General features: G+C 47.3%; 4 protein-coding genes and 3 long non-coding RNA genes across 17 annotated transcripts; 2 read left to right on the top strand and 5 right to left on the bottom strand.

Annotated features, from left to right (window-relative positions):
* Positions 1-7927: 7927 nt before the first annotated feature.
* NDUFB2 (NADH:ubiquinone oxidoreductase subunit B2) lies at positions 7928-16117 on the bottom strand. The gene is made up of 4 exons (XM_007082617.3): positions 15968-16117; positions 10785-10929; positions 9532-9630; positions 7928-8009 (listed from the first exon to the last, which is right to left on the bottom strand). The coding sequence occupies exons 1-3, from the start codon at positions 16063-16065 to the stop codon at positions 9556-9558; spliced, it is 318 nt and encodes a 105-aa protein (XP_007082679.1). The 5' UTR covers positions 16066-16117; the 3' UTR covers positions 7928-8009; positions 9532-9555.
* Positions 16118-20569: 4452 nt separating this feature from the next.
* ADCK2 (aarF domain containing kinase 2) lies at positions 20570-39304 on the bottom strand. 3 transcript variants are annotated; one of them, XM_007082619.2, is made up of 8 exons: positions 37425-39303; positions 35375-35521; positions 32804-32932; positions 30681-30776; positions 28151-28402; positions 26662-26790; positions 25066-25119; positions 20570-21002 (listed from the first exon to the last, which is right to left on the bottom strand). In XM_007082619.2, the coding sequence occupies exons 1-8, from the start codon at positions 38355-38357 to the stop codon at positions 20859-20861; spliced, it is 1884 nt and encodes a 627-aa protein (XP_007082681.2). In that variant the 5' UTR covers positions 38358-39303; the 3' UTR covers positions 20570-20858. The 3 variants fall into 3 exon arrangements, with proteins under 3 accessions (XP_007082681.2, XP_042829629.1, XP_042829628.1); XM_042973695.1 differs by having other exon boundaries at positions 20916-21002; positions 25066-25141; XM_042973694.1 differs by lacking the exons at positions 20570-21002; positions 25066-25119 and adding an exon at positions 25908-26380 and having other exon boundaries at positions 37425-39304.
* Positions 39305-50233: 10929 nt separating this feature from the next.
* Positions 50234-152573, top strand: DENND2A (DENN domain containing 2A). 5 transcript variants are annotated; one of them, XM_042973692.1, is made up of 20 exons: positions 50234-50273; positions 77251-77352; positions 79906-81060; positions 94403-94530; positions 96715-96836; positions 105323-105523; positions 110105-110198; positions 110736-110786; positions 111897-112084; positions 116571-116680; positions 117638-117707; positions 119028-119105; positions 125253-125393; positions 127086-127234; positions 140142-140319; positions 141956-141997; positions 146442-146559; positions 146874-147119; positions 148722-148808; positions 149921-152573. In XM_042973692.1, exons 2-20 carry the CDS (start codon positions 77279-77281, stop codon positions 149950-149952), a joined length of 3264 nt encoding a protein of 1087 aa, XP_042829626.1. In that variant the 5' UTR covers positions 50234-50273; positions 77251-77278; the 3' UTR covers positions 149953-152573. The 5 variants fall into 5 exon arrangements, with proteins under 5 accessions (XP_042829626.1, XP_042829617.1, XP_042829614.1 ...); XM_042973683.1 differs by lacking the exon at positions 50234-50273 and adding an exon at positions 51932-52089; XM_042973680.1 differs by lacking the exon at positions 50234-50273 and adding an exon at positions 64586-64701 and having other exon boundaries at positions 105326-105523.
* On the bottom strand, positions 54263-77312 carry LOC122235208. Of its 4 annotated transcripts, XR_006213340.1 has the most exons (6): positions 77226-77312; positions 74357-74432; positions 63019-63138; positions 57453-58167; positions 55978-56169; positions 54303-55608 (listed from the first exon to the last, which is right to left on the bottom strand). It is a non-coding gene; the product is annotated as an uncharacterized LOC122235208 (long non-coding RNA). The 4 variants fall into 4 exon arrangements; XR_006213343.1 differs by lacking the exons at positions 74357-74432; positions 77226-77312 and adding an exon at positions 64261-64522 and having other exon boundaries at positions 54263-55620; XR_006213334.1 differs by lacking the exons at positions 74357-74432; positions 77226-77312 and adding an exon at positions 64261-64522 and having other exon boundaries at positions 54263-55608.
* On the bottom strand, positions 127195-132434 carry LOC122235234. Its single transcript, XR_006213345.1, has 3 exons — positions 132364-132434; positions 129863-129904; positions 127195-128193 (listed from the first exon to the last, which is right to left on the bottom strand). It is a non-coding gene; the product is annotated as an uncharacterized LOC122235234 (long non-coding RNA).
* Positions 152574-180414: 27841 nt separating the features above from the next.
* Positions 180415-199611, top strand: MKRN1 (makorin ring finger protein 1). Its single transcript, XM_042973659.1, is given in 9 exon segments — positions 180415-180708; positions 180711-180780; positions 188249-188377; positions 193839-194068; positions 194761-194987; positions 196994-197208; positions 198005-198115; positions 198675-198813; positions 199180-199611. Coding segments are annotated over 9 exon segments (1446 nt in total). The 5' UTR covers positions 180415-180596; the 3' UTR covers positions 199393-199611.
* On the bottom strand, positions 189343-194806 carry LOC122235151. Of its 2 annotated transcripts, none has more exons than XR_006213281.1 (3): positions 194723-194806; positions 193784-194172; positions 189343-189600 (listed from the first exon to the last, which is right to left on the bottom strand). It is a non-coding gene; the product is annotated as an uncharacterized LOC122235151 (long non-coding RNA). The 2 variants fall into 2 exon arrangements; XR_006213276.1 differs by having other exon boundaries at positions 189343-189539.
* Positions 199612-212675: the final 13064 nt, after the last annotated feature.

Raw genomic sequence — 212675 nt, 5'->3', positions numbered from 1 at the left:
TAGTTCAGTGACATTTCTAGAGAAACTTTTTCTACTCCAATAGGTTCTTCAAAGCATGGAACTTTTATATAACAGAAACGTTTGACAGACATTTTAAGGAGTTGCTGTCGTTTGGGGTTGGAAATAATATATGCTGGGCAGCAGTCCCTTCTCAAGAGTGAGAAGGAGGATGCTAGTAACATAGAGGACAGAATTTGATTTTATCACTTTCCAGAGTACTGCCAACCTGAACAGGGATTTTTCAGAGTTTAAAATGTAAACTGGCCTCCCAGGACTTGTTTGCAAATTAAGTGGGGCTGTCCTGGTCATGCTGTTCGGGGTGCCACGGGGGGCCCCTTTAGGAGGGGGCATTGGACCAGTTGGGGACGTGGCCGGTGGCTGTGAACTGGACACACTCCATGGTGTGCATTTTGTGTCTTGTTTTCATTTCTTGCCACCCCCAGGAAAGGCACTGTACTGTCTCCAGCAGGTTCTCTAGATGTTTTACTAGGTTGTAAATGCCCATAGGCTGTTGTACTCTGGTACGTATGTACTATGATGCCCATGGGCTGTTGAGCCCCAAGGAGTGCAGTAGGATCTCTGCCTGATGTGTACATTGACCAGAGGAGAGGGAGGTAGCCAGTGTATTGCTAGCTCTGATAAAATTGAAAATACTGGGAAGATTTTGTTTAATCAGCACACTAGAGAGTAAGCTTTGTTTTGTTGTTTTCAGATAACTTATTTTCACTTCTGTTTGGGTAAAGATATTGAAATTGAAATTGACTCCTAAATTTTGCCAGTGGCGGAAAGGCTAATTGATGGTTTCTATCAGGATTTTTAAGGTAGAGGATGACAGAAACGTTAAGTCCCACAATCTTAAAGTAAGGCAGCAGTGCTTTATTTTAACACGCATCAGATTGTTCGTCCTCACCTCAAAAAAGTGATTAGGTAGATCTTTAATTTCAACATCCACAACTTCAGCTGTTAATTTTTTAATCCTTTTTTATTTAATTTTTTTATCCTTTGACCCCTTCTACCCAACTGTTCGTTTAGTTTTATTAATTACTAAATTAGTTTTATTAAAATGTTTAGTTTTATTAAAATGTATAATTTTATTTAACAGAATTCTGTTCTAATTGTAGTGCATGGGGACACAGCCAGTGTATCCGTGTGTGTGTGTGTGTGTGTGTGTGTGTGTGTGTGTGTGTGTGATGGGTTTGTGTTTTAAGGATTCTATAGATCAAAGTACTCTTGGAAAGCAGCCGAAATGTTTGTTCGTGTTAGTCCCGAACACAGGACTTGGGCAAGCATCTGCCGCTCTGGCAGGCTGGGCGCATGGTCCGCCACGAGCAGCCGGCTGTCATCAGTCTGGGGAGGTGGGCGGGAAATTCGCCGAAGAGACGCGGCAGAGGGCTTCTGCTTACGGGGGCCGAGATGGGGTTAAAAGTTGCTTCAGTACCAGTTTTGTGTTGAAAATGATTCTGTGTTGCATTTGTGTGTTAAGCCTTTTTTAACCCACTTGGAGTTTGGTGGAAGAAACTTGAGACTGGCATAAGCAGCAAAGCTCATGGAGTAGGCACAGATGTAGAGAACATGGACCAAAATGGGAGGTGGGAGGGTGTGGGAGTACGTCGGGGGCTAGGGAAAAATTGATGTGATGGTGGGAAATAAACTATAATTACCTGAAATAAAACGTAAGAGTGCAATAAGTGTGCTTTTTATTCTAAGCTGTGAACAGTTTTTTAAAAGAAATTATTCCTTCCTGCTAACATTTGTGTATGTTCCATAGCTGATTAAAACCGGCTATGTAAACATATAATGCCTTTTTATTCATGTTAATTACCAACATAAGTGGCTAACCTTTATGTCTTATTTATCTTCATGTTCTAATAGTTTACATACAGGAGTGCGTGCGTGTGCGTGTGTGTATGTGTGTATGTGCTGTATTTCCCTCCATTTGGAAATGCATTCATTGGGTCCTCTGTTCTTCCTGTGGCCATGCCACAGGTTATGTTCTTGATTTGGCCTTCGTGATATTGCCTGATTTGAAGGACTCTATCACAGTGCTGTATTTTTGTGGTGTTCTCATTTGTTAGTTGTACACGCTGACCCTTTCCTCACTCAGCAGTAGCTTTCTTAGGAGCGTACAGCTGATGAGGGGACTGAATTTGACCATTCCTCGACATACGTCCCTTTGAATTCTAGTTCAGTACTTAGGATTGCTCTTTGGTTTAAACCAGGAAAAAGGAAATCACCCCGTTGTCATTCACTTCTTGGTTTGAGGACAATTCTTCTAGAAAGGAGAGGAAAGGGAAATCCTTCGTGTTTTAACTGCAGTGAATTAATGGCTCCTGGTTTACCACTCCAGACCTTACGGCGATTCACACACACATTCCTCTCTCTCTTGCTGCCAAAGGTTTGTTTGGCTTTAGTTCACTTCAGTTCCACTCAAGCATTGAAAAGGTTCTCATGGAGTCTGGGGTGTGCCCAGTGAAAAAAAATGGGGACTTTTAAATTGTCCACAGACCTCTTTATACCTGCTTTGCAAAAATTACAATGGAGTAACTATTTTTAAAGCTTATTTTTCAATTCATAAAAAAGACATTTATTTTCAGTCAAATGGATAATGTCTCCCTCTTGTCCCTCAATCCTCAGTGTTTGCTTGAAATTTTTTTTTTTTTTTTTTTTTTTTTTTTTTTTAATCTTCCCCATACCCACTCCTTGATACTTTGGTTCTTTCCTGCTCAGGTCCCTTCATTTGTACTTTGGAGTTTTTCTCATGTAAATTTGTACAATGGAAAATATTGTTCAGTTTGGATAGAAAGCATGGAGAATTAAAAAAAAAATAGCTGAAATTCAGATTGAAGAGATTTATTTCTGTGTAAAGTTATTTAAAAACTCTGTATTATATAAAAGGCAAAAAGTTCTATGTACTTGATGTGAATATGCGAATACTGCTATAATAAAGATTGACTGCATGGAGAAGTCTTTATCAAGACTCTTTTTCTAGCACTATCCCATCCAGTAACGTAAGTAGTTGGGGTTTTGACAGTACTTCCAGGCGATGCGGAGACCCGGAGATGTGCGTTTTGTTTCATACATGTCAATCCCTGCTTGGTGAGTAGAAGTTACTTGTATGAAAAATATTTTTAAAGTAAGTAGTCGCGATGAATGCCTGGTACATTGTACCGACTGCACTAGGGTGGCGGGGACAGCCTTTTGTCCAGTGTTGGTGTTGGTGGTGACCCTCAAGTATGTTACGGTGCTGTGAGCTGACTGCTGCCCTCCAGTGGCTCAGCTGAAGTGTGTGCAGTAACTGAGTCATTTGAAGGAATCAGTCTGGAGAGGTTCCCCTTGAATTGTATAGGTTTCCAATTTTTCTGACACAACTTCCAAAACATTTTGCGTAGGAACACAGAATGTGCTCATAGACATGTATTTGAAACTACGCACTTGTGTTTTTTAAAAATGCTAGTTACCCCCAAACAGTTCATTTTGTGCATGATTTCACGACCTGAAGTCTGAATGACTCCTAGAATAACGTCAGGTGATGTCAGATAACTGGGCAGTTTCCAGAAGAGAAGTCAACCATTTTAAAACTTCACCTGGAAACCCTATGTCTGAGAATAATGTGAAGAAACAGAAATATCTTCAGGTTGGTACCTTATTTGAGGAATCTGGTTTGTTTTTCATGCCCCTCCAGCTAATCATAAAATTCTGTGGAGACCACTATTTTCTCTGAACTATAGCTTTCTCATCTTAAAAAAAGAAAGTAGTTCTGTAATACAGATACTATAGAAACTTTTTTTTTTGAATTGCTTTTTTTAATGTTTATTTATTTTTGAGAGAGACAGAGACAGAATGCGAGTGGGTTTAGGGGCAGAGAGAGAGAGACACACAGAATCCGAAGCAGGCTCCAGGCTCTGAGCTGTCAGCACAGAGCCCGACGCGGGGCTTGAACTCACGAACTGTGAGATCATGGCCTGAGCCGAAGTCGGACACTCAACCGACTGAGCCACCCAGGTGCCCCAAAACTTTTTTTTAGAAACTCATTTTAAAGTAAACTTCATAGAGGATTACAACAAAGTGATTGGGGCCTTATGTTTTAAGAACGTATTACTCTACTAGAAATTTTCCTTAAAACTTGGTCTAGAACGTGAACGCTTTCATTATTGTGATAAAATTCTATCACAAAGCACTCTACCACACCAGTTTTGAGACTTTATCAGGGGCTGTGATAATTGGACCTGCTGTCTGGATTATGTAGTACTCCTAGGCTGATAAATGCCAGTGCAGAAGGAGCTCCTAAAGATAATTCTGGTCCAGGGGCCCCTGGGTGGATCAGTCGCTTGAGCATCCAATTCTTGCTTTTGGCTCGGGTCATGATCTCAGTTCATGAGTTCAAGCCCAGCATCAGGCTCTGTGCTGACAGTGCAGAGCCTGCTTGAGATTCTTTCCTTCTCTCTGCCCCTCCCCCACTCCTTCTCTCAAAATAAAAAAAAAAGATATTCTGGTCCAGGTCCCCTCATTGTCAGATACTCAATAGGAATCCCCAAGGATGACACAGCCAAGACTCCGGACTTTTGTTTCCAACATCAGCAGCATGCGCCATTTTCTACACGTATGTGTGTGTGTACGATTTTGTTATGGCTTAATAGCTGTAACAAAATTTGGACAGAAATGGGTGTTCACTCCGTGACAGTGAGTTTGTAGCAAGAAGTGGATGTTGTGCCAAGCATACTGCACTTGCCCCTGCTGTCTTTGCCAGTCGGTCAAGCCCCTGCTCAGGTACGTGACAAGAGGCGGAGGCCTGGCTGCTGGGATGGGCAGTTCCTGTTTCCCCGCACCATACGCTGTGGCCCCAGTGGTGCTTTCTAGGAGGTGGCAGCGACGGAAAGCCAGGCCGACCTCCCACAGAACAGTTTTGGGGGCACACAGGACCCAGAGGACTTCCGTACCTTCCCGTAACATGCGTACAACCAGGGGTCCTTACACAGTACCTTCCTTGTGGTGTTTGTACTCAGGGTTCCATGGGAAACGTTATAAATTTGTGTTAAAATCTGACGCTCTCTGTTGCCATCAGTCATTTCTTCACCACCTGCCTTTCCTTTTTGTGAAGGTCCATCTTTTCCCTCCATCTAGCAGGCCATACCCTAACACTCGGAGTATGCATATACGGGAATGTTTGACGCGTTACAGGAAAGTTTGAGGCTTTCCTATAAAATTGGACTGGGACTCAAGCGTCACCATAAACTTGGCTTGGACCCAGTGGTCTAGAAATAACAGTTGCTTACATTTAGAGATCATTTCCTTCACAGCAGATGTGGTTCTAGAGGCTTCATGTGCTAACACATTTAATCTAATCCCTTTTACAAATGTGGAAGTTGAAGAAGAGATCAAATAAGGAATGCACCCAAAGTCACATCAAGTAAATGGTAAAGCAGTGAGTCAGATCCAGCAAGTTTGACCCCAGACTGAATTCATGAAGCACTGTGCCAGTTTTTCAAACGGAGTCCCTTAGTGGGTGGTAGAACCTGGCTCAGTTAACCATTTTGGAATAAGAGAAAGTAGTGTGTATCACAGGTAAGTACTGTGTCATAAAACTTTTGGATTATACACACAAGCATATATTCTAGGCCACCGTGTAAAATTAGCGAGTAGGTCATGATCAAAAAGGCTCACACAATGCTGTACTGACTCTCACAAGCTGACTCGGCCTAGAGCCAGGCTGGCGAGCCAGGATCTGAACCTCAGCTCTCAATTGTGTGAGCTTGGGCAAGTTACCAATCTATAGTTCAATGTCCTCGTCTATAAAATGTGGACTTAACATGTGCAAAGTGTTTGCCATGGTGCCTGGCCCATAGTTAAGCCATAAGCTTTCTCTAACTACATAGCCATCGCTCACATGTACGTCACGCTTTGGTACCTTCTCCTACTTTATTTTCCCATAAGCTGTACAGCTGCCCCCTGAACATGGGTTTGAACTATAATGGTTCACTTATACATTATTCTTTTTGATAAAGACAGTACAGTACTATAAATGTATTTTGTTTTTTTCTCTAGCTTTACTGTAATACAGTATATAACACACATAATGTGCCAAACGTTAACTGCCTGTTACCAGTAAGGCTTCTAGTCAGCAGTAGGCCATTAAGTTCTGGGGGAGCCAAAAGTTATACCCGGACTTTCGACTCCACAGGGGTGGCACCCCAACCCCTGGGTGGTTCGAGTCAAATGTGATAGGGTGGAGGCTTTTTAAAGTTACCTTTCATTCAAATCAGGCAACTCTGATTTCTAAGGCAAAGAGGTTAATGGGACTATCTTACTTGAGTTTGGGGTTACAGATGAGTACGGATCAATAAAACACTTTGTGAGGGGGGGGGGCGCAGAGAGAATAAAAATTAGACCTAAAAAGTACAGAGAGGAGACGGCTTTTTAAAGATCTTACAGACTTAACAGCTGAGACCATGCCCTCTTCTCCAGGTAAGTGAACACAAAACAAAAAGAAGTGTCTGGCAACAGGCTCTTGACTACTGGAGCTGGAGGGGGGAGGGGGAAACTGTTCCCCTTGCTTCAGCTTTGCTGCCTTTGTGCCTACTCCTGACACCTGAGGACCAAGGATCACTTCTGTTTAGAGCCTGCCAGAGGCTTCTCACTGCATCGAACATAAAATCCAAACCTGCAACCATGACCTGTTAACCTCATCTAGTCCCCTGGGCTCCTCACCTACTGGAGCCCCACCGGACTTTGTGCTCCTGAAACATAGTGACCTTGGTCCCACCCTAGACCTTGCTTCTTGCGACTGCTTGTCCCTGGAGCACTCTCCCCTTGAGACTCTCACACAGATGGTTTCTCCTACCTGTTCAGGTGCCTCCCACCCAAAAGATCAGTACCCACCTATCTGTAGCACATCACCCAACATCATTTCCTTCGGGGCACTTAGTAAATCTCACGTAATCAATTTGTGTCTGTCTTCCCTTCCTAAAGTCTTTTAAGTTCCTTAAGAACCGGGTCATCTTGGGATGCCTAGATGGCTCAGTCGGTTAAGCATCTGGCTCTTGGTTTCGGTTCAGGTCATGATCTCATGGTTTTGTGAGTTCAAGCCCCACATCAGGTTCTGTGCTGGCAGCGCAGACTGTGCTTGGGATTCTGTCTCCCTCTCTCTCTCTGCCCCTCCCCCACTCCTGCTCTCTCTCTAAATCAAAAACCTTAAACATGAAAAAAAAAAATCATCTTATGGGTCTTGTTCAGCAATGTATTGCCTACACTCCAGTGGTTAAAAACCTAAATTAAAAATATGAACAGTTATGTTTCTGGGCAAATCATGAAGCCATTCTATACTGCAGATTTTTATCTGTGGACAGAAGAAAATTCTGTCCTATCAGAACTGTGATGCTACAGAAAGTTGGAAGGTATTTCGAAACACATTTTAGAACAAGTGGAATATCCTATTTCACCAGTATCTCCCATTCCTCCAGTCGTAAGAATTCCTAGTTAGACATGTATCTCAGGTCCACAAACGGCCACTTAACACCGCCCAGCCCACAAGCGATAATATAAACACAAGAAATGGACCACACAAACCTCTCACCTCTGTATGTCAGGCAAGAAAACACCAGCAGTAGAGAAGTGGCAAGAGTTTTCACGTTAACTGTCAACATACATAGGACTACAACATTCACTAGGAGGGCGGTATCGCTCTGCAGTTAAGTGCAGGGCCAGGCCTAATGTCACTACTCATCAACATGTGACCCTAAGGCAAAGTTACTTCATCTCCTTGAGCCTGAATTTCCTCACTGAGAAGTGGAGCTAATGTCTGTCTACACCATGGGGTACCCCAGAGGATCCAGTGACGGGGCCTGTAACCAGTTAGGACAGCAGTTGGGAGCATAGGAAATAATCCATAGAGGGTGGCTGTCGTTATCAGAAACATCCATAACTCAGTTCCTCACTGTTGACCAAAACACTTTAATGTACAACTTTCAGGTACGATATGAAGTCCTCAATCGCTTGAAACTTTCGCCTGACTCCTGCAGGGAAACAAAAGTAGAAAGCTTTAAGTACTTTTATTTTCAATAATTCAAATCCATAACTTTTATTCAATTATTCAAGCATTCACTGAGCACCAATCATGAGAGTAGTCTTATAGAGTACCTTCTCAAAGGGTTTACAGTCTCATCTTTAAAATAAAATGTTAATGACTATGTGAGAATACTGGGAAATCTGTAAGAAGAGGAGGTTTGTGCTGGCAGTCACGTTACCAAAGGGAAGGAGGGTCCTGCTAAAGGAGACCCCTGGTTTACCCACGGTAAATCCAGAGACACAAAACAAGCTGTGAGACAGTTTAACCACCTGCCCTTGGGGGACATTTTTTTCCTCTCCCTCTCCTCCCCACATACCCTAAAACTGCTGTAATTTTCATGTCAATAAGTTACTTTTTTTTCCTTAAAAAAATTATTTTTTAATGTTTATTTTTCAGAGCAAGACAGACAGGGTGCAAGCAGGGGAGGGGCAGAGAGAGGGAGACACAGAATCTGAAGAAGGTTGCAGGCTCTCAGCTGTTAGCACAGAGCCCGACGCAGGGCTCAAACTCACATGAGATCATGACCTGGGCCAAAGCCGGGCACTTAACCAACTGAGCCACCCAGGTGCCCCTCAATAAGCTACTTCTAATTAAAATTATAATAGCAATACTAATAGTATGATGGAATGGGAACATTTTTCATTTAATGCTTCCTAGCATTTAAAATGATTCCTGAAAATAAATAAAACAATTTCTAAGGCCTTCTGAGTGCTGGCAATTATTAATGCAATGATTGATTTAAAAAACATGTTACATGAGAACGTCTTAACCCCTGAAGGTTCTAGTAGAACCTTCCTTTCAAACTAAGAAAAACTCTGATTCCTAATTTGGAAAAATGAAAGGACCATAACCTTTTACTGTTTAGGGTTAATCTCCACACAATTCCATATCGTAACACTTTTCATAAGCTGGAACTTTCTGTACTTAAACACTCAGAGTAGAGCATGGTATTTCTGCAACTACAAACATAACTGCAAGCTCTGTATCTGCCTTATCCACCACTATAATCCCCCTGTGGAGTTGATACTTTAGAAAAGTCTTTGATCAATAAATAGATAGGGGCGCCTGGGTGACTCAGGCAGTTAAGCGTTCAACTCACGTTCGGCTCAGGTCGTGATCTCACATTCATGAGACGGAACCCCACAATGGGCTCCATGCTGTGGGCAGAGCCTGCTTGGGATTCTCTCTCCCGCTCTCTGCCTCTCCTGCACTCTCTCTCAAACACTAAAAAAAAAAAAAAAAGATGGCTAAATGGGACCCTAAATCATAACATGACTCAGGAAAAGAGAATTTTTTAAAACAAATATTGAAAAGGAAGAGGAGACAGCAAATATGAAAATACTAAAGGCAGAAGTCAGACACAATACAGTTAACTGTCCATCATGATTTTAGAAAGACCATCATAAAGTCAAAACATTTTTATCGACACAAGGCAAACAAGTTTCCAAAGGAATGTGGGGCATACCCACTTGTAAAGAGTTCAATCGACACTTTCAGTCTTCATCATCAGGGAGGATGCCTAGTTCTTCATCTGTCCACTGGGAAGGATCTGGATATGGAAAGTGACCCTGGGGACAACCGTTCAAAAAAAGGTAAAGAATCTACATATATTCCATATGGTGAATTAAATTCAAAAGAAAAAAAATTTAAGGCTGTCCTACACACAGACCCTGACATGCCACAGGAACAAATTCTACTACTTTACTATTTGCTCATCCGACTGTTCTTCAACCTGTTCAATATGAGCTGTGGCCTGAACTTCAAAGCCTACCCATTTTGGAGCCAGCAGCCCGAGCCAGTATTTCAGTATGCATCCATGATGGACGGTAGGGAGAAGGTACCCCACATCTCGACAATGCGTTAAAGCCCTGGTAAAATATAACGTCTCAAAGTGTCCTGTCAATCCTGACGGGAGATCGGGAAGCCTCAGGTGGGCTCATTCATCTTCAGTCCCGACTCAGGGCATTTCTGGTGGCATCATCGTCTCAGGCCAAGCAACCACATACAGGCCTGACAGCGGACCTACAGCGAGCTAGGGGTGTCCACGTGCTGCCAATTCAGACACCAAACAGCTCCCTACAGGGGGACAAGAGCACAGGGTTCTAAGGGAAATGGGACATGAATCAACCCGATGCATCAAAGATTTGCGTATGAAGATTTTTTTCCTATCTAGATCAACGAGCACAGATTTCAATGGCGGAAAGGTTTAATTTCCTGGAGAACAGAGTCCGTGCAAAGGTGATAAAAACTCAGTTGAGGCTAGTAACATGTTAGAAGGTTACCAGCAGCTAACTTCTCAAGACAAATTAGCCCACGTCTCTCCCACCCCGATCTGGCTGCCCTGGGCCCCTGCACAGACTAGATGACATTGAGCATTTAAAGCAACTGAAGTCTGAAACTTAACCCACCAAGGAACCCCTGGTTCAGAAGGTAAAAGAATTAGTTTCTGGTCTTCCTTCCGAATATGACAACCTAACAGAAACCGTAAGAGATGGATTACCAACCTGTACACCTGTGGGTAGAAAAGGTCAGAGATCATGTATTTCATTTGTTAATAGGATTCTGCATGTCCCCAAGGACAACATGGTAAAGGGATACATCCAGACAGCAAAACAGTCTACAGACAGGAAATGAAAAAGCTAAGCTATTGATATATTAGTAATAACAATCTAATTAATTATAATACTCTATTAATATATTAGAATTATTGTCCTGCACTTACCAGCACAGCATCCGAGTCATGCCAAAAACGCCAGAGAATCCAGAACCACATGGTCCCACTGAAGAACTCGGCCTGGACCACCTGGGACTTGGTCAGCTGGGGAAACTGCCTATACCGAGGCTCGACATGCCCCCCGCCACCGGCACTATGACGCAAAACAAAATGTTACACCGCTTGGTGCCTCTTCAAAGTATGAAATCATCCAAAATTTTAAAGTTAAATCTAGAAACTGAATCTAACATTTGTTTTTGTTTTTTTTTTTAAGTTTTATTTATTTATTTTGCAGAGAGAGAGAAAGCGCACAAGCAGGGACAGGCAGACAGACACAGAGAGACACAGAATCCGAAGCAGGCTCCAGGCTCCGAGCTGTCAGCACAGAGCCCGACGCGGAGCCTGACCCCACGAACCGTGAGATCATTACCTGAGCCGAAGCCAGACGCTTAACCGACTGAGCCACCCAGGTGCCCCTAAATCTAACATTTCTCATCTCCTCCATGAAATACAGGATGACAGACCTCCACAGTCCCTTGAAACTCATTTTTCATAAGCCTGCTTTTAAACTTGTTTGGCAGCAAAAAACTGGCCTGCACTGATGAGATTATTATTTCCCTTTAGTGAATATTCATGTATTTTACAGAAATGTGAACGTGTTGATAATGGGATACCAGCCTCAAGTTTTAGTCCAGGGAAGTGAACCTGCAGCAGTACGTCACTTAGCTGATCCGGAAAAACAAATGGGCAAATTAATTTTGTTCTGTTTAGCCATCTATTTCAAAGGCAAATTATGTCCTCTGCTCTATTACAGTCTTTATTAAAAGACCACTATATGGGAATGACGACTCAGCAAATCCTTTTTTTTTTTTTTCTCAGTTTATTTATTTTTTTTTAGTAATCTTGACACCCAATGTGAGGCCGGAACTCATGACCCTAAAAAAAAATTTTTTTAATACATAAAAGCAAATGTTTACTTTAAAAAAATAAATAATAAGCTAATACTTCTGAACAGAGCAAAGAGCCTCAAAACAGTAAGTCCAATCAACTTTTCCTGGTTTTTGTTTTCATTTCAATATTGATAAACTGGGGGACACAATCCCTAAGGGCTGCAGTCTTTTTATTCAGTTAGATTTTAATTATTATCGGTGGACTCTAACGTAATATAATTTGTACCGAATGGTGTTATTGTCAAGATCTATTTAGCAGCTATACATATTCTATGATACAGAAGTTTAAAGAGAATTTCTATATAAAATGTACAGTGTTCACAAATTTCATTTCAGGTAAGACCCAGCTTGTAAAACAATGTTCTCTTCTGTGCAGCATAGAAATGAATAACTGTGCCAAAACTGCACTAACATTTCTTCAAACTGTGCTGTAGATTTGAGAACATCACTAGATCTATGGTTCCTTATACATTCTTACCCACCACCCTTATTATCCTCTCCTACTCTTTTAACATTTTTTTAATGTTCATTTATGTTTTTGAAAGGGAGGGAAGGGGCAGAGAGAGTGAGTGAGACACAGAAGCTGAAGCAGGCTCCAGGCTGTCAGCAAAGAGCCCAACTGGGAGCTTCAAATTCACAAACCTTGAGATCATGACCTGAGCTGAAGTCGGACGCTTAACCGACTGAGCCACCGAGGCGCCCCTATCCTCTCCCTTTAATTGTTAAAGGTTATTAATAATCATCATTTATTGTTTACCATGTGCCAAACACTAAAGTAAGCATTTTATATGCATTATCATTTATTTTCATAACCCTATAGACAGAGCCTATGGTTACTAATATTCACAAATGAAAACACTGGGGGATTATTTGGTGGCAAAGCCCAAGCTCTTAAATACTGCCTACAAACAACATTAATAATTTTCTCATTTTATGAATCAAAGACACAGTTCTTAATTAGAATTCCCATCAGCATGATACCACACTGAAGAGATAAAGTTTCATTTTTATGTAAGTATTTACCCAGTATATTACACATCTATTTGGAAGGCTCTACATAAAATATTAATGGATGGTGTAAAAGGTGATTCCTATTTTTGCATATGTATTTAAATTTTTATTAACTTTTTTTTTTAAGTTTATTTTATTTATTTTGAGAGAAAGCGAGAGCATGAGCAGGGTAGGGGCAGAGGGAGAGAGAGAATCCCAAGCCGATAGCGTGGGGTTCTATCTCCCATAACGTGATCATGACCTGAACTGAAACCTAGGGTCTGATGCTTAACTGGCTGACCACTCAAGCACCCCTTAAGTTTTGGTTTAAATTCCAGTTAGTTAACATACAGAGTAATATTAGTTTCAGACGTATCATATAGAAATCCAAAACTTCCATGCAACACCCAGTGCTCATCACAAGTGCCCTCCTCAGTCCCCATCACCTAGGTCACCCATCCCCCCACCCACCTCCTGTCTGGTAACCATCAGCTTGTTCTCTAGGGTTAAGAGTCTGTTTCTTGGTTGCCTCTCTCTTTTTCCCTGCCTTCGCTCATTTGTTTTTCTTAAATTCCACATATGAATGAAATAATATGGTCTTTTTCTATGACTGAATTCACTTAGCAATACACTCTGGATCTACCCACGTTGTGGCAAATGGCAAGATTTCATTTTTTTATGGCTGAGTAATATGGATTTTTTGTTTGTTTATTTTTTTATTTTTTTTTAACGTTTTATTTTTATTTTTGAGACAGAGAGAGACAGAGCATGAACGGGGGAGGGGCAGAGAGAGAGGGAGACACAGAATCGGAAGCAGGCTCCAGGCTCTGAGCCATCAGCCCAGAGCCCGACACGGGGCTCGAACTCACGGACCACGAGATCGTGACCTGAGCTGAAGTCGGACGCTTAACCGACTGAGCCACCCAGGCGACCCTGTTTGTTTGTTTTTAAATAGTGACCACATATTACTTTTAAAAGGCACCTTCAAGGGGTGCCTGGGTGGCTCAGTCGGTTGGGTGGCTGACTTTGGCTCAGGTCATGATCTCACAGTTTGTGGGTTTGAGCCCCACGGCAGGCTCTGTGTTGACAGCTCGGAGCCTGGAGTCTGCCTCGGATTCTGTGTCTCCCCCATCTCTCTGTTCCTCCCCTGCTTGTTCTGTCTCCAAAAAATAAATAAACATTAAAAAAAAAATAAAAAATAAAAGGCTCCCTCAAGCATCATTGCTTTACGACCTGAAGAATATATCACACTGTTTCTGTAATGCCATCATGTGCCAATTTTATTTAACAGTATTTATTCAGGACCTATCTATGCATATAAATACTTCATTTTACAAACTATGGGGATGAGAATTCAATATATTGTAACAACAGGCTTCCTCTTTGATACGTTTTAGATACAAGGGCCCATCAGTTAAATTCATTAAAATAATATTTGAGAATTACAGTTCAAACTCACTACCAGGAACTCTCCACATTTCATTATTGCCACAGTGACCTGCTGTTTTAACTATGACTTGAAATAAGTGGGTCGTTGGGGCGCCTGGCTGGCTCAGTTGGTAGAGCACACAGCTCTGGATCTCAGGGTCATGAATTTGAGTCCCACACTGGGTGGAGAGAGCATTTAAAAAAAAAAAAAAAAAAAAGAGGGGCACATGGGTGGTTCAGGTCATGATCCCACGGTTCATGGATTTGAGCCCCATGTCCGGCTTTGTGCTGACAGCTTGCTCAGAGCCTGGCAGCTGCTTCGGATTCTGTCTCCCTCTCTCTCTGCCCTTCCCCTGCTCACGTTCTCTCTCTCCTTCAAAATAAACAAACAATTTTTTTTTTTTTTTTTTTTTTTTTTAAGACCGGCACCTATGTAGCTCAGTTGGTTAAGCATGCAACTCCTGACTTCAGCTCAGGTCACGAACCCGCGGTTAGTTGAGATCAAGCCCCTCATCGGGTTCTGCCCTGACAGTGCAGAGTCGGCCTGGGATTCTCTCTCCCTCTCTACCCCTCCCTTGCTCATGCTCTCTCTCTCAAAATAAGTAAATAAACAGTAAAAAGAAAAAAACAAACTTCCAAGGCCAAACAGCTAGACTGTGGCAGAGGTGACATTTGAATTGAGGCAGTTTGAGGCCACAATCCTGCTTTTAACCACTACCCTACCCTGCCTCTTGGAAAAACGTAGATGATGATCTAAGGGGCCTGGGACATCACCTGTAAAAATCGGGCGTTCTACTTTCTGTCCTGCTCGTACTGAATCTCTGCACTACCAATTCATTTTTGGCAGAAGTGCCCTCCCTTGGCATCCCAGCACTATGATCTCCAGTTGAATTTTTGGGCTGCCTCACGGGTGACTCCTCTATTGCTCATTCTCTTAATTCTGGCGTTGCGAGAGTGAACCCTAACACGAACTATGGGATTCGGAGATAATGTGTCAATCGATTCTGCCAAAGGGAACATTCTCATAGGGAATGTTGATAATGGAGGAGGCTATGCATGAGAACAGGGGCCTTATGGGAAGTCTCTGTACCTACCACTCAATTCTGCTGTGAACCCAAAACAGTTCTAAAAAATAAGATCTCTTTCTTTTTTTTTTTTTTTTTTTATTCCTATATTGTCCAAGCATCCACTTTTGGCTCTCTTCTCACCCTTCGGCACTCTCCCTGGGTGATCACCTCCACAACCTTAAGAGAATTCATCCTCCACCCTGAAGCCAGAGTAACTATTCAGAATGGAATTAAAATCTGGTTATGTGACATCTAATTAAAACCTCGCTGGGATCGCTATCGCCTCCGTTAGAAATCCTCCAGCCGGGCATGCGGACATTCCCTCCCTACGTCCCAAGGTCTCCCGAGGCACTTCGGACACTCCTTGCCTCGCACTTGACGCTTCAAAACACACCGTACAGGTTGTTTCCTCTGCCAGAAAGCCCTCGCCTCCCCAACTCCTGCTCTCGCTTCCAGATCAGCTCCAGCTTGCCTCCACGTTCAACTGAATTTCCCAAAGGCAGGCTCCCCTGGGGCAGGAGCGGCCCCCCGCACAGTGGAAAACCTGCCAAACAAACAGTGCCCCAGCGCCCACTGCCCCCCGGCTCTCCCTGGCCCCCACGTCACGGACCGGGACTCCAAGTCCCAGCATGCCTCGGGGCGGAGATCGCTGGAGAGACCCGGTCCGCCCAGGTGCCCGGCGTCAAGGTGAGGGCGTCCCGAAGACCGGCGCTTTCCGTTAGAAACAGGCGGGGCCCCTCTCCCAGCCAACACTCACTGACGGACTCCAGTGCCTCCAGCCGCCCCGGAGCCGCGGCCTCTGAACAAGTGGTTTCCAACCCGAAAGAAAGGCGCCAACCGCTTCAGAGCCGACATGCCAGCCCGCGTCCGGATCGCCGTTCCCAGGCCGCACCGCCTCTTACGTCACTTCCCCCGGCGCCCCGCCCCGTTACGTCATGACGTCGCCCCGCCCCTCTCCCAGAAGGTGGCGTTTGCCGGGGGAAAGGCTTTAGGAGTCTCCCGGCTTCAGGCTCAGCTTTAGGAGACCCTCTTGGCGCGCTTCTGCTGGGAAACCAACACTGAGTCTGCTCACTCGCTCCTCTCTGACTGCTCATCTACACGGTGTTTTCCCACCTCCATCCGCTCCTCTGCCTGTTCTTCCCTAGTTAACTGCCTTCTGGACCCCCCTTAAGGCTGCTAGACCCTTTCTGAAGCAGAGGACCTGCCCAAAGCGAGTCCTTTGTGCTCTCCTCTCCTGCAAGAGGCTCACAACAGTTTTCTTTAAAGTCTTCGTTTTTTTTATTGTTCTGCCACTTGATTACCAACCAGCAGCCAGTGGTGCGTAAATACCAGTACATGGACTGGTGGCATCAGAATCACCTAAGGAGCCCGATCCCAGATACTCTTCAGTCTGGAGCAAGGCCGAGGAATCTGCATGTTAGCGTGCCCTCCAGTTTATGCAGTGCTCTAATTCCCTGATCCTGAGCCAACCCCTAGATTCTTGACTTTTGTCTCCTAATATTGCCTTCTATTAAATCCTGGATGGACTCTAAGCTCCTCTAGACACCCACACCACCATCTCCCCCCAACCCTCCCAGAAATTCTTAGGGTCTTTACTTACCGGTTATGGTCTTCCTAAAAAGTTGCAAGTTTGATTAACTGATTTATTTTTTTAAGTTTGTTTATTTATTTGAGAGAGAGTGTGCTCACATGCGAGCGGGGGCGGGGAAGAGAGGGAGAGACAGAATCCCTAGCAAGCTCCATGCTGTCAGGGCAGGGCCCAGCTGGGGCTTGATCTCCCCAACCTGAGATCATGACCTGAGCCAAAGTGAAGAGTCGATTGCTTAACCGACTGAGCCACCCAGGCACCCCCCACAAGGTTAACTTATAAACTTAGCCTGCCAGCCTCACACCTTGGAGATTTGAAATGCATCGTTTGCTAAGCCCTGAAGACTTCACTCTCAGAGTCACAAGCATGAAGAAGAGGATACTTACGGAGAGAAATGCAGACCTAAATTTAGGGATTTCAGTGCACTGAATATAACTGACATCCTTCCTGTGCCAAGATCTGGGTCTCCATGTGCCCTGTAACAGGAAACCTGTCTCCCTGGAGTTACACTCACATAAAGCTTGGGATTACTGAGTTGCCTTGTGACCTTCTGAGCAGCCTATTAATTTAACCCCTGGCCCTGTAGAACTCTCTCCCCTGTTGTCCTGCCCTCCCAACTTGTAAGCTGGTGTATAGAGGAGAGAATCCACTATTTTCTGGATGAAAGTTGACTTTCCAATTGATACACAAGAGCATGGCTTCCTCTGAGCCACTTACCCTTTCTAGTGACATGTATGACCACTAAGATATCAAGTTCATGAACTGGGAAGACAGAGCTTTCCATTCTTCCTTGGGAGCTCACTGCCCAAGCTACACAACTTCCCCGATCCCAGCAAAGAATGAATTTGTGATTGCAAGGCCAAGGGGCGGGGCAGGGGGGGAGGTGGAGCACAGCTTAAACAAAAAAAAGCCAAAAGATCTGGAGTTCAAATAGAGTGAATAGAGTCAAATCGAGTTAATAGCTCTATTAGCTCTATTAAAGTCGAGTCACTTTACTTCTCTGAGTATCAGTGGCCCCATCTGAGTGCGAGTCTTCTAAGAGTACCTAGCCCACCACATGTACTCAGGAAATGTTTATTCTTTGTTATTCTTTCCTTTCCTCCTAGCAAAAGCTATTCAGGGGAATTAAAATTCATCCACTCTTCCCATCTTTTTGGCTGAATTACTAAACAAGAAGTTTTAACTTCAATGCTTGCTTGTAATATTAAATAATTATAATAATGCTTGTAAGAAAAATACTGTTTTATAGACCATTTGTAGGACCCTTAGCTTTAATGCCTTGCATTACAAATTCTGATTTTAGTATAAAGTTTATGGTCCCAATCAGTAAAATATTTTGACCAGGTAGCAGTGATGCCTATTTGTTTCCTAGACACGCTTTAAGAATTCCAAAGGGGCTGGGCGCCTGGGTGGCTCTGTCAGTTAGGGACAGACCCTAACTGACCTAACATACAGCATCTAACCCCAAATCAAGAACCTATTCCTTGGCTGGGAATAGAAAACAAAGCAAGGAAGCAAGGAGGGGAGAGAAAAAACAAAACAAACTTTTGTTCACACAACTTCATGTATCATTTCATTTCCTACGTTTAAAGGCTTGATCTCCCTTTCTCTAGAAGTCTTAGAAAGAAGAAAGGAACCCATCTGTCCAGCGGTTTTAGTAACACAGAAATGAACCTTATTCTTTCTACTTTAGAAGGGATTGAGTTGTGGTCGCTCTTCAGGGGACAGCTACCATGCTGCCCCTTTATCCACTTACACCCAAGGAAGTAGCCTTTTCTCGGTAAGAAGACGACTTTAGAAATCAGATGTAGCATTCTTTAAGATGCTGAATTTAAAAATCAGCCAATTACCTACATTAAAGCACATCTGTTGCCCATTTTTCTCCTCTTTGAGACAGCCTGTGTTCATTTTCGGCTGCTGCTATAATGGCTCCTGAGGAACTGAGGCCCTCAGTCCAACAGCCCACGAGGAACTGAAGTGTGCCAACAGCCACGTGAATGAGCCTGGCATCGCACCCACCCCTGTGGAGACTCAAGATGCCCTCAGCCTGGGCAAAACCCTGAGCAGGGGACCTGGCTAGACTGCACCCAGATTTCTGACCTGCAGACACTGTGAGGTACTAAGTTTTGTTGTTTTTCAGCCACTAAGTTTGGGGTAGTTTGTATGCGATGTTAGATAACTAACACATGCCACCAATAGTTTGATTAAATCCATCGGCTTTAAGGCAAAGCTCAGTACTGCTGAGACAGGCTCAGGGCGGCACCCACCCTGCACTTGGACCCTCTCTCACCTCACAGCGTAGGTGTATGTGCACTGGACACAGGGCTCTGTGTCTGGCTGGAGTGCCCATGAGGAAGCTGAACAGTGCCACTGCCCACCCCAGCTATCTGGAGCCACCCCAACCCCTCACTGCCTGACTAGAGTGCCCTCCCCTCAAGACTTGATAAGTAAAGGGGTGCCTGGACAGCTCAGTTGGTTAAGCGTCCAACTTTTTATTTGGGCTCAGGTCATGATCTCACAGTTTGTGGGTTCGAGCCCCGCGAGGGGCTCTGTGCTGACAGCATGGAGCCTGCTTGGGAATCTCAATCAATCTCTCTCTCTCTCTCTCTCTCTCTCTCTGCCCCTCCCCTGCTCACACACACTCTCTCTCAAAAATAAACATTAAAAAAAGACCTGATAAGTAAAATTGCTATCCATACCCCTCAAAAAAACTGCCCCAAATGATCCTATGTGCAACTAAACCTTCTTTGCTCCCTAAAAGACAAAGGGGAGGAACTTCATCCTTGAGAAGGAAAGAGTGGAAGAATCTAGTCCTGTGGTCAGACCAGAACTTCCAGAGAGCGGGAAGGCTTGACTTACTACTATCTAGAGCAGCGGTCTCCAAAACAAGCAAGAGAATCCACTGTGATGTGGGAGAAAATACTATTTTTTATCAAAAAGAAGAAGAAGAAGAAAGAGAGAGAAAGAAAAGAAAGAGAAAAAGAAAGAAAGAAAGAAAGAAAGAAAGAAAGAAAGAGAATGAAAGAAAAGGAAGAAAAAGAAAAGAAGAAAAAGAAAAGAAAGAAACTAAGTTTTACTGATATCGGCTCTACAAGCTGACCCTGGGACCCGCTTAGTCCATGGGGGCCCACCCGTTTTAGGGAACTGACCGTGAGTGGGCCCAGGGCAGAAAGGCAGGCAGTGGCCTCCTTAATTCATTGCTGGAGAGTGTCACCGTGTGCTACTGCAGATGTCAGGCCCTGGTTTACAGGAAGTTCTCATTATGTTAGCTCTGTGTTAATATCAGCCAAAATTAACCCTGGACGAATGGGAAAGGGCCTGAACACTGCTCAGAGACTGCAGTATGAATGCTGATATGTGAGCACCGGGGAACTTTAAGAAAATGGCAGAGATGATTCTGTGCCTGTCCCTACTGTGGCAGCCATATTAATCACTTTACCTGGTCATAAAATTTAGCAGGTCACCAAAAAATATGAAAGATTATCAAGAAGATACTTTGAAGTACAGCAAAATTTGCCCAGAGCATATACCGTGCCTTCAGAGATCTGCTGGTGGCGGTAGAACCTGTGTAAAACTTCTAAATACGTTATGTGCGTGCAGGTATGTATGTAAATAGATTCAACTTTTCACTAGGAGGGTACCTAATCAAAAACATTTGGAAGCCATGGGTCTACAGGATTCTGTGACATTTTCTAACCTAAATATCAGAGCACTTGCAGGGCCTCCCTGATTGGGAAATGTACAGGGTTAAGAAGAAAAGAGAGAAACGAGAAAACAAAATAACTAAGTTTATTTGTCCTCCTCCCCGGAACATTTTCCCTGAAAGTCTCCCTGACACCGGGCCCAGCTCCCACGCTGAACGGAGAGGAGTCTCCCCTCCCTTTCCTTCCCCAAATAACCCAAAGCTTTTCACACAGAAGCCTGAACCAGTTCAGAGTGCCAGACCTCGGCATGCCTTCCACGCGTACCAATTTGAAAATGTCCAAGCTGCCACAGGAGAGGCTGCCGGGGGTGGCCTTCAGTTCTGAGACGAAAGCCCGCTGCCTGCCGACGGCTGCGGTCAGCGGGAGGACGACGCTGGTCCTTTCAGAAGGAAGGGCTTCGCTGCCTCCAGGATGTCCAGTTTGGGGTCCAGGGAGCGGCCAAGCCCCTCCAACACCATGATGGCGAACACAATGGAGGCGAAGTTGCTCTCTAGCTTTACCTGAAACAGAAAAACTGGTTCTTGCCAAAGCCCACTGACAGAGAGAGAGGATCCCGGATAACCATGAGACCGTCCACTCCATGCCTGGGATTTCTACCACCTACCTACCACTCCTCTCCCGACCCCATCATCTTCCCCACCATCATCTACTCCCCCAACCTCCCCTCTACTAGAAATATTGACGGAAAATCTGGGGGATGAAGCACGTACTTCTCTAGGGGTGTGTGTGGATGAATGACTTAAAAATGATAAAATGACTATTTCACAGCTGCACGAGGGTCATCCCTCAAGAGCTGCAACGGCCTTTGTGAGACCGCGCAAGTGGCTTTGCTCAACCAGCATGGCTGCCTCCCCTTTGGAGCCAGGGGAATAGTAGCAGCGATTTAAGTAAATTACTCAACTAGTCCGCAAACGTACTGTTCTCCACATGCTAGAGAAAGGAAGCTCAGGTGCAGGGTGGTTAAGTGATTTACTCCAGGCCGCTGCGTGAGGGAGAGTAGAGCCAGAATTGAAACCTGGAAGAGCAAGAATCTGCTTTTCGAGAGCACAGAAGGTCAGAAAATGGAAGGCTGACTCAGGGGGAAATACTCTCTGTTAAAAGTGAAACGTTATTGGGGCGCCCGGGGGGCTCAGTGGGTTAATCGTCCGACTCTTGATTTCGTCTCAGGTCATGATCTCACGGTTCGGGAGTTCGAGCCTGTCGGGCTCTGCGCTGACAGTGTGGATTCTCTCCCTCACCCTCTGCCCCTCCCCCGCTGGCACACATGCTCTCTCTCTCTCTCTCTCTCTCTCTCTCAAAATAAATAAAACTTAAAAAAAAAAAGGTAAAGGGCATTTGTCTCCGTTAAGACCTGAGAAGTTGTCTGGGGGTCAGGTCGTGCTTCAGCACCACCAGAAATGTTTTCATTCTTAACTTAAGCTGAGGGGTGAGCTTGTGTTTGTTGTATTCTTTCTTCCACTGTTTCTGACAAATGTGTATGTTTTTTAACATTTATTTTTGAGAGAAAGAGAGAGAGAGAGAGACAGAGACAGAGCACAAGCAGGGGAAGGCCAGAGTGGGAAACCGAAACCGAAGGAGGCTCCAGGCTCTGAGCTGTCAGCAAAGAGCCCGACGCGGGGCTCGAACTCAGGAGCTGTGAGATCATGACCTGAGCCGAAGTCAGAGCTTACCCGACCGAGCCACCCAGGCTCCCCTCTGGCAAATATTTTATTAAAAAGTTAAGTGTCACTTGAATAGACATTTCTCCAAAGAAGATGTATAAATGGCCAACAAGCATATGAATAGATGCTGAACGTCACTAATCACTAGAGAAACGCAATCAGAACCACAAGGAGATACCACCTCACGCCCGGTAGGATGGGCACTAGCAAAGAGCCGGACTGGATCCTTTGTAGATTGGTGGCGGACAGGTAAAATCACGCATGGAAAAGCGGTACAGAGCTTCCTCAAAAACTAAAAAAAAATACCATATGATATAGCAGTCCCACTTCTGGGTAAATATACAAAGAACTCGAAGCAGGACCTCAAAGAAATATTTGCACATCCATGTTCACTACAGAATTATTCATAACAGCCAAGAGGGGGAAGTAGCCCCAATATCCGTGGCTGGGTGAACAAATAAAGAAAATACGGTGTAGACATACGGTGGAATATTATTCAGTCTTACAGAAGGAGGAAACCCTGTCACGTGCTACAATATGGAGGAAGCTCGAGGGCATGATGTGGAATGAAGCCAGTGACCAAAGGACAAATAGGGCGCGATTCCATTTATACGGGATATCTAGAGTCGTCAAAATCACAGAAACAGAAAGTAGGACGGTGGTTGCCAGGAGGGAGAAATTAACTGAGAGATGCCGATCAACGGATATAGCTTCCATTTCGCAAATTGAGAAAGTTCTAGAGATTTGTTATACAACAATGTGAATATGGTGGACACTACTGAACTATGCACTGAAAATGGTTAGGGTTAGGGTGCCTGGGTGACTCAGTCGGTTAAATGTCTGACTTCAGCTCAAGTCATGATCTCACGGTTCATGGGTTCGAGCCCCACATCGGGCTCTCTGCTCTCAGCACAGAGCCTGCTTCTCCCTCTCTCTCTCTGCCCCTCTCCCGCTCGAGCACACATGTGCGCTCTCTCTCTCTCTCAGAAGTAAATAAACATTAAAAAAAAAACTTTAAAAATGGTTAGGATAAATGTATACATATATTTTACCTATAAACGTTTTTGTTAAAAAATTAAATGCCTGGTGAAGTGTCCAGAATTCGGTACTTGTACTAGGTACCTGTCGGCTCTCCCATCCTGGGAACAGCAACGATAACAGCAAACACTTCAAGAGCTTTGAACCACTGTGTCCCACACTGTGTGTAAGGAAGGCTGTCTGCGGAGTTAGAGCACGGGGGACAGGAGGACAAAGCAGGAAGAGTCCGGGCTCTGTGGTCAGATGGCCGGCACCCGGGTCCTGGCATTACCACAGGCGCCGTGTGGCCGTGGGTTCGTGGCTGGGCCTCTGGGCACAGGTGCCTGCCTTGAGGATGTTGAGGGCTTTAAATGGGACAGTGACAACATGATATAGGGCGCACACAGGGAGCCCCTGCACACTACTGTGGTTACTCACGGCGGCCCTGGGGGCTGGGAGGCGCTCATTCAGGTCAGAGCTGGTGAGCCTGAGTCTTGGCCACCTGCTCTGCATCGTGTGCGACTGAACTCCCAGGAGCGGATGTTCAGTCCTGTTTCCCTCCAACCCAACTCCCTAGCGATGACTAAAGCTTTCCCCAACCCTGAGGCCGTATGGAAGCCTCCTGCAAAACAGAACGTGTCAGAAGTTTTGGAAAGCATAAAGTTTTTTACCAAAACCCCACCAACAAAGCCAACTCTAGAGTCAAGAGACAGTTGCAGGGGGGCAGGGGGGAGGCTGTGCCACGCACAGTTGGTGGGACGTGGGGAGTCACTTAGTCCTTCCGTGCCCCGTCTCTTCATTCAGATAACACGATAGAGATCAGACCTGCCTGCGGGCATCGTCCTGAGATTTAACGAGAAGCTGGATGCTCAACGGACCCAGGTGGTAGGCGTCCTACACGAGCCAGCGGCACCTGTTATCTCATGAATCCATAGGGTACTTGGAGACCCCTGGTCTGTGAGTCTCTTTTGTCCCAAGCATGCCGCTACTGCAGAGGAGTCATGGAGCAGCACAGAGAGCACAGGACTGAGAGACCTGGTTACGTGTCAAGTCCCGGCTCCACCACTGAGGCCCGAGAAAGAGAGCAGACCGGCCTCCCCCGCTGTGCCTTCTGTAGAGTGAAGGCGCCGGGCCAGACAACTTTAGGACTCTCAGCTCTGTGCTATGATCCCTGCCAAAGAGCTGCCTCCTCCACGTGGTGTTTTATTACCAGACTGCAGAGCCTCACGGGAAATGATGGGAAAGGCCATCTTCAGAGGAGAATCCTCCCTTCCCCACCCTCAACGCCTTGGCTGGCGGCTTCACTCTGAAGAGTGGCCCAAGACCACACTCCATCAGGAGCAGATAGAGCCGAGGCAAAGGCCAAGGTGAAGAACCATGAGGCCACTTCCCCCTAAGGGACTGGGGCAGGAGGCGAAGGCCAAGACAGCCCCACCGGGGCCTCTGAACCCACCAGGACAAGAGGCACCTCCTCTTGGGCCACCCTTGGCCCCGGGACTTTATGCCACACGGGAAAGAGGTAAGTATGACTTACGTTAATACTAAGCATCACTAATGAGAACTGAGGACGGAAAAGGCATGAAAAGCCCAAGTGAGGCAGTTCTGGCATTTGTGAAGACAGCTGGGTATTCGTCTCTCCAGCTGGGTATCGCGGGTACTTGGGCCGCTCGACCGAGTGGTACTCAGAGTCACCGTGAGAGGGAAACGGCCCGCCACGCCCGTGTCAGCGAACACGAACAGCACTCGCCACACGAATGTCCGCCAGGACGAGATCGCACGGAGGGGAAGTACCTCCCTCCACCCTGCGGCCGCCCTCCGGCTTCCCCAGACGCCTGCCCTCCAGCCTGAGCAGCGCGTGGAGGCTCAGCTGCGCCTCGGGCCTCACCTTGTGAGTCATCAGTAACTTAAAGACATTCGACAGAAGGCTGGAAACTTGAAGCTGGAAAACAGAATAAAACGGACTGCGGAGTCCCCACAACCACTTCTGTACCTTCCAGGTCCCTGTCCCACCCCGTCCTACCACCCACCCCCGCCCCTGCCCACAGCCACAGCCACAGCCACACACGTGCACCCACCCAAACACACACACACACACACACACACACACAGCCACACAACCACTAACATACAACCACATACACAACCAACCCCACACTACCCCCCCCACACAACCACATACACACAGCCACACACGCACACCCACCCAAACACACACACACACAGCCACACACACACACAGCCACACACGCACACAGCCACACACGCACACCCACCCAAACACACACACACACACACACACATACACACATAGCCACACAACCACTAACATACAACCACATACACAACCACCCCCACACTACCCCCCACACACAACCACATACACACAGCCACACACGCACACCCACCCAAACACACACACACACACACACAGCCACAACCACACAACCACCAACATACAACCACATACACATACACAACCACACACACACAACCACACACCCACACCCACACACATCCACAACCACACCCACACACAAACACACACACCCACACAGCCACACATGCACAGACACACCACACACAGCCACACACGCACAGACACACACACACACACAGCCACAACCACATACACACACACACAACTACACACCCACACCCACAAACACACACACACAACTATACACACACCATAACCACACACACAAACTACACACACACCCACAACCACACACACACACACCCCACCCCACCGACCCGCCCCCCTCAAACACACACACCAGACGTCGGGAAAGGGGCTCTCGGACAACTTCCAGAAAGGACCGCATACATACAAGCCCAGCTCCCATCGCACAACTGAGTTCCAAGCCCCCCGCCACGGTCCAGCCTGGGGGCCCGTGGACCCCATCCCTCTCGGTGCACAGAAATCTTAGGTGAATACACCACATGGCCAGTGCCAGTGTGCCAGCTCCTCGCTACAGGGGGCCACTCCTTGCTCTGACTTGCTCCTGCTAGTGTAGGCCATGAACTTGGCAAGAAAACGGGTTAGAACTGTGTATAAAACACCAAGTGGGCTTTGGTTCGGCTGTAAATAAAGGACACGAAGGTTAGGCATGTCCTCTGGCTGCTCCGGGGCCTTCGTCCTCCTTCCCTCCCCACTCAGCTGAGCTCCAGACACGGCGAAGCTGCAGAAGGGCCACAACCTGGATGGGGGATGGGTGGGAGAGTGGCACTGTAAATGTCCCTGCCCCAGCAGCCACCAGGAGAACCTGGTCGAGGAGTCACTCTTGAGAGCCGGGCCTCCAGTGGGTCGCCCTGCACCCGGAAGACGTGGGCAGAGGAAACGTGTGCTCTTTATCTGCCTTAACGCTCAACCCCACTCAAGACTTCTCCCTGCGAACAGGTCTCCCTTCAACCTCTGCTCCATCCAAGGGCAAGGGCAGTAAACACCCCAAGGCCTCTGCCCCTCAAGTGGCCTGCTCACTTTCTCCAGGGTGATGGTGTTCTTCCTGGCCTGAGTCACCAGGGCGGCCATCTCGGCCTTGAACCGCTCCACGTCCCTGCACTCACTGGCCCGGGCGTGATGCAGGATGAGCTCAGCCACTCTCTGGCCCTGCAAGACATGAAAGAAAGGAAACTCGGTAGAGTCAAGAGGCCATAAAACTGGACGCTCTGCCCAAACTGCTTTGTATTCTAGTTGCTTCCACCTCAGTTGTCTACCATCCTGAGCTTTTCTAATTATACCCACTCCAAAATACCTGGTGACCAAACAAAGACTTTCAAAGCCTCTGTCGGTCGCTGGGAGCCCACAGGCTCCAGTGCAGTCAGGGCAAGGGGCTGTGTTCGCCTCCTTCACCTTCAACAGCCACACAGGGGACGGGGCAAAACCAGTGCCCTGCTGCTCAGCCCATCCCCCAGAGTCACCAGGACCTGCTGCTGGACCGGACCAGCCACACTCTCCTCGTGGGCTCTCTCCCCGCCCAAGGAGAATTCCCTCCTCACAGCCGACCTGACCTCTGCGCTCCAGCCTTCCGCCTCCTCTGCCCAGGGCGCCCTCTGACCAGAGAGCCTCCCCTCCCGGTCTCCCCGAACACCCGAGCGGTCACTACAATGCCTTTCACCTCCCACAGAGCCACCCCAGGAGCCAAGCTCTGTCTCCCCCACCTGCGCAGGGGAACGTCCCCCCACCCTCCACCTGCCACTGCACCTCAGTGTTTAACCTTGGCCCAGGGGATGCTTTCATAAGGTCTCAGGCTCGAGCCTTTGGTTTGTCCCCTCAGAAGCCTCCTAAATAAGCAGAGCCTCCCCGGAATTTTGCCTTTTTGTTTTTTAAACCAGCTCTCTCTTTGGCAGGGTCTTTTTTGCTAGAAAATTCCACATCATTGGCCAGAGGGTTTCTTCACTGTCACTCTTGATGTAGTACCTGAAGTTGACTCTGTGGAGGTTTTGCTGAATCCCTTTCTGTAAATAATCACTCTCAGCAACTAGAGCCCCTCCGAGCCACAGGGTTGGGGGTTAAAGACCACTCCAGATTCCAAGGTATCTCCCCACACTTGGAGAGTAAGGTCTCTAAGCTGCTGCTTCTCACCAGCCTGCCGTCTTGCAGCAAATGGCACAGGCCAGGCCAGCCGTTATTCAGACGAGAAGCCGGCGTTCCCAGTGCCCACCCACATGCCTGCTGAGGAGGGAAGAGAAACTACCAGTACGAAACAGCATTCGGGATGCTGTCCCAAACTGTGAGCTGCTTAGAACGGGCGTCACGCGTGGGCATCGGCGCATTCTGACCAAAGACCCCTTGGATAGCTTCGTTTCCTCTCCTCTCCTTCCCTCTCCCCGCTCCACTCCACTCCACCTGCGTCCATCAAGAGCACCCCCGGCCAAGGCAGGCATTAACAAGATTGACAAGGGAAACCCCACGGTTTCCAAGAGCCTAAAAGATCATCTCCGATTCCTGCCGGCCCAGTGGGTCTCACCTGGCCCATCGCCACAGCCATGAAAACTGCCCGGAAGTTGCTCAGGTCGGCATCCTGCAGCTCGGCCACGATGCCGGCATCCAGCAGCACCAGGCGCAGCGGGCATGGGGCAGGTGTCATGGCCATCACTAGCGTATCGCAGACATCCACCTGCTGCAGCCGTGCCTCTTGACTCTTGGAAAGACCGTCGGCGCCCTGGACCAGGATGTTCCCAGGGTGGAGGTCTGCATGGACAAAGTTGTCCACAAATATCTGGAAGGAGATCAGTGCCATTCAAGGCTGAGTCACCACCCCATCACCACCAGACCACACGTGAAAAAGCTTCCGGGACGGGTGGGGGCTGCCTGGGTGGCTCAACCGGGTAAGTGTCCGACTCTGGGTTTCAGCTCAGGTCATGATCTCAGGGTTCACAGTTTGTAAGTTCGAGCCCCACGTCGATTGAGTACAATGGCAAAGAGGTGTACATTTTATAAAGCCTCGTGGCTTCTGTTCTCACTTCAGAATTTGTACTGCCGAAGGCCAGGTTGACATTTTTAAGAGAAAAGTTATTTTCAAAGTAAAGAACATTAAAAAAGATTAGAAGGGAACATGAAAAATCAAAGGCCAAACTGCATTTCAAAGGACTTATTTTTATACTGTAGTTTGAGCAATTGATATTCTAATTGCGAATTATCTACTCATTGTTTAAAGGTTCCCCCAAATTCTATGTTCTTAAAATTCGTGGAACCACCTTTTTAGAAAAACATTTCATTAATCAGACATCCCCTCCATTCCCTCCATCTGTCCACACGGTAGAGTCTAACCATGATACCAACAACCCACACTGGCACACAGCATCGGGTGGGTGGGGAGAAGTGGCTTCGAACCTACTAAGCAGGAAAGAAAGCCCCAGGATGATGCCGGACAGGAAGTCAGGTGTGACTTGGTGGGACAGGATCTGCCTCCTATGAAAGCTCATCTCTGTGGTCAGAAACCACCAGCAATCCTTCCAAAGGGGAAGAAGAGCCTCAGAGGCTCTCAGGGACACCCTCCTACTTCCTACTGGCTGCAGACCCAGGCCAGAGGCCCTCCTGGGCCAGGTTCTGGCTGTGAAGGAGGTAAGAGAGCCCGCTGCCCTGGTGAAAATCCTGGAACTAGAGAAGCCAGGGCTGGCACACCCGCAGGATGTGGTTTCCAGAGGCTGGCTGACCCCTGACCCCGGGCTGAACCTCCTGGCACCTTGCTGTCCCCTTGGCCCCCCAGCTTTCACCCCCATCCTTGATTCTGCAAGCTGGAACCCATCACGATCACCCCAATTCTGCGTGCTATTTCCTGCTGCCTTCCCCCCTGGCTGCCCCCACCGCACCCTCCCCTCTGGCCCAAGGTGCCCCTTGGAGCCCTGTTGCTGGGGACAAAGTCCTCTCCCCACTGAACTCCCACTGCACCGACTGAGAGAACACCCAGCTCTCCCCAGACAATCCGGCTTCTCTGGGAGTAGCTGGTGGTAGGGGGGTGGGGGGGGGGGGTGCTGCTGACTTTCCACCAGAGGCCAGAGGTGGAGTCGAGGCCTGCTCCGAGCTCCTCTTCTCACCCCTGCCCTGCTCTGGCCACTGGCCTCGGCCCCCACAGCTCCATGCCAGTCACGCAGTTTCTTTCTTCCCACTGTGCCGACACACCTGGTTCCTTCTTACCCGTATTCCACATGCTGCAGACCTGGGCTCATATCCTCTCTCTTGCCTACAACATGCCATCCATCCCTCAGCCACTCCCTTCTGTGCCAACTGCCAGGGAGAGTCCAGACCCTGGATAACCTCAGTGCCCACTTTCTTTACTCCTACACGTGAGCTGCTATCAATGCCAGTTGCTGCTGTTAGTACTAATGATGACACGGAAGCTAACACTGCTTAGGGCTCACTATGTCCTTTTACGGGCATCAGCTCATTTACATCATCAGGCTGAGCCCTCGTAGGTGACACCTAGACTTCCTCTACATCTCAGCTCAGATGGCGTCGCTTTCTGAATGAATCCTGAGGCTAGGAAGGGCCCCACCTAAATGACCCTCTTGTGCCTGTGTATCATTTACTCATTTGTGGCCTGTCTTCCCAATGAGTGACAGTCCCATGAACGTTGTGATCATATCGGTTTCGCTCACTACTGTAAAGTCAGCACTCAATTTAGTTTATTGAGCACAGAGAGGGTGCTCCATAAACACTGCTGAATGAATGAAGTACCATTTAACATACGGTATCTTCCGCTGTTTGCCTAAACTGTAGGCAACTTGGGCAGAGCCTGGGTCTTGCTCCCCACTCTTCCCACCGCACCCTGCATGGTGACCAAGCACATGCCACCAAGAAAGCGCTTAACAGAAAGATGTAGAATGAACGGTCGTGGTGGGTGGCTCAGCTCTTCCTAGAGCAGATTTTCAAGATGGCGGCTTGCTGCTTTCCTCATCTTCCCGCCCATGGGAGCCGACCAGTGTCTCCACCATCTTCCCACGTGAGATTTGACCACATGCTGGGCTGGGGCACCCTCTCCATGCCCATGAACTCACCATCTTCAGAAGCATGTTGATCCCCAGACGTGCAATCTTCTTCTTCAAGTCTACAGGAATCCCCGCCTGCTGGTAACTGGACACAGGCACACTTTCCTTGAAGAAAGGTCAAGGAAGAGACAGCTTTACCCTGAAAAGCCCGCCGAACACCCCACGTATTCCTCATCCCCACGTGACACATGGGCACTGCCTTCCCATCCCTACTCTTCTCAAGAGTTTTTCCTTCCTTAGAATCCCTATGAATCTGTCACCCACAAGTTAATTTTAATCTACTTACTTATCCCTTCTAGAACACTTCTCAAAGGAAAACAAGTCCCATTTTACAGAGGAAACCCACAACTCTGCCCCCCACAGGTAAGAGATGCTATAAGATGGTGGGAGAAGACAGGAACAGACCCCAGGAGAACTAGATTCTGATCAAGAGTCAGTCAACAGGGACGTGAATGAGCTCTATGGCCTTGGGCAGGGAAACGGAAAGGACGATGAGAGGGCAGAGACAAGAAAGAGCTAGTAAATAAACAGTTCACACAGGTTAGTTATTTAATTGTCAAAGCAGCCCGCTAAGACAGATCTTGTTATTCCTCAGGAGCAAATAAAAGAACTAAAGCCCAGAGAGTTTAAATAACTTACTCAAGATCACACAGCTAGTAACACCGGGTCATTCGTGTCACTTCCCCGGATCTCACCATTACTATCTTTACAAAGGAGGCTGAACCAGGCAACAGCTAAGGGCAATGATGTGACACAAACATTTGCTGAACACTTTCTCTGTGTAAACTCTGCTGAAGGCATCTTGTATTCAATGTGTCACTGTGTCCTGGAACAACCCTATGAGGCAGGGGCAGGTGCCTGCTGTTATACACCAAGAAACTGAAGTCACCAGCAAATAAAATGGAAAGCAGTTTTTCCGACAGAACGGAAGAAGGTATTTGCAAACGACATATCAGATAAAGGGTTAGTATCCAAAATCTATAAAAAAACAAATATTCCAGTAAAGAAATGGGCAAAAGACATGAATAGACACTTCTCCAAAGAAGACATCCAGATGGCCAACCGACACGTGAAAAAATGCTCAACATCACTCATTGTCAGGGAAAGACAAGTCAAAACCACAATGAGATACCACCTCACACCTGTCAGAATGGCCAACATTAACAACTCAGGCAATGACAGATGTTGGTGAGGATGCAGAGAGAGAGAGGATCTCTTTTGCACTGCTGGTGGGAATGCAAACTGGTGCAGCCCCTCTGGAAACAGCATGGAGGTTCCTCAAAAAATTAAAAATAGAACTACCCTATGACCCAGCAACTGCACTACTAGGTATTTATCCAAGGGATACAGGTATGCCGTTTCGAAGGGACACACGCACCCCAATGTTTATAGCAGCACTATCAACAATAGCAAAGTATGGAAAGAACCCAAATGCCCATCAATGGATGAATGGATAAAGAAGATGTGGTATATATACACGATGGAGTATTACTCAGCAATCAAAAAGAATGAAACCTTGCCATTTGCAACTACGTGGATGAAACTAGAGGGTATTATATACTAAGCAAAATTAGTCAGAGAAAGACAAAAATTATACGACTTCACTCATATGAGGACTTTAAGAGACAAAACAGATGAACATAAGGGAAGGGAACATAAGGGAAGGGAAGCAAAAATAGTATAAAAACAGGGAGGGGGACAAAACATGAGACTCTTAAATATGGAGAACAAACAGAGGGTTTACTAGAGAGGTCTGTAGGAGGGGGCAATGGGCTAAGTGGGTAAGGGGCGTTAAGGAATCTACTCCTGAAATCATTGTTGCACTATATGCTAATTTGGATGTAAATTTTAAAAATAAATTAAATTTAAAAAAATAAAATAAAATAATAAAGTAAAATAAAATCTCTGTCAATTTGACATATGAAGAAAAAAAAAAAAAAGAAAGCAGATTTTCAAGTCCAGAAAGTCTGAAGCCACGCCCAGGCTCCCAGCCACCCCGCTACACGACCTCCCTGCCTCATGCCATATCTGAGTTGCCCTCATTTTCTCTTGGCTTTTGCCTTTTCAGACTGAACAGCGGAGATGGCCCAGCTGTGAGTGGAAGGCACAGCCTGGGAAGCGCTCACTCTTACTTCATAAGTTTCCACCAAGACGTCCCTGGTGACAAAGGGACGCAGAGGGGTGGGGAATCTGACAGAATTCACATTCAGGAAGTTGCACTGGAAGTGTTCTAGGTTCCGAGCTTCGTAACGCAGGTCGATCTAGAGGGAAGTGGAGAGAAAAGATGAGGGGTAACCTGGGCCCAGGGAGAGCAGTATCTGGATGGCCAGCAAGCTAGTGAGTCACCACGTGCAGCGGCCTTCTGCACCTGCCTTCTTGCAGAACTCCTCAGGAGACAAGGGAGGGCGGTTTTGGCTGCGGGAACTCCTGGAAGCCACAGCTGCAGACCCCCTCGCCGCACTTGGACTCCACTGCCTCCCCGCTATTCCCTCTCTGCCCACCCCGCGTGGCTCCAGGCCACGGAGCCCTTGCCCACGTCCCAGGGCTTTCTCTCCCGTGCTCTCCGGTGGCCCTCTGGCCTCCACCAGCCCTAGACCTGTCCCCCTCTTGAGGTCCACCTCCATCAGGGGCCGGCGCTGCCCTCTGCCCACCGCGCTGACGCAGCTCCCTCCGCTCGGCAAGCCGTTCCCTTGCCACTCAAGGGACCGCTCCCATCTCTCCAGGCACCTGCTACCGGTGCCCTTGCTGACCCTGTTCCTCCTGAACAGTTCTCTTGGCACCCACCCTTCCCTCCCCCGGTCCTCCCCCTGCCTCCAACCGCTCCGTCTAGGTCTGGTCTCCTGGCCACTCCTCCCCTGTGTGCCCCCACGCGGTCTCAGCTGCTGACCTCCACCAGCCTCCACTCTCCCTCTCCATCCCCTCACGTCCTCAGCCAGCACCTCCTCACGACAGAACCGTGGTCTCCCGTCCAGACCCCGCTACCAACTCCACACTTCTTTTCCTAGAAGCCCACACTCCGTGTCTTGAATGGAGTCCACCCTTGAACTCCACGTCTCAACGGAATTTACTCCCCCCGCCCCCCATGCAGCCAGTCACCTGGGAGTCACTGCAGATTACCCCTCTCTTGTCCTCCACACTATTTGTGACTCCAGGCCACCAAGGCTGCAGCCACACCTCTCTCGGATCCACTCCCCCGTTTCCCCCTCACTACAGCTCCCAGGGTGACTCCCAGCCAAAAGAGGCACTGGGCTCCTTGACCCCCATCTTCCCTCTCTCTAATCCATCTGCTGGTGCCCCCTACCACCTGTAGGACGAAGCCTAAATTCTTTAGGATGACATCCAAGGTGGCTCACTGTCTGGCCCCCACTGCTCTCTTGAGCTCCATCTCTTTGTGCCTCCCGCTTCCTCCACCTCCCAGAACTCTAGCTTCAGCCAGTCTATTCGGTGCTGAACATCCTGGCCTGCCTCATGCTCCCCATCCCCTTCGCCTTCCTTAGTCCCTCTGATGGGAATGTTCTTCCCCCATTTGGTCCAACCGTAAACACCACTCACCTTTCAAGACTCAGCTGGAGTCTGGGGAGCCTGACCCTCAGGACAGAATGACCACTTCCCCTCTCGGGCCCCAGCTCTACCCACGTGAACCTGGAGAGACTCCTACTATAACCGGGATCGTGCTCTTTTTGCAGGTATTTATGGGCCAGTCCCCTTCTGCGTACTATATATTCCTTATGGACGAGAAAATCTCCCCCATCACCCCATGGTGTCTATCGGACTTGGAGGAGGGGTGGTAGGAATGACAGTGATGCAGAGCTGGTTGCTGGAATAGAAGCTATTTCCTCTATTTTAATTTTCTTTTATCATGGAAACTACCTTGCCCGCAGCATAAAGCAAAGCTTTCTAAACATTCAAATGCATCCCCGCCCGGGACTTAAAACCTTCCATCAGAGGACAGAAATGAAGACTGAGCACCTTGCTTTTGAAAGACGGCCAGTTTCTGCACTCTCCAACAGGGAGCCAGTGCACTTGCCTACTTGAAGCCCCGGCTGCCCCCAAAACATGTTCACCAAGTCCGGCTACTTAAACAAGTATCCCAAGGGTCCTGGACAGGGAGCAGGTCCTTGTCTACTCAAAAACCCTGGAAACGAAACAAAGCAAAGGCACAGTGTGTGACTTCACTAATTCTTCTCACCCTGGACATCAGCCATCGATTGTGGCACAGGTAACACAGATGACACAGGTAACACCAGGATCCTGGTACTTTCCTCCCAGGCGCTAAGGAACATGGTGTTTCCCAGGCACCCTTGCGGTGACATTGGGCCCGTGCGATTAAAGCTCTGACCTGTAGACTAAGAAGGCCACAGTGGCCTCTCTCTCCACTCCACACGGACCCTAGATGACCCAGGTTGAAGATGGCAGCACCAAACTTGGGAGGAAATTGGGTCCCTGGATAACCATGAAGTAGAGTCCCCTCTCCCTCCTTTGGCTCATCTGCATGGCACTTTGATACAAGAAATAACCTCGCTGCACTTGGCCTCTGAGATTGGGGTATTCTTGGTTATGTCAGTTAGCAGTACCTACCCCGACTACTACACCACACGAGCCACGACATTCTAGGAAATCACGCATTCGTTCAGCATTTACGAAACGGCCAACGGCAAGAACTATGTTAGATGCTATTTACAACCGAGGGAAGGAGGCTTCACCTGATGGACCATGAGCTTCTCAAATTCCTCCACAATCTCCGGCAAGCTCAGCCACTTGACTCCTGGCAAAAGCGCGAGGACTCGGCTGCCCGTCTTCATCAGCAGCAGGTCCATCTGTACCTGAGACAGCAAGCCAGGGTGCAACACCTGCCAGGAAGACAGACAGAAGAGGGATCAGGAGGGCACATTCACCCAGACAGGGCTGGGTCCCACCATCAAAGGAGAGCCAAGCCTGATGCTCATCAGAGCAAAACCGGATGGCGTCCCGACACCCGGGATGCTCCTGCCGCCCTCACTCCCATGTGCCTTCGATAAGGAGATGCTCAGGGCAACTCCTCTGTGCTGCACTTGGCTTTGCTGGGAAGAAGAGATGGGCTTTTCCTTCCAAATACATTAAGGTTAGGTCAGTGGCTCCCAAACATTAGCAGGCATAAAAGTCACCTTGGGGTGCCTCGTGACAACAAAGACTGCTGGGCCTCCTCCAAGACCTAGTGAATCACCTACCCTGGGGATGGGACCAGAAATCTGCATTTTACTGAGCCAGCGCACCAGGTAAATGAGTCAGGTAGTCCAAAGCCTGAGTCGGATAAGGATCTAGAGTCACAGAACTCCAGCAAGGATGCACCACGGTGGGACGGGAAGAGTCTGCTTTCAAATGCCTGTTTATTCTGCAACTCTTGCCCAGTCCAAAACTGGGCACATACTCAACCTCTCAGCCTCCTGTTCCGCTTTTTAAAGTTTTCTGGCTTTTCTTCCGTTTTCTTTTTAGAGAGAGAGAACACATCCAAGTTGGGGAGAGGGGCAGAGGGACAGAGAGAGAATCTCAAGCAGACTCCATGCTCAGCGTGGAGCTTGATGCAGGGCTCGATCCCACAACCCTGAGATCATGGCCTGAACCAAAATCAAGAGTCGGACACTCAACCTACTGAGCCACCCAGGCGCCCCTGTTCCACTTTTGAAAACATGAAGATAACAGTCCCTACCCCCACTTCAAGTCCTTTCCAGAATAAAATGGGAATATAAATAAATAGAAATTAAAGAAATGGCTACTTCAGAGGCACCAAGAACAGATTAAATCATGCATCTAACATGCAGAACATAACATCTGTTCTTTAAGAACAGATTAAATCATGCAGGCACCCACTCCTTGGCTTCCACAGAGCAGAGGATACTTTGGTCCAGTGTTCCCCAAACATGCCTACTCATTAGAATCACTTGCAGCCTTTATAAAAAGACAGGCCTCAGCTTCCTCTCTTGGAAAGTGTGATTCAGTAGGTATGAACTGAGGAACGCTTGGGAGGGTCTTTTCCAAGGAGGTGTAAGAGAGCATCAGGGGTACCTGCTACCTGGGTCGGCCAGACCCCCGGGGTCATGCTGAAAGGGAATGGAAAAGTGCGGAGACTAAAAATTGATGGAGCCCAGGCAGGGGTGACTAGAAACGAAGAGGGGCGCCTGGGTGGCTCAGTCGGTTGAGCATCTGACTTCGGCTCAGGTCATGATCCTGTGCTTCATGGGTTCGAGACCCGCGTCGGGCTCTGTGCTGATGGCTCAGAGCCTGGAGCCTGCTTCAGATTCCGTGTCTCCCACTCTCTCTGCCCCTCCCCCACTCTGTCTGTCTCCCAAAAGTAAATAAACATCTAAAAAAAAAATTTTTTTAATAAAAAAAAAGAAATGAAGAGACAAGGGAGCCACTTCTGTAAAAATGAAGACTGCCATCTTGGGCTCACCATATGGTATCTAACCTACACTGTCTGTGACTTACCCTGACCCCAGAGTAGTGGGTCCATTGGGTGGTTCCTCTAGCCACAGAGGCAGCGGACCCCAAACCCTCTTCGTTTGCCTTTACTAGACTAGTCACACAACCACTCCCTAGAACCAAGAAATAACAGCTTGCAAAGCATAGGCAGTCAGATAAAGGTCAAGCTAACAGAAATCAGTGGAAGGTAATGTGGGGTGATTTGCAAATGGGGGTTTCTGATCGGGGACAGCTCTGTGGGGTCGGTGAGATTTTAGAGACAGGAGGGACAGGTGACAACATCAGAGCACTTACTTTCACTGCCACAGGGATGAGGTGATCTGGCTCAGACTGGTGGGCAGGTGCTGAAGACTGAGACAGGACTGCATTTGATCCATCCGGGTCAGCTTTAGGGAGGAGCAGCCTTTCTAGAAATGACTGGTCGGCAAGACTTCCTTGAAACTTCCACCCCTTTCCCAGGGGTCCAAAGAGCTCTCCCAGCCTCCCGACTGCCCCAGCTTCTGAAGAAGGCTGCAGACTGGAGGCCTCGGCAAGTCTCTGGATGCTGACATTCTCCAGGAAGGCGGGATTTGCACGTGCTTTGTACACTTGGGCCACACAGCCTGAACCCACAGGTTCCTTCTTCTCAAAGCAGAGGACCCTTCCCCAGTCTTCCCCAAATGCCTGCCGCAGGAAGTGCTCAGTGTGAGTCCAAGGGTGGGGGGTCACCTGGACATGCAGCTTGGAGAACTGGGCACAGAAAGCCTCCGAGAAGAGATCCCGCCGGGTACTGGCCCACTGGCCCAGTTTGATGTATGTTGGGCCCGAGGTCTCCGTGGCTTTCAGAAGCAGATAGAGCCAGAGGCTGGAGATGCTGGGTGCCAGGTAGGTGAGGGGGTAGAAGAGAAGGAGGGGGAAGAATTTCATCAAGAGAGCCCCAGCCCGGAGCCAGATACGGAGGTGCAGAAGGAGGCATCCTAGCGGCCCCTCTTGGGAGACTCTCTGGGGTGGCCCATTTTCAGCTAGGTCACTCCAGCTGGCTCTTTGCTGGCACACGCTCTCAGGGCCCCCCTCACCAACGTCTCCATAGGCTGAGATAAGTTTGGGTAAAGTGCCAAGCAGAAGCCAACAGAGTCTGGCATTACGAGAGCACCCAGATGATCTTAGAAGGCCGAGTTCCTGTCTGAGCTCAAAACCTCTTAGGTACGACAAGCAGACCCTAACAGAAAAACGCCAGGGGGTCACCATCCTCTCCCAGAGGTCAGGTCCCCCGCCTAGGTTGCCCGCCCTCGACTTAAAGGGCACCCATCTATGTTCACGCTCTGGGCAAGGCTGACATGAGTCCAGGCCACAGCTGAGTATCCCACTTAAAAGTGGGCCAGCAGCGAGATGCGGCGACGCTCAGAGCCCGCGTGCAGGCTAACTATGCGAGTGCAAGCGGAGCTCAGTCTGGCTCCCGGTCCTGCCCTGCAGGGAGCGCCCCCTAGGCCTCGCAGCCCGGCCCCTCCGTCCCGGCTCCACCCCGAGCTCCCTCCCGGTACCTCGCCTAGACCTAAGGTCCGAGGCCGCCTGCGCCTTCGGGGGCTTTCAGAACTGCACCGACTGCGAGGGCCGGAGGGGCCGAGCCAGACGCCAGGCCAGGCCCAGAGCGGGGACGCGACCTGCGGCGAGGTGGCCGCGCAGGCGGTGCCACCCCACTCCAGGTCGCTGGCCGGGCACCCGCGGAGGGCCACAGCGAGGAGGGGCTGGGTGGAGGTGCGGGTGAGGGTCGTGGCGCAGAGCGCGGGTGCTGAGAGCCAGGAGGGAGGGGTGCGGGGGAGGCAGGAAGGTACACCCGGGTCAAGGGATTGAGAGCCGGGGCGGTGGGCAGTACGGACCGCCGAAGACCCAGACCCCGGGTACCAGGGTGGGAAGGAGCCTGGGGCCGGGAGGTGGCGGGTGGGGGCTGGGAGGGGCGGGTGCAGAGACCCAACGTTGAGGGCCTGAGGATCCGGACGCCGACAGCGGGAAGGGTGTGCGGAGGGCCGGCGATCGGGCTGGAGAAAAAGGGGGAGAGGGGCGAGGAGAGCGGGAGTCAGGCGGCCGGGGTCCGGGAGCCCAGAGCGGAAAGGGCGTGCGGGGGACAGGGGATCCCGGGGCCGAGGAACCCGCCGCCGAGAGCCCGGGACCGCGTGCGGAGGGCCGAGGATCCGGCGCAGAGGACGTGCCGCCCGCGTCTTCCGGGAGCGCCCGGCGCGCCCGCTCGGGCACCTCCCCTTAAAGCGGAAGCGGCGCGGACGCGGCGGAGGCTCGTCCCCGCCCTCCGCTCCAGGACTGCATAAATCGATTTCGCGCAAAACTCGAAGGGCCCTCCACGCCCTCCCCTTCTGCCCGTGCTCTGGGTCTCCATGGACATCTTTGCAGCCTTCCTTACAGAAATCGTGGAAACGCGCAGTGAACTGAAAGCCCGGTCTGCACACAGGTTGAGTGTTCAGCTAAGCAGAATGTGAGGAGGGTCGGGGAGGGAGGTGATCCTTGGACCAGGAGTACCAGGCTGCATTAATCTAGGGATGTGTTTGGACATTGGGGAGTGGCTAATGGCATATTCATTTAACTAATGCTTTTTGAGCCCAATACGTAACTCTTAAGCAGAATCTAGTAATATTATCGAGGCTCATAATATGTTCTGTTTTTAATTTTTTCAATGTATTATTATTTATTTTTGAGAGAGAGAGAGACAGTGAATGAGCAGGGGAGGGGCAGAGAGAACGGGAGACACAGAATCTGAAGCAGCTTCAGGCTCTGAGCTGTCAGCACAGAGCCCTTTGCCGGGCCGGAACTCATGAACTGCGAGCTCATGACCTGGGCCAAAGTCGGAACCTTAACCCCCTGAGCCACCCAGGTGCCTCGAGGCTCATAATATGTTCTGAACTAGGTATCACGCTAGGCCCCGGGGACGTGGAGACCCACATCCTGACTTTACAAGCTGATCACTTATGAGGGAGATCCCACAGGGGAACACATAATGTACAATTTCCAAGTGTGACACAGCATGAAAGAAAGGAAGAATCGGAAGAACCCAAAGCATGGCGACTACTTTGGACAGGAAGGGAGAGAGGCGTTAGGAGTGGGAGGGTGTTCAGATTCATAAAGAGTAAAGTCCTTGGGGCGCCTGGGTGGCTCAGTCGTTTGGGCATCCTGCTTCACACAGGTCATGATCTCATGGTTCTTGAGTTCAAGCCCGGTGTCAGGCTCTGTGCTGACAGCTGGGAGCCTGGAGCCTGCTTCTGAATCTGTGACTCCCTCTCTCTGCCTTTACCCCACCTCATGCTCTGTCTCTGTCTCTCAATAAATAAATAAATATTTAAAAAAATAATAATAAGGTCCTCAAGAGGAAGGAGTTGAGTGAGGAGTTGAGTGTGAGGATGGGGGGGGGGGGGTTGCTTTAACCTTGAAAAGCCAAAGGAAGGTCCCATGGTTCTAGACACCAAGGGGCAGAGAAACAGAGGTGATGGTAGGGGTCGTGGGACGCTAGTGGTGGTGGTGATGGTGGTGGTGAAGGTGCAACTTCTTAAGGAGCTACAGGCACCCAAGCAGGTGAAGTTGAGGGATTCCTGGGGCCCATGTGAATGTCAATGAGCAGAATGATGTTATCCATATTAAGGTACATGGACAGCAAAATCAGTTATATCAAATATGAACCCTAAGTCAGAACCTGTAAGGGGCAGCCTTTAAAAATCGCAGATGTTGCTGCAGTCAAGCTGCTTCTCACATGGGTCATTTTATGCAATCTGTTTCAGGATGTGTCGGGGCGCCTGGGTGGCTCAGTCGGTTAAGCATCCGACTTCGGCTCAGGTCATGATCTCGCAGTTCGTGGGTTCGAGCCCCGCATCGAGCTCTGTGCTGACGGCTCAGAGCCTGGAGCCTGTTTCATATTCTGTGTCTCCCTCTCTGTCTCTCTGACCCACCCCTGTTCATGCTCTGTCTCTCTCTGTCTCAAAAATCAATAAACATTAAAAAAAAAAAAAAAAAAAAAAAAGGATGTGTAACAGCAGGAGTGTATTTGGAATGATGAATGAATTAAGAGACTAAATTTACAAACAGGGGTGCCTGGGTGGCTCAGTCGGTTAAGCATCCAGCTCTTGATTTCAGCTCAGGTCATGACCTCATAGTTTGTGGGTCTGAGCCCCACATCGGGCTCTGTGCTGACAAAACCGACCCTGCTTAGGATTCTCTCTCTCTCAAAATAAACTTAAATAGAGAGAGAGACCAAATATACAAACAGACACTGGCCAGATATATGACGGTGGAACTCTGACCTGCAGCCTCTGCCTTAATAGGTCCTGGACAGTCAGGACTCGGTCAATGACTGCCAGCTTCTCTAATTTTCATCCCCAACTTCCATCTCAGGACCAACCACGGGAAGCCAGATGTCTACTCCAAACCGGTCACAGGAGATGCCCAGGCCCCCAGCGTCCCTGTGCCAACAACCTCCAATTAGGGCCCATTTGGTGCTTTTTTTTTTTCTGTATAACCTGTCCCCGCTAGCATTTGAGTCGCCACTTGTATTTGAGTCTCTGCCACATGCAAGTGATGATGGCTGACTTCCTTGCTATAGAAAGCTCTGGATACACGGCCTCCGTTTGTTCTCACTTGGGTGGTCTCCGTTTTTTTTCCATAGAAATTTTCGTGATACCTAAGCCCGCAAACTATTCATAGCTTCCAGTTCTTGGAGATTCTCCTGCGTATGCTGTTAACTCTGCCACCACTAGGTGGCACCATTCTCTCGTGACCTGCAACCTAGGCTTCCTCGGGGTTCCCAGACCTGACGGTGCGGGAAGAGAATTGCAAAGGCCCTCCTGGCTGTGCTTATCTTTTTACGTGATCCACATGACTGTGATTTTAGCATTTCCCATGGAACATTGTGACAGAGCAGATGTGATGCAGGGCCAGTGCTTGTTCAAAGCCCCAGGATAGGGGATAAAGATGCAGGATTGGCTAGCTTCAGAGTTCTCAGTCTCAGCACATTTGACATTCGGGGCAGGATAATTCTTTGTTGTGTGTGAGGAGGGGTGGGCAAGGGGGAGGGGAAACCGAACGGTGCCTTGTAGGATGCTGGAACCCACTTGATGCTGGAAACCCCCTTTCCCGATTATGACTTTAAAATATGTCTTCATGGGGCACCTGGGTGGTTCAGTCGGTTGAGCGTCCAACTTCGGCTCAGGTCGTGATCTCGCGGTTCGTGAGTTCGAACCCGGTGTCGGGCTCGGTGCCGACAGCTCAGAGCCCGGAGCCTGCTTCGGATTCGGTGTGTCCCTCTCTCTCTCTGCCCCTCCCCCATTCACACTCTGTCTCTCTCCTTCAAAAATAAATAAACGTTAAAAAAATTTTTTTAAATATGGCTTCAAACATTGCCAAATGTTTCCTGGGGAGCTAAGTTGCCCCCAGCTGAGAACCACTGGGCTTAGCTCCTTTGGAGGACAGTTCTCTGTTGAGACCCTTTCAGCCACTCCCCCCTCAACACACATACTCGTTTTCTTCAGAACAGGATATCAGCGAAGGGAAAGCCCGGAGCACGCCTGCTGCAGCACCCCCTTCTTCGTCCTGCCTCGAGCAGACCCTAGACCAGTGTGTCTCCGGCGGGGACTTGAGCCACCTCCACTGAAAACACCTGGGGAGCTTGTAACGCTGCAATCCCCGGGCCCCACCCAGCCCCCCTTCATTAGGACCCCTGCTTCCCCTCCCCTCCCAATACAAGGGCCCTATCAGGCAAACAAAAAGTTGGAGAAGGACTGACTCTATCCTGCCCCCAGGTCCCGCTTGGTACACCTGGCCTGCAGTTGGCGCCTAAGAGAGCTGGACCTTGGCATGAAAATGCTGGCCGTGGGCCACCCATGTACATCTACTCCTCAAGCCTGCAGAGTAGAAAATATCAGAAACAACACTGGAAAAGGACAGTCAGGGACGAGGCTGAAGCAGGCGGGCTCGCCCACCTCTTTCCCCACTTGCCACAAAGATTGTCCCAGACCTTCCTCACGCGGGCCCCCTGGCCGCCTTCCGCTTTCTCCTTTCTTTCTCCTTAGCGGGCTTGTCAGAGGAATTGCCCCTCCTCTGAGTCCTGCTTTCCGTCTTTCTGGGGTTGCTCCAGCACCACCCGGGGCAGGTGCCACTCTTGTGCCAACGCCAGGTGTCCTGGCAGGTCCCTCCCTCCTCGATGAGGGGCTTGGCCATGCCCACCTTTGAGGCCCCTTTCTGCTCTGCTCTGTGGGGCCCCACCCATGCGCAGCTCTGATGTTCCCGGGCCTTCCACGTCTCTGCTGTCAAACCGGGCCCATGACACCAGTAGCCCCGGCTAGTGGTCCTACTGGCAGAGCCACTCAGGTCGTCCTGGGTCAGACGGCTGGGTACTTCCGGGCTCTGGCACTCATTCGCAGTGGCCTTGAGCAAGGCACCTACCTCTTTTTGGCTGTGTCTGCATTGGTAAGAGGCTATTAGAACCTCCCTCCTAGCTGGTCTCTGCAGCACCTTAACATTACCTGGCAACACTCAGCCATACGGGGAAAAGCAGAAAGAATGAGAACCGGTAGCTGCTTTGTGCTTTTTCTGACTGTTTGAGAAGGCGGGAGCTGGGTAGGGCCCGAGGGCCAAGTGGCCTGATCTCCCCGGACACCTGAGACCCGCAAAAGGGAGGTGCCGTGCCCAAGGTCACACTGACATCTGAGGGTAGTCAGATGTCACCTGGCTTGCCTTTGGGCAATATTTTCTATTTTGCTCTAAGTTGATCTGAGAGATAGAGGAAGCAGATCAGATATTAGGGCCTCCCAGGGGCACCTGGGTGGCTCAGTCAATTGAGCGTCCGACTCTTGATTTTGGCTCAGGTCATGGTCTCACAGTTGTGACGTTAAGCCCCACATCCAGCTTGGCATGGAGCGTGGATCCTGCTTGGGATTCTCTCTCTCTCTCTCTCTCTCTCTCTCTCTCTCTCTGTGCCCCTCCCCCACTCATTCTTTCCCTCCCTCCCTCTCTCTCTCTAAATAAATAAACCTAAGGGGCACCTGGGTGGCTCAGTCAGCTGAGCATCCTACTTCAGCTCAGGTCATGATCTTACAGTTTGTGAGTTCAAGCCCCACATCGGGCTCACTGCTGTCAGTGTAGATCCCACTTCAAATCCTCTGTCCCTCTCTCTCTCTGCCTCTCCCCAGCTCACGCTCTCTCTCTCTCTCTCTCTCTCAAAAATAAATTTAAAAAGGGGCGCCTGGGTGGCTTGGTCGGTTGAGCGTCTGACTTCGGCTCAGGTCATGATCTCACGGTCCGTGAGTTCGAGCCCTGTGTCGAACTCTGAGCTGTCAGCACAGAGCCTGGACCCTGTTTCAGATTCTGTGTCTCCCTCTCTCTCTGCTCCTCCCCTGTTCATGCTCTGTCTCTCTCTGTCTCAAAAATAAATAAATGTTAAAAAAAAAAAAGTAAAAAAAAAAAAATTTAAAAAGTATTAAAAAAAAAAAGATATTAGGGCCTCCCAGAAACATGTTCCTTTAAGCGAGGTGTGGCCTCTGAGAGGCAGTGCAGGGCTTTGCAATTATTTGGAGGTCTAAAGGCTGAGATCAGGTCCTGGGTGAACGTTAGCCAGGGGGGTTGAGCTGGCAGGTTTTGAGGCTGTGAGTGCAGCACCCAACTCATAACGTTGTGTGATGGAAACGTTTGGAGAATTCTTGCCTCCCCATTCAGGTTTGAGGAGATCGTCTAGCTGGCCAGGAAGTAGGTCAAGGAAAACTCTGAGAAGCAAGACGGGAGTCTTGTGTCCTGAGCACAGTCCAGAGCTGGTCCGACTGACCTGGCATGTTCTGGAATCACAATGAACAGGAAGAGCTAGAACTGCTCCTACAAACAAATCTGTGACTTCAGAAAAGAGAATCTGAACCATCGCACTCTTGTGTCCCTTCCTCGATGTTCAACTGGGTCTCCCAACAGGAAGAGAATATATGAGTCGAGGGTATTTGGCTTTGCAGGGCTAACATCTGAAACTGCCTGGCGGTGAATGCTGCAGAATGTCCTTGACTTTGTTCTCGGCTTTCTGTCGTAAACACACTAGTTCTTGTAAAGTGATGAATGCCTTAATTCTTTGTGGGGGAAAAAAAATGACCCTCCAAAGCTAAGGGCATGGAAATGCAACAGATGGTTCTTAGGCAAAAATTATGTTATTGTGTTAGCTGCCAATTCAGTGATTCTTTGAGATTTCCAGGGTACCCTGAGAAATGTCAGTGGGTCTATGATGACGAACGTCAGTTACTCCACAGCACCCCCTCATGGGCCCCCACAACCGCCGGTCTTCCCATGCCAGTACCGAAGGCAGCAGGGCACCCGGAGAGAGGAAGAGAGGGGACAAAGCCATCTCCGCGGAAGACGGGCCCTTCACAGCCAGGAGAGGATAAAGGAACCTGAAGCCTTCAGTGTGGGCCCTGCTCACTGCTTCCCCTGGGTGGCTGCGCCTCTGACCCTCCTCCTGGATGACATTTGATTGGGACCAAGAACAAACCAAACCTGGATTTGAAGTTTGGGTGGGATGGTTGGCTTGGTTTTGTTTCCCCAGAGGGAGGCACATGAGGGTTGTGGCAGATAGGAAGGAACGTGCGTCCAGCTGTCTGTAGGCAGGGGAGCAGAATGGGCCAAGGGTGGGTTAGCAATGGAATGAGAAGGGAAGAAGGCAGCGGGCCTCCTATGGAGGAAAAGAGCAGGGGAGCGTTGCTGCTAGTGGGCTCCAGTCAGCCACTGGAGGGCTGTGGAGGAGCTTTGCCAAGGGCATATCAAGGTGAGGCTGTGGATTTTTTCCTGCCCCTAACATAAGTTCCTTCCTCGCTCTACCTCATTCAGATGTCATGCGCTTAAAAATGAGCGATTCCTCTCCCCACACCAGCTTTCTGGATAAAATAATAATAATAACAACACCCAGGGGCACCTGGGTGGCTCAGTCAGTTAAGCATCTGATTCTCAATTTCGGCTCAGGTCATGATCTCATGCTTGTAAGATCGAACCCCGAGTCAGGCTCCGTGCTGAGTGTGGAGCCTGCTTGGGATTCTCTCTCCACCACCGTTCCTCAAAATAAATAAATAACTAAATAAACATGTAATAGTAACAACCAAACCTCTCCTCTGTTGTCCGCTGTGTGTATACCTTTCAACTATGCCGCCTGCGTGCCAGTGAGACGAGAGGGCTCCTATCTCTCAAGGGCTGAGAAGGAATGGATCCCGGTGACCCAAGCAGGGGGTCTGCAGTCTCTAAGGAGGGGTGTCAGAGAGGCCTGGGGGAACTGCACTGCCTGAGCCTGGGGGAGCATAGCCAGGACGCGGATTGATCGCTGATCCAGAAATCCCAGTCCGGAGTGGCTGGCACTGGGCAGAACCACTGCTCTCAGACAAGCTGGCATAACAAAGAACCTGGCTTGAGCCAAAAAGGCCTTGGAACTCAGTTTTCCCGTCCATAAAATGTCAGGGATGATATCGGATTGCCCAGGGTGCAGGGAGGATTATGTGGCAAGACCATTCGTGAAGGTGCTCGGTAAATGTTTAGCGTCCGAACAGAATTTAAATTGGGACACCTGGGTGGCTCAGTTAGTTAAGCATCTGACTCCCGATTTGGGTTCAGGTCATGATCTCAGGGTTTGCGGGTTCAAGCCCCATGGGTTCTGCACTGACAGTGTGGGCCCTGCTCGGCATTCTCTCTCTCTCTCTCTCTCTCTCTCTCTCTCTGCCCCTCCCCTGCTTGCACATGCACTCTCTCTCAAATGAACTTTTTTAAAAAAGGAATTTAAGTGGAAATTAAACAATTTGGGGAAGAGGAGTTGTTCAAAGGCTCCTTTTCAGGCTCTCTCCCCGTCTTCATCAGGCTAGCCTTCTTCCAGCCCTGGGTACTCCTTCCCTTGGTTTATAGCTGAGATGAAGCAGGCTCAGTGCTGTGGTGCAGAAGGCCCTGGACCTAAAAGAGGTTGGGGGGAAGCTCCACTCGGATATGAGAGGACAAAATGGGCTGCTGTCCTAGGAAAATAGCAAACAGGAGGTGACCGAGAGTGCCCCCAACAGGCCAAACCCAGTACCACACCATTTACTTGCTGATCTGTTTTTAATCCCTCCCAACAGGATGAAGTGGGTTATAACCATTGCTACTTCCACCTTACAGATGAAGACACTGTTAGAGGCAAAGCAACCTGCTCCTGAGCCCGTGCTCCTCGACAGGATGCTGAAGGAAGAGAAGGGAGGGGTAAGAGAGGTTCTGCGGCGCTCCCTGGTTGTTCTAGGTGGAAAAAAACAGGATCCGAGATGAAGAAAAATCAACTCTGTCTCCCTCTTCCCATCCACACCTTTCCCGCCTTGAGGCCAGGCAGTATCTCCTACCCTAGACCTCATTTTCCAACATGGAGAGACGTCGAAGACAGACGGGGAGGGCCGGGGGCACTGTTGGAGCAGTCAAGTGTCAGGAACGGGGAGAAGAGGGACCACTGAGAGGGTCTTCCAGCCTCCTGTGCACAGCCCTCACCTTGGATGGCTACCCTGACCTCTGGAGCTGGAGACCAGGGCTTGGGATGGATCACACACCAGCTGGGAAAGCTCCAGAGAGCCAGGCGGGGCAGGGCCACCCAGGAGAGGCCGAGCACTGCCATGGCGACAGTGGCTGGTAGGCCCAGAGACAGGAGCAGCCGTGGGGTTGGGGGCTCCAACAGGCAGGCAGGGATGGAAAGTCGCAAAGCACAGGCTCCACTCAACAGAGTCCGCCCCAGGGAACTGAGGCAGGGTCCGGTTCTAAAACAAGCTAGTGTCTAGAGCTCAAAGATGAAGGAACAGAAGGAGTGCTGGCCACCACCAAGGAGTTGCCACTAAGGAGCTCCCCAGCCAGCCTCCTCTTGGTTTGTCCATCTGACGTGGGACTGGCAATTTGGAAGCCACGGAATCAAAGGTGACCAGCCTGCGCTGTGTGTAGGATTGGGGGAGGCAGCCAGCTGGGCTCTCAGCTCCATTTGCCATCTGCCCCACTTTGCCAGTTTGCCCATGATAACCCAGAGCCCCGGGAGTAATAAACGTTGAAGCCAAGTCCTAGAATTATTTTTTAGAAAGTGAAAAGGTATTGAGTCACCTGGGTGGCTCAATCAGTTGAGTGCCTGACTCTGGATTTTGGTTGAGGTCATGATCCCAGGGTCGTGGGATCCAGACTGGCTTCAAGCCCCGAATGGGGTTCTGAGCAGAGCATGGAACCTGATTAAGATTCTCTGTCTGTCTCTGTCTCTGTCTCTGTCTCTGTCTCTGTCTCTGTCTCTGTCTCTCACTCTCCCTCTCCCCCACTGCCCCTCTCCCCCATTCGTGTGCTTGCTCTCTCTCAAAATAAAGTGGAAACGTATTAAATGATGCTTCTGCAAACAAAACAGTAATTTAAATGCTTATACTTTTAAAAAAAGTAATTTGCTTGTACCTTGCAAATTTGTATTCTGGAAGTTTACTGTGCTTAGTTGAAGTGGGTATAGCATGATGGAGTTTAGGAAGCTTTAACAAGCTCTAGAAAAGCTTCAAAAATCTCACAGAATGAGCAAAACCCTGAGCTAAGGAGACACAGCTTTTTTTCTGTGACTTTTTTTTTTTTTTTTGAGAGTGAGAGAGTGGGGGAGGGGCAGAGGGAGAAAGAATGTTAAGCAGGCTCCCGGGTCAACAAGGATCCCCACATAGGGCTCCATCCCATGACCCAGACATCATGACCTGAGTGGAAATCAAGACTCCCATGCTCAATCCACTGAGCCATCCAGGCGACGTTCTGTTCTGTGACTTTGATATCTAAATTAGTCCCTCAAATCTTGGGCCCCAGTCTATAAGGACTGCCTAGACAGTATCTAATGTTCCCCATGTTCTGCAATAGTTTTTCTTTTCTCTCTCCTACACACCCCTTTTGTGGATTTATAGGCTAGGGCTCTATCTCCCCACACCCCCCCACACACCCCACACCCCCCACCCCCGTTGCCTAGGCTTTAGACCCTTCCTTCTAGGGGCCCCTGAGCTAAAGACATGAGTGACTTTTCTCTGGTATAGAGATTCGCCTGGAGTCTCCCCCCCCACCCCCTCCACACACACACCCATAAATCACCACTGTCAGTTCCATCTCCCTTTCATCAGGGAACTCCTCCGCTCAAAAACCTTCCGTGGCCCCCCATTGTCCTCAGCACGAGAAGCCCACAGCATTTTCGCGTGTACTCCTCCTCTGGCAGTCCCAACTCACGCGATCTGTGTTCCTTGATTGCCCTACGTAAGCGGGGGCAGTGGACACTATAAAGTCGTGTCCCCTCTGGGAAGCTTCTCCTGACTCCCCCCCCCCCCCCGCCCGGCTTGGGAACCCTTGTGCCCCGCGCTCGCCCCCTCTCCCCCGCCCCCGGGCTTTCGTTGCCTATGTTCTGGTTGTCGGTGCCCCAGCCAGACTGCAAGCTGCAAGGGGCAACAGAGGCGGCTGACTCGCTGCCCGGGACGTCCCAGACCCCAGCGCCGCGCCCGACCCGTAGTAGGTGCCCCACAAACGCGTTTGGCGACGGAGCGAAACGGGCAGGGGGGCAGGGAATGTCGCCGCCGCTTCCGTGCCTGTGTCTCAGGGTCTCGGCCGCCGCCGGGCGCCTCGCGCCAATGGACCCCGGGCCTGGCGGAGGCGGAGAACACCGCGCCGCCCGGTCTCCAGCGAAGAAAGGGTTAAGCCGCCGTCGCCCTACCCACCCCCCACCCCCCAAAAAAAGGCGAGGGGAAGAGTCCGGCAGAAGGTCCTGTTTACGGGAGCCGCTCGAGTCCGCGCGGCCCTGGGAGAGGCGTTGCCGTGGCAACGGGCCGGGCGCCCGCCAGCTGCGGATGAGCTCACTGGAGCGGCGGCGGCGGGCGGGGGTCGGCGGCGGCGGCGGCGGCGGCGGCGGCGGCGGCGGCGGGGCGCGCGGCCCGGCGGAGAGGACGCGGCAGCCGGCCGAGCCCGCCCTGCACTCGCCCACAGCGGCGGCCGGGCGGCGGGCACGCGAGCGGAGGGCGCGCGGCTCGCCGGGCGCCGGGAGAGGCCCGGCCGACACCAGGGCGGAGGGCTGCGGGGCCATGGCGCCCCGGGCCCCCGCCGCCCGCCGCCCCCGCCCGCCCGGGCGCCCCCGAGCTGCGCCCCGGAGCCCGCGGAGCCGCGGCCCGCCAGGAGGTAGGGCCGGGCCGGGGGACCGAGGAGGGGACGCGCGGGGCGGGGGGCGCCGCGGAGGGGACGCGCCGGCGGGGGGCGGGGGGGTGAGGGGGTCCTGGGGGGAAGGGAGGGGACGGCGGGAGCTGCCCCAGCCCGGGGCTCGGAAGCGGCTCTTTGCAGACTGAAAACCGGGTTTCCCGAGTGCGGACGTGGGGACTGAGGCTCTTCAGCCCGACCTGAGGGACTTGAGCAAAGTGCTGGCCGGACGGCCTTTGGGGGCTCGGCGTGACTTTCAGGGCCGAGTGGGGAAGCCGTCGTCCCGCGCGTCGGAAACCTGCAGAAACTGGGCAGAGCCTGGGTCCGCCGGGCTGTGTCCCAGGGGGCGTGAGTGAGAAAGAGAGAGAGAGTGTGTGTAGAGAAAGAATCCAGTGGGGCTGAGCAGCCAGAGACAACCCCCCCCCCCCAACTGGGTCAGAATTTGCAGTCTTGGGAAAGCAGGATGGTCAAGATGATTAAATGCTCTTATTTCTCCCACTTTTCCCCTAAGGAGGGATTTGGGAGCAGATGGAGCCCGGGGAGTTGGGTGTCTCTTAACAACACGGGGTACAGCGATATTTAGGAGAGTCCCAGAGAGCTGGATTCAAACCCTTGAGGACGGCCAGACCCCAGCGGCGGGGTCCTTTCCGGGGGACCCGGTGGGGAAGCTGGGCAGTGCACTCCGGCCGGGCTGGGCAAGGAGAAGTGCAGTGACTCGGGCTCTAAGCGGCCGGTACTGGAGAAGGAGCAGGGGGAATTCTAGCTGGTGTGGAGATGGGCTTCAGGGACCGACTTCTCTAACGCCTCCAGCCACTCAGATAGCAGTGGCCCCAGATTGGTCGTCTTACAGTCGGCACTCCACCGAAATTTTGTTATCAAACCCTACGCCCTTGGTGGTTACGGCATAAAAGAACTAAATCCTCTCTGCTTGCACTGTCAAGTATTGAACACACCAGCGTGGTGGAGTAGAAAGCCTTTGGCTGGGCTGCTTAGATGGAGCAAAAGTCTGTGAGAAGTTAAGAGCAAACAGTGACTGTTTTTGAGGAAGGGTAGTGAGTGGAAAGGCTGGTGGAAGAGGATGGCTTTCAGTGCTTTTATTGGGAAGATTTGAAGCCTCCCTGTGTTGTGTAATCCTTCACTTAACAGCACTGTGCTAGGCGTTAGGAACAAACCCAGTGATGAATAAGAGCTCTCTCTTCCTTCCAGAACTCACCATCCCAGCTGGATAGTCAGAAGAATTAAAACCAGGGGTGCCTGGCTGGCTCAGTCTGTAGAGCACGGGACTCTTGATCTGAGGGTTGTGATTTCGAGCCCCACGTTGGATGTAGAGATTACTTAAGAACAAAATCTTACCAAAAAAAAAAAAAAAAATTAAAACCAGTCCTGGGCTGGCCTGGCTGTGGGTGCTACGTGCTAGGGGAACCCAGAGCTGGGCCACTCAGCTCAGGGGAGGCCCACAGTGTAGGTAATGCTGGGACTGAGCGCGGAAAACCTCTTCACCAAGAAAACAAAGCAGGGAAGGCGGTTTCCAGCTGAGGGAACGGAAAGCACAAAGTCACCAAGACAGGGGGAGGGAGAGGGCGGGAGGGTAAGTGTGGGGAGAATTCCCAGTGTGCCCCCAGAGGGAAGGAGGATCTCACCGAAGCTGGGTTCAGATGATGTCCTAGAAAGCTCGCTGTGGTTGTTGGGTGGAGGTCTGGAGGAGAATGTGACCGCGGCTTTGCAGTGCCCGGGCCAGAATTACTGACGCGCAGATGATGGCAATGCTGAGGCAGGATGGACGGATCCAAGAGATTAAGAGGTAGGACCCTGGCGACGGGCACAGGTGAGGTAACTTAGACCAAAACCAAGTGCCGAAAAGCTCGGGAGAACACAAAGCAAAGCAAAAGGAATGGATATTTTGAATGGCCTGAGTTTAGCAGATTACGACACTTGGACAACGACTTTGGCTCTAAATTTCCTGGCAGCTTAGAGACAAACAAAAATACACTGGATTGCACAGTTTTGGAGTTTGGACAACAGAAAGCTTACAAATTAATTTTCAGAACACAATTTTTCCTGGAATGAACTCAATGGGGAATTTATCATGAGGAACCTTGTGTAAAGACCAAAGAGTGACAGAGGGAAAAAAAAATGTTCGTTGTGGGTGTTACAAGAGATGGGAAGATACAATTCCACGTGACTGGCTCCTTCTACCATCTTCCCGTTTTGACTTGGGTGCACACTGCATTTCTGCGGGCTGCTGAGCGTCAGCTCAGACTTGCGGGCAGTTGGGGCCAGGGGAAATCTAGGCAGAGGAGCCCATGGTCTCAAGTGGAGGAGGTGACACCGGCTTTGATGAATGTAGAGAGCAAAGCACCCCGGGTGCCCACCGTGAAGGGGAAGCAGGCAAGTCGTAGAACGGTCCCCCGGCTGGTAGGCTGAGACTCTGGTCTGCTGAAGGGTCTGGTACGCAGTGTGCATCCAGAAACCCTGACCGAAAGGGAAGCAGGCAGTGGGGGCAGCATTCGAGGATTGTGGTCAGATGGGCAAGTCCACTTCTCACCCCCCACGCCCCATCCCCACCAGATGCCCTCAGACCTGATGTTAAGCCTGCTTCTCCACAGCAGGGAAAGGGTGGGACTCGGGAGACCAGAGATTCACCCTGAGTGAGGCCGGAGGGGGTGGGAATCTTGTTTGCTGCAACACCAGGAATGTCACAGGACAGGGAACGCAGACCCAGAGTTGAGAGGTTCTGCGGACTCCGCCACAGATCCCTTGGCTGGGTCCTTCCCTTTGCTTTCTGAACAAGGGACGGAACCTGAGGAATCTATGTCCATGCATTGCTGCTGTTGAAACCATTTCTTGCTAATTTTAGATGTCTTAAATCAGCACTGAATAGGTGTGAGACTCTACTCCTCCAGCCCCCCTCCCCCATCACTTTCTTAATATTTGTAACTGGGAGTGGCCTGTTAAAACACACATTTAGGGGCGCCTGGGTGGCTCAGCCAGCTAAGTGTCTGACTTCAGCTCAGGTCATGATCTCACAGTTCATGGGTTCCAGCCCTGTGTTGGGCTCTGTGCTGACAGCTCAGAACCTGGAGCCTGCTTCAGATTCTGTGTCTCCCTCTCTCTCTCTGCCTCTCCCCTGCTTGTGCTCTCTCTGTCTCTGTCTCTATCTCTCTCTCTCAAAAATAAACAAACATTAAAAGGGGGGGGGGTGGGGCGCCTGGGTGGCTCAGTCAGTTAAGCGTCTCAGGTCATGATCTCAGGATTTTTGAGTTCAAGCCCTGGGTTGGGTTCTGTGCTGACAGCTTAGAGCCTGGACCCTGCTTCAGATTCTGTGTCTCACTCTCTCTCTGCCCCTCCCCTGCTTGCACTCTCTCTGTCTCTGTCTCAAAAATAAACAAACATTAAAAAAAAATAAAAATACACACACAAATGTCTTAGGGGAGCATTTTTTTTTTTTAAAGAACAGATGCCTGGGCCCCACGCTAGAGAGAGTAAATAAAAATCTCTGAGAATGGGCCCTGGGCATCGGTATTTTTGAAAGTCACAGGTGGTTTTAAGGTACAGCCAAGGGTGAGAGTGGCTGCTTTAACAATCACATAAAGGATTCCTTACAGCAGGGGACAGAAACCTCAGATTCCAAAAACAAGGCCCCCATAAAATTTAGTTAGGAAGCCCGTTACTCATAATAAAAATCAAATAGCTAATGTGCGTTCAACATCAGAATTTAAAGCCAGCTTGAACAGAGCTAGATACAAAGGCTGGTGGCAGACGCATTTGTGTGTATATGAAGTATTTTTTTACAAAAATAGAAATTCTTGGGGCACCTGGGTGGCTCAGTCGGTTAAGCATCCAATTCGGTTTTTTTTTTTAATTTTTTTTTTTTAACGTTTATTTATTTTTGAGACAGAGAGAGACACAGCATGAACCGGGGAGGGTCAGAGAGAGGGAGACACAGAATCCGAAACAGGCTCCAGGCTCTGAGCTACATTTAAAATATTAAAAAATAAATAAAAATGAAAAAGAGAAACTCTAAAAGCATAATCACAAGGCTTCTGCAGTTAGATTTGTCTAATCCAGCTGTATGCATGCTTCACCTTAGCCCAAACTGAAAACATTTGGTAACTTTCTCTCTTTGCTTGGAACTCACATAAGTCTACTTTTCTTGAGTGCTGAGCTTCTGAGTTCTGGGTACTTTCTACTTGCCTCAAGTAGACACTTCAAGTGTGTTTGTTTTCTAACCAATGTCTTCTGGATTGGAAAGAAGCTGGGAAAATCAGTTTGCAATGGAACATCCATAGAGTCTTAATCAAAAGGAATGAATCTCTACAGGTTGAATTCAGCAACTCTGACAGGATAATAGGGGAAATATTTTGAGGCTCAATGACTTTCCTTATAACACTCAAATACACCTTGCAAGCAGTTGCTTCTTTGGCTGTAGGCAAAGTTGACTCAGCTTCCTTTATGATCTCTGGAACCCCAGCCCCTTCTTTTTTGCTTCCTGAGGGCCCATGGAATGTCTCACAGGCACTCATGAGTGACCCAGGTTGTGTCATGCCCAGTCTCCTGTGTCTAGGCATGGACCCTTCTTCCTCCACAGAGCCAGATGGCCTCCATAGGTACCCCAGGTGATCTTTAAACGCCCCCCCCCCAACACACACACATGCACACACACAGGCTACCCAACAGAAAGACTGACAGACACATGTACCCCTTTAATTATAGGAGAAAAGTCAGTGTCTGGAACTGAGGTGAGTGAGTAGCTCAGTTTTCTACATTTGATGTCCAAAGACAGAATATGTTGGGAAGCCAGAGTCAGACCATCTTTTACCCTTGTGTCAAGATCATTGTCTGATCTGGGCAAAAACGTAACTTGTCGACTCCCAGCTTGCCCAGAGTTAAGCCCTTTGCCAGCTGCAGTCCAGAATTGCTTTGTCTTTGGCTTCTCTTTGACGCATCCATCCTTGGCCTGCAGTTGACTGGAAGAGGGGTGAGCCCTAGACCCCCTTTTCTAACAGGCTGAATTGCCAAAAACTGTTATCTTTTTCTTCTCCCTGGCCTGAGTGAAGGATGGGGTGAATCACCTTCATGGCAAGCTCAGGGAAGAGGTTAGCTTCCCTCAACAGTGGGGAACAAAGAGGTCCCATGGCTCCCCTTCAGAAGGAAATGAGAGTAGGATCGAGCTGGAGTGGGATCAGGACAGGAAGTCCTGACAGTGACCATTTTTTCCATGGTATCCAGGCCTTCCCTGGGCTGTGCGTCTTATCAGGAGGGCTTGTCAGACCAGTTCAAACACAGTATCAAATGCATTTCCTTTCGTAGTTTTGTTTTCCTAAAAAGCATACTATAAAGTTTTAAGATTACTCTTGTACACGTACTTGTATATATACATATATTTTTCTATGTAAACTGTGGAAGTTATATTTGCTATAAAACATTTAAGCAATAAGAAAAAAGAATAAGATGAAAAATGAAAATTTACTGCATACTGTCTCCCTCCTTAAAGGCAATCCCTATTTGGTACATATTCCAAATAGCCTCAGACTTTCTTCTTTGCCTGTAATATGTTTGCTTGTTTGTTTACAGAAGTGGAAACATGCTATCATAATTGAACACTCGTTTGTGAGAATAATTCTGTGGGGGACCTACATAGTCCTACTGTTTCTTTGTATGGATTGCCTTCATTTGTTTAACAAATTACCTGTTTTTGAGCCATTGGTTGCTTCTGAGTTTAGCCACTACAAACACTCTGGGTCACTTGTTCCAATAGTTCTGTAAGATAAATTCCCAGAAGTGCAGTTGCTAGATTAAAATAGATTTCAAAGCCAAATGGATATTGAATATATTTGTGCCCAGTGACGTATAATTTAAAAATGAGATCCTGATGCTCAGCCTTAAAAACAAAAACAAAAACAAAAAACAACTGTAAAATGTATTATTACCTCTCTCTCCCTTAACCCAAGCATTACCACCCCAGCTCCCCACCGAATTTACTCTGAATTTCTATGTAAGTTAATACAAAAATTAAAATCCATAGTGTGGTACATTCATAGAGGCAATCTACTATTTTGAGTTATATTAAATTTAAAAAGGCAATATATTAACATTATGATCTCTAGGAGATTTTTTATGTTTTGTAGTTTGTGATCCAACAAACCATCTTAATTTTTGTCTCTTGCTGTTGGTTTCATGTTCCCACAACCTCGATCCCACATAATCACGATTCCACATATTGTGTAGGCGGGAACCTGGGATGGGTGGGGTGGGTTCCACACAAGAGTCAACCCAGTGCAGTAATCTAAAGTGCCTCCCTCTTTCTCCCTCGTTCTTGCTTCTCAGAAAAAAATGTAGTCAGGGTTGTGTTTGACTTAGCAGCAAGTTCTCTGCAAATTCACTATGGGGAATGGATAGGGGAACCATAAGATACAAACCGGGCCACTTTGAAAGTAAAAAGGGAGCACTTAAGATAAGTTGTTGGGGCCCCTGGGTGGCTCAGTCAGTTAAGCAGCCGACTCTTGATTTTGGCTCAGGTCATGATCTCACAGTTTCATGAGTTCAAACCCGCGTTGGGCTCTGTGCTGACAGCGTGGATCATGCTTGAGATTCTCCCTCTTTCCCTCTTTCTCTGCCTCTCTCTGTCTCTCTCTCAAAATAAATAAATAAACAAAATTAAAAAAAAAAAAAAAAAGTAAGTTGTTAATTGATCTACAACAGGCCTGCCCTGGGACTATCCCTGGAAACTGCAACTTGTGGGCGCCCCGGGAAAGGGTGAGAGTTGGCCGTTATCTGTCCATTCTCCCTGCTGGTCCAGGGGCACTGACACAAGCAGAAATGAGTTTGCACCATCCCTCTGCCCCCCAGCCTTTCTTAGCCCCCCTAGAGTAGAGCCCGAAGTGCAGGGAAGGAGGAGGGGTCAGCTGGATAACCCAGTGCTGCATGTGAACTTCTCATTCCCACTAAAGGAGTCAGAGGAGTTGGACACTCCTGTCCCTGCCCACCCCCAGCTCACCATGGAAAAAAAAAAATCACTGACTGCCTTTTCTCAGCAAATTGGAACCATTGAAGCAGGACACTTCTATCATTTTGTCTGTGCTTTCCATGTCCCTGTGAATTACAGGCTCAACCTCCCTGGATGTCCCATTTGTATGGGATCAGAAAATCGGGATTAAAACTCACCTTGTGTGGTCAGGGGAGATGTTAGTTGGGGGAGAAGCCACAGAGCACTGATCTGATCACTGGGCAGGGGTGACGGGGGCACCTGAGGTTTAGAACTTGCCTCCCCTACAGCTGGAGCAGGCCAGCTTCTCAGCCACAGACTCGCCCAGGGTGGAGACTGGGAAGACACAGGGGAACTTCTCGAAGCAGCTTGCCGGTGCTCTGGGCTTCTCTGCCAGAAAACGTCTCCAGCTCTCTGGGGGCGCAGGGGGGTTCTCTGCTTAATACTCTGACTTGCGGGTGAGAGTGGTTCAGATGTGGAATGAAGTGTGTGGTCATCCAACCCCCAGCAAAGCTCCCCGGCATCTTGTGGCCGCTGTCATCCTTTACATCTGGCCCATTTCACCATCTGTGTTGGTGACAGGCAACAAACACAACAAACACACACAAGCTCCCAGGACATCAAAAAGAGACCAGTGCTCTCTGTTTACCCTCCAGCTGAACTGGTGCATCTAATAGGGTGAAAAAATGTCAGAGAAAATTAACCCCCTAATGCCTCCCAGAACATGGAGACTTAGAGGTCTCAGCAGTGCCGAGGGAGGGTCCCAGAGGCTCTCCTTTCCCCAGAACCCTGGATAGCCCGGATCCCGGGCCTGGGGCAGACAGGAGGGAGATGGGGAGGGGGTCAAAGAGACAGTTTCTTTGGTTCAGGCTCCAGGTTCAAGCTGCCAACCTCCTGGAGGAAAAGAGAAGGAGGGGGTTTCAGGATGGGGACCTGGAACAGCAGGAAGAGCCCCCGGGGGCAGGTCCACCAGCAACCCCCCCCCCCACCAAGTCCCTAAAATCTGGCTTCCTTCCCTAACCCTCTGCTGAGACCTTATCCTAAGTTTCTAATGAAGCCAGTTCACTGTTCTTTAGCTCCCTAGTGTACGCGACACCCCTGACCCAGGTCAAGGTTGATGGAGAACTGATGTGCACTGATACACTGTCCACTTGTCAGAATGCCTAATGCTTCTGAACCACTTAGTAAGCAGTCACTGCCCAAGCTCCCAGTGTCCCATATTCCTGGGAACCCCAACCGCCCCAGATCCAGCCATCACAGGGTTCATCATAAGGCCAATTCTCATTGGCTGGTGTCCCAGCCACACCTTTGTTAAGTACTCTGCGTATTGCCTCCCCACCTGAGACACCACAAGATTTTGGTTATTCTAATTATCTGTAGAAAAGGGGATCTTCACTGATTCATTTTCTTTTTCTTACTCAACAAGCATTTGTACCTCACCCATAGTAGCCTAGCGTGGGTTAGGCACTGCAGAGGAATAAAAAGAAGCCCAACCCTCATGTCCTACCACTGTCTAGTTGGAAGGCCCAGATGAGGACACGTAAAAAGAAACTGAGTCAGTGGGGCACCTGGGTGGCTCAGTGGCTTGGGCATCTGACTCTGGCTCAGGTCATGATCTCACGGTTCGGTTCGTGGGTTCAAGTCCCGCGTCGGGCTCTGTGCCGACAGCTCAGAGCCGGGAACCTGCTTTGGAGTCTGTCTCCCTCTCTCTGCCCCTCCCCCTGCTCACTTGCTCTTTCTCTCTCTCTCAAAAATAAATAAACACTGAAAAATTTTGAAAAAAAAAAAAAGAAAGAAACTGAGTGAAGCTGAGTAACAAGGGCAATGTAAGAGTGCCCCGTGCCTATTTCTTCACTCTCTGCACTTTTCTCTCAGGGATCTCCTTCATGCTCACAGGTTCGCCGGCTCCCTCCCAGATTTGCACCCCCAGGGGTGTTCTTTCACCAGACCCCTAAATCTTTCCCTCCACAGGCTCCTCTTGAATGTGCCATTTTAACCCTATCATGTCCCAAAGAGTGTGTTTCTCCATTCTGTATTCTCTTTATTTTCCCGGGTGAGCAAGTCTTAGCTCCTCCTCCTTCCTTTCAGGACATCCCCCAGTGTAAGCCACCAAGCCATTCCGCCTTCTGGCTCACATCCCATCGGTCCCTGTGTCCCGGGTGGGAGAGTACCTTCTTGCCCTTGCCTCACCTGCAACCTTCTCCTTTCCCAGCTATTGGAACCCAGTCTCATCTTAAGGGCCACCAGGTCCGACCTCTTCTTTGAGGCAGTCTGTGGCTATTCCGACTTCCGTTGCCCACCTCTGCGTTCCTCCAGTTTGTTTTCGTTTGGTAACATCCGCCACTGTGGTTCAAATTTAGTCCTTAAACTCGTGAACCGTGTGTCAGTCATTCCCTGGACTAATCTTGTCGTTTGGTCGTGAACAACTGCAGTCTTTTACCGCCATTCGGTTGTTTGGGTTTATAGCTGTTATTCCTCCCTCTGGGAGGCAGGGACCATCCCATATACTTGTGTATTTCCCAGCATCCCCCCACCACCCAGCACCTCACGCTCTTTGATTCGTCTTAGTGATTAAATTCAAATCTCTCCATGCTGGCCCAGATGAGCTAAATAAAGTCATAGGGGAAAGACCATTTCCCTTTCTCAAAACCTAGCTAAGTAAAAATGAACATGTTCCCAGGCATTGCACAACTTGCAAGTACCAAACACCGGAGACAGATAGTAAACAAACAGAGCCAGGGCCTCGGAGTTCAGGGAGCCAGAAGACGGAGGGGGAGGGGAGTCAGGATGAGCCGGCTGTGCCGATCTCAGTGGGCTCCTCCTACTTTCACATCCAGCTCTGAAGCTGAGCCTGAGCACGTCCTGGTTCCTACTGAAAAGGAAGAGGGGTCAGCTCCCCTTCCAATGTCAAAACCAACTCACACAGATTACATTGTAACAGCAACTCGTGCTTGGGAGGGGTTTGCAGCTTTACCACACTTGCAGACAACTGAGGCTGGGTCAGTAGCCCTGCAGATGAGTCGAGGAGGTATTATTATCATCGACACAAGCTCCTGTGTTATTACTCCTGTTTGTATCATTTGGCAGAGTTAAGCTCGCTTTATTACAGAAGGGACGTGTGGAGCACTTTTTACAGGACATGTGCTGTGCTGAATGCTTTACAGGTGCATTCTCATTGAATCCTCACTTGCAGTCTTTCAAAATAGGTGCTACAATTATCACAGTTTTACAGAGGAGAGGACTCTTTGCAAAGTAACTTGTCCAAGGTCCCACAGCCTCAAGTGACAGAATGGGAATTTGAGCCTGGGTCTATTTGCAAACTCTTTGCTTTTAACCCCATCTCTCAAGGCCTTTCCCAGAACGGGGAGCTGTGGCAGAGAGGCCTGGGCCCCCCTTCTCCCTCTCTGGGCTCGGGAGCCACGGTGCTGGCCCCGGGAAAGGGGGTGCGAGATGACGTCTTCCTCTAAGATTGCTGCCTTTTGTCCAAATGTGCTGGCCAGGAGCCAAGCTGGAAACTCTCTGCTCATGGAAAGAAAGAGAACAGAAGCCAGCAAAAGAGGGTGGGAAAGGGTCTGAGGGGGAGGAAAGGAAGAGGAGGCAGGAATTAGGGAGAGAGGAGGTGGGAAAGTGAGGAGTTTGGGGCAGCACAGCTGGAGTCAGAGATGGGTGTCAGGAAGCAAATAAAATATGCCTTTCAGGTGCATCCCTTCAAGTGGCTACCTCGTGGTGTGGTGTGGCAGCCAGCCCTGGGAGGCACAGGCCCCTGGGAGGCACAGGCCCCTGGGAGGCACAGGCCCCTGGGAGGCACAGGCCCCTGGGAGGCACAGGCCTGGGGGCTCTCCAGGTGCCCAAGGGTCAGGACAGATGGGGCAGGGGGCCCTGCCTCCCCCCCTCAGTATTACTGTTCGGTGAGGTCAGGTTACAGTGAACATCAGGAGAGCATTCAGAGGAAAAATAAGTCACAGAATGGCAGCCTGAGGGCTGCTTCTGGAAGTGGAAGAGAGGGCCAGGCGGTGCCTTGGTGCCAGGGTGTTCATGGTGGGCAGGAAGGAGATGGAGGGGAGGTAGGAGAGGGGATGGGTGCTGGGTACTTGGAATAAAATCCAAGTAACAGTTTTACTGAGTAGCTACTCTGTATCCAGGAGGGGAAGGTCTGTACCCTGCCCCCCCCCCCCCCCGCCGGGCATTTATTTGGGTGTTAGGCACTGGACCTTTGAATCTGACAACCTGGATTTATTCAGCATGCATGTGACCTTGGGAAAAACTTACTCCCTCCAGGCCTCAGTTTCCACATCTGTAAAGGGGAGGCAATAGTAGGGTTGGTGTGAGGATTCAACAAAACAATCCATGTAGAATCTTGCCTAGGGAATAGTAGATGCTCAATAAACGTTAGCCATGCGTTCATTATTGCAGTTGGAAGTGGCAAACATGTGGACCTTGGGTAAAAAGTATTTAAATAATAGTCGAAGCACGCTTATTAGATGATCAAATGTAGATAAGTTAATAACTGCTCTAGAAATTCAGAAGAGCGGGGAAGAACTTTAGTTTGTGGGGTGGTCACAGTAGGTTCTGTGGAAATTTCAAACTAGATTTTGAGGGCTTGGTGGGAATATAATAGCAAAGAAAAGGGAGGGTGACAGCCGAGGGAAAGAACATGAACAGAAGTGCGGGGATGGGAACGTTCCAAATCGCTGAAGTGCAGGAGTATTTGCCACTGGACTGTTCTAGCTCCTCTTGCCCGCGGTGTAAACTTGGGCAACGTATTTCATTTACATCCACTTCAGCTGCAAAAACAGCTGATCGCCAGGATGCTGCATCCAATAGAAGGGCGTCTGGGTGTCACCTAACAGAGCCGCCCTCTCTGTCTGCGTCTGGGTGGTTTCTTGCTGGGTCCCTCCTCTCCGTGTTTCAGTGCCGTTCTTTCCCTGTTTGTTTACTTCTCAGTCTTTGTCTTTCTTTCTGATTCTCTGTTTCAACTTCTATCTTACCCTCAGTCTCCAGTTCATTTCTTTTAACCTGCTAACACTAAGTCTCTTTTCCTCCCTGGAATAGGGCAGGGAAGCTCTGAACACTGTATCTGTTCATTTGTCTTTTTATAAAAAGAAAAAGCAGGGGCGCCTAAGTGGCTCAGTTGGTTTAAGCATCCGACTCTTGATTTCGACTCAGGTCATGATCCCATGGTTCCTGAGATAGAGCCCCACGTCGCTGCTTAGGATTCTCTCTCCCTCTCTCTCTCTTCCTCCCTCCCTCCCTCCCTCCCCTGTGTGCATGCGCGCATCCTCTCTCTCTCTCTCTCTCTCAGAATACACAAATAACTTTAAAAAAGAAGAGGGGCGCCTGGGTGGCTCAGTCAGTTAAGCATCCGACTTCGGCTCTGGTCATGATCTCGCCCTCCGGGAGTTCTAGCCCCGCGTTGGGCTCTGTGCTGACAGCTCAGAGCCTGGAGCCTGTTTCAGATTCTGTGTCTCCCTCTCTCTCTGACCCTCCCCCGTTCATGCTCTGTCTCTCCCTGTCTCAAAAATAAACAAACATTAAAAAAAAAAAATTTTTTTTTAAATAAAAAAGAAGAAAAAGCATTCCATGGGAGCCAGTGGCTAAAGTTACCTCGCGTCTGTAGGGCAAATGCTTTTGTTTTTTGTCGCTGTTTAAAAATCTCTCAACATCCTAAGACCAAAAACATTTCTCACTTAAAGAACAAAACAAAAACAAAACAAAACAAACACCAACCACCAAAAACCCACTAACCTCAGAAATCTCTCTGGGTTTCTGAAGAGGTGGGCTGACCAAGAAGAGAGGAGGACCACCTTCATCAAGAACACGGAACTAGTAGACCCAGGTTCTTCTTTCCATAGAAACAGGAGTCATCTGGGGAAAGGAAAGGAGTGTGGAGCTGGTGAGTGAGCCCTGGACAGGGCCACGAACCCTGGGTCCTGCTTCTGCCTTAGCCATCACCCAGCAGGGTGTCCAATAAGGTGAGCCACAAAACTCTTGGGCCACAGTGTCATCGTTTCTAGCCCCAACTCCCCCCAACCCCCGCCGATCCGTCCCCTTTCTGTGCTCATATTTAGTAGCTTCTCCAAGCCAGGGGCCTTTCTGACTTCATTATGTGTCCCCTCCCCTTTTTTTCTTTGAATTTCCTCACTAGGCTGGGGCCTCCTAAAAGCACTGTCATTTACAGGCCGGATTCCCAGTACTGACTGGGTCACAAGGGTAGAATTGCTGAGGCCAGGAGGATGTGGAAGGCTGGGTCAGCCCGTGCAGGCGTCATTCCCAACAGGGTCCTGGGAGAAGGGGCTCAGCATTTCCTGAAAGGAAGTGACTCCCATAAATAGACAGAGGGATGGGAAAAGGATTCGTCCATCCCTTCCCTCCTGTCAACTCGGCTCTTCCTTCTGTTGTCCAGACTATGCAAACTCTTGCAACTCTTGCGAACGTTTTTCATTCAAATGTGTCCCTGCCAGTGTGTGTGTGTGTGTGGGGGGGGGGGGGAGATGTGATATCTGCTTTCTTGTATATATATCGCAGATCTAAAATAAGAACTGAGGAAGGCGTGTGTGCCTTTTATTTGTTCATTTACCCACAGTAACCTCTCATTAGTCCATTCCAATAAAAAGCTGGAGTTTTTCTCAGTGGGGTTTTATTGGCAAGAAAGGAAGGAGAGTGTGCATCTTCTGATTCCATGTCCTATTTCAGGGTTCATTCAAGGGTTCAGCAGCTCTCCTGTAATAAGGCTTATAATATGCTCTTCAGCTTCTTGGAAAGGTTAGGTCTCAGGATAACTTTACTAAGAAGTTTCCGGCACCTCCAGTGCCATGAAGAGTCTCCGCAGGGAGAGAAAGGGACTTCTTGAGAGCTGCTCTTCTGACCCTCAGTCGTGTAACGGGAAAGATCAGAGAGCACCCAACCTCCTGCGCCAGGCTGGAGGCAAACCCAGTGGGGCTTGCTCAGCTTCAGCCATACGGTTGCAGATTCATGTTTAAAACTCACACATACAGTAGCTTTACTTTTTCGCTTTGGGAAAGTAGTTGAATGTAGCAGCTGAACACAGATTGAACAGGACACTGCATGAAGATGTCTGGTGGCACCCATGGGCAGAAGTGCAGCCTAGCCTCAGCAGGCGACTGGATCCAGGGGGTGCCAGGCCATCTTTGCACTGGCATCATTCTCTCCAACAGCCCAGCCCTCCGCTCCTTACTCCGCAGAGTGGAAGATGGCCGCCTCGCAGCACTCGTTTCTGTCTTCCAGGACACAGGTTGACGCCACTCCCTAGGAGTGAAATCTGATTGGTCCGACTTGAGTCAGGCCTCCTCTGGAGCCAATCAGCTGTGGGTGGAGGTGGGCTCCTCACTCAAACATGGCTGCCAGTGACCTTGGGACCCTTCGAATGAAGGATGGGGCAGTTTGTAGAAAAAGGGAACTGCTTGTGAGGTAGGCAAGCTCGCATAGCGCCTGCCGTATCTACTACTTGGGTCATGTTTCTTTAACCATTTCGTGTTCATTTGTTTTACCATTGTATTCATAAGTATCCTAGTTTCGCTAAGTACTTTGCCAGAGATACTGCTTGTGAAGGAAGCAATGACATTCTAGAGCAAGGGCTCTGGGGCTAGACAGGTCTCTTTTAAAATCTAGGCGTGCCTGGGTGGCTCAGTCGGTTAAGCGTCGGGTCTCGCTCACGTCATGATCTGGCGGTTCGTGAGTTTGAGCCTACATCGGGCTCTGTGCTGACAGCTCAGAGCCTGGAGCCTGCTTCGGATTCTGTGTCTCCTTCTCTCTCTGCCCCTCCCTAACTTATACTCTGTCTCTCTATGTCTCTCAAAAAATAAATAAATGTAAAAAAAAAAAAAAAAAAAGTTAAAAAAAAATCATGTACCTGTTGGTACATGATGCTAGATACTTAGATTCATCCTTCCTCCCCCATCCCACCTTCCTTCCTTTCTTTTTTTTGGTAATAGCTTTATTGAAGTATAATTCACTTACCATAAAAATTCATCCATTTAAAGCCTACAATTTCATGGTTTTTAGTGTATTCACAAAGTTGTGCAACCACCACCACAGTGGTTTAGAATATTTTCATCACAGGGAAGAAGAAACCCATACTCCTTAGCAACCACTTATCTCCTTTCTGTCTCTATAGCTTTCCCTGTTATAGACATTTCATATAAATGGACTCATACGATATATGGGCTTTTGTGACTGGCTTGTTTTCATTTAGCATAATATTTTCAAGGTTCACGTTGTAGCAGGTATCAGGACTTTGTTACTTTTAGGGCTGGGCAATATTTCATGGTATGGATATACCACATTTGGGTTCTCTCTTCATCAGTTGATGGCGTTTGGATTATTTCCACTTTATGGCCATTCTGAATAATGCTGCGATGAATGTTAGCGTAGAAGAACATATGTGGACATATGTTTTCATTTGTCTTGAGCGATGCATTATTTCTGTAATTATGTTTGCGAAGAGCTTAAATCAATGCCTGACAGATCACCGGATGTAGCAGTGCTCATTTCTTTACCCTGACCTTCTCAAAGGTTATGAATGAAAGCTATTTCCTGCTTGCTGCCCTTAGAAGAAAGTCGGGCTCCCTAAAAGGCCTGACCCCTGTGGGTCAGACTCTGAGGTTACTGTCCCCAAGGGGTCCTGGCATCACCAATTAGCAGACTCTTGCATCAGGTTGTGAGAGGTCTCAATCCTGGGTGGTTCTAGTTAAAGATACTGAGGGAGCAGATAAGGAGGTTTGAGGACCAAACTACAGAATTTGGAGTGGAGAGTTACGAATTCCCTATCCTGTCTCTTAAACAATCATGATTCTGGGCAAGTCTCTGAACCTTGATTTTCTCACCTTCAAAATGAGGATAACAGTAATGCGTCTGGAAATTGGTGGGAGGGAGTGGGCTTCTGTATGTTATCATGTGTGTATACTATGGGTGCTGCACAATGTATTGTAAGCTCTAGGGCTGTCCTAGAAAAAGTCAGATTTTTGAAAATCCGCTGAAATCACAGTGGGTTCTGAAGGCAGTTGGAGCCCCTCTGGGGTTATGGCAGGCACGGGTCAGATCCTTCAGGGGCTGGTGTTAACCGTTCAAGGCTGCAACCCATCATGTGAAACCCGTTCTTGCCTGCAGCTGGTTCTCTGGCTCAGAGAAAGATGCGGGTTATCCTCCTGCAGTTCACTACTTCTGCAAGCACATCGGATTTTCTTTTTTTAAGTAGGCTCCATGCCCAGCGTGGGGCTTGAACTCACGACCCTGAGACCAAGAATTATATGCTCTATTAACTGAGCCAGCCAGGCGCCCCAGGCACATCAGATTTGCGGGGTGATCTTACACGAACACCTTTGGGCTGTTTGGTTATTCCAGCATCGTTTATTTAAAAAGTCCATCTTTGCCCTAGTGATTTAAGATGCCACCTTTATCATATATAAAGTTATTTTTTTTTTTAATTTTTATTTATTTTTGAGAGAGAGAGAGAGAGAGACAGAGTGCAAGCAGGAGAGGGGCAGAGAGAGGGAGACACAGAATCCGAAGCAGGCTCCAGGCTCTGAGCTGTCAGCACAGAGCCCGACGTGGGGCTCGAACCCACAAACTCTGAGATCATGACCTGAGCCGAAGTCGGAGGCTTAACCCACTGAGCCACCCCATCACCCTTGCCATATATAAAGTTCTATGTGTGGTTGGGTCTAGGCTTTCTGTTTTGTCCCCCCAGTGTATTTATCTATTTTTATAGTGCTACCACACTGTTTTAGTCACAGAAGCTTTAGAGTATGTTTTAATATATGATCGTGGTCCCCAAACCCCACCTCCCCACACACATTCTTTTTTATTGTTCTTCTTTCATTTTTCGTATTATTTTTCTTCTTTCGTTTTTTTTAGCTCTTCTTGCATGTCTGGTATTTAGGTTTTAAAGTTTTCATTGTCCTCCTGGGAGGTCCTGGTGGAGGATCAGAGTGGCTTGGGGGTTGAGTTGTCTTTTGCACCTGGCTGTGCTTACTTACTTTACTAAACTGGTTTTGTAAGATTCTGTTTTCTTTCAAATTCATGAGCATTTAAGACTTCTAGTGCCTGGATAGAACTTACTTTCCCTAAACCTTCCAAACAGCATTTTAAAGCAGTCTTTAATAGAGTGTTAGAACTTGGTAAACTTGCATGAAGCGTTTATAAGACTTTTCTGTAATATTCTGGCAACTGGGGGCACCTGAGTGGCTCAGTTGGTTAAGGTCCAGCTCTTGATTTCAGCTCAGGTCATGATCTCAGGGTTTATGGGTTTGAGCCCCGCATTGGGCTGCACAGACAATGCAGAGTCTGCTTGGGATTCTCTGTCTGTCTGTCTCTCTCTCTCTCTCTCTCTCTCTTTCTCAAATAAATAAAAAAGTATTCTGGCAATTGTTCTTCAAACTTGAAATCATTTCTGAATAAAAAAAATCTGTAAGGTCATTAGGCTTAGGGTAATATCTTAGTAAAAGCTTTCAGAAAATCTGCACAAATTGTATTCACAGATTCTGCCTTGGTTCACATGTTGATTGACCCCTGCAGTGGAATCCAGCCACTCAGTTCAGTGTAACCTCCTTATGGAATCGGTGCTGCTTTTCATTCAGTGGTTTGTGCCGCTTTAAGTGTTTAGTCATCCTGAGATTATGCAAACATCTATGCAAAGGAAATTCAGCCCATCCTTCAAGCCCAGGCCCACAAAGGATCTTGCCTTCACTCTTTTGTATCAGAGACACTCTTGTGCGTCTTTCCCTCCAGCTCTATTGAGATATAATTGACCTACAACATTCTGTAAGTTTAAAGTATGCAACATGATGATGTGATATACGTATACATTGTGAAGGTTAGTTAACACATCTGTCACCTCGCAGTTAACTTGTGTGTGTTTGCAGTGAGAACATATAAGATCTACTCCTTTAGCAACTTTCAAGTGCATAGTACAGTCTTGTTATGTGCATCTTCTTTCCTGTACAAGAATGAAAACTCTCAGAGGGCAAATCAATCTCTTTATTTTATATTTCTCTCAGGCTTCACTCTCGGTTTCCCTTGCAAAGCAGACACAACTATTAGTTGGAAGAATGAATTATAGGATTATTTTCCTGTTAACCATATATTTCCATATAATCTCTCTTTGGACCCAGGGCAACATCTGTACTGGGAAGTGGCAGGCCAGAATACAAGTCTTGGTGGTCGCTAAGGGAAAGGCGGTAGTGAGAACAGTGTCACTTACCCTTTCATTTAGGAGGTAGCTGTGCCATAACAAAACAAGTGCTGGACTGATGGGTTCGGGCCAGCCCAGCGCCCAGCCACACTTGTGGCCATAAGGCAACCAGAGCCTTTTAAGGGGCGCCACAGGGCAGACTCAGACACCCACAGACAACAGGGTTTGCATGTTCCCCATTATTTGTAACATTAATAGTAATGTGTGCTTATTATAGAAAGTTTGGAAATCTGTTTTTTTTGTTGTTGTTGTTGAATTATAGGTAAGTATAGAGAATGGGGAAAAAATCATCCCAAGTTTCTTACCCATTGACAACTGTTAATCATTTGTTACATTTACTTACAGTCATTTTCTTACACAGTTTTGGAAATTCCTTTTTAAGTTTACTTATTTTGGGGGGGGGGGGAGGGAGAGAATCCCAAGCAGGCCCTGTGCTGTCAGTGCAGAAACCATCACGGGGCTTGAACCCACAAACGTGGAGATCATGACCTGAGCTGAAATCAAGAGTGGTCGCTTAACCCCCTGAGCCACCCAGGTGCCCCTTTTACACAATTTGGAATAGGAATAGATTCTTCCTCCTCTTTTTTTTTTTTTTTTAATATCTTATTCATATTGGACACAATATTTTTAATTTATTTTTTTAAATAAGAGCTTTATTCAGATATTTCACATACAGTACAGTTCACCCATTTAAAGGGTACAGTTTAATGGGTTTTGGCATATTTATAGAGTTGTGCAACCATCATCACAATCAATTTTAGGACATTTTTATCACTTTAGAAAGAAACCCCCAGCGCCTGGGTGGCTCATTCGGATAATCATCGATTTTGGCTCAGGTCATGATCTCACTGTTCATGGGTTCAAGTCCTGCATCGGGCTCTGTGCTGGCAGCTCAGAGCCTGGAGCCTGCTTCAAATTCTGTCTCCCTCTCTCTCTGCCCCTCCCTTGCTCATTCTCTGTCTTTCTCTGTCTCTCAAAAATAAATAACATTTAAAAAAATTAAAAGAAAGAAAGAAACCCCATACCCATTAGCAGTCACTCCTCTTTTTCTTGCCATATGCACCCTTGACCTAGGCAACCACTACTCTCCTCTCTGCCCTTACAGAATGGTAGTCTACTTAAACATAATTTCATGTGCTCTATGATAGCCCATCAAATAGCTATATTATAGCTTATGTTACCATTATATGGTCTGACATTTGAGTTATTTATACACCCGGGCACCCCATTTAGGATTATTTCTTAGGATAGATTCTCCAAATACAGAAGTATATCATCACAGACCATTAAAAAAAAAAAAGAGAGAGACCCACAAAAACGTTCAGTCTCCCTCCCAGCTCACTCAGCAAGCTGAGTGACGAAATTCGGCATGGCTGCAAAGCAGTGTAAAACAGTTGTTGATTTTGAAGAGCTGAAGGAGACAGACACTGAAAACAATGAGCTAGAGTCTGTTTCTAGACTGAATGAGATAGTATGAAGCCACAGTTGTTGCATAAGAAGCACCAGATTTGGGTTCAAAACCTAGACCCGTTCCTGGCTCACTCATGAGTTGTTGTATGAACTTGAACAAATGACCTAACCTAATTGAGCCTCTATTTCCTATCAGAAACATGGTAGGCACTTCGGCATTGACTTCTGTAGAGGTTAGAAGTAAGAAGCGGCTTCTGGTGTAGCCTAGAATAGAGAGAAAGAAGAGCAAGTTTAAATATTTGGGAGTTGAGGGGCGCCTGGGTGCTCAGTCAGTTAAACGTCCGACTTTGGCTCAGGTCTTACATGATCCCGTGTTCATGAGTTCGAGCCCCACATCAGGCTCTGTACTGACAGCTCTGAGCCTGGAGCCTGCTTCAGATTCTGTCTCCATTTCTCTCTGCCCCTCCCCCACTCATGATCTCTCTCTCTCTCTCTCTCTCTCTCTCTCTCTCTCTCTGTCTCAAAAATAAAAATACACATTAAAAAAATATTTGAGAGTTGAAAGAAGTTGGAACCTGACTCCTCCCAGTTTGGTGACCTCCAATACACAAAAGGAACAAAAAAAGCTTAATTTTTGTTTTAATGAGGATAATACCACTGCATTGCAGGTTTATTATTTTTTTAGTAGGCTCTCCGCCCAACGTGAGGTTCGAACTCAACAACCCCCAGATTAAGAGTCACGTGCTCTACCAACTGAGCCAGTACTTTTTTTCTTACAAGAAAATATATTTACCAGAATTCAGATTCTTAAATCAGATTTTGGCAGTGTGAGCATATTTCATAGCTTTTATAACTCATACTTTGATGATTTGTGGCAAACCCATAGGAACTTTTTCCACAGCGGTGACACGGGTAGTTCTCAAGCATTCCCTCAGGAGGGCTGGCAGCACTAAAACCTTATAGCTTAGTGCTCATATGCAAGATGGCCACCTAATTGTACTTTATCTCTTTTTACCTCGACAAAATACACAACCTAAAGGCAACATATGGAAGTATTTCTACATTGCGAGTGACGGAAAAAGCATGGGTTTGCAAATACTGTCAAGTGAAAATGTGTTTCCATTCTACTAAGGTGGCCAAATACATCTCTCTGTACATAAGAATGTTCTGCAGGTGTGAACCTCGGGTTTATGAAAGGAAGAAGAATAAAAATCTTTAGCTGCCTCTGGCCACAGGAGCATCGCAAAGTGTGTTCCTTCCTGCAACGTCAGGCTGTTCTGGCCACAAATTCCCAGTGGCTTCATTTGTCAGACAAACTGACAGGTGCAGGTCAGGCAAATACTGACCAAATTGTTAAAAGAAAATATTGTCGGTAACTGAGGAGTCATACCGACAGAAAGTCTTAAAATGACTCAGATTATGCTTTTGGGCTTGAGGCCTCCTTTAGCGTGAAAATGAGCTTTTCATTTTCAAATGCTCATTGGAGCATTTACCCCTGGGTTCAAGGGACAGAGGCAACTAACTGTGGGCTGATAACTCCTCCACCAGATTTTGGAGCTGCTCTGAAATAGGAGCAAACGAACACACTGGAGTGAAAGGCTGCCTTACAAAGGAGAGGCCATAGGAGAGTATTTCTGTTGCCGACTGACGGTGCAAGAGGCAGAAAGATAAATATGGTTTAGCAGCTCTGACACTGTCCCATGACTTCCCTGGGGAGCTTAGAGATGCATATTCCTAGGCCCTCCTGGCAGTATGATTCACTCTGTCCGGGGTGGGGGCCAGATCTCCTCATGATCTGCAGTTGTTCCTGCTTTTTGTTTTTAACTTTTTTTTTTTTAATGTGAAACCTCATGGGTTTTTTTTCTTTTCTTTTCTTTTAATTTACATCCAAATTAGTTAGCATGTAGTGCAACAATGATTTCAGGAGTAGATTCCTTAGTGCCCTTACCCATTTAGCCCATCTCCCCTCCCATGCCCCCTCTAGTAACCCTCTGATGTTCTCCATATTTATGAGTCTCTTATGTTTTGCCCCCTCCCTGTTTTTATATTATCTTTGTTTCCCTTCCCTTATGTTCATCTGTTTTGTCTCTTAAAGTCCTCATATGAGTGAAGTCATATTTTTCTTTCTCCAACTGATTTTGCTTAGCATAATACCCTCCAGTTCCATCCACGCAGTTGCACATGGCAAGATTTCATTCTTTTTGATTGCCGAGTAATACTCCGTTGTATATATACACCACATCTTCTTTATCCATTCATCCATCGATGGACATTTGGGCTCTTTCTATACTTTGGGTATTGTTGATAGTGCTGTTATAAACATGGGGGTTGCATGTGTCCCTTCAAAACACCACACCTGTATCCCATGGATAAATGCCTAGTAGTGCAATTGCTGGGTCGTAGGGGAGTTCTATTTTTAGTTTTTTGACGAACCTCCCTACTGTTTTCCAGAGTGGCTGCACCAGCTTGCATCCCCCCGCCTTTTTTTAAGAGAGAGTGCTAGGAGAGAGAGGCAGAGGGAGAGGGAGAGAGAGAGAGAGAAATAGAGAGGGAGAATCCTAAGCAGGCACCACACACAGTTCAGAGCCCAAAGTGGGGCTTGATCCCATGACCTTGGGATCCTGAACTGAGCTGAAATCAAGAGTTGGATGCTCAACCGACTGAGCCACCCATGCACCCCTTATAATGTATTTTTTGATGGAGATAATAACTCACATAAAATTTACCACTTAGAAGTGTACAGTTTTAGGCATCTGGGTGGCTCAGTCCATTAAGCGTCCGACTCTTGGTTTCGACTCAGGTCATGATCTCACGGTTTGTGAGTTCGAGCCCTGCATCGGGCTCTGCACTAACAGTGCAGAACCTACTTGAGATTCTCTCTCTCTCTCATTCTCTCTCTGCCCCTCCCTTACTCTTGCTCTCTCTTTCTCTCAAAAGAAATAAATAAACTTTAAAAAAAAGTGTACAGTTTAGTGACTTGTAGTACATTCACTGTGTTGTACAACTGTCACCGAATATTTCTGTCATCCCCAAAAGAAACCCTTACTTACATATCGGCAGTCAGTCCCAACTCCCCTTCCCTCTATGGACTTGCCTACCCTAGACATTTCGTATGAATGGAGTCATACAACCTGTAGTGAAGACTACCTGGCTTCACCAGACCGGTTCCCCAAGTGGCAGTGGAGGAAAGAGCAGGCAGGCAGGCGTGGGCAGGATCCTGGAGGAGCTGCTCTCCCCCTTCCTTTCCCTGGTGGCTCCTCTCTAGGCACTGCCGGCTGCACCCCTCCCTCCTCCGGGTACCCTCAGGCTCTCTTGTAAGCGCTGCGCTCAGGAAGAGATCTGATATGGTCACTTGCCTCCTTCCTACCACAGGAAAACATTTTATTTCTCTTTTAAGATCTTGACACTCTTGTGGGGAGATACTTGGTTTTTTGTTTGTTTGGGTTTTTGAGAGAGAGAGAGAGAGAGAGAGAGAGAGAGAGAGAGAGAATGAGAGCACGCAAGTGCCCAAGCACGAGCAGGGGAGGGGCAGAGGGGAGGTGCCAAGCCGTCTCCAGGCTACCCGTGCAGAGTCTGATGCAGGGTTCGATCCCACAATCATGACCTGATCTGAAACCAAGAGTCGGACACTCATAGCTGAGCCACCCAGGCACTCCAGAGACACTTAGTTTGTAATTAATGATTTCACCTTTTAGTACTCCAAGGTCCTTAAGGAAAGTGTTTTCAGAGATCAAGCTGGAACTTCAAGCTTAGTGGATTAACGTAAGGGAATTAAAAAAAATTTTTTTTAACGTTTATTTATTTTTGAGAGACAGGGAGAGACAGAGTGTGAGCGGAGGAGGGGCAGAGAAAGAGGGAGACACAGAATCTGAAGCAGGCTCCAGGCTCTGAGCTGTCAGCACAGAACCCGATGCGGGGCTCGAACTCACAAACTGTGAGATCATGACCTGAACTGAGGTCGGACACTTAACTGCTTAACCGATTTAACCAAGGCGCCCCAACGTAAAAGAATTTTAAAATAATACAGGTTTTTGATCCGGTAATGTCAGTCTGGAGCAGTTACATTTTCTGTGGGCCTTTGAGACTGACCAGAAGCATCTCACTAAAAAATATATTCACGTACCACCCGTTATCTAGCTTCAGAATTTTGTCTAACATTTTAAATTGAATTAAAATGATCAGTACTAATTATTAGTACTAATTAAGCCCGTCTGATGAATGTCTCCATTGTATTTTTATGGAAAGCAATTGAGTGAGAAAATGTGTTTTTATTAGTCATACATTCATTATACCTCCTGGAAACCAGTCTGGATCACAAGGCCAGATTGCCCAGGAAGAAATAAAGAACGTTGGGTTGCGTAAGAAATCACCTGAGGCCTTTGCTTTACTGTATTGAAATGCAGCTTCCAGGCCATTGCCCGGACAGTTGGTTTTGGTACATTGGACTGGTGCCCAGGAACCTACCTGTCTGACGAGGTTCCCCGGTTCCCAGATTCCCAGTGGACCACACTTGAAATCGCTCCATCTTGCAATCCCAGACCTATAAAGTGATAGTGAAGTTATGGTAATTTTAAGTCAGAGAACTTCCCATCAGCAAATTAGGCTGGGCTTGTCACCTAACTAATGACTTTTAAACAACACAGGTGAAAAGGGAAGGGTCATAGGTTTTGGGGGGCCGCATTTTCCATTCCTCTGTGAATTCAGAAATGCCAGCACGCTGATTGTTGAGTGGGGGACGTTCTTTGCCTTCTGAGTTCCAGCCCCTGCAGCTTCTTGGAATATGACATCAGCTATTTCTCCAAAGATCATGCGTTTAACACTCGAAGCTGTTACTGCCCCATGGGAATCGTCTTCACTTCAGTACCGTATTAAGTGCTTCTTGTGACTTCAACCTCAGAGTCCATATGTGGTTCTCCATGTAGGAGACACAGTGGCTTTTGTCCCTTTTGGAAAAGCTCTGGCTTTCTGGGAAGTATAGGGAAATTGTTCTCTTTGGGGAGAGCTGGATGCCAGGGCCGATAGTGACCCAAGCATAGTCCCGGGTGTTCTCCCTGAGGGCCCACTCCCTGTCTTCCTCATCCTTGAGGCCCAGAGCGTCCTGCACAAAGCCTGGCATCTCGTTGTAGTGCCAGGGAAAGGGGGTGCCAGCTTGAAAGAAGAGGGTAGGTGGACAGAGCAGCTGCTCACGGGGAACAAGGCTGCATCCCTGCAGTCGGTCTGTGTGGAGGCAGAATGCAGGCATGAAGGGGGTGGCGGGGGCGGCCACTGTCCTTGCCATCTGACAGGCCTTGCACCAGATTTAGGACAGAAGGGCAGTGTCTTTCAGTCCGGCCAAATGGAGAGGCTCCAGAATTTTTTTTTTTTTTTGAATTTTTCAAATTGTAATATAGTGGACCAGAAGCTTTGTGGAACTTATGAGAGGGGCAATGAGTTCCTTCCTGTCTCTGAAAGGCTCTTCAGTGCTCTTTCCATAACAGGAGAGGAGAACCCTGGGCCTGGCTTTCTTAAAGAGCTGGGCTTGGGGCGCCTCGGTGGCTCAGTTGGTTGAGTGTCCGACTCTTGATTTCAGCTCAGATCATGATCCGACAGTCGTGGAATCGAGTCCCACATTGGGCTCTGTGCTGAGCATTGAGTCTGCTTAAGATTCTTTCTCTCACTCTCTCTCTCTCTCTCTCACTCTCTCTCTCCCTGTGCCACCTGTCCCCCACTTGTGCTTGCTCTCTCACTCATTCTCTAAGAATCGTAAAAAAAAAAAAAAAAGAGCGGGGCTTGCTTCCAACATGGCCATCCCCCAAGCTGCAGGGTGCCACATGACTGGTAAGGGGCAGTTGAGGTCTGTGCGCAGGCCTGAGCCTCTTTCCTCCTCCCCAAATGCATACCTTCTTGGACCAGTCTGTTCCCTTCCTGTATTTTCAGCTCACCAGTCCTACCCTGCTTCTTTTTAATTTGTTACCCAAACTCACTCTCCTTTTTCTCTTCCTCCTGCTGGCCTCCCTCTCCTTGTTCCCGGGAGTTATTTGGATGTCTTGAAGCCTAGCCCTTTGATTTCTTGCAGGAAGGGGATGCCCAGGCCAGGAGTTTGGGCAGCCCACCCTGTCACCTGGCAGATAAACTCTCCTGGGAGAGGGGATGGGAATTTCGGAACCTTAGAGGAATTCAGAAGAGGAAGTCCCTGGAGGGTCAGTGGGAAAAAAATGTGAATCTCCAATATCTCAATACTCTTTGAAACTCTAGTCAAAGAGTTACCTCGTCCCCCTCGGGAGGGACGGGGACGAGGTAAATGAATTGCATAGCCCATCCTGTTGGCATTCTCTGATGGGCCTCATCTTCCAAACCATGTCCACCTGAGCAATGTCCATTTGTCCTCGTGTTGAGAGACCCAGAGTTCTATAGGGACTTGCTGTTGAAATCATACATTTTATTTTATTTTATTTATTTTTAAATTTCTTAACATTTATTTATTTTTTGAAAGACAGAACATGAGTAGGAGAGGGGTGGTGGGGTAGGGGGGAGACACAGAATCTGAAGCAGGCTCCAGGCTCAGAGCTGTCAGCACAGAGCCTGACGTGGGGCTCGAACTCAGAAGCTGTGAGATCATGACCTGAACCAAAGTCGGACGCTTAACAGACTGAGCCACCCAGGTGCCCCGAAATCATACATTTTAATCAGCCACTTCACTTCAGTTGAATGTCAGGCTCTGGCATATCGTGCAACCACCACGGCGCTGAGGCAGCTGCTTTGGTATCCACATGGTCCTGATTATTTTTCAGGTCTAAGGTGCCCCGTGGGATTCCTGGGTTTGCCAGAACCACCTAGTTTCCCTTAGACAGATGACCCTAGGGGTTACATGTTTCCTCCCCTGGGTTTGCGGCCGCTGGAGAGGTCCTTCCTGCATGGTTCCAAAGCCAAGGACGCTGTGGGTGCGTGCTTCCCGTGAGGGCCAGCGCAAAAGTACCTCTGTGCAGATGTTTCTGCTTTGGCATCTAGTTTATTTCTTGTTTCAAGTAAAGTAACAACTCGTTTCTTCTTTGGGGACTTTTAGCTCATTACGGGTTCTTAGGCTGAAAGTGTCAGGTTGAGCTGGTATCTGTTTTGCTTACACACACACACACATGCGCACACACACACACACGAGATTGGCATGGGGTCTGGAGGTGAAGAGGTTGGTATGGGGTCTCAGTCCAGGTGGACCTCGGGATTCTGTGCCCTCCCCTGGGTCCGGGATTCTGAAGGGTGTGTTCCAGTCACACATACCCCCGCCCCACTCCGGGCTGGACTCTATCAGGGATAAATAGTTCAGGGTGTGGGCCCTAGATCTGCCGTGGTGACTCACCCAGTGTGCATCCCTGTTCCCCCAGGCGACTTGGAGCTCCTCTTGGTGCTGACATGATGACAGTGTGCAGGCCGGCCAAGGGCAGCCACAGCCAGACTGAAAACCTGAGCTACAAATTGGCTGACAAGTAAGAGTTTTTCTCCCCCGAGAGTGTAGGAATTGGCCTGGATTCTCAGTTTCCTTCCTTTCTCTGTCTCCTTTCCCTCCTCTCTGACCTCACTTCCTTGGACCAAGGAGGAGTTCTTTTCCCGGTCATTGTGATGCGCCTCCTGTACATCCTCTCCAAGGCGCTGCAGGACCTGAGGCCAAAGTGGTCAAGGGAAGGTCTGACTGATGTCCAGTTGTCGAGAGGACAGATGCATGGCAGCTTCAGGCCTCTCCCCGATACGCTTCCCAGCCCAGGATTTATTTTTCTAACTACTAGGATGCACGGGTATTTGAATTATACTTGCACCGTAAAGCTTTACAGCTGCATCTGTCCGCAAAGCCAGCTTTGCCCATTTTATCTCAGCGATGCTGTTTTCTGTCCAGATGGAGCCCTTTCCTCTGATTGTCTGTCTCATTCTTCAGAGGGGTTGACGACCGCTGGGCTGTTCACAGCTCTGCACCCCAGGCCCTAGTCCCTTCTGGAGCCATAGAGTCCTGGAAACAGGACCTTGAGAAACTCTTGGGTGCGGCAACTGTGTGGAGAAGGCACTCTGCATCTGGTTTCACCATCCCTGCCTCTCTTGCTTGAGCTTCGTAAATCCAGTGCAGTCTTCCAGCAAGCCATCCTTTCTCCTTTTCAGAAGTTTTTACATAGGGCCTCAGTGATTGTGAGGTCACTCCAGATGTTTGGGATCTTAGACAAGAACAGTAATCACTACAATAACACTGCTTGCCCGGGGCTTCTGGGTGGCTCGTTTAAGTGCTGACTTCGGCTCAGGTCACGATCTTGCGGTTTGTGAGTTAAAGCCCCACGGCAAGCTCTGTGCTGACAGCTCAGAGCCTGGAGCCTGATTTGGATTCTGGGTCTCCCTCTCTCTCCGCCCCTCCCCCGCTCGCATTCTGTCTCTCTCCCTCTCTCTGTCGCTCTCAAAAATAAATAAACTTAAAAAAAAAATTAAAAACACTGCTTGCCACTTAGTAATATCACAACCTACACTGTGTGCTATAATGTGGGAACATTAGAAATATTAACTCATCCATTCATTCATTTTGTAAATAATTGACTACCAACTGTGTACTAGGCACAGAAAACAAGATAAATTTGGCCTCTGCACCATTCAAGTTGCAGTCTAGAGAAGGGAGGGACGTTTCTTATTTTAAAATGAAAAAAAATGGAGCCAAGATTGAAACTGAGGTCCCTCTGACTCGAAAGCCATATTTATTTGCTGTCAATGATGTTTAATAGTACATATGATATTAACGATTATTATTCTATCATGCACTGTCTTTTTTTTAAAGTTTATTTATTTTTGAGAGAGACAGAGACAGCGTGAGTTGGGGAGGGGCAGAGAGAGAGGGAAAAAGAATCCCAAGGAGGTTCCATGCCACCAGCACAGAGCCAGTGCAGAGCTTGAACTCACAAAACCGTGAGGTCGTGACCTGAGCCATCCAGGCGTCCCTCTCATCCACTGTCTTTAAGCATGAACTAGCCTGAATTGTTCTCTCTGAATGCGTGTCTGTCCTGTCTCTTCATCTTGCTTCTAGCACTGTGAGAGTAAGGACTTTCACTTCTGCCTTTTGAACTCTCAGTAATATGTCAACAAACTGATTCTGCTTTTGCTTCTGACTGATATCTGAATTCATGCTAATGTCTTCAGTGGTGACAGGGCAATTAAAAAATATGTTTCTCTTTTGTAAGCACTCTCTCGTGCATTCTGATCGTTTATTTAAATCAGGAATTCTGCTTTGATAGCCATATTTAAAATATGAAAATGTGTTTGCGTTTGCACAAGTTTCTAATTTATGCTGTGTAACCGTGAACAGCAACACAATTTACGTGCTAATGTCCCGGTGGAGGGAGAAGTCTGCATGTAAAGAACTCTTAGTCTTCGAACAGGAAGCTAAATACTAACAATGCATGAAATTATCCATCTCTCACTGTGAACCTTAACTGGAGTTTCAGAATTCCTATATTGTCAGAACCACCCATTCAAAAAATGTGCACCATGAAGTTGGTCCATGTGTGCTTGCTAATGATGGCATGTCCAAGGTCACTCTGCTTAGTTATAACCTTTGCTGGTGGAAGAATGTTTTGTATTCAAAAACATAGAGACTCCTGTTCTCATTAGACTAGCTTAAAAATGTTTTTCTGCTTTTCTTTCAAGATAATTTTTTAATGTTTATTTATTTATTTTTAATGTTTATTTATTTTTGAAAGAGAGAGAGTGAGCAGGGGAGGGGCAGAGAGAGAGAATCCCAAGCAGGCTCCGCACTGTGAGCACAGAGCCCACTGATGGGGGGCTCAGTCCCGTGAACAGTGAGATCATGACTGGAGCCAAAATCAAGAGTCGGACGCCTAACCGACTGAGCCACCCAGGTGCCCCAACAAAGTGATCTTTTTAAAGTGGTGGTTTCAATGTTTGTGACTTACAACTAGCATATAACATTTATATCGAAGTTTTAGCAAATCTTTATGAGCAGCCAAGAACAATAACCAAGAATGCCTCACCCAGTGTTTGTCTTTTTTGTCCAGGGTCAAGGTGGAAGGTCCAGAGGCTGGGGAAGACCCTCGAAGGCCATTTAGGTCCCCCATTCCTTCCCCAGAGACTGATCAGGATTCACCCCCCACAAGGAGCTCACTGGAAAGTCTCAATAACCTGATGCTAGAGTCAAGAGTGGACTGTTTTCAGCAGAACATGTTCAGCTCAAATATGATCATCAGCGACTCAGCTTCAGATCTCAATGCTAAAGAAGCCAGCAAGGCAAAAGGCAAGAGGCAGCTCGGCGGTGTCGAGAACCCCTGCCTTTCTGCCCGAGGCGGGGCCCGGCCCAAGCCCCTCAGCATAAAGGACAAGATATCCGAATGGGAAGGGAGAAAAGAGCTGCCCGCTCCTGCCCCCGGCAGGAAAGCAGACGGGCAAGAGGATTACCTGACGTCCTGTGTGATGGGGAGAAGCAGTGACGGTGTGAGAGCGTGCGGCACGGAGGCTCAGGATGGAACCAGGCCAGAAGCAGAGAGCAAGGAGGATGAGAGGAATAAAGGGCTTGTGAAAGTCAGGGGACAGGATGCAGAGCCGAGGCAAGACCTCAGCCAGCCCACCGAGCAGCTGGCTCCCAGCTTGGGCAGAGGCCGCGAGCCGCGGCCGGGCAAACAGCGCTTGCCGAATGACAGCCTCTCCGTGCTGAGGCAGGTGGAGAAACTCGAGCAGGCTCTGAAGGATGGGTCGGCAGGGTTGGATCCCCAGTTACCAGGGACTTGTTATTCCCCACATTGCCTGCCGGACAAGGCCGAGGAGGGGCCCGCCCTTCCTGAGAACCGAGGGGGCTGGCGTGGCTCTGAATTCAGGTCCCACCACTGGGACCTAGAAGCCAGGGAGCTCGCCCCTGAGGCTGCAGAGGAAAGGAAAGGCTCGTGCAGGAGGCCCTGCGACCGGAGCCTGGAGAGTGCGGACAGGGGCTCGGAGGGCCCCCCCGCCAAACCCTTCATCAACCCCCTGCCCAAACCCCGGAGAACGTTCAAACACGACGGAGAAGGGGACAAGGACGGGAACCCAGGCTTCAGGAAGGACAAGAGGCACCTGCCTCCTCTGCCTTCTCTACCTCCCCCTCCCCTGCCCTCCTCTCCCCCGCCCTCCTCTGTGAACAGAAGACTGTGGACCGGAAGACCGAAACCCAGTGCTGACCACAGGTAGGTGACAGGTGGCTGTCTGCTCCAGTAGTTTATGCTGCATCCCGACTGCTGTGAGCCTCATTGTTTGTTTTTGTTTTAAATTTTTTTTTTAATGTTTATTTTTGAGAGAGACAGAGACAGAATGTGAGTGGGTTAGGGGCAGAGAGAGAGGGAGACACAGAACCAGAAGCAGGCTCCAGGCTCTGAGCCGTCAGCACAGAGCCCGACGCGGGGCTCGAACTCACGAGCTGTGAGATCATGACCTGAGCCAAAGTCGGATGCTCAACCGACTGAGCCACCCAGACACCCCTCATTGTTTGTTTTATTGTGCTGATGGATCTTGTAGTTGGTCGAGACCGTTCGTGGCTTGAGATAGTTTATTGATTAAACCTGGAGATGTGATAGCTGATGCATGTGTTTTGTGTTCTCTGTCGTCAAAAAAGAGTATTTGCTTTGAAAAATTACCTTTGGATGTGATAAGTCCTTGTCATTCTGACACTAACCAAGGGTTCAACGAAAACTCGTGTTAACCCTGGCAATTAAGTAATTGGTGCCAACAACTCATTCTGCCACCACCATCCCCAACTCGTGCATGGTGCTTTGAATCTCCACTGGCTCATTTTTTCATGTTTTTTTCCTGGTATGAGCTCTAGAAACACACAGCCTGGGTCTACCTTGGCCCTGTCACAGTCTGTCTATGTGACCTTGAACAAGTTATTGAACCTGAAACCTCAGTTTCCTCATTTATACATGCTAAAAGATGCACACACTAAATACGGTAAAACCTTGGGTTGCAAGTAACTTGTTCCGCGACTGTTCCGCAAGACAAGCAAACATTTGTAATAAATTGTAACTTGATAAACGAGTGATATCTTGCAGTACGAGTTGTACGTGATGCTGAATGTCACATGATCACAACTGAGCCAAGGTTCCCTCTCTCTCTGTCTCTCTGTGTCTCTCTCGCTTGCTCGCTGCAGAATTATGGGTGATCCTCTCCCATGCTTGGATGCTCCGTCTCATGCCACAGCGTTTGGCAGAAATCAGTGATTTTTCTGAAAGCTGGAAGGTGCCCACAACTGGCATGAGTGTATTTTGTCACTTCAAAGCACAAAGTCCTTTGTTTTTCCATACAAGAGTAAGCTTAGGAATGCTTTGCTTCATTCTAGGTCAGGCTGCCTGCAGATATAGACCCTTTTCTCTGCTGCCTTAATTGCCAGTTACTTTAAATACAGTCTGTGACAAGAGTTTATTAATATGTAGTGTAGTCAACATCCGTTAGTGATAGTCGTCCTACACAATAACCCTCCTCTCTCTTGTCTCCCTCACACCAGCCTCGAAGGTTTTCAAAGGCAAGCGCAGGTTAGTTTACTTTTCTTTATATTTTGTATTTCCTTTATTATTTTGTATTATAGTACAGTATCGTAACCATTTTTATCTGAATATTTTTGGGTTGTGGAACGAATCCTCTGAGTTTCCATTATTTCTTTAGGGGAAATTCACTTTGACGTGCAAATACTTTGGATTACAAGCATGTTTCCGGAACGAATTATGCTCGCAAACCAAGGTTTTACTGTATTTTATAATGTTAAAATAATACATTAGATAATAAAACGTGAATGCTTGAAGTTAAAATCTGTGCTTTGAAAACCATTTCCTTTCTGCTTTGAGAACTAATGTCTAGTCCATTTTTGTTATGTGCTAACTGGTTTGATACCCACTAATCTGGAAACCAGCTACAGTACAAAACTCAAACCCGTTGTGCCTGCTGTGGTCACCACTTCTTCATCTCTGTGTTTCCCTTGACTCACTGCAGTTGGGCTTTTGCCACTTATCCTGAAACTTCCCTTGACCCAAGGCCACCTGTGACCCCCATCTCACTAAATCCAACAGCCCGTTCCCTGTTCTTTTCTTACATGACATCTCTTGGCATTTGAGGAACGACTTCACTCCCTCCACCTGAAGCACTGTGCTCCCTGGGCTTCTAGGTCACTACCTCCCTGGTGGCCCTACTTCACCGTCTCTTGCTCAGTTCTGTTCTCCTCTCTCCCTGAGTGTTGGAATAACACGCCCGACACACCATCCCGGGATCAGAGCAGCTAGTTCTCCATCTACATCACTCCCTAAATGATCTCATTCAGTCCCATGGCTTTAAATGTCAGTTACCTGCTTGCGATCCCCAGATGTATCTCTCCAGCCCTGACTCCCTCCTCTCGTGAAGGTTTGCACCGTCATGTCCTGCACAGTTCTCCGTTTGGTTATCTGACAGTTTGGACTGAATGTGTCTAAGTCTAAATCCCAGTCCAGGCCAGATAATTGCCATCTTGTTAAAGGCATCATCCTTCATTGCACTTAGGCCAAAAACCTAGGCGTGATTTGTGATTCCTCTCTTTTCCACACACCCCTCATCTAATTCATCAGCAAGCTCTTCGGTTCTAGTTTTAAACATTATCTTGAATCTGATTCCATCTGCTCTCTTACTACTTATCTGTTGTCTACCTTCCAGCTTAATATATTCCTCCTTAACAGCCAGAGGAGTTTTCTAGAAATATATTCAGTCATGTCACTCTCCTACTCAGCATGGTCTGTCAGGTAGGATTGTTTTGCTGTAAGAAACATAATTTCTTATGTTCTCTTCCGGTGGAAAAAGTTTGCATATTCGAGGTGGGGGGGATAGATATAAATTACGTCCTTTTAAAAAAGAAATCCTGCTATATATACTGCTTTTTACATAGGATATCACGGAGATCTTTCAGTGCTGCCGCTTTTTTTTTTCACCTTCCTTTTTGAACTGCTACATTCTTTACCTCATGTGGATAAACCATATTTAACCATTCCTCTACTGACAGGTGCTTCAGTTGTTTCCAATTTACATATAATGCTGGGGTGAATAGCATATAGCGTTAGAGAAGACTCTAGAGCCAGAGAACTTACTAGATCTGCTATTTACTAGCTGTGTGACATTGTACAAGCTACTAAATTTGTCTTGGCCTCATTTTACTTATTTTGTAACATAGCGATAACGCTAGAAACCACTTCACAGCTTTGTTGTGAAGATTGGATGAATAAATATGTGTAAACATAAGTGAAAATAGAACCTGGAATATGGTGAATGCTTAATACATGTAAGCTGCTATTATTTTTTTCTGGTTCTATTCTGTTTAATATTTAGAGTAGCTATTTCTGTTTTAGTACCAATCTATTTTAATTATTTTAACCTCATAGTATGTTGAATATCTAGTAGAGCTTACAGAAATTTCTTCTTGTTCCTAGTCATCAGTTGATTCTCTTTGACATACTATGTACACTCTCCTGTCATACACCAAAAAAAAGTGGCCAGTTGTTCACCTTTGTAATAATTATAACCCCCCTTTTTGTTTCCTTATTATCCTCCTTTTTTCAAAAATATCTTGACTATTCTTGCATGTATTGTTCCAAATGTTCTAGATGTCACTATCAAATTTCACACACACAACATATGTTAGTTTGTTATTTTTTTAATGTTTATTTATTTTTGAGAGAGAGAGAGAGAGAGAGAGAGAGACAGCACGTGAGTGGGGGAGGGGCAGAGACAGAGAAGGAGACACAGAATCCAAGACAGGCTCCCGGCTCTGAGCTGTCAGCACAAAGCCCAACACGGGGCTCGAACTCACGGACAGCGAGATCACGACCCGATCCAAAGCCCACCACTTAACCAACTGAGCTGCCCAGGCGCCCCTAGTTTCTTTTTTTATTTTTTAATGTTTATTCATTTTTGAGCACAGAGCCCGATGCGGGGCTCGAACTCACGAATGTGAGATCCTAACCTGAGCCGAAGTTGGACACTTAACCAATTAAGCCACCCAGGCACCCCTGTATGTTATTCTCTTGAGAGACCCCTTCAAGAAATTTTTTACTGTTGCTAATTGTCAGTTGATTCTCTTGGATCTTCTATGTATACAATATCGTCTGCGAAGAATGATCATTTTGCCTTTTCTTTTAAATCTCTGAACTTTTTCTCTGAGTCATACTGGCTAATGCTTTCAGAACAGGGTTAAGTAATAGTGCTGATAGCAGTGGACAGCCCTGTGTCCTCCCTGACTTTCATGGTAATGCTGCTGGTGTTCTGCTCACGGGTACTCTTGTTTGAGGTATGTGTTTATGGAATCAAGGTATTTTCATTTATACTTCCTTTTTTACTAAGAGTTTTAAAGATTAGAATTGGACGTCAGATTTTGTCAAGTTACTTTCAGTAGCTTTGTATGATCATATGGTTCCTATCCTCTGACCTACGAGCAATGACTTTATATCCTAATATTGACCCATTCTTACATTTTTGGGATGAACTCCCATTTGGTCCTGGTTTATTACTCTATTTAAGATTTTTGTATCAGTATTCCATAAATGGGACTGGTCTTCACCAGGCTTTAGTGTCATCGGTATGTAGAATCCATAGAAGAATTTGGAGCTTCCGTGTTGATGTTCTGAGAAAGCTCGTACCCATCTCTGGTTCTAAATCCTTTCCCAAACCAGTGCCAAAGCCCAGGTGCATGAGTGCTCTGGTGACCTCGCTGCTCATGCCCCCAGTGTGTTGTGACAGCAGCTCTTTGTGCCCTTCCTGGGCTGTTCCTCCAAAAAGGCTCCTTCTCTCGGGGTACCTGGGTGGCTCAGTTGGTTGGGCGTCCGACTTCGGCTCAGGTCATGATCTGACAGTTTGTGGGTTCGAGCCCCGTGTCGGGCTCTGTGCTGACAGCTCGGAGCCTGGAGCCTGCTTCGGATTCTGTGTCTCCCTTTCTCTCTGCTCCTCCCTCGCTTGTGCTCTGTCTCTCTCTATCTCTCAAAAAATGAATTAACGTTTAAAAAAAAAAAAAAAGCCCCCCTCTCCCAGGGGCAGGTTGGTTGGTTCTGGGAAACCAGAGTCTTTCTGCTGTGTCCTCATTGTGCAGACAGATCAACCTGGTGAGCAGTTATTCCCATTATCTTTTCTCTCGTAGCTACCATCTGCTCTTTTCAGTGTTCCAGCATTCTCTTTAAAACCAGCTAAAGTTACTTAGTTTCAGTCCAAAGATGAAATTTTTCTTGGCCAGTTTGATTATGGTTGCATCAGCTGTGTTTAAGAATTTTGGCTTTGGATTTTTCCTTTTGTTTAAAATAGTACAGTGGGGGTGATTAGGGCAAGATGTTCACTTTCTACTTAAAAAAAAATAATAAAGTGTGCTCTTTATTGTGGTCCTATCTCTTAAAAAAAAAGAAGAGGCTCAACTCAGGATTTGGCTGACTTACTGTCCTCTCTGAGGCAGGAGAGCCAAGCCAAGGCTGAAGAAAGAAATGATTAAGGATTTTGAGGTTAGGAGGGTTTAGAATTACATGGCCAGGCTGTGCACTTCAGAGAACGTATTCAGCTTATTTTCATAGGCCGACGGGTCCACTCTTGCAGGAGCCAAACCAGTGGACTGAGATTCTCAGTTTGAGAAAATGCCTTTTTTCTGGACATTCTCTTCTTTTTTTTTCCTCTTCCCTTTCTCCTCTGTTCTGTGTTCTCTCCCCTTCCTCCTTTCTTCATTTCGCTAAAGCCCCAGGAAATTAAATGCAAGGACTTATGCCTTCAATCCTAAAATGGGAAATGAGAAACCCTTAAATGTCAGGAAATTCCAAAGATAAGGTTCCTACAGCAGCATTAACTTGGTTGTGTATGTTCTATGGCGTGCATTGAATAACTCTGGCAGGAATGCCTGAAGGCCTACATTTAACAAGGAAAGTGACTATTTTTTAAGTGTAAGCAGCATCCTGAATTTACATGTATCTGTATACCCAAAATGTTTTAACTGGAATGCAGTTTTTTGGTTTTTGGGTTTTTTTTAGGGTTTGGTTTTTTTTTTGTTTTTTTTTGAGAGAGAGAAAGAGAGCATTCACAGGTGAGTGGGGAAGGACAGAGAGAGAGAGGGAGAGAGAGAATCCCAAGCAGGCTCCACGCAGTCAGCGCAGAGCCCGATGCTGGCCTCAAACTCACAAACCATGAGATCATGACCTGAGCAGAGATCATGACCTGAGCAGAAATTAAAAGTCAGACACCTAACTGACTGAGCCACCCAGGTGCCCCTGGCATGCAGGTTTTTCATTTTAGTTTAATTTAATCCTATGATGGAGTTTTTAGATCCTTATGAAGCCAAATAACTATGTTGACCAAAATTTCAACATTTCAACATTATTTGGCATTGTATAGATAGATTCAGCCTTTTCTTGAGGCCTTAGCATACAATTTGCGGAACTTTTTGAGGACAGGAAGCCTGGGTCATTATATGGCTACCAAATCATACGCCTGCTGTTATTGATTCCATAATTTCCATCTTCGGTAGGACTGATAGGGATCCCCAGAGTGGTCTGGTTGGACAGCAACCCTCAGCTATTACCCAGTGAGTGCTTAATTTCACTTACCAGCCATATTGTGGTCTGTTCCTGTCATTATGGCTGTTCCAGTCAACATGCCATCCAAGAGGCAGTTGTAACTGCCATGTCTAAAAACTGAGTGCTTAAAATCTTCAAAGGGGCAAATTGTTTGATTAATTTGACAAAGCCAAAGTTGCTTTGAAAACATGAGAGAAGCTTGATTTTGTAAATTCTTTATTTAATGGCAATTGCATTAGAAAACAGAAATAAAAATAGAGAGGACAGGGGTGCCTGGGTGGCTCAGTCCATTTAGCATCCAACTTTGGCTCAGGTCATGATCTCGCAGTTTGTGAGTTCAAGCCCCCTGTCAGGTTCTGTGCTGACAGCTCAGAGCCTGGAGCCTGCTTCGGGTTGTGTGTCTCCCTCTGTCTTTACCTCTTGCCTGCTCACACTCTGTCTCTGCCTCTCTCTCTCAAAAATAAACATTAAAAAAAAATTTTTTTTAAAGAATAGAGAGGAAAGTTGTTATTCTACATTAGAGCAGTGACTGTCAAGTCTTTTTCTAAAATAATTTTTTAAGTGTTTATTTTTGAGAGAGAGAGAGAGCAGGGTAGGGGCAGAGAGAGAGCAGGGGGACAGAGAATCAACAGTGAACCCAATGTAGGGCTCGAACTCTTAAACCGCGAGATCATGACCTGAGCCAAAGTCGGATGCTTAACTGATGGAGCCATGCAGGCGCCCCTATAGCTTTTTTTAAAAAAAAAAGAGAAAGCATGAGTGTTTGAGCAGGCAGAAGGACAGAGGAAGAGGGAGTCCCAAGCAGGCTCCATGAACCAGCACAGAGCCCAACATAGGGCTCGATCCCGGGACCATGAGATCATGACCTGAGCTATAATGAAGAGTCAGATGCTCAACCAGCTGAGCCACCCAGGTGCCCCATGTCGTGTCTTATTTCCCACTGGAGGTGGAAATGATTGGACGTTAGACATAATGGTGGATAAAGATGGGTTTTCTACTGGCATTTCTGTTTTGGATTTAGGATAGAGATAAGCATAAACCCACCATGAGTAGCACTAGCACTTGATGGGGGAGGTGTGAGCCCAGCTAACATAAGCATTCCCCCACTTAGCCCCCCTCTCATCTCCTGATGGCACACACGCCCTTCCCAAGAGCTGGTGGGACCTGGGAAAGACCTGTGTGTGGTCACTGGACATGGAGACAAGAAGAATCTGTGGCAGCTCAAGGAGCCTGCTTCAGATTCTGTGTCTCCCTCTCTCTCTGCCCCTCCCCTGCTTGTGCTCTCCCTCTGTCTCTCAAAAATAAATACATGTTTAAAAAAATTTAAATACTCACTCATGTATTCAACCAGCAAACATTTATCCTGCGTGCAGTATTAGAACATAACAGTGAACAAAATGAACTGAGACCCTGGCCTCGTGGACCTTACGTACTAGTAAGAGAAGCACACAACTCTGCAGTTATGTAACTATAACTACACTCAGTGCCGCAAGGAAGCCCATGGCGCTACGGGAATGTTCAGCAGGGTTATCTAGCCTGTCATGGAAACAGGGCCAGATTGGGGAGGAAGTGGCACTCGGACTGAGACCTGAGATTCCCAGGTGGAAAAGGGGTGTTCAGTTTGAGAAACAGGTGAATGTCCCAGAGGAAGAAAGACTAGTGTGCTGGAGGCCCTGAAAGGCAGTGGTGTGGCCAGAGAGATCAGGAAGGGTGTGAGCCGAGGCCTCCAGGTCCTCTGGAGCCTGGTCCAGAAGAGTCCCGGAGACCAGGGAAGTGTTCTGGCCTATCACTTACTAGGAATGGGAAACCTTCCTTAAAAACTCACATTTTTTAAGAAGGGAGAGACCCGACCGGATTTGCATTTGTGAAAAGCTCACCTGGACAGCAGACAGGGTGGATAACTGTGGGGTGGGAGGAGGTATGTGGCAGGATGGGGTAAGCCCAGGGTACAGCTGCTGGGGGACTGAGAAAAGCAGTGAATACTAGGCATGCTTGGCCAGTGGAACTCTTGTTAATTGGTCAGATATAGGTGCTAAAGGAGAAGGGGGTTTGGACGGGACTCCCAGGTTTAAGGCATAAACATTTGGACAAAGGGCGATGGCCTATGCTGAGGAGCACTGGAGGAGGGACTGGTCTTCATTGGGGTGTGGGGGGAATAGGAGGGTGAGTTCAATTTTGGATTTATTAATTTTTTAAAACGTTTATTTATTTTTGAGAGACAGAGAAAGACAGAGCATGAGCAGGGGAGGGGCAGAGAGAGACAGACAGAATCTGAAGCAGGCTCCAGGCTCTGAGCTGTCAGCACAGAGGCCGACACGGGGCTCGAACCCACAAACCCTGAGATCATGACCTGAGCCGAAGTCAGATGCTTAACTGACTGAGCCACCCAGGTGCCCCTTGGATTGAGATTCCCACGGGTCATTCAAATGGAGATGTGGGATGAGCTCTTAGTATTTCATTTACAAAAATATAGAAAAGTCACAGGTAACCTTCAAAATACTACTTGAAATCACAGTATTTGGCATTGGTTGTCAAAACTGGGATATTACATATGTTGTGACCCACTTCAGGAAACGTCAGTGGACCAGTTAAATCATCCCAGCATCTCTAAAACTAAGAAGTACCTCAATCACATGATAATTTGAAGGCCCAGGAAGCAAACTCAGGCTGGGAGGAGGTGTACCCCTTCACCAGGCTGTGGGCTCCCCAAAGGCAGGGACTTCTTGCCTTTGCTTCACCAGCTAGCTGTGAGCTCAGCTCGACCCCCAGAAGGTGCACATTAAACATATGGGCTGGATGTGGGAGGGACGAATGTGGAAGTGTTTAAGAAAGAAGCCAGTTTGGATGTGGTTATCATTAGCCTTTTGAAATTTCCTTTTTCTCAAAGTTAATATGTAAATAAAGGTTTTAAAACTTTTTGTGACCACAGCTTTCCTCCTGCGTTGACTTAACTTCCATGCTCTGCTTAGTGCCTGTGCTGTGGAGAGCACCAGACACCGACCAGACTTCCTGGCTTCTGACCCTGGCTCCACCTCTTTCTCCCAGTGTGACCTTGAGCAATTTATCTGAGCTCTGTCTGTTTCCTTTTTTTTTCTTTTTTTTTTTTTTTGAGTTTATTCATTTATTTTGAGAGAGAGAGAGAGAGAGAAAGAAAGTGTGCACACACCAGTGGGGGAGGGGCAGAGAGAGAGAATCCCAAGCAGGCTCCGTACTGCCAGTGCAGAGCCCAATGTGGGGCTGGAACTCACGAACCCCAAGATCATGACCTGAGCCAAAGTCCCACGCTTAACAGACTGAGCCACCCAGGCACCCTGTCTCTGTTTCCTCGTACGTATATGTTTAAGGATAGTAATTCTTTACAAGGTTGTTGCAAAGTTTGAATGTAGTAATCCGAGTACAGACTTAGTTGATACTCAGTAAATGTTGAGTGATTCTGCGGCCTCTTTGAACAGTTTGCATCTTCCCCTACCAGATCTAGGTAGTATGCATGCTGGGGACTTGAGCTACCAGAATCCGGTTAGCTCAGCAGGGGAAACCCAGGAGCTGTATGGCCCACTCCAGGCCGGTAACTTCACTCTGCTCTGGGCCACAGACCACCACGCGTCCATCCCCAAGCATTTGCCTGGCTAATACCAGCCTGGGCTAATGGCATCCCCGACTAGGGAGTGTTCAGGGCGGGCACAAAGCACAGTGCGATCCCGTCGTAGAGAAAACAGTTCAGACCCGCTTCCACCCCATAGACCACATCTGTGGGAGCTCTGAGGCACAGTCCTTCCTCTCCTGGCTGGACACCTCAAGGGGAGGAAGAAGGGGTTTATGGAGAGGTAGCCCTTCCTTCGCAGCAGGAGCTTCCGTGAGTGCATCAGGCACCTCAGGGCACGGGTGACAGTTTCAGCCTCATGGCCTGACTTAAAGCCCTGCGGACCTAGGCTGGAAGCTGGAAGCTGGAAGCTGGAAGCTGGAAGCTGGAAGCGTGGTCTTTCTTTATGTTCCTGTCCTGAGTGCTGAGTTCAGGTTCAGAAGGGAGAAGGGTGAGGTGGAGATTAGGGATGATGAATTCAGCTGTGGAGATACTCAAGTTTAGAAGCCTAGAGAGGAAAAACCTGGGAAACACCCAAAGCCCAGAAAGAGGGAGAGAAAGAGGAAGAGAGAGCTACAAGCAAAGACACAGGCAGTTGTCTGAGAAGGGGAAGTGGCCGGGGGCCAGCCTTGCACCCAGCTCGCCAAACCCCAGAGGGTGCCTGTGTGCCTGTGTTTGCAATCCTTTGCTGAATGATACTTCTGTAAAATACAACAAGAAGGAATTGCCAGAGAAATGAAATGAAAAAGACAACAATATACAAGCCTCAGTTGTCTTTTAAAAATTTGTTCTGTCAAATTGCTTTAAAATTTTCTAAGCACAGGGGCACCTGGCTGGTTCAGTCTGTAGAGTATGAGATTTTTGATCTTGGGGTCCTGAGTTCGGGCCCCACGTTGGGTGTAGAAATTACATTTAAAGCAAAGAGAAAAATAACTTTTAAAAAATAGTTTTTAAATGCCTATTCTCAATTATCGTACCTATGTCATTGGCACACCAGCCCTGGCCCAAGGATTGCACTTTGAGCACCACAGCCTTATGCTATAGAAACTAACAGGTGTCACGTAAAGAAATGCCCCAGAAAGTGATTAAGTTTTACCAGAAACTCAGTAGTGACCCTCAGGGGGCAGCTTCAGAAAAGGGATGCTTACAGAGGCCAGGTTGAGAAGATAAAGAAGGAAAACCGGTGAGTTCAGGTAAACTGATAGACAGCCTCAGCTCCTCCCTCCTCCACCTGCCCCCAACCCCCACCAGCTTAAAACCCTTGGCAAGGAAGGTGAGAAATCCGCAGAGCTGCAAGGGTCCTTGCTTCCAATGAAAGTTTTTCTAGAGGAAACCCGTATGTGTTTAAAGAGGGAAAGGAGCTAGTGGAGAGGGAAAGATTTAAAATGTAGCAAATCCCCAAAGCTTGGAAAGCAGGCACATGGCATCTGCCTGGCTCTGCTGTCTCCTCCCTCTGCACTCACCACCCTGTTCCCTACAATCCAGCCTTGCCCAGCGTCTGTGTGCCTTTCTCACAAATGCACCAAGTTCTCCGCTGCCGCAGGACCTTCACAGGTGCCCTTTCCTCTTCTTGGACCACTCTTCCCCCATCCCCCCCCCCCCCCCCCCCCCCCAACTGAGGTCTTTCTTTGTATCCTTAGGTCTCAGCTTTAATGAGTGACTTTGTCAGCCTCCCCTGATGCATCCCCAATCTACGTCAAGTTCTCCTTGATAGTCTCACTTGTGACACCCTGTTCTTTTCCATCACTGACCATAACACAGGTTATTATTATTCGATGTATTTGTGCATGCTCTGCTTGAACACCTGTCTTCCTCCCTGGAATGTAAGCTCTCTGAGGCAGGGACTCTGATTCTTTTAGTCACTCCTTATTTATGGAACCCTGACCACAGTGCCTCTCACATAGTTCATGTTCAACATAAAACATTTGCTACGTAAGTAATTATAGCACTGCACGGTAATAGTAACAGCTCACACTTGTTGCATGTTTGCTAGGTGCTAAGGACTTTACAGACTTTCTCTTTTCTATTCTTGGGGCAATCCTATGAGATAATTCCCATTTTTCAAGTCAGGAGGAAGAGTTTCAGCCCAGTTAAGTAGTTCATCCCAGGTGAAAAGGCTTGTGAACAATGCATCTGGGATCTGTGTACTGATCTGTTTAATCTCAGAGCCACCAGAGGGCACCTTCCCCAGGGGCAGAGAGAGATTGGAAGCATGGGTAAGAAGCAAAGACATACACTTCTACGTAGTCAGCCACAGTTTACGTCAAGCATGTGCAGGACGCTGTGCTAGACACGGGTGCCCAGAGTAAGGAGCCGTGACTCCTGGGCCATGGGAGGCTTGTGACCATCCTATACCAGGAGGAGTGAAGGGCTAGGACCAAGTCAAGGCCAGCTGGGGAGTGTGCCCTCAGGAGTGTGGGTGGACTAAATTCCATTCAAGGAAGGTCCGAGTGTGTTCAGCTCGAGTTCCTGACAAGTCCCCTGGACGGACAAGATGAGCCTCGAGAGCCTGAGTGGACAGGGCTGTTCTGGTCCAACTGGGGGGAAGTTGTGTGTTACTTCGGAGAAGGAGAAGGAGAGAGGAGAAAAAAGGGAAAGGTGGAATGAACCGGTGAGGTGGCTGATATTTTGTATGTTCCACAGTATGGTCTACCTCCTGACCTTCCTAATGTTCAGTAAAGCTAAAGAAATCATAGAAACTCAAGGTGAGCCACTGTGTATGTTGGGGGTGGGGGCTGGACTTTGCATTAGGTCAACACCAGCAGGACAGGGACAGCTCCTGTGGATGTAGGGGGTGTGGTGAGGGTGATAGCCATTTATTTATCATCCTTACTGATCACCCTTACCACATTTGCACAAATCTCTGCAGGGGGAGTGCGGGAGGGAGTTGGGGTGTCTCAGCTGGCCTCCAGGTTTCATTCTGATAATAACCACTTGAGTGAGAGAAGTGCGAAGGGGGCCCAGGCCTCTGGTCCACTCTGAACGGGCCATCACTGCTCCTTTCCGATTATTAATGTATGCTCTGTAAACATTGCAGATATTTAAAAAGTCCAGAAAGTAAAAGTGAAAAGAAGCCATGAGCCCTTCCTTAGCCCTAAGATATAGCTGTATATTTCACTTCCTTCACTTCTTTTCTATGTATATGTGCGCTTACAAAGTTGGGGTTGTATTTTATATGTACTTGACTCCCTTTACTCAGCGTAACAGCATAAACATTCTTTCAGATAAAAGCCACACCTCTTATGTAAGGATTTTCATACCTTCTTATAAGAAACAGAGTTGATTTCATTAATAGAAATCTTTTCAGGAAGAAAATTTGGGGGCATATAATCTCTGGACCAGCCTAATTGATTTGAGTTCTTGTTTTTTGGTTTTTTTCTCCCATCTTGTACAAACCAGAAAGTCCTATGAGTTTGAAGACTTATTGCAATCTTCCTCTGAGAACAGCAGAGTGGACTGGTACGCACAGACTAAGTTGGGGCTCACACGCACTTTATCAGAGGAGAACGTCTACGAGGACATTCTAGGTAAGAGGCCCACATACCTGTGTATGAGTCCGGGTCTGTCTCTGGCAAGGGGGAGAGGAAATGGGGCTGACCCCTTGAAACACACACACACACACACTCACACACACACACACACACACACACACACACAGTCTCGAAGAAATACATGTACTCAGATGAACAAGAGAGCAGGTAGGGGCGTGGGAGAGTGGCCCACGGAGGGACATATGAGAGAAAGTGGGGCCGGAGAGGAAAGAGGAAGGACTGGTGCTGAAAGGCCATGGAGGCAGCATGTTGCAGTGGGAAACACTGGAGACCTGGGGTCTGAATAGCTGTGATTGAATCTCTGCTCTGCTCCTGATTAGCTGTATAACAGTGAGGGGGGGACTTCACTTTTCTGAACATCGTTCTCTCATCTGTATAATAAAGACGATGACAGTTACATTGTAGGGCTGAGGATTGGAGAAAATGGAATGGAAAGTACCTGGTTTGTAACAGATGCTCAGTAAATTTAGGGATTACAGAATGAAGGAAAACTAAGGCCACCACGCTCTTCCTGAATCTGTAGGAGTGTGACAGTAACAGGGCATCAAAACTCAGACTAAAATGAATGTCTACTATTTTTAAAAGTAGCTTTGGCCTAAGTTCTTTTAAATTCTAAAATGGAGCTCAGATTCACCAAGTTTGTTTGCATTTCTTTATGTTTTAATGTTTATTTTTTATTTTGGATTTCATTTGCTAATATTTTATTTAAGAATTTTTTTTTTTAATTTACATCCAAGTTAGTTAGCATATAGTGCGATAATGATTTCAGGAGTAGAATCCAGTGGTTCATCCTCTACATTTGACACCCAGTGCTCATCCCAACAATGTTTATTTATTTTTGAGAAAATAGCAGGGGAGGGGCAGAGAGAAAGGGAGACAGAGGATCCGAAGTGGACCCTCTGCTGACAGCAGCGAGCCGGATATGGGGCTCGAACTCCTGAGCCATGAGATCATGACCTGAGCCAAAGTCAGACATGTAACCAACCGAGCCACCCAGGCGCCCCTGTTTGCATTTAAATTAGTGAGTTAAGTTAAAAAGGAAAATAAAATCAATAAATTAGTGAGTTCAATAGTCTTCAGGGAATATCACAGTTTTCAGGAAAGTGTGAGCTCAGCCCACGGTCTGCATGCTGGGGTCAAGGGTGGGAGTGGGGAAAGAAAGGAGCTGGTAAGAGGGAGAAATCCGTACGTGGCCACATGCAAGGGATCGGTAGGGCAGATACACATATACATATGTGAATAGAATCATCAATACCAGAACAAACTCCACAGTAGGAGGAAACACGAGACTTGAGGCAGAATAGATATTTAGCTGAGCTATGAATTTCACCATAGACTGTTTGAATTATAGTGTCCAAGTTTGGGAGATGGGTTGCTGCCAAAGCAGTAGGCTTCCCAGGTCCGAAGCGGGTATGAGATCTGGACTTCTGTTAACAGTGTGTACCTAACAGGGAAGTTTTCAGTTACAGAGAACGGAAGACCCAGCTGAAATAACAAGGGAGTTTGTTGGTTCATGTGACCAGAACTGGCCTATTCTCTCTTGTTTCCTCCCCGACCCCACCTTTTATAAAGTAGGCTCTGCACCCAGTGTGGGGCTTGAACTCACAATCCTGAGATCGAGAACTGCCCACTCCACTGACTGAGCCAGCCAGGCGCCCCTCTTCTCCCTCGTTATCACTCGGGCTAGCTCCATTCTCGGCGGGTTTCCTGTGGTCTTCATGATGGCTGCCGTCAGCTCCCTGGAATCTGTAACTTCCCGTTGGGAAGGAGAGCCCAGGTTCTGCACCCAACAAAAGTGCCGAGGTTCACGCTGAAGAGACCGGTTTAGGTCCCTTGTTCACCTTCGTAGCCCAGGAATACCATGCACTGGTTGGCAAAAGCTTGGGATGTGAGCCCTTCCCTGAACTGGACACTGAGGTAGAGACTGGGGATGCTCACATTGACTGATGCTCTGAACTTGGAATGGAGTTAACTCCATATATCTAAGAAGGGGGACACAGGGAGTCACTCCAGTGAAAACCAGGGTCCAAGAGGAAGGGGGTGAATGGATAGCAAGACATCAGACATCACCACCAGGAGAGGCCGAGACGTTGGGTGGCTGTCTGATAAAGAAAACTTCCGTAACGTTCCCAGTTCCTGACTTGTTGCCTTTGACCACAGATCCACCAATGAAGGAAAACCCTTATGAGGACGTGGAGTTGCACGGTCGCTGCCTGGGGAAGAAGTGTGTCTTGAACTTCCCTGGTTCTCCCACTTCTTCCATTCCTGACACACCCTCCAAGGTATGAGCCCCCCGGGGAGTGGTGCAGGGAGCGGGGTCCCCAGCACCCCCAGCATGGTGGCCTCGAGCAGCCTCGAGCTGTGGGTTACACCGGAGTGCCAGGCCTCCCTCACCTCTGGGTTCCTGGATTTGCCTATCAGCTGCCTGCCTGCTCTAGTTCTGCCTCTAGTTCTCCTGGAAACCCTCTGCTCAACCAAACATCCTAAAATAACATTTTAGTTTCTGGGTCAGAAACCTCCCCAAACTGGGTAAGTAAGATAGCACATCCGTATTATACAACTGTAAGGAAGAGTAGCCTGACCTAAAACAAAGTCTAAAATATAAGACTGAAAGTTCTGGTACAGAAACAGTACCTTTATAGCATGCCACCATCTGTGAGGTTTTAAATAGAAAAATATACATACATGGAAACCCAAATATGTTTGTGTATGTAGAGGAATATCCCTGTAGGGAACCTAAGAGTAAGTGGGTATATCTGTGGAGTTGTCTGAATGTGAGTACCTGGAGGGCAAGGTGGAAAACTGACTTTTTTTTTTTCTTTTTCTTTTTTTTTTTTTACCGACTATCCTTTTGAACCTTTTGAAATTTTGTACTAGGTACATATAGATAATATAACTATACTCATGTGAATGATAACTTCAACTCATTGCCAAGAGGATTGAATTTATATTCCTTAGCTTGGCATTAAATAATGCTTCATAATTGATCCCTGGGCATCCATTATTACCTAATTTCCTACACTTCCTACATACAAAAGCTCCCGTCTAGCAAAAGCATACAAATTGCCCCTCTGATACTCTAGGCCCAGATTGACAGACCTTTTCTCTAAAGGACCAGAGGGTAAATATATGAACTCTGTTGTGACTACTCGGTGCTGCATTATAGTGAAAAGCAGCTGTAGACAGTATGCAAACAGATGGATGTGCTGTATGTCAATAAAACTTTATTACAGACACGAAATTTTAATTTTACATACTTTTCACATGTCATGAAATATTACTTATTTTCCAACCATTTAAAAAATGTAAGAACCATTCTTAGCTCATGGGCTGTATAGAAACAGGTGGTGGGCCAGATGTGGCCCAGAGGCCACATTTGCCCACCCCTGTGTTAGGTCATTTTTACATCTGCTCTTGGCTCTTGTCTTTCTCTCCCCATCCTTTACAACCCAGATCAATCCTGCCTCCTTCAAGAAGTTTCTAGGCCATTTCAGCCACTGGAACTTCTTCCCCTCTTACTCATTGGGCTAAAGTGTTCATTTTACACCAAATTGTGTATACTGCATTATATCTCTGACGTTGATGATTTCAAATCTGATGTAAGTCATGTAATGTATCTTAAAAACCTCCCCAGCTAAATTATGAATTCCTGAAGTTCCTCAATATTCTCTTTCTTTGTGTCCACCATTAGTGGTTCTACAGTGTGTAACTGATGAAGAAATTAAGTAAAGGAAGGCCAAATCCAGGCCCCGTGTGTCAGTTTCAGTCCCATTGCAGGATCTTCTAAGAAAAGAAGCCATCTTCCTCTCTGGGCTCCATGCATTTGCTGGCAGGTGGGGGGTCCGCACACGAGGCATGCCTTTTGTGCTCAATGGTCACACAGGGAATCTTTCTGCCACCAGTCTTCCTGAAGAGAGTTGAAGGTAGACTCCACCATGAGGGGTGGATCTTATCTAACCAAGCCGATTACTGTAATTCTTGCCGAAGCCAGTTAACTGCTCTTTTTCTCCTCCTATGGAAGAGTGTTGTCATGAATAATCCAGCACAAGAGATAATTAGCAGAGTTTTCCTACTTGCCTTTGAAATGTGTTTTCAGTGGATATAGATGCCTTCGATATTTAGGAAATCCTTCATTTCCCATAGTGGATAAGTCTGGCTTAAAAGAAGGAAGGCTCTCTCACAACCCAGGGTGCCCTTTCGTGTCCCACCCGGCTCTCCCCTGCTCTCCTCTTCACGCGGGGAATGCACCGCCTGCCCCTTAGGAGCAATGAACAACATCTGCCCCAAGCAACTCTGCAGTTAGAGCTGGGGGCTCCTCCCTGATGCCAGGAAATAAGGACTTAACGGCCCTCTTCTTCCCCTTCCTGCCAGCCAGAGAAAACCTAGGCCCTGTGTCACCAGAGCAGCTAAACACAGTAGGTAACCACCTCCACAAGCCTATCCCTGTCTCCAGTTGCCCAGGGTATGTGTCTGATTGCCGCCGATTCCCGCCAGCTGCTTTCAGCCTTTGCACGTCGTCCGCAGGACTCTGTGTCCACGCTCATTCCTCCGCTCTCCCACATCTGGGTATCCGGTTTGTGCCCATTCTGGGGACAGCTGCAGACTTCACCACTTCCTCCGTTTTAACTCATCAAATATTCATGGAGCATCTGCCGCATCTGGGCTGCACCTGGGACCTTAGAACTGGCGGAAGCAGTCCCTTTGTGGCGACCTCCTCTGTCAGCCTCAGAAAGATCCTGTGACAGCTTCCGGGATTCTCATTTAGTGAGACCGTGCCTGGACCCAGCACAGGGGTAAGGGTCAGCTGGACAGACAGAAAGGAGCAGATGTGCAGATGCTAATGCTTATAGACACACAATGCAAGCTCTTGAGCCGGGGCTATTTTCTTGCTACGTGTTACCTCCATCCCCACGCCTGGAATAGCACAGTAAATGGAGTAGGAACTAATTTTGATAACAAAGGAAATCTAGGCTAACGTGAGACATTCTTTGTTATGTACTGACTCGTAAGACCTAAGTAGCATTCTCTGGTTGCCTGGAGAGCCCGCCCACACCATCCCCCACAGCAGAAAATCCTGTATCACTTAGCTGTAGCTACAGAGAGGCAGTATCTGGTCGAGTGCGCAAGTTCTAGAGTCTGTCTCCATCCAGAACTTGCTAGCTGAGTGACTTTGGGCAAATGATCTCATCTACACGGATCAGTTTGTCACTGATCAGTTTGTCACTCTTTTATGAAGAGTAATCACATTAATCCTTGTAAATATTTAGGCTAAGTAGCTACTATTTATGTGCGTTTGGTAAATATATAGAATTGTGCTTTTCAGTATGTGTTCTTTTTTTTTAAAAAAAAACTTTATTTCCTAAAAACAGAACATTCTCATCCCAAAAAAAATTTTTGGCGGGGGGTGGGGGGGTGCACCTGGGTGGCTCAATCAGTTGCGCACCCGACTTCGGCTCAGGTCATGATCTCATAGTTCATGAGTTCAGGCCTCACGCTGGGCTCTGTGCTGACAGCTCAGCCTGGAGCCTGCTTTGGATTTTGTGTCTCCCTCTCTCTCTGCCCTCCGCCCATCATGCTCTGTCTCTCTCTCTTTCTCAAAAATAAATAAGCATTAAAAAATTTTTTTTAATTTTTTTTGAGAGAAAGAGAGAGAGGGTGCAAGTGAGCAAGGGGGAGAGAGAGAGAGAGAGAGAGAGAGAGAGAGAATATCCCAGGAGGGGCAGAGGAGGAGATGGGTGTGGGTGTGGGTGAGGGAGAGAGTGAGAAGCAGGGCTCACCTGAAGCTGGGCTCACGTTTTACCCTAAGCTGAGCTTGAGCTCATGAACCTGAGATCATGACCTGAGCCGAAGTCAGATTAATGACTGAGCCATCCAAAATTTTCTTAAATACTGAAAAGTGTAATGAAGAATATAAAACTCATCCATAATCGGGGATTTTTATTTTTCTTTACTAGATTGTTAGTGTGTGTGTGTGTGTGTGTGTGTGTGTGTGTGTGTGTGTGTACATAAAAAAGATTTGGGATGATGTCTATATACTGTTGCTGGCCTTTATCCTGAGTATTTCTCCACGTCATTAATTTCCTTTTAAAAACATTGTTTGTTGTCTGCCTGGCATTCCATTGTTTAAATGTAATGTCATCACTTTGTATAATGTCCCAATTGTTAAAATATGCGTGTTTGCTTTCCTATGTACTTCTGTGTGTGTATATTTAAGGAAGTATTTATGCATTCATGGAAAGATATGTATCTGTGGGTATATATGAGCTAACGGACATGTTTGTGAGAATGACATCTAAGTCCTTAGAGGAGGCCTCTATAAAAGAGACCAGGAATGAGGTTAAGTTAGGTTAGGAAGAGATGGGATATTTGGTATCAAGGGCCCTTTCAGTCTTCTTACATCACTGTCTTCTGAGGCAGTAAGACAGGGACAAGAGAGGACAGGAAGGAGTTAAGCCACCAGCCACCATTCGCAGACAAGAAGGGTGAATGAACCCTGGCTTGAGTCCAGGTCGGCTCCCTTTAGGGAGGCATGCAGTTTCCTTGCCGCCCCTCTTCCCCACCAAGAAGTCCCCTGGCCAGGGCCCATCACACTCGGTCCCCCAAAATAACTCATGAAGTTTCCACAGAGAGTTCTTGCCTGCTTTTCTTTTTTGGACACCACAGATCTTTTGCTAGGTCCATTCTATGTGCCTCTGCAACAGCTGGGCCCCTCCCTAGAGGTTATTCCATAGACACAATGGAATTAGGCATATTACCATCAGAGCACATTGGTGTGAGGCTTTCTTTCTTTCTTTTTAAGTTTATTTTATTTTGAGAGAGAGAGCAACAGGGGGAGACAGAGAAGAGAGAGCGAGAATCCCAAGCAGGCTCCACACTGTCAGCCCAGAACCAAATACAGGGCAGGGTCTCAAACTCACAAACCACAAGACCATGACCCACGCCAAGCCGAAATTGAGAGTCAAACGCCCAACTGACTGAACCATCCACACGCCCCGAGCGAGGCTTTCTGATCAAAAGCGGGAATCTTATCTGGGCCACAGCCTGATATAATCACCCCTGGGGTCCTATAGTATCTATTCTTTTATACTATTGTTCAGGTTTGACCAAATTCTGCTGGTTGACTGATTTTGTAAATAAAGTTTTTCTGTAACAGCCACGCTCATTCACGCACATATTTGGTATTGCTGCTTTTGCACTGCGGTGGCAGAGTCTAGTCGTCGTGACAAAGCCTAAAATATTTACCGTCTGGCCTTTAAGAAAAGGCTTGCCACCCCCTGCTAAGTCCAAGAGTCATACCCTTACCTTCAAAGGCCTTCCACAGATGATTTGATGTCCTCATTGGTGTGTGATCTCTCCCATCTCTTTGGCTGTACTCGCTCTAAGCCATGAAGACTCTCTCTGGTCTAATTTGCTCTTCCTCACCGCTATGCCTCTTCTCAGATTGTGCTATCTACTTGAAAACGCTCTACCCCAGAGCCCATTAGGTCCTCTTCTCAGTTAAATAGCAGCTGAAACTCCACCCCCTCATGAATGCTCCCTGGACATTTGGGGGCTGATTCTGGGTGCTCCGGAGGGCACACTGGGGCCCCTTTCCCTGGCAGTGTCACCACGGGGAGATGCTGTCACCACGGGGAGATGCAGCCCACGCAGCCTCCCCCAGGTCTCTTGACACCCTTTAGAGAGTTGTGTACCATGTTCTGATTCCGTTCTGTTTTCTTTCTTCTCAGACTTCTTTATCGGTCAAATCTTTGAACAAACACTCTCACACCTAAAAGTCTAATAAAAACAGATGCCTGCTTTTTGCCAACAATGTGATACGTGATTCTATTACAGTGAAAGAATCGGGGCCATTTCCTTGGATTTCATTGCAGATGGAATTTGGTCTCTAAGAAAGCTTCTAGCTATTCCTTCTTTATGTGCTGGTTTAATTATGAAGATGCGCATAGTGAGCAAACCACACTGGCTTTTTCTGCTCAGGGCTTGTGGTGCTAAGCGATTGATTGCTGCCTATAGACTCGTGATACAAATATTGCAGCAGGCCACTTGGGAAGACTAGGAGTCTTTATTCCTAGAAATCTTCAAAAAGAAAAGGTTCTGGAGTTATTGTTACACACTATGTGGAACTAAACAAGAATAGAGAAATCGATGGAACAAAATAAGATGATTCTGTAAGAGTTTAAGATATAATAAATGTGGCCTTGTAATCTGATAGGAAAAGAAAGACTTATTTATTAAATGGAATAGGGATAAGGTAGCTTTGGGGGAAAAAAATCACTTTAGACTAACATGCAATAAAATAAATGACTGATGGATTAATAAGTGAAATATGTTAAGGGGCACCTGGGTGGCTCAGTCGGTTGAGTGTCTGACTTCAGCCCAGGTCACAATCTTGCAGTTTATGAGTTCGAGCCCCACATCAGGCTTGCTGGTCTTAATGCATAGCCTACTTCAGATCATCTGTCCCCCTCTCTCTGTCCCTCCCTCGCTCGCGTTTTCTCTCTCAAAAATAAAACACTATAAAAAAATATGTTCGAAATAAGCTAAGAAAATCCACAAGAAAATGGAATTAAATATGTATTAAACCTCTAAAAATATATAGACTTTCTAGGCAAAGAGAGGCAAGATTAAATCATTCACAAAGGAAAAGATGAACAGGTTTTCATATACAAAGATTTCACATGATCTTAAAAAAAAACATGGAAAAAACACACAACAAAACTGAAAAATAGTTCATATCTGCTCTATATAAAGAGTTCTTCCAAATTAATAAGAAAAACACTAGGAACTCAAAAGATAAATAGGCAAAGAACATAAACAATATACTAAAGAAAAAAGTAGTTAGCATATTAAAGTATGAAAAAATGAGAAAAACTGTAGTGTATCAGGTATTTTGCTAGGTACTTTATATACCTTTAGCCCATCAAATGCTATTAATTAACTCATTAATTCATTTTAAAAAAGAGACTTTGCAGCTATAATTATAATACAGTGTGCATCCTGGAAGTACCTTTAAAAAGAAGATACTCCAAGTAGTTTTTAAATTTTATTAGTATCTCTTATTTCAGTGTTAATATATTCGTATGGCTTAAACTTTAAGGAGTATTAAAGGTGTACAGTGAAGAGTCTTCCTCTGGCCCCTGGCCCTCCATCTCTGTCCCCCGGAAGAACCACTGTTAGTTTCTTATGTGTCCTTCAGAACTGTCCTCTGCATACACCAGCAGGGTAGCTCCTTAAAACACACACACATCAGCATGTTATGCCAACTGTTCTACACTTGGCTTTTCATGCTTAACAACAGACATCCGGGGCGTCTGGGTGGCTCAGTCAGTTGAGCGTCCGACTTCGGCTCAGGTCATGGTCTCAAGCCCCACGTCAGGCTCTATGCTGACAGCTCAAAGCCTGGAACGTGCTTCGTGGACTCTGTGTCTCCCTCTCTCTCTGCCCCTCCCCCGCTCGTACTCTGTCTCTCTCTCTCTCTCTCTCTCTCTCTCTGTCTCCCCAAAATAAGTAAAACATTAAAAAAAAAAAACAATATACATCTGAGAGAACTTTCCATATGAGTACATTAAGATTTTTCTTACACATGCATTGTATTCCATTCTGTAGACGTACCAGATTTTATTTGACCAGCTTCTGCTGATGGACATCATTTCCAGTATTTTGTGTACTTGTATTTTACAAGCCATCTCACAGTGTACAATATGGTTTGCACAGTATAGCTTGCCTCGTACAGTATAACTTTGCCCAAGTCTGGGCATATGGGTAGGGCCCATTCCTGGAGATGGAATTACTGGGTGAAGCGGCATGTGCATTTGGAATTCTGTTGACAGGGCTCCATCGCCCTCCATAGAATTGTACCAATTTCTAGTCCCACCAGCAGTGGACGAAAGTGTGAAAGGGACTCACCAATAACTCCGGTGAGTTACCAAATTTATCTTCGCTAATCTTAGAGGGGAAAATGTCTCTTTGATGGGGTTTTCATTTTCTTTTCTCTTATGAGTAAAGCTAAGAATCGTTTTCCATATCTAAGCATCATTGTCTTTCTTTATTTTATAAATTTTCCATCCCTATCTTTTTGCCTGTTTGCCTTTTCATTAATTTATGTGTTACAAAAATGAGTTCTAGAGGGAGTTCATTTTAACCAACTGGGTCACCCAAGCACCACTAGGGGAGTTAATTTTAAATCAATACAAGATGGCAGAGGGGGACCAGACAGCATGGACCAGGGCCTGTGGAGCCCACAGACCAGCAACCCAACACCAGGGTTAACCACATCTCTTCCGCAACCTTCCTAATACATATTTAAAAATTTGTGGTATGTAAAAAAGAAAAAGAAGATCTGTAAGTTGCAGGGTTTTTGGTCTTGGGGTTTTTTGCTTTTTTACCTTTGACCTTAAAGCAGCTCATTTTTAGAGATAAGACCCCGAGGCTTAGGAAGTGAAGCTCCTTGTATAGGAGGTCCTCAGCTTACCAGCGGGCAGGGGTCAAAACCAGGCTTAGGTCTTCTGACTCCCAGTCCAGTGGGTGTTAGTTGGCTGAGCTCCTGATTTGTACAGGTAAGAGAGCCAGGGTACTCCCACTTGTCTAAAAGGAGACTGGATTGGGTGTGCGTCCTTTGTCATCTTCATGCAGACAGACTCAGCCTACCCTGGGAACAGAGACCAGCTTTCCCTCTCCATCTCATGGTCTGTATCACTGGCACCCCCAGCCATCTCCCAGTTAGTCCCTTTGTATTTATTTGCTCTTCTTTTCTCCTTTCCCCTCCCAGCAGTCATTGTCCAAACCTGCTTTTTTCCGGCAAAATTCAGAGAGAAGGAACTTCAAACTGCTGGACGCTAGGAAGCTGAGTCGGGATGGATATGGGTCCCCTTCCAAAATCAGCCCCCCCTCCACCCCCAGCAGCCCTGATGACACTTTCTTTAACCTTGGAGATCCGCAGAATGGCAGGAAGAAGAGAAAGATACCCAAGGTAAGGCTTGCAGCAAACTTCGTGTGCAGATAGGTCCCCTTTCCTGCAAAGGAAGGCTGCAGAGGAATCTGGGCAGAGAACTGAACACTGGGCCGTCTTCTGCCTGCCTCATCACAGGCCAGACAGCAGGCTGGAGTGTCTGAGCCTTTGTCATGATAGTTACTGTGGTCCTGTAGCCCTCCTCTTAGCCCTTCCTCTCCCAGCCTTAGCTCTGCTTGTGATCCCACACCACATTTCCAATGCCCCTCCTCAAAGGGCCTCAAAAAGCAGAGCTCCGTTCCTTGTGCTGTGACTCAGACTTTGGTGAACACCAGCTACAGAGGTGGCATCGTGTGAAGCCTGTGCTCTGGGCCAGCACTTGTCAAAAATATATCTTTCCTGGCTCTTTTCTTTGAGAGAGAGAGAGAGAGAACCCGAGCAGGGGAGAAGCAGAGGGAGATAATCCCCAATAGGCTCCACGCCCAGCACAAGCCCAATGCTGGGTTCAGTCTCACAACCGTGAGATCATGACCTGAGCCAAAATCAAGAGTCATGCTTCACTGACTGAGCCACCCAGGTGCCCCTTTGCTGCCTCTTTTCAACCGGAAAGGTAAAACATCAAAGGATATTTCCTTTTCCTCAGCTCCAGCCCTGCTGTGCTGGTCCCTCTTCACTGGCCACTTGGGTACCAACTTCCTATGAGAACTTTTAGAGCAGGAACTCTTCATTTCAGAATACATGGATGGATGGATGGGATTTAGAAGTCATGAAACCAACAATATCATGTAAAATTTTGTGTGGAGAGTTTTGGGGGGATAGATGGAAGAGGGAGAAGATGGTCTATAGGTTTCATCAGATTTCTCAAAGTGATGCATTGACCTGAAAGTCATGGGACATTTACAAGCTGGTTCCTCCTGACAGTTTGGTTAATCAGTATTTTGAGCCATAATTTCACCCCTACCACACCCGTTCCCAACATTCTCATTCAAGTGAAGTGAAGTCACCTTGACAATCAGTGCGTTCTGAAGAGTAAGGGCAGCCAGGGTCAGGTGATTGAGAAAAGACTAAAACCCACAGCCTGGTAGGAGGGGGTTGTAGGTGGAACAGGGGAGAAGACATCTTGCTGACACAGGGCAACTGGAGGGACCAGGGTGGAGCCAGGCCTCCTCCTTCTTCTACTCTCCTTGTTGGGCCTTGTCCTGCCCAGAGTGTGGTGCAGGTTGCATACTGATTATTTGATGTTTGCTGAATGAGCTCCACTAACACATGGACCCAGTCTCTTTCAGCACAGACTCACTCCCGGGCGTCCCGTCGACTGCATCCCACAGTCACTGTCCTGTGCTTTCGTGATAGCTGCTCCGGGGCCCCCAAAGTGTGGTATCTCTAGGCTCTCCCTTAACTCCCCTTCCGCTTTTTCTGGGACTGTTCATAGGTCTCTGAAATATCAAAATCCTACATTTGCGGAATAATTAAAAGTGACCGTTCACATCTGTACTGACAGCCTTACCATTATTTTAACAAATGAAACAGAGATAATCAAATGAATTACGTGTTGGGTTAAAAGAGCTTTAACACAACTCTTAAGTTTGAGTACATGATTTTCTTACCAAGCGTTTAACCTCTGTCTTCTACCCCTGTCCTTTTACCCATCACTCCCCCATGTACTATTTTAATGTCTTTTATTTAATTATTAGAAAAAAATGGTTTTAATTTTTTTTTGTTTTTAATGTTTATTTTTGAGAGAGAGCGTGAGCAGGCAAGAGGTAGAGAGAGAGGGAGACACAGAATCCAAAGCAGGCTCCAGGCCCCGAGCTGTTAGCACAGAGCCCAACGTGAGGCCCCAACCCACTAACTGCGAGATCATGACCCGAGCCAAAGTCGGACGCTTAACCGACTGAGCCACCCAGGTGCCCCATTTTTTTTAATTTGAGAAAGAGAACACAAGTCGGGGAGAGGAGTAGAGGGAGGGAGAGAATCCTAAGCAGGCCCCATGCTCAGTGCAGAGCCCTTTGTGGGGCTCAGTACCACAACCCTGGGACCAAGACCTGAGCTGAAATCAAGGGTCAGACACTCAACCGACTGAGCCACCCAGGCACTTCTAATATTTTTTAAGGGTTTTTTGAGACTGAGGGAAAGAGAATGCGTGTGCGCATCTTATGAAAGTAGAGGTGGAGGGAAAGCAGGGCTAGTGCTGCCACTGTGTGTGTGTTTAATTTGCAAATGCAGCATTTCGTTCCATGTTAAGTTACTGCCTGTAATGGAAGTGTCACCGGCACTTAGTGCACAGGCACTTGGCCTGCCCCTCCCCCGCCCATGCTCTGTCTCCCTCTCCCTCAAAAATAAACGTTAAAAAAATAAAATAGTACATTCACACTGTTATACAACCATCACCACCATCCATCTACAGAACTTTCCATCTCCCCAAATAGAAACTCTGTACCCGTGAAACACTGACTCCCCATTCCGCCCTCCCCCCCAGCCTCTGGCAACCACTGTTCTTCTGCTTCCTGTCTGTACAAATTAGCCTATTCTAGGTACCTTACGTAAGTAGAATCTTACAATCTTTATCCTTTTGTGACTGACTGATTTCGCTTAGCATAACACCTCAAGTTTCATTTATGTTCGAGCATGTGCCCAAACTCCCTTCCTTTTGAAGGCTGAATAATATTCCCTTGTACGTACCACATTTGGCTTATCCATTCATCCCTTGATCGACATTTGGGTGTTTTCACTTCCTGGCTATTGTGAATAATACTAGCATCTCATTTATGTATTGTCTTATTCCATAGGAAATGGGGCTAGCATTAATATTCCAGTGGTTAGAACATGTATGAAAACCAGCAAGTGCCATTTCATGGGTCTGAAGCAAATGGCTGCTTCATAAGAACAAATATAAATAAGCCACACTGCAGGGATTAGGCGGTGAAGGCAGAGACCTCATTCAGGTTCAAGGCAAAGCCAGGACAGGGTTAGGAATGAGGAATTCACCAAGAGAGCTGTCAAGGCCAGTGTTGGGCCACCTCGCAGGACCCAGAGTGTGCAGATGTGCAAAGATGTGGCAGGGCAGTGTCCTAACAGTCTGCAGAGCCGAGGGACCAGGGCCCAGGCCCACCACGAGGAGACCTGGAGAATGAGCCACCTTCCTCCATTGGCGGTCCAGCACTCCGGCTTGTGGAGAGGAGCTGCTGAGCTGCTTTAGGGACTGGGACAGAGGGACGGAGGGCAGAGATGGGGATTGGCAACAGCTAACCCACTGTGCCCACCTGCATGCCCATCACCCAGTTCATCATAGCACATCCTCTCTCCAGTTCTTCCAGTGCAAAAAAGAATATAAAACTTTTCAAGGCAGCTTATAAACACAGCTCCCCTTTAAAATCACCAGTTGGGGGGGCGCCTGGGTGGCTCAGTCGGTTCACTGTCCGACTTCGGCTCAGGTCATGATCTCACGGTTCGTGAGTTTGAGCCCCGCATGGGGCTCTGTGCTGACAGCTCAGAGCCTGGAATCTGTTTCAGATTCTGCGTCTCCCTCTCTCTCTGGCCCTTCCCCTCTTAAGCTCTCTCTCTCCATCTCTCTCTCTCTCTCTCTCTCTCTCTCTCTCTCTCTCTCTCTCACAAAAATAAATAAACATTAAAAAAAATTTTTTTAAATAAAATAAAATCACCAGTTGGGGAGTACCCAGCTGACTCAGTCAGAAGAACATGTGGCTCTTGATCTCAGGGTCATGGGTTCAAGCCCCAGGTTGGGTGTAGAGATTACTAGGGAAAATAAACTTAAAAAAAATAATAAATTCACCAGTTGGTTTGCCTTGACTATACACAGGTAGACTTCCCTTCCTCGCAGCCAGGTGGAGCCCAGGAGGCTTCCACTGGTGAAATTTGCAGGTGCCGTAAAGCCTGGTGGGAAGCGACCCAGGGCTTCAGTCGCCCGATGGGTCTGCTAGAGTCAGCCTGGAAAATGTGCTGCTCAGTAGTGGTGCCTGCCGAGCGGTAAGAGAGATCATGGAAGGCCTTACAAGTGTGGATGAGCATTCCTCCGCAGGAAGGGTGGTATGTGGGGTGCAGGGCATGGCTATGCAGCCCTGAGCTAGAACTCGAAAGCTGCTGTAATCCCTGCCCGCTTGCTGCCCACAGCTGCTCACACAGTCTTTGGCGTGTTTCCTACAAAACGGGCCCTGCCCGGGAATCTTTTTATTTTTGCTGTCTCTTCCCGTTTCTTCCCCCACCACCGCCCCCCACCCCAGGGGGCACAAAGACTGCTCCCAAATCACAGTGACATCGCAGCATCGAAGGGGGAGCGACTGTCGCACAATTAGCCAATGAAATTGCCTCCCTGTGTCTCAGCTGGATGTGTTAGTATATTCAGACCTCCCCTGTTCATACATCAGGGAGGCTGGCGGCCTCCTTTACTGTCCTCGACAGTCCTGTTCCTGTCTGGTAGAAAGGAGTAATTGAGAGATGCCAGTGGGCCCGTGGAAAACGGCCCCTCCCTCCTCCTTTCCTGGCCTTCCGCCGTCCTGGAAGAGAACGAGCAGCAAAGGAATCCCAGCTGCACATGGAGAGGAAGCCACTAACACTGGCTTTTCTTCTCCCGGTGTCTGGCAGTTGGTATTGCGAATCAATGCCATTTACGAGGCCCGGAGAGGAAAGAAACGTGTGAAGAGGCTGTCCCAGTCAACAGAGAGCAACTCAGGAAAAGGTATGACCCCCCGCCACCATCACTCGCCCCCCATCAATCTGAAAACAGATTCTTCCTAAAAGAGGCTTCCTGTGGTTCAGAGCTGGCTCACCAAAGATGAGAACAAGTCAGCCCTTTGTAAGAATCTCCTGCTGTCCACGGGACAACGAGGACCCGGGAAAGACCTCAGCCTGGTGGCCCGTCCCGTGGTCCTTTGACTGTCCACCCATCAAGTCAGCCCAGTGCCGCATGCTCTGAGCTCACCATGGGAGCAGTTCTCTTTGCTTAGCACACATACAAGGGGCCAGTCTCTTTGGCTGTATTGTTTTCATATAGGTATCATCCGAACTAGAGCCGCATTCACGTGGAAGTACATTTAGTTGGACAAAGACATAGTTTGTCCATGACATTTAAGTTGACAAAAAGAAAATAGCCCCTCTGAAGTAGAAATCTTGGATTTACGTGACTGCATGCAAAAAGTTTCCTGTGTTAGAAAAACTCACACACGCTATTTTCTTCTATTGCCGTTTTTTGTTTGTTTGTTGTTTTTCTGTCCAGTGACAGATGAGAACAGTGAGTCTGACAGCGACACCGAGGAGAAACTGAAAGGTGAGAAGAGCAGGTGGTGTGCAGGGCGCATGCAGATGGCCGTGGCGCTTCCTGCTTAACGTGAGAGACAGGACAGAGTGTCCTCGCACGAGCCGGTTGGGAAAGGCGTGAATGTGAGGGGACAGGGGACCCACAGGGTTGCTCAGGGGCCGGTCAGTCCTGAGCATGACCAGGTAGGACCTGTTCGGTCACTGAGCCTGTGGCTCCAGAGATCCAGGGGGGATACCACTGCAGTGGCCCCCATTCCTATGCCTTTCCATTATCAGTGTTTTTCACTGCTGGCCTGGGACTCCAGGCACCTGGGCTCTTGTCCCACTCCCATGAAAATTGCTGTAAGATCAGGAGGAAATCACTTAAGATCTCAGGGCCTCTATTCCTCGTCTGTCAAATGAAGTCACTGAAGTAATTGGTCTCTGTAGATCTAAATTCATTGACTTCGGTATAGGCTTTAGTGAGTTTTCCACAATTTCTCAGACCCGGGGTGGGGGGAAGCCAAAAAAAGCCATAGCCCAGGGCTGCTGAGGGAGGTGATGGGGACGGGTCTGCTTGGCATCCCTGCCTCATTCACCTCTCACGCCCACCTGCTCCCTGGCCCACCTCTACAATGAAGCAAGTCCGTTTCCATCACATAGAATGATGGCGGGAGGGAAGGTGGGTGGGAGCTCTGAGTTAGTCATGTCTCTGCCCGTTCTGTCACACAGATGTTCACAAAGTTCCCTGCTCCAAAAGCCTTGTGGTCTGGATTGTGTCACATCCCACAAACTGGAAGATGAAGGGAATAAGTGAGGGGAGGAGTCAGCGTCCCCCACCCCATCTGACAGAGGGACGCAAAGATTACTCAAACCACTGCACCGAGTCCACACAACAGACCCATGGCTGAGCAGAGCCCCCGCGTCCCGGGCTTCCGCGCCCCCCACAAGCCGGGCGGCCTATCCAGTGTGGCTCGCCCCGAAGTTGGCAGGGACCCCAAACAAAGGGCTCTGAGCTAATTTGTTAAATGCGGGAACACTTTTTTAGGATTGGAAGGAACACACAGGCTGTCACCGCCCCGTGCAGTGCCTCGTTGGGAAGACAGTGGCGCACTGGCACTCACTGTCCCTGTCCCCCTAGCTCACAGTCAGCGCCTGGTCAATGTGAAGTCACGCCTGAAGCAGGCTCCGAGATACCCATCCCTTGACCGGGAGCTCATGGAGTACCAGCAGAGGCAGCTGTTCGAGTACTTTGTGGTCGTGTCACTGCATAAGAAGCAGGCCGGGGCTGCGTATGTGCCAGAACTCACCCAGCAGTTCCCTCTCAAGGTATGGGCCCGGCCTCTGTGGCCTGCCAGGGGACTGCGGCGTTCTTGCCAACTTCGTGCTGGTATTCGTGGCTTCCGGGAGGTGTGGGAGTCTGAGGGGCGCTTGGTGTCTGGAATCTTGAACGCAGGTTGTAACTAGGGTATATCAAATGCAAAAAGCTGCTGCTGGAGAACTTGGGAGGTCCCAAGAGGTGGGAGATTCAGAGACTCACAAGTATGGACAAAAACACTGACTCACTTCCTGTGGTCACTGTGCTGTCCCTACCAGCTTCTTCGTCCTCCCCATCTCCCTATGCAGCCACGTCTCTCCCCAGGCTATCCTAGAAGCCTCTTTCCCATCAGCCACACGACCGTCCCCTGGGAGTGTGCGTTTGCTGAACATCTGTGCGTGTGCTGTGCACCTCTGGGTGTGCACCAGGTGTGCTAGGATCCCGTTCTAAGTCTAACATGGTTCGCGGCTGTGTGGATGTGGCTTTACCATACATTAAATCAGGTACCCAAAATGCACTGGCACTCAATAAAGCCTAAAATAGCATGGCCAATAATATATATATATATCTACTTATGGATATATCTTATATCTACTATATATATATTATTGTTATATCTATATATATATTGTTATATATATCTATATATCTATATAGAGAGATATATAGATATGTTATATATATATCTATATATATAGATATGTTATATCTATCTATATATATCTATATATATATATTGTTATATATACCGATATATATATATCTATATATATTGTTCTTAGTCTTTGACATCACTATTAAATGGGTTCCACCACATTTCAATTCAGTCCACCCAGAATTTACTGAGACCCTATTACATTCAAGCTGTTTTCTGCTTGGCCCTACTGTTACAAAGATGAGCAGAATATGTTTTCCGTCCTTAAGAAGCTTACACTCTGACAGGAGGTCATAAGATAAGCATACAAAGACTCTTGAGGCAGAATGTGACACTGTATGTGGCCTTCAGACAATGAAGGTGTTCAGAGACAGGAAGAGGGGAGGGAGGATGTGTCCTGGTCCCCTGAGGGCCTCCTTCTGCTGCCACTGCCCAAGCATAATCCCAGCATCTATGCTGGGCCAGCTTCCTTCTGTCCTGTCCACTGTGGTCCAGTGCAGTAATCAGGTCCTTGGAGTTTAGGACGGAAACTAGGTATCACTGAAGGAAATCATGGGCACCAGCCCTCCAGACTGGCTCTGTTCACCTGCGTCCAGCTGACCTCCAGGGATGGTGTCCAGAAAACCCCAAAGCTATGAGTATGCCCACATTTGGTTGAGGCCCACACGGAGCAAGCACCCAGGCACAGAGGACTGTTCTTTTATCCTGTTTACTTCCCTCGGGGCCTAGCACAGTGTTGTACTCGTGGCAATATTTAATCAGTGTTTCAGGAATAAAGGCCTTAATTCATGAATTAATGATTGAATCACTATAACTATTGAATGCTTATAGTTTCCAACCTGGAATCCCCAGGCTCCTAGACATCCACATAAAACTTTTGAGCGGAAACATGTATAGTCATTGTTGGAAAGCGGACCAATCTGGAAATGTATCAAGAAAAAGTCCTCTATAATCCCATTCCACAGAGATCATTGCTGTTAGCATTTTGTTATGTTTCCTCCCAGACTTTTCTCATAGTGTAATTTTCTTTCTTTTTTTTTTCATTTTTTAAATTTTGTTAAAGTTTATTTTTGAGACAGAGAGACAGAGCATGAGCAGGGGAAGGGCAGAGAGAGAAAGAGGTAGACACAGAATGTGAAGTAGGCTCCAGGCTCTGAGCTGTCAGCACAGAGCCCCACGTGGGGCTCGAACTCACAAACCACGAGATCATAACCTGAGCTGATGTCAGACACTTAACCTACTGAGCCACCTAGAACCCCTCTCATAGTGTAATTTTCTAACAAAATTGATATTGTACGTTGTATAATCTTTGCATCGTGTTTTCTAAATGTATCATTATTTATAAACATATTTCCTATAAATTGTAAAACATTTTTTTAATTATATGACGCTCTGTTATGTGGGTATGCCCTACTTATGCCCAGTCTCTTTCTGTTGGAAATGTATCTTGTTGCCAGTGTTTCTTTCCATTTCTATTTTGAATGCTGTGTGATCATTCTGTGCATGCATTTTTACAGATCAGGCTATTTTATATCTTCTTGCCTTTGCTTCCTCCTTTCTCCTCCCTTCTAACTTTTTCTTATGGTTTTTATCCCCCACTTCTAGGGTCACCTTGACCAAGATTTCCCCTCCATACTTGCACACTAGAGATCATGCCTGCCATGTTCCATTAAAATGCTTGATATCATGTAATTATCTTTATGACAGTTCATGCAGACTGGGAAATTTTCCAGCCATTTATGATCGCTCGTATTTGTGAGAGACCTCTTTATGTCTCACTTCCCATAAATGAGCTTGTGTGCATGTAAGAGCACCCATGGACACATATGGGTTGATAACGCCTATGTTGATGACAAGGTACATGTGTGTACACACGTATGTGTGTCGTGCATGTGATCTGAGGGTGGGCGCATCCACAAGGATGGGCCAAGTCAAAAAGTGCTGGAACTCACCTCCCTACAAGGCCTACTCTTTAGTTCTCTAAGGGTTTCCACTGTGGAAAAATGTCATTGTTCTTTCCTTTTGTGTTCTTTGGAGTTTATGGGCCTTCACTCTGCGATGATTAATGACCCCTTCCAGCAACTACACCCAGCAGGTATTTGCCTCTCTGTGAGATTATCCAAGGATAGCCAAAATGAATGCTTTGGCAACGGTCTGAGCTAGTGAATTATCAACTCAAAAACTGCTCCTGGACAAGCTGGAATCTCATTTGTTATGTTTCATCATGGATGGAAGAGGGAACCATTATTCTCTCAGTAGTGACTATTGATTCTGAAGAACAAAAACCAAAGGACAATTAATGACTGGCTTTAGGTCTATAAATGGTGGCTGTGTTTCATTCATTGATAGTTGTCTCAACCATTAATATTAGTAGCAACTTTAATTATATTTGCTCTAGCCCAAGGGGAATCATACTAGAAGTAGGTTTTATTTTTCTAGTGTTTTTTTTTTTTTTTAATTTTTTAACGTTTTTTCATTTTTGAGAGACAAAACACAAGCAGGGGAGGGGCAGAGAGAGAGGGAGATACAGAATCTTAAGCAGGCCCCAGGCTCTGAGCTGTCAGCACAGAACCTGACACGGGGCCCAAACTCACAAACGACAAAGCCAAAGTCGTACGCTTAACTGACTGAGCCACCCAGGCGCCCCTAATTTGTTCTGTTTTTTAACAAGAGGATATTCATCCAGTCTATGATGTCAGATAAAGCAGAGAGAGACAGAGATTGAGAGACTAGAGATTAAGATTCCTGGAGCACCTGGGTGGCTCAGTCGGTTAAGCGTCCAACTTCAGCTCAGGTCATGGATCTCATAGTTCGTGGGTTCAAGCCCCCTGTCAGGCTTTATGCTGACAGCTCATAGCCTGGATCCTGCTTCAGATTCTCTCACCCTCTCTCTCTTTGCCCACCCCGCCCCCTCACACTCTGTCTCTCTCTCTCTTTCAGAAATAAATAAGCATTTAAAAAAAATTAAAAAAAAAAAAAAAAAGATTCCTAGCTAGATTCCACACAAGTTGTGTGATCATGGGCAAGTCACTTAACAGGTTAGGGTTTATTTCCGTATCTCTTAGATAAGAATGTCATGGAGTGCTGGGTGGCTCAGTCAGTTAAGCGTCCAACTTCAGCTCAGATCACGATCCCATGGTTCGTGGGTTCGAGCCCCATATAGCTGTTAGCTTCGTGCTGTTAGCTCAGAGCTGGAGCCTGCTTTGGATTCTGTGTCTCCCTCTCTCTCTCTGCCCCTCCCCCCTCATGCTCGCGCTCTCTCTCTCTCTCTCTCTGTCTCTCAAAAATAAATAAACAGTAAAAAAAAAAAAATTAAAAAAAAAAAAGGATATCACACTTGATGATGTCTAGTTTCCTTTTGATTCTGACATTCAAGGTCATTGAAATTCATTGAAGTTTACAGTATAATATAATTTGACTGGATGTATTCACTAAGAAGTGTCATAAAATGTCTTTGCATGGATCGAGGCTTTCTTGGGCCCAGAAGTTGGAAGACCAGATTTGAGGCTCTGTCCTGCAGATTCATGAGTCTCCTAGTTGAAGGGGATTGCTATGACACTTTTTCCTAGTTGATTAAAATAGTTATATTCCAGAATGTTAAACATCAAAGATATTTCTCTAAAAAAGACCAGTTTTTTTCTCCTGACTTGCCCCATGAGACTAGAGTTGACCGCGCCCTGGGGAAAAAAGGCCCCAGCAGGCTGAGCTGCAAACCCTTCCCAAGGTTAAGGTGGTGGTCTCCAACGTGGGAAGGTGGAAGATGTGGTCTTGCCAAACATCTGCCTCTCTCTCCACCATGCTGGAGTTTATTCCCCAACCTTCTCTCACCCTTTTCCCTGCAGTTGGAAAGGTCTTTCAAGTTCATGAGAGAGGCTGAGGACCAGCTGAAGGCCATCCCCCAATTCTGTTTCCCTGATGCCAAGGATTGGACTCCTGTCCAGCAATTTACCAGGTATGTGCTGGTGTCTCCCTTCCCTACCCCGAAAAACTAAGGCAAGAACCAGGGAGGGCATCAGAGATGGCAGATGTCATAATTCAATCCTACCATTAAGCGATCCCGATGGGCCCCAGGCTAGAGGTTTTCCCCACTGTGTTTTAAAATGGGTATCTTTTAGAAGATACGAATCACCTTGCTAAGCATGCCCACTGAACGTGGGCATACGTTTGGTTTATAAGCCTTTGTGAAGGGCAAACATAATTCTTGGTCTAGGAGATGCTAGAGAAACATTACCCATCACCCTTTCCTTGTCCCTTGTCCCTGGAAACATTTCTTTAATAGCCCATCCAGCTGTTACTCGGACTGGATTTACATTTCTGCTTTAACCCACATTGTCAAATACCAAAATTTTTGTTATCGGATGTGTCAGCAATTGACCAAACTCAGTAGGCTGCATACCCTGTGTTTGAGGGACGCCATGTTCCTGAAAGTTGGCCCAGCAGTCTCTAAGGGCAGTCTGAGCTTCCGGTTGGCTCTGAAGAGACAGTTCTCAGGGAGGGTCACCCGAGGGGCACTTCCAAGGGGGGCACAGAACTGCCGCAGTCTTCAGCTGCTCCTTTACTGAGTCACATCCCTAGGACAGCAAAGGCCATCTCCTCCTGGACCTCACTGGGGGCAGGAGTCACGATAGATTCTCCATCGGTGACTGCTGTGTTTCGGGCAATGGGACGGTTCAGGTGATAGAATGCTCTGAGAGCTCAGGGTGAAGAAGAATCCCTCATTCCTCTCAGGGTGCACTGGCATTTTGGGTCTCCCTCTCCCTAACACAGACCCCAAAACTATAGGCGCACAGAGTCCCTGCACAGAGATGGACGGGCAGGACAGACACAGGCAGGTCCCTGTGATTGCTCACTGCCTGGTGTCTTTTGTTGTGTTCTGCTTTGTAATGCACTTTTGTTTCCCCAACCACAGTGAAACCTTCTCATTTGTCTTAACTGGAGAAGATGGGAGCAGAAGGTTCGGTTACTGCCGAAGACTGCTGGTTAGTACATTCAGCTCTCAGTCTGCAGGAGAAGAGGCAGGAAGTGTGACAGGTTAATCAGGGGAGTTAAAAACATGGAAGATTTGGGGGAATCACCTAAGTCTCACGGGTAGAAGGGAACAACAGTTCTGTCTCCTTTAAGAAGAAAATACTTGCTCCGTTATTTTCCTTGCCAAATGAAAGGCCTTTCTCTCTTTAAGCCAAATGTCCTTTCTAATAAAACATGCTACACAGACCCAGAGAGCTTATAGTGCACATTCATAATGGCTGCTAAGGGCCAAAGAAAGGTAGTTCTCTTGTTCATGATGCAGATCATTCAAGAGTGTGTTCTTCAGGGGCTCCTGGGTGGCTCAGTCGGTTAAGCATCCAACTTCGGCTCAGGCCGTGATCTCACCATCCATGAGTTCAAGCCCCATGTCAGGCTCTGTGCTGATAGCTCAGAGCCTGGAGCCTGCTTTGGATTCTGTGTCTCCCTCTCTCTCTCTGCACCTCCCCCACTCACGCTCTGTCTCTCTCTCTAAAATAAAAACATTAACAAAAATTTTTAAGTCAGGATTGGATTCCAATGAAATGACCATGCTAACCCATTTCAGAGCTTGTCTTTTTGAGACTCATTCTTTTGAAAATCTTCAGTAGAAGCAAATCGTTTCCCTCTGAGTATATTTGAGTCTTTGAAATAAGCTGATATAATTTAGAGTCAAGAATAATGCACAGCATACAGAAGGTATATTCAGTAATTATTTGTTGAATTAATAGTGAATAAAAAGTATGGGTAGCAATTTAAAAAGTTAAGTGGGAAAAAAATAAGTTCAGTGGGATAATAAGTTTTCTTGATAAAATTACTATGACATAGTGAGATTGATTTTCATTTTGGTTTGGAAATTAGCTTAAGAATTTGGTTTCCAAATTAGCTTTGGAAAGGCAGTTTCCAAAAAGATTTTTTGGGAATGATTTCTGACTTGGAATTATCATTCTAATAAGCAACATGTGGTTTCAAGGTAACTCCTTAAGAGGAACCACAGGGATCTGGGTGAACAAGTTTAGCCTCCTTCCTTTATGGCTCCATGGGCCATTTTGAGTGCCTCCTGTATGCACAACACCCTCAATTTGGTCCCTTCAAGAGAAGAAAGATATATATACTACATGGCCAGAAGTGCTTCCCACTTATAAAATGGGGTATGGGTAACTACTTACCTCAGTGCGTTTTCAAAAGGTTCCGTGTGTGGAAACATCTGGCACATGATATGCACTTAAAAATGTTTGGGTTCTCTTCTCTGAAGTGCTAACACTCATGATTTCCTTGTGTTTCACCCCAAAAAGCCTGGTGGCAAAGGAAAGCGTCTCCCTGAAGTTTACTGCATCGTGAGCCGCCTGGGGTGCTTCAGCCTCTTTTCAAAGGTGAGGACTGGGGCCTTAGTGGAGGGAGGACGCAGGAAACACCCCCCTGGTACTTTTATAAGCGTATCCTGACATTTTCCTTCCCACTTCTCTTGTCACTGATATTGGAAATGAGAGCTGATGAAGATTGGCGCCCAGGAAAAGGGGGTGGGGGGAGAGTCAAAATAATTGCAGGTGGAGGATGGAAGGGGGTGGAGGATCTTCCCAGAATATTCCTTATGGTTTACCTTCGTACTTCTCAGCCCTGCCTTTTGTCATATTAGCTTTTGCATGACAGAAAGGCCACTATAATGGATGGATGTCTAAGTATCTGTGTATATAATATGCGTGTTGTGTGTGTGAGAGATTTATTATTGTAATTGTGCTCTAAATCTATCAAAATCCTTAATGTAATTTGGTCCTCTTTTTGGGAAGATAAGCCAATGTATCAAGACCTAGGAACTGCTGTATTGAATTGGCTCATCCATTCTACTATTCGGTGGGTAGAGAGAAGCTAATTACTATCATATATGATCATCTTAAATATTAGGTATAATCCAACATTCATTTCCTACATTAACCAGACATGACCATCTAATCCATAAATTGATTTTAAGTTCCTCTTGAGCATATATTTTAGTCTGAGCTTTCTTTTGAGAACTTAAGTCCTATGTCTACTGTGCATGGATGGAAAGCAGCATTTCCTAAAATCATTCCGAAATAAGTCTACTTCCTGCCCACCATACACTTATACTCAGAGGAAGCCTGACTTCTACTGATCTGGTGTAACCTCTTGCCTTGGTAGAACTTATACTTCTATTCAAGTCTGTTAGAAATAAAGGATGATATCAACTTGTCTGTGTTCCTCCCTCCACTTCAGTGAGGTGGTAAGCCTTTCACATTGAAGTTGGTCATTTGCAGACTCTAGGAAAGCTATGCATTGCTGCTCATGCGGGTCTTTCTGAAGGGGTTGTTTAAATTTGTTTTTTAATGTTTTATTTATTTTTGAGAGAGAGAGAGAGAGAGAGTATGAGCAGGAGAGGGGCAGAGAGAGAGGGAGACATAGAATCCACAAAGCAGGCTCCAGGCTCTGAGCTGTCAGCACAGAGCCTGACATGAGGCTCAAACCTATAAACCACAAGATCATGACCTGAGCCAAAGTCAGACTGAACCACCCAGGCGCCCCCCCCCCACCCAGGGGGGGTTTAAACATGGAAATAAGGCTGTAGGTCACAGCCTTTGCTGTTCAGAGAATGCTTATGAAAGGGAGAAGTGGAACCGCTCCCATGAGTTAGTCTAGCGTCCAGTGGCAGCTTTGGAATTCACATGAGCCCCATTGTTTTGTCGTAGACAGGGGCTGACAAGCAAGTAAACGTATTAACATACTGTATGTGTGCAGTTCTGTGTTTTCATGGTAGTTTTGTTACTGGGGATATTGAAGGGTGTGTATGATAACTTGCCAAAGACCACACAGCAAATATGCTGGATAGAACCAGAAACAGAGCTTTAGCGAACTGATCTCTATAAACTCGGCCTATTTCCAGGTGAGGGACAAGGATGACTAAAATGACAAATTGTCCTTTTGTACAGAAAAAGGAATCAGGGGCGCCTGGCTGGCCCAGTTGGTAGAGCATGCAGCTCTTGATCTCAGGGTTGTGAGGTCAAGCCCTACATTGGGCCTGGAGACTACTTAAGAAACAAAAACAAAAAACAAAGGAAGAGGAATCATCTTTAAGAAGAACAGCTCTCAGGGGTGCCTGGGTGGCTCAGTCGGTTAAGCAACTGACTTCGGCTCAGGTCATGATCTCATGGATTGTGGGTTCGAGCCCCGCATCCGGCTCTGTGCTGACAGCTCAGAGCCTGGAGCCTGCTTTGGATTCTGTGTCTCCCTCTCTCTCTGCCCCTCCCCCACTTGTGCGCGCGCGCTCTCTCTCTCTCTCAAAAAATAAATAAAATATAAAAAGAAAAAGAAGAACAGCTCTCAGGGGCGCCTGGGTGGTTCATTCGGTTAAGTGTATAACTTCAGCTCAGGTCATGGTCTCATGGTTCATGGGTTCGAGCCCCACATCGGGCTGTCTGCCGTCAGCTTGGAGTCAGCTTCAGATCTTCTGTCTCCCTCTCTCTCTGCCGCTGTCCTGCACACACTCTCCCCCCCGCCCCCGCCATCTCAAAAATAAACATTAAAAAAAAAGGAACACCTCTCAGAATCTCTGAAGAAAGGTATATCATTAAATATGACTACAGTCACACTTTGTAACAAACCAGAGTAGCTTAAAGCAGCAATCATTTATTCTTCCAGACCTGCAGGTCGCCCGGGGCTCAGCTCAGCTCATCTCCCCTTTCCCCCCACCCCTAGGCTCACTCTTGTGTTGTGGGTAGGCCGGGGGTTGGCTGACCTGGGCTGCCTGGTCTCTGCTGTAGGCTGCAAGGCTTGGGTTGGGGCTGGCTCACATGTCTGTCATCCTCCTTGGACAGCGAGCTGGCTTGTGCAGTTCTCCAGCAGTTCCCGTGGCTGTGGCAGAAGCCCCAGAAGGCCGCGGAGACACGTAAGGCAGCCTTCCTGAGGCCTAGGCTTAGACCTGGCACGCTGTCACTTCTGCCTCAGAATTCTTCATCCTTTTGTTATTACCACCTAGCCAGAGTTCTAAGATTTTTTTTTTTCCTTTGGGGCACCCGGGCAACTCACTCGATTGAATGTCCGACTTGGGCTCAGGTCGTGATCTTGTGGTTTGTGAGTCTGAGCCCCGTGTCAGGCTCTGTGCTGACAGCTCAGAGCCTGGAGCCTGCTTCACATCCTGTGTCTCCCTCTCTCTGCCCCTCCCTCTCTTGCACTCTCTCTGTCTCAAAAATAAATAAACATTAAAAAATTAAAAAAATTAAAGATTTTTTCCTCCTTCATTGCCTCCCCTCATAAAATTCTTTTTAATTTTTTGTCATATTATTTTTTTTATTGTGCTAAAATATACATAACATAGAAGTTACTATTTTAGCCATTTTTTAAGATTTTATTTTTTTTAATTTTTTTTTTTTTTAATGTTTATTTTTGAGAGAGACAGAGAGAGACCAAGCATGAGCAGGGGAAGGGCAGAGAGAGAGACACACACACGGAATCCAAAGCAGGCTCCAGGCTCTGAGCTGTCAGCACAGAGCTCAACGTGAGGCTCGAACTCACAAACCCGGAGATCATGACCTGAGCCAAAGTCGGATGCTTAACTGACTGAGCCACCCAGACGCCCCTTAAGATTTTATGTTTAAGTAATCTCTATACCCAATGTGGGGTTTGAACTTACAACCCCAAGATCAAGACTCTCTTGCTCTACCGACTGAGCCAGCCAGGCGCCCCTATTTTAGCCATTTTAAGTGTGCAGTTGATTAGCATTATGTTCATTCACATTGTGTGCAACTATCACCATCATCCGTCTCCAGAATTTTTTTACAATCCTGAATTAAAATTCTGCACCCATTCAACACTAACCTCCCCGTTCCCTTCTCTCCCCAGCCCCTGGCACCCACCATTCCACTTTCTGTCTGTGTGAGTCTGACTACTCCAGGATCTCATGTAAATGAAGTCATATATTTATCCTGTTGTGACTGACTTCTATCACGTTAGCATATGTCCTCAAGCTTTATCCATATTGGAGCATATGTCAGAATTTCCTTCCTTTTTAAGGCTGAATAACAGTCTATTGCTTGTATATATCACATTTTCTTTATCTGTTTATCCATAGATGGACATTTGTGTTGTTCCCACCTTTTAGATATTGTGAATTATGCTAACCTGAAAATGGCCATTCAGATGTCTGAGTCCCTGCTTTCAAATTTTGGGAATACATACCCTTTTAAGTGTGAAATTCCTGGATGGTAGGGTAATTCTATATTTAATTTTTTGAGGAACTGCCACACGTACAATCTTTTTAATTTTAATAAGAAATTTTATTTAACCCATATATCTAAAATACTAGTATTTCAGCACTTCATCAATATAGTCATTGATATTTTACATTCTTAATTCTGTATTTTGAAATCTACTGAGTGTTTTTACATTTATAACACACATCTCAGTTCAGACTAGCCATATTTCAAGAGTTCAATACCTACACGTGATATTATTATAAATGGGTTTTTTAAGTTAATTTGTTTATTTTGAGAGAAAGAAAAGGAGAGAGTGAGTAGGGGAGGAACAGAGAGGGGGAGAGAGAATCCCAAGCAGGCTCCATGTTGTCAGCACAGAGCCCGATGCAGGGCTCAATCTCACAAACTGTGAGGTCAAGATCTGAGCCAAAATCACGAGTTCCATGCTTGGGGCACCTGGGTGGCTCATTCGGTTAAGCATCAGGCTCGGGTCATGATCTCACGGTTAGTAAGTTCGAGCCCTGCATCGAGTTCTCTGCTCTCTCTGCTGTCAGCACAGAGCCCACTTCGGATTTTCTGTCTCCCTCTCTCTCTGTCCCCCTCCTCAAAAATAAATAAACATGAAAAAAAAGAGAGAGAGATGGGGCACCTGGGTATCTCAGCCGGTTAAGCATCAGGTCATGATCTCACAGCTCCTGTCTTCAATACTTGCGTCGGGCTCTGTGCTGATAGCTCAGAGCCTGAAGCCTGCTTCGGATTCTGTGTCTCCCTCTCTCTGCCCCCCCCCCATTTGTGTTCTCTCTCTCTCTCTCTCTCTAAATAAAAAAAATGCTCAACTGACTGAGCCACCCAGGTACCCCTATAAATGGCATTTTTATTAAAACTCTTTGATCCACAACTAGATTATGGAAGGTCTTACATTTAGACCTTTTAGAATAACAGTTTTATTGAGATGAAGTTTGTAAACCATAAAATTCACCCTTTAGCACATCCACACAGTTGTGTAATTATCACCACAATTATAGGACATTTTTATCAGCATTTTTATAGAAACCCCTATACCCATTAGGAGTCACTTTCTACTTCCAGAAAGCAGTCTGCTTTCCGTCTCTATGGATTTGTCTCTTCTGGAGTTTTTATCCAAATGGAATCATACAAGAAGTAGCCTTTTGTGACTCGGGTCTTTGACTTAGCCTAGTATTTTCAAGGTTCGTCCCTGCTAGAGTATGAATCAGTATCTCATTCCCTGTAGTGGCTGATTATGGCATATAATGGAACATCACATTGTGTTTATCCACTCTTCAGCTGATGGACATTTAGGTTATTTCCCCTTTTTGGCTACAATGAATAATACTTTTTTTTATATATTTTTTTAATGTCTATTCATCTTTGAGAGACAGAGAGAGAGCATGAGCGGGGAAGGGGCAGAGAGAGGGAGACACAGAATCCGAAGCAGTCTCTGGGCTCTGAGCTGTCAGCACAGAGCCCGACGTGGGGCTCAAACTCACGAACCATGAGATCATGACCTGAGCCAAAGTCGGAGGCTCAACTGACTGAGCCACCCAGGTGCCCCTGCTGTGACCATTAATGTGCCAATTTTTGTGTGGACGTATGTTTTCATGTCTGTTGGGTAAATGTCTAGAAATGTAATTGCTAAGTCATATGGTAACACTGTGTTTAACCTTTTAAGGTACTGCCAGACTGTTTAGCTATTTTACATTCCCACCATCAGTGCATGAGGGTTCCAATGTCTCCACTTCCTTGCCAACACTTACTATTGTCCGTCTTTTGGTTATAGCCCTCCTAATGGGTGTTAAGTGGAATCTTATTGTGGCTTGTGTTTGCATTTCCCTAATGGCTACCCCCAGAGAAACTTTAAATCCACAGATATACTGTATATCTTTTTATGTACTGTCGCCCCTTAAAAGGCTACAAACCATTATAGTATCTAAGTTTTTTTCATCACCACCCCCAAGAACCAATTTTTATCCCCTTAGGGACAATATCGCTCCCATTAAAAATGCATATGTTAGCCCAGTAAGTTACATGTCCAAACCCAAAGTCAAGCGGGTCAAGGAACTTCACCCCTTTGGTGGAAAGAACTGCAAAGGCACAAGGCAGAGGGAGGGGTACACAGAAAGGAGATTTGGGACAAAACCGTATGGGGTGAAAGACGCTTAAAGTTTGGCCTGATGAGGACAGCAGGGCTTCCCCATAATTCTTCAGTCACTGTGGTGGGCCCACTTCATCGAGAACAGAGCAATACCTTGGCACCCTGACATCAGGATAGCTAAGCTGCTTTGGTGACCCTTGCAGATCTTGGATGAGGTGGAAAAGCGACGAGGCATCTCTCCTGCCCTGGTACAGCCCCTCATGAGGAGTGTCATGGAGGCCCCTTTCCCAGCACTGGGCAAGACCATCGTCGTCAAGAACTTCTTGCCAGGATCAGGAACTGAGGTAAGCCATCAGATTCCTATTGTCTCCTAGAGGAGACAATGGCCCAGACAGCCAAGTCCCAGTAAACCAAGCAAGGGGCTGGCTTTCAGTGGTCTGTCTCATCACCTGATGTCACATTCAGGTGCATGTAAAATCCACCCCAAGTCCTGTCTATCCATTCGAGGATTCATTCCCAGACAGCATCCCCAGAACTATGTCATGGCAGTATATGGTGTTTCTTTGCATGACCTTGGCCCCACAGATTAGGGACCTGTATTGAACATCCTTAGCTACTCTTAATAGCCCATTACACTCATAGATAGCATTTGAACCCATTTATGTTTTTGGTCTCCGTCACCTCTATAACTTCATATTGTAAGATAGATTATTTTCAGGGAAGACAAGTTCAGGTACTACTTTTTTTTCACCTGTCTAGGACTTTGAGGCATGTTCCCCTCCTTGGCTGGGTTGGGATTGAATGCAGGATTTTGTTTTTCTCCTTCCCATTCCTTTTATATGGCTCTGTGGACATCAGAAGGTACATCCCATCCAGCCTGAGTATCTATTTATTTCCAAAAGCCCTTGAAAAAGCGAAGTCACCTCTGGAGACAGGGGAGGGGAGGATGGGGAGGGGAGGATGGGAAGGGGATATTCTGCCACAACTCATTTTCCCAGAGCAGAGAGAAGCATTCTCCCTGTTGCTGGAGAGTCTTGCACTGTCCTATACCAGGTATAGGCGACTTGGCCATAAGGATATTAACATTAACGTGCCCCACTGTGTGGGCAACACCGGGCAGGCATGGTGCTCAGAGTAAAACACTGGTCTCTGCTCACTGTGAAGGAGTCAGCTATTAAAAGAGAAAAACAGGAACGCCTGGGTGGCTCAGTCAGTTACACGTCCGACTTTGGCTCAGGTCATGATCTCATGGTTTGTGAGTTTGAGCCTCGCGTCGGGCTCTGCACTGACCGCTCGGAGCCTGGAGCCTGCTTCAGAATCTGTATCTCCCTCTCTCTCTGCCGAACCCCACTCGTGTGCGCTCCTTCTGTCTGTCTCTCTCTCTCAAAAATAAATAAACATTTTAAAAAAAGAAATAAAAAGAAGAAGAAAAGCACACACAGGAGTAGTGACTTGAGATGAATTTGGGAACATTTCAACAAGTACAGAATGAGAAACTATGCCCACTGAACATACAAGCTGTAAGACACATCATAGGGAAGGGACTGGTATGGGGTTGGGCTCACTGAGAAATGCCTTCTAGAGGAGGTGAGTCTTGAAAGTGTTGCTTGGATCTTTTGGTCCTTCTCCGTGAGCCCATGACTCCATTCCAGCAGGTAAAATTCCCTTGTGAGGCAGACACTTCCCTGTGGGACTCTAAGTGATGGGATAGCAACAGTCATGGCACTTCCAGGGAGGGGCGTGGTCCACATATGTCATCGCCAGCCAGAGCCACCAGCCATTTTGGGTCAAGGGCCATTGATTCTGCCACCCTATGTCCCCACCTCCATCCGAACTGTCCTCACGCTCAACTGTGACAGAGTCATTTCCAAGTGTACCTGCTCCCCAGTCTCCTAGGATCTTTCTTTTCCCCAGTCGCCTTTTCTTCCTTGTTTCCTTTGCCTTTTCCCCTGCCAGTGGGTGCCCCCTACTGAGGACCTCAGAGCCCCCGGCCTGTGGTGCGGCCCCTCCTCACGGCTGCTCCTGTTCCCCGGCAGGTGATTGAACTGTGCCGCCCGCTGGACTCCCGGCTCGAACACGTAGACTTTGAGTCTCTCTTCTCCTCTCTCAGCGTCCGCCACCTGCTCTGTGTTTTTGCCTCCCTGCTTCTGGAAAGGAGGGTCATCTTCATCGCAGACAAGCTCAGGTACCAACCGTGGCCTCTCCTACTAAAGTGTCTGAATGACAGTCGGTCTCGGGCTGGCTGGCACGTGTAGGGCAGGTGATTGTCGGGGACTGCCAAGGAAGCACCCTGAGGGAAGAGTGCGGGTCAGTGGGCAGCGAGGAGTGGAGATCTGTAAGGCACAGCGGTTCTGAAACACCGGGTAAGCCCACGCCTCCCTACACACTTACCTGGTTTGCAGCCTGCCTTCCACCCGTTCCACTGTGTGCTGGGCGCTCTGCCGTGTGCTGGGGGACCGACGGTTCTAGAACTGAGCAGACCACCCAGTACTGTGTTGTAAAGGCTTCCCAGAGCAGTGTGTTCTAGACAGGAGGAAGGCCCTCCTCCTCAGAGGAAGCCAGTTCTGGCTGAGTCCTAAGACTAACAGCAAGTAGAAAGCACATTCCGGGCGAAAGGAGCAAGGCAAGGAGGCCGGAGGCCAAGCGTGACACCTTCAGGAACTGCAAAGCCGTTGGCTGCAGCTGAGCCCAGAGAGGAAGGCCCAGGAGGAGGCAGGGAGCCAAGGTTCACAGACGGCTGCAGGGTTGTGCTAGAGCACAGATGTATCCCAAAGACGCCCCCTCCTCTCAGTGCTAAAATAAATTACACAGAGTCACACACACCTGCTCGCTGCTTGGTAGGATGCCCCCCACGTCCTATGGGTCACACTCAGTGATTTGCAAAGCCCACGTCACAAAGCAAGGAAGAGCCAGAAGGAGATACAGGTAGGGATTCGAGTTAATTCTAAACTAGGAAGAAAAAAAAAAGAATTCCTGGCATTTTCCTCCTTTCAAAATACCGAATCAGAGCCTTCTTTGCTTTGGAGCTGAGGGCACAGCGGCACGGGCAGTGAGTGAAACTCCACGAGGGGCTGAGATGTGGGACCCAGTCAGAGATGGGCCAGCCAACCAGTGAAAGCAGATGAGGCCAACCGAGGAGTCCATCTGGAGAGAAGAAATGCCAAAAACACAAAAATTAAAGAACCGTGGTTTGCAGAGGAAATCTGACTCCCAAGTCTGGAAAACAAAAGGGAGGAAGAGGAACAGGGAAAGAGGAATGGCAAGGACAGAAGGTATGAACGTGGAGTTCATCAGGAATGTGGTAGGAAATGGAATCCAGTCCTCTCCTCCCGCGCCAGCCCATCTGGTCATCTTGGTGATGCTCCTCTCTGGATAGCAGCCACTTGGCTATTCCCAGCCCGATCCCACCCTGGCCTTTAGCGAGCTATTCACTTTTACTGTCGTGGTTATTGCACTCCCTGTGCACTGGGGTCCGCTCAGGAAGCGGGCCGGCACTCCGCTGGGCGCGGGCAGCTCTCCAAGCTCGCTGGGCACTGGGGAGTTCAGACGGGAGAGTTCTCAAGGTTGGGGCTCTGGGAGCTGAGGAGGAGTAATAACCCTTCAGTGGCCAGGGTCGGATTTCATGGACATTCTAGTAGCTGTCTGTATTCTCTGGAAGCCCCGCTCTGTCCCCCAGAAGTAGAATTCTCAGGCTCGGCCGTGGGGGAGGGGAGAGTGGGGAATCTCAGAAAGGCCTAGGCTAGAAGCGATTGCCAGCCAAGTAAACGTGCTGCCCACCAGGATTGGAGATGGAGCCAGACAGTCCCCTGAGGAGCTTGCTTCTGGGCTGAAGATGTTAGGCTCAGGAAGGTCCAGCCTGAGAAAATCCAGGCTGATGGGCATGGCTGGAGAGGAGTGTGCCCTCCCCAGGCTTCCTCCCGGGCAGAGGAGAACACAAAATATCATCTGTGTTTCTTGTCAAAGTACGATGCAAGAGAGGAGGTGAGAACAGAGAGGGTCAAAGACAAATGCATCCCTGAAGGGCAACAGAGTGGATGTGTCAGGCTTAGGGGACCAAGACAGCTGGAAGGGCTCAGGACAGAGATCTCTGGGAGGAGACCACCACCTCGCCCTCCCACCCCCTCCCTGGACACATTTCTGGGTTGATGGGTTAAAGCCCCTCCCACAGAACTGCTGTAAGGAGACAAAGGAAAGAGAAGGAGCCCCATGGCTGTAAATGGACCCTGCCCAGTGGCTGCATCTTGTTAGTTCTACCATCCCCTCCCCTCCTGCTCTGGGCAGCTTTGTGGGGAAGACAGGTCACCAATGTGGTCAGACTGGAGGCATTTGGAGTGTCCCCAGCTTCCATGATGCCTGGTATTCTGCCGGTAGAGACTGAGTCCCTTGGACAAGCAAACACCCGTGAGAGGGGAGAGGGGTAAGATGGCAACTGTGGATGCTGCAGGGACATGGAGAACGTTGGTGCTGTCCTTGGGTCCAGGGCTGGGCCACAGTGCAGCTAACTGCTGTGTGTGTGTATGGAAAGTATCTTAATTACATTTTTAAACCCTTCATGGCCTTCAGACTTGCAGCCCATCTCTCATCACACAGGACGTGGGGCCTAGGGGTGTCCCCCCCACCCCCCGCCCCCAGGAGAGAGGAAGCCTGAACATCCTCCACTGTTGGCCTTGGGTCTCCTCATTTATGAAACAAGGGCTTGTCTGCACCCAGGTCCCTTGTCATTCTGACCTGCTTGGGCTCCCATGTGATGTTGGCCCCAAAGGCAACCCGTACTTTTCCTGTTACAAATGGCTCACAGTGTTCTCTCTCTTACCCAATAACTTATGTTTCTATCCAACACGAGTTCCATGCAGACCTGAAGAGGTGGAAAAATAAATAAATAAAGGCCCACAGAGCTGAGGCTGGAAAAGAAGGAAACACAGCAGGCGGGAGCCAGAGGACAGTAACAACAGGCAACCGTTAGGAGCCCTGGAATGTTGCCTCTGGGCCAGGCTCTTGGAAGGGTTTGACCTGTATTCTTTCAGGCTCCTGACACCTCAATCATAGCTTCTATTATTAGAAAACTAAGAAGCACACAGAGGTTAAGACACTTTGCTCAAGCAAGCCAGAGGTTAGTGGAAGAGCTGGGACACAGGCAGCCTGGCTCCAGAGAAAATGAGAAGGAAGGAGGAGGAGCTGGCCTCATTTGGTCGGGGGGGGGGGGTGGGGGGGTTAGGGTGCAGGGCGGCCATGCCTGTGACCCCACCTACAGAAATCTATAAGGAAAGTCTTTTTTTTTTTTTTTTTACATTTATTTATTTTTGAGAGAGAGCACAAGTGGGGGAGGGGCAGAGAGAGGAGACACAGAATCCGGAGCAGGCTCCAGGCTCCGAGCTGTCAGCACAGAGCCCGACGCGGGGCTCGAACTCACAGACCGTGAGATCATGACCTGAGCCTAAGTCAGACACTTAACCGACTGAGCCACCCAGACGCCCCCATAAGGAAAGTCTTTTTAAAAACATGCCATTAAGACCCCCTTTGTGCTTGGCAGTTAGGCTAGAATTGTCTACGGAAGAAGCTGAGACTTCTGTGGTTTTCTCCCCAGGCCCTCCCTCTCTTATGGCCTTCATCTGGGGCCTGGAAAGGCAGGTGGGTCCAGATGACCCCCACACTCTCTCCTAGCTCTGAAACTCCCGGCTGCACGGTCAGAGTGCTCTGGGCCTCCTGGGACTGTGCTCCTTTGTGCCTTGCCCTCCCAGTGACCCTGGCCCAGAACCTGCTAAGGGCCCCATTCCTGACCCAGGACTCCCCTCCTCAGGCATCCTGTGCTTTCCAAAGCGTCCCCGGGGATGACCACCTCGTGTGTCCAGCTGTGCCGTGGGGGAGGGATCATCTAATTTCTGCAGGACCTCTCCAGCTCAAGTGCTGCCTGACTCTGTGAACACGCTGATGAGGGAAGGTCAGCACTGCCAGCCCACATCTCCCTGCCCTCGGTAGGCTTTCTCCTCTCCCACGTTGATCTGTTCAGTAGAAATCACCTGGGAAGCCTGTCCCAGCTACTTGGCGTCTGCGATTCTAATCCTAGACACCTCAGAGCTGGTGTGATGCCGAAATAACTGTGTGCTCATTGAATGCCCCTCTTAACATCACTTGGGTTAAAGACAAATACACACCATGTTGTGGGTCCTCTCCAGGATTCCCAGGCCTCTGACCTAGACTGTGCCCAAAGCTGGGGCCCTCTGCACCTCCTTTTACAGCTTAAACGGTCTACTTCTGGAGGCCTCAGTTTTGGGTTTCTCGGTTGTGACCCCTTCCCTAACAGGCCAGCTAAGCCTGGGACATCGCTGGGATGCCTGGCTGACTCAGTCAGTGGAGCATGTGACTCTTGATCATTAGGGTTGTAAGTTCGACCCCCACACTGGGTGTAGAAATTACTTAAAAATAAAATCGTGGGGCGTTTCAGTGGCTCAGTCCATTGAGTGTCCCGACTTGATTTGTCTCGGGTCTTGATTCCAGGGTTGTGGGATCATGCCCCACATCAGGTAGGCTCTGTGCTGAGCTCTGTCTCTTTCTCTCTCTCTCTCTCTCTCTCTCTCTCTCTCTCTCTCTCTCTAAAATAAGAAATAAAATAGGGATACCCCAGTGGCTCAGCATTTAAGCGTCCAGCGTCAGCTCAGGTCATGATCTCACGGATCCTGAGTTTGAGCCCTGCATCGGGCTCTGCTGACAGCTCAGAGCCTGGACCCTGCTTCGGATTCTGTGTCTCCCTCTCTCCCCGCCCCTCTCATGCTCCTGCTCTGTCTCCCTCTCTCCCCGCCCCTCTCATGCTCCTGCTCTGTCTCAAAAAATTTTGTTTTAATAAATAATAAATTCTTTTTAAAAAAGAAAAAAGTGACATAGCTAGTGATCAAAGCACAGAAACTCCACCGAAGAACATCACACGTGTGACGCTGCTGCGTGAAAAAGCCAGAAGCCATGTTGTCCTCTCCGTCCTGCTCTGCTTCCCAGCTGTCCCTCCAGGACCAATCTGTGTGCACCTAAAGCTGCCTGATTTACGGGCAAAGAGCCATAAGGAACTGAAGGGTTCTCTGGCCAGGCCATGACAGACTAGGGCTTGGGGGACAGTGGCTGGCTGCAAGTTGTGTGACCTGGGAAGGTGCAGGAAGAGAGCCTCCCGCATAAGCTCCTGTGGCGGGAGGTGGGGTGGGGGGGCTTTCCTCCTCCTCACTGGGCAAAGTACTCCCCCCCCCCCCCACCGCTGCGCATGCTCCCATTTCCAGCCCTGTCCAGCCAGACGTTGAAGCAAGCCTCCCGTTCTCCTGATTCCTCCCAAACCTTGTGACACCGCAGAACAGCGCATGAGAGCAGGACATGCCACAAGCTCCGGGAGTGGCCGCGTGGCTTCCCAGGGTGGACGGGGGCCTGCATTAGGCCCGTAGTCATTCCGCCATTCCCTCCCCTGCCACACAGCGTTCTCAGTCTTCATTGCCGGGGAGTCTGCGCACTGCAGGCGGAAATAGCAGGGACTTGTGGCAAATGCTGAATGAGTTATGGAAGAGTTTTAAGTCGAGCCAAAAATCTATCAAACTTAGAATAACATTTTTGCTCCGTTTCATCTTCAGGGTGGACCCTGAGTGTTTCTTAAGGCCCTGTCAAGCCGAAGTTTTGACAGATGGAAAGGAAAGAATGCTGTTGTGATGGCTTGTTCTGTTGTCATAGCAACCCAGCTAAATATTTGCTCATACCCCTTTCTTCATTGCCCCGATGGTAAACATTTTGTTTTTTAGTTTATTAATTTCAATTCCCAAAGTTTTGACTACATCTACAGACCAGGCTGAATAGTGAAGTCAGAGCTGCACATAAACAAATCTGTACAAAAGTTTTAGATGGGACAGATTTTTAACATTTAAGAAATTCACTTTTATCTTTCTGGAGTCCATGAAGGCTAGAAGCCAAGGGACTGTTGGCTGATGATAAGTAGGATCAGGTGGTCAAATCTTGACACATACCGGAGTTTGCGCCTTGCCTTCCACACCTGGGTAACTACACAGATAAGTTCGTAGGTGGCTGTGCATTTTCATCCTTTTGTGTGCTCCTGTCCGTTCATTGTTTCATCGGTTTCTGTAAGCCTAAGTCCTCTGTCCTGCCTAGAACCAGTTGTGCTCAGCAATGCTTACCGTCTGTCTGAGACAAGGTTGGGTTTGTGAGCCTGCCCTCTCTAGGCAATGAGCTTGCCTGAGGCCGACCTGAAGTTTTGGTAGCTGCCCCCTTGGTGGCCTGGCATCCAAAATAGTACTTCATGGGGCACCTGGGTGGCTCAGCCAGTTGAACATCGACTTCGACTCAGGTCATGATCTCACAGTTTGTGGGTTTGGGCCCCGTGTCGGGCTCTGTGCTGACAGCTCGGAGCCTGGAGCCTGGAGCCTGCTTCGGATTCTGTGTCTCCTGTTCTCTCTGTCTCTCTCAAAAATAAATAAGCTTAAAAAAATTCAAACTACTACTTCAGGGGGCACCTTGGATGGCTGAAGCTCGAGTCATGATCTCGCAGTTCGTGGGTTCAGGCCCCACATCGGGCTCGTTGCTGTCAGCACAGAGCCCCCTTTGGATCCTCTGTCTCCCTCTCTCTGCCCCTGCCCTACTTGCACTCTCTCCCTCTCAAAAGTAAATAAACACTAAAAAGAAAAAAAAGTAGAACAAAACAAAAACAAGATACTATTTCAGAGGTCCTCAGCGTGGCTGACAGAGGTACATACATTTAAATCAGCAAAATTCTATGAAAAATACAGTGCTAGTAACATAATGACATCAGTCTGATTAAATATGAAGGGTCAACTACCTATGTTTGCATATGAACACCAAAGATGACATGCGGAGCCGGATTAAGAGACTAGCATAACCACAAATTGTCTTCTACTCCAAACCCATCTCAGGGTCACATGCTCTCAGGCGTGCTTGCTTTGTGTTACCGCCTTTTTTGGAACTTACTGCCAGGACTCAAAACCTCTCCACTGCTTTTGTCTGTTAGTTCACTGTTGCTGTTCTGTCCTATCTCCGTTAACGAGCCCTAGAATTGTCTTCCGATGACCAGGTGTAGTTCTTTTCAATTTCCAGCTCTTCCCAGTTCCTGGCTTTCTCTCGTAGATTTGTAGTTTGTAAACATTTTGCTGGAAGGAGTTTAGAAATTATCTAGTCCATTTACTTATTTGATAGATGAGGAAGTTCAGGGCTTTTACCTGAGAGCATACGGGGAGTAGCAGACCCAGTTGGCCCAGTTTTCTTGAGGCCCAGCCTATGTTGTTGTTGTTGTTGTTTTTTAATTCAGCTACACGTCACTTCCAGGTTTACAAGTACGGCAATGGAAATATAGCAGCCAGTGCCATCCATCTCCCACTAGGTCTCCCCAGGCACCAGAGCAGACCGAAGTTCGCCTTTCACTCCAGTTCCTGGGAATGATGCACCAGGAGAGATGCCTTGCTTGGGATACTAACAGATGCTGATGGGTCATTCCTGAAATTCCTGGGGAGTCTGTCTAACTCAGGAAACTCATTGTTGACTTTTCTGGCACCATTTTACAGGAGGCTCTGTGCTCTGTTCTTTCTGGTTCCCAGATGAGCTGAAAGGTTGCTGAACATAGTAAGCCCACATTGTGGCACAGGGGCTTGGTCGCACCCCCGTCCAGGAGAACTTGAGCGCGCACAGGCGCATCCCAGTGGCTCTGGGCTAATGCTTCAACCCTCGTGAAGCACTGCCAAGTAGCAAAGCATTCTGGGACCTGGCCCTTCTCCCCTGTGCCCATCTTTAAACCCTGTGGCCCAGCCAACCTCGCACGTGGGCATCATCTCCCTCCCCTGCTTTTGTACAAATTGATCCCAGATGCAGGCTGGTGTTCCTTTCCTCCACCCCCACGTAACACAAGCCAGCTGGGAGGGCTCTCTTCCTAGGACTTCCTCCAAAAACCCTGCCTCTCCTCCAACCAGCAGGCCGCTCAGGGAGGGCATGTGACGAGCTTGCTTGAAAAGTCATCCCCTGTGTCCCCCAAACCAAAACCTGTTCTTTCCATATTCCTAAGAGACCATCCCCCACCCCCATGGAGACTCACCTTCACGAGTCTGAGAATAAAATGTCATTATGGCTTGCAGCAGAGACCGAGGAAAGCACAAGCGACACTCAGAATAATCCCTTCTTTCCTCCTCTACCACTTATTTTGGGGGAAGAGTTGTCACTGTACTCTTGGCAGAATTTGACCTTTCCTTCCAGTATTTCAAGAGGGGGAGGTGTATTTTTGTCCTTTGGGGCTTTTTTTTGTTGTTCTGTTTTGTTTTGTTTTTAGCGTGTTGGTGTGGGCTAGCGAGCAAGAGGAATGAGACACTCCTCAGCCCTGCCCACCTGTTGTCGTGAGCACACCGGGCCCCCTTTGCGCCTGCCCGGAGGTGCTAATGATAACCAGGTGCAGAAACATTGGGCTCCAGCTGCAACAGCACATCAGATGATTTGAAAACAAACAGAAACCACTTGTTCGGAGAAACGGCAGTGGCAGCGCCTACCTACATGGCCAACGGGGTCCCCGGCTGAGTTGTCATCGTGGGTCCCCTTCAGAATTGAATTCTGGTGACCTTTAGGTCAGTGCATTCCAGCCGCAAGAGTGAATTTGATCTTCCTCAGTAACACGTATCCCCCCCACTGTATGTGTGAGGCTAGCGCTGGCACTGCTTATCGTGTTTCCTAACCGGTTCCAACTGCCTTCCTTGTGCAGCCGGTGCACACTCCCCGCAGCTGAACGGGGGCTTGCCTGACCTCCGGGGGCCTCGCCCACTTAGGGTTCCCCTAGGAGCCACAGGGAGCTCTAGCAGCAGAGAGAAGCGAGCCACCGATCGCGCTTTCTCCTTCCAACCATGAGGCCACAAGAAAGCAAAAGGGCAGAAGGCCTTTTCTTTGACTTGGGAAAAAAAAGTTAAACTGATTTGTTTTTCTATTGCAGTGATTGAGAAAACCACAAAAGGCTTCTCTCTGTGCCTCTTCAGGCCTCCATTCCTCTCTCGGGATCTCTTCACTTCCTCCGGGCCCCGGGCGCCGCCTTGCTCCCCACCCTGAATTCAGAGGTCAACCTCAGCCTAGGTTTCTTTAGCTATAGAATTCCAAAGGAGGGACGCCTGGCTGGCTCTGTCGGTGGAGCAAAGGACTCTTGACCTCAGGGTTGTGAGTTCAAGCCTCACGTTGGACATAAAGCTTACTTAAAAAAAAAAAAAAAATCAAAAGATGAATTCTATCTCTAAGGTGGCTCCAGGTTTAAACTTATGTGATTTTACAACTTCCCTGGGGTCAAAAGTGCTTAAACCACAACTCTAAAATGTAAATGAACTCTTCGGCGTGAGCATTGCATTTTTATTTTCCGGTAGCAAGTGGAAAGTGAGAGCCTCAGAGATGGCTGAGGTGGACCCCGCCAGACAGCACCCTCCGTGGGGACCTGCCACTCTCCCTCCAAGTTCTGTTTAGGAGCTCACAACAAATGTGCTGTAAAAAGAGACAGGTTTCATACATGAGGCTTCATTCAGGGAATTCTTTCCTACAGTCTCCTTTAAGGTCCCTCTAGTCCCTTGGGAGTGAAAGCCAACCTCCCGGTAAAAAATGGAACATACCAGAATTCCAGTTGAACCATCTCTGTCCACCTGCCTCCAACCTCCAGTTCTTCAGTCCAAGTCATTGGCTTCAGACCCTTTTTATTACAGACCATGATGAGAAATGCATTTCACGTCCAGACCCAATGCCAATACCACATACATACACACAGATAGTTACACCTGAAACGCATTGCAACACACTGTCTCTTGTCTCTTCTTTCTGTTGTGTGTGTGTGTGTGGTTTTTTTTTTAATGTTTATCATTTTTGAGAGAGAGACAGAGCATGAGCAGGGGAGGGGCAGAGAGAGGGAGACACAGAATCCGAAGCAGGGTCCAGGCTCCCAGCTGTGAGCACAGAGCCCGATGTGGGGCTCGAACTCACCAGCCATGACATCACGACCTGAGCCGAAGTCCGACGCCCAACCAACTGAGCCACCCAGGTGCCCCTTTTTTGTTGTTTTTAATGCTGATCACAACCCACTAAAATTATTTCAGGACCCAATGATGGGCTGCAAAGTATAGTCTGAAAAAATCCACTCTACACTTAACTATCCACCTTTATTTTTTAACGTTCTTCTCGTTTTCTTGGCTGTTTCTCACAACTATAGTACGTGAGCAGATCACCTTTGTAGACTGGTCACACACAGAGTAGTCCTAAAACTAAAGAAATTTAGAACAGAGTAAATTCAACACATTCGTGATCAAGAAAATTAAACACAAATGGTGTGCAACTCACTGAAAGTATAAACATTCCTGGTATCTCAGAGAAAGTGATGCCTTAGGAAAATGCTTCTCTGCTTTGAGAGAAGATTTTTTGGAAGACAGAAGTCACCCCAAACCACTGGCTGAATGATTGCTGTTATTCTCCTTGGTATAAGTCCTGACTTAATTATTCTGGGTCACTGTTACTCAAGAGGGTATTACATACTTTGTATATACCTCACTCTTACAAAGAAGGTATTATAGTGATAAGAAGGAAATCTTGGGGTGGCATCTTTCTCATTTTGGGGGTGATAATTTGGAAGAAGAGACTAGGACCACATATCAGGGCAACATGGGGTGCTACTAAGAAGCATTTCATGACCCCAGGGAGTGTTCAGAGAGTGATGGTTTGCGAAGACAGGGAACAGGAAGGTCAGAGGGCTCATGCTGATAAATGAACAAGATTCAGCATTACTCTGGTTCAAGGGGCCCCGAGTGCAGATGGGATGGAAAAGAGGGCTGGTATGTATTTTAAGGATGTTCAGGGAGTGCCACATTCATAGGAACTCCCTTAGAAAGTAAGTGATTTTTTTTTCGCTATTTTTTTATTGTGGTAAACCATAGATAACAGAAGGTTTACTTTTCAAGTACACAGATCAGTGGCAGTAAGTATATTCACAGTGTTTGCAACCATCAACACTGCCCATTTCCAGAGGCAGCAACTGCCTGTTCTCCCTCCCCCAGCCCCTGGTAACCTCTGTTCTATTCTGTCCCTGTGAATTTGCCTATTCTGAGTCCCTCATGTAAGTGGAATCATCCAGTATTTGTCTTTTTCTGTCTGGGTATTTCACTTGCTAGCCAATATCTTTTCTCCTTAAGGAAGCCAAAGTTAAGTGATTCCACTCAAATGGGCTTGGGAAAGTCTTATGACCATGACATTACATACCTCATTCTGTTGCACTTTGCAGATACTGTGTTTTTTTACAAGTTGAAGGTTTGTGGCAACCTGCTTCAAGCAAGTTTATCAACACCACTTTTCTACCAGCATTTGCTTGCTTTGTGTCTCTGTGTGACACTTTGGTAATGTCTCACAATATTTTTCATTATCATTATATTTGTTATGGTCATCTGTGATTGGTGATTTATGACTCACTGGAAGCTCAGATGATGGTTAGCATTTTTTAGCAACAAACTTTTTTAATTGAAATCTATACACTTTATAGACATAATACTATTGCACATTTGCATACTGTATACTATGAACATAATTTTTATATGCACCGGAAAACAAAAAAAATCATTTGACTCCCTGTCCCAAACATATTTGCTTGATTGTGGGGGTGTGGAACAGAACCCACAGTATCTCCAAGGTATGCATGCCTTTATAGGTGCCTGACATCCCTGGGAACCCAGTAAGGAGGCATTCATCTATCCAGGACTCTGCTTCCTAAACAGAACTCAGCTGAAAACTGAGCTGAGCTGAAAACATTAAAAAGGTGGCCTAACAAATCAAATGCTGGTTATAGGGCTTGTGGCCTGAGAAGGATGCTGTATACTCCAGGGAGAACCATGGGCCCTCGCTATTATTCTATTCTTACATTACACATATTTCTAACAAGCTTCTGACGTTTTGAATCCCATGGCATACTAGGATGTGAACAGCGAGGGTCTGACCCCAGCAGGCTCACCAGCAACAAGAAACTGCCCAGAAGAAGGGAAAGTCAGCTCTTGCCCACCCTGGGAGGCTGCCAGGCATCACCATCTGTGGCACAGTGGGGCTGATATTCCAGATGACAGCCCGGGGTAATCCACCCATTCATCCAGCAGACCAGGCATGAACTCAAGCTCCACACAGAGCACTGGGGACGGTGATCAGTGGAGCTCAGGGCTTGCCGATAAAGGCTACACCATGATCATTATTCTTTAAGAGAGAATGTTGTGTTTTGTTATTAAGTTTTAAATTCTGGGTAAGGGGTAACTGACTGCATATGAGTTTCTTGCTTACAAGGAGAGCCTCACAGTTGACGGTTGCCATGTAAATGCCAGAGGAGCCACCCTGTTTGCCCTGATGGCACCTAGGTATCCGTGCTTGGCTGAGCGAATGTGCGGAAGGGAACGAAGAAGCAGCTAGTGTTAGAATATAAAAGTGTCTTCAGTAAGAGAAATCAGTGAGCATCCATGAGAAAAGAGGCTTTCGTTGTTTTGGAAGGATATGGGGAAGAGGGGTGAAAGTGAATGATGTGGTCAAGATCTTACAAGAATGTAGCTCATGGGGCGCCTGGGTGGCTCAGTAGGTTCAGCGTCCAACTTCAGCTCAGGTCATGATCTCAGGGCTCATGGATTCGAGCTCCGCGTTGGGCTCTGTGCTGACAGCTCAGAGCCTGGAGCCTGCTTCGGATTCTTTGTCTCCCTCTCTCTCTCTGTACCTCCCTGCTCATGCTCTGTCTCTCAAAAATAAACATTTAAAAAATAATAAAATATAAAAGAATGTAGCTTGCATGTGAAGGGACACTAGCAAAAGTTAGCTGAGGCATTCAATCTGTCCTTCTGGCTGTGTGTCCAAGCCTCACACAGGCTCCATGTGCCTGATATACTCTGCGTTAGGACTGTGTTACGTGATGTTCCTGCTTACGCACGTGACGCCCTTTCTGACCAACACGCCTTCGGGGAGGAGTGCCCACATTTGTCTCCAGCCTCCTCCATGGCGGCCGCCCACCCTCTGAGCCTGAGCAGGCCGTGTCTGGAGCTTTCCCTGAATCTGCACCTTCTCCCCTTCTCTCCCTTCCACTGCAGCACGCTGTCCAAGTGCGGCCACGCAATGGTGGCCGCCATCTACCCGTTCACCTGGCAGCACACCTACATCCCCGTGCTGCCCCCCACCATGATCGACATCGTGTGCTCGCCAACCCCCTTCCTCATCGGGCTGCTCACCAGCTCGCTGCCACTGCTCAGGGAGCTGCCGCTGGAAGAGGTGAGCTCTGGGGGCATCGCTGTTCCCTCCCGAGGGTGCCCGAGGTAGAGGGGAGGTGTTGGCTAAGGCACTGTAGGCACGCAGGGAATGGGGGACCCCATGGCTTTGTCTGTTAGATCCACGCCCCCCACTCCAGTCCGCCTCAGTGGACCCTCAGTAGCCGCAAGTTCAGTTCTCTCCTCTAAATGAACCTACTGGCCTGAGAAGGGCAGACATCTACAACTTAACCACATGTTAAAATGTTTCATCCAGAAGTAGCCATCTACCCTAACCTCCCCTCCCTTGCACTCCCCAAAACTGGGAGGTGGGCAGGGAGCACACAAGAGCTAACTGGAATTTATATTTGGACTAATACCAAAGTTGACAGATTGTGCGAACAGGTCCTTTTTCATATCAGTTAAAGAGACAACAACCAAAATGTTTTTAATCATCCAGTTCTGGGTTTTCAGGCTTGCACCCAAGCAGGGAATGTCCTACCTGGCATTTCTGTGGGTATTTAGCCCCAGTTCCTTCCTCTAAATAATCAATCACTGTCCTGTGTCCTGAGCTCCCAGCACTCAGGGAACCAGAGGGGCCTAACTGATACTACTCACTTCCAAACCCCCGGGGGAACGCCTGTCCCTGAAATTCACCCCGGGGCCCCAGACGTGGCTCTTCTAATTGCCCAGGTAGCCTGAAGCCCCATTAAGTATTCACCAGCACACGTAGCTCTTTGGGTGTAAGTTTCTGAACTGCAAGGAGCTTGTCTGGGTACTGTGTGATCCCTGAAATGGCTCAGTTCAACCCCAGAAGGAGGAATGGGAGGGCTCCCTCAGCTCCTGGGCACAGTCTCTGGGATGATTAGAGCCTGTGTTTCCAGCTGTTGGTGAGAACATGGTGGCCATGCAGGCCCATGCTCTTCATCATAGCCAGTGTGGCCCATGCCGAGGCCCAAGTGAGGGCCTCACTCCCCGGGTCACGTAAGCAGAGGCCAGCATTTTCCTGACCTGTGCTCTAGGCGCCTCACTTGCCTCACGCAACACCTGGCCCACCTGGCCCGGGTCCCAGTCCCCAGTCCCTGTTTACGGAGACAAGGGGAAGGTGCCTACCCTAAAAGCTTTGACTGATGAAAGCCCAGCACCTGCAGCTTGATTTATTCTCCAGCTGGATCCACTCCTCTGGGTTTCTATCTTCTTGTCCCATTCAGAGAAAGGACAAGGCCACCTGGGTAGCTGAGAGGAGAGAGCGAACTGGGAGTGGGGGGTGGCAGCGTCGAATGGAATGGAAGCAAGGGGGGGCCCGGGGGGCCTGTAGCATCTTTTGCCCACCCCAGTAACCTGCACACTAAAAATCTGTCCCAAAGGCTCTGCCTTAGCCAGCGTGGGAACGGGACAGGGAGTCCAATCTGTGGCATACACATGTCCCAGCTGTGGTTTCAGTGTTGAAAGCATGCGATTTTGGAAAGCCTTTCCCCACCCCCTACCTCCCCTCTTCATCACTTGTGGCTACAGTGGCAACGTCGGGAAACCACAAATGGGCCACTCTATCCCCCACCCCAGCTGCTTGTCGGGATGCCAAGAAGGAAGAAGGCTAAGAGTCTGTCACTACATCCCAGAAGCCCTGGTGACAGTAATCGTCCCTTTTCTTCATCTTGCAGGTCCTTGTGGTTGACCTGGTCAACAATCGGTTCCTCAGACAGGTGAGTAAAAAGGCTGGCTTCAGCGTGCTGCTCTGTTTTCACCTCTCTGTTGTTTGGGACACAATTTTCCAGGTCTGGAAAGGCTCCTTGGTGGGCCTGGGATTGCACAATAGGCCGGCAGGCTTGAGTGATCCCTAGCCGGGCTGTACTGAGAACAGGACAGAAGGCAGGGGTCAAAGGGGAAGGGTTTGGGAATGGATTGAGTCCCATTTGTTGTGTTAGAAAATTATTTTCTAACAGTTAGAAGCTTTGTATAGGTTATAACTATAGACGGTGCGCCTGGGTGACTCAGTCGGTTAAACATCGGACTCTTGATTTTGGCTCAGGCCACGATCTCAAAGTTCGTGAGTTCAAGCCCCACGTCAGGCTCTGCGCTGACAACAGAGAGGCTGCTTGGGATTCTTTCTCACCCCTTCTGTCTCTGCCCCTCCCCTGCTCATGCTATCTCTGTCTCTCTCAAAATAAATAAAATAAACTTGAAAAAAAAAAAAAAGAATATCTTAAAAAACAAAAGGAAAGAGAAAGAAAAAAACACAGTTGACCCTTAAACAACACAAGGGTTAGAAGTGTCCCTGCATAGTTGACAATCTGTGTATAATAACTTTTGACTTAACCAAAGACTTCATTACCGATAGCCTACTGATGGCCAAAAGCCTTACTGATAGGATAAACAGTTGATTAATACATATTTTCTTTGTTATATGTCTTATACATCAGATACTTGGAATAAAGTAAGCTAGAGAGGGGCGCCTGGGTGGCTCAGTCGGTTAAGCGTCCGACTTGGGCTCAGGTCATGATCTCACGGTCCGAGAGTTTGAGCCCTGCGTCGGGCTCTGTGCTGACAGCTCAGAGCCTGGAGCCTGTTTCAGATTCTGTGTCTCCCTCTCTCTCCGCCCCTCCCCTGTTCATGCTCTGTCTCTCTCTGTCTCAAAAATAAATAAACGTTAAAAAAAAAAATTTTTTTTAAAAAGTAAGCTAGAGAAAAAAAGAGAAAGTATTACCAAGAAAATCATAAGGAAGAGAAAATACCTTTACAGGACTGTACTGGATTTATTGAAAAAGAAGTTGCCTGTAAGTGGACCTACAGAGTTCAAACCTGAGTTGTTCAAAGGTCAACTGTGTGTGTGTATACGTGTGTGTGTGTGTGTGCACGCGCACCTCTAAAAGAAATGGAAAGGAAAACTCACCAAAACATGGATACTAACTGTTTGGGGTGGGAGACTGAAAAGGAGTCAGAGTGTGAGAGATCTTAAATTGTTTTAATACTTTCATTTGTTTTCTATAATGATCACAAACTGCTCTCATTATCAGAGAAAATAATACACATTTATTTTCTTGTTACCACTCGCCTAAGAGAGCTAACTCCTATCAGATCTTGCAAAGAATCACGGTAGTAAGGTTTTCCAGGCATTCTGTTGGATTGCTTTTAAACTTGATGTGGCCATACTGCTGACAAGTTCTGTCATGTTAATGTGGTTTGTTCGGTTTTTTTAATCATTACTTTTGTCTGCTTGCCCTTCCCAAGGCCCTCCTGCTCTGAGGTCAGATCATAAAGCCAACTTCGGATCACACTGGTCATCTGTCCTGACCACAGCTCCCTTATTAGCACTGGCCATCCTGCAGGGTGGGGGCAGCGGGGAACATTTGTTGAGTATCTACTAGGTGCCAAGGACTTTGTATTGTACTTAATTTCCCCCCAGCTTTATTGAGATATTACTGACATATACCAGTTTACAATGATGATTTGATGCATGTACATACTATGAAATGATTATCACAATAAGATTAGTTAACACTTCTATCCTCTCACATAATTATCCTTTGTGTGTGTGTGATGACATTTAAGACCTAGTAACAACTCTCAAGTATACAGTGGAGTGCTGTTGTTAACTGTAGTTACCATGCCATGCATTGGATTTCCCCGGAACTTATCTTACAACCTGAAGATTATACCCATTTCCCCCACACCCTGGCTCCTGGCAACCACCATTCTACTCGAAATCTGTGAGTTCGGCTTTCTTAGATTTCACATAGAAGGGAGAACATACAGGATTTGTCTTTGTCTGACTCCTTTCACTAAGCATAATGCCCTCAGGGTCAATCCATGTTTTCACAAAGGCAAGATTTCCTGCTTTTTTATAACTGACTAATATTCCATTATATGTGTATGTGTGTGTGTGTGTACATTCCATTGTGTGTATGTATGTATATGTGTGTTGTATGTGTGTGTATATTCTTTGTTATCTATTATTTTATTTTTTTAATTTTTTTTTAATTTTTTTTTTTTGTTTATTTATTTTTGAGACAGAGAGAGACACAGCATGAACGGGGGAGGGGCCGAGAGAGAGGGAGACACAGAATCGGAAGCAGGCTCCAGGCTCTGAGCCATCAGCCCAGAGCCCAACACGGGGCTCGAACTTGCAGACCGTGAGATCGTGACCTGGCTGAAGTCCGACGCTTAACCGACTGAGCCACCCAGGCGCCCCTTAATGTTTATTTTTTGAGAGAGACAGAGACAGAATGAGAGTGGGTTAGGGGCAGAGAGAGAGAGGGAGGCACAGAATCCGAAGCAGGCTCCAGGCTCTGAGCTACCAGCACAGAGCCCGACGCGGGGCTCGAACTCACGGACAGTGATATCACGGCCCGAGCCGAGGTCAGACGCTTAACCAACTGAGCCGCCCACGCGCCCCTATCTATTATTTTCTTTATTCACTCATCCATGAACGAACACTTAGGTTGTTTCCATGTCTTGGCCTTTGTGAATAATGCCGCAGTGAGCATGGAGGTGTAGATACCTCTTCAAGATAGTGATTGCATTTCCTTTAGCTATATACCCAGATTACTGAATCAGTAATTCAGTAATTCAGTAATTACTGGGGTTACTGAATCAGAGGGTAGTCCTATCGTTAACTTTTTGAGGAACCTCCGTTCTGTTTCCCCGTAGCCGCTGCACTAATTGACGCTCGCACCAACGGTGCGCAAGTATACGACTGTCGTTCATCATTTCTTTCACTGTGCAGAAGCTCTTTAGTGCAATGCGGCCCTTTTTTATTTTTGCTTTTGTCACTGTGCTTTTAGGTGTCATAACCGAAAAAATCATTGCCAAGACCAATGTCAAGGAGCTTTTTCCATTTATTTCCAATAGTTTTACAGTTTCAGGTCTTATCTTTAAATCTTTAATCCATCTCATGTTGATTTTTGTGAGTGGTGTAAGATAGGGGTCCAATTTTTTGCCTTTGCATGTGAATTTCCCGGCACCATTTGTTGAAGAGACCGTCATTCTTTGAATTGAATTCTTTTGTTTTTTTAAGTTTTTTTTAAATTGATTTTTGAGAGGAAGCGTGAGTGGAGGAGGGGCAGAGAGAGAGGCAAAGAGAGAGAATCCCAAGCAGGCTCCACACTATCAGTGCCACAGCCCAATGTGGGTCTCAAACCCACAAACCACAAGATCATGACCTGAGCCAGTCAGATACTTAACTGACTGAGCCACCCAGATGCCCCTCCTCATTGAATTCTTAGCTCCCTTGCCAAATATTAGTTGAGCATAAATGCGTGGGTTTATTTCTAGGCTCTCGTATCTGATCCATTGGTTTATGTGTCTCTTTTCATGCCAGTACCATACTGTTTTGATAACTATAGCTTTGTAAGAAAATTTGAAATCAGGAATTGTGATGCCTCCAGCTTTATTCTTCTTTCTTAGGATTGCTTTGGCTATTCATTGTCTTTTGTGGTTCCATGTGAAATTTAGGATGGCTGTTTTTATTTCTATAAAAAATGCCATTGCAATTTTGATAGGGATTGCACTGAGTCTATAGATGGCTTTGGGTAATATGGACATTTTAACAACATCGATTTTTCTTTTTTTTTTTTAATTTTTTTAATTTTTTTTTTAACGTTTATTTATTTTTGAGACAGAGAGAGACAGAGCATGAACGGGGGAGGAGGGGCGGAGAGAGAGGGAGACACAGAATCTGAAACAGGCTCCAGGCTCTGAGCCGTCAGCACAGAGCCCGACACGGGGCTCGAACTCACAGACCGTGAGATCGTGACCTGAGCTGAAGTCGGACACTTAACCGACTGAGCCACCCAGGCGCCCCAACATTGATTTTCCTAATTCATAAACACAGAATATCTTTTCATTTATTTACATCTTTGTCAAATTCTTTCATCAATGTCTTCTATATGCATTTAATCTTCACAATGGGGAAGATATGGATTGCTAGCCCATTTTACAAGTGGGGAAACCGAGGCTCATATCGCTTGTAAAAAGTGGAATAGAGATTCAAACCTCAGATCTCTGTCTCTAAGTCATATTCCTTCCGCTAAACCAAAAACCATGCCAGGATGGCCCTGCGGTGTATCCAGCATGACCTGCTGGCCAGGATGCAGCTATCCACCCCAGAAGCCCTGGGGCAATGGCCCACCTGCTTTTTCTGCTTTGCAGATGGATGACGAGGACTCCATTCTCCCCAGGAAGCTGCAGGTAGCCCTGGAGCACATTCTGGAGCAGAGGAATGACCTGGCTAGTGACCAGGACGAAGGGCCCCCGGACTGCAAGCGTGGTAAGTGCCCAGCCACCTCCCAGACTGCACCTTGCTCTTCCGTCATTACAGTCCGGGAACAAATGGGCAAGTGACTGTCCCTTCCACGTGGCCGGCCGGAGAGGCATGCCCGGAGAGAAAGTGGGTGTGTAACCCCTTTATCTGGATCTCATTCTAACACTGAATCGTGAGACGATTTTTCCCGCCTCCTCCGTTTGGGCCCTAAAATCCCTGATGACAAGGGGACACGAAATGACTTCATCACCTTGGGTAACCTGTGTCTCGGGGGCTCTGTGTCAACCCTGCCCTCACCGGCCCCTCCGCACTGTGCTCAGGCCCGGAGTCCAGCCCCTTGAACGAGGTGGTGTCAGAAGCCTTTGTCCGCTTCTTCGTGGAGATCGTGGGTCACTACTCCTTGTTCCTGACGGCGGGCGAGCGCGAGGAGAGGACCCTGCAGCGAGAGGCCTTCCGCAAAGCCGTCTCCTCCAAGAGCCTCCGCCGTTTCCTGGAGGTTTTCATGGAGACCCAGACCTTTCGGGGCTTCATCCAAGAGCGGGAACTGCGCCGGCAGGATGCCAGAGGTGAGGAGGCACCTTCCACGTGGGGGCCCAGGCAGCTAGGGACGCCCTGGCCCCGGGGGCAGATGAGTAAAAAGGAAGGTCATGGAGCCAGCGCCCTGGTGGGACCAGTGCGGCTGCCTGCTCTGGAGAACGCCCCTTCTTGCCACCTCGGAGCTGAGCCAGCTGCCCCAGTGTCCTGCCTGTCTTCTCGGGCCATCTCTGTCCCCTCTCACAGCCTCTTCCAGAACCACAGTCCAGGTTCTGGTGGCAAGTTCTCCTTCTGTTCTATCTTTCCAACTTTACGAAACCCTTGAGAACACTCTCTCCTGTCTCTCTGTGGCCCCTCGTCTCCTTTTCCTCAGGCCTCTCCTCCTCCCTTCTGCCCTTCTTTCCTCCATCTCCACTGGGCATGGCAGGAGCCAGCTGGGACGGGACGGGGGAAGACAGGAAGGCCGAGGCCTCCACTTTGTGTGAGGGCCTCCTGATGCTTAGCCAGATTGACCACACAGGAGGGAGGACAGCAGTGGTCTCCCAGCATGGGGGTCATCTCGCCACAGAGGCCACCCATTCCCCTCCTGCACTCTCTCTCCTCCCTCTTCCTGTCCCCTTTGGCTGGGTTCCATCGTATTTCCAGGGCTGGAGGAGGCAAAGTATGTGAAGGAGGATCAGATCACTCCCCTCTCTTTCTTACATCATCTTAAGCCCTTTCGGGAATCGAAAAGCTAGAAATGTGGGTAAAGACGGTCACCGATGGGATTAGACTGGGGTCGGTGGAGAGATGCTTTGTGAGTGAGTAGGGAGTGCAGTGAGTAGGGAGGGCAGGGGGGTCCTGGGAGAGCCTCGGCCTGGGCCTTGCTGTCCTCTGGTGCTGTGATGGCAGAGACTAGGCTAAGGAACCAAAGCCCCACATTCCTGGAGCTCTTTGCAAAGTAGTGATGGAGGCTGGCCACACTTCAGGTATTCTGATGAGTGGTAACTGAAGAGACAAAAGGAAATTGATTAAAGTATGAGTCACACTGCCCATGATAGGATTCCTTTAAAGAGAAGCTCTGCTTTACCAGCATATCTGTCTACAGATCACTATTTGATAGAAAGGTCCAGAGACACAAAAGCTTAAAAGTAGCATGGAAGGCAGCCTCTATCCAGGGAAGACCGATGAGAAAAGAAGACAGAATGGCTGAGGCTCCCGCCCTGGCCTCACACCTACGAGGTGCTGTGTCTGGCCCTGCTGAGCTGATAGATGGCTGATGGATTCCCAGGAAGCCAACCACTTGGCCAGCGTTCCTTGTATGGGAGGCTGCAGGAGTCCTGAAAGCCAGGGCCGTCTGGTTCATCCTCCAAACCGCATGCCTGGCACGGTATAGACACTTGGAAGGTGTTTGCTGAATAAAAATAGGATTTCACATACGGGCTAGCTTTCTAGCCTCCCAAAGACACTTACTGCACAAGGTTGGGCAATTATAAGGTCAATAAAAACCCTTAGAAACCTTACGATTCAGAGCATGTTTATAGGAGCCGCTCGTCTCAGAAGCAAGGTTTTTTTATGGCAGTAAGGAAATGGGTATGTTTAGAAGAGAGGGAAAGAGAAGGGACTAAAATGGCTGGGATTTCTTTTGCCAACAGGTCTGTTTGAGGTCCGAGCCCAGGAGTACCTGGAAACACTCCCCAGTGGAGAACACAGTGGCGTCAATAGGTTCCTGAAGGGACTTGGTAAGGCCCAGCTGTCAGTCCCCAGCACCAGCCTCTGGTCCTTGGAGTCTCAGCCAGTTGCCTCACCTGGGGTGGGTCCTAAATAATGCTGAGCTGTGCTTCCGCACCAGCATTGTAACCTCCTGTTCTAATCTGGCCCCAGAATATAAACAGAGGAAGCTAAGGACCCCTCCTGCTTTACAGCCCCCTGGGCTGTCTTGCTATCTTCCTTCGCTGTTATCTCCCATGGTCTTTTTTTTTTTTTTTTTTAACTTATATAGTTAGAGAGAGAGAGAGAGAGCAGGCTTGTGTGTAAGGGAGGAGCACAGGGGGAGGGAGAGAGAATCCCAAGCAGGCTCCACACCCTTAGTACAGAGCCCAATGCGGGGCTCGAACCCACAAACTAAGAGATCATGACCTGTGCTGAAATCAAGAGTTGGAAGCTTAACCAACTGAGCCACCCAGGTGCCCCCTTTTTGTTCCCCCTTTTTTACTCCCACACTCTCAAATCTTCTGGGGAATTGAGTTTAGGAAGTGCGAAGGGAACCAGAGAAGGGTGTGTGGCAGGAAAGGCCTGGACTAGCCTGCAAGTGGCCCTGAAAAGTGGAAACGTAAGAATTATAAGGACCTTGGGGCGCCTGGCTGACTCAGTCAGTGGAGCGTGCAACTCTTGAGCTCAGGGTTATGAGTTTGAGCCCTATGTTGGGTGTAGAGATTACTTAAAAAAATAAATAAAAATTAAAAGGAAAATAAAAGAATCGTAAGGACTTTGGTTGAATTGCACTGACAAGGCACAGGAGGAGCTACACGTGGCCATACTGTGCCTGCCCCGACCCACCGGGCCTCCGGGAGTCTTCTCCATCCTTGGCTCCTCAAGGACACGGCACATTCAGTGCTTCCTGTGTCACCAGTGCAGGAGCAAAGCCTCCTTTCCGGCTCTGAAGCTCTTCCTTTCAAAACTCCCACCTCTGGGGAAGATCCCTTTTCGTCACGGAAGGGCACACAGAGAGGCTTCAGAGGTGACACTGGAGGCCACACTTGTCCACACCGCGTCTGGGATGAAAAGAGCAGGATTTCACTTTTGTCTGCCTGGTGAAATGTTCTCGTTTTCTTTTCTTTTCTTTTTTTTTTAGGCAATAAAATGAAGTTTCTCCACAAGAAATAACCTTTGGCTCGTCCTCAAGGGGAAACTTCCTCCTAGTGCAAGCACATTTTAAAAAAAAACAGTCCTAGTGGCCTTTCTGAAACGCTGGGTCCTGGTTGTCCCACGTGCGGGGTGAAGGCCAGGATGGTTTCCGGCTGCCGCACAGCCTCCCCAGGACCCAGGGCCCAAGAGCCGTGCAGCAGGTGCTGCTTCTCCAGAACAGCGCTGTGAAGGGGACCTGAGACCAGGCATGTCACCGACATTCAGATGTATTGTTTGGGTTGTTGGGTTTGGGACTTTTTATATTTTTAACCTTAGGTATTAAAAGAAAGAAAAGTGTTTGGGTTTTCTTTTTATTATGCCAGGGCTAGGAAGAGTCTCTTCTGCCCTGTGCCATCTTGCCCTGGTTCATCCTGCCTGGCAGCTGGGCTCTAAAGCCAAGAGGAAGGAGGAGGAGGAGGGCAGGAGCAGTGACCAGGGACTTAGAAACAAGGTGCTCCTCTGGCAGAGGCAGGGACAGATGCAGGTGTCAGGGGAGGAGGGCTGTGGCGATGCCTACCACGCTCCTGCTCACAAGTGGGGAGGGGGGTGGGGGACACCTTTCCTTTCCCCGAAAGGATTGGCCTGTGTGTGGAATGAGGTCATATCGGGGCTGTAGGAACAGTTGCCTCCTGGGATGAGCTGCACTTGAGGCCAGCCAGTGATGCCACCTGGTGGCCAAGGTCATTTGTTGTACAACCCAGTCGTCTCGTCCCAAAAGGACCTGACTCCTCTGGATGGCTTCTTCTCTCTTCAAAGCCGTAGCATCACTCACTGCCCAAGCAGTCCATGACTTTTAGAGGCATGCACAAGAAGGAAATCTCCTGCTAAGGTCTGTTAAGGAAACGTTCTTGGGGTCCTTAAAACACGGAAGCCACAGCTTTGACCCTATTCCCATTTATATCGTAGGAAACGTTCCCATCTCGTTGTAGGGACCCAAATCGGCATAAGTGAAATAGTACATGTGAAGGAAAAATGGAGGGGCTTGTGGTGTTGATGTTAACAAGAGGGGCATCCAGACTTTGGGGTCAGCTTCCTCAGACCTGTGCTCCAGCGAGGAGGCTTACTCCTCTGGACCAGAAGCAGGGAGGTGTGGAAGAGGCTGCACCCCAAGTGCCATCCTGCAAGGGCTTCAGGGGGGACGCAGGAAAAGAATGGTGGGCAGCACAGGCAAGTTCTCAAGCAGACCTCAGGCCCGCCACCACAGCATATCCCGCTGGTGGATCCCCTCCGGACGGCACCAGCAGTCTGAACTCTGTAATGGCCCAAGGACCTGTGCCACTTGGCAGAGGTTCTCACCTTTAGGGAGTTGGTAGCAAGGAGTCTTCTAAGGGAAAGAAAAAAGAACAAGAAGGAAAATGAAGAAGAGGTTGACCTGTCATTCTCCATTAAAGGTTCTTAACTGGAGTCATGAATGACCCCCTCCCACCTGCAGGTTGTATCCAAGCTTTGGTATGTCCATTTGTTTTTTAGGAGAGAGGATCCATGGTTTATATCAGATTCTCAAAGGGGTCCAAGACCCCCCAAAATGGTAGGAACCAGTCTATACATCACAGTTAACCTGGGTAGGTATGTGTGTTGGGGTTGGGGGGCGGGGGAGACTGAATAGGCGTCTCTTGAGTCTTGGGGGCTCAGGAATTTGTACCTAACAAGCTCCTCAGATTAGTTTATTTTATTAATACCAATATTCTACCCAGAGATGATCTCTTTTAATATTTTGGAATATACCTTCTTTTCTAACTTATTTCATATTATATTGTTTACTTAACACCTCCAGGTGAATAAATACACATCTTTGTCAACATTTCTTATGATTGTGTAACACTCTATTTTATAGATGTACTAAAAGTTATTTTACCAATCCTCTACCTTTCTGCATGCAGGATATTTCCAGTTTTTAATATCCTAAAGAGCATTGAGAAAAGCATCATTGTATAAGTATCTCAGTACTTTGCCTTATTTTCATTTTCATTTTTGCTTGAAGTAAAATATACATAACAGAAAAGTTCTCCGATCGTGAGTATACAGCATAACAAACCTTTGCAAATGACCACATCCGTGTAACCATCACTCAGGTCAAGAAGAGAACATCATCAGACCCCGGAGAACCCTCCTACCCGCCTTCCCAGCGTTCCTCCGGTCCAACTCTGCTTATGTTCAAACTAAATCAACTGAAAAGTTGTCTACAATTTGCAAAGTGGGAAATTAGGCTGGGGAGGGTCAGAGGCAAGATAAACAAAGCAGAATTGTAATCCCAGCTCACAGCTTAGGGCAGACTGTGGATGGACAACACTGTTCGGGTTCAGAAACCAAGTGTGGCTGGAAGACCTGGGTGGGCTAGACCAGATGACCGCCACTCAGCCTATGTGTCGTGCCTCACACGGAGCATCTGTCCAAGAACCAAGTCCTCTAATGCCAAGAAAAAGCATACATTTTAACGAAGAATGTGTATGTGTTTACAAGCACTCCGTTATTGCATTTCAGTTCACATGGTCCATTTCCCCCAGGCAGTGGGGATAATCCTTCTGCCTCCTTGATCCTTGACAGCCTCCTTCATACCCGCCCCATTTCTCCCCCCCCCCACTTTTTATTATATTGGGATGAAATTCACAGAACATAAAATTAATCATTTTTTTCTTTTTTCAAGTTTATTTATTTTGAGAGAGAGAGAGAATGAACAAGGAGGGGCAGTCAGAAAGGGGGACAGAGGATCTGAAATAGGCTCTGTGCTGAGAGCAGAGAGCCTGATGTGGGGCTCTCACTCAGGAACCATGAGATCATGACCTGAGCCAAAGTCAGTTGTTTAACCCACTGAGCCACCCGGACGCCCCTAAAATTAATCATTTTGAAGTGAAAAATTCACTGCTATTTGGTACACTCATAACATTAGCAACAACCAAAACCATTTTCATCATCCAAAAATTAAACATTTAAACACTAAACAGTTACTCCCATTCCCTCCTCCCCCCTGCCCCTGGCAACCATGAATCTTCTTGCTTTGTCTATGGATTTATCTACTCTGGATATTCTGGATATTCTGGATATTATAAACAGGATCACATCATGTTGCCTGTGTCTGGTTGCTTTCACTTAGTATAATGTTTTCAAGGTTCATCCAGGCTCTAGCACGGGTGAGAACTTCATTCCTTTTTATGGCTGAATGATATTCATTGTATGGATAGACCACATTCTGTTTATTCATTCTTCCATCAACGGACACTGGCTTTATTGCCACCTCTTGGCTATTGTGACTAGTACGGCTACAAACGTGTGTGCATGTATTTATTTAAATACCAGTTTTCAATTTCTTTGAGTAGATACACCTAGGAGTGGGATTGCGGGTCATATAGAAATTTCTACATTTAGATTTAGACGGGGGCGCCTGGCTGGTTCGCTTGGCAGAACCTGAGACTCTTGGTCTTGGGGTTGTGAGTTCAAGCCCCACATTGGGTGTAGAGATTGTATATTAAAAAAATTTTTGGAGGAACCACCAAACTATTTTCCACAGTGGCTACATTGGTTTTCATTCCCACCCCCAATGTGTGAGGGCACCCCCCCCCCACCTTTCAATGTTCCATTCCTTTCTTCAGACAGGTTCCAGCTTGCTTAGCTATCCCCATCACCTTCCAGCCATACCTCTCAGAGAGGACCCCATGTTTCTCGGGGGGGGGGGGGGAGTTGGCACCCCCTGCATCAGAATCACCTTGAGTACAAGTTTGAAATGCAGATTCCTGGGACCCACCTTAACCTATCTAGGGCTTAAGCCCTGCAACCCTTGATTGGCCAAGAGTTCACCAAACATCTTCAGACATTTACAGGACTCTGTCTTAGGTGACTCACCTCCTCAGGTGACTGATCTCCTCCCTTATAAGCAAATTCTCCTTTATGTTTCGCTGACAGAGAGTAATCTTAGGGCCAAGTTTTGGAAATGAGACTTTTGCATGCATGTCCTGATTTCAGCATTACCTAAGGGCTCCTAAAATGCTCTGCAAAATAAAAACATAAATGGGTATAAGCTTGCAAGGGGTCACCCACACTCATATGAGATATCAAAGCTGGTGAACTAGGTTTTTGAGAAAGGTCCCATCATTCTAGTTACCTGGCATAGGCTTGAAAGCAAGCCCAAGGTGGTACATGCTAGGCCCCCAAAAATCCCGAGGAGAGATTGCTGTAGGAGTGAGCTCAGAAGAGGGTGAGGTGGGTGTGTGCAGGGCAGGCTGGGCCGGGGTGGGGGGGGGTGGGGGTGGGGGAGGAGGGCTCAGACTTCACGAGGAGTTGATGTGAGCTGAGTCCAGAGCCCGACTTGGGTGGGCAGGAAGGGCTGAAACAGGCAGAGGAAGAAGGGAGATTCTGGCCTGAGCCAAGGTTAGTAAGAAAAGCAAAGGGCAGGTGAGAAGGGCCATTGAACTGCTGGCACCTGTTAAGGCCAATTAACTTGGCTTGGCCGGTGGCCACACCTCACCCTCACCCAGATCCTGGGCGGGGTGCAACTGGCAACCTCTGCCTCCTTTTTGGTTACAATTCACAGAGGCCTGGTGCCAGCTTCCCTGGCAATGGGTCAAAAAGCAAACAGCGTCACCATCGATCAACCCCGGGCACCTCAGCCAGCTGCCCTGCCTGTCTTCCTCTCCTCCGCCTACAACCCACCCCAGCTGTCTTCCTAGGAGCACACAGGTAAGTCCTGCATCCAAACCTCACGACGGTTGTTCTTCCTACAGCAGAGTTCATTCTCTTACCCCTATGGGCAGAGTGTGGACAGAGTTCTCTTTCTGGCAGAGAACTCCAGATTCATGCGGACTCACCCCTCGCCCTCTCTGACAGGTGTGAAGGGGCTTATCCAGTGGGGCTCCGGGAGGCGGACAACTACCTGAGCCGACCAGAGCCCCAGTGCCTGGAGTTTAGCTTGGGTCTCGGGGCATAGGTCGCTCTTCGGGCCCTCGCTGCCTTGCCTTACCCCGGGAAAGCTCTGAGCGGCACCAGACACAGCACAGCAGCCTCAAGCCAAGCCGGGTGGGCCGCTAGGATGACTCAGGGTGGGGTGGGTCAGGGCCCTTCCCGGCAGCAGCACGGGGTGTCCGCTCCGCCCACGTCCTTGGCCTTGGCCAACCAGGTGGCCCTTCGAGCCCAGTCAGGCCCCTGCTGAGTGAGGAAGTGGTGCTGTGGAGGCAGAGTGAAGCCAAAAGCTGCCACATATCTTGAGATGGGGCATTTGCTTCCTGCGGGAGCTAGTGGGGTAAAGGCCATGCTCCGCCAGGCAGGACGGTCACCATCCGGCACTTTGTAGCCACGTCAAAATATTGGGCTTTCAAAACAAAACAAAAAAAACAAATGGTCTGGATAACCACGTGAATGTACTTAATGCCCCTGAGCTATATAGTCTAAAAATGGCTAAAATGATACATTGTTTTAATATGTTGGAGCACCTGGGTGGCTCAGTGGGTTAAGTAAGCATCTGACTTCTGCTCAGGTCATGATCTCATGGTTTGTGAGTTCGAGCCCCGCGTCTGGCTCTGTGCTGACAGCTCAGAGCCTGGAGCCTGCTTCGGATTCTGTGTCTCCCTCTTCCTCTGCCCCTCCTCCACTCACATTCTGTCTGTCTCTCTCAAAAAATAAACAATTTTTTAAAATATTGATTTATTTATTTTGAGATGGAGACAGAGAGAGAAAGAGATAAAAAGCAGGGTAAGGGCAAAGATGGAGAGAGAGAATCTCAAGCAGGCTCCACAGAGTGCGGATATCGACGCGGGGCTCGATTTCACCACAGTAAGATCATGACCTGAGTCAAAATCAAGAGTCAGATGTTCAACGGAGCCACCCAGGTGACCCTAAAATGATACATTTTATGTTGTGTGCCTGTTAAACCCCCTCTGAGACACATACACACACAAACCCACAGCAACAATGTTGCACTGCATGTGTATTCTAGTGCAATTATCTTAACTTTGGACAGATGTCATTCACACATATATTTCTATAAGATAAATGCCAACTTCTCCCTCTATGTAACGGCTTCCTTCCATTCCAAAGGTATTGTCCCACCAAATCTACATACTAAAGTTATATATATTCTTCTCAAAACTTTGTTTTCTTACTGTTCCAGGCCTGGTCCAGGAAACTGAAGGAATTCCTTAATGCCTTCCTCTGTGGTCTCAGGGTAAGAAATGGAGCCTTAGGACAATACGCCGAGCGTTGTGCTGGCTGACAGATTTCTGCTAAAGCCTGGTCCTCCCTCTGTCCTCTCCTTTCTGCAACTCAGCTGCAGGCAGGACGGTCCCCCACTTTCCCCTCTGCCCCCAGAACTCAATCGTCCCTCTTCCCTCAGGGCCCTGAGGTAGGTAGCTGTGGGGATGACAGCTGAAGTCACGCCTTCCAGGCATTTCTGCTTCTGCTGCCGACTCTCCAGCTTTAAGAGTTGACACTGGTGCTTAGGGGGATATTTTGGGGGGTGGGGAGACGGCTGTCCTGAATGGTACCCTTGATTTGCCATCGCCTCCCTGACTGTACCTGCCTAGTTCCTCACAGGTTCCCCACCACCCAAACCCTCCACTGTCTGAGACAACACAGCGGGCCCTGGGCCCTCACACACACATGCACACACACACACACACACACACACACACACACTGGTGACCTTCAGGGGAACACTGAAACCCCTCCGCTTTAAACAGCATGTGGAGGGACACCTGGGTGCCTCCGTGGGGTAAGCATCTGACCTCAGCCTCTCGCTTCATGAGTTCGAGCCCCACACGGGCTCTGTGCTGTCAGCGAGGAGCCTGCTTCGGATCCTCTGTCCCCCTCTCTCTCTGCCCCTCCCCTGCTCACGTGTGCACATGCTCACACTCTTTCTCTCACTCAAATAAATAAATATGAAAAAAAAAATAAAATAAAATGTAATAATTCCCAAACCCAGGCCCCTTCTCCCAGGGAATCACCCAAGCTTCCACCCACAGCAGTTAAAACAGAGCTGAGATCTTTCTGGGATTAGACAGTGCTGAAGGTCACCGTCAAAACCACAGAGATGTACGTGTTGAAAGGGTGAACTTTACAGCACGTGAGCTATATGTCAGTTAAGCTCAGAGTCAAGGCCAGCCACTGGGGGACAAGGAGAAGTGAAGCCTGGCATAGGGTAGAAGCTGTGCCTGTCATGGCCCCTGGGGGGGTCGTGGGACCAAACCAGCTGCAGCCCAGAGAAGAAGCAGGAGAACAGAAGCCCTGTCTTGGTGTTGGGCTCTGAGGCCTGCCGTCGCAGCAACCCCTGCGACGGCTAACCCCCCCAGCGAGCACTGCCATTCTCTGTCACGGTCGTCACGTGCACGGCCACAACCGGTAGTTAGCATCACCCCTTCCCTCGGGCCCCGTGAGGTCACACACACATGGTCTGGGCACCCAGGCATCTCCCCGATGAGCCCTCCTCCCAGGGACACAGCCACGGGCCGCATCCAACATTTCCCCGAATCCCGGCGTTTCTTCCAGCCCATGAAACCCGGAACAGCTCGAACATTCTGTCCGGGGGCCACAGCCCCCCTTCCTTGGCAGGCTCCCCACAGAGGAAACCAGGACAGCAAATGGGCCTCGTTCTTCTGAAAGAGGCATGAGAAAGCCAGACTGTTTCTGTCACGCTTTTCCCCCACACTCGCTCCTCCGGGGCTGGGGAAGGACGTTTGCAGTATTTGCACTGTATTGAAAAGGCGAGACGGGGCCCCAGACCACAGAGAGGCTGCCTTCCCCCCTCCAAGACCTGCAGGGCCAAGGGTGGGGAAGACGAGGTACTTGAGGAAGGAGCTGAAGCCACTTCAAAGTGTCCCTGAGTCACACGGTCACCTGGGGCCCAGAAAAGTGGTTTTCTATATGGAGAAAGAAGAAAATTGGTCCCCTACCTCAGACCACGCATACAAACTAACTCCAGGGGTCTCAGTGGACTCACCAGAAGGTCACGGATTCCGGAGACTGGGAGACTGCGTGGGTTTGAATTCTGGCCTCCCCCTCACTGGCTGGGGGGCCTGGAGTGAGTTCCCCAACGTCTCCTGCTTTCCCCATCTAGAAGATTAAAGTAATAAATAGAGCTTTTATGAGGTTGAAATTCGTTGATTTTTGTAATGTTTATTTATGTACTTATTTTGGGAGACAGAGAGTGCGAGAGAGCATGGGGCGGGGGGGCAGAGGGAAAAGGAGAGAGAGAGAATCCCAAGCAGGCTCCATGCTGTCAGCACGGAGCACAATGTGGGGCTCCGACCATGAACCATGAGATCATGACCTGACCTGAAATCAAGAGTCAAACGCTTAACTCACTGAGCCACCCAGGCGTCCCTAAATTAGTTAATATTTTTAAGGTTTGGAACTTGGTAAGCACCACTGAACAGCTTGTTAAATCAAAATGTTGGGGCACCTGGCTGGCTCAGTCCACAGAACATGAGACTCTTGATCTTTGAGGTCATGAGTTCAAGCTCCACGTTGGGTGTAGAGCTTACCTAAAGAAAAATAATAAATTAATAAAAATTTTTCAAATTCAGGAGGTGACTGTGTGTTGGGATGGGAGAATTCACTAGAAAGGAGCAGGAAGGGGCATGGGGGCTCCAATCAGAACCTTCTATCCTATTTGGGTGGTGACCATATGAGTCACACAGGTGTCAGAATTCACTGAACAACAATTAAGATCTGTGCGTATTATTGTATTTACATTATGTCTCAATTAAAAAAAAACAAAATACAAATATGAGGTTGGGGGGGAAACTTCTCCTCATCAAAAGATACCATCTGTACTGTGGAAAGATAAGCCACACATCAGGGGAAAGATATTTGTAACACATATCACTATCATCACCATCAGAGGGTTAATACCTAGAATCTAGAATGAGCCCCTAAAGGGGCACCTGGGTGGCTCAGTCAGTTAAGCCTCTGACTCTTGATTTCATGGGATCGAGCCCTGAATCTGGCCCTACACTGACAGCACAGACCTGCTTGGGGGTTCTCTCTCTCTACCCCTCCCCCTACCTCTCAAAATAAATAAACTTAAAAAAAAAAAAAAAGCTCCTAAAAATCAATAGGAAAAAGACAACCAATTCAACACAAACATAGGCAAAAGAACTGTGTGGTAACTTGATAGAAGAGGAAATACAAATGGTCTATAAACATTTGAAAAAGATTTTCAAATACAATATTAATCAGGTAAATGCAAATCGAAACCACAAAGTGTTTCCATTTCAAACTTCCCTGATGATCAAAAATTAAAGTCAGGTGATACTGGAAATTGACATATAAGTCACTTTGCATATCATAAAACTTACTCTTGTGAAGTGGAGAGGTTTGTAGTTTCTAGTCTAGTCACAAAGTTGTGCCACCGTCACCGGTACCTAATTCCACAACATTTTCATCACCTCGGAAAGATCTCCTGTATCTGAAACTGCTCTGGGCCTCAGCTGTGGGTGATGAGCGGGAGTGAGAAGAGCAGGGTCTTGGGGACGCTCAGCTCCTTTCCGACGTGTAGGATAAAGTGTAAGAGCATGGAAAAGCAGGATAGGATAGGAGTCAACAGGATAGCCACTTTGGAAAACTGACCAAAGACCCAGGAATCCCACTGCGACGTGTATAGCCAACAAAATGCATGCATATGCGCACCAAAAGATGTGCATGAGAATATTCATAGCAGCGTTATTTGTAACGGTCCAAAACGGGATATAGGGAAATATACATCAACGGTACAATGTACACACAGGGGCGCCTGGCTGGCTCAGTTGGTAGGGCACGCAACTCTTGATCTCAGGGTTGTTGAGTTCATTGGGTGTGAAGATTACTTAAAAATAAAATAAAATAAGGGACCCTGGGTGGCTCGGTCGGTAAAGCATCCGACTTCAGCTCAGGTCATGATCTCCCAGTCTATGGGTTCAAGCCCCGCGTCGGGCTCTGTGCTGACAGCTCAGAGCCTGAAGCCTACTTCAGATTCTGTGTCTGTCTCTCTCTCTCTGCCCCTCCCCTGCTCACTCTCTCTCTCTCTCTCTGAAAAATAAATAAACATTAAAAAAATTTTTATACATTAAATAAAATCCCCCCCCCCAAAAAAAAAAGAACAGTGAGGCACCTGGGTGGCTCAGTCAGTTGAGCACCCAACTCCTGATTTCAGCTCAGGTCATGATCCAAAGCCCCATGTCAGGCTCTGCAGTGAGCGTGGAGCCTGCTTAAAATTCTCTCTCTCCCTCTGCCCCTCTCTCCCTCTCTTTCTCTCTAAAATTTCAAAAAAAAAAAAAATCATTCTAAAAAAACAAAACAAAAACAGTAAAATGTATAAGTAAGGTGTGGTATAACCATGCAATGGAATACTATCCAGCACTGAAATGAACGAACTACAGCTACACGCAACCAGTGTAGGCTCATCTCTCAAACATAAGCCAAAGCAGCAAGAAAGAGAGGGGATCAGTATGATTCCATTTAAATAGAATTCAAAAAATTTAAAGTTTTTATTTTTGACAGAGAGAGAGAGAGAAAGAGAGAGCGTGTGCACAATTGGGGAAGGGGCAGAGAGAGAGAGACAGAATCCAAAGCAGGCTACAGGCTCTCAGCTGTTGGCCCAGAGCCCAAGGCGGGGCTCAAACTCAGGAACTTGGAGACCATGATCTGAGCCAATGTCGGCACTTAACCAACTGAGCCACCCAGGCACCCTGTCCATTTAAATAGAATTTTAAAACAGGCAAACCTAATAATGTTTTACTTAGGATTCCATATGTAGGTAGAAAAAAATGTAACAAATGGAAAAATTAATACAAAACTTAGGACTGTAGTTTCCTAGGGGCCAGTCTGTTCTGGAAGAGGCACATAGGGCAGGGCTTCTAGGAAATGATCATTCTCCTTGTTGATATGGGTGGTAGGTACAGGGGTGTGTGTGTGTGTGTGTGTGTGTGTGTGTGTTTAATTTTTTTTTTTAACAATTATTTATTTTTGAGAGACAGAGACAGCATGAGCAGGGGAGGGGCAGAGAGAGAGGGAGACACAGAATCTGAAGCAGGCTCCAGGCTCCAAACTGTTGCACAGAGCCTGACGCGGGGCTCGAGCCTACAAACCATGACCTGAGCCGAAGTCGGATGTTTAACCGGCTGAGCCACCCAGGCGCCCCTGTGTGTGTGTGTGTTTTAAATGTTTATTTTTTGGGGGGAGAGAGAGACACACACACAGACAGAGTGCAAGCAGGGGAGGGGCAGAGAGAGAGGGAGACACAATAGAAAGCAGGCCCCAGGCTCCAGCTGTCAGCACAGAGCTGAACTCACAAACCTTGAGATCATGACCTGAGCTGAAGTCGGATGTTTAACTGACTGAGCCACCCAGGCGCCCCGAGTGTGTGTTTTGTGGGGAGAAAAGCTTTTACCTTCTTAGGTTCAGGAATTTGGGGCCTACTAATTAGATTAACAAAAGCCAGAGTGATGGACAAAAGGTGCACAATCTTTATTAACATGTATGTGCAAAGGGACTCCTGAGTGGCTTGGTCAGTTGGGCATATGACTCTTGATTGCAGCTCAGATCAGGGTCTCACAGTCATGGGATCGAGTCTCACACTGGGCTCAAAGCAGAGCCTGCTTAGGATTCTCTCTCTCTCTCCTTCTCTCTCTGCCCCTCCCCCACTTCGATGCGTGTGCACGTGCGTGCTATCTCTCTCTCTCAAACTTAAATAAACATAAAAAAACCACATTTATGTGCATAGAAGTTCACAGGGAATAAGTGAAAATCAAAGAAGGGATTAAACTCGGGAGCTCATACACCATTTCGACAAAGAAATCAGGGGGGCCTGGCCGGCTCAGTCATAAGAACATGAGACTTTTGACCTTGGGGTCATGAGTTTGAGTCCCACGTTGGGGGTAGAGATTACTAAAAAACATAAATAAAACTTAAAAAAAAAAAAAGAAAAGAAACCATGGTTGGGCTTTGAAGGATGATAGATTGTGGAAGAGTGACTGGAGAATATACGGGGAAACTGATGACAGAAAAGTTAGCAGTTAGATTTGGTTCCATAGACTCATGTCTATGCCCGCCGACTCCGCATGTCCGGTGGTAACAGCTCCTCTCCTCTTTCTCACATGGGAGGAGGGGACTCCTTCACAAGGGAAATCTGTGCCCTGTTTTTAGAAGGAGGACAGAGAACTCTTTCTCTATCTGTGGATTCTCAGTTGCCTTCAGCTCAAAATAGCTTTATACCAAAATGGTGTATTTTCGGGTGGCATATACTCATCCCCTTCAGGTTAGACTGTGCACATCGGTGTTACAGTCTTTTGTTTGCTGACACATCAAAACGAGAAAAGAGGGGCACCTGGGTGGCTCCGTCGGTTGAGTGTCCGACTTCAGCTCAGGCCGTGATCTTGAGGTTTGTGAGTTCGAGCCCCACGTTGCGTTCTCTGCTCTCAGTGGTGCAGAACCCGCTTTGGATCTTCTGTCTCCCTCTCTCTCTGCCCCTTCCCCACTCATGCTCTGTCTCTCTCTCAAAAATAACTAAAAACGTTTAATCGGGTGCCTGGGTGGCTCCGTCGGTCGAGTGTTCAACTTCAGCTCAGGTCACCATCTCCCACTTTGTGATTTCCAGCCCTGTGTCGGGGTCTGTGCTGATGGCTCAGAGCCTGGAGCCTGCATCAGATTCTGTGTCTCCCTCTCTCTCTGCTCCTTCCCTGCTTGCACTCTGCCTTTCTCTCTCTCAAAAATAAATACACATTAAAAAAATTAAAATAAATAAATAAATAAAAACATTTAGTAAAAAATAAAAAAAAAAATAAAAAGAGAGAGAAAAGAAAACATCTTCCTTCCTCCTCGCCCCTGCCCCAGATGCTCAACTGACTGTGCCACGCCCAGCAAATTCATATCTCACTGGCAAACTGAGAATGTCCTGGCCTCACTTAGGGGAGGGATGATTTATTTCAGCCACTGTGCCAGATTCTTGTCTCCCTCGGAGGCTCCGGCATCGAAGGGGCGGTGAGGTCTGGGAGACAGTGGGGCCTGCAGCCTTGAGGCCCAGCCCTGCCTCCACCTTACTGTGGAACTTGGGGAATGTGTCCTCACCTCCCGCTCTTCTGTTTCCGCATCTGTAAAATAGGAGAAGAGGTCCCTTCTGACCCCAGACTTGACGGATTCCTGGAGCACCTGCGGCCACACCCAGGAAGTGTGACCTACAAGACTGGTCAGGGCGGGATCACGGGGCCTTGGCTGATGGTGTCAAGGACAGCTGGGGGGTGAAGAGTGAACTTTAGCCCGAGCGAACTTTAGCCCGGGCAGCTAAGAGCTGAGTTGATCTTGAAGTCAGGATGCGCCCCAGCTCTTCCTAACAGCTATTTACAGCTCACGCACCTCCCTATCTGGTAGCCAGCTGCACCGCTCTCTCTCCCAGGGACGTCTGCCTTCCTGATGGGCACACCGGGCCCCTGGTGCAACTCCGGTTCATGCAGGGCTTTGCAGAGAACACACACTCCACCACATGTGCCTTATCTGTACACCGTGTGCTCCTAAATCCATTCATCTTAAAACATTTTCTAGGGGTGCCTGGCTGGCTCAGTCCGTGGAGCGTGTGACTCTTGATCTCTTGATCTCTTGTAATTTTGTAATTTCTCTCTCTTGATCTCTTGTAATTTTGAGCTCCATGTTGGGTGGAGAGATTACCTTAAAAAAAATTTTTTTTTAATTTATGTTTATTTATTTTTGAGAGAGAGAGAGACACACACACACAAAGCGTGAGCAGGGGAGGGGCAGAGAGAGAGGGAGACATGGAATCCAAAACAGACGCCAGGCTCTGAGTTGAAGGCACAGAGCCCAACAATGGGCTCAAACTCACAAACCTCGAGATCGAAGGAAGGAAGGAAGGAAGGAAGGAAGGAAGGAAGGAAAGGGAAGGGAAGGGAAGGGAAGGAGGGAGGGAAAGGAAGGGGAAGGCCGCTGAGGATGAGGGTGTGGAAAGAGGTCAGCAGGGTCCCCATGGATTTTAAAGACAGCCAGTATTGGGGCACCTGGGTGGCTCAGTCAGTTGAGCATCTGGCTCTTGGTTTTGGCTCAGGTCATGATCTCGAGGGTCGTGGGTTCAAGCCTCACCTCAGGCTCTGCACTTTCAGCACAGAGCCTGCTTGGGATTCTCTCTCTCTCTCTCTCTCTCTCTCTCTCTCCCAAATAAATACATAAACTTAAAATATATATATATGGAAACAAAATCAAGACACCCAGTAGTATGGCCTGGCTCAGGGTGGTGAGTCTACAGGGCAGGTGCCAAAGTCCCAGGTGAATGGTCAGAAGCTGTTTACTTGACTCAGTTAACAAGGTTGATATGTTTTTCAGAACAACCTGTGTGTAGAAACCTTGCTTTCACTTGGACACATCCCGGTGAGGAGGGTTGATAACAATGGCAAGGCTGGCAGGACTCAGGACCCAGAGCTATCTTCCTTCCACTGCTAGAACGTGATCTGACCAAGCATGCCAGGCACCTGCCCCAAACCTTCCAGGGCTCCCCCTTACAGGCAGGACCAAGTCCAAGTCCTCCCGCCCCCCCGACCCCCACCGCCCGCGCGTTGCAAGCTGCTCTTTCCTACCCAGGACTCGAGGCTCCAACAATGAACACAGAGCTGCTCCCGGCTTCCCTGTGGCACCGTCCTGTCCCTCAGCTCAGTGCCCCGGCTTCCACGGTCTGTAGCGAGGCCACATGCGCTGGCTCAGCTCACTTAAAACCCACTTCTGTTGCACCTTCCCTGCTACTACTCTCTCTCCTAATCAGCCCAACTTAAAGGCTGCTTCTCTGAGTTCTGCCAGCTCCTTACAGACGGCTCTACATCTATACATTCCCCAGCAAAGTGCTCTGCTTTGGGGCCTGCCTTGCCTCTTCCCTTCCAAGCTCCTCTAAGACAGGTGCTTTTTCTTTTCATCTTTGCCCCCCCCCCCCATCCATCCATTCGTTTACTCATTAGACGTGTATTTATGGAACTGCAGTGATGTGCCAAACACTACTCTAGTTTGGAATGAATGCATGCCTTTGACATTGGGCCTGCTTGACGTTAGTTCATTCATTCATTCATTCATTCATTCATTCTACACGTGTGGAGTGTGATAGACATTGGAGCCGCAACAGTAAACAAATATAGATATGGTTCCTGATCTCCAGAGCTTATGGCGGGGGTAAGAAAGACAATCAGTCGCGTACAAGCAAACATGAGAGGCGTTATGGAGGATGGGGGACTGGAGTGTGAGAGTAGATCACAGGGGTTGGACTTGGCTAGGAGTCCAGAGAACGCGTCCCCAAGAAAGTGGCACTCGTCTGAGATCTGAAGGTTTAGGAGAACAGGAAACGGCGTTTCAGAAAGAGGGAATGGCACGTGCAAAGCCTTGAATCATATATTGGTTAGAAGTGCTTCTGGCTCCAAGAAACACAAAATCGGACAGCTGGTGGCTTAAACCAATGGAGTTTATTTTTTCACACAAGAAGTATGGGGGTGGTGGCGGTGGGCAGTGGTCCAGTTACTCCACACCATCTGTATGCATGTATGTATGTATGCTTTACTTATTTTTGAGAGAGAGAGCACAAGCGGGAGAAAGGGGTAGAGAGACGGAGGGGGATGGAGTATCCGAAGCGGGCTCTGTGATGACAGCAGTGAGCCCTCTGCCGGGCTCGAACTCACAAAACGTGAGATCATGACCTGAGCCAAAGTCGACGCTCAGCTGACTGAGCCACCCAGGAACCCCGCTCCACACTGTCTTTGAGGAGCCAGGCTCTTTCTGTCCTCTGCTTTGCTTCTTCATGCATTTAGGTCTTGTTTTCAGGCTTGCCCTTTTATCAGCCCAGCTCCCGAGGTCAAGATGGTTGTCAAAGGCAGGAAGCAGGAGGCCCGAGTGGGAACGAAATCCAGGAGACCTTTCCCAGAAGCCTCCGACAGCCTGCTCTCACAGCGCATTGGTCAGAGGTGACCACACAGCTGTCCTTTGCTCCAAGCGATGCTGAGAAAGCCAGTATGTATTTGGCTTCTGTAGTAGGAATGGGCGAAGGAGAGAAGGTTGGAAATGGCTTGGAAAAGCCGCCTGGTGGGAGGGAGCAAAGCAAGTTCTAGAAACTGAGGAAAGGGAGATTTGTGGGGACCTGGATCTGGAGGGGTAAGTAGCAGCTGTGTGAGTTTGCTAGCACTGCCACTAGGTAACTTCGTAGAAACTTCTTGTCTCACAGCTCCGGAAGCAGAAGTCCCAGGGTTGGTTTCTTCCGAGGCCTCTCTCCTTGGCTCGGCTTGAAGATGGCTGTCTTTTCTCTGGATCTTTGCAAAGTCTTTCCCCTGTGCATGTCTGTGTCCTAAGCTCCTCTTCTGGTAAGGAGACCAGTCACACTGGATTAGGGGTCACCCCAATGACCTCGTTTAACCTTAATTACCTCTTTAAAGGCCTTTTCTCCAAATACAGTCACGGTCCTGAGGGTGAGGGCTTCAATATATGAATTGGGGAGGGGCTACAATTCAGTCCAAACAAGGCTCTATAGATCATATTAATAAAAATTTTTATTCTAAAATTTTTAAATTTTTAAATTTTATTTTTGAGAGAAAGAGAGACAGAGTATGAGCGGGGGATGGGCAGAGACAGAAGGAGACAAAGGCTCTGAGCTGTCAGCAGAGCCCAATGCGGGGCTCGAACCCATGAACCACGAGATCACAACCTGAGCCAAAGCCGGATGCTCAACTGACTGAGCCACCCAGGTGCCCCCCAAAGTTTTCTTCTAAAAGTAACTTGAAACTATAAAGAGTTTTAAGCAAGAGAACGACATAAGCATCTTTATTTTCTTTTTCGAGATTTTCGTTTTGAACAATCTCTACACCCAACGTGGGCTCAAACTCACAACCTGGAGAAAGAGAGCTGGACGCTCCGACTGAGCCAGGCAGGGGCCCCTGACCTAAGCCTCTTTAGGTGTAGAAGATCACTGGCTTCAGGGGAGGGCACGGGATGGAAAGGGTGAGACTGGATGCCCACAGACCAATTGTGAGGCCACTGGAATAGGCCAGCGAGAAGTAGCAGTGCCTCGGCTTAGGGTAGCTGCGGTGGCGGTGAAGGAAGCGGGCCAACGGGAGGTGGACTTTAGCAGTGAAAAGACCAGGACTTGGGCCCAGGGCTGTTGTGCGGAGAGAGGGGGGGCGGGGAAGGCACGGGCAGCTTCTGGGCCTTGCTGGTGGAGACAGGGGGGCGGCTCCGATCCTGGCCCCATTAGGACATGTGAACACAAGCATTCTCTGCCCAGCTTTCTTATCCGAGAGCTTGGTGTCATCCATTGATTACATATGCATTTTTTAGTTTTGGGACCACAGGCACAAGATGCTATGAGATACATGTTGATGATGTGGGGACCCACTCAGAACCTCAGAGTTGATAAGAAGATTATTTTAAGATTGAAGACGTTTGAGATTCAACACATGAAGAAAAAACGCCTTTCAGTGTCTCTTTTACTGACTAAAAGCAACAAAGTCTGGGAAATGAGGCTACCACAAATCCCCTTTATGGCCCGACAGAAAAACTATGCATAACTGTATAGACAAACATTATCACAAACTTTCTTATCTCTCATCTGTTCCTAAAACCCATTTGTCTTTCCTAAAGAAGCCTATTGGTTTTTCCCAAAGAAGCCTTCTCTCCCCCTTGCCTTTTCCCTACTAAGTTAAATATATAAGCCTTTAACGTTAACCATTTAAAGAGCCAGCTACTTCTTTTGTTGGTTCCCCTTATGCCTGTGAAATAAATCCTTTTCTCCTATTAAGGTTTTCTGTCAACTTAATTCACAAGCCCCAGCTACTGAATCTAACAGTGTCGAGGAAAAGTTTTTTTTCTTCCTTCATAATAGCTACCAAAACCAGAATGCACGGCTGCAATCCTTCAGATTAAAACTCCCTGATAAGTAGGAAGCCAGGAGCAGAAGCAGACAGGAAGCTGAATAGACACTCTGCATCTGTGATTATCCAACAGTGAAAAAGGGTCTGTGTTGCCCTGTAGAGAGCAAGATGGAGTTACTCATGTCAAGGGGTGACTCATGCCAAGCAGTGACCTAATGAATCTGGAAGGCAGCCAAGGGTGATGAGCTGAGAATAGATATCGTTAGAACCAGAACATACTGGCGGCATCCAGAACTGATAACCAGCAAAACCAAGAGAGCCTGGAGGAACTGAGAACTGATAACCACTGGAACCAGAAGGGGTCCGGAAGCCTAAAGACTCAGCAAACTCCTTTAAGAAGGGAGGATTTCTGCCGCAAACTCTCAGGCTCCCCAGACACCGACCCTTTCACGTCTTGCGAAGGTAGCTGCCACCTCAGGCTCTGTCCCATTGACCTCTAAGCAGAGTAGTGATCCTGATTCTCCACTGCTTGAACCCAACATGCAGTGAGCGCCAAGAGTTCACCTGAACCAGCCAGAGCCCTCACCTCAGGGGCACACTCATGGACCGACTTTGAGTTCGGTTCATTAACTTACCCATTGTTGTATCTTGTTTGTTGTGTGACTTTTTTTTTTTTTTAAGTTTATTTATCCATTTTCAGAGAGAGCAGGGGAAGGACAGAGAGAGAGAGGGAGACAGAGAATCCCAAGCAGAGAATCCCGACCCACAAACCGTGAGATCATGATCTGAGCCGAAATCTAGAACCAACTGAGACACCCAGGTGCCCCTCAACCACCTCCGTTTTGACCTGTCTATACTTTCTTACTGATTAAGTTCTTTCCAGTTTATCTCTTAACTCAGGCAAAGGACCCTGCGGGCAAAGCATCCCCTGCTGAGAACCCAAACCACTCCCTCAAGCGGTAAGAACTGCCCTGAGCCAGCAACACCCCAGCCACGATCGACCTCCCCCAAGACAGGGACGGACCGCACCTGTATGGCCCACCTTCAGGTACCCACCAGCCTTTGTCCCGTTTTTTTTTTCCTTACACAAACCTGGAAGTATTTTCAGCGCTTTGGAGACATCTTTGAGACACTGCTGTCTTCCTGGTGTCGGCCTCCCTGAAATAAAATCCTTTCTTGTGTCATCATCACTGGTCTCCCTGCCTTTGGATTTAGTCAGCGGCCAGGGCCAAGTCTGGTCTGTTTGGGAACCCCCCGGAGCCAGGAGCTGGTGCACCCCTGCGCCCTGGCCACAGAAGTGTGTGACTTCTCTGTGACCTGAGGTGTTGGGAGGAACGTGCTCCCAGGGCACTAAATGCCCACTATTTGCCCCCATTGCTTTCTAGGCAGCCTGCCCTGTCTCTTCACATGGTTTTGGGGTGGTGTGGGTCCAGGGCTAATGGCTCTGGAATTCTTGAGACGTCTGTGGTGCAAAAAGGTGATTTTACTAAAGCAAGGGGACAGGACCTGTGGGCAGAAAGAGCAACACTCGGGTTCTGAGGAGTGGCTGGCTACATACTATGGAATTGGGGGAGGTAAAGGCAGAAGGAAGGCCTCCGGAAAGACTTTCATATGCTAAAGAGGACTGCTGAGATACTGGAGGCCAAGCTATTGTTAAGCTAAGGCCATTTTTTCTCTAGCAAAGCATTAACATGAAGACAGTAGGGAGTTCCTGGAAGAATGTTTTACTGTGCCTGCCCCAAGCAATTGTCAATGGGCTGCAGGTGATAAGGAAATTTAATTTTACCTGCCACGTCCTTCTGCCTTTGTCTCCCACATCACTATGGAGGGGAGGGTAATGTTGGAGCTCCAGGAAACGGAGTCTATAGGTTTTTGGAGATTAGGCTATTGATAAGATTGCCTTTTTCTTGTCTTTTACTAAGACCTTTGTAAACTGTAGGAGGCTCGGGTCCTGCCCGACTGCGATCGCTATCAGTTAACCATTTGTTTTCCTCTTTCCTTTGTTCTTGGGCAGCCAGGAGTGCCTGAGGAATGTCACACATATCCCATCCCAACGGGGGGTGCGGGTGCGGGGGTGGGGGTGGTGTTTGCGGGGTATCAGCTTGCCTTATGCTCTCTCAGCATCTCTGACCACACAGCACGGTTCACTGGGCTCCAGCCGCCGCCCTCAGCAGTTCTCGGATCACATCAGCCAAGGCCCCCCCACAAAGCTTCTGCACCCGGTGATCCCTGTGACCTATAGATTTTTACATAGCTTACCCTTTCTCATCCTTTAGGTCACCGTTCAAATATCATCTTAGACCTCCCTGATGAGCCCATCTAAGTGAATGAATAAATGAATGCATTCACTGATGCCAACATCTCCCAAGACTGTGGTGCCTTTAGGCTGTGTCTGGAAGAGGCTTTTTCTTAAAAAGACAGAAGACAAAATCCGGCATTTTAGCCAAATAGGACTGGGGAACTCCTCAGCGACTACTGCTCAGTGGGGACTCAAGAAGTCTGAAATGCGTAATTTCCATGGCAATCAGGCAGCCCTCTGAGGTCTCAGGCCTTAGGCATTGTTTCATTTGCAACTTCTAACCGCTTCCCCACCCCCACACCTCGCACACACAAAATCAAGAAAGCAAAGAAAGCAGACAAGATTTTTCTCACTATAATGTCTTGGTATTTTTTTTTTTTTTTTTTTTTGGGGGGACAGAGAGAGACAGAGCATGAACGGGGGAGGGGCAGAGAGAGAGGGAGACACAGAATCGGAAACAGGCTCCAGGCTCTGAGCCATCAGCCCAGAGCCTGACTCGGGGCTCGAACTCACGGACCGCGAGATCGTGACCTGGCTGAAGTCGGACGCTTAACCGACTGCGCCACCCAGGCGCCCCTGTCTTGGTATTTTAAATAGTTACTAGGAGCCCTTTTCTAGAATCAAGCTTATCTTTTTACTACTCGCAGGGGCACCTGGCCGGTTCGGTTTTTTTGGAGATTTATCCATTGTTTTCAGCTCGAACCAGTAGCAAAAGCAAGAAAGGAAGTTGGAAGCCTATTAGCACTTTTTGTCCCTCCCTAAGAGAATGCCCTCCGGCAACGAACTCTGGTTGGTCAGCACGAAGGCTTTTAGGAGTGAGAGGGCTGGTGGCCCTTTAAAGAGGTGCTGAGTTACCTGTAGGTTTCCTTCTTTTCCTAAAACTTCAGTTTCTGTCCCGTCAAAGCTGGAAGGAAAACTTGGAGCCAAGGTAATGTCCTACAAATCTAAATTTGCCCCATGCCCACATCCTTCATTGGTTTATGTATCCATTTGTTTTCTTGGACAAATATTTTGAGCCCCTAATCTGAGCCAGGCATTGACCTAAATGCTGAGGAGAAAGAGCTCCAAGCATTGGGTGCAGATGGAGGTCGGAGGGTCCCTCCAAAATGTTTGGTGCTGAAAATAAAAATACGGGGGTTTTAAAAATTGGACAACAGGGGGGTCAGGCTGGCTCAGTCAGTAGAGCATGTGACTCTTGATCTTGGGATTGTGAGTTTGACGCTCACGTTGGGTGTAGAAATGACTTAAAGTCTTAGAAAAAAAAAAAAGCTACATTGAAGTGTTAGTTTTCCCTATCAGACTGGCAAATTGCCAAAAATTTGGTGGCTTGTGGGATTGGTGAGGGTGTTTGCAAATAGTTCGGTATATGTTGGTGGTGGGACTGATGTGGTTTGAAGTGTTGGGGTTCGGGGCCGACAGCCAAGAAAGAATTCTTGACACAATTTTGGTGCAAAATGGTGGTTTTTTTTTTTTTTTAAACTTTATTTCTTTGTTACAAAATGGTGGTTTTATTGAAGCATGGGGACAGGATGTGCGTGCAGAAAGAGCTGCACTGGGGGTGTGATGGGGGACTGATTAAATACATTCAGGTTGGTATTAAGTCTCTGAGGAATTTTGGAAACAAGGTTTCCAGGACCTTGAGGGGCTAGCTGTTAGGAAAAGGTCATTTATTACTGTTTAGTAAAAACCTCAGTCATGAGACCCTTCAGATGTATATCAGGGAGCCATAAGTTTGGAGTACGATTGCCAAACATCTAGCATGGGCTAGAGGTAAAGGAAGTTTCCAAAGGAATTTTGATATGTTCAAGTAGACTTACAGGATCCTGGGGAGTCAGGCTCAGATTGTCTTTTCTCTCCAGAGGAAGATCACTCTGCTTTAAGGACTTGTCAAGGGGCTGTAACAACTTCTCACTTGCCTCAGTTCCCCCCATCTGGACTGTATATGGGAACACCTGTATGGGGGACGTTTTCATAAAATCTGGCTAATGCCCATACTCTATGACGTGGCAATGCCAGCAGTTTATCCAACAGACCTAATCTCCCGTTTACAAAATCTACATAAAACGTGAATTCGAGCACTGTTTATTATGCTAAGAGACTGAGAACACCAGTTGTTCCTAATAAGGGAATGGGTCATAGAAACGGTGGGATACATCCACATAGCAGAGCTATGCAAGTATAAAAAAGAATGGTTTCCTTTAGGTTCTAATATGGAAAGAACTCCGAATATACTGCTGTTTAGGTGGGGGGAGGAGGGGAGGTGTATAGCCTGTCACTAGCTTTATTTACAAGAGGAGGAAAAACCTAGACATTTATTTGAATATGCGTAAGATAGCCCTGGAAGGATATACAAATTAATGAAAAGCAGTAGTTGGCTGTGGGGGGGAAGGAGCTGCGAGGCCCGGAGAATGGAATGGGAGTCCCATGAGTTCAGCTCACTCCTTGGTGACTCAGAAACGACACTGGGTTGAGTTATTGCGCAAAGAAAACTTGTATTGCAGCAAAGAAGGAGATCATGGGGAATGGCTTCCAAAGTTGGGGCTCCTGTAGAGGTGAATAGGTTCCTTTGGCTTGGGGTTAGGATGAATATTTAGATAGGAAGGCTTGTCTTACTAAGGAGAGGCAGCCACGAGGGTCGCGCATCCGACTTAAGGAAACACGCCTACACCTACGTTGTTATGCAAATGAGCACGAGGCTCCTCCCTGGGCTCCGATTTTAGTATTAATAACGAGGTAGAGGTGATTGTAGGTCTTTCCAGAGGTCACTCCAAGGTCCGTCTGCGCAGGCGCGAGTCAGGTTTGGCTCAAACGGTCTGGGTGGGAGATTTTTGTCCGGGTCCTTGCCACCTCCTGCGGGGGGAGGTGGCCACGGTTCGGGTTTCGTTTGCCTGTGTTAAGGGAAAAGTCCGCATGAAGAGCTTAGGGAAAAACGTAAGACGAAGGTTTGTGAGTACAAGCAGGTGGGCGGTAAAGGCCGGGTCTTGGGGTCTAGCTGGTGACATTTTTATACCCGTTGAAGAAAAAAATAACATTCCGTTAAGGAAGAACGGTGCAATGGCACTTGTGAAAGAAGAAGCATGGCAAGGTTGACTTCTGTTTAAAGGGGAGCCATGCTGGCATAGGGACTGCCACGGTGGGGGCGAGACTGGGTTCCACTTCAAGTAGGGCTGGAGCAGCTGGCAATTTACCGCAAAGGAGCAAAATGCCAGCAGGTGGGGGGTAGGTGGGTGGAAACCACATCAGGTTATAAGGGGCGCTTTGGCTAAACCGACCTACCCGGACTCTTGCTGAAGGCAAGCCGAGGTGACCGCCTTTGAGGCAGCACACGGTGCAGCTGGCTCTCAGGGCCCCAGACCGACCAGGTTCGCCCACCTCCCAGTGACAGAACCCAAAGGCAGAGAAGGCTTTCCTACAGGGAAAAACCACCTTAGGTTGACAGCCAGGCCCCCGGGATCCTGTGAGTCTGATTCAGCATATGAAAATCCTTTTGGAAGTTTCCTTTGTCTTTACCTCCCCCAACTCCAAAGTATATAATTCATTGCTCCTCACTATCCCAGTGAGGCTTTTTCTACCCACCCCCTCCTGCCCGGGTCCTGTTCTCACCCCTCCCGGGTCCCGTGCCTCTGCTTTAACAGAAACACCTTTCTGCACTGAACACGTCTCAAGAATTTCTTGGCCAATGGGTCTGAGCCCTACTTTAAACCCTATCAGTGGTGAAACCAAGAAATTGGGGCACCTGGGTGGTTCAGTCGGTTAAGTGTCCGACTTCAGGTCAGGTTATGGTCTCATGGTTTCAGGAGTTTGAGCCCCACATCAGGTTCCCTGCTGTCAGCACAAAGCCCATTTCGGATCCTCTGTTGCCTTCTGCCCCTACCCGACTCACCTGCGCTCTCTCAATGAATAAACATTGAAGAAAAATAAGGGGGAGGGACACCTGGGTGGCTCAGTTGGCCAAGTGGCCAACTCTTGATTTCAGCTCAGGTCATGATCTCTAGGTTCATGAGTTCAAGCCCCATGTCAGGCTCTGCACTCACTGCATGGAGCCTGCTTCAGATCTCCCTGTCTCCCTCTTTCTGGCCCTCTCCCGCTCACACTTTCTGTCTCAAAAATAAACGTGAAAAATAAAATAAGGAATGTATTTCTGTAAGGCCAACACCACAAGACAGGGGACATTTCAAGTCTCCAAAGAAGTGCTGAAAATACTTCCAGGTTGTTCGTTTAAGTAGGCACTATGCCCAAGTGTGGGTGTTGAACCCACAAACCTGAGGTCAGGAGTTGCATGCTCTACCCACTGATCCAGCCAGGTGCCCTACTTCCAGGTTTATATAAGGGAAGTGGGACATAGGTCGGTGGGGTACTGGTCCGGTCCCTCCCTGTCTCAGGGGAGGTCAATCGTGGGTGGGGTCTTGGCTGGCTCCTGGTAGTTCTCAATTGCTTGAGGAGGTAGTTTCAGTTCCCAGCAGGGGATGCTTTGCCCCGCAGGGTCCTTTGCTTCAGTTAAGAAATCAGCTGGAAAGGAGGATTTAGTCTGTAAGAAATTAGTAGGAAATTAGTCTTGAGGTCAAGATGGAGGTGGTTGAAGTCCTGAGCCTGATCAGATACGGAGGGTGGAGGGTTCTGGCTAAACCAATTTGGCAGGATTCTTGCTAAAATTAGGCCATCAAGGGGCTCCTGGGTGGCTCAGTCGATTAAGCGTCTGACTCCAGCTCAGGTCACGATCTCACGGTCCGAGAGTTCGAGCCCCGAGTCGGGCTCTGGGCTGATGGCTCAGATGCTTCCGATTCTGTGTCTCCTCTTTCTGCCCCTGCATGAACGGGGGTTCATGCTCTGTCTCTCTGTCTCAAAAATAAATAAATGTTAAAAAAAAATTTAAAATTAGGCCATCAATGCAGAAATGAATGTGAGAGTCCAAAACTGAGACCTAGTTGAGAAGTTCAGGGGAGGCTGAGTAGAATTTGTAGAATTTGGCCAAAGATTCTCTTTGTCCTGTCTTTTTCTACTTTTACAAATATTTGAGTCATGTGGCTTCGTTGTTTACAATTTTTATGCAAACCAAAAATTGACACAGCATTAATTACAAAATAGTTTACAAATTGTGGGAGAGGGTATTTAAAAAGGCAGGAAACCGCTGACCTCTGAGAATATAAACTGTACAGTGACTAAATTATTACTGAAATCGTTACTTGAATTTTTTTGTTACTTAGTTTTATTTATTAAAATTTTTTTTTAAGGTTTATTTTTGGGAGAGAGACCCTGTGAGCAAGGGAGGGGCAGAGGGAGACCCAGAATCCGACTGAGCCACACAGGCACCCTTGTTAACTGTGATTACTGCCAGGTTAACATTTTCAAAGTTTGTGTCAGAGTACAACTAAACTTGTTCACAGCTCCCAGGCCAAGATGTCATGGCAGGATGACAGGCTTATCTTAACTCTTATTTTGTGGCCCTCAACACAGGGGGACAAGCACGATTGTGTCTGGACTGCAGGTCTGGTCTCCCTTTTGAATGAAAAGCTCCCCTTAAGGCAGGACCCGACTTCCAGCACCTGCAGGGGAGGGAGCAAGAGACTACAAGCTCAAATTCCTAAACTCTGCTCACTGTAGCTTCAAGGGCTGTGTAATCCTGCATGGTGTCCACGCCTGTCTCTACCTTGTCAGATTCAAAGGGACAAAGTAATCTGTGCTTGCCCTGTTGCAAAAGCCTGCTGTGAGGGCTGGAAGTGGATATGGTAGGTGAAAAAGGCCTTGAGACAGGGAAACTAAAGAGACCCCACAGGGAAAGAAAACCCACGTGTTTTTCTTTTTTCCCCCCTTCGCTGCTTTTCCAGCTTCTATTCTTGCTAGGGCTTGTTCCCCCACCCCACTCTACAATACCCTGTACTGCAAATGGCAGATGCCCTCCTTGTAAGAGACGAAGAGATCATGAAATCTTTGGATAACATCGGAGGAGGCTGGGGACCTCAAACATTCTCCAAGACCACCGACCCCACACATCTTGACCCCAAGACCCCTGGCTCCAGGGATTCAGTGACTAATAAAGGACTCTGTCCTTGTTCTGACCAGTTCCCGGTTAAGAGGATGCGTGCATCAGACCACAATTGCCAGTAAAAACCCTGGACCCCAAGTAAAGCCGAGACTCCTGCTCCTTTCCTTTCCTAGTCTCCCGGGCATTCTGTCCGTATGTCTCTACATATCTTGTGTACAATAAACTTGTCTACAGTAAATCTTGTCCACAGTAAACTCTGCTTTCACTTCCTGCTAGCTCACGTTTGATTTCCATCCTGTGAAGCCAAGGACACTCCTGGCTACTCCCATGGGCCCCCCCCCCCCAACTCTGGGTCCTCAGACCCCGACTGCCCACATCACTTTGAAAACCGTGTCAGGTAAAGTATAGGAGGACTAGTTACACTAGAAGTTTAGACAGTGAAACGTTTTTTTAATGTTTATTTGTGAGAGAGAGAGAGTGCAAGTGGGGGAGGGGCAGAGCAAGAGGGAGACCCAGAATCTGAAGCAGGCTCCAGCCTCTGAGCTGTCGGCACAGAGCCCAACGCGGAGCATGAGCCGAGCTGAAGTCCGCTGCTTAAGCGACTGAGCCACCCAGGTGCCCCGACAGTGAATCATTTAAGTATAAGCATATACCATGCAATATTTGGGATATACTTACATGAGAAACCAATTTATTTATCTGAAATTCAGATTTACCGGAGCACGACTGGCTTAGTCAGCAGGGCATGCGACTCTTGGTCTGGGTGTTGTGAGTTGAAGCTCCATTTGGGCATAGATCTTACTTAAGAATTTTTTAAGCTCTTTTTTTTTTAATTTTTTAAATGTTTTTATTTATTTTTGAGGCAGAGACAGAGCATGAGCAGGAGAGGGGCAGAGAGAGAGGGACACACAGAATGTGAAGCAGGCTCCAGGCTCTGAGCTGTCAGCCCAGAGCCCGATGCGGGGCTCAAACTCACAGACTGCAAGATCACGAGCCGAGCTGAAGTCTTGACACTCAACTGACTGAGCCACCCAGGCACCCCAGCTCATTGTTTTTTTAAAGTTCACTTGATTTTGAGAGAGTGTGCATAGGAGGGGCAGAGAGAATCCCAAGCAGAACTCTGCCTGCTAGTGCAGAGCCCAGTGCAGGGCTCGAGCCCACGAACCTTGAGATCATGACCTGAACTGAAGTTAAGTGTCAGACACCCAGCTAACATAGCCACTGAGGCGCTCACCCCCAAGTTTTTAAAAATGAAATTCAGATATAACTGGGCATACTCTACATTTAAATATGCTAAATTTGAAAAACCTATTTTAATATCCTAAAAACATCAATGGAAACGGTAGCAAATATTTAGCACTTATGAAGGCCAGCAAGTGTCCTGTGAACATATATTAACAGATTGGATACTTACAAGGAAAAGTATTTCACCAGTGAGGAAACTGAGGCAGTAACTTGCCCGATGTCACACAACTACTATGTTCTCTCGTGATTCCTTTGTCACCTGGGTTTTCTGCTCCGGCCTGACTTTAATCTTCCTGTTCTCCTGACCAGTTAACTGTGTACCCTCCTTGTCAAGCTGGGTAACATTTTTGTTTTAATAAATATGATCACTATACTCAAGAAATGACAATAGCTTTGTGCAAAATTGTAACAGAGATGCCCACCATGTCCTTTCTTGGGACTCTTAACCTTCTCTCCTTCCCTGTGCCTGCCAAGTGTTTTCTTTCTTTCTTTCTTTCTTTCTTTCTTTCTTTCTTTCTTTCTTTCTTTCTTTCTTTCTTTCCCTCCCTTCCTTCCTTCCTTCCTTCCTTCCTTCCTTCCTTCCTTCCTTCCTTCCTTCCTTCCATGTTTATTTTTGAGAGAGACAGAGACAGCAGGAGCAAAGAAGAGGCAGGGTTGGGAGGGGGGAGAGACAGAATCCAAAGCAGGCTCCAGGCGGTCAGCACAGGCTGATGCAGGACACGAACTCACAGTGAGATCATGATCTGAGCCCAAGTCACTTAACTGATTGGGCTACCCATGTATTCCTGCCAAGTGTTCTTAAACTGGCCTGATGCCCAGTCAGTGGAGGTGGGTAATAACATGTATGCTCCCGTGAGCATCCTCCCCAGCCTGGGGTCATCACCCTCTGGACCTTGGTATCTGAGAAGGTTCTTGGTGCTCTCCCATCACACCACACTGGAGGCCCTTTCTCCTACAAGAAGCTGGCTATTTGGTACAGGAAAGCCACTCACTAGTCAGTATTTCTTGAGTGAAGAAATGCAAGGGTTGCTTGCCCTTGTGCTGAACTTTTCTCCCAGTAATCTAAAACAGAGAGGACTCTAGTTCATTTCCCCATAACACAAAACATCATTATTCCTATTGGTATGGATGGTGAGCCAAGGCATAGTAATTTTTATAACATGAGAGAATTCTTTCATTCATTGCCAAGGACTTACCCTGATTGAAACCCTACTTGGAGGACTTTGAGCAGAAACTGATGCTATCTATCATTCTGGCTGCAGGGTTGAGCAGGAAGATCAGAAATTCAGAACTCAGCTTGGATGGCACATGTGATCTTGGGGGCAGCCCTGGGTCCCATCCTCCCCCCATTTTAGGACTGAGTCTGGGTTATTTCTGAAGTTATTGCCCATGGCCTTTCCAGGTATGGCATTGAGGCTCATATCTTTTATGATCGCCTAGGATTCCACTAAGGGCTCTGAGCTGGGTGCCAATGCTTTCCAGGTGATGGCAGCAATATGGAGACAAAGAATCCTTAATACACAAAAGGATTTCCCTAAAATAGAAGAAAGCTTTCACATTAACTTAAACCTTTTTATGCTAAGGGAGGTCACAGTCACAGTAACTTAAAGTGCTCATTTCTGCCCCTCCCCCCCTTTAAAGTAATCTCTACATCCTGATACTGGTCTCAAACATAGAACTTCTAGATCAAAGAGACACATGCTCTACTGAGCCAGCCTGGTGCCCCTCCCCCACTTCCCTTTTTAAAAAACAATGATAAAACTCAAAAAGACTATCAGGAATATGCCTATAGTCCAACAAACTCAAATTTATGATCCTGGCTACAGCAGGGGAGATCATGCAGCCAAGAAATGGGCATCTTGGAAGGGTGGTAGGGAGGAGCCTCTTACTGGGTTGAAGCTGGCTTGGGGAGAGACTAGCAAAAGAGAACCAGTTCCGGATTGGGTACTGTCATAGGTGGGGCAGTTTAGGAACTGGGTGTCTCCAAGATCTTTGAGGAGTTTGGAGGGGAGGGAGCAATGAAGTGGGTGGGATGCAAAGACATTTGTTAAAAAAGCTGTTACGAAAAAAAAAAAAGGGGGGGGGGATTGTCTTTGTAGCCATGCTGAGGCTTGGGAGAAACATTGTTTTCTGTTGGCTCTGTCACTGTTCTTATTTGTGTCTGTTAGGTACACTGTGGTCTGGTTGCCAGTGGGGTGGATTTTCACTTTCTTAAGGTAGACTGAAGAAAAGCAAATCGAGGGCTTGGAAACTCAATTTAATATGCAGCATCTGAGAGGAGAGTGGACATTGATGGGGAAATAGGATTATATGCATTTTAATTGTCATAGTTTCACAAATGGCTGTGAGAAGCTGGGAAATTCCAGACACCTTTTGTTATTTGTCATCTGTTAACTATAGTGTGAAAGAATAGTGCTAAGGATTTTCCATGGACTCTCATTTAATTTTTGCAACCACCTGTGTTAGGTGCCATTTTTATTCTTTGAAAGTCAGTGTCTTATTTCATTAACTAATTACAGATCGAGGAAGCAGGAACACTGAGGTAAATTAACTTGCTCAAAGGCACATATAGCTAGGAATGGGGAAGACCAGGAGATCAGGGAGACAAGCTGAGTCCACAATCTTTGCTTGTCTACTATGCTAGTATCTTGGGCTCAGATCACACCGATTGGAGGCATAGAGAAGATTAAGTGTTTACTATGTACAAGGCACTAAACTCAGTGCCTAATCCTCACAGCAACCCTGTGAGGGAGGGCCTACGAGCATCCCCATTTGAGAGATGAGGAAACTGAGGCTTAAGAGAGAATGGGGTATCTGGCCCCAAGTTCGTTCAGCCAATAACTGGTGGAGCCAGCAAATGGGAAATTCTGGATTCCAATGCAAATCCCAATTCCCTCCCAACACGGCATCAGCTTCTACTAGGGAAGTACTCCTAGGTGTGCATGCTTGAAACCTGCACTTCAGTTCCCTAGATGTGGAGTCTCGAGGGTGGCGGGGTGGGGGGACAGTGAGGGCGGGCCCACCTGGTGGAGCCCGGCCCTCGCCCCACCCCCGCGGGCGGAGCTCTCTCGTCCGCCAATCAGAGGATGCTGGGGGCGGGCCGCGGGCGCTGCGGCTCCGGCCCGCAGTTCGAGCGGCTGGAGCGCTCGGGAGACGCGACGAGGGGCCGAGGGGAGCGTGCGGGCGCCCCGGTCTCCTTCCCTTCCCCTCCCCTTGCCTCGCTGCCTTCTCCTCCGGCCGCCGGACCGGAACTATGTGATCCCGGAAGTTCCGGTGCCACTGCTGTGTGGGATAAACAGTAATGGCGGAGGCTGCAGCTCCCGGAACAACAGCCACAACATCAGGAGCAGGAGCGGCAGCGGCGGCGGTGGCAGCGGCCTCCCCCACCCCTATCCCCACAGTCACCTCCCCGTCCCCGGGGGCGGGGGAGGGGGAGGCGGCAGCGACGGCTGCAGCGGCGGCTGGACTAAACAGGTCACCTGCAGGTGAGACGCTGCGCAGCCCGGCGCCGGGTGCCGGGAGGGGGGCCGAGGCGGCGGAGAGGGCACGGAGGAAGGGGCGGGCGGTCTGCCGGGGGCGGGCGGAGGAAGGAAAAGAGCGGCGTTTGGCCGCCGCGGCCTCCCCGCCCGCGCTGCGTCAACCCCCGCCGGCCGCCGCGGCCCGAGCGCGCGCGGGGCCGCCGCACCGCCCGCCGCTCTCCCCGCCCCTCCCTGCGCCAGCCGAGCGGCGCGCCGCGCTGAGGGAAAGGTGGGCTGACTCCTCCCTCCTTCGCATTGTCGCGGGATGCCGCATCCATCCCCTGCCTGCACCTCCGCAGGTTCGGGAAGGGGTGGGTGTTCTTGCCTGGAGCCCGCCTCCCCGCGGCTCTGTGGGGCCGGGGAGCGCAGCCGCGTTCACCGGCGAGGTGGCCTGGCTGTCCGCTGGCTGCCGGGCCCCCGGCGCCTTGTCATCCGTTGGTAACGTCCGCTCGCGTCTCCGCCCCCGCCCTCCGCCGCACCCGAGAAGTAGCTTTTGTTATTTCCTTGTATGTTTATTGAGGTTGGCGGTTCTGAGCTTTGTCTTAGTACCGAGTGCCTGGCTCGGATCCTCTCCTCCGCCTGAAATTGTACGTGCTGCCATTCCCTTCCCGCGGCGAAATGTTTTCTCTTGAAATCCACCCTTCTTACTTTTGAAGGGGAATCAAAGAGCTTGTCGCTCCCGGAGCAGAGCAGTTTTGTTTTGGTTTGGTATATCAGATGCAAGGATGTGGAAAAAAAAAAAAATTAGTGGATGGCGGTTACAGATATGTTGAGTGTACGCATGTAAAAAATGATCGCGCTGTACATACGAGTGCATTTAAATGGGTGTTATGCTTGGGTTTTTTCAGAAGTGATCACTAGCGCCCAGAAGCTTTTCCTTTCTCTAAATCAACCTGGAACGCCAATTTGAACCCGCGTGGGATAATTTCCATACGATACTTAAGAATAGTCTTAACACAGAATTCACTGTCCTGGTGTTAACAGCGATATTGAAGTGTTCTTCTGTAATACACATGTAAGGCATGAAGAATAAGCTTAATAAATAAAGTTTGTTTTCCGCAACGGAATGGAAAAACAAAAGCTATTTTAGAAAGCTTCTTATTTGTATAAGGTAAGAATGGAGTCAAGTGCAGGATCTTAAAGAATGAGAATTTTAAAGTTCCTATTCATGGAACCGGTTGTTTGTGTTTACCATTTTTTTTTCCTCCACAATGCTGCACTTGATTTAAACGTGGTAGTTGGATCTTTTTGAAAAATAGCTAGTGTAACTTTTATATTCCTGAACTTTTAGCCCTTCCCTCTGCAGTCCCAGTCTACCTCTATATGCTGAAAACGTTTTGAATATGTGGGTTCTTTTAAGAAATTCTATACAGTGCTTTGATATTACTTATCTCCAGTCTCAATATAGTCTAGCTTTGAATACCCATCACCAACCAGAAATTACCATACTTCCCCTCATTTTTATCTTGCAGCTGTAACTTGAACCCACCTTTACAGCAGTGCACAGAATTCATGGTCACTTTTTCACTTCACTTTCCCTGCTGTTAGACATTTTCCCTGTTCTTTCTGGTTCCTCACCGGTATGTAATCAATTCAAAATAGCTTACCAGACTAATCATTCCTCTTTGCTGTCTGCCTTTAGGATCTTTGAGTGAATGCAGTATTCTAGATTGTCCCTGGACTGGTGGGAATTTTTTGCCCAGGAACCAGTATATGTTATTTAAAAAATTTGCATAGCTCAGTAATCTAGTATTTTGAAAAGGCATTGTGTGAAAGATACAAGCCTAGATGTACTCGTTTTTTTCTCTGTAAACCTGTATGTAACTTGGAGAAAGTGATCTAAAAGTATAGGTTAGTTGGTGCGTCTTAATTTTAATATTTGACATTGTTTTCAGTTGTTCCATGTACCAATATGATATCCTGTTTTTAAAAAAAACCTTTTTTCTTGGGATAGGACTATGTCAAATATGTCATTTATTGTAGACTTGCAACTTTCTTAGAATAGGGACCCTGTTTCATTTGTCATTATCTGTACTTGGTAACAGCTTGTTGATGTTGGTAAATCCACACGTAAAATGACCCACTTCACGTGCTTGAGGATTCCTTTGCTTTCATTTAAAAAAAGAATGAACTTGTAAGTTTGCAAAGACATTGTTTTGGGAGACTACTTTGTCAGTTATTCATTAAATAAGCATTAGTGCTTACAGTGAGAGATAATGCTAGATGTTCAAGGGAATGTAGAGATGCACTGTATTATAAATATCTTTATTCTGTTTGAAAGCTAAGTCTCCCTTGAATTCAAGATAGTGCCGTATTTTTAGTGTTTTTGCTTATTTCCTTGTGTCTAGCAATTTGACTAAGACTATTTTCTTAGGGCATAATCCTCTTAACAGTTTGTTTCTCCCTTTCCAGTTGACAGACACTTGTTTTTAATTGTTTCAACTCATTTGTATATTCTTGTTGGTTACTATGTTCTTAATATATTTCTCAGAATCGTATCTCACTGTTTTATTTCTGCAGCTTAAGAAAAACCGAACTACATATACCTTTTCTGAGGAACTGTATTATGCTGCCCCCACCTGGCCATTTTTCATATTTTTTATTGGAGGAATATTATGAAGTAGGCGATTGGTTTTAGCTTCTTTGAGTGTGGGATTAAAATAATACTTAAAAGAATAGATGGTAATTTGGCAAGCTGTAATTTTGAATTTAAGACACTGCTTGATTAGAGTGCTTCTGCAGTGGTAGATATAACTGTTTGTCAGTTGAAATAATGTAACAAAAAATACAAGTGTTTCTTTTCTATTTTTTAAAAGGTTTTTTGTTTTTTTGAGTGTAGGTATAGCTTAAATAAAGGAACTTACTCCAGAAAGTCTATGCCAGTGCTGCGATATCCATAGTGAAATTTATTACTTGCAACCAATGTGGTTTTGCTTTGAAGGGGTGACATTGAAAAAGTCACACAGCTCATTAAGAAATTAATTTGTTACTGGCATTACGATTTGCATGACACCTAGGTGTCTTCTACAGTTTTTATTAAATATGTAAGTATTGTTTGTATAGGTATTGTAGGACATAAAAAGAGAAATCCATGGTCCTCAACCACCAAGAATTTACAGTCCAGTTTGAGAAACAGCATACATGCACTCATCAAAAACTAAATATCCCAGTAAGGAATGTCAGCCAGTTAAGTGGTAAATGCCAAGTTCTCATTCAGTAATTTCTGTAAATCCACAGGTAGGTTGTTACAGTGCTACACATGCTTTGAGGGTATTGTTTCTCTTGTACCCTCACAAGCTAATATTGTGGTTTTTGTAACAAATTTTGGCAAACGTGCTTAGATTTCCAAAAGATACACAGTGGGTAGAATCTAGTCGATTATGTTTGTTTTTATTCCTGGACAATGTCTGCCTGGAGTCCCAGAATCTTCAAGGTGGAAGGAACCTTAGAAACCAGGTGGCCCAGCCTTTTACCAAAGGAGGCTTAGTCTGGGCAGTGACATCAAGGTGACTTTGGATGGTGGCTTTTTGGTGGTGGCACTTAAAAATAAAAAGCATTTATTTTGGTTTTGTTTTGGGGAGAAATTCTTGGGAGAGGCTTGCCCTTCTCCACTTTTCTGTTGTAACTTCTATTATGTCATGATCTCTTAGAAATTAGTTGGCAAGGAGGGATTTCACTGTGAGGGTGATAATTCTGGGTGTACCAATACCGTTCACACCACTGAGGGACAAAAGGCAAGAAAAAAAACCCCCAGAAACCCAGACAGTATGTAGTAAACACCATGTAAATTAACGCTTAGTGTTTGGCAGTAACTAATTAGGACTTGTGTTCTAGTGTTTCTGTTGATTCTGCAGTATCCGGTGATTTTGTGTCTGCTTGAATTCCTTGGGTGTTGCTAGTTCTGGACCACAGGAACTTCTTGCTGGGTAGTTCTTTTTCTCAGTCCTCCTGTTGAACCACATATGGTATAGCTTTCTGCAGGAATAGTTCCCGAAAAGGTTGTTCCTTTGTTTTCTGGCTAGATTACTCCAGTTAACTTCAGATCTTCTTGTGGCATGACATCTAGCTGTCTTGCCTTCTTTCTGAACTGATCTGTTCACGTACACCTCCTATCAGGCATGGGAAGAAACCAGTACAGTCCCCAAATGTGGTCTGAGTGTGGGCAGAGTGAAGCTGTGGAAGGCCCAGGTGTAAGGGAGCCAGAGTAGCAACAAAGGCCTAATGCAGTGACTTCACTCACACATACTGCCCTTTTTTTCAAGTTCTAAAATAATAAAGATTGGTGAGACTAAGATGACATCACTAGCAAGTGACAAAGCTGGAAGTGAGTCTCCCACTTCTGATGGGGAGTGCCTGGCTGGCTCCATCCTTTTGAGTTGAGTTTTCACTATCCTTGGGGATTTTCAAGAGTTTCTACCCTTCATGGATGTCAGCAAGTAAATGGTGTATGTTTTACAAAGGTGCTAATGAAGTGTCCTACTGAATGTTAAGTTGCAGGTTTTAGAAAGTTGATCTTGTTTTTTTTTATTTTTTTTTTAATGTTTTTATTTATTTCTGAGAGAGACACAGAGTATAAGCCTCAGAGAGGGAGGGAGACATAGAATCCGAAGCAGGCTCCAGGCTCTGAGCTGCCAGCACAGAGCCCGATGCGGGGCTTGAACCCACGAACAGTGAGATCAGACCTGAGCCGAAGTCGACACTTAACCGACAGAGCCACCCAGGCACCCCGGAAGTTGATCTCCTTAAATGAAGCAACTTGTTTAAGAACCCAAGTTATGGTCAGGCAGGGAGTGGTGGAAGATGAAATCTGACATAGTGAAGAGGGTCATAAACCCAAGTACAGCAGTTGAATGAAAACTTGGCAAATGGGATTTAAAAACAAACCTAAAATTTCAAGTATTGTGCCTGAGATTTAGATGCTTCCTTCCCAGCTGGAAATCTTTAGAGGGTTTATCAAGCCTTAAAACTGAATCAATAAATGGTCTGTGTATCTCTGACTTAAGATTGATCCCGAAGAAATATCAAAGGTATAGACACCTTTGCTTTAAAAAGCAAAAGTTCCCACCAGGGATGAGACAGTAAACAACTGTATTCAGACACCTTTGTCTTGTGTTTAAAAAGCAAAAGTTCCTACCAGGGATGAGACAGTAAACAACTGTATTCAGACACCTTTGTCTTGTGTTTAAAAAGCAAAAGTTCCTACCAGGGATGAGACAGTAAACAACTGTATTCAGACACCTTTGTCTTGTGTTTAAAAAGCAAAAGTTCCTACCAGGGATGAGACAGTAAACAACTGTATTCAGACACCTTTGTCTTGTGTTTAAAAAGCAAAAGTTCCTACCAGGGATGAGACAGTAAACAACTATATTCAGGCGTGGACACTGTTTCAAATGGATAACCTATTAGCAACTGGATACTTGATATATAATACTTTGAGGCATAATTATACTGTAGTGGTGATTACAATGTAATTATCATTGGCTTGTTTAGGTGTTGGGTGTGTGTGTAATGTTGATGTCTTCATTTATGCAGTCAGAAATTATCTATTGATAGAGCTAGTTTAGTTGCCCTGTAGTTGAGCATAGGTTCAGACCTGAGTTAGATTATGGCAAACCTAGTAACAGTTGAAGTTAGGTTATAGTTATAATTTGACTTCCAATTCTATTTTTATATTTTTTTAATGGACTGCAGTCATAGCACTTCAGGATCTTGATCTTTTTAACTGTTTCTACCAGTATGTTACATTCTTGCCATCTTACCTGCTGTCACCTAGAAGGTTCACTTGCAGGTAATCCCTGAATAGAACTATTCACATTCGAATTTGGGGACAGTTCAATTGAAGGAACTTCTTCAGAGGTTCCTTAGGTAAATCTGAATATTTTTTTACATACCATCCAGTGGGCAAGGGGCTTGTACTTTGTTACTGTACCTACCAGCTGTAGATAACTGTGACACTCTTGGATATAGTGATGTCATCTGCAAGACCAGCCATATTTACACCCATGAAATAGGCACTTTTTTCTTATTCTGCCAGCTGTACATAGATGCATATTTGGGGGAGTTGTGGCCTGCCAAAATTAAATCTTCATTACTCTGCTCAAGAGAAAGAGACCATTAAAGGAAGGACCAAAGAATTTACATTTTTAAAGAATGTTTATTCATTTTTGAGAGATAGCGCAGGTGGGGGAGGAGCAGAGAGAGGGGGGGAGGGAGACACAGAATCCCAAGTAAGCTCTAGGCTCCAAGCTGTCAGCACAGAGCCTGATGCAGCGCTTGAACCCACAAACTGAGATAAGGACCCAAACCTAAGTACACTTAATCAACTGAGCCACCCCGGTGCCCCGGACCAAAGAATTAAAAACAAAAAACAAAAACCCTGACAGAAGTCAGTGGTGGGAAGATGGATGGTGGTGGTGGTGGTTCTACTCACTTGACATGATTAGGGTTATCTATAAAAATAAGACCCGTATCACTTACCTAATCCACATAAGTTACACTTAGAGAAATACGGACACCCCCAGTTTCTGATTTAGTAGATAGGCAGTGAGGTCTCAATGTTTGCATTGCTAGCACATTCCCAGGTGGTGCTGGTGCTGCCTAGTCCGGATTCCCTTAGGAAATAAGTCCTACTAATTCCGACTGTGATACTTGGTGTTTGGAAGCTGCTGGTTAGATACACATGTAACCCTTTAAGGCACAGGAACAACATACTAACCATAGGACATCGTGATTGCCCTTTAACTCTGTGGCAAAATTGGTTTTTATTTTCACATGTGGATTTGAAAGAATTAAAATGGTTTCTTGAAGTACAGTAGTCTGACCCGTTGTGGTCTGCATTGCTTCTTGATTATCTTTGACTTTTTTACAGATAGAGCTGCTATTACTGGCTAAAGTTAGTGGAAAACAAGAAGCTACCTCCTCAGGACTGTAAAATGAGAACAGTGGTCAGACTTAACCCTGCAAAGATAAGATTAATACCAGCCTCAAAGTTTAAATCTGAATTGGTGCACATATGCATAGGCAGCCTTCCTGTGGTACCATAATGGATAATCTTGTCATACGGTCTAATTCTACGTGTTCTGTGTTCATTTCACATGTAATAGAATGTATTGCTGCCATGCAGTACTAGTATATTACTGATACATTGGCTAAGAATTCTTTTAGTGCTGGCTCTAGACTTTTCACTTATTTATTTTTAACGTTTATGTATTTCTGAGAGACTGGGCACCAGCAGGAGAGGGGCAGAGAGAGAGAGGGAGGGAGACACACAATCCAAAGCAGGCTTCAGGTTCAGCGCAGAGCCGGACGCAGGCTCTAACCAATGAGCTGTGAGATCATGACCTGAGTTGAGGTCGGACACTTAACCAGCTGAGCCACCCAGGTGCCCCTGGCTTTAGACTTTTTAAATCCAATTTTGTGGTTCTTCTTCTCACAGGTATTTCATGCATGGGGTTTGTAAGGAAGGAGATAACTGTCGCTACTCGCATGACCTCTCTGACAGTCCGTATGGTATAGTGTGCAAGTATTTTCAGCGAGGATACTGTATTTACGGAGACCGCTGCAGGTAAGAATTCTACAGATCAGTTTTGTTCAGGTGTGGATTGGGAGAGATTGGGAGAAAAGATAAGAGTAAGACACATAATTCCAATAATCTGTCTTTGAATTGGTACCATAATCTGAAATTGCAATTGAGCAGAAAACACGTGTTCTAGTTACCTGTTTGTTACAAATTACTGGGAGATTCAGCAATTTAGAAATAATAGACATTGTCTCATAGTTTCTGGGGGCCAGAATCTGGGCATGGCTTAGCTGAGTGGTTCTAGCTCTGAGCCTCCCAAGATTGCAATCAAGATTTCTGGCAGAACTGGCATTATCTGAAGTCTTGGGGTTGGAGGATCACTTCTAGGGTGGTTCGCTCACTCGACTATCGGTGAGACCTCAGTTCGCACCACACAGACCTCTCCCTGGGGCTGCTCAGCGTCCACATACTTGGTAGCTATCTTTTCCCCAGAGCCAGTGATTCAAGAGAGCCAGCAAGGACAAAGCCACAATGCCTTTTATGACCTGGTCTCAGAAGTCCCACACTCCCTTCCACTATATTCTGTTTATTATAAACAAGTCAGCAAGTCCCAGCGCACGTTCAAGGGGAGAGTGATTGGGCTCCACCTTTTGAAAGGAGTAGTGGCAAAGAATTCTGGACATATTTTAAACGATCACAGTAGGTGAGACATTTTGGGAATGTCAGCCAATTTTAGCATTCTTTCAGAAAAGGATTATGTCAATGCTTGTGTTCAAATGCTAAAGGGTTCAAAAGACTGAATTACTGATGGGTGGGATATTAATGTTAGGTCATCCCACATGCATTTTACTAGGAAGTTACTAAGGACAAAGTTTTTTTTCATATGACTAGAAGCTGAGAAGTGGAACCTCTGGTATCTGAGTTTAAGTCAATCATTTTACTTTTTGCTGATTTTTTTTTTTTCCTTTCAGTATTACTGGAGACGGGGACAAATGACAGTGACACTCTACTCCAAAAAATACCCCTCCCCCCCAGGTTTATTTATCCTTTTTAGTCACAGTATGAAGGGGGGGGGTGTCTAGAGCCCTATCATACTAAATATAAAAGCATTTCTTCATGGGCTGGTCTCTGCAGGTGCTCTAGGCCGATTAATTGTAGGGGAGCTGGGTTCTTTGCCTTGCCAGTCTGTTGAGGATCCTTGTAAACTCTGTCCAGGGAGAGAGGAAATGTCAAGAGGAGATGAGTCCAGAGATGTCCTGGAGAGTGTGCTGTGTGACAGGAGGAGGGGAAGTATGGCTAGTTAACTTATTCCTCTTATCCAGTAGAGGCACTCACCTGATTGGGTCATATAGGTGGAATGAATGAAAAAAAGGTTGAACTGAAGAAATCTAAGCTAAGGCCTGGGCTCTGTGTTAATCATCAGCTTATTTTTCAGGTAGCTTTGCCAGCCCCAGTGGCATTTCGTGTTCTCCTTTGGGACTAAGTAGAAAGAGTGTAGAAGTCCCATCTTCAGCATATTCCTGTAATCCGTGAGTTTCCTTGTGGTAGACGGAGGTTGAAGGCCAGGGAGGAGCCCTTGTTTTGGTGAGGCTCTGACATTTAGGCAGATGTGAGTCACCTAATAAGTTTGCTTTATAGGAAAGGTGCAGCTCCCTCTCTGGGGAATAGTCCTGATTTGAGCTCGATTTAGAGCCCTTCGGATAAAGTGAAAGGAGTTAGGGAAACCTGTGTATTAATAGCCTGCCTGAAAGGAAGCTTCGGTGGTAATTGTTTGGGACAGATAGACTGGTCTAGGCGATTTTTTTTTTTTTTTTTTTTTTTTTGGTTCGTTTAGAGAGTCCTGTCGGGGAGGGGCAGAGAGAGAGAGGGAAAGAGAGAATCCCAAACAGACTCCACAGTGACGGGGCAGAGCCTGCCTCTGAGGCTTAGCCTCACAAACCACAAACCGTGACCTGAGCCCGAATCAAGAGTCGCTTAACCAACTGAGCCACCCAGGCACCCCTAATAGGCGATCATTAAAAGACTGATTCTAGACTAGCTAACGAAGGAATTTTACGGAGGTGCTTGTTCCAAGACTGCTTATTTTCTTGTTAAAATTACACTTGGATGATTTAAACTTTCACTCTTATGGTATAGGGATTTTTTAAATATAACTTGGCCAATGCCCAGAGATTTCAATTAATTGAACTCCTCACAGAGGGAGTAGTTTATAATGAAAGATAAAAGTCCTAGTTCCAACAGTTCAGAAAAATTACTGCATCAGTGTTTGCTAGTGGTGACACTTGTGAAGTGAGGCCGTTCTTGCCCAGAGCTGGTGGTACACATGGCAGGAAGTCTAGTATCCTTTGCCCCCACCTGCTGAATGCTATTAGAACTCCCTCGTTTCCTTTGTCTTTTTTTTTTGTTTAAGTTTTATTTAAGTTACCTCTGCCCAACGAGGGGCTCAAACTCACAACCCTGATGTGAGGAGTTGCATGTTCTTCCAACTGAGCCAGCCAGGCGACCTTCCCTCCTTGTTTCTGGACACGAGTGGAGAACCTTGGTTGATGGGTGACAACCTTTGCTATGGTAGGCTATTACCCTATAGACCCACTGAGTCCCATAAATTAAAATATTTAAAGTTGGGTGCCTGGGTGGCTTAGTCGGTTAAGTGCTGGACATTGGCTCAGGTTATGATCTCAAGGCTCTGTTCATGAGTTTGAGCCCCACATCAGGCTCTGTGCTGATAGCTCAGAGCCTGGAGCCTGATTCAAATTCTGTCTCTCTCTGCCCCTTCCCCACTTGTACTCTGTCTCTGTCTCTCAAAAATAAACATTAAAAAAATTTTTAAATATTTATTTATTAAAAAAAATTTTTTTTATGTTTGTTTATTTTTGAGAGAGAGAGAGAGAGAGAGAGACCGAGCTTGAGAGGGGAAGGGCCATATAGAGAGAGGGAGACAAAGAATCTGAAGCAGGCTCCAGGCTCCGAGCTGTCAGCACATAGCTCGATGCGGGGCTCTCACAAACCACGAGATCGTGAGCCAAAGTCTGACGCTCAACCAACTGAGCCACCCAGGTGCCCCTAATTTTTAAAATATTTAAACACAGATACCAGACTTTGGAATGATTGGAGGTGGGAAGTAGCCAACTGGAGAGAAAAATGTTTATCTTCTCTTAGAGCTGGAAGGAAAATTGATTAAACTTCCTTAGATAGAAATTGATCCTATATCAAAGTATTCTTTGCAAGATGTGAAAGAAAAGCTCAATATTAGTTTCAGTGTTGTCTCAGCATTATTTCTTCACTTAACACTTTGTAAGGTCACCGATTCTGTGATAACCCATTAAAGAATTAACTTAATTATAATGAAGACATTGTCTTGGGCTCTGAATCCAGTAGATCCGAGAGTCCTTTTAAGCAGGACTTGGCAGATTTTTTCTGTACGGGACCAGAAAATAAATTTTTGGCTACGCAGGCCACGTGGTTTCTTGTCATACAAAAGCAGCCATAGATAATACATAAGCTGCTGGGTGTGATTCTGTTCCCATGAAACTTTATTTGGGATGCTAAAATTTTAGTTCCGTATAATGTTCATGTGTCCTAAAGTGATCTTTTTTTCCAACCAATTTAAAATGGTGAAACCAGGAACACAAGTCAGGTTGCTGCCTGAATCTGTGTCTCCTGGATTGCAATTCTAGTTGCTCCCCCAAAAAGAATGAAAAATAATAATCAACAAATGTCAATGGGCGCCTGGCTGGCTCGGTTGGTGGAGCGCGTGATTCTTGATCTCAGGTTGTGAGTTGAGGTCCCACGTTGGGCATAGAGCTCACTTTTAAAAATAAATAGATAATTTAAATGTTGTAAATGTGTTTTAGAATCAAAGGAATATATACCATTTAAACATAAAAATGTCAAAACTACTTTTAGCTCTGGTTGAATTTGGTCTGAGGGTCTGAGACCGATCCCTGTTCCTAAAGTCCATGCTTCACTGAACCATATTTTTTGCCTTTCAAAATGAGAGTCTTGCTGTTTATTTGTACTTGATCTCTCCTAGTGCTTACTCACAAATCTTTGCTTCAGAGTCACATTTTATATAGATCTATTCTGCACTAAGGGAATAGCTTTGCCTAAATAAGCAGATTTGATTTAAAAAGTTACTTTTCGGGGGGGGTGCCTGGGTGGCTCAGTTGGTTGACTTTCCAACTCTTGATTTCAGCTCATTATGATCTCATTCATGCTTCTTGGAATCAAGCCCCATGTTGGGTCTCTGCTAACAGTGTGGAGCCTGCTAGGGATCCTGTCTGTGCCCCTCCCCTGCTTACATGCTCTCAAAATAAATAAGCTTAAAAAATGTATGAAAGAAAATACTGTCTCTCCGTTTAATAGTGTGAACATTTTAATGTGTGTGTTGGTAAAATGTTCCATGTTTCTGCTTGTTGAATTTGTCACCCTTGCATTTTTTCTTTAATTTTATTTATTGAGAGAGAGAGAGGGGGTGTGTGTATAAAAATGGGAGGGGCAGAAGGAGAGAGAGGATCTCAAGCAGGCTCCATGCTCAGTGACAAGAGTGGAGCCCCATGTTGATCCTGTGACCCTGGGATCCTAACCTGAGCTAAAAGAGTGGGAGGCTCAGCCCCTCCCTAAGTCACCCAGGCCACCCTAGCATTGCTTTGGTCAGTTTTGGCTGCCCGGGGTCTTTAGCATAGTTGCCATGGAAACTGCAGGATTTCCCCCCCCCACCCCCCGCCCCCATTGGAGTAGAATCTAAGGGGTAGTGGGTGGTCTGTGACAGGGTGGGTAAACTCTGGTGTGTAGGCCAAACGTGGCCAAAAGCTCTTTCGATAAATGAAGTTTATGAAGTTTTACTGGAATACACATGTATAGTATGTACCCATGTACAGTCACTTAAGTAACACCTATGGTGGCCTTTGAAGTAAAATCACAGAGTTTAATAGTAATAGTTATGGCAGTGACAGTATGACCTGCAAAGCATAAAGTATGTGTTTGACCCTTTATTTTTTTTTATTTAAAAACAATTTTTTTTAATGTTTATTTAGTTTTGAGACAGAGACAGAGCATGAGCAGGGAAGGGGCAGAGAGAGAGAGGGAGACACAGAATGTGAAGCAGGCTCCAGGCTCTGAGCTGTCAGCACAGAGCCCGACGCAGGGCTCGAACTCACGGACTGAGATCATGACCTGAGCCGAAGTCGGACGCTTAACCGACTGAGCCACCCAGGCACCCCGTGTTTGACCCTTTAGTGTTTGCTTGACCGCTGGTCTATGACCTTGCTTCTCACAGTGTAGTCCTTGGGCTAGCAGTATTCTCATCCTGTGGGGCCTTGGTAGACCTGGAGAATCCTCGGCTCTGCTCCAGACTAAGAAATTAGGTATCTGCCTTTTAACAATTTCCCAGCTGATTCATTGGTACCATAGTTTGAAAAGAACCCAAAGATAGGATCAGGAAATACATACCCCATTTGGGGCTGCTGGTGAGACAGTGACTGCTGACTTTAAATTTTTCTTTTAGATATGAACATAGCAAGCCACTGAAACAGGAAGAAGTGACTGTGGCAGATCTAACTGCAAAATCATCCCTTGCTGCTTCCTCAAGTCTCTCATCGGTAGTTGGACCAGTTGTTGAAATGAATACGGGCGAAGCCGACTCACGAAATTCAAACTTTGCAAGTGTAGGAGCAGGTTCAGAAGACTGGGTGAATGCCATTGAGTTTGTTCCTGGCCAGCCCTACTGTGGCCGTAGTGAGTATTTGGAAGACTAAAACCAGCTTAGGGCACTAGGCAGTAGTCCATCCTTTAGGTGGGTTTCACAGCCTTCTACTTACACTCTTCATGTTTAACCTAATCTGTAAAAAAAAATATTTTTTAACGTTTATTTATTATTGAGAGACAGAGCATGAGCAGGGGAGGGGCAGAGAGAGGAGGAGACACAGAATCCGAAGCAGGCTCCAGGCTCCAAGCTATCAGCACAGAGCCCGACATGGGGCCCAAACCCACAAACTGAGGTCATGAGCCGAAGCCAGATGCTTAACGGATGCTTAACCAACTGAGACACCCAGGCGCCCCTTAACCTAATCTTAATACACTAAATTGGATTACCTAAGATTTACCTATGGAGTGAAAGAAACTTTGATCCCAATAATAGTGAATTTAGAATGTTTTGAAAAACTGAAGCTTCTTTTGCCTCTTTTCTTTAATCAGTGCCATTGTAGAAGAGGTGCCTAAAAAGTTTTGTTTTCTTTTAAATAAGCCCATTCATGGAAATATCAGCATTAGAAAGATTTGTTTCAGGAGTAAAGGGATTAAATAGACTGTTGGGCCTTTAATTGAAGTTCTCATTTTTTCTTTTCAGTTAGGTTCTCAGTTACTACCTTATAGTTCATATTTCCCCCTTACCCATTTTGGACCTTTACTGCCCTCTTAAACATTTTCAGCTGCCCCTTCCTGCCCTGAAGCACCCCCGCAGGGCTCAGTGACCAAGGAAGAATGTGAGAAGGAGCAAACCGTGGCTGAAACAAAGAAGCAGCTTTGCCCGTATGCCGCCGTGGGAGAGTGCCGGTACGGGGAGAACTGCGTGTATCTCCACGGAGACTCCTGTGACATGTGTGGGCTGCAGGTTCTCCATCCCATGGACGCTGCCCAGAGATCACAACATATAAAAGTAAGTCAGCGGGGTCATGTGCTAATAGGTTTGAGATGGGATTTCCCCTTTCACAAGCATTGTTAATTTCAGAGAAACGCTTGGTGAATTCAGTGGTTTTATCTCTTGGGCTCTGAATACCTTATCACGAAATCATCCTTTCAGAATTCAGACCATGGGCTCTTTCTTCTCTTTAAATGTTTTCATTTTCTTTAAAAGTGTTTATTTAAGTGCTGTCTGTACTCAATGTGGGGCTTGAACTCATGACCCTGAGATCAAGAGACACATGCTCTTAAACTAGCCAGGCACCTTCCTTTTTTTTTTTTTAAATGCCAACAGTTTTTCCGAGATTCACATTCCATAGAATTTACTCTTCTAAGATTGTCTCATTGTTTTTAAGTCTATCAACATAGTTGTGCAACCATTACCATGATTGTGATTTTAGGACATTTTCATCATCCCCAAAAGACACTTCGTGCCCCTTAGCTCCATTACTCCATCCTGCCCTTCGTCCAGCTCCTGACAATAAATAACTGATCTACTTTCTGTCTCTCTGGATTTCCCTGTTGTGGGGATCGCTTCTGAATGAAATCCTATATGTCTATCAGTACTTCATTCCTTCTGGCTGAATACAATTCACTGCATAGCTGTACCACATTTTATCTTTCCAGTCATCATTTGAATGGACACTTGGATTGTTTCCCCCTTGGCAGTCTCTTGGAGAGTAGCATTGCTGGGTCCTAGGAAACCACTGCCAGGCATTCTCCACGGTGATGGCACCGCTTTACCTTTCAAACCCAAAGGGTGCAGATTGCAGGCTACGGTTTTAAGCCCATTGCAGCATAAATTTTTTGTTGAGAAAACGTTGCATTATGAATCTTATTTATTGGAGCAGATTTTGCCTCCAATCGTTATCATTTCTGTTGAATAAAAATTAATTTGGTTGTTGGGTAAAGCATGATGTAGGATAGACATAGTTTGAATCCTACCTTCACAGCATGTTGGTTGTGTGAATTAGGCAAGTTAAATAAATCGTTCAGGTATGTTTTGGGGATAGTTAAGCGTTTTTTTTGTCTTGTCTCTTTTTGTAATGTCTGTTTCTGAAGATTGTTTAAAAAGAGGTTTCAGAAAGATAAAATGTACTAAAATGTGGTTATGTGGACTTATGGGTGACTTTTTGGTTGCTTTTTTGTATTTCCTATAATTACCATGTTTCTTATAAAATGAAAAAGTATGTGTAGTGTAATACATGTCAGTTACACCTCCCTTAAAACAAAGGGTGGGACATCTACACAAATCTGTACATGAATATTCAGAGTAGTGTAAATTTTTTTTTTTTTTAAGTTTATTTAGGTAATCTCTACATGCAGATAGCCTTCCACAGTGTAGATAACTGACCAAGCCAGTCCCTAAAGGACACATTTATATGATATGCCCCGGGATAAGCATAGCCAAAGATTACTAGTTGCCTAGGACTGGGAGGCTGGTTTCAGGGGAGTTGAGTGACTGCTGTGGGAGTGGCGTTTTTCTTGGGGTAACGGACACATTCTCCTATTGATTGTGGGGATGGTTACATAACTAAACTGCACCCTTTGAAAGAATGAATTAAAATGGTATGTGAAGTATACCTCAATAAAGCTGGTTTTTCTTTTAATGTGAAAATTAGGTGCCTGGCACATAGTTGTCCCCTAGTAAATATTAGTCTCCTTCATCCTTAATGAGATCAATAAACAGTATGAAAAAGTCTCCAACATGTATCATAACGCAGAGGGTGAAGAAAACTGGGTGACACCTCTCCTCCGCCCCCCCCCCCCCGTTCTTCAAGTTGCATTATTCTAGTTTTACTTTGTAATGATGTAAAGATCCAAAAGGTTACTGTATTTGCTTGTGAACAAAGCTGCTTTCGATGTCCAATTGGGAACCTCTTTTTTGGGTGACTTGATTTCTCTGAACACCAGTCTTGAGCTATCAGTGGAAGTCTTCGTTGTTCAGTGACTTGATCACACTTCTCTCTCTACTGTCTCTAGTCCTGCATCGAGGCCCATGAGAAGGACATGGAGCTCTCGTTCGCTGTCCAGCGCAGCAAGGACATGGTCTGCGGGGTCTGCATGGAGGTGGTCTATGAGAAAGCCAGCCCCAGCGAGCGCCGCTTTGGGATTCTCTCCAACTGCAGCCACACTTACTGTCTCAAGTGTATTCGCAAGTGGAGGAGTGCTAAGCAATTTGAGAGCAAGATCATAAAGTGAGACTCCTCCCCAATCTCCGTTTGTGCTTTCTATTTTGGGGAAGAATTTAGTATCTTGTGCCAACTTTCAACCAGATGGACCGCACTTAAATGCATGCATTTTATCTTGAAACTGGGGTATTCTAATTGGGACTTCTCCTTTGTATTTTCCGCTAGCTTCTAGGTTAGTTGGTATAGGTCTACTTTTCATTTGAACGAGGAAACCCTGTGTATCAGTTAGTAGATTCTTCGTGCTTTTTCTGAGGAGATTGTGTTTAATGGATTAGCCAGTTTAGGCTCAGCGAACAAACTTATCTAGCTCTGAATGTATGTTTCCTGACGTTTTACATTTTCCACTTTCCTATTCCATCCATTAAGCTAGCCAATAATCCACCATCCTTTAAAGATTGTTCTCATAACTGAACAAAGACTACATAATCTAAACAGAGCAAAGTTACAAGAAATAAATCTATTTAAACGAAAGAAAAAGGAGTCCGTGTGAAATGTCTTCTTTGGTTGTTTTTTTTGTTTTGTTTTTTTATTTTTTTGTTTTTATTTTTTAACCGAAGTTGTTGTTGTTATTATCATTATTATTTTGAGTGAATTGGCTAGCCATTGAATTGAATTTATGAAGGAGTTTGTCTTGCCTCAGAGGAAATGGTCAGTTGTGTGACAGTGTGTGGAACCCTTTCAGGAAATGCCCACTTGCCTTTCAGTTAAGTCTTTAAGTATGGAGGTGACACATCAGGGTGTGTCCTTGAAGAGTGGGCCTGTAAAGGGGGATATGCACTGCAGCCTGTTCATTGTTTCCCAGGTCCTGCCCAGAATGCCGGATCACATCTAACTTTGTCATTCCAAGTGAGTACTGGGTGGAGGAGAAAGAAGAGAAGCAGAAACTCATTCAGAAATACAAAGAGGCAATGAGGTATGAGCACTGCAGCCTTTTCTCAGGCTAAGATCCCAACGTGGCTTGGGTTCACTTTGAAAAGAACAGTGCTGCATTATATACTCCTACCTCCTTCCTACCCTTTCTTTGACTTCCCAGTACAGTTTCTTGTGTCGCCCCTGATTACACTTCCCCGTTGTGTACCTGGCTATAACACAGTCCTTGGGGTGCCCGCCAAGGGACTGTGTTATAACGAAGTCTATACTGCTGATTGCTGAAACCCCATGAGTGGGGTTCTGCCTTCTTCTGCGTCCATGTTCTAGTTGTCCTATGTGCTTGTGTGTGGGCTTCTAGAAGATTTTCTCTCTGCTGGATCTGCGGTACTGGAGCTGTTGCAAACAGCATAGACTTGAACAGAGTGTCTGTTTCTAGTTAGTGTTTCATGCCTTCGTGCACACATGTTTAAAAACACACCTTGGGGAGGGCTGTGAACGAACATGCTGGTTCTATCCCTACCTGTTTAACGAAATACCGGATGATAGTCAAATACAGACCTGAAATCCACTGTGAATAAGGGTTGCGATATTTTCCTTTCCAGCAACAAGGCGTGCAGGTATTTTGATGAAGGACGTGGGAGCTGCCCATTTGGAGGGAACTGTTTTTACAAGCATGCGTACCCTGATGGCCGTAGAGAGGAGCCACAGAGACAGAAAGTGGGAACATCAAGCAGATACCGGGTAACTCTCGCTGTTTTTTTCAAGGAGGGGAAATTCCACGCTATCCGTTGAGTCCTGCACAGATTGGGGTAGGGGAAGGAGATTACCGCACAGGTCTGGGAGTGAGACTGGAGGATGAGAGGTGGAGAGAGCCACCTCAGGAAATGGGGAGGGATAGGAGAGGAAAATGTGATACAGAGTGCCCAGAGCTCTAGCCTAAACGGTTTGCATCAAGTAACCAGAGGGTAGGAATTGGTAAAGTCGAAACCCTAAATGAGAAGTCTGTTCGTCATGCCCTCTGGTGTGCTGGACGGTTTGCCTTAGAAACACCAGGATAGAAGATGCTACTCGACAGTGCCCTCCCTATCATGGCCTTGTTTTTTACAGGCCCAACGAAGGAACCACTTCTGGGAGCTCATTGAGGAAAGAGAGAACAGCAACCCATTTGACAACGACGAAGAGGAGGTTGTCACCTTTGAGCTGGGCGAGATGTTGCTTATGCTTTTGGCCGCAGGTGGGGACGACGACCTGACAGACTCTGAAGACGAGTGGGACTTGTTTCATGATGAGCTGGAAGATTTTTATGACTTGGATCTATAGCAGCTTTGCGTGGCGCACTGGTCTGCCGAGCCTCAGCCAGGAGCCGTCCCCGTGGTGGTGTGGCAGTGCCCGTGTTTCTGTCCTAGGCAGGCCTATCCAATCCAGGTGCTGTCGTGGTCCTTTTTACCCAGGGCCTGTCTTCTCGTCCCCTCACCTTCCCCCAAGGAGTGTGTTGTCTCCTCTGTTTCCAGAAGTTACAAAAATAAATCTTAAAGCTAGTTTTTTTTCGTAACATGGATTTAACTGTCAGACAGAGTAGGTTAGTTGCGCCATCTGTTTCCCACCAGATTCACACGGTTCTAGGGTAGCGTTTACGGACTTTTCCACACTCTACTTTGAGGACCCCGGGTTCAAAGGTAACAGCGCGGGCCCCGCTTTCGGGTCCAAGAACAGGCGTGACAGGTGAAGGGTCTGGACTGTGGCAAGTAGCCTGCTGCAGACTCACAAAGTGGATGCTTGAGGCTTCTGGTGAAATCTGCACATCTGTGTTTTTACATCTATCTGTTCCCTACCCCGTACTCCCCACCTGTGCCCTTGTTCTGTGGTTTTGGTCTCTTGTTTAATTGCACACAAGTAATAATTACGGGGTAACCAGAACCAGGTGCGAATGTGTTGAGATTTTTACCGTGTAGCACGATAGGCAGATTGTGAGAGAACACGTATAAAAAGATACAGCGGCGTAAAAGAAATGCAGAGCCGGAAGTGGACTCCCAGGGGCTGCTGGACTTGGTGTGCACGAGTGTGAGCGTGCGATAAGCTTCTCCCTGCATAGACGCAGTGTTCTTAGCCTTAGTGGAAAGACTTGGTTTAGTGGTTTCAGCCTAGTGTGGCCAATAGATGGTAAAGGACAAAGCGTGTCTTGGTAGCTGTGTAAATAGAGCAGTGCGCCTGGTTGTCCCACACATTCAACCCCGGTCTCGGATACACAGTTGTATTTAATGTTTTACGGTCTCCTCGCCTTTCCAGGCCAGGCACTTTTGGACAAACCTTTGTCCTTGTTTCAGGTTTCATTGTTGGGTTTTTGTGTTTGTTTTTGGAAGTTTTTGCCTCCTTCCATCCCTGAGCTTTGCAGGCAGACAGATGTGATTCAAAACTTAATATTCTGACACGTTTCTTGTAGTGGAGTAATTGGTTCGCAGGAGTAAGTCACGCTTTCCCACTAAACGGGGGCAGGGCTGGTAATCCACGAGACAGGCTAAAGTTCAGTTCTTACAAGAATTTCTTGATTGGAAATTTTAGCTTTGAGTTGTGTTGCTCTAGTTTCGGAGATAACTTGGAGATGCTCCTCACTGGTCCATCCACTGCTGTGATTCCTTGGGTCCCGCCCATTCTTTCACTTTAAGAGAAAACAAGTAACTGTTGCAGAGGTGTCTGTATTTTGCAGCTGCCCTTTTGTAAGAAGCACTTTTCCCAAATAAAACAATAAAAAAAAACAAAAACCAGTTGGCTTTCTGTTTCGTGTACTGAGCAGTTTTGGTGCAGATGTCAAAGCATAACATTTGTTTCCTTCGTGGACTCTGATCAGTTCTTCAATTAGTCACCTCTCTGGAGGAAAGTGACCACTTTCCCTAAAATCTAGCCTGCTGTGAATGCTTTGAGAGATACAGAGAGGGCCTTACCAGCTGGGATCCTCCAATGATTCTGTATTTTAGAATTTGCAAGGCTAAGACTCAGGCCCTCTCTGGCGGCCACAGGCCCTGCCAGTTTTCTGCTGCTGCGCCCCTATAGCTGAACCTGCTTCGTGTACCCTCAAATAACAGGTAGGTCACAACATGCCATCTATTTTGAAAGGGTATTTTTCTCGCTGATGATGCTATCCTACTTTTTATTAATAAAAACCATTCTGCAGTGACCTTTTTGCATTGCTTATTTGTACAAATACTGTTGCTTGGTTTAAATCTCTATGTCAGGAATTTGTGCCACTGAGAATGTTTCCACCTGTAGGAATGGTGGATACTGTGACTTACTGTAGTCATAGTAACAGCTATAGGTCCGTGAGTAGTCTGTTTCTGTAAGCTCTCTGATCCATTGCTTCCTTCCAGAAGTGTTGGCATTGTGCCTCCAGCTGCTGGGGATCACACGCACCTCCAGAGTGATGCTGGAGAGCCTCAGAGGCAAGGTAGAACCGTTGGGGGTCTGAGTGGGGAAGAGAGACTTTTTTTTGAAAGCCTCTGCTTTCTGGTGTCTGGAAAGGAGGAAGAGGTTCATTGATGGTTGTCCTGTTGGCATATCTGTGTCTGCACTGGGGAGATGGTCTTTGCAGGCGGTGACTGTGGCTTCTCGAGTCGAGGTACATTTATGTTTGGAGCAGCTCCCTTCAGGTCTTGGGAAAGGCAGTGGAAGCTTGTGTATCAGCCAATCCATAACATGTTCTTGTCCTGTGCACTGAGCACGAGCTCTTTCAGTGTGCCCGCCTCTTGCAAAAAGAGTTGGGGAACCAACAGTGACCATAGAAACCCCTCAACTTTCTCATTTGCACAGAACTACTGTTTCAACCTCTTGTCATGCCATCACAACACAATGAGTGATGTTTACATCTCTGACGGACCCTTGGGGACATCCACAGATTCTTATTTAAAAAAAGGGTTGGGAGAATAAGTGAAGTAAATACAACCCAAGAGTTGAGGGAGAGAGGGGAGGTGTAGGATATTGATGGTGTTTCTAAGTCTATGCCTTCTGGATGCTTAGGGCAGCTGCAAAGCCCGACTTTTCTTAGGCTGATGAAAAGTGAGCAAAGGGCCAGTCCACCATTGACCTCATTCTTCCCTTTTCTCTGGCAATCGAATGCGGCTGTTCATCAGCCTGGGTCACACAGAGCAGGACACTCAGCTGATCTCTGAGGGGCCTATAATGTGACCGCAAAATAAACAAACCTTCAGGGTGAAAAGCCACTGAGATTTTGAATCTTTTTGTTATCCCAACGTAACAGCCTGTTTGAAACCATCTGTTTAAGGAACTGTCATACTGAAAACTGAGGGACTTTTGATGTTTAAAATATTCAATTATTTTAGCAACTTTTTGGGGCACTTTTATTCAAGGCAATCCAAAAGTAAGATAAGGGGTTACTGGGTGGCTCTGTCGGTTAAGCATTTGACTTTGATTTCATGAGTTTGGGCTTTGCACTCACCGTGGAGCCTGCTTGAGATTCTCTCTGCCCCTCCCCTGCGTATGCCCTTTCTTTCTTTCTTTCTTTTTTTTTTTTTTTAACGTTTTATTTATTTTTGAGACGGAGAGACAGAGCACGAATGGGGGAGGGTCAGAGAGAGGGATACACAGAATCTGAAACAGGCTCCAGGCTCCGAGCTGTCAGCACAGAGCCCGACGCGGGGCTCGAACTCACGGACCGCGAGATCGTGACCTGAGCCGAAGTCGGCCGCCCAACCGACTGAGCCACCCAGGCGCCCCTATGCCCTTTCTTTCTTAAAAATAAACCAAAATGCCTAAAATACAGGAGCAAGTAATAAAGTGTATCAGTGAACCAACACAAACTTTATGATTTAAAATCGGTACTTGGTATACAGGTATTAGGAGAGAAAGCAAACTACTTTTTTGCCTACCCTTTGATAATACATGTTAATAATGAAAATATGTACTTTTTTTAAGAAGGAGACTGGTAATCTATGTCAGAAGACTTTAAATCGTGGGGTGCCTTGGTGGCTCAGTTTGTATATTTTGTGACTCTTGATCTCGGGTCATATGTGTTTGTTTGAACCCCCACATTGGGTATAGAGCTCACTAAAAAAAAAAAATTTAACTAATTGCTATAAATAGGATAGCAGAAGGTGAGTTTTTAAATATCCTTCAAACACTAGAAGCCGTTTCTGAGGGTTTCAGTGGGCTTGAGCAAAGGAAAAGAAATTTTTGCTGTATCTGAAGTGATTGACACAGTATCAGGTCTCCTCCAGTGGTCATGTTTTAAGATTTTTCAGTGTCTAGGACTTTCACAAACTCAACAGGCTTCCATTTTAGGTGGAAGAAGTGCTCTGTAGTCAATCACTTTAGCGAGGCAGCACTTCATTAAATGACAGAAGATCTGTGGCTGACAAATAACAAAGATCCTCGCCAAGACTAACCAGGTTTTATTTAACATCTCCCTTACCAGTGCATGGAAGAAATAAACCATGTAGTACCTAAACACAAGTATTTTTAGGTTCAAGTGATATGCTCAGTGTCATTTGAACCAAATGTTTATGCTTCTCAATAAATTCAATGAATTTGTAAAAAGTTTTTGCTTGAACGTACATTGATATTTAGGACATTTGGCAGGTAGTGGCTGTGGTTTCTTGGGTGTTTTTTGCCAGTGTAGCTGGCATGAAGTATCCTATTGTAATCCTTTTCTTCATTAAGTCATAGATATCTGTGATTTTATTTTAGGTTTAAAAATTTTTTGAGTATAGTTGATAACTAGTTTTAGGTGTACTTCAGTGGTTCAACAGTGATTATTTTTGGTAATGACAAATTATTATACTATGAAGGTGTAGATTAAAAGAGCTTTTAACAGGCCAGGGAAACCTTTTTTTGTTGTTTTTTTTTTTGGGGGGGGTGATGCTTATTTACTTTTTGAGAGAGAGAGTGCAAGCGGGGGAGGGGCAGAGAGAGAGGGAGACACAGAATCCAAAGCAGGTTCCAGGTGCTGCACAATCAGCACAGAGCCTGATGAGGGGCTCGAACCCAGGAACCGTGAGATCATGACCTTAGCTGAAGTCATTTAACAAACTGAGTCAGGTGCCCTGGGAAAGCTCCTTTGAGCTGAGAGCTAAAGGGGAGAAAGGACACCCTTCAGAAAGACCTGTGCCAAAGCCCTGAGGCAGGCAAGAAGAGAACGGCTTTTATTGGACACTCCCATTAATGGCATTTGATGGTCTCTAGGATATGCCCAGTTTACTGATCAACAATAACAACTTTTCCCTTTAGAAAAGTATGCCACTGCAAGTGTCAGTAACAGGGATAAAGCTGGATTGCCTTCATACATAAGACATTCTTTGTAAGTTTGAGTATTTTAGTAAATTGTGACCTATCCTGACCTGCCCTGGAAACCATAGTGCTTCTCAAACTTCAATGTGCTAATCAAGGGAAGGGGTGGGTTGGGGATCTGGATGAAGTGCAGCCAGTTTTGGAGTGCGTGATGCCAGGCCAGCCTGTCCAGGTACCAACGTGGGGGTGCATTAGAGCTTGACTGAAGTGTAAGTCAAATACAACAGGCAGGAGGTGGCTCTTGGCCCCGCCTACCACTGGGAAAGCAGCCTACCAGGCTTATTCTGTCTTCACTATTGGACTCTTTTGTGAATTTACTTTTTATACTGCCTCAGGCAAATCTGTAAGCAAACTTCTCACTGGCCAAAAAATGTAGTGGGATTTAACCTTTGGAATAATTTCCAGCTGACTACAAGCTTACGGAACTGTAGACCCTGCAGACTAAGGGAGTATATCAAGGAGACTATTTAAGGAGCCACAAAGAAAGCATTTTTACCGTATTCTAGTATTCAATAACCAGTAGCCAAGCAAGTTAGCGATTAGTAAACCAAGCCTGCAACTTGAAAGATCTGGTCTTCTCTCTCCTTAGTCGAATTTATATCTTTGAGTATTCTAATGGTAAAGCAGCTATTCTGGTACTGGACCCTGTAAGTGTTCAGTCAACACATTTCTGTTGCGTTAGGGGAATAGTTGCATTTGAGAGGACACGTGCAATTAGAACAGCTCTTAAAACGTGTGATCTGGCCAGATGCTCTTTGTTTTTGTAGGTCGAAAGCGTTTCATAATGTTATATGGCTCAATCTAATTGTGTGTGTGCGCACGTGTGTGCAATTCTCACCTATTAGTTCCCTAGCCCCTTTTTTGTTCAGAAATTTCAAACTGCAAGGATAGTGTGTTGAACATTAAGAATAACCATTTGTTAATGTTTGCCACGTGTGGTTTTTCACTCTCTATGTCTCTTGTGACCCTGCCAATCCATTTGAGAATAGTTACGGACATGACCCTAAGTAAGAACAGTTAACATTTTCTCCTAGGGTCACCTGTTTGGCTCAGTTAAGCCTCCAACCCTTGATCTCAGCTCAGGTCTTCTTGATCTCAGGATCAAGAGTGAGTTTAAGCCCCACTCTGAGCTCCACACTAGGCATGGGGCCTACTTAATTATTAGGGGTGCCTGGGTGGTTCAGTTAGCTAAATGTCTGACTTTGGCTCATGTGATCTCAGTTAGTTCAAGCCCTGCATCGGGCTCTGTGCCTACAGCTCAGAGCCTGGAGGCTACTTCAGATTCTGTGTCTCCCTCTCTCTCTCTGCCCCTCCTCTACTTGTGTGATCTCTCTGTCAAAAATATTAAAACTGAAAAAAAATTTTCTCCTGTATAAACACAGTACAATTATTGGGGTATTTTATTTGTTATTACTGTTTTTTTAATGTTTTATTTATTTTGGAGACAGAGACAGAGCATGAGCCTGGGAGGGGCAGAGAGAGAAGGAAACAGAATCTGAAGCAGGCTCCAGGCTCCGAGCTGTCAGCACAGAGCCCGACACGGGGCTCGAACTCAAACCGCAAGATCATGACCTGAGCCGAAGTCGGACGCTTAACCGACTGAGCCACCCAGGCCAGGCACCCCTGTTATTATTTTTAATGTTTATTCATTTTTGAGAGAGACAGTGGGAGACAGGGAGGGGCAGAGAGAGGGAGACAGAGAATCCCGAACAGGCTCCAGGCTCCAAGCTGTCAGCACAGAGCCTGATGCAGGGCTCGAACCCACCTGTGAGATCATGACCTGAGCCCAAGTCAGTCGCTCAACCGACTTGAGCCACCCAGGTGCCCCTATCTGGGTCTTTTACAGTGATGATTGATGAATAAATTTCTCCCACTGTTCCAATAATGTTAAATATATTGTACTTACAACCCTTAACCTTGATTCATCAAATTTTGAGTCCTAACTTTTCTTTAGGTACTTGGGATATGAGAAGGAACAAATTGGAGATCCTTCCCTCCTGACATTTACATTCTAAAGGATCTTTAATGAACCTGTTTTTTCTCTGGTTCATCCTACTCCGTGAGTTACAGCATCTTGTACACTCACCAGGCAGACTCACTGCCTCCTTTTGCTCCCAATGCCAGCCCTTTATCATCTTTGGTACCAGTACATGCTGCTTGGGGCCATGCATATGCCACCGTCCCATTCCATTTCTCTCCCCCTCCCTGTCAGTGCTGACTGTTGATGGCCCCCTCCTATCACACCTGGAGGCCACCTATGAGAAAGTCCTTAATCTTGACCCATTTCTTTTTTTTTTTTTTTTTTTTTTTTTTTTTTTTTTTTTTTTTTTTTAGTGTTTATTTTTGGGAGAGAGACAGACAATGCAAGTGGGGAAGGGGCAGAGAGAGAGGGGGAGACAATAGAATCCAAAGCAGGCTCCAGGCTCTGAGCGGTCAGCACAGAACGCGACATAGGGCTCAAACCCCTGAACTGTGAGATCATGACCTGAACTGAAGTCTGATGTTTTACCTACTGAACCACCCAGGTGATCCAATAAATTGTTATAGAGTATATTCTTCGTTTAAACCCTGCTGATTATAGGAGCGCCTGGGTGGCTCAGTCGAGCGTTCAAACACCCTGCGTTGCACTCCACACTGGATGTGAAGCCTACTTAAAAATATCTAGATAGATAGGGCTTGTAATAGGTTGATGGCTCATTTGATTAAGCATCCAACTCAGGTCATGATCTCACAGTTCAGGGGTTTGAGCCCTATGTAGGTAGGGCTTTTTGCTGACAGCACAGAGCCCACTTGGGATTCTGTCTCTCTCTCTCTGCCCCTCCCCTGCTTGCACTTTCTCTCTCAAAATAAATAAACTTTAAATAGGGACGCCCGGGTGTCTCAGTCGGTTAAGAATCCTACCTAGGTCATGATTCCATGGCTTTGTGGGTTTGAGCCTTACATCAGGGTCCTGCACTGGCATCACATAGCCTGTTTGGCATTCTCTTTCACCTTCTCTGTCCCTCCCCGACTTGTGCTGTCTCTATCTCTCTCAATACAAGTCAACTTTAAAATACATATATTTACCGGGTGCCTGGGTGGCTCAGACTCTTGATCTTGACTCAGGTCTTGGTCTCAGGGTCACGAATTTCCAGCTCCGCTTGGTGTAGTTTACTTTAAAGTAAAGTAAAGTGAAGAAAAGTTGTATAGAATTTATTTAACAACCCCCTTTGAAGAGTATTTTTTAGGTTTTCATTATTACTAACAGTACCGTCTCACCAAATCCCTGACACTCTGGAGTCTATATACTTACAAGTAGTGTTGCTGGTATAGAGGAAGCCTTTTTTGCTTGTTTCTAAACAATTATTTTTCTCCTTTTCCACAAAGAAAGTTCTTGAACAAGTGATCTCTACTTACGTGGTTTTTTAAAAAAAATATGCTTTTAGTGATGAACACAGTGTATCGGGATCTGTACTTAGCCCTTCAGTTAGGCATCATTATTAATGCTTGTAGCAATCAGAGGTAAGTGGGTCGCTGGTTTATGAGCGAGGAAAGGAAAAGTCATTTGCCTGTGGTTTCGCAGTGGATGAGCTGAGAAGTAGGCTTCAAACTTAGTCCTTTTTTTTTTTTTTTTTAATGTTCACTCATTTTTGAGACCGAGTGCAAGTGGGGGAGGGGCAGAGAGAGAGAGGGAGACACAGAATCGGAAGCAGGCTCCAGGCTTTGAGCTGGGGCTCAAACTCATGAACTGTGAGATCATGACCTGGGCCGAAGTCAGATGCTTAATCAACTGAGCCACCCAAGCGCCCCCAAACTTAGTCCTTCTGATTTGAGGCCAGACTCAGACTGTCTCTCCTGCACTGGACGTCGTAGTCATCATCCCGTAGCGGGATTCTCGCACAGAGTCGCGACACTGAGGCTTTTCTTTCCAGGAAGCAACTTTATCCTGCCGGCACATGCTCAGTTGGGTTTGTACCCAGGGAACTGAGCCCTGAATACCACGTGGCTTGTTGTTTTATGTATTTTTTACTTCTTTGTCCCATACATGGTAACACAAACATGTAGTCTGATTAAGTGGTTTCATGTCATAAGGTCGTGAGGGATGTTGTCTCTTACTCCTGTAAGCAGGAGTTGCCTTGAGGTTATTTTCTTTCCTTAGGGATGGGACTGTACCACAGTCACTCCCCCAAAAGTGCATTGCCAAAGGTCACTGATGGTGGTTCTGCCAAATTCAGGAATCGCGGGAACCTTTTCTCCATTTCTTTGGCTTCTTCCCCAATCTTACCTTTTATTTGTAAGTAATCTCTATGCCCAACCTGGGGCTTGAACTCAAAACCCTAAAATCAAGAGTCACAGGCTCTACCAACTGAGTTAGGCAGGCGCCCTTATTTTCCCCAATCTTTAATGTTACTTAACATCAATGCTTCTCAAAATATTACTGGTAAAGGACTAGTTGTCTTTTTATTTTTCCATGTTTACGGTCCATTGTGGGCTAATACCTTTGTGGTATAATAATAAAAATGAGTTGTTACAAAATGAAATGAAAAACGCCCTTCAAAGTACAATCCCAAAGTTATCATTGAACTCAACAAACATAAAGTTGGATGTTGTGGCAATCCCAGAATGATAGAAAAGTTTCTAAATGGTCAATTTCGACACTCACTTGGCCACGGACCAGGAAGACCATGCAGACGGCTCCTTGAGCAGCCATAGTTCATCATCCTGGTTCTGACTTTCACGTCCTGGCTCCTCCTCTTTCCTCCTCCGAGTCGTGGGCATTCCTTAAGGCCCCCTCCTGGCCTTTCTCCATCCTTCTTCACCCCTACTCAGAATTCAGCCTGCTAACAAACATGGGAAGCAACTTTCATAGGTAAGTCCAGTGCTAGGGAGACAAAAGTTAACCACGACAGTATTAGGCACTAAAGGAAGTTGGGCTACTGAAGCTCAGGGGTGAGAAGGCCAATAGCTGTGGGCACCGGTGTCATCACCAAAGCAGTAGTAATGACCCGGTCTTCAGACTTCATCTTTTTCCCTCTGTCCTGCCTTTCATCAGGTACTAGCTGATATCTAGCTGTTTGCCTGAACCTTCTCTGGGATGCCCCTCTCCCCTTTGCCTCAGTTCCTAAAACACCACCAGCCTTTCCACAAATTTGACTCAACCCCTTATTACCCTGGATTTATCAACACAATCATAAAATTCCCCTTTTCAAAATCCTTAGGAACTTTTTGCTGTCTCCGGAGGCAGGATCAACTCCATCAACTTTTTCATTTTGGGCTCTTAAAAATGCCTCACATGTGCCCATGACATTCCAACAAACTCTGTTCTGCACCCCTAAACACTGGGCCTGCTCCTGCCTTCTGCCTCCTCACTCTAGGCCCCCTTGTGTCCCTCTGCTATCTTTTCTGTGACAGGGCCTGTTGAGGTCCTGAAGCCTCCAGGACCTTTCCCCACATCACTTCAGCCAGCCTGGTATTGCTTCCCCCCTACCCGGAGCTGATATGTTCCTCTCCATCAGTTTTTCAAGCCATTAACCATGCGACATTCTCTAACCTTGAGTACGTAAGCTTTGTTCCAAGCTAAATATTGAATTCTTTTAGATTGGGAAGTTCTTTTTGAACTTTTTAAACTCCCACGTTCCCTAGAATAAAGTATATCAAGTAACCCTTAAATTGAGCTCATGGTAAACATCCCCTGAGTAGTAGTAAAGCTTCAAGAGGACAGTGGGTTTGGCACTTGGGTATCTGCTTTGAATCTTGTCACTGACCACTAAGGCTTTGGGTGCTTGGGGAGCTGTAGGAACAACCGATTGTTTCTAGACTTTGATGCCCGGTTTATGAATGGGCTTGTGAGAATCCTCTAGTGCCTTGAGAGTTTTAGAAATACAAAGTACAGGCTAGTCCAGACCTACTGAAATACAGTTCAGGAGGGGCCTGGTAATCTGCATGTTTAGCAGGTAATGTGGCCCATCTGAAGCACAGCCAGGATACAGACACATTCTGTGGCCCAGCCTCTTATTCCAGTTGACAATATTAACCGCCCCCCCCCCCCAAGTGGAAGCGAGTGCCAGGTTAATATTTGTAAATGGCCAGGCCAGAATACACTCCTTGAGGGGTTACTTGAGTAACAGCTACATCCTGTGCATGTTGAAATGTTACAGAGTAAACGTATAGAAAAGAAAATATGTACAAGATCGTGTTGAGAAAGTCATTCTGCGTGGGATCCCAGGTACTTTTGATATTCTTAAGATTTTCTGTAATTTAAAATTTTCTTCAATATGCAGCCTACAGAAAAAATATTAAAAATGCTACATTGGAGGGACACTTGGGTGGCTCAGTCCGTTAGGCGTCTGATGTCGTGATTTCATGTTTTATGGGTTGGAGCCGTGCGTCGGGCTCTGCTGACAGCTCAGAGCCTGCAGCATGCTTTAAATTCTGTCTCCCTCTCTCTTCCCCTCCTCTCTCTGTCTCTCTGTCTCTCTCTCTCTCTCTCTCTCTCTCACACACACACACACACACACACACACACACACACATATTAAAAGATAAAAATACTGCATTAGAGCGGTCCCTGGGTGGTTCAGTTCATTAAGCATCCAACTTTGGCTCAGGTCATGATCTTAACGGTTCATGAGTTTGAATCCCGCGTCAAGCCCTCTGCTGTCAACAGAGCCTGCTTCAGATCCTCTCCTCTCTGCCCCTCACCCCCTCTCAAAATACATAATTTTTAAAATATGAAAAATTGAAGCAAGCTCTAATCTTGTCTTTGATGATATGAGTCCCCAGAGCCTCTTCTCCATCAGACAACAGGCAGGGAGCGTCGATGTGTGCTTGCTTCTTCATGCCCGCAATCTAACCCTTGTGCTGAGGTAGGACTCAGCCTAGTTGGCCTTGGGTCGCCCAAATGACCTTGCATATAAGCAAAGTGGAGTTTCCACATAATCCCTGTTCAAGAGGAGGTGTACTCAGGCTGGAGCTGGCATAACTCAGGCCCTGCTCCTACATAATTCCCCTGTGGTTAGATAGGCCGAGCCTAACCCACCCAACCAGCCACCTTTCTCCACCCCTGCCCCCTCCCCCACTGCCTCCTTCCAGCCTCCAGCTTCTTGTACAGAGAAAGCTACATGACTTGACTTGGAAGGATATTGAAGTGTACATTAAAAAAAATTGTTCTTAATGTTTATTTTTGAGAGAGCATGAGCGGAGGAGGGACAGAGAGACAGGGAGACACAAACTGAAGCAGCTCCAGGCTCTGAGCTGTCAGCACAGAGCTTGACATGGGGCTCAAACCCATAAACTGCAAGATCATGACCTGAGCCATCCAGGTGCCCCTGAAATATCTTGGGAAGAGCGTATTTGTGTGTGTGTGTGTGTGTGTGTGTGTGTGTGTGTGTGTGTGTGTGTGATTAAAATGTGACAGGTTAATATGACAGAGCCAAATCTGATACTGGTCATTATCTGGGAGGGAGTAGAGCCTAATGCTAAGAGTGGGCTCTGGAACCAGATTGTGTTTGAGTCATGGCTCTGCCACTTATAAGCTGTGTGAACTTAATCTCTCTCTGTTTCATACCCTCATTTTAAAATAAGAATTAGGGGCGCCTATTGGCTCAGTCAGGCGACCAACTTCGGCTCAGGTCGTGATCTCTTGTGAGTTTGGGCTCTGCGTCAGGCTTTCTACTGACAGCTCAGAGCCTGGAGCCTGCTTCCAATTCAGTGTCGCCCTCTCTCTGTGCTCCTCCCTTGCTTGGGCTGTGTCTCAAAAATAAAAACTTGAAAAAAAAAAAAAAGGAATAAATAATAGCACCCACTTCAAAAGAGAGTAGACAGGATTCACTGAGTCAGTACGGTACAGCGCTGCGCACATAGTAATTGCTATATGTGTTTGCTATTATTAATGCTATTATAGTAATATTCCTCTTATAACTAATGGACCTTTTCAGTAACAGAATGGGGAAGAGAGTCAGGAGCCATCTATGAACAATGAAATACTAACTGAAAGATTTCTTCACATATGGAAATGTACTTAACATTGGCAGACAACATATGGAGACATTTGTAATCTTTTCATTCTTCCGAAATGTCCCTTTTAGAACCTGATTTCATACAACTCACTTATTACCAACTGTACGGTTAGGGAGACGTGAGAAAAATACCAGGATTCAGTGCCACACAGCCCTCTGTGACCACGGCTGTGCAGGGGAACCTGCCTGCACTGGCCTCACCGTGCCAGTTAGGACGCCGGGCCGCGCTCCAGAAAAGCCTGTGCGTCTCTTCAGAGAGGACCTTCGCACACCCACGTTCAGTGACGCCGCTCCACTCCCGTCACCCTTCCA

Source organism: Panthera tigris, chromosome A2 (genome assembly GCF_018350195.1).
Source record: "Panthera tigris isolate Pti1 chromosome A2, P.tigris_Pti1_mat1.1, whole genome shotgun sequence".
Classification (NCBI taxonomy): domain Eukaryota; kingdom Metazoa; phylum Chordata; class Mammalia; order Carnivora; family Felidae; genus Panthera; species Panthera tigris.
Note: the sequence above shows the minus strand (reverse complement) of the source record. Positions and strands in the feature narration are given on the sequence as shown.

Bases quoted from the DNA above. Each gene is read 5' to 3' on its own strand.
- NDUFB2 (XM_007082617.3), bottom strand. From the start codon at position 16,065: ATGTCGGCTCTGAAGCGGTTGGCGCCTTTCTTTCGGGTTGGAAACCAC. The intron at 10,930-15,967 runs GTGAGTGTTGGC...TTTGCGTCATAG, and splicing joins GGAGGCACTGGAGTCCGTCA to TGCCGGTGGCGGGGGGCATG. The intron at 9,631-10,784 runs GTAAGTGCAGGA...GGTTGTCCCCAG, and splicing joins ATGACTCGGATGCTGTGCTG to GGTCACTTTCCATATCCAGA.
- ADCK2 (XM_007082619.2), bottom strand. From the start codon at position 38,357: ATGGTGACCCCCTGGCGTTTTTCTGTTAGGGTCTGCTTGTCGTACCTA. The intron at 32,933-35,374 runs GTGAAGCCTCCT...ACTTCCCTCTAG, and splicing joins AGAAGCTCATGGTCCATCAG to ATCGACCTGCGTTACGAAGC. The intron at 25,120-26,661 runs GTGAGCAGGCCA...TCTGTTTTCCAG, and splicing joins ACACCATCACCCTGGAGAAA to CTTCAAGTTTCCAGCCTTCT.
- DENND2A (XM_042973672.1), top strand. From the start codon at position 64,628: ATGGCTGCCAGTGACCTTGGGACCCTTCGAATGAAGGATGGGGCAGTT. The intron at 96,837-105,322 runs GTATGAGCCCCC...TTCCCCTCCCAG, and splicing joins TTCCTGACACACCCTCCAAG to CAGTCATTGTCCAAACCTGC. The intron at 127,235-140,141 runs GTACCAACCGTG...CTTCCACTGCAG, and splicing joins TTCATCGCAGACAAGCTCAG to CACGCTGTCCAAGTGCGGCC.